This window comes from Scyliorhinus canicula, chromosome 8 (genome assembly GCF_902713615.1).
Source record: "Scyliorhinus canicula chromosome 8, sScyCan1.1, whole genome shotgun sequence".
Lineage (NCBI taxonomy): Eukaryota > Metazoa > Chordata > Chondrichthyes > Carcharhiniformes > Scyliorhinidae > Scyliorhinus > Scyliorhinus canicula.
Window position 1 is genome coordinate 176,728,879 of NC_052153.1, and position 288,358 is coordinate 177,017,236.

The following is a 288,358-nucleotide window of genomic DNA, read 5'->3' on the forward strand; positions in this document are numbered from 1 at the left end:
TTTCAGCAAGAAAATCGACGCGATTCCCGACGGATTTGTTACAAGCTGTGGTTTATGATTGTAAGTTCAATTAAAGCTTTGCAGAAGTGATTTGCACCCTTATCTCTCAGAAGCTCAGAACACAAAGAACAAAAGAATCCCCAGCACCAGAGATCACACAAAATAACAATTGTGTCATCGTCCTGTGGGGCACTAATAAAATATTATGTCTTCATATTGACTCACCTGTATTTCGGCGGGACTTTCTGTCTACTTCTGTCACTGTAGGTTCGTTTTTGACTCAAATATGTTTTTAAAAAAACATGAATTATCTCACCATTCCTTTCATTGCTATCTGTGGGATCGTTTTTGCCCAATTGCCTGCTGCATTTTCCACATGACAACCGTAACTGCACTTTTGATTTAAAGATAAAGAAAGGAAACAAAGGCCGACAACAGGAAGAAGACCTTGCATTTACATAGCAACTTTCATAACCTTAGAATGTTAAAAGGTTTTTTACTTCCACAGTGCAGTCATTGTTGCAATGTCGGAAATGCACCAGCCAATTCGCTCACAGCAAGCTCCCACCAACAGCAATGTGATAATAAACAGACAACCTGGGGACCATTAATCCTATTGAGTACATGATGGTTCTCTGTCAGCCAATCCAGCCTGCCTGACTCTCCTGCTCACTCCCTTAGCCCTCTGCAAGTTTAATTTCCCCAAGTGCCCAGCCAATTTTCTTTTGAAATCAATCATCTTTGCATCCACCCCCAGAAGCAGAAAGCTCAGGTTATTACCACTCGTTGTGTAAAAGTAACCTTTCTCACATTTCCCCCGCATCTCTTGCCCCAATAACACTGGGTTGGATTCTCTGCTCCCCGACACCGAAATCGAGTTCAGCGACGGGTTGTGAATCCATTTTGACGGGGGCCCGCGATACTCCGTCCCCGACCGGCCAAGCTGCCGATGGCGAGGGACTCGCATAGTCTCACCCGTCGTGAACTCAGAGCGGCAGGTGCGGACTCAGCCCAGCGTCGCCACAGTTGGGGGAGGGCCGATCCGTGGCCGGGGGGGGCTTCATTCGGGGCTGGGGGCACTGTGGGCTGGCAGTCCGGGGCACGCGAGTGGCCAAGGGGGGCACCACTTCTGCAGTCTGGGTCCGTGGGCTGAGTCCGCCATGAAGCACGGCGTGGCTGCTGCAGGCCGCCGCTGTCCGTATGCGCGGCCACGGAACTGGAATTTCTCAGGGCCATATCGGCAGCAAGAGCTGTGAGCTCAACACTGCCTCAATGCTAGCCCTCAGCAAAATGGGGAATCGGTGGCCATTTTGCGCCAGTTTTCCTGGCGTAAATGAACACCGTTTTCACGCCAGCGTGGGTACTTCGTCTTCCAAACGGAGAATCCAGTCCACTGAATCCATGTCCTATAATCCTTCCACCGCAAGCTGATGGGAATAGCTTTTCTTTGTCCACCTTATCCAAACCTGTCATTATCTTGTACATCTCTATGGAACCTCCCCTCAACCTCATTTCCTACAAGGAGAAAAACGCCTTGCTTCTCTAACCTAACCTTCTAGCTATCCATTCTAAGTGCTGTCATCCTTTTCTGTAAACCTTCCGATCCATTTTCACGCCATCCATCACCTCTAATGTCTCCACTTCCAACCCTCCCATTGTTTTGGATTTGTTTATTGTCACGTGTACCAAGGTTCAGTGAAAAGTATTTTCTGCACAGTAAACTCTGATAGGATGTTCACTAAGTACTCCAGCCTTTACCTCTGTACATATATCATCTTCTTTGTGCCTGATAGGGCCCACTCTATTTCTTACTACTTGTTAACTATTTCCATGATGCCAGAAGGTTTTAGTTTATTTTATGTTAACTGCTATTTGGTTCTTTTACTCTCTCTTTGCTAGCCTTATTTCCCTCTTCATGTTCCCTCTCAATTAATTTCATTAATTGCATTACTAAGATGCATAGAAAGCATCCTATCTGGCTGGATCACAGGCTTGTATGGCAACTGCCTGGCCCAAGGCCGTAAGAAATTACACAGAGTCGTGTACACAGTCCGGTCCATCATGCAAACCCGCCTCCCATCCATTGACTCTGTCTTCACCTCCCGTTGCCTGAAGAAAGCATAATCAAGATTCCCTCCCACCCGGGTTATTCTCTCTTTCAAACTCTTCCATCGGGCTGGAGATACAAAAGTTTGTGAACATGCATTTAAAAACAGCTTCTTCCCCGCTGTTACCAGACTCCTAAATGACCCTCTTTCGGACTGAACTGGTCTCTTCACGCATCTTCTCTACTGAGTAGTACTACCCTCCTGTACGCTTTACCTGATGTCTATGTTTATGTATTTGCATTGTGTATTTATCGTATGTCCTCCTGTGTTTTTCATGTATAGAACGATCTGCCTGAACTGTGCGCAGAATATTACTTTTCACTGTACCTCGCTATACGTGACAATAAATCTAAATTTGGCCTGGTTCTTGCTTGTACAATGAAGCAGACATGTACCACATATCCACATTTTTTTTTGGTTTCATGATATTCACTGTCGCCCTTGTCATCCAAACCAAATTTTGATTCCTTTACCTTTTTCCCATGTGAAAATGTCCACACTGGAAAAACCACCTCCTTAAAGACCACCTTTCTTCCGTTGCAGCTTTCCCTATCATTTTACCCTGGTTGGAATCTCTCTCATCACATTGATGTTACACCTCTCCAAATTATGAATTAGTCCTCGTTCCTCTCCATTAGCAATCTAAACCTTCTTACTTCAGTTGAGGGATAAATATTGGCCAGGCAAATGCACTAAAAGTCTTTGCCTTCTGGATAGTAAAAACAACCATAAACATGTAAAATAGTTGGAACAATTAATATTTCAGGAGGTAAAAAAATGAAAAGCAATAGAATGTCTTGTGTTCAACTAAAACCAGGCAACCCATTTTTCGACAAGGGTTCTTCTGTTTTTTAGCACCATTCAGTCTTCAGCGATACTTGCTACAGAGAAATGAGCTCAAAGCGAGCAAATAAACATGTCACAGTCAAAGCAGGACGTTACCTCTCATGTAGGAGAGGTCAGTGATTGTTTGTATGGCTTTGCTCGGGTTTCTGATCTTTCAGCATTAGAAAGCGCTCATTCAACATGAAGGAGGACTTTGACTGCAAATAAACACAGCACGTAACACGGTCCCTCTCGCCGACATCTAAGATAGCACATCCAAAATGTTTTTACTTCCATTCCTCTCAGCGTCTATCGGCATGTTACACTTCAAAGTAAACCATGCTACTGATCCCCATAACACTAGTATTCTTTGTTCACGTGCCTTATCACCAATTTCTCACTTTCGTTCAACTCTGGAGTTCCACATTTGGATTCTTTCCAAAATTAGACGCAAGGCACCAGAGGAGACAATCTATTAAAATAATAGCCTTTCCGCATTTCAGAAATTGTCGACTCTAAATATGTAACCAAAGCATGAATCAATCAAATAATCTGACATCCTTAATAGGTAGACTACACTGAGCAATAGATGTAACTAAAAGAAATCAAACTACGTCTACCGTTTGGTCATAATGTGTTGTTAAAAGTGAAGCAGTTCACAGTCGATACATTTCTGAGGCTGAAGGAAAGTGGGCAGCGTGCCGTGCAGGGATCCATGCTGAGACCACTGCTGTTCATCAAATGCATGATTTAGACTCAGAAATTGGAGGGATAGGGCTGAAGTTTATAGAATATACCAAATTAGTGATGGGGTGATGGAGCACACAGGGGAATATAGCTAAGAATGTGAAAAAAGTGCACAAAATTAAAGTATTGTATCTCAAGATGCAACATGCACATATGGCGAGTAGACAAATTATCGGGAGGTATTTATAGAGAAACAAAATCAGGAAGGTTACATTCAATGTATGCAGCGTGTTGGGCAGACCACTGCATCCAGCTGTGGTCTCCATACAACAGAAGGAATATTCAAGTGCAGTAAACGTTTACAAGGTGCTACAAGGATTGACAATCACAAAGAATCAAATACTTCATCTCATTTCTCTGAAAACAACGGAGGCGGAAAAGTCTTTGAAGTTATAAAGGGTAGACGTGGAGAAACTGTTTGGACTTCTGGATGACTGGAGAACAAAGGGATATGAACATAAGGTAGCGACGAACAAATTAAACAAAGAACATAGTAAGAGGTTTTACAACACCAGGTTAAAGTCCAACAGGTCTGTTTCGAATCACTAGCTTTCGGGGCACAGCTCCGTCCTCAGGTGAATGAAGAGGTGGGTTCCAGAAACATATATATAGACAAAGTCAATGATGCAAGACGATACTTTGAATGCGAGTCTTTGATTCGAAACAAACCTGTTGGACTTTAACCTGGTGTTGTAAGCCTTCTCACTATGCTCACCCCAGTCCAATGCTGGCATCTCCATAACAAAGAACATGAGAGGGATATCTTTACACAGTGAGTAATATGAAACACGCCTGCCACATAGAGTAGCTGAAGCAGATAGCATTGACACAATTAAACAGAAGTCTGAAGCAAATATGAAGTAAAGAGCTGCAAGGGCCAGGGTTGGGTTAGACGGGGTGGGTGTGGAGGGGGCAGAGGGAGGGGGTGGCAATTAGGTGGATTGTGTGGAGTATGAAAACCAATAAAGGCCAGTTGGACTAAGTGGCCTGTTTCTATGATCTAATAATAATCTTTATTAGTGTCACAGGCAGGCTTACATTAGACTGCAATGAAGTTATTGTGAAAATCCCCTAGTTGCCACACTCCGGTGCCTGTTCGGGTACACAGAGCGAGAATTCAGAATGTTCAATTCACCTAACAAGCACGTTTTTCAGGACTTGTGGGAGCAAACCGGAGCACCCGGAGAAAACACACGCAGAATGCAAAATGTTGACCGTTACAGTTGCTCTTTGTCCTCAAAATATAAAACTGTATTTGCAAATATATCTATTTTAGTGTCTGAAATTCTCTGGACGTCGGGAATCGCTTTTCCCCCTGGCAGCACACCCTCGCCCAGAGGTTTCCCACGGCGTGGGGTGGCTTTAACGGGATATCCCATTGACAGGTGGCGGGAGCAGAGAATGCCGGTCAGCGAATGGCACATTGCCGGGAAACACACGCCTGGGCGAACCAGAGTATCCAGACCTGTGTATTTTCTATGTAATCTGGCAGATCTCAGCAACTATATTGGAAATGTACTGCCGTGCATTCCATTCAGAAGTCCTTGTTCAGACTGAAAGTACTCAATTAGGCAGACGTCTAAAATAAGATGAGATGTCATTCGAGAGGGGTCCTGATCCTGCTCTGTAAGATGGCGATAACGTGATATAAACAGATTGTTTAGCTTAAACTATAGTCACAAGGTTAAAGGACAAAGTAGAAAATGAGCAAGTCTCGTTTGAAACTAGAGCAGAATGGGATCCTTTCTTTCCCACAGGCTTGCACTTCTATGTTGTATCAGATTTAATGATTGCTATGCTAATAAAATCTTTTAAAATAATGCCTGATGACATTGAGATTTCTAAGGCTCGGTATTAATTAGTGTACCAACACTATGGGCAGGTTTTTCTGTCCTGCCCGTGAAGATATTTACCGCGGGTGGGATTGGAAACCCCTGCCCTATGAGTCGGTGAGTCACAATTGAATGTAGTAATGTTAAGTTATGATGTTGGAACGTAGGAAAATAGAGACATTAATCTGCCATTCAGCCCCTTCAACCTATTCTCCCACTTTATTGCAGCATGACTGATCTTTATCTTAACTGTTCAATCATAAGACCGGAAGAAATATGCCATTCGGCCCCTCTAGACAGATGTTCAAATGGCAGGGTATGGAAAAATCCTACCCATTGTAATCCACTCAGTTGTCTTTGGGAGCAAGGAGGAGCTGCATATACTATTTTTATAAATTTTCCCTCTGGTTACTTGTCTTATCTTAAGGGATAAAATCAATTAGTTAGGGGTCTGATTGGAAATAATGAACCTATTTTTCTCTTTTGAGTTGTGACTGAGCTGCAGGCATTTCTAACATTTTCTGAAGGAGGTTTTATGCCGGAAGCATTTAGGCATAAAGTAATGAGAGGCTGCCTTTCCAATCCAACTAATTTTCCCTTCTCTATGTAAATTGTGCAAGTTCTGTAATGGATGCACAATCTCCCCCATTGATTTTGCTTCCAGCATTAGCTCCACCCAACTTTGTTCGTTTGTTTTGTACCTTCATACGCACTATTTTCCCTCTGGGGGAAGAGTCGGTAAGTGTTGGAAGGATTAGCAGGCTGATTACCAGTCTGTTGCATCGCATCATTCATGCTCCTTCCATGGGCAGCAAGTTCTAGCGTGGGACTTGAATCAGTGGCTTGAATCAGAGGGTAAGCTGCTATCAACTAAGCCACAAGACCTCGTTCTCCATCTAGGTGATGCTTTATGAGGGTCTGTCTCTCTACTTTAAGTTGCAATTACATTTTCTGTTCATTTCTTCTACAAATTGAACACTGAAAGATAGAAAGTGAGCGAAGAGGCTGATAGGAATAAGATTTGATGTGTCGCCTTTCTTTGTTCCATATTCCCCATGTTGTGAGAGTACGTGTGTCTGTGTGTGTACACATGTTAAGGACATGAAGATCAGATCTTCTTCGGCGATCACTCGCTAATGGGTATGATTGTCCTCCTAAGAAACTCTGTGTTACTGGTCCTGGGTACTGTGGATTCTTGCTTGGCTGATGGCCCCGATCCTAGAGCCGCATCCTCGACAGCGCACTTGGCAGGTGCTTCCACGAGGTGGGATTGGTCCTTGGCTTTAGATCGTGGTATTCCTTTCTTAGGCTCCTTTTCTGGGCATCCTGCCATCGCATGTCCTTGAGGAATTGTGTCCCTTCAATCAGGAGGTTCCTCCAAATAGGTTGCTTCTGAGCAAGGGTCGTCCAGGCCTTGACATCAATGTTGCATTGCTTGTAAGGTACACAGCAAAGATTCTTTAGTCTGTCTCAATAACATGCCTAAACCATCAAGCCCTGAATGACATTTATACTGTGTTTATCCAGGTTTGGAATAGACCACAAAGACAGGGAATGGACAGGCCTCAGAGGAACAGTTCAAGTAAAGGATGATCATTTTGAAGTTGAGACATTGCCAGAATAGGAGCCAATGTAGTTTAGTAAGCTCGGAAATGATTGGTGAATGGGGCTTGTGCAAGTTAAGAGAGAGGCAGTAGAGTACGCTCAGGCTAATGAAGGATGGAAACTGCAAGGGCAGCCAAGAAAGAATTAAAATAGTCAGGTAACAGACGTAAGGACAGAGGCATCAGCGACTGATGAACTGATACAGGACGATGTTGCAAAAGATGGAAGTCAACGATTTTGGTAATGGAGCAGACCTGTGGTCTTTACAAGACCAAATAGGATGCCAAGATGGCAAACAGTCTGGATCAACTTCAGGCAGGAGTCAGGGAGAGGAAGGGGATCAGTGGAGGTGATAGGGACCGAAGACAATTGACAGTAGTTGGAGGAAATTTCTGCTCGCCTAGTATTGGATGTTGGACAATTGGTACAACAAATGAAAGATATAGTGGAGGGATGTAGAGAGATTGTGGTGGAGTCGAGCTGGATAACATCAGTGCACAAATGGAACCTGACCTGTTTTTTTTGGATAATGAGCTGAGGAACTGCATGGAGATGCAAAATAGGCTGCATTCTCTTTAGAATGTAAATAGAAATGTATTCTAGTCAGTCTGTGGTTCATTTTTCACAAGGATTATATTCGGATTTGTTTTTTGGGAAGAACATTTTGTACAGATGCTGTCCGTTGATACAGCAGTAATTGGAGATAAACGAAAATACGACTTGAATAATTTGCAACCTGTTGGCTGAGTGCTACACATTGCTTTTTCAAATTTTCAGCTTTCAAATTTTTGTGCAGCAGTTTTCAGAGAAAATATGCAATTATAGTCTACGTTTCTATTCCCTCGTGAAATCAAAAATGTAAGACATTTCTCGTTAACCTGTCTCTGAGTTACACGCTAAAAATTTCAGCTCATTCCCACTTCTGCAAGCTGATCTATTCATGTTGAACAAAATAAATGAAGTTCCTCCTTGAATGGTAACTTGGAGAAAGCATGTGCTTTTTTTTTTGCGATAATTAACAACCTGCGGAAGAAGTCACATTCTCAGAAATAAGAAGGTCCAAAGTCAAGCACCTGCAAGGTCATTTTTCCCTACCTTCTCTCAACAAAGGATGCTCTTCACTCCCACAAGGCGCATTCCCCGAAGTAAGCGCTAAATATGATGGCGGAAATCACAAATTGTGGTGTACACCATGTGGTGTATATGGATTTCAGTAAGGCGTTTGATAACGTTCCCCACGGTAGGCTATTGCAGAAAATAAGGAAGTATGGGATTGAAGGTGATTTAGCGGTTTGGATCAGTAATTGGCTAGCTGAAAGAAGACAGAGGGTGGTGGTTGATGGCAAATGTTCATCCTGGAGTTCAGTTACCAGTGGTGTACCGCAAGGATCTGTTTTGGGGCCACTGCTGTTTGTCATTTTTATAAATGACCTGGAAGAGGGTGTAGAAGGATGGGTTAGTAAATTTGCAGATGACACGAAGGTCGGTGGAGTTGTGGATAGTGCTGAAGGATGTTATAGGATACAGAGGGACATAGATAAGCTGCAGAGCTGGGCTGAGAGGTGGCAGATGGAGTTTAATGCGGAAAAGTGTGAGGTGGTTCACTTTGGAAGGAGTAACAGGAATGCAGAGTACTGGACTAATGGCAAGATTCTTGGTAGTGTAGATGAACAGAGAGATCTCGGCATCCAGGTACATAAATCCCTGAAAGTTGCCACCCAGGTTAATAGGGCTGTTAAGAAGGCATATGGTGTGCTAGCCTTTATCAGCAGGGGGATTGAGTTTCGGAGCCACAAGGTCATGCTGCAGCTGTACATAACTCTGGTGCGGCCGCACCTGGAGTACTGCGTGCAGTTCTGGTCACCACATTATAGGAAGGATGTGGAAGCTTTGGAAAGGGTTCAGAGGATATTTACTAGGATGTTGCCTGGTATGGAGGGAAGGTCTTACGAGGAAAGGCTCAGGGACTTGAGGTTGTTTTCGTTAGAGAGGAGAAGGCTGAGAGGTGACTTAATAGAGACATATAAGATAGTCAGAGGGTTAGATAGGGTGGACAGTGAGAGTCTTTTTCCTCGGTTGGTGATGACCAACACGAGGGGACATAGCTTTAAATTGAGGGGTGATAGATATAGGACAGATGTCAGAGGCAGTTTCTTTACTCAGAGAGTAGTAGGGGTGTGGAACTCCCTGCCTGCAACAGTAGTAAACTTGCCAACTTTAAGGGCATTTAAGTGGTCACTGGATAGACATATGGATGAAAATGGAATAGTGTAGGTCAGATAGGCTTCAGATGGTTTCACAGGTCGGCGCAACATCGAGGGCCGAAGGGCCCGTACTGCGCTGTAGTGTTCTATGTTCTAAATGCTTAAGCAACATCCAGTGATGATGACGTAGCTCTCCTTCAGAACACATTTTGGCCCAAGAATTCCTTCAGGCTAATTTTTAAGTGTCAAATCGCTGCAGAATAGGGGCTCACTGGGCTAAATCGCTGGCTTTTAAAGCAGACCAAGGCAGACCAGCAGCACGGTTCAATTCCCGTACCAGCCTCCCCGAACAGGTGCCGAAATGTGGCGACTAGGGGCTTTTCACAGTAACTTCATTGAAGCCTACTCGTGACAATAAGCGATTTTCATTTCATTTTTCATTTCAAAACAATCTCAGAGCCTGTTTGTAAACTATTTTCTGGGATATGAGCATCTCTGGGATAGCCCGAGTGCTTTTAGGAAAAACAAAAACAACAGTCTGAGAATTGCAGGAAATCGGTCCTCAGATGTCATTTACATATTCAGGATAAGATGCTGGCATCTGTGATGCCTCCACAGGGAGCGTCTTCCAGAGCAAGTCTGCCTCATTAGCAGTGGTCCTCAAGTACATTCTGGGAGGGTAGCAGAGGAGAGTGGGGCAGAAAGGTTTGGGGAGGTGGGTGAGGAATGGTGCTATTTTGTCAGGTGAAAGTACTGGGGAAGAAGGCAGACCAGCCCAGCTCCTGGATCCATGTTCCTTTTCAGTGGTAGCCATTATTAAACGGAGTGCAGCTATTGAGTCCAATTTCTGACTAATGCCCTTAAAACAGGCGTTAAGCCTCATTTTAGCATATAAAAAGGACTTAACACCTTATTTTGTGCTGCCACCGGTAAAACGTCTTACCAAATTTGAGGGTAGTTGTTCTTCGTAGAATCCCTACAGTGCAGAAGCAGGCCCATCACGTCTGCACCGACCCTCTGAATGAGCACCCAGCCCAGGGCCACTCCATGAACATAACCTGAACATCCTATGACACTAAGGGAGAATTTAGCATGGCTAATCTACCTACCCTGTACATCTTTGGACTGTGGGAGGGAACCGGAGCACCTGGAAGAAACCACGCAGACACAAGGAGAACGTGCAAACTCCACGCAGAGACACCCGAGGTCAGAATCGAACCCGGGTCCTTGGTGCTGTGAGGCAGCAGCACTAACCACTGTGCCACTGTGCCGCCCCTGTAGGCATCCATGAAGCACAGGATGTTACCGCCCCTCTAAAATTGGTGCCTTTTTGCATCCATTTTGAACCAGCTGACTGATACAATCAGAGCCAATTTCTACCTTTTTGTCCCTGACATTCTTGCCATCCATCTGTTCAGTCTTTTGCAGCCATCCTCATTTCCAACAGAGCCTGGATATAGTATTCTAAATTTTAGTTTGTGCTGTTTAATGGCTGCACAGACACTCTGGCATTGCAGTTCCATCAGATTATCAAGTGGCCACAAGTTCAAAGCTGACTGCGGTGATATATTCCCTTGTTTTGAAGCTAAAGCAATGTAAAAATAATAATGGTGCAATTCCTTTGGTCGCAATCAGGATGGAAGGTATAGGAATTTGCATACATTTATTCACTTAAGGTTGATCAAATCTAACCCAGCACCTTAGGCAGCGGCTCCTGGATAAATACGATAGTGTCATTCCCTGCTTGTTTTGGCAGCCTCACAATACATAGCATATTTTAATGACGGACACGCCTATCCTCAGTGATAATTTCCACGACCTTCTCAACCTGCCTGCTTCCTTTAGAAAATTACCCACCTTTCTCCCTTCCTCCCTTGAAGATGATGACCTTAGTTTAAGTACGGTTCAAGGGCCAATGGTAGCCCTCTGGTAACTTGCCCAAGTCACCACTGTTTGTGCATGAGCTTCTGATGTAATTCAGCCACTCCCTATCGCAGCCGAACCTCAACTGACTTCCCCATCAGCACACTTTTCAGTATGGATTACTCAACAGAAATCAGGAACGATTGATTTCTTTTTTCCCTTCCTTACCTTAGGCCATCAATGCCAACTGTAGTTTATTACTGTAGTTTATTAAAATCCAACGGCCGAAACACACTTTCAGGTGAAGCAGTGGGTCTACTCTAAATTGGAGTCGAAACGCAGACTGGGTGGCCACTTCGCAGAACACCTTCCGTCCGTCCACAAGCAGGACCCAGACCTTCCTGTTTTTTTTGCCATTTCAACTCACCGTCCTCCTCTCATGTCCACATGTCCGTCCTTGGCCTGCTGCAATGTTCCAATGAGGCCCAATGCAAACCGCACCGAATCGTCCGATTAGGCACATTACAGCCTTCCACATTTAACATTGAGTTCAACAACTTCAGACTGTGAACTCTTCCCTCCACCTTCATCCCTTTTTTATTTCTATCAATTCATTTTCATTTCTTCCATTGATCCGTTTTTCCTGCACCATTGTCTCCCCTCACCCCACCCCACTTGGGTCTATCTGTTTCCTGTTCCAAGTTGCCCTTTGACACACTGCTCACCTTTGTTCTGCCATTAATACATTCTGATCTCTTAACGTGCCACTATCAGCACCCTTCTTAGCCTTGATCACCCCTCTTTACATTCCCTTTGTCTTTCTGTCCATGACATCTTTGTCAATCTCCACCTATCACTGGCCTTCTATCCAGCCCCACTGCTCCATGCACTGCAACCACCCCCCCAACAAGAGTATAAATCTGACCCTATTTCCAAAGCTAGCTTTGGCAAAGAGTCATCCATACGCAATACATCAGCTCCCTTCTCTCTCCACAGATGGTGCCCTGCTGAGATTGTCCAGTATTTTCTGTTTTGGTTTCCGATTCCAGGATCTGCAGTGATTTGCTTTTATCTCGTAGTTTATTACTCTTTTATTTTATTCGTCCAGGAGACGTGGGTGCTGCTGGCTGGGACAGCATTTATTGCCCATCCCTAATTGCCCTTGAATTGGAAGGTTTGCTCGGTCATTTCAGAGGGCTTTTAAGAGTCAACCACATTGCTGTGGGTCTGGAGTCACATGTAGGCCAGACCAGATATTGGTAAGCCAAAGCTAAAGGACAATAGTGAATCAGATGTGTTTTTATGAAAATCGGCCATGGTTTCACGACTTTTACTTCCAGGTTTCTGTTGAATTCAAATACTAAGAAGCAATGATTCAACTTCTCTAAATTATCAGGAACAATTGAACAGGTTGAGATACTTTCCTCGAGAAAAGTGAAGGCTCGTGACGTCTTGAAAATTACAAAGAGGTTTGATGGGATAGACGGAGCAAAGATGATTCCACTTGTTCCAGGTGTGTGTGGATGAGGGTGGAGGGTGTTGCACGTTTTACTATGGGCGTAAAACGCGTTTATTGGAGTGTATTAACACGCCTCCGAGTTCGACGTGTGCTTAACACTGCTAGGCTCTGTTCTATGTAATTATTTAGCTCTGGAGTCGCCAGTTGCCGTATAGGCAACGTCATAAGTATTCCAAGGTCAAGTTCAAAGTAATAAAGACGATACACCGATTAGTCAAGTTCAAACGATCAATATTTATTATACAGTTAATAATAAATACTCATGCACACACACTAAGAGACTAAGCTACAACTAAACATAAGCAAACAGAATACTTATCTAACAGGAACAGGCAAGGTCAGAGAACGAGGCCTTCGTCCTGGTTTTGTCTGCAGCCTTCAGCAAGCGTTCTGGCACTTGGGAGTCTAGCGGGCTTGGATCGCGTAGCGAGCGTTGAACTTACGGTTTCGGCGGCTGGTGCTCAACGGCTGGAGTCAGGATACCAGGTGTCAGTCGGGGCCGGAGCACGGGTGTAACAGACCGGACAACACGAGGTCCCTATCTTTTATAGGGGTTCCGTTGTCCTTCCCTCTTCTCGGGCGGGCTCTACCTATTGGATCAATTTCTTATCGATACTGGATTAATTCCCCAATGCGAGGGGGTCTCCGTGATGGAGGGGGCGTTTCTTATGTCCTTTTGTTCGGAGGTTTCTGGTGCCTCGATGTCTGGGTCTTGATTGGAATGTGTCCATTCAGAACCAAATGTATCTATTGTGTGGGTGTTCAAGTCTGATGGCCTCATTAGCATGCAAAGCGTTTTGCCATTTGCACCTAGCTAAGGTCTTTTCACCTGAGCCCAAACTGGTTCCTGCTGCTGCAGAATGCAAACTGCTCTTTGCAGACTGCTGTTCTGGCTGAACTGTCTGTTTCTCAGCAGCCTTCCATTTTAGTTTGGCTCAGTGTCCATTTTGCGTGGCCAGCATGGCTACATTCCCTCCTTGTGATCCTCACAATCATACTATTGTGAAGGATCACCTATGTGCTTTGCCTCCTTGTGTTCTGACCTCTTGCCAGTTCCTGTTCTACTCTGTTCTAAACTATGGGAAGAAGAGAAAAAAAAATTTTAACTAACATTTCTACTTGGCCCTATGTCAAAGGGACATGCATTACTACAACTGGGAACCTCTACCTATCACTATTAACCTTAACCTTAACTTAAACATTTAATCACTCTAAAACCTTAACCATTCACACCACAACATCACACTTCCCAACTCGGCAGTCGAGTATGGAACAATATAATACATGGCTGAATTTTATTTACAGAGTGTTGTAATCAGTGAGGGGTTGAGGGGTTTGGTGGAATCCGAAGATGGGGGATTGCACTCTATAGATGGGTGAGGTGCTGGAACGAGAGGCTCTCCTCTTCCATTTCCTCAACCTGAGGGTCTGCACTAGGATGATGAGGATCGCGATCACCAACAGTGATTCGATTATGTAGGACATGGAGTACCACGTCATGAATTTAGTACACCAGGTCTGAACCTCGCTGATCAGAGCTGAGCACTGGGGGTTTGTTGTACTAACATTTACGGTGGGGGTTGTGGGGGAAACGTGTCTTGTTTCCACACATATACATATGACATTAAACAGTAATAAGTGGGCTTCCATCATCTTTTGTTGTTCTTCTTCTTTCTCTTCCTTCTTCCTCCGGTATTGACAATCCTGGCTTCGACCTCTGTCTCGTCCTTTGAAACCTTTGGGATCAAGCACAGTATCTGTCAGTACACAGTTTAAGACCTTTACTTGTTAGTGCATCTGTCTTTCAAAACCCAATTGACCCTTTAAAATGACTGGCTAAGTCACACCCTGTGACTCCCCTCATTTTTTTTTTCAAAAAGCGAATTTAAAGACCAGCATACACCTAACAATCCTTCCTTCTGCGAGCCGTCTCGCAGGCTTTGCTGATTTACCATCCGAATGTTCCCGGATGTAAATAGCATGTGGGATGGCGGCCGAAGGGCTACCTAACGTAAAATGAAAACAAACTTGGAAATAAACATCCGAATGAGTTGCGTATGGGCCGCTACGGGTACGAGTTGGATGGAATCCCCGGGTAGGGCGTGCTGTGCCATACCCGAGCTTGGCTGACCAAGGGTTGGTTCTCAGACAGGGCGGGTCCTCAGTGCCGTTTGTCCACTGCCTGAGTAACCTGGAGAAAACGGGTACGAATGTGTTTACCATGACTTGCAGCCTCTATTTCGCCGAATAGAGGGGCACCTAAAAAACCAAGGGAGCCAAGATGCTCCAACTGAGGACATCACTGAAGTTCTCAGAGATATCTGCAGATAAACTATTTGGCGTGTGGCCTTACAACTTTGGAAAAGATCTCCAATCAAACCGAAGTTCTCAGAAGTATCTGCGGACAAACTAACGTGCATGTGAGGTGGTCACAATCTTTTCAGCTGAAAAGAAGATGTCCATCCTCCAACTGAAACATTTACATTCCTGAAAACAAACAAACATAAAACGAAGACAAACATACGTGCAGGTTCCATCAGAAAGGACATCGTTTCCCTCAAACGATTCCTATCTTACATCATCTGGACACCTCACTTTGATTCTGCCTCTGTGAACAGGGTCACAAAGGGGTTGCCGTGTCGGGAGTCAGACACCGTGTCGTCCTGCTCTCCCGGATCCCACACCCTTGTGTGGATCAGGCATGCTATTTTGGAGTTGTGTGACCGGGGGTCACTCTCGTCATTGCGGACAAGTCTGTAGGAATTGTCCCTGTGCCATTGTGTGGCGTCGAGTGTGTTGTCGGGGTAGTCGGGGTCGGGTGGTGGTTCGGGGTTTTTGAGGTAAGTGACTTCCATGGGGTCACTGGAGTCGGGGTCGTAGTTAGTGCAGTGTGGGCTGTATGGCTGTGTGGTGTCGCTGTCTTCAGAGTCAGTGTCTGTCCTACTGTCTCTGCTGTGGCAGCTTGTGGGCGTGTCGGGGCGTGGTCTGTTGTGGTCTGTGGGCGGAGTCGTGGGCGAGTCCGTTGATGAACTGGTCTGTGAGGGGGATGGTGGAAAAGTGTCTCTGGTGGGCGGGATGAAGTGTTCTGCTGCATCCAGCAGGACATGGTGAGCATGGTTGGCCTGTGTTCCATATGCCTTTAACTGGTTTATATGGAACCACGCGGTCTTCCCATTAGGATACTTTATTCTGTAAACGGAGGGGCTAATTTTGTCCGAAATTGAGTAGGGACCGGAATATTTTGGAGCCAAAAAACTGCTGGGGTTATAAACAGATAACATTACCTGTTGCCCAACCTGGAATTCTGTGGTGTGTACGGTCTTATTGAAACAGGCAGTCCGTTGCTGTCGGCGTTTCCCTAGCTGGACTGCGGCTGCGAGCTGTGCAGACCTCACAGTCTCAACTAGTTCTTTAACTGCCTTTTCATGTGTGAGGGCCGTCACTTCGGGGCTTGTCATGTCCAGTCCTAAAAGGAATTCTGTACCTTTCATAGGGCGTCCGGTCATGAGTGTGTGTGGTGTGTATCCTGTCGATGTGGAGACAGTGTTCCTTATGAACATAAGTGCAAAGGGGAGCACTGAATCCCATGTGGAATTGTTCTCTTGAACCATTTTCCTAAGGGTAGTTTTTAGGGTCCGATTCATGCGCTCCACAATCCCGCTGGACTGTGGATGGTACGCAATATGGAAGTTCTGTTTGATGCCGAATATTGTCAGGACGTTCCTCATGACCCGTCCTGTAAAGTGAGATCCCTGGTCCGAATCGATACTTCGGGGTAAACCCCATCTCGTGAAGATGTGGTGGGTCAGGATCTTTGCAGCTGTCTTAGCTGTGTTTGTTCGTGAGGGAAATGCCTCTACCCACTTGGTAAAGGTATCTATCACCACCAGAACGTATTTATAGCCATTCCTACAAGGGGGCAATGGACCTATAAAGTCGATCTGGAGGTTTGTCCAAGGGCCGTTAACTGGGCGAGTATGCCGAAGTTGTGCCTTCTTAGAGTACCGCTCCGGGTTATTCTGAGCACAAATCAGGCAATTCTCTATGTAGTGCGTAACATCATTCCTGAGATCAGGCCACCAACAGAGTTGCCTGAGGTGCCTCGTTGTTGCATCAATTCCCTGATGCCCGTGTCCGTCATGGAACAAGGCAATCATCTGATTCCTGTCCTGCTGTGGGACCACATAAAGTTGGTCCTTAATGATCACACCCTCATGTGTGGTCAGTGTGTGTTTAAAGTGCTCGTACGCAGGCACAAAGTTTCCCTTGAAAACCTCCCTGAGGTCTCCGTCCTGTTTCTGTGCTGCCACGAGATCTTTAATATCAGTCTGTGAGACTTGGACTGCGCTCACAGGGGCGCTAGCTGGTGCGCTAGCTGGGGGGGTCCATAAGTGTCCTCTCCTGGAACCTGCCTTAGCCAACGCGTCGGCTTTTACATTCCCAGGGGGTGATGACCTATGGTGGCTTCTTACTTTTATTATGCCGAAGGTCCTGTCCTTCGCTTTTGCTAAAATATGCTGGAGTAAAGGGGCTGATGGAAGGGGTTTTCCGTCTGCGGAGACAAAACCTCGTGTCCTCCACAGGGGCAGAAAATCCGTTAAACTGTTGCAGACATATAAGCTGTCTGAATATATGTCTGCTGGGCTGGGGAAAGAATCGGGGTGGTCCACTATGTACGCTATGGCTGCTAGCTCTGCTGCCTGCGCGCCTAAGTGACCTGGTAACTTAAGAGCGATTTCTTCGAGAGCGCGCCCCTGCGCGTCCTCTACATAGATGCCGCATCCTGTGATACGCTCACCATTTAAAACTGTGGAGGAACCGTCTACATAAATCCTCAAGGGTCCACACGTGTCTGTGGGCTGGGGGCTTTGTTTCGGGTTCCCTATCTTCCTGGGGGGTGTTTTTGCTAAAAAGGGTCCTGTGTTATGCAGGGGAGCTACAATTTCACAGTCATGGGGCTGTCCGGGGTATTGGAGGTTGTCGGCTAAGTATGTGTGTGTGCGGGTCCGTTTCACTGTAATGTCCCGTCCTTGTAAAAGTAGGGTCCACCTAGCTGCCCTAATCTGGCTAACTGAACCGTCCTTCAGTCGACCGTCTAGTAGTAGCTGTGTGGGTGTGTGTTCGGTTAGAATGGTGATGGGGTTTAGTCCGGTAATGTAGGAGAAATACTGTACTGCCCAGAAGACAGCAAGGAGGTGCCTCTCACAGGCTGAAAATCCTTGTTCTACCGGGTCTAACAGTCGGGAGGCATAAGCCACTGGTCTTAGCTGCTCGTGCCGTTCCTGAAGCAACACGGCCGAGAGGGTCAGATCGGTGCTCGCTACCTCGATTGCGTACGGTGAAAGTTGGTCGGGGACTAGCAGCGCGGGTGCTGCACTAAGGGCTCGTTTCAACTCTTCCACAGCGCCTGTATGCTGCGGAAGCCATTCCCAGGGGGCTCCTTTCTTAAGGAGGTCTGAAAGTGGGGCGGCTTTTGTCGCGAATCCGTCGATGTGGTTCCGACAATAGCCAACCAGTCCTAAAAACGACCGGAGGGCTGAAACATTCTGGGGAAGGGGCAATTTGACAATCGAATCAATTCTTTTGAATTCGATTTCGCGTTTGCCGTGCGTGATGACTGATCCCAAATACATCACTTTACTTTCCAATATTTGGGCCTTTTTCGGGTTAACTTTACAGCCAATTTCAGTTAAGAGTTCCAGGAGTTCGGCCAGAAGCGAAATGTGCTCTGCCTTTGTGTCTGTCTGCAGTAGTAGGTCGTCTACATACTGTACCAGACATTCGGGTCGGGAAAATTTTTCTAATCCACTTGCCAGCTGTCGGTGGAAAATGGAGGGTGAATTGTGGAATCCCTGTGGGAGGCATGTCCACGTGTACTGCTGTGTTTTAAAAGTGAATGCGAATTTGTATTGGCACGCTTTTGCCAATGGTATTGACCAGAATCCATTACTGATGTCCAATACCGTGAAGTACTTGGCGTTGAGACCCTGCTTGAGCATGGTCTCGGGACTAGTAGCTACCGTTGGGGCTACTGCGGGGGTTACTTTGTTGAGTTCCCGATAATCGATGGTCAGACGCCATGATCCATCGGGCTTCCTCACTGGCCAAATAGGGGCATTGTTGGTGGAGGCTACCGTTCTCAGTACACCTTGGTCCAACAAGCTGCCTATAACTTTTTCTATTTCCACCTCTGCTTCAAGGGGAAATCTATACTGCTTTTGCGGTCGGGGGTCCTGTCCGGTAACATGAACTTGTCCAGTCATTCTACCACAGTCATGACGGTGACTTGCAAATGCTGTCCTGTGTTTGTTTAGTAGGGCCTTAATTTGTCGGTCGGTGTGGAGTGTAGTCAGGTCGAATGAGTACTCTCCCACTGCGCTAATCCGATTAGCGTAGTCTCCTACTGTGAGGGTGGCTGGGGCTCTGTCTGATCTCGCCATTCGCCAGACACACTGGTTCAGTGGGTCGAACGACAAGCTATGAGCGTTCATAAAATCGATCCCCAGGATGTGTTCTGCTGTCCTGGGAAGATTTACTAAAACTACGGGGTGCCTTGTGCTAATGTTCCCTAGCTGAATTGCTACGGGTGCTGTGATATGTCCCTGCTGCGAGTGTCCGGTGAACCCGCTAAGTGTGATGGTGGAGGTGGTCGGCCACGTGTCTGAGTGTGCCGTGGTTGTGGAGTTAATGGTGGTGCGGGATCCTCCTGTGTCCCACAGTAACTCTATGGGCTTCCCTTTGACTTTTGCCGTGACTACGGGCCTCCCTGATGAGTCCCATAGTGTGTCACAGACCCAAGTGGGGGAGCCCGAACACCGTCAGTTCGTCTCGTCCACATTGGTGGGTCCTGACTGTACTGCTACATTGTGGATGGGTTTTGCCTTGTTGCGGTTCAGAGTGCCTGTCTGCTGGCCTCTCTGAGATCACTGGGGTGCATTACACTCTTTTGCCCAATGCCCTAACTGTCCACAGTTATAGCATTCCTGTCCTTTCTGTTGAGGGCTGCTCTTGCCTTCATTTACCCATGCGGGCTTCTGGTGCTCTCTGACTGCTTGGATATCTGCAGCAGCCTGAGCCTCTTCTGGGGATCTAACCTTTGCTTTTGCCTGAAGCGATTGCTCCCAAGCGCGGGACAATCTTTTGAGGACCCATTTTTCGTTATGGGCCTCTTCTGAGGGGTCGTAATTATTGCAAGCGCTCTGTCCTGCTTCTGTTGCGTGTGAGATAATTGTGCGCGTCCACTTAACCATGTTTTCGCGGGTTAAATGCGCTCTATCTAGCTGTCCGAAAACTGCGCTGAAATGAATCCACAGCCTTCCTGCGAATGCTGTGGGGTGTTCGGATCTCTTCTGCCTGCACTTATTCAATCCTTCTACGGGGTCACCTCTATTGTACCCGATGGCATCTAAAATGGCAGTGTGCATCTCCTCTAGGCTGCCTCCTGCCACGTTTTGTGGGTCGGGGAGGGCTGCTACTACGCTCTGGTCTAAGCTCAGCACGGTGAGCTTAACCTGCTCTCTCTCATCCAGGCCGTACATGGTAGCCTGCTGTTTTACTTTTGCAAAGAACTGGTGGGGGTCTGCGGTGGGGAGGAACGGAGTGATCTTTTCACAAGCGTCCCTTAGCTGGGTTACTGTTAAAGGGGTGGTGTAAGTTATGTCTGGGGCGCCTTCTGATTCGGCTTTCCTCTGTGTGGTTACGGGATTCATGGGTGCGGTTATGGTCTGAGCTGTGGGGGGTTGGGGTGCCTGTCGTTTCTGCTGAGCTGCGGGCGCACATGTTCCCTGAACATAACGCTGCGCTGTCTCGCTTAATTCCTGCCAATCTGGGGCGTTTTCCCCATCTAACTGAGCTCCAAAGGTGCTTTGGAAGCCATTCTGCACCGAAAGCAGAGATTGCAATTCCGCAATCTGTTTCCTGCATTTCGCGTGGTCAACTGTGCTTTGTCTTTGTTCGGTCGTTGCAGCATGGAGTGCTCTCAAAGCTGCTTTGAGATCGGAACATTGCCTCTGCAATGCCTCCACCTGCTTTTCCGATTCCTGTCTTATCAGAACGGCACGTTGCACGTCCTGATAGGCTTTCTCATACTGGGTCTGGGAACTGTTCAGATGAGCTAGACAAGACTGGTGAGCCCTCTTGGCATCATCCACCTCTCTATCCTTCTCTGCCAACTTCCCTTTTAATTCCAGGTTTTCTTTCTCGATGTCCCTGACATCGACCTTACTCATTCGGTTCCTTTCCTCTAAATCTGTCCGGAGCGTCCTGATGACCTCCTCTGCGCCTCGCAACTGTGCCAAGCAGGACACAATCGCCATCGGCTTGCGTGCTTTTCCTAAACTCTTTTTGTGTATTTGAGAGAGGTTCTCCCACCAAGTATGACCTATACTTCCGGGACCTGTCTCCTCATTTGCACAAAACTCTTTCCAAAGGGGCCATCCCTTTCCTTGTAAATATTTGCGGAGTTCCAGCTCCCACGTGGGACACTGGCCTACTCTGCTACTGCTGCTGGTCGCTGCGACCACAAACTTTGCTGGATCCATCAGACGTTCCATTGCCTGCATGGCCATTTCCTCTGACTCTCTTTTTATAATTTGGAACAGGGGGTTGCTGGGGTGGTGTTTCGTAAAAAGGGTACGGCTTACGCTATTTTCCGATCACAAAACTACCGAAAGTTTGTCGCAACAAAAAGCTTTCAGTTTTACCTTACAGCCCTGTTAGTACGCATGCACTAAAACACACTTCCGAATTTCGCTTATTATTTTGAACACCTTGAATACTTGTGATCTCTTTCTTTCTCTGCAATTTGGAGTTCTAATTCAAATTTCAGGGTCCTGGACACTGTGGTGTTTCCACTTACAACAGGGTCCCGGCGGATGTCGCCACTAAATGTTGCACGTTTTACTATGGGCGTAAAACGCGTTTATTGGAGTGTATTAACACGCCTCCGAGTTCGACGTGTGCTTAACACTGCTAGGCTCTGTTCTATGTAATTATTTAGCTCTGGAGTCGCCAGTTGCCGTATAGGCAACGTCACAAGTATTCCAAGGTCAAGTTCAAAGTAATAAAGACGATACACCGATTAGTCAAGTTCAAACGATCAATATTTATTATACAGTTAATAATAAATACTCATGCACACACACTAAGAGACTAAGCTACAACTAAACATAAGCAAACAGAATACTTATCTAACAGGAACAGGCAAGGTCAGAGAACGAGGCCTTCGTCCTGGTTTTGTCTGCAGCCTTCAGCAAGCGTTCTGGCACTTGGGAGTCTAGCGGGCTTGGATCGCGTAGCGAGCGTTGAACTTACGGTTTCGGCGGCTGGTGCTCAACGGCTGGAGTCAGGATACCAGGTGTCAGTCGGGGCCGGAGCACGGGTGTAACAGACCGGACAACACGAGGTCCCTATCTTTTATAGGGGTTCCGTTGTCCTTCCCTCTTCTCGGGCGGGCTCTACCTATTGGATCAATTTCTTATCGATACTGGATTAATTCCCCAATGCGAGGGGGTCTCCGTGATGGAGGGGGCGTTTCTTATGTCCTTTTGTTCGGAGGTTTCTGGTGCCTCGATGTCTGGGTCTTGATTGGAATGTGTCCATTCAGAACCAAATGTATCTATTGTGTGGGTGTTCAAGTCTGATGGCCTCATTAGCATGCAAAGCGTTTTGCCATTTGCACCTAGCTAAGGTCTTTTCACCTGAGCCCAAACTGGTTCCTGCTGCTGCAGAATGCAAACTGCTCTTTGCAGACTGCTGTTCTGGCTGAACTGTCTGTTTCTCAGCAGCCTTCCATTTTAGTTTGGCTCAGTGTCCATTTTGCGTGGCCAGCATGGCTACAAGGGGGTTGGCAAGGGGTGTGGGGCAGGTGGGGGGGGAGGGGGGGGAACCTAACTAGTGGTTGTAAAATACGATTGTCACTAATAAATCCGGTAAAGAACTCAGGAGAAACTTCTTGTGCAGAGAGTGGTTGCAACCACATAAAATTGTTGAGTTGTATTGAATAGCCTGGATTAATTTAAGGGGAAGCTAGTTAAGGAGATGTGGAATAGAAATACAGGGTGATAGGGTTAGATTAAGTAGGAAAGGAGGGTTGCTTAGCGCATAAGCAAAAGCATGGATCTGTTGTGCTGTAAATTCTATGTAATTCTTTTTAAATATCCCCTTTCCCTTTCGACGTACAAGGCCACAACAGGCCATTGCTCCCACGCTAATTCAGCTGCATCACAATGAAGCAGATTACTAACCCCGTGCACAAGCTGGAGATTTGATCATCTGTGTGACTCAGTCCCAAACCATGTAGTGCATTATAATTAGGATCGTCAATTCTGCTTGGACACATTACTGGAGGTTTGGTCGCAAGACCTCCCATTATCAACAGTCTTTTTTCCACCCAATATATCAAAATAGTTCATGGCTCACAGCAAAGATGCATGCCAGAGCGGAAAAAGGATCCGAGGAAGGGGATAAATCAATCATGGTTAACCGAGGAAGTTAAGGATAGTAAGAAAACTGAAATAAAAAGAGATACAATGTGGCAAAGATTAGTGGTAAGCCAAAGGATTGGTAACGTTTTAAAAACCAACAAAAGGTGACCAAAAAAAAATTAAGACAGGGGAAGATAAACCATGAGGGTGAACTTGCAAGTAATGTAAAAATGGACAGTAAGAGCTCCTTTAAATATATAAAAAGGAAGAGAGAGGCCAAAGTGAACAGAGGCCCCTTGAAGATTGAGACTTGGGAAATAATAATGGTGATTCAGGATATGGCAGAAGAGTTAAATAAATGCTGCGAATCAGTCTTCATGGTAGAAGCCACTAATTGCATTTCAAAAATGCTAAATGAGGGGAAAGGAGGGGGAGAAAATAAATACAATAATTATCACTGGAGGAAAAGTACCAGGGAAGCTAATGCAGCTAAAGGATAATAACTCGCCTGGACCTGATGTATTGCATCTTAGGATATTAAAAAGAGTGGGTACAGAAATAGTGGATTCACTGGCAGTAATATTCCAGTCTGGAAAAGTCTCAGAGGATTGGAAAATTCCCCATGTAATATCACTTTTCAAAAAGGAAGGGAGACAAGATAACAGCTATTGTTAAGCCTATTAGCTCAACATCTGGCGTTGGGAAAATGTTGACATCCATTATAAAGGTTGTAAAGCAGAACATTTAGAAATACACAATATAATCAAGCAGCCAAAAAGAAAATGCTGGAAAATCTCAGCAGGTCTGGCAGCATGGGTACCGGGCACAAACACGTCTGATGCGCATCTCATGGTTAGACACGTGCTGCATGTTCATTGAGTGGAACCCCTTTCAGTTTGTGAAGATCGGCCCGTCATGAGCTGGTGCTCATAGGAGGACATGCATCCCATTGATCACCTTCTGGACCTGGGGCATCCTGGCAATGGTGGCGAACCCGACTGCCTGGGCATCCTGGTCGGCTCACCCATATTGAATTTGATACATTGCTCCGACTGGGCATATAGGGGTTCCACCTGTGCACAAGGTCTGTGAGGAACTCCTCACTGGGCGCCTGGAAGGAACCCATGGTGTAAACGTTCAGGGTGACCGTCACCTTGACGGCCAGCGGGTGTCCTTCCCCATACCCCCTCGGTTCTAGGTGCTCCATGATTTGGCAGATATGTTGCATGGTCCTCTTGCATAACCAGGTCCAATGCACTGAAGCCCATATGGGCCACAGTGGACGGTCAGTGGGTGCGCAGCAGGATGGCTGCCTTGCAGGCCTTAGCAATGACAGTCCATAATACCACCATCATGTAGACTGGTTTACAATCCCAGATTTTATTCATTGAATATAAATTTCACCAGCTGCAGTGGGATTTGAAGCCATGGCCCCAGGCAATAGTCGAGGTTTCTGGACTAGCGGTGTTACCACGACATCAATCTCTGCCCCTCCGGGGCTGGATTCTCCAAAAATGGGGCTATAGTTAAAAACCCACCTGGTTCACCAATGCTTGGACACCCCGGTCTCAGGGGGTCATCCCAACCCCACCCCATATGCACCCCGCTACTGCCCCCCTGCCACCCGGCCCTGACAGATGTTCACCCACCCCCTCTTGCTCAGCCGGCTGCCAGCCCATGAACGCGCCTCTGGCAGCCCATGAATGCACCTCTGGGAACATGTCCTACCTCCACTCTCGCTCTCAGCACAGTTGTTACCACTGTTGCTGCACAGCGCCAAGGACACGGGTTTGATTCCCAGCTTGGGTGACTGTCTGCACGTTCTCCCCGTGTCTGCTTGGGTATAAATGCTGGTGTTTCACTCTTGACTTTCCTTAAGAAAGTCCTTGTCATGATATGCAGACATGCAGATAATGATATACAGACAGGCACAGACAGGCAGCTAATGAACACAGAGAACAGGACATGACCAATGAGCAGGCAGGACACTCAGGGGTGGTATCTCACTATAAAAGGCATGAGGCACTCACACTCCAACTCTTTCCACTGATGAACAACTAGAGTGAGTCAGGATGTATGTACAGTGTCACACCTCCAGCACGTGGCTAAGAGCTAGTCTGGTTCAGTCAGACAGAGTAACCACACTTAGGTTAGCAGAGAGTTGAACTCATAGAGAACATAGTTGAACTAACTTCAAGGTCTGGAGTATCATTTGGTTAAAGATGCATCCAGTTGCAGCCTGTGTTATCCCAGAGTACATAACACAACAGTCCTGAGTGATTCTCTGAACCTGCAGGGGGCTAGCAGGGCCCCGGAGTGCTCCTCGTAGTTCTGGCTGCGGTTATGGGACCCCGCAATTCCAGTTGGGAGTCCGCACATGCGCACAGCAGTGGTCTGCAGTGGCCGCGCCAAGCGCCATGGCGGACTCGGACCGTGGAGGCAGCTCCGAAATGTAGGCCCCCCCCGAGATCGCGTGCGCCCGCGGATCCGTGCCGCCCGATCGCTCCCCTGGTCGTCTATGAGGCCCTCCCTGGTGATAGATCTCCCCTTTCCCCGCCAGGACGGCCGATATGAGGTTAGAACCATGCCGTCGGGAACTCGGCCAGTTTTGCGCGGAGAATCACGGGGGGGGGGCTCTGTCAATGGCCCCCTAGCCGAGCCGCGTAGATCGCTTCAGCGGCGCCAGTCCCTATTTCATCATAAACGGCCATTCTCAACCCCCGCCCCGAACGCGATTACGGCACGGGGCTGTGGAGAATCCAGTCCCCTGTGCGTGGACAGGTTGTTCCTGGGATGGTTTGGAAATTGGTTTCATCAAATGGTACAAATAATGCACCACGGAAAGGTGTGTCCACTTAATGTGCAAGTGCAGGAGAATGGACACGGGCACAGGGCATCTCTCATGCAGACTAACCCGCCTAGCACACCTTTTCAGTCCATCTCCTATCCTTTCACCAGATAACTCAGCTTGATTCCCATTTGGAAGCCCACGGCTACTCAGTTAGCACAAAGATGAGGAAGAACTGACAGAGGAGAAACAAAGAATGAAGATAGGCGGTTTATAAATGGCCAAAGCACAAATCATTTAAACATTTTCCGTGCCTTTTCCAACAGCTTCTGTGTACTTAGTGCTGTCTGGAAACCATACTCATCAGTTTGACAGGGATGTAATTTACAGAATTGCAGTACTGTGGGAAAGTATGATGTTCAGGATGTTCCCATGTGAGATTGAGGTATGTGCTTCCCACAGCCGCCAGATATGCTGGTAGAAAATGTAACAGGCACTATTAGGGGGCGACGATTTTCTGCAATAAAGCTCCACCCCAGTGAAAGGTTACTATAAAATTCAGTGGATATTGAAAATATTACTGAAAACAGTTTCATAGATCATAGAATTTACAGTGCAGAAGGAGGCCATTCGGCCCATCAAGTTTGCACCGGCTCTTGGAAAGAGCACCCCACCCAAGGTCCATACCTCCACCCTATCCCCATAACCCAATAACCCCACCCAACACTAAGGGCAATTTTGGACACTAAGGGCAATTTAGCATGGCCAATCCACCTAACCTGCACATCTTTGGACTGTGGGAGGAAACCGGAACACCCGCAGGAAACCTACGCACATACGGGGAGAACGTGCAGACTCCGCACAGACAGTGACCCAAGCCGGGAATCGAACCTGGGACCCTGAAGGTGTGAAGCAATTGTGCCAGTCACAATGCTACCGTGCTGCCCTAAACAATTTCGAACAATTCAAATCTCTGTTTAATTTTATGAAGTGACCTCTGCAGTGATTATCATCTAATTTGAGACGTTGTTTCGGGAGAACATCTTTTCAGCCTCTGTGGCAAATATGAAGCGGTTATACAAGGGGATTTTTACAGTAACTTCATTGCAGTTTGAATGTAAGCTACTTGAGACACTAATAAACATTATTATTATAGGGGCTTTATTTAAGGTTGTTGAGACTAATCGATGGAAATGTTAACAGCGTTGATAATTCATTGTACTATTTGTTATAAGATCTGTTTGATTAAATATTCTTCATGTTTTGTGGAGCCATCACATTCTATCTACCAGGTGATTACAGGTCAGCAAGTCTAATATCAGCGGAAGAGAAATTATTAGAAAACATTCTGAGAGACAGAATTCATCTCCACTTGGGGAGGCAAGAATTTATCAGCGATAGTCAGCACGGCATTGCCAGGGGGAGAACCCGATTAGCTAAGGCATAGAATATAAGAGCAGGGAGGTGACGATGTAGCTGCATGAAATGCTGATTAGGCCCGAGCTAGAGCACTGTGCACAATTCTGGTCACCACACCATAGGAAGAATGTGATTGCACTGGAGAGGGTGCAGAGGAGATTCACCAGGATGTAGCCTGGGCTGGAGTGTTTCAACTATGAAGAGAGGCTGGGGCTGTTTCAGGAGCATAGATCAAGTAGATAGGAAGAAACGCTTCCCCTCAGGAGAGGGGTCAAGGGTCATAGATTTAAACTAAGAGGCTTGAGATCTATGGGGGATTTGGGGACAAGCCTTTCGCTCAGTGGTGGGAATCTGGAACTGACTGTCTGCAAGAGGGGGACAGGTGGGAACCCCCACAACATTTAAGAAGCATTTAGATGAGCCATTGAAATGCCATAGCAGACAAGGCTGCAGACCAAATGCTGGAAAATTAGATAAGAATAGATAGGTGCTCGATGGCCAGCGCAGAAATGATGGGTCGAAGGGCCTCGGTTTGTGCTGTTAAACACTATGGCTATGACTCTATTTTGGCTTTGAAGATCCTTTGGAGGAAGAAATTTGAAATATAGGACTTCCAATAATACTGACACTCATACAGAAAACAATTTTAAGGGGATATAATGGCTCAGATCTTGAGGTCAGCAATGAACTTGAAGTACATGCTGACTGCGTGAAAAATTACAAACCTACCTTGGCCGGAGGCTGCAGCAGGAACTTGCTCCTTGGCTGCAGCATAGGTCCAACAGTGAACTGAGCAGGGAGGCCGAGTGATGCATTACCAGTAAATCAACACTCTCTCTGACATCAAGTCTCCAGAGTAGGACTGTGCACCCACAACCTTCTGATTCAGAGATGGCAAGGCCACCAAATCTTGGCTTACTTTAGCTTACATTGCTAAATTGAGGCAATTGTCCAAATGTGTGGAGGACATACATAATAAGTAAATGGAATGCTTTTGGTAATTTGCCATAGTCCGCAAGGGAACCATTGGCAATGCTCTGTTTGGAGAGCGATATGTGGTTCTACAACTTGAGAGGCTCTACTCTGCATTGAGCATGTAGTCATCCCTAATTTCTGTTCATTGCATTCCTCTCCAAGCCATTTCAGAGGACCTTGAAGAGTCAACCACGTTGCATGGGTTTGGGTTCTCAGAAAGGTCAGAAGGGCAGATTTCCTTTCGTTAACCCCCAGTAGGCTTCAACTTTCTTGTTCTGGCTCGATTAATAACTTCCAGTGAGTAAAATCTCTCAAAGAGGCCATAACTGAACAGTACATAGAAGCAGTTCAAGCACAGACCATTTTGTCAATGCCTGTTGAGACTGAAGCAGCATTTTGTTATATCGAAGAATCTCTTCGGGCAAGCACAGCAGGTCTAACCTTCATTGCAAATTGCCTCAAGCGGGTCACTGGAGTTTTGTTTGCCAAGGCCAAAAATGTTATCCATTTTCCGGTGGGAAGTGCTGTGTAGCAAGAATGTGCCTGCCAGTTCTACGACATGACAGGATTCGCACAAATGCTGGGGCATAATTAGAATCATAGAAGAGTTACAGCATAGAGATGGAAGTCATGTGGCCACACTTGCTCCGACCCGTGTGCAGTAACATTTATGAATAAAATAGCAACCATTCCAGGAATATATAAGTGATCAGTAACCATAAAACTGGAACCATGCATGACAACGCTTGATACCCTGGAAGCTTCCATGATTATTTCCTTCTGCAATGTCAGCATTGTTTACAAGAACAAGAAAAGCTCCTAAAATTACTTTCGGAGGCCATGGAAACAGACTGCGAGGATGGCTCGTTAACCCACTGTGTCATCTAGGGCGAAAAGTTGAAGAGAGGCACAATATATACCACTCCACCTCAGTCATACCCACCTTACAAATGTGAAAGCTGATTAGATCGCTTACGCAGAGTGGGAGGGTGTTATAGTGTCACCCAGTTAAGGCCATGAAAAGTCATGTTACCTGTTGTGTCCAGCACTACATTCCCATGAAAGGGAATATCTATTGGAATTGTTTTACGACTGATTTCCATCACCCGCCTGTCACCAAGACTAAACATGCAATGCTGAATCTAGAGTGAGGATTTGAGCTGATTCTGGCACGACGTGTACTGAAAGTCCATTGGACCTCATTAGTGCTTTGTGGTGCAGTTAAATCCCTACTTTACCTCAAAAGTTACATGTTTAGAAAGCCAATTACTCTATTGTCACAGTTGTCTAAACATTTGCTCTGCTAATTACAAGATGTCAGCTCTGCATTGATGCATGTATTCAGGCCAATGCTCAGTTCTTGCCTTAGCAAGCATTTGAAGTTCCAGTCAGATTGGAGCTAAGCAACGTTGTTAGAATTCTGCCAACATCAAAATTAATGGCCAGTCTCAAACCAGCAGTGTAAGACGTATTCCAGAAGAGCATCATTGGATTTCATTGCATGAACAGTAAAGTTGCCATAGTCCCAGACCATAGGCTGATTTCCCCCTTTGAGAGGGAGAGCTGACTGGTGGTGATTTAACCTGAAGATCATCACACCTCAGGTGAGGGGCGAGGTTCAGAAGGCAGGGTCTTCATGAATAACATCAGCCGACACGGGAATTGAATCCGTGCTGTTGACCTCGTTCTGCATCACAAACCAGCCAACCAGCCAACCGAGCTAAACCGTGTGTGAATATTTGAAAGGGTAGGATGAAAATAGACAATGAGATGAAATGATTCAAAGGTTACCAATAATAGCCAGAACAAGGGAGACCAAGGCTACAGGGGTCCTGGTAACATTTTATATTGTACTGGCCCAACCACTTTTAAAGTATATTTGCACTGGGCATAAAAATCACAAGGGCATTGAATGGAATTCTATCAATGCTCACCGAAGTGCAGAGGCAATAAAGTGCAGGCAACAATGTTTTAGTAGCAGTGGGTCATGCCTCACAAATCTGGTGAAATTCTTGCAGAGGCAATTAAACTCGGTGATGGGAGCAATACACTGTATCGAATTTATGTGCTCTTCTGGAAGACAAAACGTTTAAGGGAGATTATCGTTTATGGAGCTAATGGAAAATTAGCTTACTACACTCGAAACTGGCTTAGTGAGAGAAATAAAAAGGTGTGATTCATGCAAAATGCTTGGGTACTGTTCTACAGATGATCTGATCGCGCTGTTTGGCATGACTTGGAAGGGGGAATTTCAATACAATTACCTGAATTGCCCGATGATGACAACGTTATATGACTGCAAGAAAGTTCTGGGAGATTAACAGAAACAAAGTTTTCTAGGTAAATTAAACAGTTGACCAAGGAATGAATAAGGATGCTTATATGGATGTCTATGTGAAGTAATTTTGTTTTTAATATTTAGAGTACCCAATTCATTTTTTCCAATTAAGGGGCAATTTTGCGTGGCCAATCTACCTATCCTGCACATCTTTGGCTTGTGGGGGCGAAACCCACGCAAACATGGGGAGAATGTGCAAACTTCAAACGGACAGTGAACCGGGGCCGGGATCGAACCTGGGACCTCGGCGCCGTGAGGCAGCAGTACTGACCACTGCGCCACCGTGCTGCCCTGTATAGCAGCGGAAGCGTGCTGGGCCCATAACCCAGAGGTCGATGGAAGGGGCTGGTTTCGCACACTGGGCTAAATTGCTGGCTTTTAAAGCAGACCAAGGCAGACCAGCAGCACGGTTGAATTCCCGTACCAGCCTCCCCGAACAGGCGCCGAAATGTGGCGACTAGGGGCTTTTCACAGTAACTTCATTAAAGCCTACTCGTGACAATAAGCGATTTTCATTTCATATATGTGAAGTAATAGCAGCAAAGGTGAAGGGCACAATTTAATGGAAACATTTTTAAGTATCATTTTAGCCGGGTTTGGCAGAATGTTTCTCGCCAGCTTTTAGGGAGAGATCCACACCGGTATCTGCCCACACGGAAGACCTGATTTTATGGCCGCGTCATGCTTGAGCAAGAGTGCAACCAGTCCATTAGAGTTTGGGAGTGGCCAAAATCGAGTAGCGCGCTGGGCGCCGATCGGTTTGCGATCTAATCGGGCCGCTCCCGTTGCCGTAAACAGGATCTCGCCATGGCTTGTTGAGAACCCAATAAATCACCACCTAAAGTCAATCACCATACAATGAATTGGAACAACTCCATATCTAATAGAGTCAAGCATGTTGCCTTGCGCTCACCAGGCCGTCAGGGAGTGCCCTACATCAAGAGGAAGAGTTTCCACTCCCTGAACGTCTAGCTCTTGTGTGACACTACATGAGGATCATGCATGTGTGTGCATGCTTCCCAGTAAGTGTGCATGACAGCCTCATCCTGGGGCAGCTGGACATCCCCGATGTGTGGGGGGGGTGGGGGTGGGAGTGGGGGAGAGTGTGGGTCGGGGGGGGGAGTGGAAATTCCAGACCACCATGCCAGCCTTCAACCCCCCACTCTTTATACAATCCCTCATCCCCTCTTTCATGGGCATATCCCCCCTCAGGCCCAACTCTTGGCAGTGTCACACTGGCAACCTGGCATTGTCACCCTGGCAGTGCCCTTGCAGCATGGCAGTACCACCAGGGCATCTTGGCAGTGCCAGCCTGGAAGTGCCACTTGATCACATAGGCAGTGCCAGCCTGGCAGTACCACCCAGGCACCTTGGCAGTACCAGGGTGGCAGTCTGGCAGTTCCTAAGTGCCTGGCTGCCACATGGGGAGTCAAGGTGCCACCCTGCCCCTGACCACCTAAGGGTCTCTAATTGTGCCCCAGGTGCTGTTACACCTGGTCCACATTTGTGTGAACCAGTACTAAATGGCACCTGGTCAAGGCATCACTAGGAAGGCTGTTAGTTCCTGGGTGCTGGGATAATCCATCACAGACATATGTAAATGAGTTCAATGGCTCATTTATATTTGATCTGGATTTCGCCCAGCGAGAGCGTGATCCAGATTGCGAAGACTCACAAGATCCCGTTAGATCTCGTGAGGCATTCTGAGCGTCGCAAATCTCATGAGATTTAACGGCCTCGTCTTGATTTTGACAAGGGAACTAAATATATTATCTCCAAATTTGCAGATGATACAAAGTTGGGTGGGAGGGTGAGCTGTGAGGAGGATGCAGAGATGCTTCAGCAGGATTTGAACAGGCTGAGTGAATGGGCACATGCAGGGCAGGTGCAGTATAATGTGAATAAATGTGAGATTATGTGCTTTGGTGGCAAAAACAGGAATGCAAATTTGAATAGGTGTAAATTGAGAGAGATGGATACTCAGCGAGACCTTGGTGTCCTCGTGCATTAGTAAGTAACACTGAAAGTAAGCACGCAGGTACAGCAGACAGTAAAGAAGGTAAATCGTATGTTGGCCTTCATATCGAGTGGATTTGAGTATAGGAATAGAGATGTTGTATTGCAATTGTATAGGGAATTGATAAGGCCAGACCTGACGTATTGTGTGCAGATTTGGTGTCTTTATCTGAGGGAGGATGTTCTTGCTATGGGGGGAGTGCAGCGAAGGTTTACCAGGCTGATTCCTGGGATGGTGGGACTATCATATGAAGAGAGACAAAGAACAATACAGCACAGGAACAGGCCCTTCAGCCCTCCAAGCCTGCGCCGACCATGGTACCTGCCTAAACTAAAACCGTATGCACTTACAAAGTCCGTATCCTTCCATTCCCGCCCTATTCATATATTTGTCTAGATGCCCCTTAAATGTCGCTATTGTATCTGCTCCCACCACCTCCCCAGGAAGCGTGTTCCATATATTTGCCATCCTCTGTGTAAAAAACCTGCCTCGCACATGAGTTCTAAACTTTTCCCCGTGCAGTTTAAACCTATGTCCCCTAGTACTTGACTCTCCTACCCTCAGAAAGAGCATCTGACTGTCCATTCTGTCCATGCCACTCATAACCGTGTAGACCTCTATCAAGTCGCTTCTCAACCTCTGTCTTTCCAGTCAGAACAGACCGAGTTTATCTAACCTCTCCTCATAGCTAATGCCCTCCAACCCAGGCACCATCACAGTAAACCGCTTCTGTACCCTCTCCAAAGCATCCACATATCTTCTGGTAATGTGGTGACCAGAACTGTACACAATATTCCAAATGAAGCCTAACTAAGGTCCTGTACAGCTGCAACATGTCTTGCCCATTTTTATATTCAATGCCCCGACCGATGAAGGCCAGCATGCCATATGCCTTCTTGACCACCTTATCCACATGCGTTGCCACTTTCAGTGATTGGTGGACATGCACACCCAGATCACTCTGCCTGTCAGTACACGCAAGAGTTCTACCATTTATTGTTGTAATTCTTATATGCGTTGGACATTCCAAAGTGCATTACCTCACAATTGTCCGTTTTAAACCCCATCGGCCATTCCTCCGCCCAAGACTTCAACCAGTTTGTATCCTGCTGTATCCTCTGGCAATCCTCTTCACTATCCGCAACTCCACTAGGTTTTGTGTCGTCTGCGAACTTACTAATCAGACCAGCTACACTTTTTACCAAATCATTTATGTACACCACAAACAACAAAGACCCCAGAACTGATCCCTGTGGAACACCACTAGTCACAGTCTCCCATTCAGGAAAGCAACCTTCTACGACTACCCTCTGTCTTCTGTGCCCAAGCCAGTTCTGTATCCAACTTGCCAGCTCTCCTCTGATCCCACCTTTTGTGACTTCACCTTTGTACCAGTCTACCATGAGGTACCCTGTCAAAGGCTTTACTGAAGTCCATGTATACGACATCTACTGCCTTTCCCTCATCTAGCATCTTTGTCCCTGCCTCAAAAAACTTGATCAAATTAGTGAGGCATGACCTCCCCCTCACAAAACCATGCTGTCCATCACTAATAAGGCCATTTGTTTCCAAATGTGAGTAAATCTTATCTCTAAGAATCTTTTCCAATAATTTCCCTACCACTGACGTAAGGTTCACCAGCCTATAATTTCCTCGATTATCCCTGCTGCCCTTCTTAAATAATGGAACAAGATTGGCTACTCGACAGTCCTCTGGAACTTCACCTGTAGCCACTGGGGATACAAAGATTACTGTCAAGGCCCCAGCAATTTCCTCCCTTGCCTCCCGCAGTATTTTGGAGTAAATCCCATCAGGCCCTGGGGATTTATCTACTTTAATGCTTTTTAAGATGCCCAACACCTCCTCCTTATTAATATAAACATGACTCAGAATATCTACACACTTCAACTTAGGCTCCTCATCCACCGAGTCCTTCTCTTTGGTGAATACTGAGGCAAAGTATTCATTTAGTATCTCTCCCATTTCCTCTGGTTCCATACATAGGTTCCCTCCAATTTCCGTGAATGGACCAACCCTTTCTCTGGCTACCCACTTGCTCTTTACATATGTATAAAACGCCTTAGGATTTTCTTTAATCTTGTTTGATGTGAAGTTGGCCAACCTGAGTTGAGCAACCTGAAAAAGATTAAGGACATACAAAAGTGGAGATGTTTAAGGAATGGATTGCAGAATGTCGGGCCCAGGCAGTGTTCAAGAGTCAAGAATTGGCGGAGCGCAGAGAGGGCCGCTGAGTTACTCGAGGAGGCGACAGAGATAGGAGAGATGGGGCCATTGAAGGACTTGAAAACAAGGATAAGAATTTTGAAACTTAGATTCTGTTTGTTCATTCTTCATTCATCCTGACGTCTAATAAAGTAATTAACCCTGTAAGCACAGAGTTTCAAATTATTTCCACCCAACCGCATTGCAGAACAATAAAATCTCTACTTTAAAGCCACTCTGACATTCCCCATCGAGGTTCATGTTAGAATTTCCATTTTGGTGTAGGGCTGGAAATCTGCCATGATCTGTGTAACTATATCCAGCATGAGTTATAGCCTTGGAAAAAAAGAGGGAGGGAATTAAGGAAAAAATGTACAAATTTCTAATTATGAATTGCTTTGAATGTTATAAGTATAGAAACAAATTACCGTGTACTCCGTGGGAACAGATTATTCTCGTCTGCTGTAGCTGGCTATACAAATAAATCTTGACCTTTATTCACTCCCCCATCCATCTCATAATGAGTTATGTAACTGGTTGTTTCCTACTTTGAATATTCATTAATTCTATTGCACAAAGCCTAAATTATTTCTACCCAATCACGTTGCGATAAAGAAAACCAGCAGACATATCACCATGATATACTCCACCTGGGTTTCAGATGGAGAGGAAGGTTTGTCCTATCATTGCTTTGTGTATTCCTGGTCCTCATCACTGCACAATTACTGGCCATGCCTTCAGCTGCTTAGGGCCGAAGCTCTGGAATCCCTCCAAAACCTCTCTGCCTCCTGTTACACTTTTAAGACAATCCTTAACACCTATTCTATTGATCATGATTTTGGTTACCTGCTCCGATATCTCCTTATGTGCTTTACGTTTGTTTGACCGATGCTCCAGTGAAGCACCTTGGGATATGTCAAAAATGTTATATAGATAAAAGCAGTTGCTGCCGTTGTTTAATTCTGATCTGAACAGATATTCAGAAGCCCCTATGAATAAATTGGCAGAGATCGCCCTCGGCAAACCTGCAACTCCAGTTGCAAGGCACAGGTGTAGAGATGCCTGGAACTCCCATGTGTTTCGAACTTGATTTAAGGCACATGTGCCCCGTACCACACTCCTGTCACATCTGTCTGCACTCCAAATCCTCAAATGTGCTTGTGATTGATATCACACCTGCGCCAGTTTCATTCCTATGCCCTTCTTCACATCCCTCCTACCCCAGGGTTCCAACATCAGTCATATGGCGGTAAGGTAGCACAGTGGCTAGCACGGTTGCTTCACAGCGCCAAAGATCCCGGTTTGATTCCCGGTTTGGGTCACTGTCTGTGCGGAGTCTGCACATTCTCACAGTGTCTGCATGGGTTTCCTCCGGGTGCTCCGGTTTCCTCCCACAATTCCCGAAAGATGTGCTGTTAGGTAATTTGGACATTCTGAATTCTCCCTCTGTGTACCCGAACAGGCACCGGAGTGTGGCGACTAGGAGCTTTTCACAGTAACTTCATTGCAGTGTTAATGTAAGCCTATTTGTGACAATCAAGATTAGAAAGAAAAATAGAGCTTCACAGCACTAAAAAAGGCCCCTTGGTCCATCATGTCGATGCTGGCCATTCTTCAGCGCTTGGCCCGCAGTCTTGTATGCTGTGGCGTTTCAAGTGCTCATCTAAATGCTTCTTCAATGTTGCGAGGGTTCCCGCCTCTATCACCCTTTCAGGCCGTGAGTTCCAGACTCCCACCACCCTCTGGGTGAAGACGTTCTTCCTCACATCACCTCTAAATTTCCTGCTCCTTACCTTAAATCTATGCCCCTGGTTATTGACCCTTCAACTAAGGGGAAATGTTCCATCCTATATACCCTATGCCCTTTAGAATTTTGTACACCTCAATCAGATCCCCCTGTATCCTTCTCTGCTCTAAGGAGAACAACCCCAGCCTAACCAACCTCCCTTCATAGTTGGTACGCTCCGGCCCAGGCAACATCCTGGTGAATCTCCTCTGCCCCCTTCCTAGTGCAATCACATCTTTCCTGTAATGTGGTAGCCACGCCAAATTGCCCCTTAATTGGGAAAGATGAATTGGGATACTCTAAATTTGAAAAAAACCCACTGATGTTAGACTCACAGGCCTGTAATTACCTGATATTTCCCTACTTCCTTTCTTGAATAATGGTACCAGATTAGCTGCCCTCCAGTCCTTTGGCGCCTCACCTGTGGCCAGTGAGGAATTGAAAATTAATGTCAGAGCCCCTGCAATCTCGTTTATTGCCTCGCACAGCTGCCTAGGATGCATCTCATCTGGGCCTGGGGATTTATCCACTTTTAAGCCAGCTAAATGTTAATCTGTCCTGTTATTTCACAGTCCACCTACCGGCTTTCTATAGCTACATTGTCCTTCTCCATACTAAACACAGATGCAAAATCTAATTTAATATCTCACCTACATCTTTCAGTCCCACACATAGGTCACCACTTTGGTTCAACTCTTTCCCTTGTTATGTTCTTGCCCTTAATATATTTATAAAACACCTTGAGACTCTCCTTTATTTTATCCACCAATGTTTGTTAATGCCCCCTCTTAATTCTCCTCATTTATTTTTTATGTACACACCCTGCACTTTCTATACTCCTTTGAGTATATCTATTCCTTTTCCACTAAGGCTACAGATGTTCCACATGTTCCACTATGAGCAGACTAGACACAAATGGTAGAATTTTCCCATGATATTGGATAGATGATTTGGGGCAAGTGGACTGGGGAAGTTCTGGGACGTTTTGCCAGTCTGGATCCCACTGTGACAGCACCCAATTTTAATGTATTTTTTCATTGAAATGCAGCGTCACTAGGTAAGGCCAGCATTTGTTCCCCATCCCTAATTGCCCTTTAAGGGCTTGCTTAGCCATTTCTAAGTCAACTAACAATCAACCACAATGCTGTGGGTTTGGAACCACATATAAGCCTGACCAGGTATGGATGGCAGATTTCCTTACCTCAGTAGCATTAGTGAACCAGATAGGTTTATAACATCACCATCTCTGAGACTAGCTTGCAACTCAAGATGCATTAACTGAATTCAAATCCCACCAGCTGGCATGATGGGATTTGAACCCATGTCCCCAGAGCCTGGACCTCTGGATTATTAATTTATTAAAATTGACACTGTGCCACCATCTCCACCTGACATCCCGCTTTCCCCTGGGCAGCACTGAAGGAAAGCAGACAAACTCCTTCTGTCTGTTGGGTAAATAATTAAGACGATTTCTTCGATAACATCTCCCAAACCCATGGTCTCTACCACATAGAAGAACAAGGTCATCAGACATATGGGAACACCACCACCTGCAAGTTCCCCTCCAAGCCACACACATGAATGGATACAAAAATGTGTTCTTGAGGAGATGGAGGGTGGGGGTCCAGACCAAGGGACACAGTCGCAGAATAAGGAGCATAAAAAATACACAAACACACAAATTAGGAGCAATCCCCTTGAGCCTGTTCCGCCATTCAACAAGATCATGGCTGACCTATTGTAATCTCTGTACCACATTTGGACACTAAGGGCAATTTAGCATGGCCAATCCACCTAACCTGCACGTCTTTGGACTGTGGGAGGAAACCGGAGGAAACCCACGCACACATGGGGAGAATGTACAGACTCCGCACAGACAGTGAATTGGTTCCCCAGCAGGGAATTGAACCTGGGACCCTGGCACTGTGAAGCCATAGTGCGAACTAGTGTGCTACTGTGCTGCCCTGTGGAACTATGAACCTGTACTCCTAGATCTCTTTGTTCTATAACTCTCCCAAGCACCCTACCATTGACTGAGTAGGTCTTGCCCTGATTTGATCTACCAAAATGCATCACATCACATTTATCCAAATTAAACACCATCTGCCACTCATCGGCCCACTGTACTGGCCCAATTGATCAAGATCCCATTGCAACCTTATGCGATATACTGCAGGGCATTCTTCTATCCAGCAGAACCTACTGCCATCACACTCTCAGGCAGCAAATCTTCAGTGTGCTGTCCATTGTTGTTTGCAGGAGGTTTGCTGTGTGCAGATTTCCCATTTTTTCCCCCACATCACAACAGTGACGACACTTCAAGAAAGTACTTAATTGGCTGTAAGGCACTTTGGAAAGTCCTTTCTGGATGGAAGGCGCTATATCAATGCAACCCCTCTATTTTATGCCCGTTGCTTTAGAGCAGGAGTATAATTCTCATTGTCCTCGGGGTGTGTTAGCCGAATTGATGACACTCCAGTAGCCGCAACTAATGAAATATAATAACCCCCCAAACCAGCCCCCTCCCCCAACCCCGTGCAACCTGGAGGGACCTGTCAAAGCTTCAGACCGGGAGAAGATACAAGCCAGAAGTTGACATGTGCATTTTATATTATTTTTGTAGCCACGTGGGGATTGTCAGAGCCGCTTCCTGGTCGTGTACAGCTGAAATGTGCACGTGTCCCTCTCTCTGGTATCCCTTGCCAAACTCCTTATATAAATAGTGTAGCCGGAGATCAAATCCAACCTCGTCTGTGCGGGGATAGAGCTACATCCAGTTAAAGGTTGAGGGGAACTCCGAGCTGCCTTGCACATTTAAACATGCCATACCTCCCTGCGTGGCTCTCTTACACCCAGCAGACAGAAGTGCTTTTTCACCCGATCGCCGATGTTCCCTCAGTGAAAGCACGGCACATTCAGGCAACACGTGGATAAACTTGATTTGTGAAAGAAGTGTCACTTTTCCGTTGGAACGAACGGCCCATCCAGCGCCACCCGTCCTAGGAGATCATCACGTTTCTGGCGATTGTACAATCTGTGAAAGCTTGAGGAGCCCTCTTTATTTTTAATTTGGGGAAGGGGGGTGGAATTCATTCTCACCACCCACCACCAACCCCCTTCCTTCCACCTTGATCCGTAAGAGGATTTGTGTTTTTTTTTAGGGTGGGGGTCGAAAGAAAAAAAAACATAGTCGAGGGATCCGAGGATTATTATTATTGCACTGGGGCAGCCTCTGAAAACGCCGCCTTACTGCTGTATCCCAGCACAAAGATGCTCATTCTGGAGATCTCCCTCTTTCTGATTTACACCGCCTTATTGCAAAGGGACTCCGCTTACGAATCGAGCCAAGACTATTACGATGATTATCAGGAGCTGGGAGAAGCGAAGGTAAATGGGGGTTTTGCTTTGTTTTTTTGGTGGTGCAGTTGGGGGGGGCTTGCATGTTGCTGTCTCTTAGCTACTGTTCAACAAGGGGATCACCTTCACTTTCTAACAAGCGCTGCAGGAGTTTATTGCGAAGCTGGCACTGGATCCTCACTGGGGGCACAGGGAGCTGGGGGGCCAGTCCTGTTTCTCTAACACACACTGATATGTCGATTTTTAAAAACACAGTTATGCCATTTTCGATATATGTCCTGTTTTGTGGACTACTTACACGTGACTTCGCAACTTTTAACCATGTTGTTTTTTAATGCACTTTCTAATGTATTTAAAATACATAACATGTTAGTACATTTATGTATCTTTTAATACACTTTATGCAACTTTGCAACTTTAATAGATGTGCAACTTTTTATGTGTAACTTTTTAATATGCCATGTCAATTTCTCAGATGTATCATTTTAATAGATATAACCTCTCGATACATACATGCAACTTTTGATACATATATAATGTTTGATTGCACCGTGCATATATTTATATCAAATAGTTAGCATTTGTAGAATTTTGGAATTTGCTGAACTATTTCTCTCTCTGAAGTAGACAGACAGACAGAGAGAGAGAGAACAGGAACTGGAAGTTTTGCTCTTGGTGTTCACTGACTTGTGCCGCGAGTTTCTGTGGGATCTTTCGCTGGCTGGGATGGTTTGAATGTTGTTGGGTGTCCGAGCAACAGCGGGGAGATTTCCCCACAGCCTCTCCTCACAGACTGGCGACAGATTTCAGCTTACTTTAGTTCAGACTAAAAACCCGGAGTACGAACACACACGGCGATCTGCATCTCTCTCGACATTACAGCCCAAGCTCCTGAAAAAAAGTTACGAAGTGGCAGATTTAAAAAAGATATGCGGAGAACTCTCTCTGCTTCGAACCGGATGAAGTGAAACAATTTTGTCACCGAGCTTCCCTTTCTCACAATAAATTCGCGCGTGTTTATCTTCAAGGGTGGTAGATGCAAATGTGGGTATTTATAAATCGGGTCAGGAAAGCTCCACTCAGCCCACGAGAGGACAATAATTTTTATTCGCTATTTTCTTTAAGGCAGGAGGGATATTGTGTGTCTATGTCGTGAACTGGAGGAGGGGTCAGCTACAGGGAAGGGGAAGGATTAGAGAAATTAAATGTGGACCCCCCCCCCCCCCCCCCACGCCCCCCACTTCGAGGTTTACAGAAATTAATTCCACCCGTAGGTGTTCTGGAGAGAGGTCAGGGGGAGCAACTAAGACAATCTATGGGTTGGAGAATAACTGGGATTTTGGCATTCTTGATTGAGAGTATATAGATGTCACTGTCAGGGCAGTGTGTTTAAATTGCTAGAAGGGAGGGGAATGACCTCGGGTGACATAGGGAGATAGAACATAGAACATTACAGCACAGAACAGGCCCTTCAGCCCTCGATGTTGTGCCGAGCCATGATCACCCTACTCAAACCCACGTATCCACCCTATACCCGTAACCCCCCCCCCCCCCCCCATAGACTCGATGGGCCAAATGGCCTCCTTCTGCACTGTCGGGATACTGTGAGTGACAGACATGGAGTGAGGGTGGAAGAGCACAGAAATGGACACAAATTAAGAGAAATGATCTGCACTGATGCATACAGAGAATGAGAAGGCAGCACGGTGGCAGAGCGGTTAGCCAGAGTCCCAGGTTCAATTCCGACCTCGGCTGACTGTGTGGAGTTTGCACTTTCTCCCCGTATCTGCGTGGGCTTCTTCCGGGTGCTCTGGTTTCCTCCCACAGTCCAAAGATGTGTAGGTTAGGTGTGGTATTGAGGTAACAGGGATAGGGGGGGGGGGGGGGGGGGGAGTGGGCCTGGGAGGTGGGGGGGGGGGGGGGGGGTGGGCCTGGGAGGTGGGGGGGGGGCTCTTTTGGAGGGTCGGGACAGACTCAATGGGCTGAGAATGGCTCCTTCTGCACTGTAGTGAGTGATTCTATGGTTCTAATGAGCACAGGTAGAGGCAGGACACCCACACAGAGACAGAAAGGGCACAGGAAGAGGGGGGAGGGGTCACAAAGACAGGACAAGAGGAGGAAAAAGCATAAGCATACACAGCTTCCAGAGTAAGATAGCACCCAGGTGCACAGACACATAAGTGCTGGTGTCATGCAAAGAAATCTCACATAATCAGAACTCTCTCGTACAAGAAAACAGTGAAGAGATCTCAGAGAGAGAGACACACATACAGATATAGAACTATCAGTTCAGAGACTTATAAATGCACTCAGTCACATACATAAAGAACAACAGATGAAGAGTGACAGGAATACAGAAGAGAGAAAATGACACAAAGGTCATAAGTGCCCTTACGAAGGCAGGGAGACACACATAGAATCAGACCGAAGCAGACAGACTTGTAGGGCATTGTTAGTAACAGGCGTCTGCTTCTTCCGTGGTCTGCTGCAGTCTCATAATAAAGGAGGTGAAATCTTGCTGGTGACTCTCCATCCGGGATTGATTCAGAATAAAAATGTGAGCAAAGTGCTTAGTGGCAGTGGTTCTCTGTTCAAACCACGCTCCGCTGAAGACTGACTAGGAAGATTAAAGATTCCGAAGGAGTTACAGAGAAACAGTGCTGCAACTGACACACAGCCCCAGAAAGCGAGAGAAAGAGAGAGCAGAGAGAGAGAGAGACTGATGCTAGAGGTACGCAAGGGCAGTCAGCAAAATTAAGCGAGCAAAGTAGGTGACAGACAGTGAATGCATAAGAGAGTGACGGTTGGCACGTTTTAACTTCTCAATTACACATTCAGAAAAGGTTGGAGGAGCAGAAGATGTGGGTGTGTCTTCTTGAAAGGTAAAAGGAGTTCTCTTTCTGCTGTCATAGCTGGAGGGCGCTATCACTCACTGAATGGGGCTACTGTAACCTAGTCCAATCTTCTGCTCACTGGATTGAAACATTATGTTCGATTTTTGAAAAAATTGTGGACTCCAGATGTTGTGCTGTTGGCATTTTGCAGAGTATGTTCCAGTTGAAAACATTTGTCAACACTGCTGTGAAAGGCTTAACCCCTCCCTGCTGTTGTTGTTAGCTGGTAACTGCATGTTCCCCACAATTGCCTTTCCTCCGACAGTCTTTTCTCTGACCAGTCTTACTTTGTCTCAACTCTTATCTTTTCTGACTTTTCAGCATTCCTTGCTCTCTTTCTTTATTCATTGGTGGCGGGCATCACTGGCTGGGTCAGCATTTTAATAGTAACCTGCATTGCTGTGGGTCTGGAGTCACGTGTGGCCCACACCAGATAAGAATGGCAGATTTCCTCCCCTAATTGGGTATTAGTGAAGGAGGTGGGTTTTTACAACAACCGACAATGGTTTCATGGTGATCATGAGATCTTTTAATTCCACATTTTTATTGAATTCAAACTTCATCATCCGTCATGGTAGTAATTGAATGCAGGCCCCCAGAACATTATCCTTTGGGTCTCCAAATTACTGGGCCAGTGATAATACCACTACACCCCTGCCTTCCATTATCATTCACAGAACTGTATGGTCCACAGCCAAAAGTTGAGAAGAACATTGACTTGCTGAAATTGCTGAAAATGGTCTGCCAAGCCATTTTCCCTTCAAAAAAAGATGAATACAGAAGAGTCTCATGGCATTTTTGACATGGTAAAGTTATAGAACATAGAACAGTACAGCACAGAACAGGCCCTTCGGCCCTCAATGTTGTGCCGAGCCATGATCACCCTACTCAAACCCATGTATCCACCCTATACCCGTAACCCAACAACCTCCCCCTTATCCTTACTTTTTTTATTAGGACACTACGGGCAATTTAGCATGGCCAATCCACCTAACCCGCACATCTTTGGACTGTGGGAGGAAACCGGAGCACCCGGAGGAAACCCACGCACACAGGGGGAGGGCGTGCAGACTCCACACAGACAGTGACCCAGCCGGGAATCGAACCTGGGACCCTGGAGCTGTGAAGCATTTATGCTAACCACCATGCTACCCTGCTGCCCCTGTGCGAATGATGTGGCCAAATAATTTGATGTAGTTCACACCTTTCGGTTGTGTATGTAAACAAATGAGAACAGGGTTTGTTGAACAATAATTGCACCCCTTGTCAAAGTGTAATTATGCCATAAAAGATCAACAAACGTCTTCACATGTTCATATACAATAAAGCCTAGAACGCAGCATTCAATTTGGATGTTTGAAGTAGCTGCAGAACTGGCCGAACGCTAGCATGTGTCACTCAACCAATTCTATAAAAATAGGCCAACTACCAATTTTTGACTCATTACTTTTATGAGATAGTGCTGTGTGCAAATTGGCTGCTGTGATTCCTTATATTGCACCGGGAACTATGCAGCATGGTGGCACAGTGGTTGGCACTGCTGTCTCACAGTGCCAGGGACCTGGATTTGATTTCAGCCCGTGCCTGCGTGGATTTCCTCTGGGTGCTCTGGTTTCATATTGCAGTTCTATTCCCCATTGAACCTGTAACAGTGTTGTATTGCAGTCCTATTCTTCATTGAATGTGTAAGAGTATCATATTGCAGGGCGGCACAGTAGCACAGTAGTTAGCACTGTTGCTTCACAGCTCCAATGTACCAGGTTCGATTCCCGGCTTGGGTCACTGTCTGTGCGGAGTCGGCACGTTCTCCCTGTGTCTGCGTGGGTTTCTTCCGGGTGCTCCGGTTTCCTCCCACAGGTCCCTAAAGATGTGCTGTTAGGTCATTTGGACATTTTGAATTCTCCCTCTGTGCACCCGAACAGGCTCCGGAATGTGGCGACGAGGGACTTTTCACAGTAACTTCATTTGTTGTGTTATGTAAACCTATTTGTGACAATAAATATTATTATTACAAAGAACCATACAGCACAGGAACAAGCCCTTCGACCCTCCAAGCCTGTACTGGTCATGATACCAACCTTTGCCAAAACCCTCAGCACTTCCTTGTGCCGTATCCCTCTATACCCATCCTATCCATATGTTTGTCTAGATGCCTTTTGAACGCATCTGTTATTATTATTATTGTTGCAATTCCATTCCCCATTCAACCTGCAACAGTATCATATTGCAGTTCAATCCCCATTGAACCTGTGACAGTACCATTTTGCTGTTCCATCCCCCCTTGAACCTGTAACAGAGCCAAATTGCAGTCCTACTCCCCATTGGACCTGTAACAATTGAATATTGTAGTCGTATTCCCCATTGAGCCTGTAACAGTGTCATACTACAGTCCTATTTCCTATTAAACCAGTAACAGTGCCATATTGCAGTCCTATTTCAGTTTGAACCTGTAACAGTGCCATATTGCAGTCCTATTTCAGTTTGAACCTGTAACAGTATCATATTGCAGTCTTTTCAGAGGAAGCCACACAGTTTGACTGCAGCCTGACAGCTGTAAAAGGTCCACCAAGTCCAGCACTTCCCCAGCCATTGTGAAAGATAACAGCAAAACATACCAAAATTGCTGAATGAAGCTCGTTGCATGGGGATCTAGTGCTCTGGGAAATCATGACATAGTGTAAATACGTGGTTTCTGCTGCAGAGAAATATATAGAGTCATCACTGCTGAAGCATCTGTTAACTGTGCACCACGAGAGAAACAAGGGAGAGAATTACTCTCCTGAAGAAGCTGATACCTTCCAAGCTGATGTAAGTCTATTTCTACAAATCTAAAATGACACGAGGCAATTTTGACTACCATGATGTTAGCTGCTGTGGCCTCTGTTGCTACTTGACCATTGGTGATGACGGGCTGGGGGGAATGAACGTTATCTTATTACATGCACAAACTTATATTTTATCTTCAATGAAATTCCAAGTTTCTCGATTTAAAAAAAATAAGGATCTGCAGAGACCAGAAATAACTTGGCTGGTAGTTGACACAAACATTCTTAATTTTATCGCAGAGTAAGTTACTATTTTTCCCTTATAGGTGGCATGGTGGCACAATGGTTAGCACTGCTGCCTCACAGCGCCAGGACTTGGGTTTGATTCCAGCCCTGGCTGACTGTGTGGAGTTTGTACGTTCTTTCTGTGTCTGTATGGATGTCATCCGAGTGCTCTGGCTTCCTCCCACAGTCCAAAGATGTATAAGTTCAGTGGATCGTCCATGCTAAATTGCCCCTTAGTTTCCAAAGATGTGCACATTAGGTTAGGCTATGGGGTTTCAGGCTTAGCGTGGGGGAGTGGGCCTAGGTAGGGTGCTCTTTCAGAGGGTCAGTGTAGACTCAATGGGCCGAGTAGCCTCCTTCTGCACTGTAGGGATTCTATGGATTCTAAATCTATAGCCCAGAAATTGCCAGAAAGATAATGGGGGGTGAATGATGGCTGGCATTATTGATGTTTAAACCTCCCCCCCAGCAATCTGTGGTGCAGAAGAACCAGGGTTCTGATTCTCCTGGACGATTTGCTGTTAGCTTTGCCATAACCCCACAATAATTACCTTCCTACTGTGAGCTTCCTCACTTTGTATCCCAGAATTGTTGGATCTACACTATTAATATGTGTGAATCTATTCACAGCCAATTAGAACTGGTATTTCAAAATTGCTTATTGTCACAAGTCGGCTTCAAATGAAGTTACTGTGAAAAGCCCCTAGTCGCCACATTCCGGCACCTGTTTGGGGAGGCTGGTACGGTATTTCATGTTGTAATGACTTGATTTATGGTCGTGACATGAAACTAATCGAAGGAGACCCATAAACAGAAAATAAAAGTGCGGGAGTTTTACGTTTGAAAGTAGTAAATTGTTTCTAAAGTTTATTTCCTTACTTCACCTTTCTGTCTCCACTCTCTCTTAACTCACTTTCTTCCTTCCCCCTTTTTATTGTTCATTCTGTATCTGATTTGATGTTAATTCACCTTATTACCTACTATGTCATTCACTCCATTTTTTTCTCTATCCTTTTATTTCCGTGGTTACTCAGATAGAGCTTTGGACCTGATGTTGAAGAGGTCCTTAATGCCCTGATAACCTACTTATCAGCTCTCAATTGCAGCACTTTAAGGTGCAAAAGTAAATGTGCTGACGGCCGCATTGAAAAATCTAATTCCCTGTACTGTGCGCTGCACCAGAGACTTCTCAGCCAATGTAAAGCAGGAGAACTTGAGTTTCAGTATAAATCTGCTGTTAATATTGTGATTTTGCAATGGGGCGGGTGATGACATAGGTGGGTTTTAGAGACACAATGTAAGCAACCAGGAGAACGAGTCAAATGAATAAATAATTTATTGATTGACACAAGTGAAGGCCCGTAGCAAACTTCATGGTCGTATAAATGGAAAAAGGGCTCAAGTTACCAAAGCAAGTTCTCATACAATCGTCGTAAGGTTCCAAAGTGGGTTTGATGTCTGGTACTGGTCGTGATCCACAAAATACACAGCGAGTAATTCACACCAGAATCCAACATTCTCATCGTTTCCACCATAAAACTTCCGCCCTTTACCATTATTTGATGATCTACTTATTTAGTCTATTGTTATACCGTCAATTCATTGTGAGACCGTGAGAACGAGTGAACATTAGGCTTTATTATCCATGAACTCGCCTGCCAGAGTCGGCTGTACAAATAAGTGCCACCCACAGGTGGCCGGGCTATATATGGCCGTGGTGAGGGCGGAGCCAGAGGCGGAGCTCACCGGGGTTCAAGTACAGTACCTGGAAGTAGCCCGTATCATCACTTCCAGGTCATAGGTCACATCATTATACAGACAACTCATGCATTAGGTGAATGCATTCACCACATCTGTCTAAGGGTTTGCAGATGAACCTCATATCCCAGATTGATGTGGATGCATTTCTGGTTTGAAGGTCGGCAATTCCTTCTGGAATTTCCGGTGGCCATCTTGTGTAATGCCTGGCTCTATTTGGTGACCATGTTGGGCGAGGGACAGACGTGATCTAGAAAGTGGAGGACCGAGTATCGGAAATGCAGTTCCTGCAGTACCTGGCCGCTTGTGACATCACAATTTATTGACAACTCAGTGAATGCACTTTTCTAAACTGAATGTATTGCCAAAACAGCTGTTGTACAGAGTTGTTTGCTAAAAAGGATATTTTGATAGTTCATCCAACAGCATCTGTCTTTTTAATGAATGTGGAAAACCACTCGACATAAGGGATTCAGTGACACACCTTGCTGTTAAATAGTTCTACTGTTACACGAGCGAAGATTAATGAATGGTAAATTGTATGTTGAATCCGTATATTTGTACTCATTCCTACTTGTTTTCCAATCTTTGTCATGCTAATAAAGTTGTTTTACTTGGCAGCTACAATTCCTTTCTGGTGGTATTAAAATTTATGATGTGGGCAGTTTAGTTACTAAATAGTCATGATGTCTCATTGAAAAGAAACAATCCTTTCAAAATTAATTTTAAAAAGGCTTGATGTTAAGTATCCCAGTATGGCAGAGATAAGTCTAACTGTCCTTACCCGCAGCGAGAACATGATGTGATGAAGCCCACGAATATCTGGTTTCAGCATCTTTGGGGTGTATGTTAGTCAAAGTGGTGTAAACTCCCCCAAATGTTGCCAAATACCAAGCTCTTCGGAGTCCTTGTACGAGATCACTCTTTCAAATTTCAAATTATGTCACTATGGAAGAAACTAGAACGTTATGAGAAATAGAATGTACAGCTCTACCTGCTCAAGTCACCTCAAGGATAAGAACCCAATAAAATGCGATCCCAGATATAGAATGCCAGCCTCTATGTACTAGCCCATAGCTGATCTTTCCCAAAACACAGCCAAACATTCACAAAACATTGTGATCTGAATGTACATACAATAATGGCAGCTGCCTGATCTGGTCAATGCATCTCTTGCAAATACTGGGGGTAATTTTAACTTCCAGAAAGAAAACCCCCAGGATATCTTGGAATGTTGATTTCACACACTACCTATTATTACTCCGAATCTTTGCAACTGGATCATGAAGTGAATAATTAGCAAGTGAGTCAAAGATATTGCCTACAAATGATTTGGTGCAACTTCATAGTGTCTACACAAGAATCACTTTCTGTATAAATTCGATATAGATCTTGTAAGGGGCTGGTTTAGCACAGGGCTAAATAGCTGGCTTTTAAAGCAGACCAAGGCAGGCCAGCAGCACGGTTCAATTCCCGTACCAACCTCCCGAACAGGCACTGGAATGTGGCGACTAGGGGTGTTTCACAGTAACTTCATTTGACGCCTACTTGTGACAATAAGCAATTTTCATTTCATTTCATTTCATTTTCATTTAAAACTAAAACAACAAATTCTGGTACTTTTTTTTAACTGAAGTATTGTTCAAACTCAATGGAATATCTGTGAATTAAGTAATATTTAAGGTTTTATATAAGTTGTTGGGGTTCAGTTATCTCAGTTAGGTGGAGCATGATGCAGACTGTTACTAATGGTGTGGGTTCAATCCCCACACCGGCGTTATGTATCATGGAGGTTTGCTTCCAGCGTGTGGAGTGGTGACCCACAAGCAACGGGTTGCCAGAAAACCCTTTCTCTCTAATGGAGAGAGATGCCAGTCATCCTTTGGGGCTGTGGCGATGTTGATGCAAGCTTTCATTTGCAATTGCAGTTCGGGTTCTGCCCTTGCCTAATAATACCGATCAGCAACCCTATATTCCATGATATTAGAACCAGTTCACTCTTTTAAGTTAGCTTCTACATTGGAGCTCGTCATCTAACAGGGGTTTCATTGCTGACACATTCATTGAACAAATCGATACAAATCAATTGTTATTGGGTTGCGCGCTCGTTGTCAGGGCAGGCTGCTGTTGTTTATGGATATAGAGCAGCAGGGTCATATCACCGACAGCTTAGCAAATTCTTGGGCTGTGCAGCATCGTGGTGTGCTGTAGCTACTGACCCTAATTAGTTTATGACCTATGACCTCAGTTAGTATAGGAGATAATGGTTCGTTTACATAATCTGAAGTATGTGTCATGATTATTTGCCAGTCCGGTTATAATATCCATGTGCCTGACTTAATATGCTTGCCACATTAACCCATTAGTGGCGTTTCTGTCTCTCGGGGTGCGTTCACATGGCCAAATTGGCAGCAGTGCCAAGCCAGGGCCATTTTGTCCCATTTTGAAACAATATTTATCCCACAACACACATCACTAGAATGGATGACATGGTTATTATCACAGTGCTGTTTGCGCAGGTTGGATGATGCGTTCACCATGTTAGTGACTCAACCTCAAAGGTACAAAATGGCTGCAAAGCACTTCGTGAGGTGCGATAAAGGTTTGTTTTCCCTGACCACTTTGTCACCCCAACAACAAGAGTGTGCATCGAAAAATATGGGGAAAGTATCAGAAGCCATGTGTTCAGTGGGTTGGCTAGCTAATCTCAAGTATCAGCCACCCTGATTACAGCCGGTGAGAATTACGTCGCAGGCCTTTCACTGTGTTATATGTACATAATAGTAAATCCATTCAGTGAAATAAATATGCATATTAACCTAAATTGGTCTGCTTCACTGGCAAAGCAAGTTACAAAATAAATCTGCTGTCAAGAATAATGTTCTCTCATTGAGAATGCAATAGTTTTGAGAGCCTTTTATAAATTAAAATTACTGTTTGGGTTGCACAATGCAATTTCTCCGGGTTGCAGTCTCAACTTGCAAGCATTCAAGCTTCATATTTACTTGTACAGGAAATTATTGAAAACAGTTTTTGGCAGCGATATTACAGGCTTAGGCTTAGGCTACGCGCTAGTTAGCTCCCGGACCCTGCTCTCTCACCAAATTAGATCATGGCTGATCTTCACTCTATCCTACCCACCTTGGTTCATTAACCCTTAATACTATTTCCAGACACAAATCCATTGATTTCCTTTTTATTAATTTTCACAGGACCAAGTCTCAACAACTTGTTGCCCCAAAGAGTTCTTTGTTCTCACTTCTTTGGCAAACGTTAGCGGATGTATCATACTGTCTTGGGCATGATTCTGAGTTGGTGTCAAAACGTCCTTACAGGAAGAATGGGGAAATCGATCCAAGCTACTCTCCAAGGGATCAGTTCAAGAATGTTGCTCCACAGGCCTGAGAATCCTTGAAACCACTTCTGGGAGTGATTTCTGGGAACTGAAGGATGGCCCACCCTCACCCCTTGAGTCAAAATGTTCAGGGTTCAAATCCCACTCCAGGGACTTGAGCACATATTCTTGTCTGGCATTCCAGTGCAGTCCTGAGGAAGCACTGCACTGTTGTCGTTTGGGTGAAACATTAAACCAAGACTCTGTCTACACGCGCAGGTGGTTACAAAGGATTCCCATGGCACCATTTCATGGGAGGAGGAGATTCTCACCATTATCCTCGCTAACATTTTCCCTCAACCTACATCACTAAAACTCATTGCTGTTTTAACCCACATTCACCACTGTGATTTTGGGGGCCGGTTTTGCTCAGTTGCATGGACAGCTGGTTTGTGATGCAGAACAAGACCAAAAACCTGGGCTCAATTTCTGTACCGGCTGAGGTTATTCATGCAGGCCCCACCTTCTCAACCTTGCCCCTCACCTGAGATGTGGTGATCCTCAGGTTAAACCACCACCAGTCAGCGCTCCCCCTCAAAGGGGAAAGCAGCCTGCAGTCACTGGAGCTTTGGCGAATTTACTTTACCTTTATTAGCTGCAGATTTCCTGCAACAGTAGTTACATTTGATAGATACGTCATTGCTGTGAGACATTTTGTGTTATCCTCAAAGGGACTATATAAATTCACATTCTTTCTTCCCAATGTTTCTATTGTTATAGTTTTATAGCTAGTTTTATAGCTAGTAGTATTTAACCCGGTTTGTTACATCAATAGTCTACAATGCACTGTAGAAGGTACCGCCTATGTTGTACACTGATCTGACGCTAGCGTCTTGCTTTGTCTTGGCATGTGGGTAGCCCTGGGCACTGACTCGTCTTAAGTAACTAAAAAATGCTTCAGTGGGTTAATTAGTATTCAGACAAAGTACACTTGTAGTAGAATTGACACCGGGTGATATCATATCCTGCTGTTCTCAACATTGAATTGCGCCTATATGTATGTCATCCAAAGTTCAAGAGGTTTTTTTTTAACCTCAGAAGTTTCCAAATGGTTTTAAAATGACAAATGGTCTAATTTCTCAAACATTACTTCAGAAAGCCAATTTCAACAAGCCCAATGATGGTCAAAGAACTTTGCAGGTTTTTTTTCCAACCAAATTCCACTTCTCCAAGAAAACCAGCACAATTTGAGAACGCATAGATTCTGAGTGGTTATTCCTTCCCTGCATTTCATAGCTCTGTCGATCAGTTCAAAAAATCAGTGTTCCATATATATAAATTCTGACCTTCAAAATCTCAGGGCTTTTTGTCTGGAAATAAATTCATTTGTACAGCAGTCTCGCACGTTAAGACTAAAAATGTGATCAACCTTTCCAGTTACTCAATTTTGGCAAACTACAAATTCATGCTAATCTCTTGGGGATCACATTCAGCTCCCAAAGCATGAGGAATTTGTATTGCTTTTAGTCTATTTTAAAAGAATACAGTTAATAATGATGTTTTTTTGTAGTTGTACACATTTCGACAATGGTACTTCAAGCACTGAATGTGGAATATTTGGATTAAGCACTGGGAAGTACGGGAAAGAGCTAGGACATGGGATTGCAATTGTTAGCTCTGCTCGGCAAGCCAGTACCCATGCAACCATGATGGAAGAAATTGTCTCCTTTGAACCATAGAACCCTTGCAGCGCAGAAGGAAGCCATTAGGTCCATCAAGTCTATACCGATCCTCCGACCTATCTAGGCCTATTCCCCCAGCCTATCACTGTAACCCAAGTTAACCTGCACACCTTTGGACACTAAGGGACAATTTAGTATGGCCGATTCACATAGATGTGGGAGGAAACTGGAGCACCCGGAGGAAACCAACGCAGACATGGGGAGAACGGGCAAACACCACACAATTATCCAAGGCTGGAATTGAATCCGGGTCCCTGGCACTGTGAGGCAGCAGTGCGAACCACTGTGCTGCCGTGCCGCCAAAATTTGCTGTGTTTGAAGTTCTTCTTTGCAATGCAGACAATCCAATCTACTGTTAATTCAAAGTCAACCATTGCGCAATAACACTTGAACTATCCAGTATTTTGAATGAAGCAATTTAATTAAATCAGCATTTACATCGCTTTTTGTGCCTGTAAACTAATTGACAAATTGAGAGACGTGTCCTTCAAATTAAGCGGGACATATTATATGTTGAAAGTATTATCAGAAGAAAAGAATAGCCAAACATACATGAATATAGAGTGCAGAAGGAGGCCAGTCGGCCCATCAAGTCTGCACCGACCCACTTAAGCCCTCGCTTCCACCCTATCCCCGTAACTCAACAACCCCTCCTAACCGTTTTGGTCACTAAGGGCAATTTATCATGGCCAATCCACCTAACTTGCACGTCTTTGGACTGTGGGAGGAAACCGGAGCACTCGGAGGAAACCCACGCAGACCCGGGGAGAATGTGCAGACTCGGCACAGACAGTGATCCAGCGGGGAATCGAACCTGGGACCCTGGTGCTGTGAAACCACAGTGCTATCCACTTGTGCTACCGTCTGCCCCAAAACGCTGCAGGAATACCGGAGGAATTGAAGTGCTGCACGTTGCAGGAAAAATACGTGTGGGAACAAGCACCTTTCAAACTATATCCCAACAAGGATCAGCCTCCTCAGGAATCTGGGTTAGCTATGACTCTTTTCTTGCCTTTATAGTGTACATTGCCATATCCCTTATCAACATCTGACAGCACTTAGCGGACAGCGCAGTGCTTGGAAGTGGCTCTTGCCATGTCACATAATTTCTAAGCTGCAGAGCGGGAATGGGGGAATCTGACTAAATCAAAGCTAAAAACCATTGATAGTGATAAGTCTTCAACTCATGTTCCTCATTTTATTTATGGAACACTGTCAACACCATAAAATAGAGTGCCACATTGTGCCGCCTGTACAGCAATCAGAGTGTAAGATGTTATTGGTAATTGACTTCGGAATGACATTTTAAGTAACCGTTTTACATAATTCAACCTGGTACAAGGTCATTTAAGACAAATCACATTTCATTCCCTCTCCCCTGCAAGCACCCCTCTCCCCGCCATATACCATCTACTCAAGGATTCACCATGTGAATTGATTGCTTGCAAGTTTGGTGAATGGGTGAAGAGACTGATGTGTTTTGGAATCGAGCGTCTGTGGTTTGAAGGCTATTTCTGGTATTTAGAATTAAAAAGTGTTGATTTAAACAAATGGGAATTTCAACCCCAACCACGTGCTATAATAACTTGAATTATAACTAATTAAAGACTTAACTAGTTAATATTGAAGGGCAGATGCAGTGCTCCACAATTACTCATTGTTTCAAAGTTATGGGGAGGACTGAAAGAAGCCGAGGTGACATGTTCCCTGAGCTATATCCTGTTGCTATGTTGGGAAGCTAAATCAAGTCATTAATCCTTTAGCTGTTTGCAGTTTTTCATTCCCTTGCTGTTCACTGTGACAATATTACGGTCAGTTTTTGATTTGTGTGGCTTATTCTAGCGTTGTTCCAGTCAGGACCCCAGGGACTACAAGCAGAGCACAGCAGAGCAAATGTGTTAAAATTAGTGTTAACTGTGTGCAGCACGCTCACATCTTAGTCAGACAGATGGTGGGTCTCTGAGCACAATAATCAAGGTTTAGAGTCGCAGCACAGCTATGCTGTCAGAGGTGATGTCTTTCAGGTGAGACGTTCAGCTGAGGTCCAGTATTTTCTTCCAGGTACAATTATAAAACCTCATGGTGCTATTTTGAAGAGCATTGAAGTTTTTCAGTGTCCATTACCAAAATTTATCACTTAAACAACAGCACAAGTATGGTGCTTATCACTTTGCTGCTTGCGGGACTTTGCTGCATTCAAATTGGTTCCTGTATTTCCTAACGGACAGCAGTGACTGCATGTCAAAGAGGCAAACCTGGCTATGAAGTGTCCTATCATCATTGGCCTTCCTTCAATTCGAGGATGACGTCCACTCAGGGTCGCCAGTTTCTGCCACGGGTCTTCATGTGACTGGACAGGCTGATTCTCGATCTACAGACCACTGGACACTTTGGACAGGATGTCCCACAAATTAGTGGGATCCGGAGTGCAGGATTTGCTTCCTTTTCTTTCCTTTCCTGCTGCCACCCTGACCAATCATCATTGAGGCATGTGGACTCAAAGCATGATGCAGCTTGATGGACAGGTTGACGTCATTTTGAACGATTGGGAGCAAGCTCCTGCCAATGACCAATGGCAGTGTTGCCACGCTTCAAGGAGAGCGTCAGAATGTTTTTGACGCGTTTTCTCTTTTCTCTCCTCGAATGCTGGACATTTGAGAATCAAGATTACAGCACCTTGCGGGGAATTCCTTTTGCGCTCTTATGCATCACTGACATATTCTGCAGTACAGAGTGTGGTGTTGACTTGCTGTCAATTCTTTCTACAATACTTCTTTAGTTATTACTTTGTCTTTCTTTTTAGAGGTTTAATAACTATTATGTGGCTTTAAAGTGGCAAACCAGCCATTTGGTACAGACTCCCATTGAGCTGAATAACTTTCATTGATCAAGTTAACCTGTAAGCACAATTGAAGCTCACCTTAATCAATGTCTTCCTCAGAAGAATAGTAAAGTGGTTATTGCTGTGTTGATGCTGTCTGAACAGTTACACACTTTGAAAGGATTACACGGAAGAGCTTTCAATAAGTTGTGGCTTCAGAATCTAAAGCACTTTCACAGATTAGTGCATGAGAACATAAGAACATTTAAGGTCAGGAAAAGGCCATGAGGCCGAATAGGCTTGTCATTGTTAAATACACAAACCCTACCTACCCATCTTTCGCCATTGCCTTTACCCATTCTCAATCCAAAATATTTCTAGTTGCTCTGTGAACCAACCTGTGTCAGGTACTTCAATCCTGGAGTGTCCTGGAGCTTCTGGCATGGTGGCACAGTGGTTAGCACTGCTGCCTCACAGCACCAGGGACCTGGGTTCAATTCCGGCCTCGGGTGACTGTATGGAGTTTGCACTTTCTCCCCGTGTCTGTGTGGGTTTCCTCCCGGTGTTCTGGTTTCCCCCCACAGACTAAAGATGCGCAGGTTAGGTGGATCGGACAAGCTAAATTGCCCCTTAGTGTCCAAAAGGTTAGGTGTGGTTAGTGGGGTTACGGGGATAGGAATGGGGCGTGGACCGAGGTAGGCTACTCTTTCAGTGGGTCGGTGCAAAGTCGATGGTCCGAATGGCCTCCTTCTGCACTGTAGTGATTCAATGATTCCCGGAACTGAAGATTAATCTAACTTCTGAGTATTAATCTTTGATGTTTTAATGCTTTGCCAGTGAGCAACTTGCCTCAATTTACTTTCTTAGTTCCCTTGATTATCTTGAATACTTTCAGTTGCGCAGTGTTCAGATGTTGATTGGAGATGTAATGAGAAGACTGGTTTTATTATCACAGTTTTGAAAGTAGCAGCAGGGAGGGTAGATGAACGGTTTAATTTTAAGACATGAATCACGATACATAGTTTCAGAGACATTACTTGATGCCAGCTTCCTTTCCTCCCATCAGGAAGTGAACGGGGAGGAATTTTATTTTCCTCTTTGATCTTCCCCTCACCCCACAGCGAGGAAGCACCGGGCCCCTCAATATCTGTGATGCTTGGGATGAGCCGATAATTCCACAGCAAGTTGTTCTCTAAATGCACAGGGCTGCTTATTAAATCAACCATGGGTTGCACACCGTACTGCTTTTGAGAAAATAAAACTTTGATATCTTCCGAAAGTGCAACTTTCATCACACCCACATGTTTTTGGTATGTTCAAAACTGAGGGTTCTGGCATGGGTCCATGGACGTAATGACAGAGGTGCTGGAGGTAAAGGTGGCCCCGAGTCCAGATGTGGAGATATTCGGGGTGTCAATAAGTAAGCGTTCACTTGGGGGTAAATTGGTGAAACCACCGGGATCTTCCCTGAAAGTGGATGAGCCTCTCCCTGAGGCCGCAGACAGGCAACTACCTGGAAGAGGCCTCCTGTTAGTAGTCCAGGGTCTAATAACACCTTCTTTAAATCCCCGCAGCGTAGAGTCACAGGTGGCTGCAGGCCACAGCCTCAGTGGAAGACACAAATAACATGCCAGCGACTGATAGAAATGAGGCTATGACAGGTGAGGACCTTGAGAGGATTGTTATCACTAAGGAGGGAGTGATGGGCAAGCTAATGGGGCTAAAGGTAGACAAGTCTCCTGGCCCTGATGGAATGCATCCCAGAATGCTAAAAGAGATGGCTAGGGAAATTGCAGATGCACTAGTGATAATTTACCGAAATTCACTAGACTCTGGGGTGGTCCCGGTGGATTGGAAATTAGCAAACGTGACGCCACTGTTTAAAAAAGGAGGTAGGCAGAAAGCAGGAAATTATAGGCCAGTGAGCTTAACTTCGGTAGTAGGGAAGATGCTGGAATCTATCATCAAGGAAGAAATTGCGAGGCATCTGGATAGAAATTGTCCCATTGGGCAGACACAGCATGGGTTCGTAAAGGGCAGGTCATGCCTAACTAATTTAGTGGAATTTTTTGAGGACATTACCAGTGCAGTAGATAACGGGGAGCCGATGGATGTGGTATATCTGGATTTCCAGAAAGCCTTTGACAAGGTGCCACACAAAAGGTTGCTGCATAAGATAAAGATGCATGGCATTAAGGGTAAAGTAGTAGCATGGATAGAGGATTGGTTAATTAATAGAAAGCAAAGAGTTGGGATAAATGGGTGTTTCTCTGGTTGGCAATCAGTAGCTAGTGGTGTCCCTCAGGTATCCGTGTTGGGCCCACAATTGTTCACAATTTACATAGTTGATTTGGAGTTGGGGACCAAGGGTAATGTGTCCAAGTTTGCAGATGACACTAAGATGAGTGGTAAAGCGAAAAGTGCAGAGGATACTGGAAGTCTGCAGAGGGATTTGGATAGGTTAAGTGAATGGGCTAGGGTCTGGCATATGGAATACAATGTTGACAAATGTGAGGTTATCCATTTTGGTAGGAATAACAGCAAACGGGATTATTATTTAAACGATAAAATATTAAAGCATGCCGCTGTTCAGAGAGACTTGGGTGTGCTAGTGCATGAGTCACAGAAGGCTGGTTTACAAGTGCAACAGGTGATTAAGAAGGCAAATGGAATTTTGTCCTTCATTGCTAGAGGGATGGAGTTTAAGACTAGGGAGGTTATGTTGCAATTGTATAAGGTGTTAGTGCGGCCACACCTGGAGTATTGTGTTCAGTTTTGGTCTCCTTACTTGAGAAAGGACGTACTGGCGCTGGAGGGTGTGCAGAGGAGATTCACTAGGTTAATCCCAGAGCTGAAGGGGTTGGATTATGAGGAGAAGTTGAGTAGACTGGGACTGTACTCGTTGGAATTTAGAAGGATGAGGGGGGATCTTATAGAAACATTTAAAATTATGAAGGGAATAGATAGGATAGATGCGGGCAGGTTGTTTCCACTGGCGGGTGACAGCAGAACTAGGGGACATAGCCTCAAAATAAGGGGAAGTAGATTTAGGACTGAGTTTAGGAGGAACTTCTTCACCCAAAGGGTTGTGAATCTATGGAATTCCTTGCCCAGTGAAGCAGTTGAGGCTCCTTCATTACATGTTTTTAAGGTAAAGATAGATAGTTTTTTGAAGAATAAAGGGATTAAGGGTTATGGTGTTCGGGCCGGAAAGTGGAGCTGAGTCCACAAAAGATCAGCCATGATCTAATTGAATGGCGGAGCAGGCTCGAGGGGCCAGATGGCCTACTCCTGCTCCTAGTTCTTATGTTCTTATGTTCTCAGTCCACTAACTGTAAAAGAAAAAAGGAGATTGTTATATATTGCCCTCACCAATCTCTTTATAGCATTCGACCATGTGAGCAGAGATGGTCTAGCTAAGTCTAGGAATTGGCTGCCTGCCAAAGCTGCTCAGTATGATCCCCTCTTTCCATAACAACATGATGGGTAAGATCAGCTATGAATGGGCAACATCGGAACACATTGGGATTCACAGTGGGATCAAACATGGTTATGTTCTGGCATTGACACTGTTTGTCTATTCTTCACTTTGCTGCTGTTGATGTGCCTTCAGGTCATCCACAGATGGCGACTACTTACATGCCAGAAAAGATATCCAGCTTTACTCAACTAAGACGCAAAGATGTATCAACTCCTCATCAGAGAGCTGCTCAAAGTGACAATGTCACATTAACATTCCATACCGAGGAACACCTTCAGTAGCAAATGAACAGATTCCCTCATGCCTGTGAAGAGTTTGGTTGCAAGATGAATGGTTCAGGAGTTACCTGCTAGGCAGGAGAAAAGGCTGAGCAGTTTCCACCTTTGCTGTGTCAGCATCGCTTGGCACTTCAAGGTCATAAACCCAGAGGTCCTGGAGCATGCTATTTTCACCAGCATACACTCATCGCTAAGCCAATTATGTTGGTCCTGCATTGGCCACGTTCACCAGATGGATGACGTCCATATACCCAAAAGCCTACTGTATGATGAACTGGTCGCTGGGCCATGATCTTCTGGGCATCTATATCAGCGTACAAGGATGTCACGTGAGACGTGAAAATGGCAAACACTGAAACTGACAACTGGGAGGCGGTACCTGATGACCCTAACCATCCTCTGGAGGCTGACTAATTCGAAGAGACGAGCAGTAAGGTGAAGATGGTCGAGAAGGGGATCCATAGAAAACAGAGGCCAGTGAATTGTGTATGTTGTCAGCCCACTGTCTTCCACTGTAACCAACGTGGAAGAGTCTGCCATGCCAGAGTGGGGCTCCTGAGACACACCAGCAATGCTTAACACAGTCAGACCACCACGGCGCCAATCATCATCTGATGAGATGAAGTTCGCCATCAAGTTGCAAGTAGTCTGCTGCAGCCTCAAACAGTTGCCAGGGAGAGGAATACGAGCTTGTAGGTAGGGAATGGCATTTGCAATTGGAACCAAGAAAATGGCTTGAGTCTTCTCAACATTTAATTGGAGGAAGGTTTTGCTCATCCAGTACTGAGAGTCAGAAAAGTGGTCGGATAATTTGAAGGTAGTGGAGGTGTTGAGCAGGTTGGTGGTGGGGGAAAGCTGGGTGCTGTTAGCGCACATGTGGAGACTGATGCTGTACTTTCAGACAAGGTTGCGAAAAGGCACCATGGTAATGATAGACCCTCGGGGGAATCCCAGGCGGTAACAGGAGCTGGGAGAAAATTCACTGCTGGTGATTCTCTGACTACAGTCATATGGATATGAATGGAACCAGGCGAATGCAGTCAAACCGAGTGGAGAGGCATTGGAGGAAGATGGCATCATCAATCGTGGTCAAAGGCTGTGGCAGTAATCAATAAATACGGTTTGTTGTCACAAGTTGGTTTACATTAACCCTGCAATGAAATTACTATGAAAAGCCCCTGATTGCCGCATTCTGGCACCTGTTCAGGTACACAGAGGGAGAATTCAGAATTCTCAGCTAGTACGGGAATTGACCCGCGCTGCTGGCCTTGTTCTGCATCACAAACCAGATGTCTAGCCCACTGAGCTAAACCAGCCCTGCCGCAGCCTCTGTACTGGGCCTCAGGGCCCCTGGAATAGGAAAGAGGAAAGAAATTCCCGTAACCCCTGCTAAAGCTGACCAAGATTTCTGTGTGGAGGCAGGATTTGCCTCTTGGCTTGTATATCGTTGTCAAGCCCCGTGTATATGGTGCTGGGTAAGGCGCTGGAGATTGTCCAGCATTCCTGGATTGCAACAAATTAATACTTTCGGATGAAGATGGGAGAAACTTGGTGAGGAACAACTTTTATTGTTCCACTGTTCAATTCCACTGTAATTATTCACCTCCACACATGTATAAGACAGTGTTTGGTCGAAACCATCTCCTTTGGTGCTTGATCTTTTCCGTAACTAAAGTGCTTAGTTTTGAACGCCACACTTAATTTGTGCAGTGAAACTGGAGCGTTCTCCAAGGTCTTTGGAAAGTAGACTTGGCGCACAGAAGGTTGCAGTGACCTGCAGTGCTCTTGAATGTCTGGCACAATTTCACGCTGATGGTCGTCTGCCAGAATATCACTTTCACTACATGAAATGTAAAAATGCTTTGGAAACGCATGAGTTCATCCAATCTTACAACACAGAAAGAAGTTATTTAGCCAATCGTGTCTGTGTCAGGTCTGTGGAAGGGTTATTTCTATAAGTTAACTCTGCCACCACCCCGCCCACTGTCCCCCCCCCCCCCCCCGCCGCCCCCAGTCCTGACCCCCACATTCCTTTCAATCTTTTCCTTTTGAAGAACAGTATTTATCCAATTCCCTTTTGAAAGTGGATATTGCATCTACTTTCAACCAGTGCATTCCAGATTCTACTCTCCTTTGACATGATATAGAAAATCAAAACACACTGTTCAACATTCGACACGGCGCCACAATTGGACAACATTTTCTCAATAATCCTCAGCGTGCTAAAAATTATGCTGATAACTAATTTGATATTGTCAGTCAGGTTCGCAGTGTGACACATTTGCATGTACTGGAAGCTACTTATATTAATAGACAGCACCCTGTTCTTTGCAGACAGGAAGAACACGTGCACACATTGCACCTGTTTGAGCTAAACAAAATAAGTGACAGCCATTCGATTGTTCATTCCACAGGACAATCTCTTTACCAATCAGAGTCAAGCTGCCTGGCTTAAATTCCGGACAGTGCTTGGCAGTTAACTGCCAGTCACCATCAACTGTTGCATTCTCCATGGCAATGCCTCCACCAATCAGAGTCAACTTGCCAACTAAACAGGACACTTTTCCCATAAAGTATAGACTTGTTACTTTCCCTTACACTGATATTCGTGCAAATTGCCCTAATGAGTGCAAGAGGAAATGCTTGAACAACATGTCCCGTTTTTCAGCAATACCCAAAATCAAACTATTGTCTCTAGTTGGTGTCCAGAACAAGAGGCGATTCATTTGAGACCTTTCAATGAGTGACTTCAGGAAGCACTTTGTTATGCAAAGGATAGTGGACGTGTAAAGCCCTCCCAATTGAGAATGTAAATGCTGAGTGTTCTGACACCCTGGGCTGGTGCGCGGTCAATTCCAACCCCATTTGACCCGGAGTTGCAACACAATGGAAATTAACGATTAATTCTTGGAAAATACCCAAAGTCTCTGGTCTTTGGCTGCCCAATAATTGCAGTCACCAGGTTCATAAATTTAAACACAATTAATTTTTATTAGTAACAATAATTAAATAGGCAATCGTTCCCTCTCCCTGCAGCCCCTGCTTTTTTCCCGCAATTGATTTTCCCACTCATGTTGACCCCCTTTGTAAGCTATCGTTCAAACTTCTTCCATCATCAAATCCAGGTCACATCAATTTGCCGCAGAGATTATCTTCCCTTTGCAATACCTCTTCTTTCCAATTATCCGCCAGGGGAAAACAAATCGCAGACAAAAAATTACTTCAATAATTTCCCTGGCAGAGTGTTAAATACAAAGCAGAGAGACAGGAATCCGCCAAGGCACCTCCAAATACATTCTGATCATATCATTGGCAGGAAGTGAGGGTTTGAAGCAATGCCCAGATTCTGAGATAAGGCGGCGCAGAGACTTTATGGAATTGCGGCGGGCTCTTAACAACGATGCTATCCGTGGTGAGCACGTCTAATTGAAAGCATGAACATCAGAAAAAGTGTGAGGGCACATGCTTGCAGAAATTTGCTTTCTGGCAAGTAGTCGGTAATCCAAGCAGAATTCTCAACTCGACAGTGTGAATGATAGCTGCAGTTTGACATTTTGGGAGTTGTTTAGCAGGTTGCCTCCTATTAGCCAGCATTTCAATGTACTTCTTACGCTTACTGGAATTCCAAATAATTTATTGTGTCTTGCACTTCAGACATTTCAACAAAATGAGGTGCCTGTAAATGCAGGTGCATAGCTCAGATTGTACACTCACAATAGGATGACCAATGCCGAAGTGACATGTTGAGATGTGGACTTTTAGTTTTGTTTTCTGCAGCGCACAATTTTGACCTTTTTATATTTGTGAAGAAGGAAGCGTGATAGAGAGATTGCGATGCATTCACGCCTGCCATTCCTTGCTGCGAGGATCATTTAAAAAAAGTTTCTAATCTTGAAACATAACATAAAGTAATGACTATCGCAACTTAATGAAACATGAAGACTACGGGTGGAATTTTGAGCCCGCGTCAGCTGCCAGCGAGGACGGAGGCGCGGACGCAACATTCCCCCGAGTGTTGGGAAACGCGATCCTCGACGGCGAGATCCGTGCTTCCCGATTTTGCACTCCCCTCACCGACGACGTGACGAGGTTCCCGCCAAGGAAGGTCGGGAACCTCATTTGAATAATTTATAATATCATGAGTAGGCACTCCTGCTGGGGCGTATCCCTTAACCAGATATTCAGGGTGATTTACAGCAGCTGAATAAAAGTGAGGACCTGCCGACCTCACCCACACCACCCCCCCCTCCCCGAACAGGATATGGGAGATGAGCGCTCAGGTCACCATCACCCTCCAGGGTGTAAAATGGTGAGGGGGAGCTGGAGAGGACGCGGGGAGGGGGAGGTGTCCAGATAAGTGGAACTCTGGTCTGAGGTGGGGTGGGGTGTTATGTCTCAGCATTTCGGTGGGGGGGGGGGGGGTTGGTCACGGGAACATCTTAGTGGTTCCCCACGTCTTAAGGGGTCTGAGGCTGGTGTGTGTGGTAATAATTATCAGGTTCCTCTTGGTGGCCTTTTCTCTGCTGAGGGATTGATTTGCCCTTGGGTACATTGACAAATGGTACATTGACAAACAGTGATTGGTTACAGTGCGGAACAAGGGGCCAAACAAAGCAAATTCGTGAGCAAGAGCAGCATAGTGGCGTCGTGAATAGTGTTCTTACAGGGAACAGATCAGTCCGAGGGGGAGTCGTTGAGGAGTCTTTTAGCTGTGGGGAAGAAGCTGTTCCTGTGTCTGGATGTGCGGGGCTTCAGACTTCTGGACCTTCTGCCTGATGGGAAGGGTCTATAAGAAGGCAATGCCTGGGTTGGAGGGTCTCTGATAATGATATCTGCCTTCCTGAGACAGCGGGAGGTGTAGACAGAATCAATGTGGGGGTGGCAAGTTTGTGTGATAAGTTGGGCTGAGTTCACCATACTCTGCAGTTTCTTGTGATCTTGGATGAGCAGTTGCCATAGCAATCTGTGATGCACCCGGATAGGATGCTCTCTCTGGCACATCTGTGGAAGTTTGTGAGAGTCGATGCAGTCATGCCAAATTTCTTTAGCTTCCATAGGAAAACCTTCCTGATGTGCATGACTCTGCCCTTCTTGCTCCAGCAACTGTCGATGATCATACGCAGGGACCCATCATTGGCTTTGGACTCAGCAAAGCTCTGCACTCTGACATCCCTCTGACTGCCGGATCCCTGGGATGTCCCTGCCTCTGCCTGCTGTGGAAGATCAGGTGTGAGGTCCTCACCAGAGGATGGAGTGATCCAGAACCTGCTGACTAGTTATTCCCACTGAGGTGCGAATATCTGTGCTGATGGAGGGTGTGGGTAACAGCTGTGACATCTCCTCAATGCTGGCCTCTTGAGATGTCTCCCTCAGAGCTGTTCAGGTCTGTGGTATCGAGAGCCATGAGGATGGTCCGGACTGGTCACCTGATTGACCTGCAATGAAAGGGAGGTGGCATTTGCGCAGGACTGGGGAACACTGATAGGAAAAGATCACTTACATGAAGCTTGCATCATGGCTGGATGTGTTGCGGGTTCTCACTTGTGTCTTTGGCCCTGACCTCACCTTCAGCACAGGTGTGGTCCTGCTCCTCACCGGCAAAGACAAGGGTTGTTTCCTCAAATGGGGTTAGGGTCTTGAACTCCGGCATCAGCCAGCAGGCTGTTCACGCTCACGCCTGTTGTGCTCGGGGTTTGTGCTACAGTGAGACAGATGGGGAGAGTGTAGGAGGGAGTCATTCCATGCCAGATGTTAGTATTCCTTGGCATGCAAGGGGGTGGGGGGGGATGAGTGGCATCGAGGATGTGCGAAGCAGAGGAGGTACTAGAGGAATAAACGCGGGAAGGGTCGGCATGGAAAGTGTTGGGGCCCACATGTGGATGGGAATGGGATCCCCATTGAGATGTGAGGGGTGTGTTGAGGGTTGCTGCGGGACAAAGAAGGTTATTCACCTTCTTACGACACTGCAGCTCCGTCCTCGGGTGTGGTGGGCAGGCACCCACAGCTTCCCAGGCAGTGTGGGTCACCTTGCTGGCAGGACGTCTGCCCGGCCAAGGGTAGCATGTCTCCCATTCTGCTGGACTCCATCCAGAAGCTTGCTGGGGGCTGCCCCGGTGAATCGTGTGCAATCAATCCCCCCACTCCCATTGGTTTGTAAAACGCTGGGCAGTGCTGGGGAGGCGGTTAAATGGAATGCCCCACTATTTGCAGTCAGTAAGTCAGTAAATATTTGTTGAAGAGGCTGAATATACAGCGACTCTTCCCGCCGGCGCTCCCGGGATTCTCTCCGGTTTTCTCACCGGGACTGACACTTTGCAAAAATATCGGAAAATTCCGCCTGATGTAGCTAATCTTGAGAACTGCAAATGTTTGAATGCTTTTTTGTTTTTCCTTTGTTGCATGTCGTTCTGTTTAATATGTTTGTTAAAATTGTTTCTGTATTGAGTTGTGTGTGTGCGTTTTTGTGGGTGTGAATGTTTGTGGGTTGGGCATCTAGCGGGTGTGAATATGCTGTGGATGGTGGTGTATGGTTATATGGTATATGCGTGTGTGTGCGTATGCATGTATGGGTGTGCACGTGGGTGGCATATGTGTAAGTGCGTGTGTGTGCAGACACAGTGTGTGCATTGGGTGTGTGTTTTGAGGAGTGTGTGTCTCTTTGTGTGTGGGGATATATATGTGTGCATCATTATGAGGATCTATTTTTGCCAATCACGAGATCGTTTTTGGACTGCTGGAAGGTAATTTAATGTAATCAGCAGACAGACTTGTTTCCTTGGCATACGAAATAGAAATCTCTTCCCTTCTCCCAACGTGAATAATGTTTAGAGGTTTCACCTGGAAAAAATATAATCTCTTTTGGATTGGCCTGTGGCCTTGGCATTCTGTAAAAGTTAATATTTACAATGTTTTATGTGTTTTAATTATTCTGGAGCCAGGTTTCTGACAAAAGTCCACATAACATAACCAGTACAAATTTTTGATTTGTAACATTGGAGTCTTTTCCTTTTCCAAACAGTGGAATTATTGCTCTTGGTCCAAAATCTCACTCTTTTGTCAGACAAAGCCTGTGGATTATTCCAGGCCTTCTTTGCAAACAATACTTTTAGTCAATTAGCGCAACTTCTGTCCCAGTTCCAAACAACATTTATAGTTTTATTGGCAGCATGGTAGCACTGCTGTCTCCCAGCGGCAGGGACCCGGGTTCGATTCCCACCTTGGGTGACCGTATGTAGATTGCATGTTCTCCTCGTGTCTGTGTGGGTATCCTCCGCTTTCCTCCCACAGTTCAAAGATGTGCAGGTTAGGTGGATTGGCCATGCTAAATTGCCCCTAAGAGTCCAAAGATTAGATGGGATTACGGAGATACGGTGGGGGATTGGACCTAGATTGGGAGTTCTTTCGAAGGGTTGGTGCAGATTCAATGGGATAAATGGCCTCCTTCTGCATTGTGGCGAATCTATGAACTTGATATCACAAACTCACTTATAATCAGCTTTCCTCTGTTATAAAGCCCCAAAGAGGCATTTCAGACTCTAAGATGAAACTATCACTACATGAAACCAGATGGTACAGTGACCAGAGCAATAAAAATAATTTCTCACTTAACCCTGACCAATTATCGAAGCATTAAACATGCTTTGTTTCCAGTGTTTGTCCAGTTAGCCTAATAATTTACTGTGCCTGCTGCCCAACCCTCACCCATTTTGCTTCATATCCACATGCACACGTACAAGCATGCACAAACATCCTGGAATCAAAATGCTCATAGGTTAAATGGGGTCGCATTTTGTACGGCCGGCGAAGTACGTCATCCGTAAATTCGGGAGAAAATCTCACCCCGGCTGTTTCGGGGACTCTCAGCAGAATTGTTTGGCAATCATCCAGCTAACGAGCTGCCATTGGGGCACAGGGGCTGTTTAGCTCACAGGGATCATCGCTGGCTTTGAAAGCAGACCAAGGCAAGCCAGCAGCACGGTTCGATTCCCGTAACAGCCTCCCTGAACAGGCGCCGGAATGTGGCGACTAGGGGCTTTTCACAGTAACTTCATTGAAGCCTACTCGTGACAATAAGCGATTTTCATTTCATTTTCATCCTGTCCCTTTAAAGAATGTGACCTCAATTCCAAGAGCTGCTGACAATCAGGGGAGTTAATGGCCATTTCTCGGACTGCACATACCCAGGGGAAGCAGCATAGAGGGCACCCTTAAACCAAAGTGACTGGGCTCAGGGTCTCCGCGTGGCGTGAGGCAGACCCCAATGAGAGTGGGAGGTGTTTCGTGAGGACAGGTGCCGGGGTGAGGGGCGCTTGTTGCCGTGGAGGCCGACTGACACTGGGGTACCCCTTCATGTATCACAGCTGCTCAGTTGGGAGGGCTTCGCTTCCCTCAGCCCACCTGTGCCCACAGCATTGATTGGGTAGTCTCCCTATGTGGCAGAGGAAATCCCATCTGTAATGGTGGAAAGAGGCCCTTAATTGGTCACTTAAGTGCCGCATTTGGCGTATGGGTGGGTGGACCATCCTCCACCTTCCCCACCACTGATAGAATTACAAGACACCGGGTAGGTCCGATTCTCTGACCCACACACCCCTGCCTCTTAACCCGCTCTGGAGATCTGTTAAATACAGCCCATGGAATCGACTGTGGCTCAGTTGGTAGCACTCTTATGAGTCACAGGGTCCTGGGTTCAGAGTCCCATAACCTAGTCTGTCACCCCAGTCTAGAACTGAGGGTCGACGTGCTGCCAGAAACGCCATCTCGTGGACGTGACGTTCAGTCAAGTTCTCTGTTCTCTCAGGTGGACATGAAAGATTCCATGGCACTATTTTGAAGAGGAGCAAGTGAGTTATCTCTGGTATCCTGGCCAATATCTGCCTTGCAGATAGATTATCTGAGCATTATCATATTGCTGTTCATGGGAACCTGTCGGGTATAAATACCTGCTGCATTTTCTGAAAGAGGACAGGGTCTGTAATTCGAGTGCTTTGGGGAGGGCTGAGGTTGTGAAAGATGCTGGAAATATTTTCTTTCCTCTTTAACAAAATAGTACTTACGGAGTGTAACAGTTTGGAGGGAAAACAGCAAAGTCTGTCAGGTGACTCTCAGAATGTCTATTTTTAGTTCCAAAGTTTTCCACATCGTGGGGGAGGTGTGTGTGTGCGTAGGATGGTAGGGCGTCTGAAACCTCCTCGGCCTTTCCAAAACCCTCACTAACTAAGGTAATGCTACAGTAATTTGGTGTTTACATCGTATATTTAATGAGGCTCAAGGACACCTGAAAAAGCTAAACTTTACGTAAAGTCCAAGATTTACACAGGGCATGTTTTCGCTGTACCTCACTAAAATGGCTATTCTGGCAAAAGAGGGGTTATGTTTTGAATGGTGCAGTACTAGGCTGTCCTGAACACGAATCTGGAGCTGTCTCCCATGGAGAAACAAAGTTTGAGAGGTGACTTGACAAGAGGCATTCAAAATCATGAGGGGGCTGGACAGAGTCGACAAGGAGAGACTGTTCCCACTGGTGGAGGGATCGAGCATCAGAGGGCGCAGGTTTAAGGTAATGGGCAAAAGAAACGATGGAGACTTGAGGAAAAGTATTTTCCCCCTGCGAGTGGTTCGGATTTGGAATGCACTGCCCGAGAGTGTGGTGGAGGCAGGTTCAAGCGAGGCTTACAAGTGGGAACCAAATTAGTATCTCTGTAAAGGGAGAAAGTACGGGGTTATGGGGAGAAGGGGGTGTGGCACTCGGTGAATTGCTCATTCGCTGAGTGGTGCAGCCATGACGAGCCAAATTACCTCTGTCCCCGCTGTAACAATCCTGTCATCCCGTGATGAAAGTGCTCAGCTCAATGACTGATTTGAGCTTTTAGCTGTTCTCCAGCCAGGCAGCAGAGAGAGGTGTAATCATTGCCTTGGCCCCTCTGGATGAGGGGAAAGGGAAATCTGCAGAGTTCCCAAGTCCACAAGTTTTTGCCCAATGGCTGACCTTAGAAAATGAAACGAGTGGCAGCCAGGCGATGATCAGTCTAGGCTGCTACAACGCTGTTACAATTGTCCTGGTTTCGGACACTTTGGACTGGGTTTTTCCATAGGCTTTGGGCCCCCTGATGACGTGATCAGATGGGTGCCGCGAGCCCTTGCTTGCTGGCCGCGAGACCAGCTCAGCAACCTCCCCAGAGACAGCCTATTAATTGGGCACTTCCCCACTCGCCAACCAATTAAGGATGATGGGCGGGTTCTCGACTCGATGCTGCCGGCCCACTTGGAGAGCCGGCAGCTCCAGAACCTCAGCTACCGAGGCAGGTCGCAATTTTGAGTATACCTCAAAAAGGAGATGCCCTCAAAGGGGTAAAATTAAGTTTATTAATCAAAGGAACCAAGCCAGTAAGCTCCTTGGGTCAGATGAGAAACTCAGCTCATTGGGGGCAAAGGGACTGTCTGCAGATCCCACTTGGCAGATGGAGCTTCTGTCTCCAATGGCCCTCTGGCCTACTACAGGGGGCTTCTTCCATCAACATGGTGGCTTCTGAACATGGCAGGTGGGCTATTCTCCCATTGACCCAATGCCAATGGGCCTTCCAATTTGGGACCTTAATTATGTAAATTGCTCACCCATCTCCATAGTCTTTCCAAGTCTGCCTGTGGTGCAACAAACAAGTTGGAAGAATTGGAAGAACATGAAGAAGAGAATATTACGCCGTTTGGAGAGTCAGCTTTTCTGCTCACTTGTCACCAAGAGTTAGTCAAATTCTAACATCATCCTCTGTCCCACAGCTCGCCCAGACTTTGCAGGTTTAGTGTCCACTCGAAACTCAAACTATTCCCACCATCGCTGAACTCAGGCGGAACTCCGGTATTGAGGTTCCAGCTGACTGAAGTGACGTGGAGTGAGGCTCCACTTTCCAGGGAAACTCGCTCGATTATGTTCGAGTGACAGGTTGGACCCTGACGCTGGGCTGAAGCTGTGTCCATACCATAACTGACTCGCACTGACAGTCCAGTTTCCTTCAAACTGAAGGAAATTACAAAAGTGAAAATAGAACCCAAGTTTTATTGTAAAGTGTAAAATGCAGCCTGCATGCTAACTGTTACAAAACAATTCCTCCACACACACACACGTCTGTGGCAAATTGCCAATTATTCTTATCAATTAAAATCGAATGTTCCTAAAACAAAAGGAGGTGCAACAAGACATTCTTTCACCTAATCTCTACTTTAAAGTGCCCCAGCGTTCTTTTCATGTCTCATGGCTTAACGTGGTAATAAATAGAAATGCTCTTTATTAGCGAGGAATGCGGAGTGTAGGGGAAAAGAGTAATATGTCAGGAATTTCCAGTTTTCACTGTGAGGCCATCTGTGGAAGCTATAAAACCAATTGGGAAAGAATGCTGAGGCAAGGCACACTTTCAGCAGGTTTATTAAACTGAGGGTGTTGCGTTCTGTTCATTTACTGTGCTCTGATGGTCGAAAAAATGTTCTTCCTCGTGACGTTGGAATTAATTAGAAGCACAGTAACTGTTCTGAAGAGAACTATTGTGTTTTTCTATATACCGTGTCTCACAAATGGAAATGAATATATATTGATCAGTTAATCTGGATATGATGCTGGGGGAACGTCCGGCCCTTTTTTTTCCACGGAGTCCCTTTGGATCTTAACAGATCAATGGGGCACTAAAAGGGCAGCACTTCCAACTAAGCAGCACTCCCTCAACCCTGCACTAATTATCTGCTCAAATCTTGGGAGCCGGGCTTAAATCCACAAACTTCTGATTTGCAAACACAAGTTCATTGAGATATGCAGGGGCAACTATTCAAATATTCTTCAAGTTCACTTTCGGATGTTATTCTTTCACATGGCACTCAGCTAAGGACTCCAGTCAACTTACTGCTTCCTTGATCTAAGCAAAACAGAGAACTTTGGAAACCAGAGAGAAAAACAGAAAATGTTGGAACTGCTCAGATGTAAAATGTTAACCCTGTTAACTCCACAGCTGCTGCCTAGACTACTGAGTGTTTCTGCTTTTGTTATGTCCAGTAAACACTGACAATGGTTGAGATTGAGATTTGCATTATTCTCAGGCAACAAATGCCACTTCAGTGGCACAATATGAATGCACACGACAGTACCTTTTAGTTATGGAGTTGGGGCGATTGTGACACAGGTGCAAGCGGCGATGGGGCCTCATTAGTAATAATAATAATAATCGCTTACAAGTAGGCTTCAATGAAGTTACTGTGAAAAGCCCCTAGTCGCCACATTCCGGCGCCTGTTCGGGGAGGCAGGTATGGGAATTGAACCCACGCTGCTGGCCTTGTTTACAAGCCAGCTGTTTAACCCACTGTGCTAAATCATTATATTTTCGCCTTTAGAATTTGATTGATCCCCGGGCTCGAGTGTTGTAGAAACAGTCCTATTAATTAGTGTTTTTCAAACTTTTTTTCCGGGGACCCGGTAGCATTGTGGATAGCACAATCGCTTCACAGCTCCAGGGTCCCAGGTTCGATTCTGGCTTGGGTTACTGTCTGTGCGGAGTCTGCACATCCTCCCCGTGTGTGCGTGGGTTTCCTCCGGGTGCTCCGGTTTCCTCCCACAGTCCAAAGATGTGCAAGTTAGGTGGATTGGACATGATAAATTGCCCTTAGTGTCCAAAATTGCCCTTAGTGTCCAAAATTGCCCTTAGTGTTGGGTGGGGTTACTGGGTTATGGGGATAGTGTGGAGGTGTTAACCTTGGGTAGGGTGCTCTTTCCAGGAGCCGGTGCAGACTAGATGGGCTGAATGGCCTCCTTCTGCACTGTAAATTCTATGATCTATGACCCATTTTTGCCAATCGGCCAACGATCGTGACCCAACCCGACCGACGTTCGCGATCCACGCCAGCTGACCTTTGCTGTCCAGGCCACCCGCCCTGCGCGACCCACCATTTTCTCTGACCTTGTTTGCTGCTGACAAAAATGGAGGAAATAGTTTTGGGTCCATTTGGCCCCAATGGTCCCTTTGTCCCTTTGGTTCCGGCCGGATATAGTGTCCTTTCAGAAGCTCATAGCTTCAGGGTGAGTGGGCACATCCAGAATAAGAGGAAAAGTCTCGGTGCTCACCCATGAGTATAGGATCTGGACTGTCTGTGCGTCCGAGGGTTGTTAAGTCGCTGATCCGAGGTAGCTTTCGAAGCAAGCTAGCCAGTGGTCGAAGAGCGACACGGCGTTGGCTGCTTGAGGGTGCAGCTGTAGGCGATCTGGCTTGATGCATAGTTCCATCGCTGTAATATCTCTACTTAATAAATTGATGCACTATCAATTACGATGTGACGGGAGTAGAGAGTAGTTGAGGCTTTATTAAGCAGAGATGTGTGGCTTCCTGCAGCTGCTACCAGAAATGGGAGCAGCTCGGTGTGCACACACATTTATACTCCGCCTACTGGGTGGAGCCAGCAGGCAGGGATCTACCTCCGTACCTGTAGTACAGGAGCCTTACCGTATTACCTCTAATACAACTATTATACAAACAGTGGTGACTACCACAGTCTGCATGTCATGATCGCACATTGTGTAATTTTCCATCTTGCCAATCCTCCACTGGCAGTGGGGATTAGGTAATGAGTAGTGACTGGATTTATCATGATGCATGAAGCCAGAAGCTGGGGATCACCATCATCAACAGTCTGTCCTGGTCCACTCACGTTAATGTAATACAGTAGTCAAGAAAGCCCACGCGTCTCTACTTCCTGCGGAAGCTAAAGAAATTTGGCATGTCTGCATCGACTCTCACAAACTTCTACAGATGTGCGATAGAGAGCATGCTATCTGGTTGCATCACAGCCTGGTATGGCAACTGCTCGGCCCAAGATCGCAAGAAACTGCAGACTGTGGTGAACTCAGCCCAACGCATCACACAAACTTGCCACCCCTACATTGATTCTGTATACACCTCTCGCTGCCTCAGGAAGGCAGACAGCATCAGCAGAGACCCCTCCCATCCAGGCATTGCCTTCTTCCAGACCCTTCCATTAGACAGAAGGCACAGAAGTCGGAAGACCCGCACATCCAGACATAGGAACAGCTTCTTCCCCACAGCTACAAGACTCCTCAACGACTCCCCCTCAGACTGACCAGTTCCCTGCAAGAACACTATTCACAACGCCCTCTGCTGTTTTTGCTTATGTATTTGCTTTGTTTGCATTGTTTGGTCCCTTGTTCCGCACTGTAACCAATCACTATTTTGTCGATGTACCATTTGTCAATGTTCTCTGTTGATTATTCTTGTGTTTACTATGTACGTACTGTGTACATTCCTCGGCCACAGAAAAATACTTTTCACTGTACTTCAGTACATGTGACAATAAATCAAATCAAATCAAAATTATTTTCTTCACTGCCACAATCACAGCGGTTTGTATTTATGATGCTGCAAAAAACCCGAAGGAACTTTGCAGGAGTGTTGTCAGACAAAATTTGACAGCGTGCGAAGAGATATTGAGACTAACCAAGAAAAAAATCCATCATAGAGACAGGTTTTGAGACAGAAAGGAAAGAGAGGTCAGGAGGGTTAGGAAGGGAAGTTGAGAGCTAATCGCCTGAGCAGCTAAACGCACAGCCAACAACAATGGAGCAAAGGAAGTTGGAGATATATAGCACAGGTTTCCAAAAGAAGGTCCATAGAGTCCTTAGATGTTTGCCCAATTTAAATCTGCAGTGAAGGCTCCTGGGCCCATTTCAGAGCCCATCCATAGCACTTGTGACCTTTTAGGACATTTGTGACCTTGTGAATATTTGTGACTAACTGTGCAGAACACCCGCCTGCATGCTCAGACTAGTTTTCCCAGTCCGACCACAACCTGACGAGCAGTCCCATTATTTATTTGACCGCAAGAGGTTGTGGGGCAAACAAACCGGCTTTTAGTCTTAACTTAACCTTGATGTGGAGCCAGGAGAAGCAGGAGTGCCAAATGCGGCCAGATTGTTTTGTTGTGGGAGCCGGGGAAGCTGCATCCTGGCTCCGCAGTAAAAGCATTGCGGCTGCATTTGACCCGTACTGTTCAAATCATGTCCACCGTGGCTCTACTAATCCTAGAAGGGTGACTTGGATCGCCAAACTGCTCCGAGAATGCCTTCAATGGCTGCTATTATCCAAGCAGTGGGTTTCTGTAATCTTTTGGCACAAGAGTCCTTTACTACATGAAATTGGTGCCCAAAATGTGTTCTACCCTGTGTACAGACTGTTTCATAGCCTTTGACTTGGTTTATATTTTGTCTTTTGTTGTGTTTTATGCCTCCGGGATATGCAGAGATGACACACCATGGCCGGGATTCTCCTATCCCGCGCTGGGTCGGAGAATCGCCGGGGGAGGGGGTGCAAGAATCCTGACCAGTTGTGCCAATCGCGCCCGCGCTGTCACCGCTGCGCCGGTCGGGGGCCGTTGAAAGCGGCCCCCACGGCAATTCTCCGCTCGATGGCCCGAGTGCTCGCCGAGTTCCACCACGTCCCGCCGGCGTGGTTTACGTATGGTCCCACCCAGCGGGATCTCGGAGTTCTGGCTGCGGGGGCCGTTCTGCTGTGTGTGGGGGGGGGGGGGGCTGCAACTCTGGTGTGGGCCTCCACGGTGGCCAGGCCCATGATCGAGGGCTACCGATCGGCTGGTGGGCTCATTCCGGGGTGGGGGGAGCCTATGTTCCTCCGCGCCGGGCCCCTGCAGGGCTCTGCCATGTTGCCCGGAGGCCAGAGCGGAGACTTTTGGCACTGGAGCAGCGCACAGCACTCCAGCGCTGTTCTAGCCCCCGAGGAAGGGGAGAATGACTGGGCCTGGAGGCCTGTTGACGCCGGTTTTGACGCCACGTCAACACTTGACCGGGGTTTCGGAGAATCCCGGCCCATATGTCTAAACAACAGTTTTAATTAAATATTAAGATGTCTTCTCTCTCATTCTTAAAACTTCCTGCTCCTTGTTTTCAGTTCAATTTCTCTTTCCCTCTGTAACCATACGCAGGCTTGACGAGTAACACACAGAACAGAGAAGCGTCAACAGGCACGGATAAACAAACACTGAATAATTGAATACTATATCTTTTCCCCCTAAACTAAAAGATGTTATTTTAAATTAAACCATCGTCGGCAACAAGATGTTGAGAGTCATATTTTGGAGACCAGAGTATCCATTTACTCCAAGGGCAGAAATAATCTTCGAGATATAAAGGTTGGTGAGACGGCACTGAGATCTGCAAATCTGACATTGTGTTTCTGCCCACCAGCTTGCAAGTAGGCGGATGATCAACATTGCAGTCACACATCACAAAAGGAAACGTATCCTCATAATCACTGCTCTTGAAATGTCTTGGTCTGTCCGCGATCAAGCTCCTCGCCTTCCACTTTGTGTTCTCTAAGTCAAGTGCTGAGCAACCACTTCAATTGCTTTGGACCTGATAGAGATGATGCAAGTTTGTGGTCATGATTTAGAGTTTGATGTGAACCCAATGATGGAACCATCAATTCACCAGACACGTGTTTCCGATATGGATCTAGGCTTTAATCGACTTACTTCAGAGCCAGCCTGTTACCCGTTGATGAACTCTTAGTGAACTCAGGCTGACTCTGGACAAGGGTATTTATACAGCAACACTAGGGGGAGGTGTCGTGGGCGGAGCCAAGGGTGGAGCCCAGTACAAGTTCCTGAGTACTCCCAGAGCTACTCCCCCTAGTGGTTGGTAAACCACGGTTCCCTCGCTCTACCCCTTCCTCCCTGCCTGACTGGTACGTACTGATCAAGAACACGCAATAGCTGTTCCCTGAACATGCTCCACATATCCAGTGTGCCCAACCCTTGCAGCCTACTTCTCCAACCTACACATCCTAAGTCATGTCTAATGGCATCATAATTGCCCTTCCCCCAGCTATAACTTTTGCCCTGCGGGGTATACTTATCCCTTTCCATCACTAACGTAAAGGTCACCGAATTGTGGTCACTGTCTCCAAAGTGCTCACCTACCTCCAGATCTAACACCTGGCCTAGTTCATTACCCAAAACCAAATCTAATGTGGCCTCTCCTCTTGTTGGCCTGTCAACATATTGTGTCAGGAAACCCTCCTGCACACATTGTACAAAGAACGACCCATCTAATGTACTCGAACTATATCTTTTCCAGTCAATATTTGGAAAGTTAAAGTCTCCCATAACAACTACCCTGTTACTTACGCTCTTTTCCAGAATCATCTTCGCCATCCTTTCCTCTACATCCCTAGAACTATTAGGTGGCCTATAGAAAACTCCCAACAGGGTGACCTCTCCTTTCCTGTTTCTAACCTCAGCCCATACTACCTCGGAAGAAGAGTCCCCATCTAGCATCCTTTCCGCCACCGTAATACTGTCCTTGACTAGCAGCGCCACACCTCCCCCTCTTTTGCCCCCTTTTCTGAGCTTACTAAAACACCTAAACCCCGGAACCTGCAACAACCATTCCTGTCCCTGCAACAACCATTCCACCCTGGCAGAGTTTTGCTTTTCAGGCTTTCCGCGAGGTGACAGCCTGCCCGCTGCCACTGATTGAATACCAAAAATTGTGGGATGAGGTCCTTACCATTTAGATCCTTACCATTAAGGCCCATTTAGCGGCCTAAATTAGTGTCAGGGTGGGAAAGACATCCAGGTGCCTTCTGGCCCTGGATTTAATCAGGAATGTGGTGGGATCATCATCCCCACACCCTCCAGCCTGATTAAATTCCACCTGTTACCTAACGCACCTCACCGGGGGGGGGGGGGGGGGGGGGGGGGGGTACATTAACGTCTGTCCAGAGTGTGATAAAACTCTGGAACTCCCCGCTCCCCCAACAAATTTGAGAGTGATAGATTTTTGTTGGGCAATATATCAAGTGTTACTAAAGCAGGCAGCCTTAATCTAATCGTATGACAGAATAGGTTCCAGGGGCTGACTAGCCTACTCCTGTTCTTATTGCTGCAGCAATGAGTTAACTGAATTTTATTAAATTCTTGTTATGTAGATAAAAGCACTCAGTGTACTGAAATATCGTACAATCTCACTCATTTTCATCTGATTTTAAAAGATCTTGTTGAACATGCAAAATACATAAAAATATATGTATAGTAATTGTTGCTGTGTCTTGTTCAATCCCTTTTAAATGTTAGTGATTATCCTTAATTGAAATTATCATATCTGCTTTGAATGTTGTGTTCTCTCCATTACAAGTGCATTTACTGAGCAATGATGTTTTGTAAATGGAAGCTTGGGAGGGTAAAACCAGAACTTCTTTATTTTTCCTCAGGGGCTTGAAGTTTGCAATAATAAGCATTTTGTTCCCTTGAGTCAGCAGTATTAAAAAATAAATCCTCCAGAAAAAAAAAACCGATATACAATAAGCTTTAAAAGCCAAATGCTCTCACCCAATGTCATACGATAATAACGTAACGTTTGCATGGTCATAAGACTTACAACCAATAAACGTATGCTCACTCAGGGTGGAAAATGAACTGCTAGAGCGAGCCAACTGATTTCACAGTGCTGAGCGAACAAGAGCGGCATTCAGCCTCTAATGAGCCACGAATGAGCAAAACTGAAGTGTTGACATGGAGCAGGCCGTTCTCAACTGACTAAAGGATAAGTGGTTCTTTACTGGCCACCACACTTCAAAACAATATTGGGTGTGATCGAACGGCCTCGTGGCGCCCGACTCGGTGAGGTGATGAGGCCTATAATCTCGCGAGACATCGTGATCTGGAACGCGTCCTCGCTAGGCGAAATCCAGATTCACATATTTAAGTGAGCAGTTTGGCTCAATTAAATATTTTGGCGCCCGATGCCCTGGAACGACTACCTGCACATGGGAGGCCTCGCCATGTGGACCAGGTGTAATGGCACTTGAGGGCGTCTCCCAGGCAATCCGAGGGGCTCGGGTGGTCGGGCTCTGGACAGGGTGATACCTTGGTATTCATGCTGGGATCCGGACACCTTGGCACTACCAGACTGACACCTTGGCACTGACAGGGTACACGGGTGGCACTGCCAGTGTGCCAGGCTGGCAGTGCCAAGGCGCCCGGGTGTCAGGTTGCCTCTGTAAGGGATCAGACCCAGGGTGCCCTGCCCTTATGTGGTGGGGTGAGGGGAGGATGGATGGTCCCCCAACAGTTAAGTTGGGGGTTTCCAGAGGAGGCGGTGGAGAGTCTGAAGGAGGAAAAGAGATCAGGGCGGCATTTAAAAAAGTGAGGTAAGTGTGGCCTCAGCGTCTCGCTCCTCGCCGTGGCTAAAAGTAAAGAGTCCCATTTGATAGCAGGGTCGTTCTCGGCGCTACAGGCTGTGAAACGCCCCGCTAAACGGGTCCAAAACGGGATTCTTCTTTCCCTGTTAAATTGCACCCATCACGCTCTGTGTGCTCTTGGGTATGATTTTACTCCCCACCCAACTTAAAAAATCTACATATCAAACAGTGCTTCCAGGATGAGGTTTAGTTTAGGAAGCAAAACACCGAGGATGCTGGGAATCTGAAGAAAAAACAGAAAACACTGGGAATGCTCAGCAGTTCATCAGGCAGCGTCTGGGAAGGGAGACAGAGAGTTAATGGATGAGATCTTTAGTGACTGGAAGCCCGTGTCCCGTGGCATACCACAGGGATCTGTGCTGGGAACCCTATTATCCATCATTTATATAAATGACTTGGATAACTAGGTGGAGAGTAGGATCAGTAAGTTTGTGGATGACTTAAAGATAGGCCGGATGGTTAGCGGAGGCTGAGAGTCTTGGGTTATAGGAGGATATAGACGGGACGGTCAAATGGGCAGAAAAGTGGCAGATGGAATTTAATTCTGAAAAGTGTGAGGTGTTACACTTTGCAAGGAGCAATTTGATAAGGAAATATTCAATGAATGACACCACACTGGGAAGTCCTGAGGAACAAAGAGACCTTGGCGTATTTGTAAATAGATCTCTGAAGGCAGAAGGGTAGGTTAGTAGGGTGGTGAAAAAGGCATATGGTACACTTGTCTTTACCAACCGACCGGAGTTATACAGAACATTGGTGAGGCCACAGCTGGAGTATTGTGTGTAGTTCTGGTTGCTACATTATAAGAAGGATGTGATTGCACTGGAGCGGGTGCAGAGGCGATTCACCAGGAAGTTGCCTGGGTTGGAACATTTTAGTTATGAAGAGAGACTGGATAGCCTTGGGTTGCTTTCGCTGGAGCAGTGAAGACTGAGGGGTGACCTGATTGAGGTGTACAGATTATGAGGGGCATGGGCAGGGTAGATAGGGAACAGCTGTTCCCCTGAGTTGAAGAATCAGTTAAGAGGGGACACAAGTTCAAAGTGAGGAGCAGGAGGTTCATAGAACCATAGAATTTACAATGCATAAGGAGGCCATTCGGCCCATCGAGTCTGCACTGGCCCTTGGAAAGAGCATCCCACCCACGCCCGCACCTCCACCCTATCCCCATAACCCAGCAACCCCACCTACCCTTTTTTTTCGACACTAAGGGCAATTTAACATGGCCAGTCCACCTAACCTGCACATCTTTGGACTGTGGGAGGAAACCGGAGCAACCGGAGGAAACCCACACAGACACGGGGATATGGTGCAGACTCCGCACAGACAGTGTCCCAAGCCGGGAATTGAACCTTGGACCCTGGAGCTGTGAAGCACAGAAATAACCATTGTGCTACCGTGCCGTCAGGGGGTTTTAAAATAAAAGTCTTTAGCCAGAGGGTGGTGACGGTCTGGAACGCACTGCCCGGGAGGGTGGTCGAGGCGGGCTGCCTCAGATCCTTTAAAAAGTATCTGGATGAATACTTGGCACATCTTAACATTCAAGGCTGTGGACATGGAATGGCTGTGATCACCTTTGACTGTCTACTCCACTGTTATTGGGACTGGAGTAATCAGGGTGACAATTGGGAGCCTGTCTTCCCAGAGGCTTCATGCACTGAGCTGTTCAAGGAGCCAGTTTAATTATATTGAACTCTAGTTTCTCAAGTGTTAGATTTATCCCGGGAGAATTAATGACGCAATTCTCTGTTTAAGGAAGAACTCAAAGTGCAGGATAAACAAAGCCGGTCGGTCAGCATCTGTGGAGAGAGCTGAGGAGTTGGTTCGCTACACAGATACAATGAACATGACAAAGGGACGAGCACTGATTAGCTCATCAAAGAGGGTCCTGAGAAAGATGATCCAGAGTTCTAGGGTGCAGGGCTTAAGAGAGGGGGGCAGTGACTGAAAGAACAACCTCCAACAATATTTGCATTCATTTTGTGCATTGTAATGGAATCAAATAGTGGATTTTACCTGCGGTGGTGCCAGGCTGTGCCTCAAACTGAAGGTCAAATATCTCCACCTAAGAATCAAGCAACCACACGTGCAGGCAATTAAATGATCACTTCACTGAGATGCTAACCTGTCACTTCTCAGTCACACAGGCAGACCTTGCAGATTCCAGGTCAGGATTGAATGAGATTGTTTACATGCCCTCATGTCTCGCCCACAGGCTGACTGATGAGTCACTGGGCCAAACAATTTCAGAATATTTATTCAGGCCAGACCAAATGTTCTTGCAGGATTAGTGGAGTATTCAATTTGTGTTTTTCCGTTGGTGGTGGTGAAGGGTTTCTGAGTCTGTTGCGCTGTAGTGAATAACCATAGTCCACTGGCATCTGTCTCCCTGAGAGAGAAGTGGTTCTAGTTTGAGGGGCATGGCTCCACATCAAGAGTGAGGCAAGGCTATGGAGGCAGCTCTCCCTGAACGACCGCAGCCAGTACAGCAGTATTATGCACCATACCTTGACCAACTGAGCAAACGGACCCCCCATCCTTTGTACTTAACGTGGTGCCTTAAGTAACATCTGGGCGCTAGATTAACAGTGCAGTTAACACAATCTAAGGTGGTGCTGGTAACATCACTGAATTTGAACATTTTCTCTCCCACGCCCGGCACCAAAAAATATCCTTTTCCAAATGGAATTCCAGGATCACCTTTGTACTGTTGGGAAACTCTCTGTTTCGTTAGCATGGCAGTGGAGGACTGGTCCGCTAAATTCTATCACACTGTTGGCTCTTCCTTTTTGGCATCACGTGGCATTGTTGTGTCAACACGAAAGAGCCGGAGAAAGAAAGCAGAAACAAAACTCGGAAGCAATCGACGGCGTTTTCATGTCACGCCCGCGAATAGATTGCTTGGCTGCCGCCAATTTGCGTTCTCTTTTCAGCCAAGGCAAATGTCATGTCAGGTACACTGGTCTAACACTGGCTGCAGCAGGATCCAGCTTCGATCAGAAAGATACCCCAGACCTTGAAGTTAGTTCAATCAGGTTTATTGAACTAATAGCACAGTTCGCACAGTTCTCTGTGAGTTCGACTCTGCTAACTTAAGTGTGGTTACTCTGTCTGACTGAAGCTCTTAGCCACGTGGTGGAGGTGTCAGATTGTAACAACACCCTTGACTGACTCTCTCTAGATGTTCATCAATGGAAAGAGGCGGAGTGTGAGTACCTCGTGTCTTTTATAGTCAGGTCCCACCCCTGAGTGTCCTGCCTGCTTATTGGTCATGCCCTGTTCTCTGTGTCCATTAGCTGCTTACCTGTATATCATTATGTGTGTGTGTGTGTGTGCCTGCATATCATGACAGCAAAAGTAATAATCAGGCCACAAAATTCCAGTTGTTTATGGGCTGGCCTGTTGCCTGAACTCTCCAACAGACACTGTCTACACTTGGGGTTGGAGGCAGAAGTCAGTAAGTAGAAGTTCAAGGTGTGTTTGAAGGATGGCTGGTGAGGGGTCAGCCTTATTTTGAATTGTGCTGTCTGTCACAGGAAGCAATCCTACAGGATTCATTGCTCCGCTTTTAACACGTGTGACCCAGTTGTGACATTTGGATTCTCGTGGGTGTACACTCAGAGAGATAAGGAGGTTATGCTTGTCTGGTAGGGTTTATGTTTCAAGGCTTTGTCTGGTCAGTATCTATCCTCAAAATCCAGTCGTGCTTGCTTAATGGCAGCATTTCTGTTCTTCAATAACTCTGAAGAGTGTAGTTTTGCTCCTCCCCTCCAGACATTGGGCTGGGTTCTCCAGTCTCCCAGCCCCGTGTTTCTCCGCCGTACGCTGTTTGCTGGTGGCAGGATTCTGTCTTCTTGTCGCTTGTCAATGGGATTTCCCATTGTAAACACCCCACACTGCCAGGAATCCCTGGGCTGTCGACGGGAAAAGTGAATCACAACGTCCGGAAAATTCTGACTTTTTGACTGTCCTAGCTCATTTTGGCCATTTCAACAGATACCCCTAAGATTGGCACCCTACCCTCTGCCAACTGAGGTAATTCAAAACTATGATGCCTGTGTTTTAACTTGCACTAAGCTCCATTCCCCTATCGCCCCTGCCCTCTCTGAACCACAATCGCTCCAAATCAAGCAGTATCCTGATTTTAAAATTCTCATCCTTGTTTTCAAATCCCTCCATGTCCTCGTCCCTCCCTATCTCTGATATCTCCTCCAACCCTCTGTTATATCTGTGCACATCTAATTCTAGTCCCGCTGATGACTCCTTCAGCATTGGTCACCCTGCCTTTAGCTGTCTATACCCCAAACTGTCGAATTCCCTCCCTACACCTTCCGTCTCTCCACCACACTTTCCTCCTTGAAGGCAACCCTTAAAAATCACCTCTGACCAAACGTTTGGTCTCCTAACCTAACGTAACTCAGTGTTATATTCTGTTGTATAATGCTCCTGGGCAGCTCTTAGGACATTACATGACATTAAAAGCGCAAAGTAAATATAGAAACATGGAACATAGCAGCAGGTGGAGGTAATTTGGCCCTTTGGGCCTACTCCGCCATTTAACATGACCATGGCTGACCCTCTATCTCAACGCTATTTTCCAGCACTCTCCCCATAACCCTTGACACCTTTAGAGTCTGGAAATCGATCTATTTCCTTCTTAAATATATTCAGTAACTCTGCCCCCACAGCCTTCTGTGGTAGAAAATTGCACAGGTTCACCACCCTCTGAGTAAAGAAATTTATCCTCATCTCAGTCCTAAATGGCCTGGCCTGTATTCCGAGACTGTGACCCTTTGTTCTAGACATTCCGTACCCCCCCCTCACCCCAGCCAGAGGAAGCAACTTCCCTGCATCCAGTCTGTACGGCCTGTCAGAAATTTATACGCTTCTCTTAAATTCCCTCTCATTCTTCTAAACATAAGTGAATACAAGCCCAGTTGATCCAATCTCTCCTCATACAATAATTCTGCTTTCCAGGACATCAGTGGGATGAACCTTCACCGCATTCCCTTCATGGCACGTTTATCATTTCTTAGATTAAGGGACCAAAACGGCAAACACCACTCCAGCTGTGGCCTCACCAAGGCCCTGTACAATTGCATTAAGACATCGTTGCTCCTGTATTCAAATCCTCTTCCAGTGAAGGCCAACATACCAGTTGCCTTCCTAACTGCTTGTTGTACCTGCGTGCTTGCTTTCAGTGACTGGTGTCCTAGGACACCCAGTCAACATTTCCCAATCTATCACCATTTAAATAATACTCTGCCATTCTGTTTCTCCATTCAAAGTGGATAATTTCGCATTGATCCACATTGTACTGCATCTGCCATGTATTTGCCCACTCGCTCAAATATTTGGCAGTTTTTGCTTCATCTTCAACTGTGCCCTCATTTTCCTTGTTGTGCAAAAATGAATAGGATCCGAATTATTACATCAATACCGTGTCATCGATGCAGTTTGACTATGATCCTGACATGGGTGAGGGATGTAAAACAATCAATATCATATTGGTTACCCGTCATACACCCCATTCAATATTCAGTATCATTTACTTCAATAAAACTGAACATTGGCCAGTTGTATCATGGACTAAAAAAGTGCAGTGTTCAGTTTCACCTGTGATGTGCACAAGGTGGCTGTGACATAGTAGTATTGTCACTGGCCTAATAATACTAATACCTGGGATAATGACGTGGGGACCCTGGTTCCAATCCCACCGCAGCAGGTGGCAACATTTGAATTCAATAGAAGTTTGGAATTAAAATTTTAATGAATCATCATAAAAACCAATCCAGTTCCCTTCAGGGAATCTGCCTTCCTTACCTGGTCTGACCTACATGTGACTCTAGATTCACAGTAATGTACGACTTGTGAATGCCCTCTGAAATGGCCTGAGAAGCCACTCAGTTCAAGGGCAATATGATCCCCACATTGAATGAATGCATAAAAAAACCTTCATAGTCTTCAGATGGCACCCACAAAAGATATTTCAAAGTCCAGACCAGCATGAATGAACTCACATCTTTCACTCTTATTACTTGTCTTCACTGTGTACTCCTTGGTGCTAGCACACAGTTTCACACAGCAACATCGTGGGCCGAAGGGCCTGTACTGCGCTGTAATGTTCTAAGAGCAAGTAGTTAGATATCGTAACCAGCTGTTCTGTTTTTGGTGATGTTCTTCAAGTGATAAATATTGGCCAATCCATCTCTCCGATTCTCCTTTGAGCTCTTCCAACAGATGGATGGGTCTTCATTTTCTTTTGAAAGGTGGCGGCTCCAACAGTGCAGTGCTCCCTCAGTACTGCAATGCTGTGTGAGTTTGCAGTAGGTCTTGAATCCACAGCCGGTAACTAAGTTAATTAGACTTCTGTTACTCATCTAAACTTCTTGTCAGGTGCACAGTTCCAAATCCAGGTCAAGCTATCTGAATACGTAACAGATTTGGCGAATAAGTACACTGCTGACTTAATCTAGTGGATTAATCTAGTCCTAATATCACTACTTTGTAATTTGGCATTTGGCGACATCATTTTAACATGATTGCTTAAGTGGATTCTGTTTTATTACTAACTGCATGCAGTGTTGATAGAGAGAGACACTTTTATCTTGCACCAGCAAAGTGGACAATTCACCCTGAAATATAAAGAAACCAAACTGGCAACAACTGTCAGTCCATAGATATCAAGCAAAGATGAGGTCAATGAATCTAGTTTCTTCCATTGTGGCAAGGTAAATGCACAAATCCAAGACGCGCATCAAGGCAGTTTTGTCATGATGAATTATAGCATCACAGCACAAGGACAGATTCGGAGATAGCAGCTCTCTGATAGAGTTTCAGGTCTTGTTTACGTCACATAACATATTAAAATAGTCCTTTTTGTCCTTTAGATCGTATACATATGACAAATTGATACACTACTGACACAGTCTGATTATCATGCTTGCAACTGTGTGATGGGGCTGGTTTAGCTCACAAGGCTAAGTCGCTGGCTTATAAAGCAGACCAAGCAGGCCAGCAGCACGGTTCGATTCCCGTACCAGCCTCCCCGGACAGGCGCCGGAATGTGGCGACTAGGGGCTTTTCACAGTAACTTCATTGAAACCTACTTGTGACAATAAGCGATTTTCATTTTCATTTTTTCATTTATCTGGATTATTTAAACATGACTATGAAAGTCTTGTGGTACAATGAGTAGTGTCCCTGCCTGAGAGCTTGAAGCTCCAGCTTGAGGACCCACCCCAGGACTTGATGGCCAAGGGAGGTGTGTTAACAATGTGGCCAAAGGGGTTGAACATCAATCTGCAGAATCCTTCCAACACACACCAATGGGAGGCAGTAATAGTGGGAGAGACTCCTGGTCAGCCATTGGAGGGTAAATGGGAGCCTCTGCTGTCACTTTCCACATCTCCCGACTGCAACATGCATGTGGTCACGGCAACTCGGAGTCTGTGGGGAACTGGATGACCAGTTTGGGTCAGATTGGTGCGAAAAGGACAGGATTTGATTCCTGTTCTAGCTGGGGTAGATTTGGGAGCTGCCTACTTTGCCCAACCCACGAAGAAGATCTCTGTGAGTGGGCAAAGAATTGAAGAAAAAGAAGATGACAGTGGTGGCATGTGGTGAGCACATATTCAATGTACAGAAAATACACCAACAAGAGGAAGCACCTAACATGACGTCAGCAATTCACATTGCTTGGTTCAGTGATGCTCTTTAGGATACCAGCCTATAAAACAGCCCCTTGTGCTATATTCAATTACTTCGTTTTTTAAAGATTCCTTCATGGGATGTGGGCACTCTGGCAAGGCCAGCATTTGTTGTTCATCCTTAAGAAGAAGCCACATTTGTGAACTGCTGCAGTACACCTGATGCAACCTTTCCTGCACTGATTTGGTGGCTTGCTGGGACGTTAGGACTCAACCACATTGCTGTTGGTCTGGAGTCACCTGAACGCCAGACCGGGTAAGGACAGCAGATTTTGTTCCCTAAAGGGCCTTGGTGAACGAGATGAGATTTTACAAGAGTCAAAGATGGCTTCACAGTCGCCATTAGTGAGATTAGCTTCCATTTCCAGATTTATACATCAGTCGTATTTATGTTTCACCAGTTGCCATGGTGAGATTTGAACCCATAACCCCAGACAGTAAGCTTGGGCCTCTAGATTGTTGATCCAGTGAGATTACCCCTGGGCCACTGCATCAAGTAACTAAAATGCAGATTAATTTTTATTCACCATCAATAGGATAGGTGCTGGGAGAAATAAAATACTTACTTGAAATCTTTGTCCAAGGAATGCATTGTGAAAACAACATAGTTCTGTCGTGCTCCACAGTTGCAGAGTAGCACCTTGGAACACTTTGCCGATCGTGAGTGGACACAAAGATCTGAGGCCAAAGTCGGACAGGAAAGGCGGAATTAAAAACATGGTGAGCAGGTGGGAGCTGGAGGGGCTTTTGATAGGATGGAGATGGTAATGTTGCTGTGCTGGGGAAGGAATTCCAGTGTACTGGTCGGGCAGATTATCTAAAGCCCGGGACCTCTGGTGATAGAGTGGAGGGAGTGGACGAGGAATAAGTAGACTGCTGTTGAAAAATGTGCCCAAGAAGGTGCAGTTAGAGGAACTCAGTGCCCACAGACTGGATCCTGTGAGTCAAATTGCTTTGTTTTAAAACTGCTCCTTTGAAGTAAACATGTGAAATGTTTGAGAAGTTTTTAACTGCCAAACTGCTGTCAGGCAACAGGTGGATTCTGTCATGTTCCATGATAAATAGTGACTTTATTTTATTAATGACACAGACTTCCTTCCTTCTCTGTCAAATCTCTGGGGAGTAATGATTTGCAGTAGTGCATTTTATAGTGTTAGTGGGCATAAGTTCAGATTTTAAAATACTGTCGAGTGTGCAATCGCAAGGCCTCATGATGCGGACAACTCTAGCTACATTGACGAATTGTGTGTTGTTTTCCATCCTAACCTGATCTATTGTTAAGCTCTTTCAAAGTAATCCACCTTTCATTATCTTGAATCGATGGGGTAGGTTAAATGATTGTGTAAAATTAATGTTAAAGAATGGGGTGATACGTAAAACAGGCTGCTGATTACGGTCATCCATTTTGTACTGTCACACAAAGTTAAAGGTCTCTTACAGATGCTCCAAATTAAACAGTGCCCAATTCTAATAGTGCGATGATGCCATTTGCAGTATTGGTATGCAATTACTTAAAATGCATTTTGAGAAAATTACCCTGGCAACCATTATACCGGAGGCATAAGTCCATTTATCAGCCATGATCTCATTGAATGGCAGAACAGGCTCGTAGGGCCAGATGGCCTACTCCTGTTCCTAGTTCTTATGTCCGTATGTTCTTATGGTCCTAGTTCTTATGTATAGCTGGATAACCGTTACATGCCATTCATTCTCTGCCATTTGTTTCCCATAACACAATATATTTCCCATGGGACTTGTGGCCTTGTGGCGCAGTGACAATGTCTCTACTGCTGGACGAGAAGCTCCAGTTTTGAGGACTTGTTGGCAATGGAAGAAGCGTTCAACTCAGTTCAACAAGCTGATAATCCTTCCAACTCTTCCGCCAGCAATTCCCCAAAGGGTACAAAAACAGTGTGGGTGTGAAGATACGCTAATAAATAGAAACCCATGAGACGGCAATTACACGGATGGATTGGAGAAGCTGGGCCTGTCCTCCATTAGAGAAGAGAAGGTTGAGAGAAGATTTGACAAAACTGTTCAAAATCATGAGTTGCCAGAACAAAGTAGTTGGAGAGAAACTGTGCCCTTTGGCAGAAGGGCCGAGAATAAAAGGACACCGGTTTGAGGTAAACGGGAAAAGAACCAAAGGTGACATGCAAACGATGAGACGTGAAGGTTCAGTTAGGGCGCTCGAGAGTTACAAGTTAGCTAGGAAGGATCTAAAGAGAGAGCTAAGAAGAGCCAGGAGGGGACATGAGACGTCTTTGGCAGGTAGGATCAAGGATAACCCGAAAGCTTTCTATAGATATGTCAGGAATAAAAGAATGCATGGAGTCCGAGGAGATAGGAGAGGTGCTAAATGGATATTTTTCGTCAGTATTCACACAGGAAAAAGACAATGTTGTCGAGGAGAATACTGAGATACAAGCTACTAGACTAGAAGGGCTTGAGGTTCGTAGGGAGGAGGTGTTAGCAATTCTGGAAAGTGTTAAAATAGATAAGTCCCCTGGGCTGGATGGGATTTATTCCAGGATTCTCTGGAAAGCTAGGGAGAAGATTGATGAGCCTTTGGCTTTGATCTTTAAGTCATCATTGTCTACAGGAATAGTACCAGAAGACTGGAGGATAGCAAATGTTGTCCCCTTGTTCAAGAAGGGGAGAAGAGACAACCCCGGTAACTATAGACCAATGAGCCTTACTTCTGTTGTGGGAAAAGTCTTGGAAAGGTTTATAAGAGATAGGATGTATAATCATCTGGAAAGGAATAATTTGATTAGAGATAGTCAACATGGTTTGTGAAGGGTAGGCCGTGCCTCACAAACCTTATTGAGTTCTTTGAGAGGGTGACCAAACAGGTGGATGAGGGTAAAGCAGTTGATGAGGTGTATATGGATTTCAGTAAAGTGTTTGATAAGGTTCCCCACGGTAGGCTATTGCAGAAAATACGGAGGCATGGGATTCAGGGTGATTTAGCAGTTTGGATCAGAAATTGGCTAGCTGGAAGAAGACAAAGGGTGGTGGTTGATGGGAAATGTTCAGACTGGAGTCCAGTTACTAGTGGTGTACCACAAGGATCTGTTTTGGGGCCACTGCTGTTTGTCATTTTTATAAATGACCTGGAGGAGGGCGTAGAAGGATGGGTGAGTAAATTTGCAGATGACATTAAAGTCGGTGGAGTTGTGGACAGTGCGGAAGGATGTTACAAGTTACAGAGGGACATAGATAGCTGCAGAGCTGGGCTGACAGATGGCAAATGGAGTTTAATGCAGAAAAGTGTGATGTAATTAATTTTGGAAGGAATAACAGGAAGGCAGAGTACTGGGCTAATGGTAAGATTCTTCGCAGTGTGGATGAGCAGAGAGACCTCGGTGTCCACGTACATAGATCCCTGAAAGTTGCCACCCAGGTTGAGAGGGTTGTTAAGAAGGCGTATGGTGTGTTAGCTTTTATTGGTAGAGGGATTGAGTTTCGGAGCCATGAGGTCATGTTGCAGCTGTACAATACTCTGGCATTTGGAGTATTGCATGCAGTTCTGGTCGCCGCATTATAGGAAGGATGTGGAAGCATTGGAAAGGGTGCAGAGGAGATTTACCAGGATGTTGCCTGGTATGGAGGGAAGATCTTATGAGGAAAGGCTGAGGGAGTTGAGGCTGTTTTCATTAGAGAGAAGAAGGTTAAGAGGTGACTTAATTGAGGCATACAAGATGATCAGAGGATTAGATAGGGTGGACAGTGAGAGCATTTTTCCTCGGATAGTGATGTCTAGCACGAGGGGACATAGCTTTAAATTGAGGGGAGATAGATATAGGACAGATGTCAGAGGTAGGTTCTTTACTCAGAGAGTAGTAAGGGCGTGGAATGCCCTGTCTGCAACAGTAGTGGACTCGCCAACACTAAACGCATTCAAATGGTCATTGGATAGACATATGGATGATAAGGGAATAGTGTAGATGGGCTTTAGAGGGGTTTCACAGGTCGGCGCAACATCGAGGGCCAAAGGACCTGAACTGCGCTGTAATGTTCTATGTTCTATGTATTGTTTAACGCAGCGAGTGGTTACGATCTAGAATTTAATCCAAAAGGAAATGGATAATTATCTGAAGAGAAAAGCATTTTCAAGACGAGTGGAAAACATGGGACGAGCTACAATTCTTGCATGAAGGGCTGAATGGCCTCTTTCATACTGTAACCGTTCAGTGATTTTATTCTGTGGTCCAGGTAGGTCCTGCTCTGTTACTTTACATAAACTGAGCGATTCCATCTATCCTTAACCATTTTGTTTCTTAAACCAGTGCGTTTGAAACTATAAGTTACATAAATACTGGAGATCAATCCCACACTAAGCTATGGGGAAAATATTCTATTCTACATATATATGACCCTGCTTATGGGTTATACAACTTACATGCATGTACTTTAATTCTGTGCAAACAATGCAATGTAAAAATCCTCGATATTCCTTGGATTGCAAAACGTTTGAATTTTTTCAGGGAAAACAAGCTCTACTCATTTCAATCTTCATAGTTTACAGCCCCAAAACATGGAATTATCTTTACCATTCTTTCTTCATCCATCTCTGGTGCTTCATTTTCCTTTTGAATGTAAGAACACCCCAGAGTTAAATGCTTGGACTGAGGACAACTATCTTGAGGCTGCCCTAGGATTGAGAAGTTTGGCCTGCAACATCCTTTGTGCGAGGTATGATTCCAACCAGTCTAGAGTTTTCCCCCTGATTCCCAGTTGTGCTAAAAAACATCTCTCCCTCAACCATCACCACCCATCAGATGTACTGATTCAACATTCCCTCAACCGATTACACCAAAAATACTAATTGATGTAAAATAACGATGCTGTGTAGCACAGTGGTTAGCACCGTTGCTTCATAACGCTTTAGTCACTGTCTGTGCGGAGTCTGCACGTTCTCCCCGTGTCTGCTTGGGTTTCCTCCGGGTGCTCCGGTTTCGTCCCACTCGGCCCAAAAGACATATTTGTTCGGTGAATTGGACATTCTGAATTCTTCCTCTGTGTACCCGAACAGTGTGGAGACCAGGGGATTTTCACGGTAACTTCGTTGCAGTGTTAATGCAAGCCTACTTGTGACAATAAAAATTATTATTATAATTATTATTATTACATTCCTTTTTCACTAAAGTGTTTTGAGCTGCTTCTGAGAGGTAACAGGACACTATATAATAGGAAAACTTTTGAGTTAAATTCAATTCAGCCTGCTGATTTTCTGTCAATTCCATGATCCTTATCTTTCTTTGAAAGGCTCACTTCCAAAACATTATCTTCTGAAAATCGGACCAGTTCATGTCTACTGAGTAGTTCGAACACACACACTGATGATACTTCCTCTTCACAGAATTCCCATCAGATTTGTGAGACATGACATATTGCTAACTCCATACTGGCTACAGCTAAGCACCTCTAGGTGAACTTTGATAACACGAGATAAAACCGTCTGAAGCAATTTCCTCGCAGCAGATATCAGAATAGCTGGCACAGAACTCCTGCTTAATGTCTCACTCACTTTCTGAATATTGGTGGAGAATGCCCTGCCCTTCAAAATCCTGGTACCATTTTAGGTGCCAGACAGAAACCAGCCTATGTGCCGAAGCAAGATCTGGAAACAATAGAGTGACTAATGAAATACAGCCCGCACCATTTATACCAACTCTGAGTATTACGACTGTCCAACTAACAATGCGTATTTTCCTGCAGGCAAAATCAATGTTTATAACATATTAAACTGTCCAATCAATAGTTTGCACCTCATTCAGTTCACTCGCTTGATGTTGGGAATGAGGGGTGTGTCTTGTAAGGGGAAAGGTTGAACAGGTTCATTGGAGTTTAGAAAAATGAAAGGTGATCCTATTATCATAGAATTTACAGTGCAAAAGGAGGCCCTTCTGCCCATCGAGTCTGCACCAGCTCCTGGAAAGAGCACCCTACCCAAGGTCAACACCTCCACCCTATCCCAATAACTCCACCCAACACTAAGGGCAATTTATCATGGCCAATCCACCTAATCTGCACATCTTTGGACTGTGGGAGGAAACCGGAGCACCCGGAGGAAACCCACGCACACACGGGGAGGAAGTGCAGACTCCGCACAGACAGTGACCCGAGCCGGAATCGAACCTGGGACCCTGGAGCTGTGAAGCCATTGTGCTATCCACAATGCTACCGTGCTGCCCTATTGAAGCAGATCAGATTCTGAAGGGGCTTGAGAGAACAGATGCGAGAGAAAGTTTCCCCTTGTGGGGGAATATAGAACTCGGAAAAAATTCGAAGTAAAGGTTCTCCCATTTAAGATGGAGGTGAGACTTTCTCCTCCCAGAGGACCGTTAGTCTTTGGAATTCTCTTCTCCAGAGAGCAGTGGAGATTGGGTTATAAATTTAAGGCTGAATTAGACAGATTTTTTGACACATGAGGGAGTCGAGGGTTAAGAGGGAAGAGTGGGAACGTGGAGTTAAGGCCACAACCAGTTCAGCCATGATCTTATTGAAAGGTCGAGCAGGCTCGATGGGCTGAATGACTTATCCCTGTTCCTATGTCATATGTTGATAGAAGCGATTAACTTGGTTACTTAACCCCCAGTGATTTGTATCATTTTATAGTTTGCAGGAAGAGTGCTGACTGAACTGCACAGTCCTCGGTGATTTTTAAAAAAAAAATTGTTTTTGGGATGTGGGCCAGCATTTGTTGCCCATCCCTAATTGCCCTCAACATGAGTGGCTTGCTCGGGAGGTGTGGGGGGGGGGGGGGGGGGGGGGGGGGTGGAGGGCAGTTCGGAGTCAACTGCAGCGCTGTGTGGGTCTGGAGTCACATATAGGCCAAACTGCGGAAGGACGGCAGATGTCCCAGTCAGCTGGGTTTTTCTGACAATCGGCAATGGTTTCATGGTCATCATTAAACCTTTAATTCCAGATATTTTATTGAATTCAAATTTCACCATCTGCCATGGTGGGATTCGAACCTGAGACCCCAGACCTTTACCCTGGGTTTCTGAATTACTAGCCCAGCAACAATACCACTATGCCATCGTCTCCCTGTATTTGGTGGCATTTTCTTTTAAAATATTTAATTGTCCCCGGGCCCGTGGACAGTGAGTGTCTCGCCTTGAAGCGATTGTCCCTGTCTGCAGGGCCCGCACGGAGAGCGCTACGATGCTCCCGGACTGAGCGCGCGGGCGCAGACGGGGCAGCCGTCCAAGCTGGAAGTTACGCAGGTAATGTATGGGGTACATCAACAGCACGAGGCTCATTCTCAGCATGTCGTTTTATGGGCAGCACAGTAGCATAGTGGTTAGCACAATTGCTTCACAGTACCAGTGTCCCAGGTTCGATTCCCGGCTTGGGTCACTGTGCGGAGTCTGCGCGTTCTCCCTATGTGTGCGTGGGTTTCCTCCAGGTGCTCAGGTTTCCTCCCACAGTCCAAAGATGTGCAGGTTAGGTGGATTGGCCATGCTAAATTGCCTTTAGTATCCAAAATTGCCCTTAGTGTTGGGTGGGGTTACTGGGTTATGGGGATAGGGTGGCGATGTGGGCTTGGGTAGGGTTATCAGACTGAAAACCTCGGTCGACAATGAAGATCTTAAAATGGCGAAGAGCTTTTAGTCTTTATTGTTTAGCACTTGGGTTTTTGCACAAGATTTGTGCCCTTGATATTCCTATAATGTTTATAATGTCCAAGAGTCGTGCAGACTCGATGGGTCGAATAGCCTCCTTCTGCACTGTAAATTCTATGATAAAATGCCCACATTAAAACCAATAAATACCCTAATACAAAGGGCCAGGATTGAGCAAGGATAGATTGTCACAAAATAGGCACTGGGACACAGGATATTCTGGATAGAATTGTTGTAACCAGATCTGCATCACTCTCATACCAAGCACAATTTACTGGCATGCCTTTCAGATCGGCTGTCTACGATAATGAACCAGTTAAATATTCTCATGCTCTTAAATGAAGCCTGCTTCCATTTTCCACTCGCTTGGGTCAAGATTGGTGTCAGAATTTACTTTCTGACTGAGAAATTATCAGACTGACAACCTCTGTCAACAATGAGGATCTTAAAATGGCGAAGAGCTTTTAGTCTTTATTGTGTTTAGCACTTGGGCTTTTGCGCAAGATTTGTGCCCTTGATATTCACATCATGTTCATAAAAATGAAAAATAAAGTGAACTTTGCTTTCTGCTAAGAGTAGGTTTGTACGAATCCTCGGCTTGCCAAATATTATCTGATTTGCATTCATTTTGAGCCTTTCAGGGCCTCAGGAGCTTCAAAGTGCTTCATGGAATATGAAGCGAGGTCACTCTTGTAATTTACGAATTGCTGAGAATGTTGACTCATACATTTCTATTTTTACCTACGAACGCACAAAAACGTCATGCGAGTACAAGAATTGATACTGCATTGAATGTGTCCACTAATTTCCATTTTTAATCAGAAATGCAATTGGCCATATCTGGATTCCCAATTTGCTACATGTGGCTCGTGGTTTTAGCATTGGTCAGTGCTGCTTCTCTACTTCATAGAGGTTGTACATGGGAAATAAGGAATCCATAGAATCCCAACAGTGCAAAAGGAGACCATTCGGCTCATCGAGTCTGCACCGAGCCGAAGGTTGGTCTGCAGGTGCAACAAGTAATTAGGAAGGCAAATGGAATTTTGTCCTTCATTGCGAAGGGGATTGAGTTTGAAAGTAGAGAGGTAATGTTGCAGTTGTACAAGGTGCTGGTGAGGCCACACCTGGAGTACTGTGTGCAGTTTTGGTCTCCACACTTGAGAAAGGATGTGCTAGCACTAGAGGGGGTGCAGAGGAGGTTCACTAGGCTGATTCCGGAGTTGAGGGGGTTATCATATGAGGAGAGGCTGAGTAGATTGGGATTATATTCACTGCAATTCAGAAGGTTGAGGGGGGATCAAATAGAAACATATAACATTTTGAAGGGAATGGATAAGATAGAAGTACAAAGAATATTTCCACTGGTAGGTGAAAGTAGGACAGGAGGGCATAGCCTCAAGATTAGGGGGAGCAGATTTAGGAGTGAATCAAGGAGGAACTTCTTCACTCAGAGGGTGGTTAAAGTATGGAATTCCCTACCGAAAGGAGTAGTAGACGCTACTTCATTGAATATATTTAAAGATAGGGTAGATGTTTTTTTGAAAAATAAAGGAATTACGGGATATGGCGAGAATGCGGGTAAGTGGTTCTGAGACTACGAAAAGATCAGCCATGATTTTATAGAATGGCGGAGCAGGCTCGAAGGGCCGGACGGTCTACTTCTGCTCCTAGTTCTTATGTTCTTATGACCCTCTGAAATAGCACTGTACCTAAGCCCATTCCCCCGCTCTATTCCCGTAACAGTCTCCCGAGCTTGGAATTGAAACCGCGTCCCTGGCGCTGTGAGGCATCAGTGCTAGGCGCTGTGAGGCATCAGTGCTAGCCACTGTGCCGCCTCTTGAGGACCATACCTTGAGGACCATGTGGAATTCCATCGAAGTTGCTGCACAGAAACAGACCATTCAACCCACACACTGCAGCAGTTCAAGAAGGCAGCTCAACATTACCTCATCAAGGGAAATTAGGGATGGGCAATAAAAATGCTGACCTATCCAATGATGTCCACATGCTGTGAAAGAATAATAAAAAAAGTTGCTCTGTGCCGGCTACTGAAGTCCACAGGAGGCTCCTCCCAACCATTTTCACCTCATTATATCCTCCTGTTTCTTTCTCCGTCATGTATTTATCTAGCATTCCAAAAATGCTGTTCACCGCAACAATTGCAGTTACCAGTCTAGCATTCCAATCAAACTCCAGTTAAGTAGCTTCTCCTCAATCCCCCACTTCAGTATTTCTCAAACGTTTTTTTCCCGGGACCAATTTTACCAACTGGTCGACCTTCGGGACGCACGCCGTCCAACCTGTGCGACACATCATTTTCACTTACCTTCAGTGCGACAGACAGATAAGCATGCTTGGTCCTCATGATCTCACTTGCTTTGTCATTCAATGTTACATTTCTGCGAAGGACTTCAGCTGACGATTTATGTTCTCGCTGCATCCATTGAAAAAGAGGTTTGTCCTTGAACTCACCATGCTTAGTCTTCAAATGCCTTTGACGTTTTGAGGGTTTTAAACTTTAATTTGCCGGTACTTCCCTGCATTTAACACACATGGGCTTTGCATCCTGATTTTCATTGACACAATTAACAAAGCCATACCTCAAGAAATTACCTTTCCCCTGCTTCTTCTCCAATTTCAGTTTCTCCTTAACTGTTTGTTAACCAGAGGCCCTGGAGCTCCGGAAAAAGCTCACACCAGCACTGCTTTATCTTGCCGTGGACTCTCCTGAGAATGCTCTCTCTAGCAGATTCAATTGTGAAATCCTGGCCTGTTTGTGTCTCTGGTCCTCTCTTCCTTTATCACAAAGTGATCCGTCCTGTTGCTTGCTAGCTGGCAGCTACAAAATGGAGGAATCTCTCCTCCGTGATTTTGTGCCCAAAGCACATGACATCAGTGTGTGGGGCACTAGACCTGCTTTCTGCTGCCGCTCCATCGATTTAAAAAAAAAAAAAAAAAATCTGCTCTTGGAACAGCGTGCTGACGTCAGGAGAAGGCGGTCTGCACTGCTGGGCTCGAGGCCTGTGCACTGCCAGATCCGGCTGAGGAGATGTACAGGACAGCCAGCATTCTTGAAAGCTGAACACGGTCAGCATTTTTAAAAGCCAATCATGGCAGTTGGGCGCTTCTTCCCGCAATCGGGAACGCCGCGACCAATCGCTCCATGACGTTCCTGAAACCTCCCCACCCCGCGGGTCACGACCCTGAGTTTGAAAATGGCTGCCTTATTTCATTTCTTAATGACTATCTTACAGTTATGATCCCTGATTTTGGACACCTGCGCAGTCCTAAAATCTTTTGTGGGAGACGATAAAGATCTCCAGATCTTGACAATTTCTTTTTAGAAGGAAAACAAATAACTCGCAACAACTGGTCTTTGTAATGGTCAGTTTGTGATGCACAAGCGTTTCTCCAAAGAATCCATAGAATCCCTACAGTGCAGAAGGAGGCCATTCGGCCCATCGAATCTGCACCGACCCTCTGAAAGAGCACTCAATCCAAGCCCACTTCCCTGCCCTATCCCAATAACTCCTTAACCTAACCGACACATCCCTGGACCCTAAAGGACAATTATAGCATGGCCAACCCACCACATAACCTGCACATCTTTGGTCTGTGGGAGGAAACCGGAGCACCCGGACGTTCTCAAGCTGTTGAAATGAGTCGTTTGCAGAGTGGGCACTCGGTCAGATGAATAGCTCCTCAATATGATAACTAAACCCCTTGTGGCCACAGGGGATAATTAGCCCATATGGATTTGACCTGTGGCATCAGCTTAAAATCCTGCATGTGACAGGCCTTCATGACTATCATTGACTGGAATGCACCCTGTCTATTCAACAAACAGAAGTTAGTTTATTGCATTTATATTTGTTTATATACAACATACAATGTGGGGAAAATGTAATACTTGTCTTATGGCAGTCACTCCAGAAGTAAATTTTGTTTGTTGCATGTGCCTCCATTTGAAACATTCATATATCTGGATTGAACGAGCAGATAGCGAAAATAGAAGAGAACAAAGAACAAAGAAAAGTACAGCACAGGAACAGGCCCTTCTGCCCTACAAGCCAGTGCTGATCATGATGCCCTGACTAAAAGAAATGTTCTACCTTTACTCAGTCCGTCTCTCTCTATTTCCTCCCTATACATTGACCCATCCAGATGCCTCTTAAACTTGCTAATGTTCCTGCTTCACTACATCCTCTGGAAGCATGTTCCAGGCTCCCACCACTCTCTGTGTGAAAAACATACCCCGCACATCTCCCTTAAACTTTCACCCTCTCAATTTGGAGGCAGTTTCGACAGCACTTTGGGTTGGGGCAGGGTCAAGGGAAATGCCGATTCAGGGGAACCATAGAATTGAGCCAGGGAAGTGGGATGGAAATTTTCGGAGATGGGAGGAGAAAGGAATTAGAACACTAAAAAGGTTCTTGGGGGTCATTTTGCGGGATTGAAGGAGCTGGGAGCAAAGTCTGGGCTGGAGCAGGGAGGAATATTTAGATACATGCAGGTTCGGGACTTTGCCAGAAAGGAGATACAGAACTTCCCAGTACAACCGGCTTCCGCATTTCTGGAGGAGGTGCTGACAACAGGGCGACTGGAGAAGGCGGTAGTATCGGCAGTTTTTGGAGGAGGAAAAGGCGCCACTTTTCATATTTTTTGCTCCTATCCAAAGCTGGAAGATTACTGGAAGGATGCGTTTAGGGTAATCTCTAAAGTGGTGCACGTGAAACTGGACCCGGGCCCTCGGGAGGCCATATTCGGGATGTCAGACCAGCTGGGCTTGGAAACGGGTGCCGAGGCAGATGTTCTAGCCTTCGCCTTGTTGATCGCCCAAAGGCGGATCCTGTGCCCTGGCGTGGTGGGGGGGATCTGCTGGAATTCTTAACGCTTGAAAAGGTCAAATTTGAACTGAAGGGAAGGATGAGGGGTTCTACAATTCATGGGCGTTATTCAGAATGCACTTTCGAGAATTGGATCACATCGAACATTAGGGGGGTTGGGGGCTGGGAGGGTTGGGTGGAGGGGGACTATATGTGTTAATGGTGACTGTGGGTGATTCCCGATTCCTTTTTGTCATTTGGTAATGTTAACATGCGGGCCAATGTTTGGGGTTTGGTGGGAGGATGGTATTGTTGTTATTGATATGGGGATTGACATTACATTCATTACCTGATTATTGTTTATTGTTGGGTGTAAATTTGGGAGAAAATGTAAAAAAGGAGGAGAATAAAAAAATATTTCAAAAAAACCTTCACCCTCTCACCTTAAACCTGTGCCCCCTTGTAATTGACACTTCCACCCTTGGAAAAAGCCTCTGATTATTCATCCTGTCTATGCCTCTCATAATTTTGTAGACCGCAATTAGGTCTCCCGTCAGCCTCCGTCATAATTGTGGCGGACGTCTTCCCAGTGAAACAAACGTGCTTGCTGGCTCCATTTTCATCTTGTGGTGCTGCCCAGATCGGGACACTTGGTGTTAGCAGGCAACTGGAAATTGCTGGTTAATTACTGCAGAAATCCAGCCAAAACATGTGGGTGGTCCACTCAGTTGATGTTCTGTATCCCTCGCACTTATTTCTTTCTGATTAGATTTTTGGTAGCTGTTTCTTGACCGCTGGGAATAGCAAAACTTTTGAATGATACACTGCACAAGGGGACTCTTTGCCATATTGTGTCTGTGATGGTTCTTACCCCACTCCCATCGCCCTGAATTATTTTCCCCCTCAAGTATTTATCCAATTCTGTTTTGAAACTTATCATTGATTCTGTTTCCTCGCCACCCTTTTCGCGCAGTGTGTTCCAGATCGCTACACACTGTGTAAATTGTTTTAGAACATAGAACATAGAATATACATTGCAGAAGGAGGCCACTCAGTCCATCGAATCTGCACTGACCCACTTAAGCCCTCAGTTTCACTCGATCCCCGTAGCCCAATAACCCTTCCGAACCTTTTTGGACACTAAGGGCAATTTAACATGACCAATCTATCTAACCTGCACATCTTTGGACTGTGGGAGGAAACCGGAGCACCCGGAGGAAACCCACGCAGACACGGGGAGAACGTGCAGACTTCGCACAGACAGTGACCCGGCGGGGAATCGAACCTGGGACCCTGGCGCTGTGAAGCCACAGTGCTAACCACTGTACTGCCGTGCTGCGTTTTGCTACATGTTGCTTCTTGTTGATTCTTTCGCGAATCACCTTAAATTTATGTTTTCTGGCTATCGGTCCTTCTACGCTCGGGAGCACTTTCCCTTCGTTACTCTATGGCAAAGCTTTAGGATTTCAAACACCCTCATCAAATCTTAACCTTGGCTTCTCTGCCTTTCAAGTCTTTGGACCTGATCTGAAATCTCTCTAATGGTCACCACTTCCATTGTACAAGCATATTTGCATATTACCTCCAAGCTCTCCACCTTCCCTCAGAATAACCCTCTATGGGGGGGGGGGGGGGGGGGGGGGGGGGGTACGGATTTTCAGGGCCAATCTGCAATCTCACAAAGCGTACAGGAAAGATTTTCTGATGTGTGAGCAGTGCCATAGACGGAGCTAAATCATTTTCTTTGATTGCTGCTTCTGGCAAAAGTATAATTGCTTTCTTTTTGAATGTTAGAAATGAACAACGCCAGAAATGTTCAATATCATTAACACCAAGGCCACATGTGCAAATAACTGTCTGCATTCCTTACCGTCTACCGATTAAAATTAGGTGTGACATGATAATGACACAGGAGTGTCAGGTTTGAGTGTTGGAACTTTTTGGTCATCACTTAGCTGCAAATGAAAACGCCCAATTGGTGACTTGGAATGGTGCTTTGGCAAGGGCAAAGGACCGGGGAATGAAAAGTAGAGCTTAACTTAAAGTTAGGAGGTGCAAAAATGCATTTAAAACCGCACTGGCCTGCCATCCAATACCCCATAACTGAGCTTTGACAAAGAGTCATCGGACTTGAAACGTTCGCTCTTTTCTCTCCCTACAGATGCTGCCAGCCCTGCTGAAATTCTCCAGCATTTTCTCTTTCGTTTCAGATTCCAGCATCCGCAGTAATTCGCTTTTACCCCGTAACTGTAGTGATGGCCTGCTCAGAGTTCATGGCCATGTGGCCCATGGCCCATGTGAGATTTCCAAATCCAGCTCTAAATAAATCGGATCACCAAACCAAGTGAACAAATTTTGAATATTAGCAGAACTTGCGTGGGTGTAACTTAATCCTTTGCGATCCCATTGCTAGCTAAGTTGTCAATTTCCTTGATGAATGCTCTCTTTTTCAAATGATTAGTAATCATGGCCACCTCCATTTAAATGATAATATAGTATCAATGAAAATATTTGATCGATGCAGTAACTGGAAAATCTAGCAGCCTATCATGCTTCCCGGAAGTATGTTACGATCAACACGCGCAAGGGCCTATATGAGTACACTTGCAAGTACACTTGCTTGCCCTTCAGCGTCTTGTCAGCAGGCGCCATATTCCAACGGATCATGGAGAACATACATGCTCTAAATCCATTCAGTCAGTTCTAGAACATAGAACAGTACAGCACAGAACAGGCCCTTCGGCCCTCGATGTTGTGCCGAGCAATGATCACCCGGACCGTCATCTCCGAAGGTCCCGGGTTTGAATATGTGTATTATTCGTTACTGCAATAAAGGAGTTGGTGCTTCCCTGATGGCCCTCAGTCGGATTTCCACTCATAGTTGTGTAGGGGATGGGACTTATTGGCTCCAGCGGACAGGCTGAACTGGCTGGAGATTTTCCGGCTGGGCATGGGAGGACTGTATCAGCAAATACCCCGAAGTCTTCCAGGAGGGCCTTGGAAAAATAAAAGGCGGCAGAGCCAAACACTGCATGGGCACCACGATCACCCACGCTACGATTGAGAAACTACGCACAGAGTTTTTGTACATTTGGTATACCGGAAGTCCTGGGGCTGGATTCTCCGCCCCGCCTCGCCCTCTGCCCCGATCCGCCGGCGGGATTCTCCGCTACGCCGGCCGGTCAATGGGGTTTCCTATTGTGGGACAGCCCCGCGCCGTCGGGAAACCCCCGGGCGCCGGCAAAATGGAGATTCACGCCGGCGGAGAATCCCGCCCCTGGTTTCCGACAGTAAAATTGCCTTCACCGGCAGTGAGTTCTAAAGTTTCATGCAATCCAATGGCATCAGACACATTAGAACAACACCCTGGGCGGGATTCTCTGAAAATAGGGTTATGTCCCCACGCCGGCGGGAAAACCAGCGCTAACGGCTCCGGCTCCGACTCCAAGGTGAGGAATTCTCACCTTTCTAGGGGGCTAGTTTGCCACCGGAGTCGTCCCCGCTGCTCCAGCCGACGGCGAAGGACCGGCGCGAGTTCACGCATGTATGGAACGGCTGGCGTATTTCCGCGCATGCGCAGACCGGCCAGCGCATTTCTGCGCATCTGCAGCAGTTCTCTTCTCCGCGCCGGCCCCCGGGCGATATGGTGGAGCCCTGCAGGGTCCCGCCGCAGGGGAAGGAAGGTCCCCACGGAAACAGTCCGCCTGCAGGATCGGCAGGCCCCGATCGCGGGCCAGGCCACCATGCCCCCCCCCCCCCCCCCCCCCCCGGGGTCGGATTCCCCCCCAGCACCGCCCCTGCATACTCACCTGCCAGGTCCTGCCGTGCGTGAGGTGAGTAATTCACGCCGGCGGGACTGGCCAAAACTGGACGGCCACCCGGCCCATCAAGGCCCGGAGAATCGCCGGGGGGGCCGCCGTCAATGGCCCCCGACCGGCGTGGCGGGAATCCCGCCGCCACCTGAAAAACGGTAGCAGGGAATAGGGTAGCCGGCGCGGGGCAGCGGGACAGGCTTCGCGCCTCCCCCTGGGGATTCTCCGACCCGGCGGGGGTCGGATCCCGGCCCCTATCACCCATCGACAAATGGGCTGGCAAAACAGGCGGTGCAGACCTTTAAAATTGGCGTGAAAAAACAACCAGCAACATCCATAAAGATAAAATTGGCACAGTTTTTATTCGACTACAGGACCACACCTCACACAACAACAGAAATCACCCTGCAGAACTGTTGACAGGACAGCAGCTTCGTACAAGCTTAAACCTTACTCCTGGCGGGGAAGGTGGAGTCCCGACCAGAGAATCAGAAAATAAATTATGACTCTGTAAGAACTGAAAGGAAATTCAAGACGGTTGATCTGGTCTTCGTGAAGAACTTCTGAGATGGTTCCAACTCAGTCGCTGGAGTCATAATGGAGAAAACAGGGCTGGTATCCGACAAATTGAAGGTCCCGGATACGGTCGTCAGGAACCACCTGGACCACCTCAGAAGTAGGGACTCCATCCCTGTACAAGCCTCACTACCAGCCACAGAGGTAGAGGGCAACAACCCGATGTGAGCTCTGTGTCCGTCTTCCCTGATAATGAGGACATGGGATCCGAGATGGAAGCAGAGGAAGCCAGCCTTCCGATTGAAGCAGACACAGAGGAGAAGCCCGTGAAAGTTACCTTTCAACGCTCCATCCAGAAACAAAGGTCTGCATTTTGGTTCACACCTACTGATACAGTCCCTTCACACCGACTGATCCAGTCCCCTCACACCGACTGATCCAGACCCTTCACACCGACTGATCCAGTCCCCTCACACCGACTGATCCAGACCCTTCACACCTACTGATCCAGTCCCCTCACACCGACAGATCCAGACCCTTCACTCCTACTGATCCAGATCCTTCACACCTAATGATCCAGACCCTTCACACCGACTGATCCAGACCCTTCACACCTACTGATCCAGACCCTTCACACTGACTGATCCAGACCCTTCACACCGACTGATCCAGACCCTTCACACCGTCTGATCCAGACCCTTCACACCTACTGATCCAGACCCTTCACACCTACTGATCCAAACCTTGCACACCTACTAATATAGTCCCTTCACACCGACTGATCCAAACCCTGCATACCTACTGATCCAGACCCTTCACACCTACTGATCCAGTCCCTTCACACCTACTGATCCAGATCCTTCACACCTACTGATCCAGTCCCTTCACTCCTACTGATCCAGACCCTTCACACCTACTGATCCAGACCCTTCACACCTACTGATCCAGACCCTTCACTCCTAATGATCCAGACCCTTCACACTGACTGATCCAGACCCTTCACACCTACTAATCCAGATCCTTCACTCCTACTGGTCCAGTCCCTTCACACCTACTGATCCAGACCCTTCACTCCTACTGATCCAGACCCTTCACACCTACTGATCCAGTCCCTTCACACCTACTGATCCAGACCCTTCACTCCTACTGATCCAGACCCTTCACACCTACTGATCCAGTCCCTTCACACCTACTGATCCAGACCCTTCACACCTACTGATCCAGACCCTTCACACCTACTGATCCAGTACCTTCACACCTACTGATCCAGACCCTTCACACCTACTGATCCAGACCCTTCACCTACTGATCCAGACCCTTCACTCCTACTGATCCAGACCCTTCACAGCTACTGATCCAGACCCTTCACACCTACTGATCCAGACCCTTCACACCGACTGATCCAGTCCCTTCACACCGACTGATCCAGTCCCTTCACACCTACTGATCCAGACCCTTCACTCCTACTGATCCAGACCCTTCACACCGACTGATCCAGATCCTTCACACCTACTGATCCAGGTCCTTAACATCTACTGATCCAGACCCTTCACACTGACTGATCCAGATCCTTCACACCTACTGATCCAGACCCTTTACACCTACTGATGCAGTCCCTTCACACCTACTGATCCAGACCCTTCACACTGACTGATCCAGATCCTTAACACCTACTGATCCAGATCCTTCACACTTACTGATCCAGACCCTTCACTCCTACTGATCCAGATCCTTAACACCTACTGATCCAGATCCTTCACACTGACTGATCCAGATCCTTCACACCTACTGATGCAGTCCCTTCACACCTACTGATGCAGTCCCTTCACACCTACTGATCCAGACCCTTCACACTGACTGATCCAGATCCTTCACACCTACTGATCCAGTCCCTTCACACTGACTGATCCAGATCCTTCACACCTACCGATCCAGTCCCTTCACACCGACTGATCCAGTCCCTTCACACCGACTGATCCAGTCCCTTCACACCGACTGATCCAGATCCTTCACACCGACTGATCCAGTCCCACTCTCAACGAAACCCGGACTGACTGCGAAGCAGGGGAATAGACCGCCTCACAGCGGGTGTACTGAGGGAGAAATAGACTTGAAGGGGAGGGATGGTATGATGGCCGCGAAGGACCCGGGGGATCATGAATAGATCTCCCCATGGGCTTCGTAGAATATTGATAACCAATAGGGAATGTGCGACGGGAGCTTAAAACCTGCTGCTCCATCCCAGACCTGCATCTTAGTAGGTCCCCAGGCTTGGGTTGGTGTATTTAAGGCACGGCAGGGGCCTTTTTCATCACTGCAATAAAGGTGATGGACGATTGGCATTGGTAAAGTTATAACACAACAAGGTTGTTATTTACATACAAGCCTTCTTGCTCCTCTCAGTGCTCCAGCATATGCACTCCCTTCCTCACATGTGGTGGCCCTATCCAATCCCCCTTTGCACCAACCCTCCTCCCGCCTCTGTGAATTCACTGACTCCGGACAACTTCCTGTGGTAATTTCTGTGGGAAAAGCGGATAAGCTGATTCCCTTAATATACTCTAGCTACTTTGCAAAGTCCAGTCCTCTCAAATTTACTTCTCAGATTATTTCACCCTCCACACCACCCACTGCCCCTGCCCCCCGACCCCCACCCCCTCAAAGCCCAGGGGGTCCTGAGACCCCAGTTTGCAATTCACTGTTTGGTTCCATTGAAACAAATGGGTACAGCGGCTGGTTTAGCACAATGGGCTAAACAGCTGGCTTATAGTGCGGACTAAGGCCAGCAGCGCGGGTTCAATTCCCATACCGGCCTCCCCGAACAGGCGCCGGAATGTGGCGACTAGGGGCTTTTCACAGTAAATCATTGAAGCCTACTCGTGACAATAAACGATTATTATTATTATTAGGAGCGCCACCAATCCCGCCAGTCAGGTAGGTGGTTTAACCCACACCGGCGGGAGAGGCCTGTCAGCCGCGGGACTTCGGCCCATCGCGGGCCGGAGAATCGTCGCTGACCAGCGCGATTCCCTCCCCCGTCGAATCTCCGGGGGCGGAGAATTCAGGACCCGGCGGGGGGGTCGGAGAATCCAGCCCCTGCTCCCTGGTGTGAGGATGGCATTTGCTTCTGGCCGTCAGTTAAAACTATAATGACATTGTAGCAAATTACAAGGGCTGATAATGTGAATCTGTCCCATACTGGTGCTGGCCAGCCTGAGGGATCGAAAAAGATTCTTCTAGTTAAATGTAAGTCAGTTCATGTAAATAATTTCTGTGCATTATCAACACGTGAGCATTCTGCAGAAGATGGCAGTGCGCCGGGCCTGGCAGGTGATGCCAGGTAGATGGACCTGAACCAGGAAGATCCAGGAAGAGATGAGAGATGATGTGTCATAGCATGAGATACCTACCTCCACCTTCCCCTTCAAAAGGAAAAAACTGCAGCTTTATCGCCTTTCATGACTTAAGAATGGCTCAAAGCGCTTAACAGCCAGTGAAGCACTGTTGAATTGTCATCATTATTGCACTGTAGACAATATGGCATGGCAGCTGGTTAAGTGGCACATCATCCTAACTTGAACATACACCAGTATTCAATCATTGTCCTGTAATTCCCTGCTTAACATTATATGGGAATGTAAACCTACTTGTGACAATAATAAAGATTATTATTATAATGGTAGGGCTCGCCACCAGTGCCTCAGGGCTAATTGGGCTGGACAAACGATTCAGCCATGACAATGTTGCATATATCCCAAGAATAAATTTAAGACAATTATCTGGTAATGTTTTGAAGATATTATTGCCTGTCGTATTGATAGGAAAAGTAAAACTGAATTAAATAGCTTAGAACATGTTCATATTTGGACTTGTTTCTCAATTGCTCTACCAGGGAGAGGGCAATAATCCTAAAAAGGGAATTGCTTAAGGCAGTGTTTTCCTCACTTATTTTCCGGCGACACATTTTTGCCAACCGGCCAACTTTCGGGACCCACGCCAGCCGACCTTCACGACCCACACCAGCCGATCTTCAGGACCCACGCCAGCCAACCTTCGCGACCCACGCCAGCCGACCTTCGCAACCCAGCCCAGCCGACCTTCGCGACCCACGCCAGCCGACCTTCGCGACCCACGGCAGCCGAACTTCATGGCCCACCATTTTAACTTACCTTTAATGTGACAGGTGAGCCTGCTTGGTCCTCACGATCTCACATGCTTTGTCATTCAATGTTACATCTCTGTATGGGTTGTTCATCGTGGCCCTGGAGCTCACACCAGCAACGCTTTGTCCTGTTGTGGACTCTCCTGAACAGCTCACACCATCACTGCTTTGTCCTGTTGTGGATTTTCCTGAGCCACTCTCTCCAGCAGGTTTAGTTGTGAGATCCTGGCCTGTTTGTGTCTCTGGCCCTCTCTTTCTTATTACAAAAGGATCCATTTTAAATTCTTCAGTCCTGTTGCTTGTTTGTTGCTGACAAAATGGAGGAATCGCAATCGCGCCCAGAGCACGCGACATCAGTGTTTGGGGCTCGTGACCTGCTCTCTGCCGTCGCTTCAGGCAGGAAGATTGCATCGAATGAAAAAAAAATCTACTCCTGAGTCAGTGAGCTGACATCAGGAGGAGGCGGCCTTTCCCACTGGGCGTGGCCATGTGCACTGATGAGCGGGCACGCATGCGCGCCACAGCCGTCATTCCGAAAACCGGTCGCAGCCATCATTTTTAAAAGCTGTCGCAGTCGGCATTTTTAAAAGCCAACTGATGCTGTCGGGAATGCCACGATGCGTGGGCCCGTGACCCACCTACGGCTTGCGACCCCGACTTCGAAAATGACTGGGTTAAGGTGCGTTGTCAATTATTTCTGTGTCTGACAGAATGAATGTCTGTTGTTCTCTGGTAGTGAAACAGACCGCTGTCTGTTTCGTAATGTGCTTTTAGCCAAGACAGTGAATGTTCAAGCTACACCTTCTGGTGTTTGTGCTGGTCAAGCATTAGGACACAATTCGTTGAGACCCCTCGTTCTATCCTGGCCAGGCAGGGAAAACTGCTGCTCAAGCATCTAACCTATCAAGCCCTCTTAGAATTTTAGATATATGACTGGAGGCTGTTGCAGACAACAAAATGAAAGTAATTTCCTAGGTGGGCTACGGTTGTGGCAATGATAGGATCTAGATCTCGCAACCTATAGGGTGGGAAGATTATACATTTTGGAAATAGACCTTGTTCAGTGCGGTCTGTGGATAGACTATGTCTGGGGTCTAGCGATGGGCAACAAGCTGGCGGACATCGTTACGGCCTTGCAATCAAGACTCTTCCCACCCACAAAATCCATCAGTATCAGTGTTGCTCGTCACTGGCAAGCAGAATACCCAGTGCCACTGCCAGCCTCAAGCCCCGTGGGTTTTCAGGCCCAGTGTCTCGGCCTGCCCCGCCTCCCTGATATGCAGCCTACATTTCGTTCAAGAAGAAGTTGAGCACAACTCATCCAAAGGAGCTGGAATATGGACCAAATTTGTCACGGGGGATTTCCCAACCATGCGCTGGACAAATGCTAATATTTTTCAAAATTAATTTACACGATTTCGGCATTACTGGATGGACCAGCATTTACTGCCCTTCAACTGAGTGGCTAGCTGGCCATTTTCAGAGGGCATTTAATAGTCAAACACAATGCTGTGGGTCTGGAGCCACAAATAGGCCAGACCAGGTAAGGATGGCAGATTTCCTTCCACACTAATGATGGTTTTTTTCAATGACAATCGACGATGTTCGTGGCCTTTGTTAGATCCTCAATTCCAAATTTTTATTGAATACTTTTTAATAATCTTTATTGTCACAATATGATGAGTAAGGTATTTCTCTATGATGAGTAAGCAGGCTTACATTAACACTGCAATGAAGTTACTGTGAAAAGCCCCTAGTCGCCACAATCCGGCGCCTGTTCGGGTACACACAGAGTGAGAATTCAGAATGTTCAAATTACGTAACAGCACGTCTTTCAGGACTTGTGGGAAAAACCCGGAGCACCCGGAGGAAACCCACACAGACACGAGGAGAACGTGCAGACTCCGCACAGACAGTGACCCAATCCGGGAATCCAACCTGGGACCCTGGCGCTGTGAAGGAACAGTGCTAACCACAGTGCTACCATACCGCCCATTCAGCATCTGCTGCCGTGGGATTCGAACCTGGGTTTCCCGGAGCATTACCTGGGTCTCTGGATTACTAGTCCAGTGACAATATCGCTACACCACTAGCTCCCCTATCTCTGTGCCTTTCTAATGTCAGTATCCGTGCTAATGAAGCGAGCAATTTGAGGGTACATGCTGCCTGACCTGCTGAGTATTTCCAACAATTTCTATTTCAAACACTATTCTCCTAATGTTGGCATTCGGCTAAGGTTTATGTAATAAAGTTCTCCCTCACTAGTTAGATATTTTGGTTAATATTTAGCTATACACTTTACCCTTGAGAATTTTTGGGTTGTGTTAAATTTTATTTGGCATCCCTTGTGCTGCCTTGGGTGTAATCCTGTCTTTTGCCACTGGGTGGAGTTTACTCTCACCATGTTTAAAAACAACACAGACGCTTTGGCTGTGATTCTCGTTGGGAGGAAAAAGGTGAAGCTTGGACTGGGGTGAAAAGACAGGATTTAAATAGGGGGAAAGGGCAGGAGAGATTGTCAATAATGTGAAGGGGATGAAGATTTGAACATTATGTTCACTTCAAATTCTGAATCTGATCAAAAATAAAACAACAATGGGAATTAATAGTTTTCCCAGGAAGGCCAAATTGAGAGATAGAAAGATTTTTGTTTAGACTCACAATGAATTGCTATTGCTTAAGGTTAATGTGGCAGTCTTTTCACACAGAGTAAGATTGCACAAAGGGCGATGAGGTATGAATGAGGAGTTAGTCGGCTTTTCTGCATGCCTTGGGGACTGTTGAGTACTGCCCGACTTTGAAAAGCGCCACAGAAGCTTTAATGGTCCACCGAAGGCACAGGGCGAGAGAGCCAGGACCTTGGGAAATATTGCTGCAATAGTAGAGAGCCTTAATGAACCCATCCCTGGAGGCACTGTGAACAGTTTGTTCGTCTTACTTCAGGAATGATCTACTTGCCTGAAAGGGTGTTCTGCGAAGTTTCAGCAGACTGTTTTCTGGGATCGAGCGATTACCCCCTTGAGTTTACTCGGCCCATATTGCTTAGAGTTTAAGAAACATTGAAACACATAAATTCTTTAGGGGCTTGACGGGGCCACCATTGTTGGCGGCCACCACCAACCTAGCGAGCCGAGAACAAGGCATCATGGTCTCAAAGTAAGGGATCGGTTATTTTACACTGACGTGAGGAACGTTTTCTTCGCTCAACGGATTGCAAATCTTTGGAATTCTCTATCCCAGAGAATTGTGGATGCTCAGTCATTGACTGTATCTGAGTCAGAGATTTCTTTTGGAATGCTAAGGAACTTCAGGGAGCCGAAGAACATAAGAAATAGGAGCAAGAGGGTAGACTATATGGCTTCTCAAGCCTACCAGCCATTTATTACAACCATATCTGATCTGCTGCCCCAATTCCACTTGTCTGTCTGCTTTCCACTGAAAATATTCAATGATGGTGCCTCAGCAATCCTGAGGCATACAGAATTCCAAAGATTCACAACCCTCTGAGTGAGGAAATGTCCCCTCCTCTCGGTGCTAAATGATTGGCCCCCTGTCCTAGATTCCTCAGTCAAGGGGAACAACCTCTCAGTATCTACCTTGTCAAGCCCACTGTCTCTCTCTATTGATGTAAGTTCCTCACTCTCACTAGTCGCTTTGTATACATGCACTTTGTGTTTTCTACTGTGGAGATAAGCACAAAATACGTGGCTGATGTTCCTGCCATTCCCCCCTTCCCATCGGTAATTTTTCCTGTCTCTGCCTCAAAGGGATCAACATTTACTTTAGCTACTCTCTTCCTTTTTATAAACAGGTAAAAGTTCCTGCAGACTGTTTGTACCTCCCTGGCTTGTTTACTCTGATCTTCTACTTGCCCCTTTTTATCAAAACGTTGGCCACATTTTGCTAGTTTGTAAACACTCTCAATCCCCAGGCTTATTAACATTCTTTGCAACATTAGGAACCTCTTTTTAATCTAATACCATCAGTAACTTCCCTCATAAGTGGCAGATTGATCCTTTTTGTGAGCTTTTCTGTTTGAATGGAACATATTTTAGTTTAAAATTCGGAATCACTTCTTTAAATGTTTCCCAATGTTTACTCACCAGTATAGGAACACGGTAGCACAGTGGTTAGCACTGTTGCTTCACAGCGCCAGGAACCCGTGTTCGATTCCCGTCTTGGGTCACTGGCTGTGTGGAGTCTGCGCGTTCTCCCCGTGTTTGCGTGGGTTTCCTCCGGATGCTCCGGTTTCCTCCCAGAAGTCCCGAAAGACATGCTTGTTAGGTGAATTGGCCTTTCTGAATTCTCCCTCTGTGTAACCGAACAGGTGCCAGAGTGTGGTGACTCGGGAAATTTTCACAGTAACATCATTGCAGTGTTAATGTAAGCCTACTTGTGACAATCATAAAGATTATTGAATACCTTTTAGTCTATTCACTCAATTGTCTTTAGTCAGCTCTCTCCTCATACCTTTGCAATTCACTTTGTTTAAGCTGAAGATGAGATTTTGGGACACTTTAAAATTCACTTTAAAAACACTTTAAAAAGGGTCGTTTACTGTGAAATTACTTGTTACCACTGTCTCATTACATATACAAAATCTCAAATTGTTTTATCCCTCGTTGGATTTAATAAGTATTGTTCTGGGAAACTTTTACCAATTTAAGATGTATTGAAAGGAAGATGTGGGTAAGGTAGAAAATCAGCCATGAACATATTGAACGGCAGAGCAGATCAGAGGGGCCGAATGGCCTATTCCAGTTTCTGTTTATTAAGGCCTTCTGGTGTAACATCCTCTCACCAGTGCTGAGCTGAAGTGTTGGCTTCAATTAGGACCAGATTTATCAAATGACCTTTGAACTGTTACCTTCTGACGTGGCGTCAGGGGCTCTATCTGGATTGAACCAACCTGGGACCACTGAGGTGCTGACAATATCAGGCTGAGCCACAGAGACTCAGAGCTCAAGAATAAAAAGAAGGCTTTTAATTAAGTGTGAACGTGTCCCTTTTGGATGTAATCAGCATTTGTACTCGATGGCATAGAGCTTTGACTTTAACCCTCATTGTGAACCCTAGAGTCCCCCGGAGGGAGGATAGAATGGAAAATGTCACAGGCAGGAGGTTCGCAAAACCCTTACAGAGCATCAATCATGATTTTCTTCTTTCATTGAAAGTAATGTAAAGAATTGCAGGCAGTCGGGCTCTGCATTCCCCTCACTCCCAGAAGAATGTCTGTCCCAGGCTTAGCGTCTGGGTGGCAAATCTGAAAATCTACTCCTCACCCCTATTGCAACACGAGCCTTTCCCTCTTTTTCAAAGCTCCCCAGCTTCGCAGACGCTCTTGTTCCAGACCCCTGTTGCAAGGCTAAGCTGCTTTTAGAGCTCTTTTGGGATCCAGACAGCTCTGCTTCAGGTCTGTGGTTACAGTGGCGGTTTCCTTTCATAGTCCCAGCCGAAGCGATTGCTTTCCTCCAGGGGGCTGCGGCCAGCATTGCTAGGGAGCAGTAGCTCATGTTAATCTTTGGCAGCTCTTATAATGAATTCCAGGTGAGACCGGTACTGTTTTAACCCCAGATATAAATGTATATTGTGCAGATTTTTGCTGTTGCTGAAACGTTCTAATAACATTCACGAGATAGCTGCTCAGTGCAAAAATAAGGTTTTAATGCTTTTCCTCAGTCGACTGTGATATTGGCTATCTCTGTGGGATCTTAAAAAGAACACTGCAAGAAAGGGAAATGATTAAAATACATCATCATCTGACGAATGTGTCCAGTAAGAGACAAGGGACAAAGTACAAGGGGGTTTTGGGGGGGGGGGGGGGGGGGGGGGGGGGGGGGGGGGGGGGGGGGTGGCACTAATATCATACAAGAAACAAGTAAACTGGATTTGTAGTTATTAAATATTGTGGCCATAAATTGCTCATTAAGAAAAGAGGAGAATGTCACACTGCTAGCCTGTTACATAAGAAAAGCATGTTCTGAGCAGATATCATGAACAAATATGGTATTTTGATAAGAGATGTTTCCTGTCAGTGGTGTAGAGTCATAGATGTTTACAGCCCGGAAGCAGGCCCTTCAGCCCAGCTTGTCCATGCCGCCCAGTTTCTATCACTAAGCTAGTCCCACTTGCCTGCATTTGGCCCATATCCCGCTATACCCACCCTGCCCATGTAACTATGTAACTGCTTTTTACTTGTAAAACTGTGAGGAAAGGCTTCTTCACTCCAGGAGTGCTTCCACTGACCAATAGGTATCTTTTATATCAAAACAAGCTTTATTCTTAAAACAGGTTTAAACACATTACAGTTCAGAGAAAATAGCTTTCAATTAACAGTTAAACAATTCAATTTAAACAATTACCTCAATTTAAACACAATGGGCGCGATTCTCCGCACCCCAGACCGGGAGGGAGAATCGCGGGAGGGCCGGGCGAATCATGATACGCCGCCCTGGCATCCCCCGTGATTCTCTCCCCCCCCCGACCAAAATGGCGTGTCGCGTTTTGCGACAGGCCGCTCGGATAATCGCCGCTCGCGATCGTGCTCATGAGATGTCTGGCCTGCGATCGGTGCCCACCGATCGTCGGGCCGGCGACTCTAAAGGACGCACTCTTTTCCCTCCGCCGCCCCGCAAGATCAAGCCTCCATGTCTTGCGGGGCAGCGGAGGGGAAGACGGCAACTGCGCATGCGCGGGTTGGCGCCGGCCAACCTGCCCATGCGCAGCTGACGTCACTTAGGTGTCGCCTGCCGCGTCATTCACGGCGCGCCGCTTTGACACAAGCATCAAGGCCCGGCACCCGAGAGTCACGCGCCGCCGCTCCTAGCCCCCCGGGGGGAGGAGGGGGAGTATAGGGGGCGAGGAGCGGCCTCCGACGCCGGAGTGCAACACTCCGAGTTTCACTCCGGCGTCAGCCGTTTCTCTCCATTTCGTAGAATCGTGCCCAATGTCCTAAATTATCTACTCTCCAGGGAATCTGCAGCTGTCATAGCAAAATTCCATAAGGCCTTATAAATGTAAAGACATACACGGTTGGAATGAATAATGCTCACACTTTTAGGACATCTTAATTGCACCTTTTGCAGACACCGAGTCTGCTTGCTTGTAAAACCAAGATTTTTAAAAATACGGTAATATATGTATATAACCCTTAACCCAGGCTTTTATTAAAATTACTGCATATATAATACAACCTATATAAATATTTCCCATGTTCATCACACAAACTATTCCATAAGTTGGTGATGCCAACAGGCTGAGTTTAAAAATGGTCATCCATATCCGATGTGTAATACCTGAATGACATGACCTCCTTAGTAGCCCGTCAGGATTGAGGAGGATTTGCTTCCACTCCGCTTTGGTGAATTCTGAGATGGCTGTTAATTATCCAATGCACAATTTGCAGACAGATGCGGGGGGCAAGTGCCTCCCTTGATGGGCTATTTGGAAGTTTGCGCACTGCCTCTAACGCCTCAAATTTACCTCCGCACATTCCCGACAACGTGCCTCAATGTGCCCGGTGCCTGAATGAGCTTTTTACTCGGTCAGAAGCCAGGCTCTTCCATGAGTTGGTGAGGATGTTTGATCTTTTCAAGGATGCTTTAAGGATTCCTGTAAAGCCTTTCCCCTGTCCTTCTGGGAGTATCCGTGGCTGAGACCCGAGCAGAGCAGTTGCTTCGGGAGTCAGGTGTCAGCCATAAGAACGTTGCCCCGCAAGATGGCTCTGAGGGAAACCATGCAGAGTAGCAGTGACTGGAAGTGTATGGAGCCATCTTGGAATATATTTTTCTGTGGAAGGATGTGGGTCAATTCACAGTGTATCGTGATTAACAGCCAAATGTTCAGTCGCCTTCCATTGTTGATCAAGGACTTAATGCAGTGTGACTCAAGGAAGCTTGCAATAATTACCCATACAAAAATAACACAATTTTTCGCAAACAATTGAAGCTACTCTTAATCAAAAAACAAACAAAGATGAATAAGGTACTTGAGAAGTTAAATTACCAAAACAATGGTTCATGAAAGAAAACAATTAGGATGACCTTTGGCCCACGAGTCAATAGGTCTCAAATCAACGTCCTTATTATTAATAAACAGGATGCTACACCGTTTCCCATTGTATATCACACGGAGAAAAAAGAAATGTTTAAAATTAGTGCTACCCATGGGAATTCTGTGCAAGAGGGATCTTAACTTGTGTGGCGTTCTGCAGTCCACCGTCGTATTGGTCATGTGGAGTTTGTGGGAAATGATTCTGGTGCCTGAAAGTCCTGAGAAGAGACTGCACTAAGGGCGAACGCTTATCAAGTGCATAGCAACCACTTCCGCTTCAGAACAGCAGAAAGATGGAAAACAGCAGAAAATATCATAAATATTGATACGGATCAGTCAGCATCCAGAAGATAAAGCAAGATTACAGTTTTGACAAGGGCCTCATCAAATAGTGTTTTAGCTTCTTTTTCCTCCTCCTTTAATACTGCTGCTGGCAACTGGTGCCAGCTGAAGCTTTACCACTATTATTAGAGGTAACAGCATGAGGGGCCACCCTTACTCAAAGTGATCCCAAGGAACATTTGGCAAACCACTTCATGCAGGATTATGGCTAATTAACTTGGGGAAGGAATTCAGCTCATGTTTGCCTGTTTCCCGCCTGAGAAATGGATGTCCAGGAGATGAACACAAGGGAGAGGATCCAAGTCACGCCCTGAAGCAACATTGACCAAGCAACTTACGGGTTTGATAGTGTCAACTCTGTTCACCCTTACCAAGACCTACCTATGAGCTGTGTTGGCATTTAATTTGACCCGTAATCAACAGGCCCCGACTGTTGAATTGTACTGGGATTCCCACTTGGCACGTGCGTCCGGCAGCATTGGTTCATAAGAGACCTGATGACAACTTTGGCTCAAGTCTCCAGTATAGCACAGACTGGCGCCGGCTGATTCACCGCTTCTTTTGGGAACAAGCCAAATTTCTGCCCCACTAATTGCACTCATTTTACTATCGGTCCTTCTGCTAGTCAGGCCTTCAGTTGGCGATTGGCTCTAAGTTCTGCAAATCCCTCTTTGTATCCCCCTTCCTGCCTCATTTTTCCTCTTTTAAGACACTCCTCGTGTCAAGCTTTTGTTCATCTTGTTGGACTGAATTTAACTCTTCCCCACCAGGTAGGTTTGCAGGCGGGGTCTGGCTGGGGGATGGAGGGGGGGAGGGGGGGGGGGGGGGGGGGGGGGGGGGGGGGGGGGTCCGGGAATTTCTGCCACTCACTTCACGCCGTCTTCTTGGCCCTAACCTCACTGTGTTTTAATGGGTGGCAAGTGAGGCCCAGGGTGACCCAATAGAGGCCCTTAGCTGACCATTTCTATTTATGTATGTATGTGTGACCGTCTGCATGAACTTTGAGCGTGTGCGAGGGCGCAAAACTCCGAGTGCATTTTATTAGCTTTACGTAGACCCAGTTAAGTACAATAAAGCGAATTTTTTTAGTTAAATGCAAGAAAACCTGTCCGATTATCTGTTTTCAGGTCCCGGCGTGTGAATAATTAAACACTTATTGAATTGGCAAGTATATCTTTTACATAAAAATTCTGTTTCATTCAGATGAGGAGTAGGAGAAGAGGGGAACCATTCAGCCCCTCCTTGTTTGATCATACCACATCCCCTTACCACTCCCCCCCCCACTTCATCCAGCCTTCCACCAACCTGGACCTCCTATCCTGACTCTGCCCAAAAACCCCCCAAATTTCCTTTCACCCGGCTCCCAGTTCTGTTTTCTGGAACTGGATGCACTTCCAGCAATGGTCACCATTCATGGTGGTGCTGCTGGGATCAGAGAGCTGCCAGCCAATCAGATGACCGGTAGCTCTCAGAGGTGAGACTGCCTCCTCAATTGGGGATGGAAGGAGAGCCATCAGCACATCAATACTCCTCAGAGCAATAAATGGTAATTCTTTTCACAAGTGATTATTTCACGTGTTTATTAAAATGTACTTTCTCAGATTAAACAATGTAAAATGCACTGTCAGTTCTGGGTCAAGTGTGTGGGGTAGGATTATGACTGGCTAACTGTTTCTACTTATGTGACTGCCGGCTTAAATTCACCTATAATCCAAAAATATCCATATGTTAGTAATGCGGGTGAAGCTCATAACCAGTACCTTTGCCAGCAAGCCTGAGTCATGTCTCGTATCAAGGGGTATAATAGAAAGCTGTTGCTGTACTTTAGCAAGTGCCATCTGTTTGTTGGCTTATTTTACCTTTTGAAGTATTATTCTGGTAGCCAAAACAATTGTACAATGCTATTTTTGCTGATACCCATTAGCCTGAGAGAGCAGCCTAACTCGATACCATCTGCAACTGTTTCCAGGCTGAATTTTGCAAATGCCAAGGTGTCCATTGCAGATGCGATTTGAAAATCACTGCCCTGGAGTGTGCCTCAGGACAGCCAGAAATGTTCAAAGGATCTGGCAGAGGATGGGGAATGGGAACCAATTAACAGCCCATTAAGGGGCCAGGGTGATTCGGAAAGCATCTTTTAAATCTTCTTTGGTTGAAGTTTAACCGTTGGGTGCACATTAGTGCACAGCGGTCAGGTTAACTGTGGAGACAGAGCAAAGATTTCCATTTGATGGTAAAGGTTGTGGAGCTTTGCCCCAAAACATGCGCATGAGTTTAGTTTGGCTTAGTCACCCTCATTTCTGCGACTTTATCCTGCTCTCCACAGCAAGGCAGCGGCAGTCCCCAACATGGCTGCCACCAGCCTTTGCCACTGGTGCCAGACAGACAGCTCCCACATACTGGAGCTGCTGGGCACCTCTAATTGGATGTTGAGCTCACTTCATATCCAATTGGGGCATTTGCATACAAAAATAGCATTGTGGTGCATTTGAGTTGCAAAGTTGTGACCCACAATTCTTCTGGGAGTCGGGTTCCTGAATCCCATTTGAAAAATCCAGTCCTGGTGGCCCGATCCGTGAGTTCAGCTCCCCAGTGCTTAAAAAAAATTCGAAGTGTGGCCTGAACCGGTGAACAACTTCCCAGGGCCCAAAAATGTGACTAAGTGTCTTTGAATAGCGATGGGAAACTCGCCAGCAGAGGTGACGGGAGACTCCCTGAAAAACCCGGCGGAACTGAACTTTTTGGGAGAATCCAGCTCTTCAGTCAAATGCACACACGTAAACACATAGAGAGGGAGAGAACTGCCGATATTAGATCAGAAAATCAGGGCAGAAGGAGAAGGATGGATCAGCCTCCACTTGTAGTCTGGAATTCAGGGCTACCATAGCTCTCATTTCCCTATGATGGAACGTGAAAAGGACTTGGTTCCGCAGAAACATTAGGGCAGCGTTCCTTAACCTGACAACTCTGCCAATCAACTTCTGACAAGGCTGACGTGACCTACATCGCTCACGTAATTCTATCTTGAGGTACTTGCCACTCCAAGAAATGTTCACTTTTTTTCATCAGACTGAGGATCACTACCAGGGCGTTGACTAACCTTTACATAGATTATATGACACAGGTGAAAATTGAGGTTAAAACAGGATTATTGGGAATAGATACCTTGGTTACTTTGGCGCAATTATTGATTTTTTTCCTCCACAGGGATGGAATCGCGGATGCTACAACTGACGGTCACTGCTGGATCCTCCTGGGTCACTTTCACTTCCTACTTTAGTTTTCTGCTTTGATTCCAGTTCCTCATGCTTAGATCTCAGTCAACAGAACATTGAAAATGTTGAAGGTTCTTCCTTTTAAACATTGATGCTCATGTCAGGTGTATCCCTACTTCCTGTTCCCTCTCTCACTGCTCTTAACCTCAGGTTAGTTGGCGTTAGCCTCATTAAATAGTCCTCTCCTCAGGCACATATTCCAAAATTGGTGTAGTTACTCCACTTTTGAAAGCCTATCGCTATCCCCTCCATACTCTCGACCTACTGTCGATCTCTAGCCTCTGTCTCCTATGTGACTGCTACCACAGTATATCAATCTTACTCAGCATTTCTGTACCCCTTCACATGGTTTACACATCAACGCTGCTCAAATTCTGGTCTGTAATCCATGACCCCCCTCCTTCCTGTGCTGTTAATGACACCTCCTTGCGAATTCGGCTCAGCTTTGACCCAGAACCTTGAAGCTTCTTATGAGATTTAATTCCAGTCGGGCCATTAGCAGTGGCCCTTGATGTATTATGTACTCTGGGATAACACAGGCTGCAACTGGATGCAGCTTTAACCAAAAGATACTCCAGACCTTGAAGTTAGTTCAATCTGATTTATTGAACCGGTAGCATAGTTAGCACAGTTCTCTATGAGTTTGACTCTCTGCTAACCTAAGTGTGGTTACTCTGTCTGACTGAACCAGACTAGCTCTTAGCCACATGCTGGAGGTATGATACTGTACATGCACCCTGACTCACTCTGTAGATGTTCATCAGTGGAAAGAGGCGGAGTGTGAGTGCCTCGTGCCTTTTATAGTGAGATACTACCCCTGAGTGTCTTGCCTGCTCATTGGTCATGTCCTGTTCTCTGTGTTCATTAGCTGCCTGTCTGTATATAATTATCTGCATGTCTGCATATCATGGCAGCCCTCTTCTCTTTGGGTCCCACTATCTAAGGTAAGCACCTAAGATAGGCCGACATTGGTGCTGCACCGTTGGAGAGGCTGCCTCTCAAATGCGAAGGTTCAACCAAGACACTGTCGAATCTCTCAGATGGATGTAAAAGATACCTTGACACTATTGTGAAGGGAACTTCTTCCAAGTGGCTCAGACAATTTTTATCACTCAAGCAACATCACTAAAACAGATCAGTATTACTGTATTTACGGTCTGTATTACATTGCTCTCTGTGGGATCTTGCTGTGCACAAATTGACTGCTGTATTTGCTACATTACAACAGTCACTATACATGAAAGGTATTTCATTGGCTGCAGAACACTTAAGGATGACCTAAGATGTTGTTTAAGTTCACGTTTTCCTTTTAGTTAATGCAGTTAGTTATTGCTGTTTTTTTCCCCTCCAACAATATAATCGTATCCTTATAACTTGAGGGGGGACATCTCTTGTTGCTACTCTTGCATTTCTGACCTCTTTCTCTGTTTTCTTCACATTGATCCTTTTGATTCTGTGTTTCTTTTCTTTGCATTTTTCCATGCAATTTTAATTCTCGCCCCCAGTTTCTTGCAGCCAGCCCCTCTCTCACTTAGCCCTCAGGCTGTCTCCCAACACAGGCGGAAATATTTATGTCTGTATCAGTGGGAGTGGAACTCCTTCTCAGCATGATTGTAAAAGCTATATGAAAAGAAACAAATTGCTTCCAAAGATCTGCATCTGGTCGAAACGTTAAAACAATGTATCGTTTTTCTTCCAGTCATCCATTTCTAGTTGTTTAAAACTCCTGTTTTAAAATTCTTTCCGCAAGTCTCTGTTCTGTTTCTACCCACTTGATGTTTCCGTTTTGCTAACAATTAACAAATCAGACAAATTTATCGAAAAACGAAACAAAAATGCCAGAAATTCAATTGCCAGCATTTGTAATGAGAAATGACTGGTTAATATTTTGGGCATCTCCTGGCCCCAGGTCACTGTCCGTTTGGAGTTTGTACATTCTCGCCGTGTCTGCGTGGGTCTCACCCCACAACCCAAAGGTGGGCAGGGTAGGTGGATTGGCCACGCTAAATTGCCCCTTAATTGGAAACATAATACAGCAGTTTTTGTTTTTATTTCAGATTTACAGCACATGCATTAATTTCCTTTCATCCCTCAGATGTGCTTTAGATAGAAAAAACACCTGGAAGAATCCCATGTCATAACTAAGTAACATTTGGATATTATTGCCAAGAAACTATATTACAGCACCATACTAAAGTTTATTTGAACATAAAAGGGACGTCAGGGACCGAGATAAGATGCACAGAGAGCAGCAGTTGCTAGGATACCGGACAGCAACCCCAATATTTTATTATATTTGTAAGACTGTGAGAAAAGGTTACTTCGCTTCAGGAGCGACTCCCCACGCAAATAGGGATATGGTATATTTAGCCAAACTTTATTACAAACACAGGATTAAACTAACTTTTACATCATATAAGAAATTGTTTACAATTACCAGTTCAACAATGATTAACAATAAAATGAAACACTTTGGGCGGGATTCTCCGAAATCCCAGCCAAGTGTTGATGCAGGCGTAAACACCAGAGTGGTATATACCGGCGTCAACAGTTCTCCTGGCCCAGCAATTGACCGCTGTTCAGGGAGCTAGCATGGTGCCGGAGTGCTGCGGGGTACTCCGGTGCCGAAAGGCGGCCCTCCATGTCCGCCGCTGGTCCGCACACGCGCACAATGCCTGGCGCGGGTCCTCACATGCGCACGACGGCCGTCTCAGCGCCGCCGCGGAGCAACATGTCGGGGAACTTACAGCAGGCCCCGTGGAAGGAGGGAGGCCTCCTCTAGATCACGGCCGTCGGCGATCGGAAGCCCCCTATCGCGGGCCTGGACCCCGTAGAGGCCCCTCCGGGAGTCACATCCCCCCCCGAACCCCTCCCCTCCCCCCCTCCCCCCCCCCCCCCCCCCCCCTCCCCACCAGGACGTCCACAGTGGCTGTGGGTCCGAATTCCCACCGGGTGGTATCAGGTTTGAACCACAACGTTGGGACCCGGCGGAACTCGGAGGGAGTTCGGCCCGTCGCTCGCGCAGAATTGCCGTCGGAGCCTCCTTCAGCAACCACCGACCGGCACCGCGGCAACTGCGCGGGCGCGATTGGCGCTGATTCTCTGTTCGCCGGAGAATCGGAGGCCCAGCGTCAGAGTGGCGTGGCGGGAATTTCCCGCTCCCCGGCGATTCTCCGACCCGGCGCGGGCTCAGAGAATCCCGCCCATAAACTCCCACTTGTTATCTTTTTTATCTCCAATCGAACAACACTATCCCAAGTCGAAACCCACTTTTCAATACAGTTAACAAATCCAGGAATACTTGCCATATAGAGATGTCTTCGATAAACTGCTTTGAGAGAGAAAGAGATCCTTCGGGAAACAGCCTGCAGATTCTTGCCTGTGTCAAACTACTGTTTAACTTCCCAGAATTTGGCAAAAAGATCCTGTTCTGTTCACAGCAAGTTCTTTAACTGAACCCTGAACATCTGACTGCTTCAGCCCCTGATTCTTCCCAATAACTACGTTGTCTCTATCCCACTAACTGGGTTATGACCATTTTACTAAGGCTAATCACAATGGGCGCAATTCTATGTTCCACCAACCCCGTTTTCTAGCATGCCCCCGCCGTCAGAGGGATTTTCCGTTCCCGCAGCCAGCCAATGTGACCAGCAGGAGGGGTCCAATGTGACCACCCTACGCCACTGGGAAACCCATGGGCGTGGGTGTGCTGCCAGCGAAACGGAAGATCCCACCGACGGAGAATCCTGCAGCGTATCAGTAAACAAAATTCCATTCGTCTAATTCTGGTAAACAAAGTTTGGTTGGAATGAAATATCTTATTTCCATGGTGCTTTAATTATCCCTTCTGTAGCCCCAGGTCTACCTGTCTTTTAAACCAGGGGTTTTTAAACCCATACTTCAATAGAGACATACAACCATACTAACCAAGGCTTTTAACAATTACTACACCAGATGCATAGAATGCAATATATTTCTGAAATGCCGACATTCATCACACAAGGAATGAACAAGATATCTTGGGAAGATGTCTATGAGGTGATCATATTGATATATATAGACATATTGTACAAGAGTGACCACACTTCAATACAGTATTACTTAATTGTCTGTAAAATGCTTTAGGACATTCCAGAATCATGATGGGCTTGATTCGTTCTTTTTTTTTCAGATTAAACAACTTAGACCCAAAATGGTGGTGTAATTGTGATTTTGGGAAATCCTGCACTATCAGATCAATCACCAACAGGAATAAAATACAGATAGGTGTACAACGGGTGACTGATTTGGTATTGTACAGTGTCGGAATTACCATCCAATATTACATATCCCAATCAGCAAGTCCAATGGAGGGCTCTGAGGGGCAAATTTTCAACCTGTTTTGGATGTAGCCAATAGTTGCCATTAGTTCTCAGGAAGAATGACTGAGAGCTGCTTATTTTAGGAACAGTTGAATGCATTAATGGAAAGACAGTTAGAATTTGGAAAAAGAGGATCAAGTGTACAGACTAGTGGCCTCTTCACCGAAACCTATTTTATGATCTTCCAATCACCAGAGGTGTCACTTGTGGCTCAGTTGGGAACATAGAAACATAGAAAATAGAAACAGGAGGAGGCCATTCGGCCCTTTGAGCCTACTCCGCCATTCATTTTGATCACGGCTGATCATCAAGTTCAATACCCTGATCTCGCATTCCCCTCATATCCCTTGATCCCTTTAGCTCCAAGAGCTATATCTAATTTCTTCTTGAAATTACATAACGTTGTGACTTCAGCTACTCCCTGTGGTAGTGAATTCCACAGATTCACCACTCTCTGGGTGCAGATATTTCTCCTCACCTCAGTCCTAAAAGGTTTATCCCTCAACCCCAAATTATGACCTCTCGTTCCAAACTTCCCCCACCATCAGGAAAACTTTTGGTTCAAAGAACAGCCTTTTATGACCCCTCCTGCTGGTGGGATTTATCAGTCCTGCTGAAGTCAATGGGTGTTTGAACGGCTCGCCACATTTTCCAGCCCCCTGGTGGGGTGGTAGGATTCCACCCAAATTCACAAAGTATAGATTCAAATCCCATTCTGAATACTTGAGCCCCTAAACTTCATTGATGGCGTGCTGCACTGTCAGGGATATGGGGACATGGCCCCACGCCAGCACCAAAACGCGGGCATTTCACTCTGCACTTCAGAAGTCAGGCGGCAGCCATGCCGTGTGCAATGGCGGACTCGGACCGCGGAGTGGCAACAAAATGTAGCCTTCCCCGAGCTCGCGCAGTCCCGCGAATCGGTGCCGACCAATCGCCTCCTTGGCCGTCTGTGAGCAACCCCCCCCCCCCCCCCCCCCAGTGAAGGATCCCCCTTCTCCCCACCAGGGCAGCCGCCACCGGACGTTCCCGACAGGCAAAACGTGGTTAGAACCACGGCCAGTTGTCCCCGGAGAATCGTCGCGGGGGCCTCTGTCAATGGCCCCCTACCTGCGCCATTTAGACCGCACGTGCGCGTGATTCGCTGCGATTCTCTGGGGTCGTGCCAGATTTCGGCATCAACACCCATTCTCTATCGCAATTTCGGCGCGGATGCTCAGAGAATCTAGCCCATGGTCTTTCAGATGAAATCCTAATTACGCCGTAAAATGGACAGCTGATTTCTCCAAAGTGTCCTGGCTGCCAACATTGCAAAACACATTTACAAGGTGATTTATCACTTCATAAAATTTGACATTTGAGATATGGGATTGCTGGCAAACCAGCATTTCTATCCATAACTAATTGCCCTTGAGAAAGTATTAGTGAGCTGCCTTCTTTAACCACTGCAGTTCAATGTTGTAGGTACTCCCACAGGGCTGTGAGGAAGGGCGTTCCAGGATTTTGATCCATCGACAGTGAGAAGGAAAAGCAATATTTTTTCAAGTCAGGATAGTGTATGAAGGAGAACTTGCAAGTGTTCGTGTTCACATGAGTCTGCTGCCCTTGTCCTTCCAGGTGGTAGAGGTCTGGTCTTGGGTTTGGAAGTTGCTGTTGAAACATTGGTGAGTTGCTGTGGTGCATCTTGTAGATATTACACACTGCTGCCACTGTGCAGTAGCCAGGAGGGAATGAATGTTTAAGGTACTGGATGGTATGCCAGTCAAGTGGGTTGATTTGTCCTGGATGGTGTTGAGCTTCTTGAGTGTTGGAGCTGCACTCATCCAGGCAAGTGGAAAATATTCCATCACACTCCTGACTTTTGGGCTTCAGAAGTTCAGTTGCTCTCTGGAGAATGCCCAGCCTTTTACCTGCTCTTGTAGTCACAGTGTTTATGTAGCTGGTCAGGTAAACTTCAGGTCAGTGGTAACCCTCCAAACTCAGGAAGATTGATAATGGGGAATGCAGTGATTGTAATGCTGTTGAATGTTATGGGAACATTTTTAGATTCTCGGTTGTCAGAAGTAGTCATTGCCTGATGTTTGGGTGTTGCGCATGTAACGTGCCATTTATAACCTGAAAATTATTCAGGTCTTGCCGAATCCAGACATTGGACTGCTGCAGTATCTGAGGAATTGCGAATGATTCTGAACATTGTGTAGTCATCAGCGAACAACCTAGTTCTGATCCTAAGATGGAAGAAGGCCACTGATGAAGCAGCTGAAGACAGTTGGACCTCGGACACCATCTTGAGGAACTCCTGCAGCTGATGTCCTGGGATTGAGATGATTGACTGCCAACAATCACAACCATTTTACTTTGTGTTAAGCATGATGCCGTTGCTGTATTGGGGAGTGCAATTAGACTGCTTTGTTTCCTCGTCCAAAGAATTGCAGATTAGGTGGATTGGCCATACTAAATTGCCCCTTAGTGTCCAAAGATGTGCAGGATGGATGGGGTTACGGAGATAGGGTGGGGGAGTGGGCCTAAGTAGGGTGCTCCTTCAGAAGGTCGATGCAGACTTGATAGGCTGAAAGGCCTCCTTCTGAATTCTATCGTTCGATTACAAAAGTGACGACACTTCAAAGAAATACTTCACTGGCTCAAAATGATTTTGGAAAAACCCAGGACTGTAAAAGGAACTTGATAATTCCTTTTTTTTTCTTTACTATAACTTCACAAGGGTTGATACTGAACTGTATGGAGCTTCAAAAGGAAAGCAACATCCATTCCAGCAACAAGCTGAATCCTGATTAACTCACACTTCTGAACTGCTCACTGTAACCCTTTCCCAAAAGGGTAGATTCTCAGGCAACAGCGCTCGGCAGGGGGGTGGGGTGGGGAGAGACACATGAGATGGGTACCACATGGCACAAGTGATGGGTTGACTGCTCTTCACTGCCAAAGGGGAGGTGGTGGCAAAGTGGTATTGTCACTAGACTAATAATCCAGAGATTTCCCCCCCCCCTCCCCCCCCCCCCCCCCCCCCCCCCCCCCCCCACTCCCTGCTAACACTCGGGAACCCAGGTTCGAATCCCACCACGGCAGATGGTGAACATTTGAATTTAATAAAAACCTGGGCAGTAAACACTGGCACAGCCAAAGATGCCCACATTGCACGAATGAAAAAAACTGCATGCACACCCCTACTGCTTGACTAATTGTGACAACGGTGTTGCTGTACGGGGATAGGTCATTGTGCATTTAAGAAGCTGATTTCACAATTCGTTAAGACGATCGAGAATACCGTCAACAGGTAACGTTTGCAATTAAAATGCACAGGGCCAGACTTGCAGGAGTCATCATTGAGAACTTTCAACTGTGTTCTCAGTATTTATATTCAAAATTGGTATTTAAAACCAGTGCGCACTTTGAAAAATGTCCAGTAATCCTCGTTCCAAAATAGCTCAAAAGAAAGGAAAAACTTTGACTAAAGTTTGGCAGTCGTACTCTTGAAGAAATAAGTGTACTTCATATCACATGGAACTTTATAGAGCGGTTTGAGCCAGGGCTAGAGAGCTCGAAGGAACAAGTGCATTTGTCTTATTCCTGGCAGCAGAACAATGATATTCAGATCAAAAAGGAAAATTCCACTCATAATTGCCAAGGCGAGTTTCTTGAAAATAAATCAGCAGCTGACCAAGGATGGGAAAGCTGTTGTTAAGAGTGCAAATCCATAGAATCCTTACAGTTCATCACTGTGCTCTATTGTTCTTTGAGTCTGCAACGACCCTCCAAAAAGGCATCCTACCTAGGCTCAATCCCCCGCCGTAACCCCACCTAACCTACACATCTTTGGACACTAAGGGGAAATTTAGCATGGCCGATCCACCTAACCTGTACCTCTTTGGACTGTGGGGGGAAACCGGAGCACCCGGAGGAAACATTGTTGATTAAAGAAGATATTGATACAATGTTGAGGAAGGATATTAGTACAGATGATGTAGAATCAGTCTGGATCGAGTTAAGAAACATCAAGGAGCAAAAAACATTTGTAGGGATGGTATGCAGACCACCAAACTGCAATGGCAATGTTGGGAGTAGCATTAGACATGAAATCAGAGATGCATACGATAAAGGAACATCTGTGATTATGGGTGACTTTAATATGCATATAGATTAGGTGACTCAAATTAGTCACAGTACAATAGAGGAGGAATTTTTGGAGTGTGTACAGAATGCTTTTCTGGGCCAGTGTGTTGAGGAACCAACAAGGGAACAGGCCATCTTGGACTGGGTGTTGTGCAATGAGAAAGGATTAGTCAGCAATCTAGTTGTCAGAAAACCCTTGGGAATGAGTGACCATAATATGGTAGAATTCTTTATCAAGGTGAATCGTGAGGTGGTTGATTTTGAGACTAGGGTCCTGAACTTCAATAAAGGTAACTCTGATGGTATAAAGCATGAGCGAGCTATAACGGACTGGGCAGCATTACTGGAAGGAAGGACAGCGGACAAGCAATGGCAGGCATTCAAGGAACAAATAGGTGAACTCCAAAAGTTCCTTATTCCCATTTGAAGCAAGTGTCGAAAGGGAACTGTGGCCATATTATGGCTTGCAAGGGAAATTAGAGATAGTATTTGATTCAAAGAAGAGGCATACAATTTAATTAGACCTGAGGATTGGGAACAGTTTAAAATTCAGCAAAGGCAGACCAAGGGTTTGATTAAGAAGGGGAAAATACAATTTGAAAGTAAACTAGCAGGGAACATAAAAACTGACTGTAGAAGTTTCTATGGGTATGTAAAGAGAAGAAGACTGATTAAAAACTAATGTAGGCCCCTTACAGTCAGAAATGGGGGAATTCATAACAGGAAACAACAAAATGGTGAAGGATCTAAATTCATACTTTGCTTCTATCTTCACAAAGGAAGACACGAATAATGTACTGGAAGTTCTGAGAAACACAAGTTTTAGTGAGGAGCTGAAGGACATTCATGAAATGAAAAATGAAAATGAAAATCGCTTATTGTCACGAGTAGGCTTCAATGAAGTTACTGTGAAACGCCCCTAGTCACCACATTCTGGCACCTGTTCAGGGAGGCTTGTACGGGAATTGAACAGTGCTGCTGGCCTGCATTGGTCTGCTTTAAAAGCCAGTGATTTAGCCCAGTGTGCTAAACCAGCCCCCGCAAATTTTGACACCGAGACACCCAAAGTGAGAATCATATCCCTCGACCAATGAACCACTGTAATATTAGTAAAGAAATGGTTTGGGTGAAATTAATGGGATTGAAGGCAGACAAATCTCCATGACCTGATAATCTTCAACCCAGAGTACTTAAGGAAGTGGCCCTAGAAATAGTTGATCCATTGGTGGTCATTTTCAAAAATTCTTTGGATTCTGGAATGGTTCCTACAGATTGGAGGGTAGTGACTGTAACCCCGTTATTCAAAAAGGGAGGGAGAGAGAAAACAGGAAATTATAGACCAGTAAGCCTAACATCGGTAGGAAGGAAGTTGCTGGGTGCAATTATCAAGGATTTCCATGGCACAGCATTTGGAAAGCAGTTGTATAATCAGACAAAGTCAGCATTGATTTACAAAAGGGAAATCATGCTTGACAAATCAACTAGAATTCTTTGAATATATAACTTGGAGAGTTGACCAGGGAGAACCGGTGGATGTGGTTTACTTAGACTTTCAGAAGGATTTTAACAAGGTCTCGCAAAGCAGATCAACCTGTAAAGTTAAAGCGCATGGTATTACGGGTAGTGTCTTGAGATGGATAGAAAGCTGGTTAGCAGACAGGAACCATGATCACAATGAATGGAGGAGCAGGCTCGAAGGGCTGAACGGCCGCCTCCTGTTCTATTTTCTATGTTTCTATTCTAGTTTGTGCACGGCCAACAGGTATTGCTGAATAGAAATGGGAAAGAAAGACTTGCATTGCCTACGGTGCTGAGGTCCCAGGTTCGGTCCCGGCTCTGGATTACTGTCCGTGTAGAGTTTGCACATTCTCCCCATGTCGGCATGGGTCTCACCCCCACAACCCAAAGATGTGCAGGGCAGGTGGATTGGCCCTGCTAAATTGCCCCTTAATTGGAAAAAAATAATTGGGTACTCTAAATATTTTTAAAAAAGAAAGACTTGCATTTATGTAGCACTTTTCAGAACTTCAGAAATTCCCAAAACTCCTCAGATGATAAGGTCAGAAGATGCTGGTAAAACTCGGAAGGTCTGGCAGCACCAGTAGGGATAGAAAACAGAGTTAACACGCAATTTTCAGAACAGAAGACAGATGGCCTGGTGTAGGATGGAGAAGGGGGATTGCATTGAGGCAATACATGTTTGGGATATTTTTAAAAGGGGGGATTAAGATGGTAGAGAAAGGCCACAATCTAATGTTGCCGAATTCAACGTTGAGTTGAGTGGGCAGTATGGTAGCACAGTGGCTAGCACTGTGGCTTCACCGCGCCAGGATTCCAGGTTCGATTCCCTGCTGGGTCACTGTTTGTACGGAGTCTGCACGTTCTCCCCGTATCTGTGTGGGCTTCCTCTGGGTGCCCCGGTTTCCTCCCACAGTCCAAAGCTGTGCAGGTTAGGTGGATTGGCAATGCTAAATTGCCCTTAGTGTCCAAAAGGGTTAGATGGGGTCATTGGAGAGAGGGTGGAAGTGAGGGCTTAAGTGGGTCAGCGATGGGCTGAATGGCCTCCTTCTGCACTGTATGTTCTATGAGTGCCGAGGGCTGCAATGTGCCCAATTGGAAGATGAGGTGCTGCTTCTCCAACTCGTGCCTGGCTACACTGGAGCATCACAGCAGGCCAAGGATGGACAAATGGGCATGAGTTCCAGGTGCTGAGTTAAAATAGCACGCAACAGGAAGGTGGGGTCATGCTTGCGGACCAAGCGAAGGCATTCCGCAAAGTGGTCACCCAGTCTGTGTTTAGTCCTCCCAATGTGGAGGAGGCCGCAGAAGGCAGTAAGGTGTTGGGTACTACTTTGTTCAGAATGGTGTCAAGCTTCATGATTTTTGCTGGAGCTGACCCATGCAGGTGAGCTTTTCTGCACACTTCTGACTTGAGCCTCATACATTGTGGAGAGGGGCCAGGAGGTGGGCGGGTAATCACACACCAACCAGCAAGTGCCCTGCCCTAGAATATCAGGTCTCATTTTCCAACCAGGCCATTCAGAGAAGGACGGAGGAGTTCTCTACAGTATTGTTGCCAATTTTCATCCTTCATGTAAGTTTGCTAAAATAGATTATTTAGTCCTGAGGTGGTGAAAGGTGCGAGTCCTTCTTTTCATTTCAGCAATCAGTTCATCCTCCGCGAAGGAAAGACAGCATGCTGACCTGATGTTTACTATAGTAGTTTATGAGCTATTTGTTTTGTGGCAGAGAGCAGTGTTTAGAATGGAGTATTTGCTCAGAATTTTGTGAACAGCAGAATGTAGGTGGTCCTCAAATTACACTTCCCATCGGTTGTGGTGAATGATAAACCATGCCTGGCCCGTTTAACGGTCCATGATACACTGTACGTACCCCCCCCCCCCCCCCCCCCCCCCCGCGACATTTGTTTACTTGTTTGTGAAGCAAAGTAGGTTGTGCCGAAAGATAATTACTATTAGAATGGATAGATTTTTTTTACTGGATATGTTTCAAAGGGAGAATTATACTCCTCCTCATAGGAGTCACTGATGCTCTTCATTTCTTCAACAGCCTTAATGAAGTTAAGAATTACAGTGTATGGAACAACACTGTAAACACATTCATTTTGCATTTTTGAAGCTGCTGCCCAAAAACGATGGTAATTTTTCCCCATCACTGTTGTAACATCTGGGGAGATGATGGTGTCGTGGTAAAATCGCTGGACTGCTAATCGAGAGGCCCAGGCTCATGAGGACATGGGTTCCACTCCCACTAAATTAATTCAAAAAATCTGGACTATGATGCTAATCATAGGGGCTGTTTAGCACAGGGCTAAATCGCTGGGTTTGAAAGCAGACCCAGCAGCACGGTTTGATTCCCGTAACAGCCTCCCTGAACAAGCGCCGGAATGTGGCGACAAGGGGCTTTTCACAGTAACTTCATGTGAAGCCTACTCGTGACAATAAGCGATTTTCATTTAGGGGCTGGTTGAGCAGACTGGGCTAAATCACTGGCTTTTAAAGCAGGCCAGCAGCACGGTTCGATTCCCGTACCAGCCTCCCCGGACAGGTGCCGGAATGTGGCGACTAAGGGCTTTTCACAGTAACTTCATTGAAGCCTACTTGTGACAATAAGCGATTTTCATTTCATTTCATAATCTCAGCAATGGTGACCTTGAAACTATCATCACTTGCCATTATAAACACCCCCACATCCCGGTTTATGAATGCCTCTTTTGAGGAGGGAAATCTCCTTACCTGATATGGCACATATGTGACTCCAGACCCCACAGCAATGTGGTTGACTCTTAACTGTCCTCTGCAATGGCTTGGTTCGTTAACAAATGCTGGCCCATTTAGTGACACCTACATGAATGATTAAAGCACTTCCATTGATACCTGCAGTGTCAGGTGGTTTGGCTTGAATAAAGTAGATGCAGTTCATGGTTCTGTCCAGTACCAAATGCCATTCAACTAAACGGTTATCAATGCTATTTGAAGAGTTGGATGCTGTTTCCATACACGTAAGTGCACCTCAAAGATTGCAATGAACTGAGATTTTACAGCCTCGCACATTGTGTTGCAAACTGTGTTTGATTTTGCACAGTTCCCATTCTCAACCGTACCATCCCAGGGATATGCAGAGTGGGCCATTTCCCCTACTCCACCTAGTGGTCTGTCATAGAATTATGTTGTTAAGTGGCTGACCTGCATACCCTCCCGACATGGTGCAGCTGAAACCAGAAAGAGAAGACTATTCATCCGCTAACCTATCCATATTGTCCAAAAGCATATTCCAGCCAGCAGATTCTGTTTTGAAATACTGACTATGTTATGAGATAAGAAAATCCAGGCGCTAATTTATGCACAGGAAGGACTCAACAACAGCGAATCTATGGACAATCAGTCAATCTGTCTTTTGATGATGTTGTTCGAGAGACAAATATTGGCTCGGGAATGCTGTACTCTCTGCTCATCTTCCAATATTACCATAGGATCGCTTCAGTTGCGTCTTTGTTCTCTCGTAATGGACTCAGACACAATATACTGTAAACTGCTTTGATTTTATGTCAATTGGGATCTTGATTTAACATTTTACCCAAATGACCTTGTGAATATCCATTGCACTCCACCAGACCCCAAAATTGGGCAGGGGTGTGAAACAGGCAGCCAGTTCACCTTCATGTGTTTTGTCCCGATTCCTCAGACGAATCTTACCCTAAGATATCCAACAATGGGTCACTCCTTCACTGAAGCGCTGATCTCTCAAAGTGGGATTTTAACCCATAACCTTTTGACTCGGCTTAGAACAGCTTGCATTGATCTCGCACCTTTAACATCGTAAAGCATCCCAGGGCGCTTTGCGCAATTAGAAATGGACAAACGATAGACACTGAGCCAAAGATGGAAGCATCCAGATAAGTGGTCAAATCTTTAATGAAGGAGGTAAGATTTAAGTGGCATCTTAAAGGAGTAGGAAAGCAAGGAGAGTTCCAGAATTTAGGCCTGAGGCAACGTCAGGAGCAGCAACAAAAGTGGGGAGAAGGAACAAGAGGATTCACAAAAAAACAGAGATGCAGGAAGGGTTGAGAGCTTGGAAGGTTGTAGGATTGGAGGATTATTATCAATGGGGTCAAGGTGTCAATGTTGGTTCAGCTAATATTATCCTGAGTCAGAAAATAACAGAAACCGCAATCTGCAAGTTTTTGACTGTCACTGATTAAAAGAACTCCAACTTTGCTGCCTTGGTTGAGATTAGACAGGAAATAGTGATGAGTTGGCAGGAACTGCGAGGTGATCATTTAATCAGGTTCGTATTGTGATTTTATTATATACATGAGCAAAGCTCAGATGGTCAACTCCTGCTCATGTGAAGTATATCCAGCATGCCTAATTACACATATCAGGACCGGAATTCTCCGGTGGTTGGGATTCCAGGTTTCCCAACGGAGTGGTGTAGCTTCAATGGGAAATCTCATTGACAAGCGGCGGGAGTAGCAAATCCCGCTGCCAGCGAGCGGCGCCCCGCTGAGAAACGCGCGGCTGAGGAACCGGAGAATCCAGCTCCAGGTAATTCAACATTGTAGCTCTTACAGTATCAGCATCTCTTGAAGGAAGTATCGATAACAACATTTCCACACTAATTCTCCAATACACACTCCCTTTGCACATAGCTCCCTATTAGGAGTCATGATGTGGAGATGCCGGTGTTGGACTGGGGTGAGCAGAGTAAGAAGTCCTACAACACCAGGTTAAAGTCCAACAGGTTTGTTTCAAACACTAGCTTTCGGAGCAGTGTTCCGAAAGCTCGAGTTTGAAACAAACCTGTTGGACTTTAGCCTGGTGTTGTAAGACTTCTTACCCTATTGGGAGTGCAGAGGGTCCAGAGCCCTGTGCAACTTTTTAAACAAAGAACATAAAATGGGCTGAAATGTTTATTTGGAGAAAAAAAATAAAAGTAAAGAAAATTTTGCATATTATACACCAATATTAAATTTGTTTTTCATATTAGGTAATTGTAACCTATGCCAGCTGGCAAGCAGTTGATGGGATCACTTTGCAAATTGGTTTCCTTTCCTATCCATTTTTATGCCCCAGTGGATATGGTTTGCATAAATTAAGCTGTCAGTGTAATATTAACAAGCCTCAATCCCCTCCGCACAACTGTGGCTCTGACATGGCTTCGGACAGAATTGGAAACAGCAGAATATGTATTAGAAAGACCTGCAGGAGAATGAGGAAGGTAGTTGAAATTCGAATGATGGAAGGCCTTGTTCACACCAGAGGGCAGAAGGAACATTTTCAAATGATGAACAGGAGTAGGCGGTTCGGCCCCTCGAGCCTATTCCTCCATTCAACAAGATCGTGGTTGGTCTGATAGCGGCCTTAACTCCATATTCCCACTTCACCCCAATAACCTTTGATTTCCTCATTAGTTAAGAATCTATCTAACTAGGGCAGCGCAGTGGCACAGTGGGTTAGTACTGCTGCCTCATGGCGCCAAAGTCTCAGGTTCCATCCCGGCCCTGGGTCACTGTCCGTGTGGGGTTTGCACATTCTCCCCGTGTTTGCGTGGGTTTCGCCTCCACAACCCAAAGATGTGCAGGGTAGGTGGATTGGCCATGCTAAATTGCCCCTTAATTGGAAAAAATGAATTGGGTACTCTAAATTAAAAAAATAAATAAATAAAATAAAAAAGAATCTATCTAACTCAGTCTTCGAAATATTCCATGACCCCCTGTCTCCACTCTTCAGGGAAGAGAATTCCAAAGACTCATGACACTCTGGGAGAAAATCTTTCCCCTTGGCTCTGAATTAAATGGGAGATCCCCTGTTTTTAAACAGTGTCCCTTAGTTCTCGTCTCTCCCATGAAAAGAAACATCCTTTCAGCACCCACTTTGTCAAGTCCCCTCAATATGGTTCAATAAGGTTGTCTCCATTGGATGGAGCCCAGCCTGTCCAACATTTCCTCATAAGAAAAATCCGCCAGCATCCCAGGTATAAGCCGAGTAAAACTTCTCTGAACTGCTTCTAGCGCACTTATATCCTTTCTTTAATAAGGATACCAAACCCACTTACAGTATTCGAGATGTGGGCCGGAATTGTCCAGTGGTTGGGATTCTCTTTTCCCGCTGGCAACGCACCCACGACATCCCATGGATTTGCTGGCAGCATGGAGTGACTTCAATGGGAAATCCCAAGAACCATGGCTGAGGGACCGGAGAATCCCACCTGTGGCCTCGCCAATACCCGATACAACTGTAGGAAAACATCCCTATTTTTAGATTTCATTCTCCTTGCAACAAACAACAACAATCCATTCCATTTGGAAAGAGTTAGCATTCCTGACATTTAAGCTCTGTTCCAAAAATACAGGAGACCATGGATAGAAAGATTGGAGAATTGTGTCCAGGAACCTTGGGACAGGTTTACTTTTAAGGTAGCATTTCATGGCTCGGACACTTCCTTTTCCTGTAGTGCTCCCCAGCACTCTTACTCTATGAAAATGAAATTTGGGAAGCAAGTATCAGCCACGGTTTCGGTTCTTGGTTGTTTCCCAGTGATATCCGCTGTAAAATGAGCAATTGTCATCATCAGATGAGGGCAATTTAGACTTTCTCATGACTGAGTAATTTGGAAACATCTTGCTACCGAATGGAGTCCGAACCATTAAATGGTTTCCAGAAGGAGATAGATTTCTGATTTTAAAAACGGGTCAAAGGGATATGGGGAATAGGTAGGGAGGTGGTTTTGAGACCATGATGTGGAGATGCCGGCGTTGGACTGGGGAATACCTTCACCTGAGGAAGGAGCAGTGCTCCGAAAGCTAGTGTTTGAAACAAACCTGTTGGACTTTAACCTGGTGTTGTGAGACTTCTTCCTATTTTGAGACCAGGAAGAGTTCAGCCATGAATGGCGGAGCAGGCTCAAAGGGCTGAATTGCCTACTTCTGCTCCTAATTCCTATGTTCCTATGTCTTTGAAGTGTAGTACCTTTTTAAATTTATGTCACCATTCTAAGAATTATTACCCTCATTATATGATATTTTGTTCAATCTTGCCCATGATCCTTCTCTCTATTTTCCGAATGGACTTCTTCCTGGGGTTCGGTATTACAGCCGCCTTCAGGTTACTTCATCTAACATTCCTCTAAATGTCAGCATCTCTCTGCCCCATTGTAACTGCGCCCAGCGCCAACCCTCACTCGACATCCCAGTGCAAGTAAGCTGTAAAGCAACCAGCAGCAGCAACCATAAAGGATTTACCCCTTCCGTAATCCGGGAGTGCCAGCTATAACATGAGCACCAATCCGCAGCCTCGCCATAGATTGGGATCTACCTGTTTCCTGAGGCTCAGAGGTTTGTTTTGGAAGCTCACTGAACCGCCAGAATAACCTGACTGACATGTATGTGGCAAGTCTGCTCCGCTTAACAACATTCAGGCATTTTTGCGTGATTAAATCCAGCAACGACAAAAGTTCTGCTGCTTGCTCATTCATAGACGCCATAAACCACCAAGTCTGGAGGCCACACGTGCTGTCGGAACTATTAAAAACAGAGTTAGTCAGCTGCTCCAGTCCTTGAAAGTAGTGATTAGAAATGTCTGTGAGATGATAAGGAGCAAAATGTTAGACCAAAATGTTTAAAGAGTTATTATTAAATGTGTAAATAAAATCCCCAAATTTTAGTGAGGATGATGTACTTTCTCTTTTTCTGCACAGCGCAACCTTTAATTTTAAAATATTTCACAACAAACCAACTGCACATTTGGTTCAGATCAGACTGACTATTTTTGATAACTGAAGTATATAATAAAGTAATTGGCAACTTTGAGTGCTTACTGTCAAAATGCCTTTGAGTAGAACACTAAATGGCTGGATTAAAGACCATTGATCTATTACTTTCCGTTGACAGTTCTATTGGCTCCTGTGAGGCATCCATGACTCTATAATTACATATGCTGTACAGCTCCAGGCAGACTCCTACCTTGAAATAATTTTGATCTGTTGTACTTTACAAGGAGATAGATTGTACTTTACAAGGAGATAGATTGTACTTTACAAGGAGACAGTGCTCTTTGTCAAGGCTCTGGAACATGATGAACGTACTTCGGCGTTTCACTGTACAAGATCTTTGTTGCACAAAATAACCCAAGCTTTGCCAGAGCAAGGCATTTTGTGATGCGCCCAATTAGGTTTGTCAGACTTGTGCACGTTTAGATCTTCGCGAAGTTCCGGGTAATGTTACAGAGAGAGCAATGTGGCATCGGGAACCTTGGCGAACAATGGAAGGAATCCTTAACTGATGCGATTGAAGGATTGGGAAAATACATGGCGGAAGGATTAAGAAGACAATTGAATTAGAGTGGATGAATTCAATGTCAAAGAGAAGTAAAGAGAGGGGAGAAAAGATTGGACTGAGAGAGAGAAAGACAGAAAGAATAAGTGAGAAAAAGAATTAAAGTTGGAACTTTTTAAAAAATCGCCAGTAACAACTCACGATCTGAAAAATATGAGTGGCATGTGGGGTTATTTGGTAATCATTAACAATTTTCAATTAACAATAAAATTGTTTATGTACTGTTATTTACTGGACTTAACTTCCCGCGAGTTTTATGTGCAAGTTAATGTGAAGTTAATGTGCAAGTGCAGCTCATGAAACTCACAGGAGGTTGAGGGTGAGGTTCCATTATTGTGAATCGAACGGTGGACTGGGAAATATTGGCCAGAAGATTGTAGTGACTCACAGTTCATAGGCTTTCTCGTCTTCACTGCCAGTTGCTGATCTCTTTGTGCATTTAGATGCCACTATAAACGCAGCTAGATCTGGTCCAAACATCAATGGAATGCCAGGCCAGTTGCAAATTGGTTGAATAGAAGCCCTTTTTGTTTGGGTGACATCCCCTGCACGCATCTCACCTGGTGATATCACAGTCACCATTGAAATCCTGGGTCTCCTGCACTGAGTCTCACCCAGTTCCATGTATCTAAGTCACTGCCTGTATACCCTTAGGGGCTAAGCTCATCGGCACTTCCGATGAGGACTTATGGGCTTCTCCTAATGTGGCACTGCTCTCTCCCCTTCCTGAGAAACCACCGCATCCTGAGCCTCCCTGTGTTCCCTTCTTCCTTTCACTTTTCTCCTCCGCCTCCTTCTAAATCTTAATTTAAAAAAAATAATCTTTATTGTCGAATGAAATGGAAATGAAATGAAAATCGCTTATTGTCACGAATAGGCTTCAATGAAGTTACTGAGAAAAGCCCCCAGTCGCCACATTCTAGCGCCTGTTTGGGGAGGCTGGTACGGGAATTGAACCGTGCTGTTGGCCTGCCTTGGTCTGCTTTAAAAGCCAGTGATTTAGCCCAGTGTGCTAAACCAGCCCCAGTCACATGTAGACTTACATTAATAATAATCTCTATTGTTGTCATAAGTAGGCTTATATTAACACTGCTATGTAAAGGGATAAAGGGTTATAGGGAGAAGGCAGGAGAATGGGGATGAGAGAAATATCAGCCATGATTGAATGACGAAGCAGACTCGATGAGCCGAGTGGCCTAGTTCTGCTTCTATATCTTATGGTCTTATGGTAAATGAAGTTACTGTGAAAAGTTCTGAGTCGCCACGTTCCGGCGCCTGTTCGGGTCCACTGAGGGAGAATTCAGAATGTCCAAATAACCTAACAAGCATGTCTTTCTAAATTTGTGGGAGGAAACCGGAGCACCCGGAGGAAACCCACGCAGTCACGGGAAGAATGTGCAGACTCCACACAGACAGTGACCCAAGCTGGAATCGAACCTGGGACCTGGAGCTGTGAAGCAACAGTGCTAACCACTGTGCTACTGTGCTGCCTCTTCTCTCCCCCTCAATAGACGTTGTGTCTCCGAGACCACAATCCCTATCTGTCTCCAAGAGTTTTCATCTCTCACCCGTTGGTTATGGACAGGAAAATATTCCACCAAAGGAGCCCTCCAAATGAAAGGAGATTTCAATTTTCTCCCATTCCTCTTCAGAAGGCTGGAATACAATACCACAAAAATTGGAGGTGAGCCCTTGTGATCATAGTCTTTGGATGGTGCAGACAATAATCTATCCCAGTGAGTGTCATTATTCACTCTTGCAGTTCATCACAGGCTTGTCCCTCCCCCACCTGACATCTACAAACATGGACAATGAAGCAAGTGTTATGAAATAATGATCAGGAGTTGGAAGCCTGGCTGATTTTTATACCTTCCAAAACCCAGTGGTCTTGTAGGGGAATCAAAGGGGCATATGTTAAAATCAGACAGCACCTTTTCCACACAAATGGTCGGAGAAATCAGGTATTCCCATTCCCACTTGCCCAAACATAAAAAAGGCTGTGGATACTGGGTCAACTGGAGCTTTCAAGACCGAATCAATGGATTTTTGTTATGGATATAAAGGCACATGGAGATAAGTGTCCAGCGAAACCAAGTGGAGTTGACAGATGAGCCATAATCTAACTGAATGGCAGGGCAGGCTCGAGGAGGAGGAGGTGGCAGCCTACTGCTCTTACATTCCACAAACAAGCTAACTCATTGCAACATTTTAATTCATATGATTCATTGTCAAACTGAAAGTTATGTTTTGAAATTAGGGGAACTCTTGGGAGAAACACATTTTGGGAAATGTTTTGAATCTGACTTTTGGATTTGCTGAATATCATGAGCTGCTTTCCTTATCTACAAGATCATAGAATCATAGAATTTACAGTGCAGAAGGAGGCCATTCAGTCCATCGAGTCTGCACCGGCTCTTGGAAAGAGCACCCTACCCAAGGTCAACAACTCCACCCTATCCCCATAACCCAGTAACCCCACCCAACACTAAGGGCAATTTTGGACACTAAGGGCAATTTATCATGGCCAATCCACCTAACCAGCACATCTTTGGACTGTGGGAGGAAACCAGAGCACCCGGAGGAAACCCACGCAGACATGGGGAGGATGTGCAGACTCCGCACAGACAGTGACCCAAGCCGGAATCGAACCTGGGACCCTGGAGCTGTGAAGCAATTGTGCTAGCCACAATGCTACCGTGCTGCCCCTAACTGAAACAAAACGATGATTGACACTCGCGTTAGATACGCAACATTTAAATTCCAAACACAAAGTGACCTGAATGCAAAACACAGATCAACAGCAGTTGGGGCAGCATGGCGGCGCAGTGGTTAGCACTGCTGTCTCACAGCGCCTGAGGCCCCGCTTCAATTCCGGCCCTGGTTGACTGTGTGGAGTTTGCACTTTATCCCCTTGTCTGCATGGGTTTTCTCCGGGTGCTCTTGTTTCCTCCCACTTTCCAAAGATGTGCAGGTTAGGTGGATTGCCCATGAAATGAATGAAATGAAAACGAAAATGAAATGAAATGAAAATCGCTTATTGTCACGAGTAGGCTTCAATGAAGTTACTGTGAAAAGCCCCTAGTCGCCACATTCCGGCGCCTGTTCGGGAAGGCTGTTACGGGAATCGAACCGTGCTGCTGGCCTGCCTTGGTCTGCTTTCAAAGCCAGCAATTTAGCCCAGTGTGCTAAACAGCCCCTTAAATTGCCCCTTAGTGTGTCTAAAGGTGAGATGGGGTTACGGGGATGGGGTGCTCTTTCGGAGGGTCAGTGTAGACCCGATGGACCGGGTGGCCTCCTTCTGCCCTGTAGGGATTCTATGATTCTAAGTTTGGTTCCCTCAGTATCTGACTGGAAAATAAGACATGACGAAGCCAACAAGAAGATATTGGCGTGTGTTCCTCCACGTGCCAGGAATCTAAATCCAGTAACTGCAGACTATGAAGCCTTCATGTAATTGTGGTTTCATCAAACCTTTGTTAATGAAATCCACTGCATTCTACAGGAGCTCATGCATTCAACGTTTGACAGGAATTGAGTGCTTCTACATTGCTGTTATTAACATAATACCACAGTGAAAGAGCATTCAGACTATAATGTTCTGCTGGTGTGGAGGGAATTTTCGGTGTACTATTAGAAAAGGGATGAGAGCCAGCTTTTGAAAAAAATCTTTCCGAGAAGACATTTCAGTTGGCACATCTTGCTCTAGCTGTTCCCTTGTAAATCTAAAACTGTGTACCAGTGTATCACTTAACCAGTGGTGAAACAGAAAGACAGTGTTTGCTTAGGTAATTACAGGACAGGAGCTATCGAAGAATCTCTTCTACATATATAATAGATCTTCTTTCGATAGCTGTGGGCGACAGCACATGATTTTTTGTTTGATTGAGCCTAAATTGCACTTAAATACTGTGATTTACACGCAGCTTAAGTGTCTTTGGTATCCAAAAAATGAACAAGTGGCTTTTGCAAAATTTAAACCATACTAAGGAGCCCCACCATTGGGGATGCCTGAGTCTCATCTCTTGACCTTTTAGGTTTCTTGAGAGCATTCATACGGGCATGCAGCCACTGCTTGGCTGCATTTTAAATTAGCTTTTCCTACTAATTAATTACAATTCTCAAATCAGTGCGTAATAGTTACATTGGGACTGCTTTGCCCAGTTCTTTTCAAATTCACTCACAATTCACCGCTCCGGATCGCAGCCTATTACTTAATGCTGCTGTGTGGCCATGTTTGCTCAAATCTATAAATACAATTATTCAAATGAAAGAGTAAAGGTCTAGAACCCAATTAGTGGTTTGGAGGAAAGTGGAGCTATAAGGTATGAAAATTTGTTCCAGCCCGAGAAAGGAACACAGAATACTTAGTGAAAATCTTCCGATGTAATTGTAGCATACGGAAAACGTTGTTTGCTAGATGATCTAAGATACAGATTCAGAAGTCGAGTCCTGAAATGAATATTGTTTTGTTGAGTTGTGACATCGTACCTTAAGACTACGGGACAATCAGAACCTATGGTGCTGGGGCGGCATGTGGCGCAGTGGTTAGCACTGGGACTGCGGCGCTGAGGATCCGGGTCCGAATCCCGGCCCTGGGTCACTGTCCGTGTGGAGTTTGCACATTCTCCCCATGTCTGCGTGGGTTTCACCCCCACAACACAAAGATGTGCAGATTAGATGGATTGGCCACGCTAAGTTGCCCCTTAATTGGAAAAAATAAATAAATAATTTGGTACTCTAAGAAAAAAGAATTTACAGCGCTGAAGGAGGCCATTTGGCCCATCGAGTCTGCACCGGCCCTTGGAAAGGGAACCCTACTCACGCCCACACCTCCACCCTATCACCGTAACCTAGTAACCCCACTGATCCTTTTTGGATACTAAGAGCAATTTAGCATGGCCAATCGACCCAACCCGCACATCTTTGGACTGTGGGAGGCAAACTGAGTACCCGGAGGAAACCCACACAGACACGGGGAGAACGTGCAGACTCCGCACAGACAGTCAAGGAGAAGTTCCAATTAATTGAAAGAATAACTATTGAGTAGAGGATTTTTCATGGCAAGCCATTGGTGGTGCTTAGGGCTCACGTTAACTCAGCTTTTAGCTGATACCCAACAGCTGGAAGTTCTAAAACTTTTACCAGCTGTAACCAAAATACATTTGCTTGTCTCATAAAGAGAGAACATTGTCAGTTGATTAAAATAGATTAAACACTCGGACTTGTATATAAATGAATTTGACAGCCATATAATCACATTCCAGTGCAATTCTTTAAAACAAATTGCCTCATTATTTAGTAATTGACTAAGATAAATAGTCTGCCACTTAATTTTTTTCCACAAATGTGCAGACAGACTAGCCTTTAATAGAAGAGCACATTTCTGGGATGTGTCTGACCTAGCGTCCATAGTCTGATTATTTTTATTATAAACAGAAAAGATTGATTTCCCATAAATATAAAATTAACTTTTCAGGGCCAGTGATGGCAATTGACAGTAATTATGATATTAGTATGCCATTAAAAACCTAGTTACATCTCAGTCAGCAAACAACTTATTCAAAGGTTTTTATTAACAAGGGAAGGGTTAAAGTTCTATTCAGTTAAATATTTCCCAATGATTGTAGTCTGTGGTTGACCAAGTAGCATGTCCCCTTCGAGTAATATAGGAACATAGAAAATAGGAGCAGGAGGAGGCCATTCAGCCCTTTGAGCCTGTTTCACCATTCAATATGATCACGACTGATCATTCAACTCAACAGCCTGATTGTGCCCACTTTGATCCCCTTCGCCCCAAGTGTTATATTGAACTGCTTCTTCAAAACATACAATGCTTTTGCCTAAACTGGCTTTTTATGGTAACAAATTCCACAGGTCCACCACTCTGAGTGAAAAACTTTCTCCTCATTTCTGTCCGAAATGGTCCACCCCCATATCCTCAGACTGTGACCCCTGGTTCTGGACACACCCACCATTAGGAACATCCTTCTTGAATCTACCCTGTCCAGTCCTGTTAGAATTTTATAGGTTTCAATGAGATCCTCCCTCATTATTCTTAACTCCAGCAAAAACAATCCTAACCGATTCAACCTCTCAAAGAACAAATAACAAAGAAAAGTACAGCACAGGAACAGGCCCTTTGGCCCTCCAAGCATGCGCCGACCATGCTGCCCGTCTAAACGAAGGTCTTCTACACTTCCCGGGTCCGTATCTCTCTATTCTTATCCTATTCATGTATTTGTCAAGATGTTCCTCAAACGTCACTATCGTCCCTGCTTCCACCACCTCCTCTGGCAGCGAGTTCCAGGCACCCACTACGTCTGTGTAAAAAACTTGCTCGTACTTCTCCTCTAAACCTTGCCCCTCGCACCTTAAACCTATGCCCCCTAATAATTGACCACTCTATCCTGGGAAACAGTCTCTGACTTTATCCACCCTGTCTATGCCCCTCATAACTTTGTAAACCTCTATCAGGTTGCCCCTCAACCTCTGTCGTTCCAGTGAGAACACACCGGTTTATTCAGCCTCTCCTTTTGAGGCAGCACGGTAGCATGGTGGTTAGCATAAATGCTTCACAGCTCCAGGGTCCCAGGTTCGGTTCCCGGCTGGGTCACTGTCTGTGCGGAGTCTGCACGTCCTCCCCGTGTGTGCGTGGGTTTCCTCCGGGTGCTCCGGTTTCCTCCCACAGTCCAAAGATGTGCGGGTTAGGTGGATTGGCCATGTTAAATTGCCCGTAGTGTCCTAAAAAAAAGTAAGGTTAAGGGGGGGTTGTTGGGTTACGGGTATAGGGTGGATACGTGGGTTTGAGTAGGGTGATCATTGCTCGGCGCAACATCGAGGGCCGAAGGGCCTGTTCTGTGCTGTACTGTTCTATATCTATATCCTCATACGTCAGTCCCGCCATCCCAGGAATCAGTCTGGCAAACCTTTGCTGCACTTGCTGTCGAGCAGGAACAACCTTCCTCAGATAAGGAGACCAGAACTGCTCCCAATATTCCAGGTGTGTCCTCACCAAGGTCCTGTATAATTGCAGCAAGACATCCCTCCTCCTGTACTTGAATCCTGCTGTTATGAAGACCAACTTACCATTTGCCTTCTCTGCCGCCTGTTGTACCTGCATGCTTAGATTTCCGGACAGCCGATACTGAATTTTCGCCTTGTTCTTTACATGTTCAGAGTTCCAAGTGAGTATATGTCAGTGGAGTAATGACAGCAACGTGCCACCATTGCCATCAGAAAATCCAAGCCATTTTATATTGTTGCGTGTGCATTGTGTTTTAGGAAGGGAAAATGTATAATAATCTGACCCTGGGACAAATGTATTACATTGCCTTATGACTGCAACATTACAACGCCTTAGGACACCTAACGCAGAATTGCTACAGTACAGAAGACCATTCGGCGTGCCTGCGTTGTTCTCCCAAAAAGCAATAACCTCATGCCATTCTACTCCCCGTGCCCCTGTGCATTCGCCTTTTTCAGATAATAATCTAGTTCCCTCTTCAGTGCCTGATTGAACCCTCCTCCACCGCACTCTCGGGCAGTTCATACCAAATCTTAACCACTCACTGCGTGAAAATATTTCTCCTCATGTCTCCATCGCTTCTTTGGCTAATCCCCACCATAAGACAGTGCCCTCTCAACAGCGGCCCTGCCACCAATTGATTTTCCCTATCTACTCTGTCCAGACCCCTCAGGATTTGGCCTTTGTCAAATTTCCTCGCAACCTTCTCTTCCCCAAGGAAAACAGTACCAAATTCGCCAATTCATCTACTTAACTGATGCTCCACACCTCTTGAACCATATGGCCAGGTTTCTCCGAGCACGCTCAGGGCTGGGGTTCCCCGGTCCCACAGTAAGTGAATGCAGTTTTGGCTGGAATGCCAAATTCTCTGTTCTCGCTTGCAGCGAAGTGGCAATGGACAATATCTGAGAATCCGGTAGATATGCTACAATGTCACAGGATATAGGTGTGGAAATGCCGGCGTTGGACGGGGTGGGCACAATAAGACGTCTTGCAACACCAGGTTAAAGTCCAACTGGTTTATTGATTTGGAATCACTAGCTTTCGGAGCGTAGCTCCGTCATCAGATGAGTCATAGGACGTAGAAGTTACAATAACCCAGGCCAAGGACACCATAGTGTTCCAGGGCAAGTATGTTACCTTGTTTTATTTTTAACATGTTACAATGTCTTAGGACACCTATATTACAATACCAAGCAATAATACACCATTTAGCCTTAGAACAAGTACATTGGGGCAGCATGGTGGCACAGTGGTTAGCACTGCTGCCTCACAGTGCCCAGAGACCCGGGTTCGATTCCGACCTCGGGGTGACTGTGTGGAGTTTGTACATTCTCCCTGAGTCTGCGTGGGTTTCCTCCGGGTGCTCTAGTTTCCTCCCACAGCCCAAAGGTATGCAGGTTAGGTGGATTTGCTGTACTAAATTGCCGGTGCTCTTTTGGACGGTCGGTGCAGACTCGATGGGCTGAATGGGCCTTCTGCACTGTAGGGATTATCTGATTCTATGATTATAATGTCCCAGGATAAGTATAATGTGTTCACACAAATGAAGTCCAACATTCCAAAACAAATATCATTGTAATTTCAACTATTTTAAGAGAATCTGCTACAAAGCGCGAGTCCCAGGCTAGCCACACAGATCCCCGCCGTCTATGGCAAGGTCTGCAAGACATAATGGGCTACAAGATGAAGGCATTTAAAATCGCCAGCTCTAATGCACCTCTCCCTGATGAGCTCAACGCACCCTATGCACGCTTTGAGCAAGAGGTCAGCGAGAGCGAGCCCTCCACCCCAGAAGCCTCGGTTGAACTTGTATCTGAGATCACCCATTGCAGACATCAGAGCAACCTTCTCGAAGGTCAACCCACGGAAAGCCACTGGCCCGGATGGGGTACCTGGACAAGCACTCAGGTCTTGCACGGATCAGCTGGCGGGGGTATTCACAGACATCTTCAACCTCTCTTTACAACAATCTGAGGTCCCTATCTTCTTCAAGACGACGGCCATCATCCCTGTACCAAAGAAAAGCCAAGCAGCGCCTTAATGACTATCATCCAGTGGCTCTGACATCCATCATCATGAAGTGCTGTGAAAGGTTGGTCATGGCACGAATCAACTCCAGCCTCCCAGATTGCCTTGAGCCACTACAGTTCGCCTACCGCTGCAATAGGTCCACAGCAGACGCCATCTCCATGGCCTTGCTCTCGACCCTGGAACACCTAGATAACAAAGATACCTATGTCAGACTCCTATTTATCGACTCCGGCTCAGCCTTCAACACCATCATTCCTACGAAACTCATCTCCAAATTCCATGGCCTTGGCCTCGGCTCCTCCTTCTGCGACTGGATCCTGAACTTTCTAACCCACAGGCCATAATCAGTAAGAATAGGCAACAACACCTCCTCCATGATCATCCTCAACAGCGGTGTCTCACAAGGCTGTGTCCTCAGCCCCCTACTATACTCCTTATACACCTATGACTGTGTGGCCAAATTCCCCTCCAACTCGATTTTCAAATTTGCTGATGACATCACCGTAGTGGGTTGGATTTCAAACAATGACGAGACAGAGTACAGGAATGAGATAGGGAATCTGGTGAACTGGTGCGACGACAATAATTTCTCCCTCAATGTCAACAAAACGAAGGAGATTGTCATCGACTTCAGGAAGCGTAGTGGAGAACATACCCCTGTCTACATCAATGGGAACGAAGTAGAAAGGGTCGAGAGCTTCAAGCTTTTAGGTGTACAGATCACCAACAGCCTGTCCTGGTCCCCTCATGCCGACACTATAGTTAAGAAAGTCCACCAACGACTCTACTTTCTCAGAAGGCTAAGGAAATTTGGCATGTCAGCTACGACTCTCACCAACTTGTACAGATGCACTATAGAAAGCATTCTTTCTGGTTGTTTTACAGCTTGGTATGGAGCCTGCTCTGCCCAAGACTGCAGGAAACTATAAAAGAATCAGAATCATAGAATTTACAGTGCAGAGGGAGGCCATTTGGCCCATCGAGTCTGCACCGGCTGTTGGAAAGAGCACCCTACCCAAGCCCACACCTCCACCCTATCCCCATAACCCAGTAACCCCACCCAACACTAAGGGCAATTTTGGACACTAAGGGCAATTTAGCATGGCCAATCCACCTAACCTGCACATCTTTGGACTGTGGGAGAAAACCGGAGCACTCGGAGGAAACCCATGCACACATGGGGAGAACGTGCGGACTCCGCACAGAAGGTGACCCAAACCGGGAATCGGACCTGGGACCCTGGAGCTGTGAACCAATTGTGTTAACCACTATGCTACCATGCTGCCCTAAGTCTGAATGTAGCCCAATCCATCACGCAAACCAGTCTCCCTGCGTTGACTCTATCTATAATTCCTGCTGCCTCGGATAGGCAGCCAGCAAAATTAAGGATCCCACGCATCCCGGGCATACACTCTTCCACCTTCTTCCGTCAGGAAAAAGATACCAAAGTTTGAGGTCACGTACCAACCGACTCAAGAACAGCTTCATCCCTGCTGCCATCAGACTTTTGAATAGACCTACCTCGTATTAAGTTGATCTTTTTTCTACACCTTGCTATAACTGTAGCATTATATTCTGCAGCCTCTCCTTCCTTCCCTATGTACAGTATGCATTGTTTTTACAGCATGCAAGAAACAATACTTCTCACTGTATACTACATGTGACAATAATAAATCAAATCAAAAAATCAAATCAAATATGTTTCTTGCTGACTGAATCACTCGCGATCAACACACCTGTGTAATTGTAACAGTTTTTTATTATTCATTTTACGGGACGTGCGTGCTGCTGGTTAGGCCAGCAGTTATTGTCCATCCCTAATTGTCCTTGAGATGGTGATGTTGAGCTGCCTTCTTGAAATTCTGTAGTCCATATGGTGAAGGTCCACCCACAGTGCTGTTAGAGAGGGAGTTCCAGGATACTGACCCAGTGACAGTGAAGGAATGGTAATATATTTCTAAGTCAGGATGGTGAGTGACTTGGAGGGGAACTTGTTGGTATTTCCATGTCTCTGCTGTCCTTGTCCTTCTCGATATTAGCGGCCATGGGTTTGCAAAGTACTGCCTTTGTGAGTTCCTGAAGTGCATCTTGGTACACACTGCTGCTGCGTTTGTTGTGGAGGGAGTGAATGTTTACAGATGGGGCACCAATCAAGCAGGGCTGCTTCATCCTGGATGATGTCAAGCTTCTTGACTGTCGTTGGAGCTGCGCTCATCCAGGCAAGCGGTGGGTGTTCCATCACATTCTTGACCTGTGCCATGTCGATGGTGGACAGGCTTTGGGGAGTCAGGAGGTGAGTTACTTGCTGCAAGATTCCTAACCTCTGACCTGTAGCCACAGTATTTATATGGCTAGTTCAGTTTCTGGTCAGTGGTAACCCCCAGGATGCTGATTGTGGCAGATTCAGTGCTGGTAATCACATTGAATATCAAGGGGCGATGATCAGATCCTCCCTTGTTGGAGATGGTCATTGAGTGGCACTTGTCTTGTGCGAATGTTACTGACCACTTGTCAGCCCAAGCCTGGATATGGTCCAGGCCTTTCTGCATTTGGGCATGGACTGTTTCAGTGTGAGGATCGGAAAGGCATTGCATTTTTCCGTGGTGTTTAGAAAACGTTATGTGGATAATTTCCTTACAGGGTTTGGGTGGAGCAAGAAGAATTTGTCTGTAGGGGTTCAGAAGCCTCTCCTTGCACACCAGACTAGTTTAGAATTGAACTTTGAGATTCATGATTCTAGCTGAATTGTGTAAGTTTGAAGCTGATCCAGATAAATCAAAGTTAATTGCGGCAAAAAACATATGGAAGGTCACAATGAATAAAATCATGTGCTTTCCTACTTAATTTGAAACTCTTGTCACTCGGTTCTGAACCTAGTCACCTAGCTGAGTAAAACATAGCCTTCATGTTAAGTTGCCTTTTGAAATCCAGCACTGAAACCATTGAGTTTCCTGAACAATTATGTACAGCACTTTACCAATATTTTTTTTTAAATCGTAAAATGCCTGCTTATAAAATAATTTTAACATATTTTTCTGTGCATTACTTACTGAAAAAATAGAGAAATTAAGATGTGGAGATTCCTCTGTTCGCTGTTTCTATGATAAAATCATGAGAAACATTTTTTTTAAATCAGGAGAGCAAAATATATCTTTAGGCCTGGGTGGATTCAACTAATACACAAAATGGTTCAATTTGGAGTTGGGGACCAAGGGCAACGTGTCCAAGTTTGCAGACAACACTAAGATGAGTAGTAAAGCAAAAAGTGCAGAGGATGCCGGAAGTCTGCAGAGGGATTTAGATAGGTTAAGTGAATGGGCTAGGGTCTGGCAGATGGAATACAATGTTGACAAATGTGAGGTTATCCATTTTGGTAGGAATAACAGCAAAAGGGATTATTATTTAAATGATTAAATATTAAAACATGCTGCTATACAGAGCGACCTGGGTGTGCTCGTGCACGAGTCGCAAAAAGTTGGTTTACAGGTGCAAGCGGTGGTTAAGAAAGCGAATGGAATTTTGTCCTTCATTGCTAGAGGGATGGAGTTTAAGACTAGGGAGGTTATGCTGCAATTGTATAAGCTGTTAGTGAGGCCACACCTGGAGTATTGTGTTCAGTTTTGGTCTCCTTACCTGAGAAAGGACGTACTGGCGCTGGAGGGTGTGCGGAGGAGATTCACTAACCCCAGAGCTGAAGGGGTTGGATTACAAGGAGAGGTTGAGTAGACTGGCATTGTACTCGTTGGAATTTAGAAGGATATGGGGGGATCTGATAGAAACATATAAAATTATGAAGGGAATAGATAAGATAGATGCGGGCAGGTTGTTTCCACTGGCGGGTGAAAGCAGAACTAGGGACATAGCCTCAAAATAAGGGGAAGTAGATTTAGGACTGAGTTTCGGAGGAACTTCTTCACCCAAAGGGTTGTGAATCTATGGAATTCCTTGCCCAGTGAAGCAGTAGAGGCTCCTTCATTAAATGTTTTTAAGATAAAGATAGATAGTTTTTTGAAGAATAAAGGGATTAAGGGTTATGGTGTTCGGGCCGGAAAGTGGAGCTGAGTCCACAAAAGATCAGCCATGATCTCATTGAATGGCGGAGCAGGCACGAGGGGCCATATGGCCTACTCCTGCTCCTAATTCTTATGTTCTTAATTCCTTCATCCCCCTTCCAGTTTCAATTGTAACTGTTTTTGCTGAATATTGATTTTATTTATGAACTGGATTTGAACGCGTAAACTGACTCGGTGGGAGTTGAACTCCCTTTTTCAGGAATATTAGTCTAGTAACATTTTTTAAAAATAAATTTAGAGTACCCAATTCATTTTTTTCCAATTAAAGGGCAATTTTGCACGGCCAATCCAGCTACCCTCCACATCTTTGGGGTGCGGGGGCGAATTATTCGGAAGTGAACGATCCTTGCATCCTAAAAAAGGAATTTAAGCAAGAGGTCTGCTTGATGAGATGTAAAATTCATGTAGGCAAAAGACTTGTGCACTTGGGGAACACAAGGAATAGATCTATTTGTGGTGAACAGGGGGAGAATGTGCAAACTCCACACGGACAGTGACCCAGAGCCGGGATCGAACCTGGGACCTCGGCGCCATGGGGCAGCAGTGCTAACCACTGCGGCACCGTGCTGCCCGTAGTCTAGTAATATAATCACCACAAATAAATCTATCCCTTGTGTTCCCCAAGTGCACAAGTTGTTTGCCTTTATGAATTTTACATCTTATCAAGCAGACCTCTTACTTAAATTCCTTTGTCAGGGTGCTAAGATTGTTCACTTCTGAATAGTTCGGGACCATGCATGTCACAATGTATGATCCAGGAATGGCACCTGACAGACCCAGAGTAACTGATGGCCTCAGCAGTAGTCGGATATTTGTGAATGTGTGTGTCAGGTCACTCCGCTGCTCTAATTTCAAGCATCACCACATCTGAATTGCTGCCTGTGTACTGACACTCTGTGTGTTCTTTGTCAGGGTCACATGAGCAGTGAACTGGAACATCAGTTGCGGTCTGTATCCAGTGTGGATGAACTCATGACAATATTTTACCCGGAGCACTGGAAAATGCTGAAGTGCCAGTCGATGAAGGGCCGGCCGCAGTACAGGGAAACTGGCTTTGAAACAGCGACAGAGGAACCCGTGACATTTGCAGCAACATTTTATAACCCTGAGATCCTGAAAAGTAAGTCACAATCTTGATGGTGAAAATTGCCCTCGGCGGCGTTTCATACTCATGACCGAAGTCCCTCTCGTTATAAGATGCATTTCAATAATTTAACCAAGTCAAATTTAGCCATGTTCCAAAAGTCCGATCTACAAATATAGAAAACTGAGCAAAATCTTCAGGTAATCATCGAAGTTTCCTAACTTTGAAAGTGATACCCTGTCAGTGTATGCAGACTGCCTCTGAAAGCATCACCTCTGCTTCTAATGTCTGGGGTAATTGACAGCTTGCTGAACTTCCTGGCCATTTCAGTTTTGCTTCAGTCTTTTCGATAGATTAATTTTTTTCTGTGCAGATGGAAAAGTTCCCCCTGACCTTGGAAACAAATGCATTTTAAGTGGCAGGGCCAGAAACCCAGAGGTCAGAGTATTACAGGGGTGGTAGATGGATCACTCACCTCAGAAGCAAAGTTGGTGTGGTGCCGACCCAATGCATGCCGACCCACCCCGCAGGCATAACGCGCTGTGGGGCGAGCTAATTAGGGGCTTTGCGGGAATTCCGGCCCCTCACTGGGGCGGAAGACCCGCCCTCAAGAGCTGTTGGCTGGTAGCTCCATCAGTGCCGGCAGTGCCAAGAGCACATTAGTGGACACTGCCAGGACTGCAAGCAGGCCCAAGAAGATGGATCCCGGAGTGAGCTAAATAAACAGTCCTGGGCAGGAAGGATTTAGGGGAGGGAGCCCCAGAGATGGGGTGGTGTGATTTTGGAGCAGGCGGGTAGGATGAAATGGGTTGGGGAGTAATATCTTGGGGGAGACTGTTCCCCGGTCTGCAGAAGCACCACCCTCCCTCTTCTTTGCACACATTAAAACAATTATTTTAAAATTGGCCTGTCCACTCTTGCCCTACTACCCGTGCAAACTATATTATGATGTGGCTCATGTATTATTTGGCTCAATTGGTTTGTTAACAAGCCCAATTTGAAAAAAATGAAAATCTCTTATTGTCACAAGTAGGCTTCAATGAAGTTACTGTGAAAAGCCCCTAGTCGCCACATTCCAGCGCCTGTCCGGGGAGGCTGGTACGGGAATCGAACCGTGCTGCTGGCCTGCTTGGTCTGCTTTAAAAGCCAGCAATTTAGCCTGGTGAGCTAAACCAGCCCCTTTAATTATTTATTTACCCACCCAACAATCCCCTACCCCATATTACGGGTGTGAGTTCAGGGGTGGGCAGGAAGGTGATGTGATGGACAACTGCCCTATTTTATCCTTACTTAAGTGCCCACTGCCACCAAAAACACGCCCCACGGAGGGACATAAAATGCATCCTGTAGTTTTCAATAAAGTCATGAAGGAATGCAGAATCTTGTGAGTCACAACATTGGAGCATTTCATAGTGAGATTGTGGTATCGAGAAACCATGTTGGCTCCAACTACATTCTTCTGAAAATGCATTCATACTGACCGGTGTCTGCTTTTTTGATAATGTTTCAAAAGCCTTAGAGATGAGATTAAGTACATTTCTATACTCTTTGGATTGGATTCAATATTCGATTGATCAAAATTTGTATTTTTGTTAAAACTTTATGATTTCTAGATTTTACTATGTATGAGGCCTTGCAGGGGGAGATGTTGCCTCTCCTCAACTCACGGCAGCTCCTTCATAAAGAGATGTGCCAGAATTTCACCTTTGTTACAGGCCACATTATTTTGTGCCAGAACTGAGATTGGTAGATTTTTGTTAAAGCAGAAGCTATGGAACCAAAGCGGGTATAAGAACATCAGAAATAGGCCCCTCAGGCCTGCTCTGTTAATCAGTAAAATTGTGGCTGAATCTCCACATCAACTCCATTTATCTGCTCATACCCCTTGATTTCCAAGGATCTTATCAGCCTCAGTTTTGAAGTTACTCAATGATTCAACATCCACAGGTCTCTGGGGTAGAGAGTTCCAAAGATTCACCATCCTCTGGGAGAAGACATTTCTCCTCATTGTGGTCCAAAATGGCTGGTCCCTTATCATGGGACCATGACCCTTATTCTGTACCCTCCAGAGAGGGAGAACAGCCTCTCAGCATCTACCTGTCAAGCCCACTTAGTATTTTATACCTTTCAACAAGATAACCTCTCATTCTTGCAAACTCCAGAAACCATGAGCCCGGCTTACTCAAACTCTCATCGTAGAACAGTGCTCTGATCCCAGGATACAATCTCGGTGGAGATCAGATACAGGTCAGCCACGGTGTCGCTGAATGGTGGAACTGTCTCAAGTGGTTGAATGATCACTCTTGATCCTTTGGTCGGTTCAACTATTTAATAACAGCGCTGCCGGCGAAATACAATGCAACAACGTGCACTTGAAAGGTTTAAACATCTCTTGAATCCCTTTGAAGTTGGTAATGCAGTAGGCTGTGCTGTTCAGAGGGTCACTCTGACCACTGCATAGCTCTGTGTAAAACAGCATTTGAGGTCTCGTTTAACTTCGTCAAAAATGGGTTTAATGGCCGCTGTTGATTGTTGGCCCATCAATAAAGTGTCAGAATTTGCTGGTTGTCAGGCATTTGCTCCATTGTGAACTGAGAAGAAAAGATTGGTATTACAATCGGGCTTTTCACAACCTCCAAATGTCTCAAGTCGCTTCGCTGAAACATGTCGGATCCTGAGAGGACTTGGCAGTGCGGATGCTGAAAAGATGTTTCTCATTGTGGAAGAGGCCAGAACGAGGGGTAGTAGTTTCAAAAATAACTGGCCTTCAATTCAAGATGGAGATGAGGATAAATTATTTCTCCCAAGGGGTGATGAGTCTTTGCAACTGTCTTCCCCAGAGTGTGGCAGAGGCCAAGTCATTGAATACTTTTAAGGCAGAGGTAGATTGATTTTTGACTAACAAGAGGGTCAAAGGTTATTGGAAGGGGAAGGCAGAATGAGAAGTTGAGACCACAATCCGAGCAGCTGGGATTTTATTGAATGGAAGAACAGAGGTGAAGGGCCGAATGGCCTACTTCTGCTCCCAATTCACATGTTTGCATGATATGGCAGCGTCACAGTAGCTGACACAGAGTGAGAAAGAAAGCCAATGATAACACAGTGATTGTAAAAATGACCCCTTTCACATTTCTGGAGCAGTTGACAGGCCAATTCTCCAACATATGAGTCAAAACATCTGTTAATGCAATTGCGGAACACCATTGGCTATCTGAGCAGATTTAGCGAGGGTTTGTGTGCACTGTTTGCTTGTGATCTGTGCAATGGTCAAGAGAATACTGTTACTGCAGGAGAACAGCATCCATATACAGGGAAGGGACATATGAGGCACCGTGTTACAGGCAGCAAGATCTGCCTGCCAATGGTTCTGAAGACCTGTCAGCTGGTCCTAAATAACGTAAAGAACAGCTTAAAGATAAGGCAACACTGGGGTGTGATCTACATTTTGCAGCCGGGTGAAGGAGGAGTGGAAAGCGAATTGGCTAGCTTGCTCCTGCCCCACAGTCTCAGATTGTTGTCAAGTATTAACGCCAATTAAGTAGAGGGTTGCTGGGGGGCAGCGCCGGGGGGGGGGGGGGGGGGGGGGGGGGGGGGGGGGGGGGGGTGGAGGTGGGGGTGGAGGAGAGGGGGAGCCATGCCCAATTGAGAGTCTATGCTGGGAATTAATGTGGCAAAGATGTTATGCCATGAAGAGGAAGATTGTCATGGCTATAAATTTAAAGGCCCTCCGCTCTCTCGACCTGTCCTTATATTTTGTGGAAGGCTCAAAAAAGTCAAGAAAAGAACTAAACAAAACATTCAGTCTGCCTAAAGCCATTTTGAGGGAAATTCTTCTTTAACTGAATCTAAATCGACAAAATTCAAAATTAAAATCTCCGGTTATGGTACAGACACAGTCTAATTCATGGTCACCCAGCTTACTTTGACACAGGACTCGTGTCCAACAGACTACTTTTTCTCAGTTTCACTCTGGCAAAAGGGATTTCCAGAATATTGTTTTTTGTCATTTGTTAAACATCAGTTTTGTGGAAAAGCAATATTAATCAGCGAGATATGCGTCAGTTTGTTATGTGACTATTGCTGGTAAGCTTTCCTGAATCACTAAGTTAACATTGGCGAGCTGGACCAAAATTGCAGCTTAGACCATCTACCAAACAACCCCCCCCCCATATGCTTTATTTATGCTCAGGCTGAAATCCAGTAATCCCTGGGACCAAAGGGGTCAGAAACCACCCCCCCCCCCCCCTCCCACTGCCCCCATTAAATGAGCTGATCTGGAGGAAATGTGGGGCTTCCCTTATCACTGCCTGATGGTAAATCTTGATGGACATCATGGCAGCACAGATTCTATGCCCAAACAATATGACGCTCGGATAAAAACATCCTGAAGGATATTGCTTATCTTTCTCTCAAGTGATACAAAACTTCTCAGTGCCCTTCCCTTACAACATCACGCCACCTTTCGGCAGGGGCAATGCTGTGCAGAAACACCCTTGAAAGTGCATGTAAATGAGTGAGTCAGATTGACTTTTATGACAATTGATGATAGCTCATGATCGCCGTTAATGAGACTTATTTTCATCACCGGGCCACCGTGGGGGGCACTTGAACCTGTGCCGCCCCCAGAGCATGAGGCTGGCTCTCGGGATTGCTAGTCCAGTGACATTGCAGCTGCTACCTTCTTCCCATGACCCAGGGATTTTGGACGATGTCCTGCTTTGAGCTATGGCAGTCAGGGATTCTGTCGCATCGCAGGCCAAACCACAGGGATTTTCGGACTTGAGAAAATTAATACAAAGCTGGATTTAGGGAGCTTCCTCATTGCGTTGCTTCCCTTCAGCAAATCTATGGCACGGCTGTATTTTTTCTCTCTTTGCATCTTTCATGGAGCTATACACTTGTGAAGGGCAAAGACTAAGATGTCTGCCTTTTTAACTGGATAATGAACTGACCTAAAGAGGGAGTGAGATCCAAGAGCTAGCATCCACTTTTCGATGGATGACTAGAAAATCTTGCCCATTGTTTTTGTTGGATAGAAAACAATCAATAAAAATTTGGTTGATAGTAATAAAGGAAGAGCAGATCGCTAACTCATCATGCCTTCCCGACCTTGAACTGGACTGGCAATATACTATGGCTACAAGAGCAGACCAGAGCCTGGGAATTCTGCAGCAAGTAACTCACCTCCTGACTTCCCAAATAATAATGATGATAATATTTATATTGTCACAAGTAGGCTTACATTAATACTGCAATGAAGTTACTGCGAAAATCCCCGAGTCGTCACACTCTGGCACCTGTTCGGGTACACTGAGGGAGCATTCAGAATGTCCAATTCACCTAACAAGTACATCTTTTAGAATTTATGGGAGGAAACTGGAGCACCGGGAGGAAACCCACGCAGACATGGGGAGAACATGCAGACTCCGTACAGACAGTGACCCAAGTGGGAATCGAACCCGGGACCCTGGTGCTGTGAAGCAACAGTGCTGACCACTGTGCTACCTTGCCTACCCAGAAAGCACTAGTCAGAAATGTGATGGAACGCTCTCCACTTTCCTTACCTTACTTCTATTGCATTTGATTCACAATTTCTATCGATATATATGATAGTATAAGGCAGGGATGTAACAATAATGCCCCTTGTGACCCGAATAAGATAACCTTGGGCGCGATTCTCTGAAACGGAGAGAAACAGCCGACGCCGGAGTGAAACCCGGAGGGCGAGATTCTCCACAAATACGGAGAATTGTAAAGGCTGCCGTGGGACAGGCCGTGACCCACGGCAGCCTTCACGCCCACTTCCGGGCGGATTCTCCCCCCCGGGCGGGGCTAGGAGTGCAGCACCGTGCATCACGGCGGCACGGCCTTGACGACGGTCGTCAAGGCCGCACGCCAAGCTTCACGCCGGCTGACACGGCCAATGACGTCAGCCGCGCATGCGCAGGTTGGACAACCCCAACCCGCGCATGCGCAGTTGGTGTCTTTTCCCTCAGTTGCCCTGCAAGACGTGGCGGCTTGATCTTGCGGGGCGGCTGAGGGAAAAGAGTGCATCCGTGATGGATGCACGGCCACCGATCGCGGGCCTATGCCCCCCTTGGCACGGCCATGGTACTGCTGTGCCAATCGGGCCCCCAGATGCCCCAAACGGGCATCTGGCGCTTGTTTCACAATGGCAGCAAGCAGGTGTGTTTGCTGCCGTGTTGAAACGGGCGCGAAGGCCCGGCCGCTCGGCCCATCGGCCTCAAAGAATCGCCGCTCGCCATAAAAAACGGCGAGCGGCGATTCGTGGCGTGGGTCGGGCGTGTGGGGTGGGAGAATAGCGGAAGGGCGTGAAAAATGTTGGGAGGCCCTCCCGCTATTCTCCCACCCGGCGTGGGGGTGCCCGGAGTGTTTCACTCCGGCGTCGGAGGTCGCTCTTCGCCCTCTATTCTCCCCGCCCCGAAGGGCTAGGAGCGGCATTGCGTGAATCTCGGGCGCCGGGCCTTGACGCTTGTGTCAAAGCGGCGCGCTGAGAATGACGCGGCCGGCACCGCCTAAGTGACATCAGCCATGCATGCGGAGGTTGGCCGGCTCCAACCCACGCATGCGCGGTTGCCGTCTTCCCCTCCGCTGCCCCGCAAGACATGGCGGCTTGATCTTGGGGGGCGGCGGAGGGAAAAGAGTGCGCCTCTTAGAGACGCCGGCTCGACGATCGGTGGGCACTGATTGGGGGCCAGACATCTGATGAGCACGCCCGTGGTGCTCGATCCTCTCCCCGCCCCCCACAAGCCCCACACTTACCTGTCGCGCGCTGTTCACGCCGGCAGCGACCAGGTGTGGTTGCCGCCGGCGTGAACCGGTCGGGTCGTCAGGCCGCTCGGCCCATCCGGGCCGCAGAATCGCCGGTCGGCAGGAAAAACGGTGAGCGGCGATTCTCCGAGCAGCGTGTCACAAAACGCGAAAAGCCATTTTGGGGGGGGGGGGGGAGAATCGCGGGGGGTACCGGGGCGGCATGGCGTGATTCGCCTGGCCCTCCCGCGATTCTCTCCCCCCCCCGGCGTGGGGAGCGGAGAGTCACGGCCCTTATCTTTCACTTGGCTTCATTCTGTCTAAAGGCAGACTGAGTAAGTTCTTGGCGAGATGGGCCTGGTCAAGCCAAGAATGGTCAATGCCCGGATTATCTGCCGGATGGATTAATAGAAACAAAATTCTGGACTCACTCAAGAGGATATTATGTGTTGTGATGGAAAATAATAGCTGAATCAAATGGTCTTGCTCTGTATTATAGTTTTGTTATCATTATTTTATGATTATATTATCTCATGTCCATTATACTGTATTGTTGCAAATTGGTGTGTTGATGGTGGATTTTCAACTTGACATCATCAGTATTTACACATGCACGGGATTCCCACAGTCTCGATACTCACCCATAATAGCTCAGCCTAGAAGCTCAGGCATGAACAATTAATGTCAAGGAAAAATAGCTTTCTGGTATTGACGTGTTACAGGATGAGGAATTTCAGTTCCGCGAATAGATTGGAGACCTTGGGTGTTCTCCTCAGAGAAGAGAAAATAGAGAGGAGATTAGACAGAGGTGTTCATAATTACCTATGTCCTCCTCACAGAAATCGTTTCCCTGGGCACGATTCAGGGACCCCATTGCAGCCGGCATAGATCCGGATACAATGGGTGAATCGCGTGAGAGTCTCAAATCGGGCTTCGTGCTGTGCCGAACCCGAGTGACTGACTCGCTCCACCGGGCGTGATCTGGATCTCGTCGTCGCTGGGCGAAATCCAGATGCGCATATTTCAATGAGCCGTAAGGATGACGGATTCACACAGCGCCCGGAACTCGCCAACCCCACCTGAGAGACCTTGCCAGTGCGCTGCTAGTGCTGGTCCACACAAACGTGGACCTGTCATAACGGCACCCAAGGGGTGGGGGGGGGGCGGTCTTCCAGACTATTGGAGACTCCGTAGGTGGTTGGGGACAGAGCAGGGAAGCAACTTGGCACTCCCCCATGGCACCTGGGCACCTTGCCATGACCAGCCTAGCACCCCAGCAGTGAAAGGATTCCCGGGTGGCACTGCCAGGGTGCCAGGCTGGCAATGCCAGGCTGCCCCGGTGCCAGGTTGGCACGGCCAGCGGTTGAGCTGGCAGATAGGGGGGTTTCCCGGAGGCCTCCCCAGGGTTGGGGGGGGGGGGGGGGGAGGTCAAAAGGGCAGGAAATCCTTCGGAGAGAATCTCCCCGAGGCCAAAAAGAAACGGCACAGCGTCGTTGGACAGCGGGGTGATTCTCCGCTCTTCTTGCAGCCGCCAAGAAACACCCCACTAAACGCGTAGTTCAATGGCCTTACCTTGAGTCCGCTGATTCGCACGCTCTCGCTCTGATGTGAAGTGAATAATTAGGGACTATGCAAACTCTGCACCATCACACAGGATTAACCACTTCTTAATGGCGACTCTTCAGTAACCTACCTATTATAACTGAGTGCTGATGGTAAGTCAATGGCACTGCAGCCTCTTCTGCCTAAATGGCAATAAAAACCATTCTGTTTCAATGGAAGGGGAATATTAGGCAGGACATATAACTGGATAACCAGATGTGTTGTTAAACAATTGTCATTTTGTGCTCTCTCGCCGTATTAAAACTTTCAACCAGTAACCTATCGGTGTGAAGTGAAAAAAGAGCTATTCTGTGAAAAATCTAAGTAGACACAACATTGGCCAAACGTTATTGTTTTGGAGATTTTAAAACCAATGTTGATGGGCATGTGAAAAGTGACAGAGGAGGCTGAGAGGAGGCCAAAATGAAGTGTATAAAAATGTTATGAGGCTGGATAGAGTGGATAGAGAGGGAAGCATCATCATCTACAAGTTCCCCTCCAAGTCACTCAACATCCTGTCACTGGGTCAAAATCCTGGAATTCCTCACTAACAGCACTGTGTGTGTACCTACACCTCAGGGACTGCAGCAGTTTGAAAAGGCAGCTCACCACCACCTACTCGAGGGCTATTAGAATCATAGAGCTAACAGTGCAGATGAGGCCATTCAGCCCATCGAGTCTGCACCGGCCCTTCCAAAGAGCACCCTACTCAAGTCCACGTCTCTACCCTATCCCTGTAACCCAGTAACTCCCACTTAACCTTTTTAAACATCATGGGCAATTTAGCATGGCCAATCCACCTAACCTGCACATCTTTGGACTGTGGGAGGAAACTGGAGCATCCGGAGGACACCCACACAGACACGGGGAGAATGTGCAGACTCCGCACAGGCAGGGACCCAAACCGGGAATTGAACCTGTGACCCTGGAGCTTTGAAGCAACTGTGCTAACCACTGTGCTACCGAGGCGCCGAAATTTGTGGTGGGATATAGATGCTGGCTTAACTCACGATCCTGAAATCGTTTGATTGATTTTTATTTTTAAAAACCCCTTGGCTGAGGGGGCCATAAAGAGGGGGAATAGACTTGGGGTAAGGTAGGATGTTGAGAGGGGATTTGGGGAGAGGTTTTTTTGACTGAGTGCGGTGAGGATCGGAAACTTACTGCCTGAAAGGGTGGTAGAGGCAGAAACGCTCAGGACATTTTAAAAGTATCTGGATTTACACTTGAATTACCGTTTCCTATAAAGCTAATTAATTACCAAGAGCTGGGAAGCGGGATTAAGTTGGATGAAGAACAGAGAACAAAGAACAAAGAAAAGTACAGCACAGGAACAGGCCCTTTGGCCCTCCAAGCCTGTGCCAATCATGATGCCCTAACGTTTAAAAAAATCCTTCTGCCTTTACTCGGTCCGTATCCCACTATTTCCTCCCTGTTCATGTATCCATCCAGATGGCCGGTAAATGTTGCTAATGCGCCTGCTTCCACCACATCATCTTGCAGCACGTTCCAGCCACCCACCAGTCTCTGCGTGAAACCTGTACCCCTCAAATCTCCCTTAAACTTTCCCCCTCATACCTTGAACCTGTGCCCCCTTGTAATTGACACTTCCACTCTTGGAAAAAGCCTCTGACTATCCACCCTGTCTATGCCTCTCATAATTTTGTAGACCCCTATCAAGTCTCCCCTCAGCCTCCATCTTTCCAGTGAAAACAATTCCAGTGTATTCAACCTCACCTCATAGCCAACACCCTCACGGCCAGGCAACATCCTAGTGAACCTTCTTTGCACTCTCTCCAAAGCTTCCACATCCTTCTGATAATGTGGTGGCCAGAACTGCATACGATACTCTAAATGCGGCCCAACCAAGGTTTTATAAAGCTGCAACATGATTTTCCAATTCCTGTACTCAGTGCCCCAGTTGATGAAGGCAAGCATGCCATATGCCTTCTTAATCACCTTGGCCACCTGGGTTGCCACTTTTATGAAACTGTGGACCTGCACACCCAGATCCCTCTGTATGTTAATGTTTCCTTTTGACTAAGCTTACAATTTCCCTTGTCATCCATGCTTCCCAAATCCTGCCATTTCTATCCTTCATTTTTGCGGGGACTTCAATCAACTGGCCTTTAAAAGTCTCCCACATGTCAGACGTGGATTTTCCCTCAAATAGCCCCTCCCAATCCACATTCCACAGGTACTGTCTAATTTGGATGTAATTCGCCCTCGGCCAATAAAGCACCCTCACTCTTGTCCTTATCCATGACTACCCAAAATCTTATGGAATTATGGCTGATAATGCCGGAAAAAATCAGCAGGTCTGGCAGCATCCGTACGGAGAACCGACAGAGATAACATTTTGACGCTTCATCAGAACTAAAAAGAGCGGGATAATGTGTTAGATATAAACTTGTAGCTGGGAGAGATTGCAACAAGATGAACAAAGACAATAGGCCTGATGTGGGAGGGGGAGGGGGATGGATAGGTTTTACGTTAGGACAATCAATGTGTGGAATTTCTTTTAAGATGGAGGAGAAAGGTCACAGTCTAAAGTTGTTGAACTCAATGTTGAGGCCTGAGGGCTTTAACATGCCTAATTGGAAGATTAAAAGCTGCTCCTCCGGCTTGCGTTGGGCTTCACTGGAACACCGCAGCAGGCCAAGGACAGCCGTGTTAAGCTGGATGGCTATTTGTCTGCCGGTGGAGACACAATGGGCCGAATGGACTCCTTCTGTGCAGTGAATGTCCATGGTTGTGTGATTCTACCGGATTGAGTGCTGTGGCATGCCCTGTGAAATGCAAAGTAGAATAATAGACGATGCAATGTAAACTTTACATTGTCCAGATTGGTTCTGCAAAGAAGCCCATTCTGTCGACAGTAGATTTACTTAAGGCGAAGATCAATTCACAGTGTTGAATTTGTGGAGTTTGTACTGGCAGAAAGCGACTGAATTTCACTGGAGTTTGAACATCTAAACCAACATCCAAGTTGCCAGTACAAACAGGATGTTGGACGCTAAGCAAAAGTGCGATGACCAAATCAACATTGGGTACTTGAGGTTCACAAACCACTTGGCAAAGCAGAGGAAGATGTAAGCGCAAGATTCCTTTCTCTGAGTTCTGTGTAATGTGTCACAAAATCTGGTTCTTTAGAGAGCGTATAATGTTTTAGGGATGGGCAATAAATGCTGGCCCAGCCAAATGAAGAAACTTAGATATCTGAATCAAACTTACCACCCCATCTCGCCCCCATATACCCTTCCCAACCCTTTATCATTGAACGGATCATACCTATACACCCCCCTAAATAATCTACATTTCAGAAACATCCCATTCTTTGGAGCTGCACTTGGCAACGTGAGTCCCGGATGAACTCATGCATGAGGAATCTTCAAAGCTAATGAGGAAGCAAAACATAGTGAAGGCTGCCAAAAAACAATCAATGGGGATTCTGATTGCACTGTTTGGAGAGTGAAGGCGATTACAGAGACAGAGGAGCATGGATAATCACGCTGCTAGTCAGAATGCCAATTTGCCACCGCCATCCCAGCCCCAAGCCATTATCACAGTGGTGGTCAGAAGGTCGAGCTGGGTGGCCAATTAAAGGGAGTTATTGATCTATTGAAGTCTATTGTCAAAGGCTGGCTGGAATCTTTAGCTGAGGTGTCGGGAACTAAGCCACGGCCATCCAGCTACAGACCCAAGTTCTCCCTCCGCAATGGTGGCCCGACTGTTAAAGCCGCTTTTTAATGCAAAATTTTAAACGTTGCGGAGAGGGTCACACAAGATAGAGGATGCCTCATTCTCACGTGAACTGCAGGCTGCTGCTACTTCAGACGGTCTTCTATTGGCCCTCCTGCTTGGAGCGTGGTCCCTCTATCGTTAATTGGTTGGCAAGCCCACACTCTGGTCACCAATTGACCAACTCCTCACTGGTAGGTGGCTGTGTCCCAAATAGTGCGGGGTCATGACACGCCTGACATCATGGACCTGCCCCCATCAGTCAATTTGAATTTTAAGGCTGTAGTTATTAATATTTAGTTTTAAAATATCACGAAACTGAAAGGGAACCCCGTCATCTCACTTTATAATTTTACAAATTGTTGGGGCACATCAAAGGACGAGAAGTTGGCAAAAGCCAAAGACTACCAATGCTGAAAATATGGGATAAAACTGGAAAACACTGGAAAGGGTCAGCAGGTCAGGCAACATCTGGCAGCATTCTGATGAAACAACACTGACTTGAAACGCCAAATCTGTTTCTCTCACCTCAGCTGCTGTCAGGAATATTTCTAGCATTCTTTTTGCGTGAGATATTGGTGCTGGGGAACAGGACATTGCCGTGTCAGAGCAGTGCTGGATTGATTTGTTTTCCCTTCGTGGGATATGGGCATCGCTGGCAAAGCCAGCATTTGTTCCCCATCCCAAATTGCCCTTGAACCAAACATTTCAAAGGACAGTTGAAAATGAAAATGAAAATCGCTTATTGTCACGAGTAGGCTTCAATGAAATTACTGTGAAAAGCCCCTAGTCGCCACATTCCAGCGCCTGTCCGGGGAGGCTGGTACAGGAATCAAACCGTGCTGCTGGCCTGCTTGGTCTGCTTTAAAAGCCAGCGATTTAGCTCAGTGAGCTAAACCAGTCAACCACATTGCTGTGGGTCTGTAGTCACCTGTAGGCCAGACCAGGAAAGGACGGCAGATTCCCTTCCCTAAAGGATATTAGTGAACCAGGTGGATCTTTACAACAATCGACGATCGTTTCATGATCACCATGACTGAGCATTGCTTTACATTCCAGATTTATTTAATTGAATTCAGATTTCACCAGGGTGGGATTTGCACCTGTGACCCCAGAGCATCATCCTAGTACTCTGGATTACTAGTTTAGTGACATTATCACCATTCCATCATATTATATATATCTAATGCCCGTAACTTCCCGGTTCCCCAGCATCGAATTTGGGGGCACCCCAAAGATCGCCTCTTGGACAATCCCAAGTAAGGTAAGGCATTTGTCCAGAAGTGTTCCATCCCCTGGACAACTGTGCTGCCCTGGGAACCACCAGACCAACTTTGAATGGTTCTGCCAATTATACTGTTTAGCACAGGGCTAAATCGCTGGCTTTGAAAGCAGGCCAGCAGCACGGTTCGATTCCCGTAACAGCCTCCCCGAACAGGCGCCGGAATGTGGTGACTAGGGGCTTTTCACAGTAACTTCATTTGAAGCCTACTTGTGACAATAAGCGATTTTCATTTCATTTCAATGATACGCTAATAGTTGCTCTGAATGAATTAGAGGGAATAATAGCATTATCAGTCCCCACATGGGACAACTCTCTTACACTCCTGAATCCTCAGGGGACTTCCCCCTCCTCCCCTTATTGCCCCACTAAGCACCCATGCCCACAGTCTTCCCCACCTCCAGTGCCCTAACCCACAAGGGATTCTCCACAGCCCCACTTAACCAGACACCCCGCCCCAACTGGACGCTGCTCCACCAACCTGACCCACTTGAAACTACCACCACCTCGCCTCTCACCCAGCCCAAGCCAACCTGACCCCCACCAATCCGACCATCCCTGGTCAGACCCCCACGCTCTGCCGATATCCCTGACCCGGATGTATACCCCTCCCAGGCTCCCCCCCCCAGCCCCCCACTCACTCCACCTGGATGGACACCACTCTCCCCACTCAACCAGACCGATACCCCCAAGGACCAACCTTCTCCCTGGCCTATTCTTTTCAATGGGATGTTTAAACTCACCTGCTTTATGCTTCCTTTGCTCCAATTCTTTTGGACTCCGACACTGGATTCCAGGGACCCTCTGTTCTGCCTGATTTTCACCCACCCTGAGTTCAGGAAGGTCAGGTGAAATGGGCACTCAAGAGATTTGGTGCAGATAAGTGGGTAGAGTGGCAATCTAACACTGATTACCACTCCGCGAGAGGTTATGGTCCATATGAATATATTTATTTTTAATTTATTCATTCATGGGATGTGGGTGTTGCTGGCTGGGTCAGCGTTTATTGCCCATCCCTAATTGCCCTTGAACTGAGTGGCTTGCTGGGCCATTTGAAATGAAATGAAAATCGCTTATTGTCACGAGTAGGCTTCAATGAAGTTACTGTGAAAAGCCCCTAGTCGCCACATTCCGGCGCCTGTCCGGGGAGGCTGGTACGGGAATCGTACCGTGCTGCTGGCCTGCTTGGTCTGCTTTTTAAAAGCCAGCGATTTAGCTGAGTGAGCTAAACCAGCCCCTGGGGGCAGTTAACAGTCAACCACATTGCTGTGGGTCTGTAGTCACATGTAGGCCGGATCAGGCAAGGGTGGCAGATTTCCTTCCCTGAAGACCATTAATGAACCAGATTGGTTTTTATGACAATGAATGAACGTTCCATGGCCACTATTACTGAGTCTGGCTTTCAAATTCCATGTTTCATTCATTGAACTTAAATCTGCCAGTAACCGTGGTGTGATATATATTCTGTTGCTGGTGATGGTTCTTGACAAGATGCAAATATGCATTATGCTTCAGAGTACGGTTCTCTGCAGCATTCCTGAAAGTGTCCTAGCTTCATTGTTGTGCTTCTTAGACCATAAGACATAGGAACAGAATTAGGCCACTCGGCCCATCGAATCTGCTCCGCCATTCAATCATGGCTGATTGCCCAGGAGCAACAATCCAGTTTATTCATTTGAGATGGTGGCAAATTTTAGTGTTGAACGATGGACAATCTTTGGTGATGCTGACGATACTGCCCAAGTTCACCTGATCTTGCACCCTAAAGCAAGAGCAGAATTTTCTCCATTCCAAAGCGGTAAAAAAAGATAATATCCTAAGCTTCTGTGTTGTCCAATGTTTTTGAAAGCCTCCTTTAGTGACAGGATTTCTTAATGTAGTGAGTCGGAAAGAAAGAGCAATGTCTCTTCAACGGAAGCGGAAAGTGCTGGAAATACTCGGGGGGGGGGGGGGGGCAGTAACTGTAGAGAGGAACCCTTTCATGTGTGTGACCATTCGTCAGAACTGAGGAAAGTTGAGCAGGTGAAAGGGCCTTGGGGAAGTGGGGATAAAGAACAGATGAGAAGGCCTGTGACAGGGTGGAGGGCAGGAGAGAATAAATAAGAAAGGGTTTCATGGTGCAAAGGCAAAGGGAATAGCAATGGGTAAAGTGAAGAACCAAAAGGTGTGTGCGGGTGAGGTGCGAATGGCAGCATCGCAGCCATCCGAATGCAAAGTGATGGAGTAAAGAGAGAAACGAGAAGAAACCAAAACTTTTCTTTGCCTCCTTCTGAATGTCATTGCAATCAGTTAATTGAAAGGAGCTTTACTGTGTTGGCTTTTCACCCATCTAACCCAAGTAGGTTTTGATTATTGTTCTGTGATATTTGAATCTGCCCAATCAGGTATTGATTCTGAGTGGAAAAAGACTCAGTGCATGCCCAGGGAGGTGTCCTTGGACGTGGGGAAAGAATTTGGGTCAGCAACAAACATCATCTTTAAACCGTCCTGCGTGTCTGTCTACAGATGTGGTGGCTGCTGCAACAGCGAGGGAGTAACATGCATGAACACCAGCACTTCTTATGTCAGCAAGACAGTAAGTACTGATTATTTTTGTCGCTCACTTTGCAAAACTTTTCACAGAAATATTATCTTGCTGCCCCGTGTCATTGAATGGCTACTGTGAAAAGAACATAACAAATAACAACAGGAGTAGACAATACAGTCCCTTGATCCTCCCCCATCATTTAATGCGATCACAACTAATCTGCTACTTCAACTTCACGATTGTGTCCCATTCCTATTTCCTTTGATTCCTTTATAACAACAATGTCACATATGCAAGTAACATTCACACCAGACAAGGGCCAGGCAATGACCATCTCCAGCAAGAGAGAATTTAACTATCTCCCCATGACATTCAATGGCATTACCATTGCTAAATCCCCCACTATCAACATCCTGGAGGTTGCAATTAACCAGAAACTGAACTGGACTAGCCATATAAATGCTGTGCCTGGAAGAGCAGGTCAGAGACTGGGAATTCTGGTGTAACTCACCTCCCGACTCCTCAAAACGTGTTCACCATCTACAAGGCACATGTGAGAGGTGTGATGGATCCAATTGTCTGGATGAGTGCAGCTACAACCAAACTCAAGAAGCTTGGCCCCATCCAGGATACAGCATCCGCATTGATCGATCCCCGTCACCACCTTAAACGTTCACTCCCTCCACCACCATCGCACAGTGGCAACAGTGTTTACCATCTACAAGATGCACTGCCACAACTCACCAAGCCTTCTTCACAGCACCTTCCAAACACGTGAGTTCTACCACCTGGAAGGACAAGGACAGTAGACACATTGGAACACCACCACCTGGAGGTTCCCCTCCAAGGCACTCACCATCCTGACTTGGAAATATATTGCCATTCCTTCACTGTCTTTGGGTCAAAATCCTGGAACTCCCTCCCTAACAGCACTCTGGGTGTACCTACACCACAGGACCTGCAGCGGCTCAAGAAGGCGGCTCAACACCACCTTCTCAAGGGCAATTAGAGTTGGGCAATAAATGCTGGCATTGTCAGCGATACCTGCACCCCATGATTGAAAGAATAAAAGAGAAATCATGCCGTAATTTGCAGGAAATGCTTAGCTATGTCTCCAGGTGATGGAGACTGTCCGTCATTCCACACGAACAAAGAAAAAGACTTTTGGCTTTCACAACCTCAGAATGTGGGGAAGTGCTTTACATCCAATGAAGTACTCTTGAAAGATTGTCCCTGATGTGAGACTGGATTCTCCGCCTCGCGCCGCCGGACGCGACGGAGAATCCAGTGCTGGAGAGAAAATGGGGTCGACACCCGATGCTCCGTTCCCCCGCTGCGCTGAATTCCGGTTCGAGGTTTGTGCCCCGCACCAGCAGGATGATGGAAATGGGTCATTGAGACCCATTTGCATCCAATTACCGGGGTACCATATTCTCCGGGCGCTTGGGATTCTCCAGTCCTCTGGGCCAGGAATCACATGGATGAGAATTGGTGCTGCTCCTAACAAGTGTGTACCTGAGGAGATGGATCACGTGGTGGGCAAAGGTGGGTCACTCCATAAGCTTCCTTGTCTGGAAGCTAGGCAGTGAAATAAATCATTGCTTTAACACTCACCTGGGCAATACACCTTTAATATACTTGCTGGCTCAGGCACAAGAAGCAGCACTGTCCATTCCTGGAAAGAGAAAAGCAGTCAGCTGGGTTTAAACTCACTCAGATCTTTGATCTGCGAGCCTTTCATTTATTCCTCTTTGATATTGATTTTACGAGGCTGTGATTGACAGCTCCACACACACCCAACTAACAGTCTTAGGGGTGTCTCTTTATTTAGGGGTCTCTATATTTCGGGGATCTGGAAGCGGGAGGGGTGCAGCGTCGGGTCACCCCAGTACTGGGGGAGGGGGTTGACCTGGAAAATCACACGGTGGGGGGATCTGAATTGCCTTGTGGGGAGGTGAGGGGGGGTCCAGCCACGGGACCTCGCTATCGGGCCACCGCTCAAAATGGCGGCCCAAAGCCAGTTATCTTCGATGGAATCAGATCAATGAAGTATTTTTATGAGAACTCTCTAGAAAGTTCCACACCACCAGTACTTTCAAGAACTTGCTGACTGCATGCATTGGGGCCTCGGTTTCCTTAGTAATATAATTAGCAAAGAATTTCAAGAGGTGTTGAAATGGTAACTCACCATTGGGGAATTGTGGAAGTGACGCTCATCTCTGCTGCTGCATAATTCAACTTGACTGAATAAATATTTTTCTTGGTGCTACTTTTTTGGATGTGTGAATGGCCCTTTGTCCAAGCTGGAACCAAATACTGAATATGAATGGCTGAAAGTCCACAATTACGCTACTAAAACCGTGTTGGTGCTACCTTTGGCCTACTCCATTCCATCGCGCTCCCCTGTAGGAAACTTGGGTCTAGAGGTTGGATCTCTCCCAAATCCAGAAGCGATGCAGATGCAGGAATTGCTGCACACCTTCAAGGAAGCCCAGATCAGGAGTTCAGGAAATTGGTTTGCAGGCCCGGTTTGTACAATACCAGTGATGGCCTGTATCAGTTGCAACCCAGGGGCAGTTCACCATTGCAGGGATAGGGGTGGGATTGAGCAGATAGATTGTCAGTCAGGAACCACAGATGCATCTGGGATAGCCATGGGAGGAGGGTGGGAGCAGTGGCAGGGTTGTTACAGACTAGCAGCTGCCCCTAGTTTTAATACTGAAAGCACCCATGCCATATTGAACTCTTTGGTGCCCATTTCTCCCTTGAAATCGCCCTAAGCCCTGCTTCCTTATTTTCCCCACCCCTCCCTTCATAATTAGTAGTACTGAGGCTAAATGAACAAAAAACATGGTGCACCCAGGAACAAGTGATTTAAAGTCCATTTTATATGATGTGGAGATGCCGGCGTTGGACTGGGGTGAGCACAGTAAGATGCCTTACAACACCAGGTTAAAGTCCAACAGGTTTGTTTCAAACACTAGCATTTGGAGCACTGCTCCTTTCTCACCTGAGGAAGGAGCAGTGCTCCAAAAGCTAGTGTTTGAAACAAAGCTGTTGGACTTTAACCTGGTGTTGTAAGACTTCTTACCATTTTATATGAGGTTGGAGTTTATTCTTCTTCAGTTCTTGACCAAAGGCAGATCCGATCCACAGTGACAGTCTTCACAATGGGTAGGGCAAGAACATAGATTGAACCCTGTGCTGTCGGCACCAATCTGACCCATACCAGCTGCCCAGCCAACCTTTATGTATAATATTTCCTGCGTTTGTATGTAACATATGAAATATTTAGTATGATATGTTTCACTTTCTGTAATAGGTATTCTTTATAAGGTTGTTGATCAGCATATGTGTAGTGAGACTTCTTACAAAGAAGCAGAATTCTCTTTGGTTTTGGAAGGAGTTCGACGATCTAATTTTGCAAAGTCACCCTTTGACAATAGAAGTAAGAAAACTGACAGATGCTTGGTGCCATAGCTGGTTATAGTTTGATTCAAATCTACCTCCCCTCATCGTTGCTGCGCCCATGTGTGGATAGTTCCATTTTCCGTGCTCCGACCTGTGCCACTGAAAACTGCAGCACCTCAGCTGTTAACCTCACTGCTACAAACTCAGGCCCTTTTGCCGACACCAACGTTTGCCTTCCAAGAGCAACTTATACTTCTGCCACTTTCCATTTCGGACAAAGATGAAAAGTAAGGTCTTCACCCCGGAACAGAAAGACACAGGAAATAGGAGCAGGAGGAAACCACGGGCGGGATTCTCCGGACCCCCAGGAGTGCGTTTCTCAGCGGTGAGCTGATTCTCTGTCCCGCCGCTTGTCAATGGAATTTCCCATTGAAAACACCCCCACCTCACCGGAAAATCCACGGGCGGGAGTGCGCTGCCGGCAGGAACAGAGAATCCCAACAGCTGGAATATTCTGGCCCACACGGCCCTGCAAGCCTGCTGCACCAATCAATACGATCATGGCTTCAACTCCACTTTCCCAGCAGCTCCTCATGCCCCTCAATCCCCTGAGAGACCAAAATTCTGTCCATCGCAGCCTGAAATGTATTCAATGATGGAGTCGTGAATCTTTGGAATTACCAGACCTGTGGATGCAATAAAGTTCAACATGTCGTTTACCTTCCTAATTGCTTGCTGCACCTGAATGCTAACTCTGTTCCTCGCCTGAGCACACCCAAGTCTCTTTGAACATCAAACTTCGAAGCTTCACACCGTTTCAGCGTCTTTCGTGCATCTCCACAAATTCCTGAACGTAGCAGAGTAAGTTGGTGGCGAAGCAGTTATGAACATTTATCGGATGCTTGGATTTGTAAACAGGATCATTGAATACGCTGCCAAGAAAGTTACACTCAACCAGTACAAAACATTGGTTAGGCCTCAGCTGTAGTATTGTACACAATTTTTTGAAGGTTTGGAGAGAGCAGAGGAGAGGATTGTCAGGGTAATACAAGGATTGAGGGAATTTGTTTATGTGGAGATATTGGAGAAGCTGGGATTGTTCTCCTCAGAGCGATGAAGGTTGAGGGGTGGTATCTTAGAAATGTCCAAAACAATGTGAAACTTTGGTAAAGCAAGTAGGGAGAAATTATTTCCTCTAGCATGTAATCAGTGGTCATAAATTTTAAACAATTGGCAAATGGACTACAGGCACTCAGGGGGTATACTGCCTTCAGGGAAGGTACCACCTGTTGCACAGGAGACACATCCACCCCCCCAAAGGAAAGAGGCACCCTCCTTCCGTTACCTGTCTTTGGAAGCCTGCCGAGTTGATGGCCTACCCAGCCTCACGTATTACTGCAATGGAGGTGGAATGAGGTGCTTAAATGGCTATTAATGGGCCACTTAAGCACCCCAATGGGTCGAACTATGGGTGGGCTGCCTGACGGCCGCTGTAGTGCTGAGGGAACGCAGAGATGGATGATGAAATAAGGACGGCAAAGGAGAGTGACAGAATGTTAGAAATATTTTTTAAATGACGTACTTTTGGGGGCAAAAGTTTCCTTGCAGCAACTCTCAGTCCACTATAAAGTAAATGGGATGGGGGGATGAGAGCCAGACCCTGATCATCTTGCTTAAGCAAATGAGTGTGTATGTGTGTGGGGTGCAGCAGAATCCTACGTGATGGGCACCTAACTGAAAAGTCAAAGGAAAAGATTAACAAACGCTCGTCACTCTCTGCAAAGAGCATCGTGGAGGTCTGTACAGTGCGGTCTGCAGTTTGGAAGCAGGTAGAGACACTCCTTAGCTGTAATACAAGATTATGTTCAGAAAGAAACCTGCTCCATAGAAGAAAGCGATCCTCTCAGGAACAGACACTCTTTATCGAAGGCAGTAAATACCCTGAAAGTTAAAAGTAAAAATGATTTTGAGAAATCCATTTTGCATGAAGGTGCTTGGCTTTAGATTACAACCGGTTCTCTTAATCGCACAGTTTCGCTTTTGACTGAAAAAACTGGTGAGATGTATTCATTATTAACTGATTGGCGTGAAATGGAATGAAACCTAAACGATTTCCTCTGCAATATAACTTTCCCACGTGAAAGTAGAGCGAGGCAGCCAAACGTGTCCAGTGAAAGCTGTCAGTTCTGTGAGCCTGTTTAGCTTGTCTACATTCAATCACTGTCTGGAAGGAAGCCTGTATCACACTTTAAATTACAATGGGTTCTATTTATCAGCACCATCGTATCCTGATTATTAAAATGCTCTTGACCGAAGTATAAAAAGGTCAGCAGCAACAGCAGTGAGTTGGTTACGTAAGCCCAGAATTTCAGGCTTGTCAGCAGCATAATAATCTTTATTGGTGTCACAAGTAGGCTTCCATTAACACTGCAATGAAGTTACTGTGAAATTCTCCTAGTTGCCACATTCCGGCACCTGTTCAGGTACACAGAGGGAGAATTCAGAGTTTCCAATTCACCTAACAAGCACATTTTTCGGGACTTGTGGGAGGAAACCGGAGCAAACCCATGCAGACACGGGGAGAGCGTGCAGACTCTGCACAGACAGTGACCCAGCCAGGAATCGAACCTGGGACCCTGGCACTGTGAAGCCACAGTGCAAACCACTGTGCTGCCGTGCTGGTTCCTTTAAACTTGTCCCAATTTATCATGGGAATAAAGCTTTCATTCACCCTGCTGAGCGGCATCAGCACAATTAAAACACTTTCAGCAGGATATGTTGCCACGGCATTTGCCATTGATAGATGGTTAGGAACGGGGAACTGAATTTCGGAGAATACTCCTGATGCAGACTGTGCGTGCCTGATTTTATTTTGACGCACAATGCTTTGACCTGCATTGAAAAGTCGCGGGTGGGGTCTTCCTGCTGCCAAGTCAGTCGAAGGCAATGCCAACAGTTATTTTATGCTCAAGTAATCTGCTGTCCATATTTCTGAGGCTGCCGTAAGAAATTTATTTTGAAGGTATCCTGAAGGCTAATGCTGAATTTTGGCAATTAATTTCCTTTCTACTTGCTCACAGATAGTAAACTTCAACACCAAATGTTTTCCAAAATTAGACTAACGACGCTATTGATTCAGCCTTAATTGCAAAGCCCTGAATTTACAGCAAGCAAATAGACCATTTAGCCTGACTGGTCCATGCTGGTGTTTTGGGCACACATGAGCCTCCTCCAACTCTGCTTCATTTTAGCCAAACACGCAACCTTCAATCTCCGTCACGTGTTAATCCAAAATATCCTTTCATGCATCTATTCTATAGAGTTCAACTACTTCATGACGTAGCGAATTCTACGGCCGGCATTTACCGCTTCTCATCACATTGTTCCCGTACCAGCCTCCTCGAACAGGCGCCGGAATGTGGTAACTAGGGGCCTTTCACAGTAACTTCATTTGAAGCCTACTTACGACAATAAGCAATTTTCTTTTTTTTTTCATTTTTCATTGGGCGGCTTCGACAATGGGAGCGGAAAATATTACGAGAAGGTCAACATCATGAACACGACAGGAAGTGATCCCCCCCCCCCCCCTCATGATAGGCTGTGTGTCCCGACGGCCAATGTAAGGAACCTCATTATAATAAATCATGATGTGGAGATGCCGGTGTTGGACTGGGGTGAGCACAATAAGAAGTCTTACAACACCAGGTTAAAGTCCAACAGGTTTGTTTCAAACACGAGCTTTCGCAGCGCAGCTCCTTCCTCAGGTGAATGGCGAGGTATGTTCCAGAAACATTTATATAGACAAAGTCAGAGATGCTGGATAATGCTTGGAATGCGAGCATTTGCAGGTAATCAAATCATTACTGATCCAGGGAGAGGGATAATCACAGGTTAAAGAGGTGTGAGTTGTCTCAAGCCAGAACAGTTGGTAGGATTTTGCAAGTCCAGGCCAGATGGTGGGGGGTGGATGTAATGCGACATGAATCCAAGATCCCTGTTGAGGCCGCACTCATGCGTGCGGAACTTAGCTATACGTTTTTGCTCGGCAATTCTGCGTTACTACAGATGCTGAAAGATGCTCTCGTACGAACATGATATGGCGCTCGACTCATCGATCGACAGTTCCAATGCGCCACAGCAAAAAACCGCACCGACCTCCTCAGAAGACAAACACGGGACACCACTGACAGAGTACCCTTCGTCGTCCAGTACTTTCCTGGGGCGGAGAAACTACGACATCTTCTTCGCAGCCTTCAACACATCATCAATGAAGGTGAACATCTTGCCAAGGTCATCCCCACACCCCCACTACTGGCCTTCAAACAACCGCGCAACCTCAAACAAACCATTGTTTGCAGCAAATTACCCAGCCTTCAGAACAGCGACCACGACACCACACAACCCTGCCAGGGCAATCTCTGCAAGACATGCCAGATCAGCGACTTGGATACCACCATTACACGTGGAAACACCACCCACCAGGTGCGCGGCACATACTCGTGCGACTCGACCAATGTTGTCTACCTCTTACGCTGCAGGAAAGGATGTCCCGAAGCGTGGTACATTGGCGAGACCATGCAGACACTGCGACAACAAATTAACGGGCATCGTGCGACAATCACCAGGCAGGAATGTTTCCTTCCAGTTGGGGAACACTTCAGCAGTCAAGGGCATTCAGCCTCTGATCTCCGGGTAAGCGTTCTCCAAGGCGGTCTTCAGGACACGCGACAACGCAGAATTGCCGAGCAAAAACGTATCGCTAAGTTCCGCACGCATGAGTGCGGCCTCAACAGGGATCTTGGATTCATGTCGCATTACATCCACCCCCACCATCTGGCCTGGACTTGCAAAATCCTACCAACCGTTCTGGCTTGAGACAATTCACACCTCTTTAACCTGTGATTATCCCTCTGCCTGGATCTGTAATGATTTGATTACCTGCAAATCCTCGCATTCCAAGCATTGTCCAGCATCTCTGACTTTGTCTATATACATGTTTCTGGAACATACCTCGCCATTCACCTGAGGAAGGAGCTGCGCTGCGAAAGCTCGTGTTTGAAACAAACCTGTTGGACTTTAACCTGGTGTTGTAAGACTTCTTACTATAATAAATTAATACATAATTATCAGGCCCAAATACCAGTAGCACCCACCTTTCCCCCCCCCCCCCCCCCCCCCCACCCCACATCAAAAATATCCATCTACGGGGGCGGCGTGATGTCAGAATGGCGTGAAGCATGGCTGGTCTCAGAAGGCATGTACCTGGCAAGCAGTACTCCCATGGGAGTTTGAAGGTGAGTGGAAATTTACACTCGGGGAGGAGAGGGTAGTGCCATCTTGGTGCCAGTTTGATACCAGGGTAGTGTAGCTGGCTGAACATTGTTCCCTGGTTGGCTAGCTGTGCGCTGGGCATCTTTTAAAAATGGCACCCAGATCATCGAGTGTCTGCGTTGATGGTGGGACAGAGGAATCAGAGGCCGCCCGCCAGCAATAAGTCATGGAACAAGTCCCGGACTGTACAGCAGAGATAGTCGCCATTGCCGTTGGTGGCCTCAAATCTGCTTTTCCCAGCTGACATTAGCCTTTGCCAACATCGGAGAAAATCCCGGCCTATGACTATGTTGCTATTAATTCTACATTCAAACCAGTCTCTGGGTGAAGAGGCTCCTCTCGAGTTCTTTATCTGATTTATTGGTGGTTATCTAATGTTGATGACCCCGAGTTTTGGACTTCATCTCCCTCCCTGAACAGGTTAAAATTTAAAAACACTGGGCTGGAATCTCCGCCATGGGATGTTCCGTCTTGCCGGAGCCCCGGGGGTTTCCCAACGGCATTGGGGCTGCCTCACAACGGGAAACCCCATTGACCAGACGGCGTAACGGCGCATCCTGCCGGTGAAGCAGAAATGTGGCGCAGCGGAGAATCCAGCCCACTGCCAACGACAGAAAAAAATTAAATTGGAGAGGATCATAAACAGGTGGCATAGGTAGGTTCTCAGAATGGTTACAGCTCAGAATTAGGCCATTCGGCCTGTTGTGAATCTGCTGGCCTCTGGAGGAGAAACACATCTAGTGCCACCCCACAGCTCTGAACATTATTCCTTTTCAGATAATAATCTAATTCCTTCTGAATGCCTTGACTGAACCCACCGCACCCATGCTGTCCCTTCCAGATCCCAACCAATTGCATGCAAAGGTTTCGCTTCTTTTGCCAGTTATCTGACATCTGTGCCCTCTCGTTCGCGATCCTTTAACCAAAGGGAATGGTTTCTCCCTGTCCATTCTGTCCAGACCTTTCATGATTTTGAACACCTCGATCAAACCTCCTCTTAACCTTTTCTTCCCCAAGGAGACCAGTGCCAACTTCCCCAATCTGTCGACACAATGAAGTTTCTCACCCCCCCAGAACCATTCTCATGAATCTTTCCTGCACCTTCTCTACTGCCTTCACACCCTTCCTAAAATGTTGTACCAGAACTGGAACACAGGAATCCGTTTGAGGTTCAACCAGTGTGTTACACAGGTTTAACATAACTTCCTTCTGTACCCCATGCCACTACTTATAAAGCTCAAGGTGCTGTATGCTTCATTAACCACTCTGAGAAACTGTCCTGCCGCCTTCCAGAATTGCTCCACATATACACCCAGGTCCCTCTGTTCCTGCTGCCTTTAGAATTGTATCCTTCATTTCATATTATCGCTCTGCATTCTGCCGACCAAAATTAACCACTCCACACTTCTGGGTAATTAAATTTCAATTGCTACTTGTTGCAAATTCCACCAAGCCATGTTTTTTTGAAGTTCTACTCTATCTTTCTCACAGTTTTCTCCAAACTGTGTCCAGTACACCAAATCTAAGCCATTAATATACATCAGGAAGTACAGAGGTCCTAACACGACCACTGCGGAACTCCACTTCACTCAAAGGCGACTGATACATGGGAACTACCGACACCTGGAGGTTCCCCTCCAAGCCACTCACCATTCCGACTTGGAAATATATTGCCGTTCCTTCACTGTCGATGCGTCAAAAATCAGGAACTCCTCCCACTGTCAGCGCTGGGGATGTACCTGCACCACATTGACCACAGCGGTTGGGTGGCACGGTGGGACAGTGGTTAGCACTGTTGCCACACAGCACCAGGGACTTAGGTTCGATTGGGTGACGGTTTGTATGTTCTCCCCGTGTCTACGTGGGTTTCCTCCGGGTGCTCCGGTTTCCTCCCAAAGTTCAAAGATGTGCAGGTTAGGTGGGTTGGCCATGCTAAATTTCCACTTAGTATCCAAAGATGTACAGGTTAGGTGGATTGGCCATGATCAATGCTCGGGGTTGCGGGGATGGGGAAGCAGAGTGGGCCTGGGTAGGGTGCCTTTTCGGGAGGTTGATGCAGGCTCGACGGGCTGAATGGCCTCCTTCTGCGCTGTGGGGATTGTATGGGATTCTATGGTTCATTAAGGCAGCTCACCACCACCTTCTCAAGGACCGGTAGGTCTGGGAACAAATGCTGGCCTAAGCCCACATCCTGTGAAAAATATATTTTCCGGGCTGTAAACCTTTCTCCAGTCTGAAAAAAAACAACCATTCATCATTCCTCCGTTTCCTGTCACTCAGCCAACTTTGTATCCAGTTTTGTTCCATTTATACGATAGGCTTTAACTTTGATCTGTTGGGCTGCACCTATTCAAATTCCTTTTGGAAGTCCATGCACCCCCCACCCCAACATCTACAACATCACCCTCATCAACCCTCTCTGTAACCTTGTCAGAATATTCAAGCGGAACATGATTTGCCCGTAACAAATCCACACCGGCTTTCCCTAATTAACCTGTATTTGCCATGTCTGGACTTATCCGTTCTGAAAGCCACCATCAACTGGCCTTCAGTTGCAAGGTTTATATTCCGGCTTTCGCTGAACAAGGATGTAACATGTGAAATTCTCCAGGCCTCTGACACCACACCTAAGTTCAAGGAGGATTGAAACATGCTGGCCACTTAATGCCTCCGCATCTTGGTTCCACTCTTAATTGCCTCAGTCTCCTTGGACATACATCATCCACTCCTGGTACCTCAAGCAACTTTTGAGTATAGAGTCCCTATCCAATACTTCCTTCTCATCATTGAAACCCTTGAGTGTCTGAACTACCTCCTCTTTCCCAATTCAGGTTCTATAGTCAGCGGCAAGGTAGCACAGTGGTTATGTGGCAACTAGGGGCTTTTCACAGTAACTTCATCGCAATGTAAGCCTACTTGTGACAATAAAGATTTATTATTACTGAACCAGCATTTCATAGAATAACTGCAGTGCAGAAGGAGGCCATTTGGCCCATTGGTGTCTGTGAAGAGCCTCTGAAAGAACACCCTCCCTCGGCCCACTCCTCCCACCCTATCCCCATAACCCCACCTAACCTGTACATCTTTGGACCCTAAGGCTCAATTTTATCATGGCCAATCTACCTGGCCTGCACATCTTTAGACAGTAGGAGGAAACCGGAGCACCCGGAGGAAACCCGACAGACATGGAGAGAAAGTGCAAACTCCACACAGTCACCCGAAGCCGGAATTGAACCCGGGTCCCTGGCGCTGTGAGGCAACAATGCAACATATTTGCAATGTCAGGAATCGAGCTTAATGCACAGAACTAACTGCGGTACAGGGAGAGGGAATACATTTCTCTGTCTGCCCATTTTAGATGCGTGCATCAATAAATCATTAACAAAACCACCCAAGTTACTAACACAGATGACTGGAGCACATAGTTCCTTGTGTAAATATTGCCCCAGAGCTCAGAAACATATTTGAAGCTTCACGCAGTTCCCTCCTGAAATATGCTGAAAGCTGTAGCCAATTACTGTGCAAAGATTATTTTAAGCGGTGCACTATCCACTTATTTATTATTAATAATATAATAATCGTTTATTGTCACAAGTAGGCTTCAATGAAGTTACTGTGAAAAGCCCCTAGTCACCACATTCTGGCACCTGTTTGGGAAGGCCTGTTTGGGAAGGGTGGTATGAGAGTTGAACCTGTGCTGTTGGCATTGTTCTGCATTGCAAGCCAGCTATGAGCCCACTGTGCTAAACCAGCCCCCTATTAAATCAAGGGTGTTCATCTGATTTGCTTCCTCAATCTGATTTGCCCGTAGAAGCCTAATCCCATCATTAGTCCCATTCACTTCTTCTCACTGGTCACTGATCTCTTCCATCTCATAGCTTATTGCTCTCATGGTGCTTGTCATCCTCTGGCTTTGTTTGATCCCATGCTTAACAGTGCTTGCTCTTAGACCCGTCTTCCTGGTCCCAACCCCAACACCACCAGGGGCTCGACTTTAACATGCTTCAGCCACCTCTGAACCTTGACTTTAGCTTTGGGCCCGGGAGCACAACAACTACCTCACCCCATCTCCCCAGTCCACACCTACTACATCTATCCGCAATTCTACCTGTGCCTGCACCCAAACCATGGGATGGAATCATTCAGAATAATGCATGCCGTACCAGCCTCCCCGGACAGGCGCCGGAATGTGGCGACTAGGGGCTTTTCACAGTAACTTCATTGAAGCCTACTCGTGACAATAAGCGATTTTCATTTTCATTACAGAATGTCTGCAATTTTACGTACAGAAAAAAATAAATATTAAATCAGGTTATGTTACAAAATAATCTTATTTTTTACAAGAAAGGAGACATTTAGGACATGTTGCCGAGGAAGGAAATTCCATTCAGAAGTATAAAATGCAAAGCGTCCCCTATTGCTGACTAATTTGAGGGGATGCCTGTGAAGCAAAATTTAACATTTTCCTGCCCACATTATTCAGTGTTCATGCCAGACCCTCCCATACCAGTAAACCATGACCACAGTGTAATGCTGAACAGAATGAATCCATCAGCTATCTAACCCAGACTTCTGAAAGAGCTACCAGTTCATTTCACTCCCCAGCTTATTCCCCGTACGGAAATTTCCTTTTATGTCCATTTAAGCAACATTCTGTCTTGGCTTCATTAGAGTAGCTGAAGGTATCCATGTACCTTTCCATTCCCACGCCAGTCAACCTTCAAACCGCTCTCGGTGATATTGCCAGTTGGTGGTTGGGTTTGGGCTAAGAGCCTGGGCGCCATTCGCTGGCAGTGGGATTCTCTACTCCCGCGGCTTGTCAATGGGATTTCCCATTGAAATCACCCCAGGCACTCTTTGAGCCGATTTTCTGTCGCAATTTATTTTTCTCAACTCCGCCGCTCCTTGACAGCTCCTCAAGGGCTGTTCCTCCCCCCCCCCCCCCCCCCCCCCATGTAGGGGTACATTATAAGTGCCAGCCCGCATCCTCCGTTTTCGCAGCGCCCGCTCTCTTACCGCCTTCCCCGACAGCGCTGAGCCTTTCCCAGTACGTGTTTCACCCCGCTCTCCGCTAATTGGGTAGCCAGCGTGAAATCGCGTTCCGGGGTCGGCAGTGCGTTTTGCGCCCTGGCCTGTCGAGTGCGTGCCGCCGATGGACAAAAAGTTCAGGCTCGCGTGTTTTCCCCACTTTACTTTCAAGAGGGCAAAACATGCAAAATTTTAAACTGATTTGACAAAATGCACAGTAGCATTGGCAATGGTAAAAACTGGGAAAAGGGCACCAGACCTGCTGGTAAAAGACTGCAACACTTGATACACCTCTAATTGGATCGGAATTTTTAAGTGAGTGTGTAAACATCGGCAAACCATACAGTAAAAAGGGATGCAGACTTAAGTGAGGTAGACTGTTTATCAGAATCAGATTATGTTATCTTCTCCCTGGAGAACCTAACCAAAATAAACTTTGAAATGGAAAGTCATGAAGCAATGCATTCAGTTACCCGGAGTCAAGTGCAGGCCAGGAAGATTGATCGTTAGCTTAATGGCACCATCAACACTGTAGCTGGGTAATAGTGAAAAAAAAAACGCATCTCTAGAACATAATATAACACCCACAATATAGCAGTGCAATATTTTACTTTAATATGTATCAAATTGCCTATGTTCGATGGGTCTGGATGCAGTGCCTGAATTTTACTCAATCCTTTGATGATTATTCGATGTTTGTTGGTCTGATAATTTTGTGATTGCTGTACACTTGTCTCAAACCAACAAACCGGCTTAAGAAAAGATATTTAGTTGTAAGAAAACCTAAATTTGACGGCAGTCAAGGATGAGGTAACATAGAACATAGAACAGGCCCTTCGGCCCTCAATGTTGTGCCGAGCCATGATCACCCTACTGAAACCCACGTATCCACCCTATACCCGTAACCCAACAACCCCCCCCCCCCCCAACCTTACTTTTATTAGGACACTACGGGCAATTTAGCATGGCCAATCCACCTAACCCGCACATCTTTGGACTGTGGGAGGAAACCGGAGCACCCGGAGGAAACCCACGCACACAGGGGGAAGACGTGCAGACTCCACACAGACAGTGACCCAGCCGGGAATCGAACCTGGGACCCTGGAGCTGTGAAGCATTTATGCTAACCACCATGCTACCCTGCTGCCCCTGGGCATCAATGTAATAAAATCATAACTTATGTTTTGGCACAATATGAAAAGGTAAACTAGCTTCCATTTGCAGTTAGAAGGCCCACAATAAACATACAAATAATATTGTATCTTTCTTGTGGTATTTCATTGGGCGGAAGGCTAGGAACCCTCAGGTGAGTTCACCTCCTGACCTCCCAAAGCCTGTCCACATCTACAAGGCACAAGGAGTGTAATGGAATACTCTCCACTTGCTTGGATGAGTGCAGCTCCAACAAAACTCAAGACGTTCGACACCATCCAGGAAACAGCAGCCTGGTTGATGCTTCTCCTTCCACAAACATTCAAATCCTCCACCACTGATGAACAGTGGCAGCCGTGTGTGCCATCTACAAGATGCACTGCAGTAACTCGCCAAGGTTCCTGAGACAGCATCTTCCAAACCTACAACCACTACCATCCAGAAGGACAAGAGCAGCAGATACCTGGGAATCCCACCACCTGGAGGTTCCCCTCCAAGTCACTCACCACCCAGACTTGGAAACACATCACCGTTCCTTCACTGTCTCTGGAATTAAATTCTGGAACTCCCTCACTTTTTAAAAAATAAATTTAGAATACCCAATTAATTTTTTCCAATTAAGGGGCAATTTAGTGTGGTTAATCCACCTACCCTGCACATCTTTGGGTTATGGGGGCGAAACCCATGCAAACACGGGGAGAATGTGCAAACCCTACACGTAAGTGACCCAGAGCCGGGATTGAACCTGGGACCTCGGCACCATGAGGCAACAGGGCTAACCCACTGCACCACCGTGCCGCCCTTGGAACTCCCTCCCTAACAGCACTGTGGGTGTACTTACACCTCAAGGACTGCAGCGGTTCAAGAAGGCAACTCACCACCCCCTTCAGAAAGGCAACTAGGGATGGGCAATAAATGCTGGCCTAACCAGCGACTTCCACATCCCATTAATGAATTTTAATTTTTTTTTTAAAAAAAGGATGGTGCCAGGATGTTCAGGTTTTGATAATTCGCAAGAAAGCCAAATGTAAACCCAGGATATAAAATACAGTTCAGAGCATGATTTTTATTTTCCTCATTTTACTGGTGTTGCATAATAAAGTATAACATGTCTAGTTCAGACCATTGTTCATATTTCCCTGTCTTACTCTTTTTTTTCCTGGAACAACAATTTAAGAAAGTGTTGGTTGATTGGAAAATGGATTTTGATTGGCCGAAGTGTTGCCACGGAGAATGTTCCAGTTAACTAATAATTGATTGTTAACTGCCAAACTTTGTTTAAATTCAAACCAAGTAGGTTGGCTCTGATCAGTCAATGGGATAGGGAGCAGCCTTGGGGAAGGAACCAGAGAATGGCTATCACCTGTATTGTTTAGTTGAAACAAGCGCAATGTGTATACATGGCCTCTCTGTCTTAAAATTCTCTTTACATTTGGTATTCTTCTGAATTGTCCTAGTGAGTGCAAGATGAAAAGCTTCGACAACGTGTATCTTTTATTCAGCAATACCCAAGTTCTATACTACCAAAAACTATGGGCGAGATTCTATTGCCTCCCCCCGGTGTGTTTCTCAGGGACAGGAGGCGGGCTGCCATTGGTTGGTGGCGGGATCTTCTCCTGTCAATGGGATTTCACATCAAATCTATCCCATGCTGCCGGGAACCCAGGATCCCGCTGGCATGACCAGCCGGAAGATCATGCCCTATATGTTCAACAAGATAGGAATTTTATTGACATTTGCTCAACATTTGTTTGTGTTTTGTACTACAAAAGGATTTGTTCCACCTTCTAAATGTTCCAAATTTCATGTTACAACATTCAACTTAAATAAGGCAAACTTGTAGACAGCTAACTAATTTGGGGAAATACTTGAAGGAGTAAAAGAAGGAGCAAGAACTTGAAGATGCTGATCTACCAGACAGGTTCCGCTGTTGGGTTTACCAGCTGGTCAACTTGTCAAAGGATGGGATTCTCCCCCCCCCCCCCCCCCCCTCCCAGCCCCCACAGCGTGTTTTTCGATGATGGAGTCGGCTCGCCATTGGCCACCAGCAGGATTTGCTGGTCCCTCCAATGTCTGTGCCGTTTTGCATAGCTCGGCCATCCCACCACCAGGCGCACTCATCGTGGTGGTGGTGGTGGGGGGGGGTCACCTTCGGCGGAATCGGAACATCCCACTGGCAGGAATACCCGGAAAACCCTGCGCAAAGTCTTTCCTCCAATTCTCTGTGCATGAAAGCACATTCATGTACGAGTAAATTAAACATTTATCTCCTTTGAACCGTAAGCACAGATCTAGTGAAGTATGTTTCCCCTATTAACACGGGTTGGCTCTTAGTTTTAGGTGATTACATTAAAATCGCATTTACTCTCTCCATCCCATCCATCTTTTTAAGTTATTGTGATTGATAAAATTGTGCTAATTCTGATTATTTTGTTTATTCTATGTGAGCCCTGGCAAAGACCATAATAAATAGTTACAGGAGGAGGAGATACAGCCCTTCGAGCCTGCTCTGCCATTTCATAAAATCATTGCTGATCTAACACTCACTAAGTCCACTTTCCTGGCTTATCTCCGTAACCCTTTAATTCCCCGACTGATTAAAAACCTATCGATCTCAGCCTTGTAAATGTTCAAGGATTCGGCCTCCACAGCTTCCTGGGGTAAAGAATTTTAAAGATTCAGCACTCTTTGAGAGAAGAAATTCTTCCTCAAATCCGTCTTAAATGAGCAGCCCTCTATTCGGCACCCATGCCCTCTGGTCCTACATTTTCTCATGAATGGAAACATCCTCCTTACATTTACCCTGTCTAAACTAAAATTCTGATATGGCAAAGCCATTATTTGTTGCCCATCCTGAATTGCCGTTGAACTGAATGATTTGTTGGGCCATTTCAGAGGTCAGTTGCCATGGGCCTGGGGTCAACTGTAGACGGAACTCAGGTAAGGACGGCAGATTTTGTTCCCAGAAAGGACATCAGTGAACCAGTTGGGATTTTATGACAATTGATGATAGCTTCATGGCACCATTATGGAGACAAGCTTTGAATTCCAAATATATTAATTAAATTTAACTTCACCAGCGGCCGTGGTGGGATTTGAAACTGTGTCACCAGAGCATTGACCTGAGCCTTTGACCAGTCCCATGACATTACAATTCTGCTATCGTTTCCCCTGAATGTATATCCTGCAGAGATTGATTAAGGTTGCAATGAGAGGTTGTAGCTATATAATGCCTTGAACAAGATAAAATGTCCCAAGATGCTTCTGTTGCCAACCTGAACCAGAGGCGCCCTTTTTAATATTGAGTGGTATTGCTTTTCGGAGTCGCCCGGTATCAGATGATACCACCACAAGGTTCAACCGGATGTTGATCAAAGATGCAACAACCAGTCAGTTAGTTCAAGTTCAATAATAGTTTATTTACACACAAGATTAACTCACACATGCAACATAAAAACACTACAAGCTAAATTATACCTAACACTACAACAACCTGTACTTAACTTCAGGCACCTGGCTTTGGCAGAGGAACAAGGCCTTTGTTCAGATCTGGAGTGGCTGGGTCTGGAGAAGTAACTTCGGTTCTGCTGGGCTCATCCGTCTGGTAGTGATCGTTGATCGTGAACTTGCTTCTGGTCATGGTGCTGCAGTTGGCTTCAGGCATAGGCGGGGCCGAAGAGTGCCAGTGTCCCAGGGCCAAAAGAGATCGAACACATGGCAGTGTCTCTCTTTATCCTTTGGGGTTTTGCGCTCCTTTGGGCGGTCCTTAGCTTTGGACCCAATAATTTGGCAGGCTTCGATTACTGCCTTCAATTTGAGCCAATAAAGGGGCGGGTGCCTTGATGGCTGGGCGTGTCCTGAGCGGTAATTTACTTTGGCTGTTTGGGCTTCCTGGGTGAAGGGAATGGCGCTGATGTGTCTGGAATTGTATCTTATACCTGAGTACCAGTCCCTTGTCCTGGGGAAATGGAATGCAAATCGGCTAGGGGTTTCGATACTGTCTGGTTCTCTGTTAGCAAATATACACTTAGACTCTGAGTTTGCCTCAATCCTATATTGGCCATATTTCCCTTGAGTCTTTGCGAGTATCCATGTTTCCTTTGTAACTGGTCATCCCAGATGGCTACACTTCACAGCAGCATCATGTAGCAAGCTTCAACACTGAGCTACCTAAACACATACCAACAGATGGACAGAGTTGATCAAAGTGGTAGATTTTAAGGAATAACTTAAAGGAGTTAAGCGGAACTTAGGTTCACAAACTTTTGATTTTCATTATAGGGATAGATTTTTAACATGCATCTCGTAGACTATTAACTGTATACATCAGTTCCCCTCTGCCAAATCCAACCTATCATAAATGAGCATCAGGTTTCAAGATAATGGGACTGAACATCACAATGGGGAGGTTTATCCATTAATAACCATGCACGTGCTTACATTTTCTCAAGCATTTAAACCATCCTACTTCCTTTCCATACCCCTACTGTCTGCTGCTGTATCCCATTTCATGCCTTGCCTAACCATAAACAGAAGGTTTTTTTCAAAAGGAAGACTTTTATTTATACAGCACCGTTCACACCCCACAGATGTCTCAAAGTGCTTTACACTTTGAAGTATAGGGCCTGGTTTAGCACAGGGGCTAAATAGCTGGCTTGCAAAGCCGAACAATGCGAGCATCGCGGGTTCAATTCCCATGCCGGCCTCCCCGAACAGGTGCCGGAATGTGGCGACTAGGGGCTTTTCACAGTAACTTCATTAAGCCTACTTGTGACAGTAAGTGATTGTTATTATTATTAAGTACTTTCAAAGTGTAGAGACTGTGATAATAAGGAAACGCAGTAGCCAATTTGAGCCCAGCAAGCTGACAAAAAGTGCAATGGATCAGATAAGCTGTTTTTTTTGTAATGTCAGATAAATATTGGTTTGGACACCAGGGATAACCCCCAGCCCTCCCTCGAAATAGTGCCACAGGATCATTTCCATCCATCTGAGCTAACCTAAAACTGGCCACCATCATCAGAAATGATGGTGCACTGGACATGATAAAATAGCAAAAGATATGAAATAACAATTTGTATTTGTAGAGCACCTTTAATGTCAGAAAATGCCCAAAGGGCATCACAGAGGTGTCAGATGCAAATTGGCATCAGACCAAAGGAAGAGACATCAGGTCAGATGACTGAAACCTTGGCAGAAGAGGTAAATTGCCAGGAAGCTTTTAGAGAAGGGGAATGAGAGAGGAGGAAAAGAAAGTCGAAGGCCTGACCAGCAATAGCCGGGTGAGGGAGATGGGAAATGTACAAGACTGTGGTGTTGAATGAAAAGAGAAACCTCAAATGGTTACAGAAATAGGAAGTGGCGAGGCCATGAAGGGATTTGAAAGTGAGGATGAAAATTTTAAAAACGAGGCATTGCCAGACTGGGAGGAAATGTAGACCAGCGAGCACAGGGGTGATGGGTACACTGGACCTGGTTAGAGTTAGGATGTGGTCGCAGAATTTTGGATGAGCTTATGTTTATGGTGATATTGATAGATTTGATTGTGAATCGTTTGCTGTGAAGAATGTAGTTTTCTTATTACAAGCACTACTTTTTCACATGCATATCTAAGATGTCCATGTAAAAGCATCAGAAGGAAATAATTACAAAGTTTATTGTATATTTTGCTGATTACAGCCTATATTTCATTTTCATTCCTAATTGCCCTTGAGGGGGCAATTAAGAGTCAAACACATTGCTGTAGGTCTGGAGTCACATGTAGGCCAGTCCAGGTAAGGGCAGCATTTTTAAAAATTCATTCTTGGGATGTGGGCAACAACGGTTTCCATCGTTTGACATTTTTAATTCCGGATTTTTATTGAATTGAAAATTCACCATCTGCAGTGGCGGGATTTGAACTTGGGCCCCCAGAACATTACGCTGGGTCTCTGGTTTACTTGTCCAGTCACTACACCACTGCTTCCCCTTATTGTGAAATCGTTAAGAGAAGTTTGTGGTGTACATGTTTGCAGACATGGTAGTTAACTTGTTTCATTCGCTTGTTTATTTTCGCATTCGTTTATTCATTTTTCATCAAATTCTTTTTCTTTCCTAGCTGTTTGAGATCAGCGTGCCAATTTCCCAGTTACCAAAACCCATCACAATCAGCGTTGCAAATCACACGAGCTGCAGATGTATGTCAAAGCTGGATGTCTTCAGGCAGGTCCACTCCATCATCAGACGTTCCATATCCTCCTCCCAGTCAGAGTAAGTGCAACTTGGTGATTAATGTAATTCAAGTTATGCTCCCAAAGTCTCCGTCCAATACACCCCCTTGCTCGTGACCACCTCCTGTCGGGAAATTGTCAGCACGTTGCTCACAACTTTTCAACGTGCTTCACGAAGGGACACTCGGAGACTTGGGGGAAATTAGGCTGTTATGTATAAACCTGAAGTAAATCTAATCCATGTAGTGGAGATGACATTTCATTCAGCACAAAACATCACTACTAATGGAAAGCAATGGACGATAATGAGATCTTCATGGTAATTGTGGAGTCAAAATCAAGGTAGTTAAAGGAACTTAATTCTAGGAAATTAAAACATAGAAAATAAGGAGTAGGCTATTCTGCCCTTCGAGCCTGCTCCGTTATTCATTATGGTTATGGCTGATCATCCAACACAATAACCTGTGTTCCCCCCACCCCACCCCCCACCCCATATTTGTTGATCCCTTTAGCCCCAAGTACTATATCTAACTCCTTCTTGAAAGCATACAATGTTTTGGCCTCAACTATTTTGTGTAGTAACGAATTTCACAAGCTCACCACTCTCTGGGTGAAGAAACTTCTCATCTCTGTCCTAAATGGTCTATCCCATATCCTTAGACTGTGACCCTTGGTTCTGAACTCCCCCACCATCGGGAACATCCTTCCTGCATTTACACTGTCTCGTCCTGTTAGAATTTTATAGGTATGAGATCCCCCCTCATTCTTCTGAACTCCAGCGAATATAATCCTAACCGACTCAATCTCTCCCCATACGTCAGTTCCACCATCCCAGGACTCAATCTAATAAACCTTCGCTGCACTCCCTTTATAGCAAGAACATCCTCAGATATGGAGACCAAAACTGCACACAATATTCCAGGTATGGTATCATAGAACATAGAACAGTACAGCACAGAACAGGCCCTTCGGCCCTCAATGTTGTGCCGAGCCATGATCACCCTACTCAAACCCACGTATCCACCCTATACCCGTAACCCAACAACTCGGGCCCACCCGTAACCTTAACCTTACTTTTATTAGGACACTACGGGCAATTTAGCATGGCCAATCCACCTAACCCAGGGTATCACCAGGGTCCTGTATAATTGCATCAAGACATCCCTGCTCCTGTACTCAGATCCTCTCACTATGAATACCAACATGCCATTTGCCTTCTTTACCGCCTGCTACACCTACGTGCTTACCTTTAGCGACTGCTGTACAAGGACACCCAGGTCTCAATGCATATTCCCCTCTCTCAATCTATATCCATTCAGATGATAACCTGCCTTCCTGTGTTTTCTACCAAAGTGAATAACCTCACATTTATCCACAGTATACTGCCATGCATTTTCCCACTCACTTAACTTGTCCAAATCGCACTTAAGCATCTCTTCATCCTCCTCACAGTTCATCCTCACACCCAGCTTTGTGTTAAGTGTACATTTGGAAATAGGCCATTTAGTTCCCTCATCTAAAACATAACATATATTGCGAATAGGTGGGGTCCCAACATAGATCCCTGCAGTGCCCTACTAGCCTGTACCTAACATTTGTAAAAAGGCCCATTTATTCCTACTCTCTGTTTCCTGTCTGCCAACCTGCTTTCTACCTATCTCAGTACACACACCCAATCGATACGCTTTAATTTAACACGCTAATCTCTTACGTGGGACTTCGTCGAAATAAATCCACTGATTTCCTCCTCGTCAACACTACTAGTTACATCCAGTAGATTTGTCAAGCATGATTACCCTTTCATAAATCCATTCCGACTCTGTCCGATCCTGCCTCTGTTTTCCAAGTGCTTTGCTGTAAAAAAATTAATAACAGACTCTATCATTTTTCCACTGGTGGTATCAGACTGACTGGTCTATAATTCCATTTTCTCTCTACCTCCCTCTTTAAATAGTGGGGTTACATTAGCTACCCTCCAATCTGTAGGAACTGTTCCAGAATCCGTAGAGGGGTTTTATCTCCATTGCCTGACGGCGTGATCGGAATTCCCGATTGGGCAGAGAATGAAGCGACCCCCAAAATCCATCCTGGCGCCAGTTGCGATGCTCCAATCCCCCGCCGGCTGCCTCAGCTGTGCTGTGGGAGGATGCAAATCACTAATTTATTCCAAAATCATTAACAGGCTGGAAGCCCGATTCACCCCCACCCAACACCGCCCCATCATGCAGTTACCCCACAGTGGGATATACACGGTGCTGGCTTTGGTGAAAGTTTCCCCAAGTGTGGCCCTGATGCGGTGGACCCCGAGGTGAACAAGGGGTCAGGGCATAAAAGAGGCCCCCCAAATTCCATTGGAAGGCTCTTTCCCCCCCGACAATGTAAATCCTGCCCCTCCCCTCCCTGCTGACAGTAGAGGCTGGTTTAGCTCACAAGGCTAAATCGCTGGCTTTTAAAGCAGACCAAGCAGGCCAGCAGCACGGTTCGATTCCTGTACCATCCTCCCCAGACAGGCGCCGGAATGTGGCGACTAGGGGCTTTTCACAGTAACTTCATTGAAGCCTACTCGTGACAATAAGCGATTTTCATTTCATTTCAGGTAGGGGCATCACCACCCTGCCCCCCACCCCCACCCCCCCAAAGCACGCACTCATAAGGATGACATAACCTCGCTGCCCCCCCTCCATCAGAACGCCTCCCATCAAGCTCCCAATCAGACCGCCCCATCTGACTGCCATCAGTCACCCCAACAGAGAGCACTCATCAGAGAACTCCCAGAGAGCCCCCTCCAGCAGAGATCCCCATCAGAGACTCCCATCAGTGACCCCCCCCCTCCCTTGACAGCCTTTGAAATGCAAAACCCCCATTTCATTTCACACACCAGTACATTTCGCCAGCCAGTGAGTGACAGTTTTATCGATGCAGAGACAGGTGCTTGGTGGATTGTTTATCTATCTTTCCCACCACACTTGAATGCCACTCAATTGCCCTGCTTTGATGCTAACCATAATGTTTATAAACACCTGGATATATAGAAGATAGGAGCAGGAGGAGGCTCTTTGGCCCTTCGAGCCTGCTCCGCCATTCGTCACGATCATGGCTGATCATCCAACTTAATAGCCTAATCCTGCTTTCTCCCCCTAGCCTTTGATCCCATTCTCCTCAAGTGCTATATCTAGCCGCTTCTTGAATACATTCAATGTTTTAGCCTCACTTGCTCCCTGTGGTAATAAATTCCAGGGGCTCACCACTCTTTGGGTGAAGAAATGTCTCCTCATCTCTGTCCGAAATGGTTTACCCTGAATCCTCAGACTGTGACTCCTGGTTCTGGGCACATCCACCATTGGGAACATCTTCCCTGTATCTACCCTGTCTAGTCCTGTTAGAATTTTATAAGTCTCTATGAGACCCCCCCTCATTCTTCTGAACTCCAGTGAGAACAATCCTAACCTAGTCAATCTCTCCTCGTATGATAGTCCCGCCATCCCTGGAATCAATCTGGTAAACCTTCGCTGCACTCCCTCGAGAGCAAGAACATCCTTCCTCAGAGAAGGAGACCAAAACTGCACACAATACTCCAAGTGTAGCCTCACCAAGGCCCAGTATCATTGCAGCAACACATCCCTGCTTGACAACACTCTTGCTATGATTGACAGCTCCTTACCACATCAATGGAAGCTATGTGCTTTCTGCTGTGAATACGTGGTCATTCCTTCCCCCCACTTCCCTCCCAGTACCTTAAACCTGACACCCGCTAAAATTTATGGCCCCAGATTCTCCTGGGCTTCACAATGTGGTAGAACTGCCATCAGTACCAGCAGAGGCCTCCGCTCCCAGCTAGTGCTGTTGGGATTGAAGAGCTGCCAGCCATCCGGTTGATTGGCAGCTCCCTGTGGTGGGACTTCCACCTGAGAAAGGGCCGGGAGTCTGACCTCAATGAAATTAATGCTGCACCCAGTGTTAAATTACTGCTGGCATCAGTCATGACCGTGGAGGGGCTGTCCCTGACGTTTTAACCAGGGACGGGGACCATAATGCCTGAGAAGTCCATCCTTTGGCATTAAGTATTGTGTTAAATAAAAATATCAACATTATGACCATGATTAAAACTAATGTTATTGTTTTTGAGTTTGATTTAAGTACTCATGGGCACTTAAAATAAAGTGTTGCCAGCTTCCCTCATGTAGAATCTAAAGCTATTTTGTTTGGTTTGGACAGTAAGCTCCGTTTTCTCTCAGATATTTGTTGGCATTCTTCGCAGTTACCAGTGGCCTTTGCTTCATCCAATAAATTTGATGTTAACGGAGAGCATAACTCAAATATAAGCCTCAACACTAAAATTCAATACCGCCTGCCAGGGAATTGGTGCATGATTAACAAATCTGAGTCGCCCACAATGCGGCATCGTGCTCTGCGAATAGCAGAGAGGAAAGCTGAGGCCATGGCCACAGCAAACTACCTACGTGGCTGTCACAAATTTAAATGCCTCCTGGGTTTCTTGGACATGTTCCTGTGGTCGTCATGAGTTGCATGTTTTGGCTGAAACAACATCCCCTTTTTTAAAAATATTTTTAATTGAAATTTTTACAAAATATAAACAACTCAAATCTATTAACAAAACAACCGCGGTAACACCCCAAGAACAATTCAGTCCAAAGATGTACAGGTTAGGTGGATTGGCCATGCTAAATTGCCCGTAGTATCCTAAAAATTAAGGTTAAGGGGGGGGGGGGGGGGGGTTGTTGGGTTACGGGTATATCATTGCTCGGCACAACATCGAGGGCCAAAGGGCCTGTTCTGTGCTGTACTGTTCTATATCTATATCTAATTCCCACCCAACATCAAAGGCAACTACAAACAAAGGAAAAAAAAACAAAAGAACACCGAACAACCAAAGGGGAAGAGATAACACCCGCCACATCCCACAAACCCATGTACACAGTTCTCCCTTCCCCCGATCGAAGACCCCCCCCCCCCCGGGTTGCTGCTGCTGCCGGCCTATTTCTCTACCGTTCCGCCAGGAAGTCCAAGAAAGGCTGCCACCGCCTAAAGAACCCTTGTACTGATCCCCTCAGGGCAAATTTCACCTTCTCCAATTTAATGAACCCCGCCATATCATTGATCCAGGCCTCCACGCTTGGGGCCTCGCATCCTTCCACTGAAGAAGAATCCTCCGCCGGGCTACTAGGGACGCAAAGGCCAGAACACCGGCCTCTTTCGCCTCCTGCACTCCCGACTCCACTGCAACCCAAAAATTGCGAGTCCCCAGCCTGGCTTGACCCTGGATCCCACCACCCTCGACACCGTCCTTGCTACCCCCTTCCAAAACTCCCCCAGCGCTGGGTATGAAACAACATCCCTAATAACAGCGCAGACACGATGAGCCAAATGGCTCCTTCTGCGCCATCGCAGTTCTATCATTCAGTAATTCTGTGAAGAATAGAAAAGCAGAACGTCTTTTTTAAAAGGTGTGAAACTTCTAAATGTTCACGTGCAGAGCGATTCGGCTGTACTCCTACAAGGAGCACCGTATGTTAACATACAAGTGCTATTGGCAATTGGAAATGACAAGTTGGTCTCTATTGCAAGAGGATTGGACTACAAGAAGAAGGAAGTATTGCTACAGGTGTACAGAGCTTTGGTGAAACCACAGCTGGAGTACGGTGTGGGACTTTGGTCTCTAAATGTCCAAGGGAGGATATACTGGCATTGGAGCGGGTATAGCAAAGGTTTTACAGATTGATTCCTGAGATCAGAGGGTTAAATGATAAGACATTAAATAAATTGGTCCTAATTTCCTCTGAAATTGATAAGATGATGACTTAATTGAAACACGATTGCAGCCTTGTGTGCCTATCTGCGTGGAGTTTTCACTTTCTCTCCATGTCTGGCTGGGTTTCCTCCGGGTGCTTCAATTTCCTCCCACAGTTGTGCAGGCTACGTGGATTGGGCATGCTAAAATTGCCCCTCAGTGTCCAAAAATGTGCAGGTTAGGTGGGACAATGAGGATAGGATGGAGGAGTGAGCTTAGCTAGAGCTCTTTCAGGGGGTCGGTGCAGACCCAATGGGCCAAAGGGCCTTCTCTGCACTTTATCTTTCTATAATTCTGTGATTCTGAATGTACGTTAACCCAGTCTTTGTTCCTGAGCTGGGCCAAAACTTTGGCCGCAACCTAACGGCCGCATCATGCCCAGAGCAGATCTGGACGAGCTGGAAAGGCCAAAATCAAGATTTGCGCCGGGCTCAAATCTTTTTGCTATTTAACTGGCCCGCTCCCAGTGACAAGTTCCTGATCTCACCCGGTTAGCAAGGAAATCATAAATCACAATTTGCATTCAGTGCAATCTCATTAGCGAGACTGAAGTCAAATCTAACGGCCTCCTGGGATTCAACAGGCTACTCAGCGAGAAATCACGCTGCCGTTGTTTAGTTCTCCTTTTCAAAAACATGAAGATGGCTGCTGAGGGGACCTGAGGAGGTGAGTACTAACCACCTGAGTGAGTTAGGAATGGCGAGTTCCTAGTGGGGGCTCATTCTCTGCATCAAGTTCCGTGAGATACGGGTCATGAACTCACCAATGTGGCCATCAAACAACGGCCCACCAATCGCGGCCAAAATTACACTTGGAATCTTTTCTGTCAGATCGCGGCCTTTGATTTTTTTTTGCTCCATCCTACATTCTGGCAGCTGGGTCAAAAATGCAACTTGGCGTTTTGCTGTTGGGTCGACGTAATTCAGCAGCTCAGAAAGGAGCAGCTCGTTCTTCAGCTCTAATCCATCATCGCTCTGGTCAGGCAAGATTGATGACTTTGGTTTCTACCAAAATACAGCGTAGTAAGTGTGGGTAAAGTTGGGATTTTCACCAGCCAACTTCCAGAGAAACATTTGCGCTATAAAAAGACAAATGTTTGGAAAGAAGTCGCTTAAATAGTTTTCAGCCAAAGACATCATTCATGGTTGAATGTTAATGTCTTGGTGACATGTCAGATATCATGATTGCTCTTGCCAATTTATATCATGCCAGGGGAAACAATTCCAAGCTAAGGAAGTTCAGTCTATTAAAGAAATACAAACCAGGAAAATGGTTGCTTTACTTCTTTCTGGATAATCACAACATCATTTCCTTTGCGGTTCCAGTCTGTGGAGAAAGACCCAATAAGCCATAACTAACCAAACATCCAGTCTCGTTTCCATTGGGGAATCATGAAGGCTGCCTACTTCACTGCCAATTCAGATAACATTTATAATGAAGCTATCATGCTCTCTTATCCATAAGATGTAAGACTTACTTCAAAAATGATATTTTTCTTCTGGGTTTGTATTATTCTGTTCATTCTTAGTATATGAATAATAGGGACAGCACTTATTGCTCATCTCTTGCTTCCCTTGAGAAAGTGACAGTATATTGGCCCATGTACTGAAGACGCACCCATAGCGCTGTGCAGCAGGGAGTTGCAGAATCCTGACCCAGCAATGCTGAAGGAACGGCACCTGGCTTCAAGTCAGAAGGTGCCACTCCTTCAGACTTGAAGGGGAACTTGAAGGTGGTGGTGTATGCAAATGCTTCGGCCCTTGATTCTTCCAGATGAGGGAGGTCACAGGTTTGGGTTGAAAAGTTTTCTTGTAAAGCACCCAGAACATCAGGAGCTTATCTGGTGATGATCTGCGCTGCACATACCAACAACACGCCAACTTCAAGCCCCGACCAGTGCTAAGTTAACTGATTTCAGCCAGGGCAGCAATACCATTGCTTTAGAGTTTCTTAGTGTCATGGGCACCTGCTCAGCTCTCAACAGTGGCTAAGAGGCTGGACCAGAACCTTTATTCATTCCAGGAGTGATAATATGATAAATAGGGCTTGGATAGTCTATAAACAATTGTTTATTTAAAAAAAAGAAAATAAAACAATATTTAAACTTTTAAATTTCAACCCTAACAACAACAGATTACATGTCATTTTTAACCTTAACACACTGGTTCACATTAAACACCACTTTAACAGGACATGCAGCTCTCAAGCTACATACACAGGCAAACTTGAATTTATGAAGCATTTTTTCTTCTGTCAGGAACATTCATTCAGCACATCTTTCCAAAGCCTGCCTCAGTGGCAACTTTCATGACCTCTCTCAGTTGATTTCCAAAGCCTTCTCCCCTACCTATTCAAAACAGAATTATTTCTTTCTCTCTCCAATCTCCGCCCAGCCCCTCAAACAAAAGTTTTCTCCTGGGTTTCCAGACTTGAACCTATCATCGTTATCTTGGATGTTTGATTGCCCACTCCCGTTTATAAAAAAAACAGAGCCATGCTATTGATATGCAACTAACCTCCCATTGATGGGCAAAATGGCCATCAGACTCTGTGATGGGCTAAAAGCTGGTCAGAAAGAAATGTCCCAAAGAACAATGGATCTTGGTAATCCTGTATATTCCCACCAACAAGTTTAAGTCTGAATAGGACAATGCAACTCAGCCAGGTGTGGGTATATCCCTCTGACTCCGTGCCAGCAGATCTGTTTCCCCTCAGTCTATTTAACCCCTAAATTGGCTGCTACATCCTGGTTCTCATTTCTAGACATAAGTTACCAATATCTCCCTCGTGTAACACTTGGCACTCCAAGATTACGGAAAGGAATGAAATGGTTCTTGCTTCTTAATGCTGCCCATTGACCCTGTCTGGTAGCTTAGTCCTGTATACACAATACATGAAAGGATGAGACTCACCCGTGAAGACCCCGTACAGTCAGACAACATGCATGCTCTCACACACCGAATAACAGCCCCTCAGGTTCACAACGGCAACCAGTGCCATTGAAAATCAATAGGTCATAGTGGGAGGAGGAGACCCTTAATGCCTACGCTCCTGCGGAGATCCATGTCAGTATGAGGTCTCACAATCTCCATTATGCGCACCAGGTGCGTAGGCCTTCCCACCAGCAATTCTGGGAACATGGGAAATGATTCCCAATGTGGCAGCAATGAAACAAAAAAGAACACTCCTGTGGAACACCACAATGATTTGAACATTGTGGTGTGTTTGTAGAGGATGTGCACCTTTTGATGGTCACACAAGTAAACCTGACCGTGTTGTAAGTGCAAAATTCCCACCATGGCAAATTGGGAAATTGACTTAATTAAATCTGACAAATTGTTGGGTTGGCACCAGATGACTTAAACGCAGAAGCACTAAACAGCCATAAAAACCCAATTGATTCACTAATGTCTGGCCACCAGTACCAAATTGCATGGTTGGATCCTTTGCCCTACAGGGTAACTGACAATGATCGATGAATGTGCCATTGTAACATCACCCACATCCTGAGAACGAGTATTAAAACTACAGCAATCTTCCCCAACATTTCTCAGCACAGTTTTATTTGTAATGTAGAATCATTCTTTTCTATGGCTGGCTTAATTCTTTATCGTACATATCCAATTGCAGAGGGACGCAAATTGCATTTTGATGACTCATTTTTGAAAGCGGCCTGTGACTAAGTGGGTTTCTGCTGAACCAAATCACACGAGGAGGGGGGGGGTGCATTGTAAATAACTCAGAAGACAGAGGTGACTGTGTACCTAAAGCAATGAAGTGTAAATCAACCACCCACTGGTAAGGCAGGTAAATAAAGCCTTTGGGATGTGATAAGCTCTTGCTTTTGTTAATTGTAATAACTTCCTTAAGATGTGTGGGCAAGAAACTTTCATGGTTGACTGCTTTCCATTCACCTTTCGGTCTATTTTTACTCCTGTCCCACTGTAGCATGGAGTGATTTTGGACAGAACTTGAAACCCTCTGTCGTGGTGTGTTTGAGGTGGGGAGGGCATTTAATTGAGTGAGAGAGTGACAGGTGAGACCCCGCCACCAACTTGACTCTACACTGATTATGTACATGGTGGGAAGGCCCTTGGTCAGCCTGTCCACCCCACCTGCAGTTGAGGTCTTTAAGCAGGCAACTAATACCCATTTAAGTGCCTCTTCCCATCGTTGGGGCCTCACGGTAGCATGGTGGTTAGCATCAATGCTTCACAGCTCCAGGGTCCCAGGTTCGATTCCCGGCTGGGTCACTGTCTGTGTGGAGTCTGCACGTCCTCCCTGTGTGTGCGTGGGTTTCCTCCGGGTGCTCAGGTTTCCTCCCACAGTCCAAAGATGTGCGGGTTAGGTGGATTGGCCATGCTAAATTGCCCGTAGTGTAAGGTTAATGGGGGGATTGTTGGGTTACGGGTATACGGGTTACGTGGGTTTAAGTAGGGTGATCATTGCTCGGCACAACATCGAGGGCCGAAGGGCCTGTTCTGTGCTGTATGTTCTATGTTCTAATCCAGTGCTGGATTGGCCTGTTGACTTGTCAGGAAGCACAACCTGTTAACCTGTGCAGGTAGCTTGTGGTTTCCTATCGAGGGGATATGCAGTGGTGCCACGTAATCAAGGGATCTGACATCTGAAGGGGTTGTGCCCCCTGAGAGCCACCCTTTCTGCCGACCCATCGTAAATCCTCTTTCCCACGAAATCCCACTCCACGAAACTCCTCCCGTCATTACTTGCCGCTGGCCTGTGTCGCTCCACAATCGGGTGTCACGCCAACTCCTGCTCCTACCTCCCCAGTGACCCTGCTAAACAACTGAGCTGCAAGCCTCTGACTGGGTGGCGGCTATTAGCGGACGGAACCTCCCACCTCTATTCCCCAGAAGAGGCAATGTGGCCCTCGTGCTAACTTTCCAACCGACAGGAGAGGCCTTTGTCATCCACAATGCCCAATCAGTGTGGTGCTGGTATGTGTCCATGAGACCAGGTTGTGGGTCTGATTCGTTCCTTTCCCTCGACAAAATTGTTCAATAAAAGCATCTCTAGATAAAACATTATGGATAAATCTTCCACCATGTACAACCCGTCCAAAACTGAGCACAGCAGCATAAAAGAGTGAGGACGTTTAATCGCAGGTTTTGCAGATTATCAAATTTCTGTAATCCTTCACGCTGATTTTTAAAACATTATACTGATGGCCCCATTCAAAAACAACTGTGGCATAGTTGCATAGTGGTTAGCACAGCTGCCTCACAACCCCAGGGACCTGGGTTCAATTCCGGCCTTGGGTGACTGTATGTGTGGGATTTGCACATTCTTCCAGTGCCTGTGTGGGTTTCCTCCGGGTGCACTAGTTTCCTCCCAAAAGTGTGTAGGTCAGGTGGATTGGCCATGCTAAATTGACCTTTGTGCCCAAAAAGATGCGCAGCTTAGACAGGGTTACAGGCCTACGGTGGGGTTGTGGACCTAGGTGGGGTGCTCTTTCAGAGGTGGGTGCAGACTTGACAGACTGAATGTCAAGACCTGCACTGTTGGGATTCTATGATCACATGCCCAGATCAAATTAATCACCATGGCGAGTTTACGCTGATTGTATCCGGTTGTGACTCTTCAAGGAGTGAAATTAAGCTGTTATTTTTAGACATAATACTAATTGGTACATTTAAAAGCTCTTAAATATTTGATTCACTTAAAAACTGACCATTTTGCACTAATAAAACTAATTTTTTGTGTACTTTATTTAAAGTCACTTTATGTTATTTGAACTCAAATTACTCATGGATGCATTTTATTCAGCTGCTTCATTTTTGTGATAGACCCATTTTTGGTTGTATCAATAAAACTGGACCTGTATTGCTGAAAAGAGACATTTTTGTCAAAACTTTTCATAGAATCATAGAATCTACAGTGCAGAAGGAGGCCATTCGGTCCATCGAGTCTACACTAGCCCTTGGAAAGTGCTCCCTACTTAAGCACACCCCTCCACCCTACCCCATAATCCAGTAACCCCACCTAACCCTTTTGGACACTAAGGGCAATTTAGCATGGCCAATCCACCAAACCTGCACATCTTTGGACTGTGGGAAGGAAACCGGAGCAACGGAGGAAACCCACGCAAAGACGGGGAGAACGTGCAGACTCCACACAGACAGTGACCCAGCCGAGAATTGAACCCTGGTCACTGGCGCTGTTAAACAACAGTGCTAACCACTGTGCTACCGTGCCGCCCTTGAATTCTTCAACTTTTAATCTTTAACTCTTCAACTTGAACTTTTCGGGGACGATTCTCCGAGCCCCGCGCCGGGCCTGAGAATCACCACAACTGCCCCACGACGACCTGACGCTGCCGCACGATTCTCCGAGGTGCGGAGAATCGGCGCCTTTTCCGCCGGCGCGAGGCCGCCAATTCTCCGGCCCGGATGGGCCGAGCGGCCACACGGATACGACAGAGTCCCGCCGGCGCCGTTCACCCCGGTCGCTGCCGGTGGGAACTCTGCACGAACAGTCGGCGGTCGGCCTGTGTGGGGGTAAGGGGGGCTCCATCCCCGGGGGAGGGGGGCTCCGATGGGGTCTGGCCCGTGATCGGAGCCCACCAATATGCGGGCCGGCCTCTACCCCCCCGGGCCTACTTTCCTGCGCGGCCGGCCACTGAACACCGACGCCATGTTGAGTCGGGGCCAGCGCGCTAAAGAAGTCCCCCGCGCATGCGCAGGTTGGCGCGGTGCCCAGTTGGCACCGGGAAGGGAGGCTGGAGCGGCGTGAACCGCTGTTGTCCCCGTGAACCGGTTGTCCCCATGCCCGTTTCACGCCATCGTGAAACGCAACGGCGTTCACGACGGCGTGAACACTTGAGCTCCATTTTGGAGAATCGCACCCTTCATCTTTTCATCTTGAACTCTTCAGGTCATTTTGCAAGAATACAAATCCAATGGAGACAGCAAATTTGTATCATATGAGAAGAGCGTGCTGATTGGTAGGCAAGTGGAATTTGAGTGATAGAAAGTTGCCATGGAGAATGCATCAGCTGTTGGTGAACAACAGTTAACTGCCAAGCATTGTTTGGAACTTAAACCAGGCAGCTTAACTCTGATTGGTAAAGGCATTACCTTGAAGAATGAACCAGCAAATGATTGTCACCAATCAGCACTCTTCTCATACAGTATAAATTTGTTGTTTCACTTGGATTTTTGTTCTTGTGAAATATCCTGATAAATTCAAGACAAAAAGCTTGGACAAAAATCTCTCTTCTTCAGCAATACTCAAGTTCTGTACTGCTAAATTACTATTTGTAAAATTGTACTGGATTACCACTCTTATATACATCAAGCCACACTTTTGATTGGAAGGTAGCACAGGTAAACAATTACTACTGTGTAGTACAATGGATTAATGAGTTAGTGCGCTAGAGACTCTGTGGAGCACAGTCTGCGCTTAAGAGAGATGGACATTTGCAGCCTATCTTGTTTATAATTATTTTAAAAGCTTGAAGTAACCTCCCTGAGTCAGACTACAGTCACTCAAAATAACCGGGGCAGGTTTAGCTCAGTTGGCTTGACAGCTGGTTTGTGATGCAGAGCAAGGCCAACAGTGCGCGTTTAATTCATGAAGGCTCCTCCTTCTCAACCTTGCTCATCGCCTGAGGTGTGGTGACCCTGAGGTTCAATCTACCTCTCTAGGGGAAAAAAAGACTGTGGTCAACGGCGGCTTTACTTACTTTACTCAAAATAAGGTTGGCCATGCGACCAACATGCAAAACATCTGTTACACTGCCATACCACATCGATAATTGAAAGATTTTGCCTTTGGCGATATGCCTTTGAGTGGAAATTTGTGTGAAATATTCACTTTGGATAACTAGCACAAGTCTATCTGTAAGTGTTACCATGATTGCCGATTGCAGCCAGAGTGGAAATGAACTTCTTACAATTGTACTTGACTCCTCGGAGGGACAACCCAATCTGTCACTTAAGAAATCTCCATGTGGTTTTTAGCTTGCTATTTGGGTAAATCCCCAAACAACAAAAAAGCCTTATCCATTGGGAAATAGTAGAAAACAGGTAACTATCTAACTTTCTTAAGAGTTTTATTTCCCGAACTTAACTGCCTATTAATCTGTCCGGGAGTGACGTATAACATTATTGTGACATCACTGGACCGGTAAGAGTTTTATTTCCAAAATAGTCGACTGTTTAAGGCAGCAATTATTAGCTGTGCTTCCTCGAAGTGTAATTCTGAAACTGATGATTTTGCCGCATGGGGGAGAGGCAGATTCACCAAAGTCAGCTGCTTCCTTTCTTTTATGAAGCCCAATTAAAATGAAGCCATAGTACGTGGTTGTGTCATCGCACCCTGAACCAGAGTTCCAAAGAAGGACCCCTCCACTTTCAGGCGGGTGCCCTTGTTAACTTCTGAGAAGGTAAATTGAAGGTGGCAGTTTAGCTGGCTAAATCACCCAAGTTATTTTAAACACTTGTCAATTTGCCAGGGCAAAACACTCAAAGGAATTTTAGCTCTGCCTCCCTGAAAACGTTGCGTATGATCACTGAAAGGGAGCTCGTGTGACAGAGTGCTGACCTCTGGGTCAGAAGCCCCGGGTTCAAATCCCCCCTCAGGAGCAGCAGAGTTTCCTAAATAACAGCAAATCACTGCAGGTGCTGGAATCTGAAAGCAAAAGAGAAAATGCTGGAAAATCTCAGCAGGCCTGGCAGCATCTGAAGGGAGAGAAAAGAGCTAACGTTTCGAGTCCAGATGACCGTTTATCAAAGAGAGTTTCCTTGCCAACCGTACTGCAGAAGGCAATGGCCAACCACTGCAGCATGTTGCCAAGCACAATTGTGATGACTGGAAGACTTGAAGAATATTCGGTTCTAAGTATTGGGTAATTTACAGGTTAAAAGCCTGGGGTTAGAGTATGTTTGACTGCAGTAGTCATGTTTCCTTAAACAATAGTTCTGTTTCGCAGGACCTGGGTGTTTTTAGCAGCCGTAAGGTGAAAATGACAAAGGAATGTGTTGTTCAGTCTAGGCTAATGGACTGTGGTTTGACTGGGAAAGTCCCTGGGGAGTTGAAGTTCTTTGCAGCCTGCAGAGATAATTTATTTTTCAGCTTGCGGAGATGAGGTCATTGCTGTGAGGAGCCAAGGAAGGCGGAGAGACATTTTAAAAGCATCAGCGAGGTAGTTGGTGGAGAAAGTTTGGAGGGTAGATTAGAATTCTGGGGCGGGAATCTCCAACCCCCCGCCCGTCGGAGAATCCCGGGGGGGGGCAGCGCGAATCCCGCACTGCCACCCCACGCCTGCTGCCGTATTCTCCGGTGCCGTTTTCCTGGCAGGGGCGGGGTTCACGCCACGCCGGTCGGCCAAGCAATTCTCCGGGCCCCAATGGGCCGAGCGGCCGTCCGTTTTTGGCCAGTCCCGCCGGCGTGGGTTACGTATGATCCCACACAGCGGGACCTGGCAGGTAAGTCGGCTGGGGCAGTTCTCAGGGGGGGCTTGGGGGCATCCGACCCCGGGGGGCCCCCACGGTGGCCTGGCCCGTGATCGGGGCCCACCGATCTGGAGGCGGGCCTGTGCCGTGGGGGCACTTCTTCTTTCTGTGCCGGCACCTGTAGGGCTCCGCCATGGCCGGCATGGAGAAGAGAACCCCCCCCCCCACGCATGCGCCAAAACACGCCAGCGGTTCCGCGCTTGCGCGAGATCATGCCAGCCCTTTGGAACATGCGCAGTCCCTTCGGCGCCGGCTGGAGCGACGCCAACCCCTCCAGCGTCCACCTAGCCCCCGAGGCAGGTGTGAATTCCTCACCTTGGGGGCCCGTTGATGCCGGAGTCGTTGGCGTCGGTTTTCCCACCAGTGTGGGGACTTAGTCCCCGGAAAGGAGAATCCCGGCCCTGATCTACCTGATGCTGGGTCCACAATTCTCCCACAGTAAGATAGCTTGAGAGCTGTATGTTTCTTTTTGTTTAATGGGAAATTGAGTAGTCATGTTCAAGGTGTGAATTGTAAGCTGTTCTTTTCGAGAGTGAAGTTAGCAAAGCTTAATATTGTATTCATAATAAAGTTTTGTTTTAAAAATAACCAAGCCCTATTTCTTCAAACAATCACTCCTGGGGAAAATCATTCTTTCTGCACAGTCTTTCAAATAAACTGAAATATTGGGGTTTTGGTTCAGTATCCTAGCCACTGTTGGGGTCTGGTCTGTGATTGTTTAATAATTATGGCCCAATCCAATGGGAGTCCATGGTTGTCAATGCTGTCTTGGGACGTGGTACCCAAAGGAGGAGGAAGAGGAGGCTCACTGAAAAGGTGCTGGCCTTTACCTTAAATGGTAGCAGTTCCAGTTGTGATGGTGATCCCACAATGATGCTTGTGGATGTGTCAAATTAACCAGTATCCCAGATTGTCAGATCTGAAAACAATGAGAAGAGTTTGGATCCCAAGAACTTCTTAATTAAGTCGTATGGAGTAATGATTTAGGAAGCAAACTAAAAAGGCCTGAACACTCAGCAGGGTGTTTTTTTCATTCAATGCATTTACCCCTTTGTAGAATCATAGAATGGTTCCACTGCCTCCACACACCATTACTCATCTAGTCCCACATCCCTCCCATTGCCTGTGGCCTCCTGAAATTGTTTTTTGCAGGTATTTATCCAATTCTTTTGAAGGCCACAGTTGAATCTTCTTTCACCTCACTCTCAGTGGGTGCATCCCAGCTCCTAAATACTTGATACGCAAAATACAATTTTCGTTATCATACCTCTGGTTCTTTTGCCAATCAACTTAAATCAGTGCCTTCTATTTCTCGACCTTCAACCAATGGGAACAGTGGGCGAGATTCTCCGCACTCCCGACGGTGCGGAGAATAGCGTGGCTCGTAAAATTTTACGGCCACGCTGTTCCGACGCCCTCCCGCTATTCTCCCCCCCCCCCCCCCCCCCCCCACGCCCGACTCCCGATACGAATCACTGGCGCTGTTTTTTTACGGCCGGCAGCGATTCTCAGCTGATCGATGGGCCGAGTTCCCAGCCCTTTACGGCTGTTTTTACGAACGGCAAACACACCTGGTCTGGCCGTTCGTAAAAACGGCTGTAAACTCTCGATTTTTAAAACCATGGCACCGATTGGCACGGCAGTACCACGGCCGTGCCAAGGGTGCCGTGGGCCCGCGATCGGTGCCCACCGATCGTGGGCAGCGGGCCCGATGCCTGCGCACTCTTTGTCCTTCCGCCGCCCCGCAGTATCCAGTCGCAGGGCGGCTGAGGGGCATCCCGGCCCGCGCATGCGCGGGTTTCGCGCAAATGCGCGATGCCGTCATCCGCGTATGCGCGGGTTGGAGTCTTCCAATCCGCGCATGCGCGGCTGACGTCATATGACGCGTCAGCCGGCGCTAACTCTGGCAAGCGGGCTTAACAAAATTCGTTAAGCCCGCGATGCCGGAGTTTACGGCGTCGGGATGCTAGCCCCGACCGGGGACCAGAATCGGTTCCCGGTCGGGAAGGGGGGGCTGGCGTCAAACCCGCTCGGATTTGACGCCAGCCTTACAATTTCTCCCCATATGGGAGAATCTCGCCCAGTTTCTCCCTGTCTACTCTGTCCAGGACCCCTTATGATATTGAACAACTCTATCGAATCTCCTCAAAGGATTATTTTGGAATCACTTCCTAATTGCAATCAGTGACCCTGATAGTCGCTGCATGAATAGACATTGGGAAAATATAGCAGCAGGCTCAGTGAAATAATTTAATGTCATTCAGTGTGGACTCATAGGTGAATGTTGACCATGGACAGAGGCTGATTTACACTAATAGAGTCATAACCCAGGGTGGATGAGTTAAGAGAGGGGAGGAGAATTATTGAATGCTCTGTGCGTGCATTTTGACTTTGTGTATTATTACAATGTTTGCACTGGCCACACAAAAATAGAGTTACAACAGGAGAATTCTTCTTCAAGATGAAAGGAAAAATATGCATGCAGTGTTTTCAAAGAGTCAGATTTCGCATTACAGACCTTATTTGACTTAACCGATCGTCTTCCCTCGGGATTTATCTTCAGTCTTGTTAATTGTGCGAAAAGGTTTCTGAGAATGCTAAGTGTGGATACACATGAAGATTGATGAAGATAAGGGTAGACATTTCCATTCAAAGAGACTAGAGTCGGTGTTTAGCTGCCCAGTAATCTGTAGAACTATGATAATGGCCTGAGGGAAAAATATCTGCCATCAGAATGGTAGATGTCCTGGGCTAATTGGCTCACAATGCCTTGCCAAATGCAAATTGTAGAAAGAATCCCAAAAGAAGGTTTGAAAATGTTAAACTGTGTGTCCCTTTGTGGCCTATTAACTGTTTACTCCAAAATTGTGGGATTAAGAGAACTGTCAGGAATTAAACGAAGAGCCGGTGGCTCATATTGGCTTGCTTTAGTTTGATTCGATATCATATCCAGAGCAAATGATCTTCTTGTAGTTTTGAAATGGATCAGGCTGGCCGAGGTACTGGGAAATCTGCCAAGAGACTTTTTTCCCCCCCAGTTCACTTCCTGCCCCAAAAGGTACTGATTTACATTGCCACGCATAATTTAGTATTTTTAACAGTGCTTCAAAGTAATAACTCGGGTGGCGTATTATACATCACTTGACCATATCATGGAACCATAGAATTCTGACAGTGCAGAAGGAGGCCATTCGGCCCATTGAGTCAGCACCGACTCTCTGAAATAGCACCATACCTAGGCCCACTCCCGTGCCCTATTCCCGTAATCCCATAACACCACCCAACATAACCTAACCTGCACATCTTTGGACTGTGGGAGGAAACTGGAGCACCGGGAGGAAACCCACGCAGACACGGTGAGAACGTACAAACTCCACAGTCACCTAAGGCCAGAATTGAACTGGGTCCCTGGCGCCGTGAGCATGCAGTGCTAATCACTGTGCCACCCATTTACGACTAGCATGATTTAGTGTCATTCCCCTGCCTTTTCCCCGTACCCCTGCACATTGTTTCTATGTCACTCAGCAAAGATGCAATTTTTTTTAAAGGGAATAAGTTTTTTTTTGCCCCCATACCAGTGTTCTGGCCTTTCACCAAAGGCAGGAACCAAGCATTTGTAAGAAGCAAATTGTTTCACTGCTTGTGCCCATTTAAGCCAAAGAATCAGATTGCCAAATTAATCACAACTGGACTTTAACACTACATAAAAACAGTTATGATAACAGCCTTTAAAAATGTGAGGATCAATGAATAAAACTATTTTTAGTGTTAAAAGGAATCCTTGGTTTTACAAATAATGACTTTTAGCATAAAGAGAAATGAGAATAAGTCTATCAAAACCAATCACTAGGCTGTGGTTTGAATAGTCCACAGAATCCTATTTATGCATGTGCGTGGGATTTCCAGTAAAATTTCGCCAATTACTTGAATCCTTAAGGGTCACCCTGAGCCCTCGTAGATCACACGCTCAGTTGTCCTACTTTAGAAGGCATATAAGAATCAGAGTAAAGAGACTCACCAAGATATCAGTGATAGAAAAAATTGATGTGATGAGAGTCTAGAGAAATAAGCTATTTTCATTAAAAGCAAAATTTTTAAACTATTTTACGGGATATGTCATTTATTGATTTCTTGCCCATCCCTTGTTGCCCCCAAAAAGGTGGTTGTGAGTTGCTTTCGCGAACCATTGTAGGCCCCTGAGTGTAGATATACCCACAGAGCTGTTAGTGAGGGAATTCCAGGATTTTGGACCAGTGACAGTGAAGGAACAGCAATATATTTCCAAGTCAGGGTGATGAATGACTTGGAGGGGAACCTCCAGGTGGTGGTGTTGCCATGTACCGGCTACCCTTGTCCTTCTAGATGGTAGTGGTCGTGGAAGGTGTTGTCTAAGGAGCCTTGTTGAGTTCCTGCAGTGCATGTTGTGGAGTACACACTGCTGCCGCTGTTCGTTGGTGGCGGAGGGGGTGAATGTTTGTGGGTGGGGTGCTAATCAAGCGGGCTGCTGTCCTGGATGGTGACAAGTTTCTCGAGTGTTGCTGGAGCTGCTCTCATCCAGGCAAGTGGTATTCAATCACACTCTTGTCTTGTGCCTTGTAGTTGGTCGACAGGCTTTGGGGGGTCAGGAGGTGAGTTACTCGCTGCAGGATTCTTAGCCTTTGACCTGCTCTTGCAGCCACAGTATTAATATGGCTAGTCCAGTTCAATTTCTGGTCAATGGTAACCCCCAGAAAGTTAAAACAGCCAATCTAATTATTTAAAATTAGGGCATATTTTGAAAAGTTGAATGGAAAGAATTCGTTCCACTGGCCAGTGAATCAATTGAAGACAGAAATTTAAGATCATCACAAAAAATGAAGTAGAAGTTATTTGCAGTACAGTTTATTATTGCATGCCAAGAAGGGAGTGAAGCAGAAACGATCTATAAAAGCTATTAAAAGGGAAAAGATGAATATGTTTGAAATTACCCTGTATATTTATAGAAATATCTTGATGGAATTGAGGAATGAGGGGAAGTGCATATCTCCTACGCGAGCGCTTGCCCGGATGTGATGAGCCGGATGCCAGATGACGTTCCTCTGCAGCATAAATTCTCTAACAGCTTGCTCCAGTTACCAAAATACCTATGAGAAAAGACGGCAGCCATTAAAAAAATAAACCAATTGTCAGGATATCACTAAGGAAAAATATTGTTTAGTTTTCTTAACAGAAGAAGGAGGTATATGGCATGCATAGCCTGCTTGGATCAAGTGGATCCCTTGACGAGTATAGAGGTTGTCGGAGTAGAGTTAAGAGAGAAGTCAGGAGGGCAAAAACGGGACATGAGATTGCTTTGGCAGATAAGGCAAAAGAGCATCCAAAGAGCTTCTACAAATATATAAAGGGCAAAAGAGTAACTAGGGAGTAACTGTGAAGTAACAAATGAAGTTACTGTGAAAATTTTGCCCCTAGTCGCCACATTCTGGCGCCTGTTCGAGGAGGCTGGTACAGCAATCGAACCGTGCTGCTGGGGCCTGCCTTGGTCTGCTTTAAAAACCAGCTCTTTAGCCCTGTGCTAAACCAGCCCCTTCATGTATCCCAGGACGCTGTGGGAAGCGAGGGAGGAAATTGCGGCTCCTCTAGCAGAGATATTGAATCATCGACAGCCACAGGTGAGGTGCCTGAAGGTTGGAGGGTAGCAAATGTTGTGCCTTTGTTTAAGAAGGGCTGCAGGGAAAAGCCTGGGAACTACAGACCAGTGAGCCTAACGCCTGTGGTGGGTACGTTGTTAGAAGGTATTGTGAAAGACAGGATCTACAGGCATTTTGAGAGGCAAGGACTAATTAAGGACAATCAGCATAGCTTTGTGAGTGGAAAATCATGTCTCACCACTTTGATTGAGTTTTTTGAAGGAATAACCAAGAAGATAGATGAGGGCATTGCAGTTGACGTTGTCTACGTGGACTTTAGCAAAGCCTTTGACAAAGTACCACATGGTAGGTTGTTGCATAAGGTTAAATCTCACGGGATTCAGGGTGAGGTATTCAATTGGGTACAAAATTGGCAGAGGGCATTGGGTGTCTGGAATTCATGCCAAGTTGGTGGCAGAGTTGGTTGGAGGCATAGACAGCACCTGGATCTGCATCTTAAGTGCACTAAACTATAGGGCTACGGACCGGGTGCAAGAAGGTGGAATTAGAAAGGGCACCCGGATGTCCTCGGGCTGGCATGGACCATTAGGGCCAAATGGCCTCCATCTGTGCAGTAACTTTTCTATGGTTCTATGATTCTAATCATTTCTTAACCATGGAAATTCCAGACAATATAATCCTCATTTATGTTCAGATTCCAGCATATGCAGTAATTTGATTTTTTTTCCTCTTTGACATAATTTCTCCTTGTAATCTAACCATTTGAGTCCAGATACCATTCTGATAAACTATCTTTCTTTTTTAGACTAAATGTTAATTCATGGGAACAAAGCTAAGCCATCTTTTATTGCTCAGCCCTAATTTGCATTGAGAAGGTGGTGGTAAGTTGCCTTCTTGAACCACTGCGACCCATATGGGGCAGTGCTCTAAATAAGGGAACAGATCAGTGAGTTAGTAAGAGAGGATCTTAGATCAAAGGATCAAGATATAGAATCAATGTGGGTGAAGCTAAAAAACAGCAACGGCAGCAAGGAGTGGGAGTTGTTTATCGGCCACCAAACTGTACTGCCAATGTTAAGCTTGGTATAAATCAGCAAATTAGAGGAGTATGTAATGTGCATAATACAGTAATAATGGATGACTTCGATTTACAGATAAACTGTGTAAACTAAATCGGCACTAATGTTCTGGAGCAGGAATTCCTGGGGTGTGTATGAGATGGGTTTCTGGAAGACAGCATGGTGGCGCAGTGGTTAGCACTGCTGCCTCATAGCGCCGAGGTCCCAGGTTCAATCCCGGCTCTGGGTCACTCTCCGTGTGGAGTTTGCACATTCTCCCCGTTTTTGTGTGGGTTTCGCCCCCACAACGCAAAGATGTGCAGGTTAGGCAGATTGGCCACGCTAAATTGCCCCTTAATTGGAAAAATGAATTGGGTAATCTAAAAATTTTTTTTTTTAAAGAGATGGGTTTCTGGATCAGTACATTGAGGGGCCAACTAGGGATCAGCTTACTTTGTATTTAGTCTTATGTAATGATAAAGGACTAATTAATAGCCTTGCTGGGAAGGAGCCTTTGGGAAATAGTGACCATAATATAATGGAATTTGGCATTACGTTTGAATGCAGTACAATTCATTCTGAAACTAGAGTCTTCAATCTGAAGAAAGGTATTGAAGCTGGCTGGGGTGGTTTGGGAGAATACATTTAAAGATTTGACAGTAGACAGATAATCATACATGGTCGACAACAGAATACATTCCTCTAAGGCACATACACCCAATGGAAACATTTAATCAACCATCAGTCAGTGCAGGAAGTGGGGTAAGTATGGCCTCGGCAGGGCGTTCCCGATCAAGCCCAGAAAAAACAACAGATTCCTGTTTGGTAGCGGAGTCGTTCTCGGCACTGCAGGTGCCAAAATAGACCTCGCTTTATGCACCCAAAATGGGACTCTGTTTATTGTCTGTTAAATCGCGCCCAGAAGACTGCGGCGCTGAGGACCCGGGTTCGAATCCCGGCTCTGGGTCACTGTCAGTGAGGAGTTTGCATATTCTCCCCATATCTGCGTGGGTTTCACCCCCACAACCCAAAGATGTGCAGGTTAGGTGGATTCGTCACCCTAAATTGCCCCTTAATTTGGAAAAAAAAATATTGGGTGCCCTGAATTTAAAAAACAAAATATCGCACCCAGAATATTTCTTAAATGTTGAGAGATTGGGAAATGCAGATGTCCAAAGGGACCTGGGTGTCCTCGTTAATAAAAGTCACCATAAGTTAGCATGTAAGTGCTGGCAACAATTAGGAAGGCAAACATAATGCTGGCCTTCATCGCAAGGGGAGTTGAGTACAGTTGTAAACTGTTGTATGGAGCGTTGGTGGGACCTCACTTGGTGTGTTGTGTACAGTTTTGGTCCCCTTATCTAAGGAGGGATATACTTGCCATAGGGGGGAGTGCAACGGAGGTTCACCAGATTAATGTCTCGGATGGTGGGATTGTCCGATGAGGAGAAATTGGGGAGACTCGATCTGTATTCCTTAGAACTTCAAAGAATGAGAGGTGACCTATTAAAACTTACAAAACTTTTACAAGGTGTGACAGGGTTGATGTAGATAAGGGCCGGGATTCTCCCGCGATTGGCGGCATGGCCTGTACCGACGTCAAAGAGTGGCGTGAACCAATCCGGCGTCGGGCCGCCCAGAGGTGCAGAATCCTCCGCACTTCCGTGGGCTAGGCCGGCGCCGGCAGGGTTGGCGCATGTGCAGGACCGCCAGCCTGTTCTGGCGCATGCGCAGAACCACTGGCGTGTTTCCTGCGCATGCGCAGGGGGTTTCTTCTCCGCGCCGGCCATGGCGGAGCCTTACAGAGGCCGGCGCGGAAGGAAAGAATGCCCCGACAGCACAGGCTCGCCCGCAGATAGGTGGGCCCAGATCGCGGCCAAGCCACTGTGGGCCCCCCCCACCCGGGGCCAGATCCCCCTGTGCCCCCCCGAGGACCCCGCTAACCGCCCTCCAAGCCAGGTCCTGCCGGTATGGACCTTGTCTATTTCACGCTGGCGGGACTGGCCGAAACGGGTGGCCGCTCAGCCTGTCTGAGCCTGGAGAATTGCCGGGGCGGGGGGGCGCTGCCAACGACTGGCGCGGCGCGATCACTGGCCCCGCCCAAAAACCGGCACATGAGAATTCGGCAGCCGCCGTCGGAGCGGCGGGGCGGCATTCAACCCGCCCCCCCGCCGGCGATTATCCCACCTGGCGGGGGGTTGGAGAATCCCGCCCAAAATGTTTCACCTGGTTGGGAGATATCCAGGCACATAATCTCAAGATAAGGGGTAGGCCATTTAAGACTGAGAGGAGGAGGACTTTCCTCACTCATAGGGTGGTGAAGCTTTGGAATCATGTTGACCATGTTCAAAACAGAAATTGATAGATTTTTGGAGACTATGACATCAAGGAATATGAAGATAGTGCATGAAAGTGGAGTTGAGTAGATGGTTATCCATGAGCTAATTGAATGGCAGAGCAGGCTCGACAGGCTTAAAGCGGATGCGTTTTTACGGCAATCAATAATGGTTTCACGGTTATGGATTCCAGATTTTTATTGAATTCAAATTTCACCAGCTGTCATGGTGGAGATTTGAACCCGGGTCCGCAGAGCATCACCCTGGATTACTAATCCATTGACCATACCACTATATCACCCCCCCCATACACCTCCTACTCCAGTTCCTGTTCCCAGCTTGGGTCACTGTCTGTGCGGAATCTGCACGTTCTCCCCGTGTCCGCGTGGATTTCCTCCGGGTGCTCCGGTTTCCTCCCACAATCCAAAAATGCGCAGGCTAGGTGAATTGGCTCTGCTAAATTGCCCTTTGTGTCCACAAAAGACTAGATGGGGTTATGGGGATAGGGTGGAGCTGTGGGGATAGATAGCGTGCTCTTTCCAAGGGCCGGTGCAGACTCGATGAGCCGAATGGCTTCCTTCTGCACTGTAAATTCTATGATTCTATGTTTTGATATTCCATCAGAATTGTCAAAATGAGGGACTGAAAAGATTTGTGAACCGCGTCTTATTCGTTAAGTTAGCTGGTACTTGCTGAGTGCAGACTCAAAGGAAAGTCCACAAAGTAATTTTGATCTCATTTATAAAGAGAGAAACAAGTCAACTACTTGGCCAAATAAAGTTGCGATACGAATAGGGGGAACTTAAAAGAAAGAATGTAAAATAAACTTTGTTTGGGTGTGGGGCAGGGTGGGGGAGAGACTGTGACGTCTCGAAGAACAAAATATTACCATTCCCAGTGGAGTTCAAATCTTCAGTTTATGATTTAGATTAATTTGCAACAACAATCAGTGAGTTTCAATTAGTACCGATGTCCTCTGTCGATCAATGGTCTGGGAAATAGTGGTGGAATGTATTACACAAAGCTAATTTGAAACAAAATACCCATTACTATGATAAAGATGGGGAGATTTAATTCAGAGCAGTGACTCTTTAGAAATTGTCTAACTTTATAAGTCAAACCTCAAGTCACACGGGATTTAGGTTTTCTGTGGTTTGGTGTCATCCTTTGTTTTGTAATGCTCGTATGAATTCTCTTGGGGTGCTGCATTGCATTAAAGGCACAGTATAAATTGCTGCTGTTATCTATATTTTAGTTGCACGTTGTCAGTGTACTCAGGCAATATTTCACCATTTATCTTGACTCGTCTTGCTTATGTTAAACTGTAACCTCCGAAAATATAGTGGGGAGATTTCCTTTTTCCTTTAGTCATTCATGGGATGTAGACATCACCGGCATGGCCAGCATTTATCGCCCATCCCTAATTGCCCTTGAAGTGAGCGGCTTGCCAGGTCATTTCAGAGGGCATTTGAGAGTCAACCACAATAGATGCAAATTATTAAACTTGACAGTCCGCAGGAATATTAGTTGTGAATATTAGTGTTTGCGTGAAATCCTTTTGCTCTTTTACGGGATGAATAACGTGTTGTTGGAAATAGATGAATGAACACATGGCCAAAGGTGGACAGAGGCAGCAAGAAAGGAAAGAACAAGGCAGCCTTAATGAATGACCACAAACTGGGCTCTGGCAAAATAGAGGGCGATGAACTTTCGTAGCAGCACCGTTCCAAGTTCCACCAGATATTCTGTCAGAGATTCGGTCTCCAGTCACTCACATAAACAAACCTTCCATTTCCTACAATCTTGATGCTATTGCTGTCCAGGAGCTAAATTAAGTGATAGCCTGGCCCAAGGAGCATTAAATCCCCTCTACCTGTGAATACTGTGCTGTAAACACACAGGTCCCTGTCACATGCTTACACTTTTCTTAGTTCTTTCATGGGGATGTGGGTGTTGTTGGCCAGGCCAGAATTTGTCAATTGTAGACCAAACCCAGATGTGTTTTCATAACAATCGGCGACAGTTTCATGATCACTAATTTTCAATTCCAAGTTTATTCATTTGAATTCTACCAGATGCCGTGGTGGGATTTGAACCCAAGTTCCCAGAGCATTAGCCTGGGTCACCAATCCATTGGCATTACCACTATGACACCGCTGCCCCTTACAGAGGGAGTGGAAATTACCCTAGTGAGATGAAACATAATTGTGAATGCACGGTAGAAGAGAGCGGCCTTGATGGGAGGAGAAGGCCATTGAGGGGGACTGAGCGGGAGTTGACAGTGTCGGGGGTGGGCTCTGATGGCCAAGGGTTGGTCAGGTAGATACGTTCAGTGGAAAGGCACTTACTTTCTGATCCAGTATCCCTAATCTTAGTTTATCCCTAATCTTAGTAATCCCTAACCAGAGTAAAGGTAAAAATGATGAATGCAAATGAGATAGGCAGTCTCATTAGACTATTTAAAGGGCCAAACCACCTCCTTGGAATAAGTTAATTGCTTGCTCCCTCTGATGGTGCCTCTGCTGAAAGTGGAACCGGGTGGGTTAGAGGTGGCGATGGGGTCATGATTCAGACTTCTCACGGCCCACATTTATCCACTTTGGGCGGTGGGGGAGGGGTGAAATTCTCCTCATTATGTCCATGCAATGATTAACTTTGCAAGCGGAACCACATGATTGATAACGTTTTAGAAATGGAGGAATCTATTTCCCTCCAGTTGTCAATGTTAACATTGAGCTAAAGCGCTGACACATTTTAGTTAGTTCTCAGTGTATGGGTGGAACCAGCAAGGCCGGTATTTATTCCCCATCTCTTCTTGAAACATTGACATGCATAGATTGAATGTACTGCCAGAAGTAGGGAATTCCAGAATTTTGAGCCAGTGACAATAGAGGAACAGCAATATCCATAGGAACAAGGACAGGATTCAGTCTCTTAATACATTCCATATTCAGTAAAACCGTGGCTAATCTGTATCTTAAATCCATCCTCCCACCTTTTCTCCATGTCCTTTTATACGTATTGCTATTAAAGAACCTACCAATCCCAGGTTTCAAATTATTCATTTACATTTGGGAACTTAGAAACATAGGCCATTCGGCCCCTTGAGCCTGCTCTCCCATTCAACTAAATCATGATTAATCTTCAACCTCAATGCCATTTCCTTGGGCTATCCACATATTTCTTGATATCTTTAATATGTAGAAATCTATCGATTCCTATCCTGAACATACTCAATGACTGGGCCTCCTTCAGCCCTCTGGGGTAGACAATTCCTGAGATCTACCATTCTCTACGTTGAGAAATTCCTCCTCCTCTGAGTACTAAATGGCCGACCTCTTATTCTGAGGCTGTGTTCCCTGGTTCTGGCATCCCCCCCCCCCCCGCCCCATTTAGTTTGCGTCATCAGCAAACTTGAAAATATTACATTGGGTCTCCGCATCCCAATACTGTGAATAGCAGCAGAAGGAAAATAAACTGGAAAATTATTCTTTAAAAATAGAAAATACATGAAACGTCACCTCTGATGGTCAATCACTGATATTTTTTATGCAAGCTAAATAGCCAAGCTGCGCACAGCAGGATCCCACAGACAATAGGCAAATTAAGAAGTCACCAGGTGGTTGTTTTTCTTGAAGAATAGTGTTGTTTGTGGGAGCAATGTTAACATAGAATAACATAGAACATACAGTATAGAAGGAGGCCATTCAGCCCATCAAGTCTGCACCAACCCACTTAACCCTCACTTCCACCCCATCCCCGCAACCCAATAACCCCTCGTAAATGTTTTGGTCACTAAGGGCAATTTATCATGGCCAATCCTCCTAACCTGCATGTCTTTGGACTGTGGGAGGAAACCGGAGCACCCGGAGAAAACCCACGCAGACATAGGGAGAACATGCAGACTCCACACAGATAGTGACCCAGCGGGGAATCGAACCTGGGACCCTGGCGCCGTGAAGCCACAGTGCTATCCATTTGTGCTGCCCAATTATGTTGGCCAGCGTATCCTAAGAAATTGCTACTGGTCTTTAAATAGTATAAACGCTGCACTTGGGTGCCTAGATTGGGCGCTTAGGTCTCTGGTGTGGGACTGTGGAGCTGGATTTTTTGAATTCAGAGGAGAGTTGGTGCCCCTGAGCCAAGGCAGTCAAGTTGGGGGGTTGTGAGCTTAACCTTGAGCACGCAGTCCAGGCAAATACTTTACTGCAACACTAAGGCAGTCGGACATTGGGCAGGATGTTCTGGCTCCGACTGCGGCAGGCATTGTCCCGGCAGGATTGGAAAATTTGGACAGCTATTCAGCTCTCCAAATTTTTCCTGTCCCGCCCGCGATTTTGCCCACTGCAGGTGGGACGGGAGAATCCCGGCCATTGTTGAAGAGGTTACCTTGTGGCCGTTATTTAAGGAGAAGCCGAGGATTCCTCCCCACCACACCAACTGATAATTATCTCTCAGGCAGCATCACTAAAAACACAATGGTTGCCACGTGAAACAAGGTGAGGTAAATTTATAGATCTTCGAATAAATTACCAGTTCTGTGCATAGAGAAAGAACAATTGCCATTGAGAATGTTGATTTTTATGTATGCTTTGAGCTGCAAAGACCTCCCTAACTTGCATTGTGTCACGTTGCTAGACCCCATCTTGACAATGCTACAACAACAACTTACATGCATAACTACTACGTCACAGGAACTTTATACAGAAATAACACCAAGCCACATAAGGAGATATTAGGGCAGATGGCCAAAGCGGTAGGTTTTAAGGAGCGTCTTAAAGGAGGAAAGCAAGATGACATGATGGGGCAAAGGGCCTCTTTCTGTGCTGTAAAACCATTTGATCCGATAGAGAGACACAGAGGTCAGGAGAAAATTCCAGAGCTTGACGGGGGGCCAGGCAGTAGAAGGAACGGCCATCAACGGTGAAGCAATTACAATTGGGAATGCACAAGAGGTCGGAATTAGAAGAGGATGGATATCCCAGAAGGTTTTGCCGCCTGGAGCAGATTACAGAGAAAGGGAGGGAAAAGGCCATGGAGGGATTCGGAAACAAGGATGAGAATTTTAAAATCGAGACATTGCTTGACTGAGTGTTGGTATACTACAACGAGCACAGGGTCGATAAAGAATGGAACTGGTGCAAATAAGGACAAGGACAGCAGAGTTTTGGATGACCTCATGTGTTCAGGAAGTGTCCGTTTACAGATTAAAAACGGCCTTTGCTCAGAAAACTCCCGTAACCTCCAGTGTACCGGCAGTTGAGTCGGTTTGCTACACCCGCTTGTAGTTACTTAATTTGAAATCCAACCAGTCCTATCTCACCTGACCTTCTGGCTTAGGCCAGGTGAGAGCTGTGCCATGGGTTTGCACGGCCTTCTGACCAGGGTCATAGCTTCGAAGGTAAGGAAGGCACATCCTCTTTTTACGGCACTGGGGAGGTTGGAGGGCTTGCGGGGTGGGGGGGTGCAGGCTGGGTTGGGTTAGTCGGGCAGGGGGGAGGTAATCGGGGGGTGTAGTGTGGTGTGTGGAGAATCTCATGGGGGAATCGTGGGATGGGGAGTCACTTATAGGGAGTTATCGGGTCATGTTGTGGGGGTTGGGGTTAGTCCTCTCGGGGGGGGGGGGGCGGCTGGTGAGGTCAAGAGGTCAGGGGAGCCCCATGTGAGGATCAGTGGAGATCATAGAATACCATAGAATCTCTAGAGAGCAGATGGAGGTCATTCAGCCCAGCAAGCCTGCACCGACCCTGTGAAAGAGCACCCGATCTCGGCTCACTCCCCCGTCCTATCCCCCGTAACCCCATCTAACCGTTGGACCCGAAGGAGTAATTTAGCGTGGCCAATGCAGCTAACCTGCAAATCTTTGGGCTGTGGGAGGAATCTGGAGCACCCAGAGGAAACCCACACAGACAGGGAAAGGATGTGCAAACTCCACACAGTCATCCAAGGTCGGAATTGAACGTGGGTCCCTGATGCTGCGAGGCAGCAGTGCTAACCCACTGTGCCACTGTGCATCCCAGTGCTCTCATCAATCAAAATTTAAAAGTGGTTTTAATTCTATTAATGTTATCAGGGTAACTATTATTGTATGATAGTCTGAACTGTCTGCGATTTGTGATTTATTTATCTAATCTTTCATTGTCAAAAGTATGAAGTTACTGTGAAAAGCCCCTAGTCGCCACATTCCGGCGCCTGTTCGGGTAAGCTGGTACGGGAATTGAACCCGCGCTGTTGCCGTTGTTCTACTTTACAAACCAGCCCACTGAGCTAAAATTTAAGTTGCACTTTCAGGATGGCACGGTGGTGCAGTCGTTAGCACAGCTGCCTGACGTCGCCAAGGGCTTGGGTTCGATTCCGGCAGCCTAACCCCCACAACCCAAAGATGTGCAGGGTGGGCGGATTGGCCAAGCTAATTGTCCCTTAATTGGAAAAACGTTTTTTAAAAATTGCACTTTCGAATGGTTTCCAGTGCAGGGCAATTACCCAAAAGGAAATTTGAATTCACGGGCAATTGGCGTGCATTCCTTACTGGAATCCCCTGCACGTCTTGGGGTGCTCCTCAATTACACTGTCCTGGAGCTCAGAATCTATGGGCTACCGCACTTTCTCTTGAAATCGGGTGGATTTTTCCATAGAAAATGCAGTTCATTGAATAGAAATGACCTTCCATAAGGCCATAAGACCATAAGACATAGGAGCGGAAGTAAGGCCATTCGGCCCATCGAGTCCACTCCACCATTCAATCATGGTTGATTTCAACTCCATTTACCCGCTCTCTCCCATAGCCCTTAATTCCTCGAGAAATCAAGAATTTATCAATTTCTGTCTTAAAGACACTCAACGTCCCGGCCTCCACCGCCCTCTGTGGCAATGAATTCCACAGACCTAGCTGAAGAAATTTCTCCTCATCTCTGTTCTAAAGTGACTCCCTTTTATTCTAAGGCTGTGCCCCCGTGTCCTAGTCTCCCCTGCTAATGGAAACAACTTCCCTACGTCCATCCTACGTCCTTCCCCTGGACTTGTACTCCCTCATGAGAAATTAATTATCTTTTTGTTTCATTAATGGTTGTGCCGTGGGTGAAACCTATGCGGAAACATAAAATAATATTAACTGAGCCCAACTATTTATTAACTGTTTGTGAGCACACAGGATGAGTGTTCATTTTCATAGTCTTTTCTCAATGCAAAACCTTAAAGGTTCTGAAGTTCTCAAATGCACTGTAATATTGATTAAACCTGAAAGGGCCTTTTTGGGTTGAAGGCCATTCATGCTTATCAAGGGTAAACCCCATAAAAACAACTTGAAAGCTTATCTTTAAAGCTTAGCCATACTGTTTTGATATACCGGCTGTAAGATAAGCTAGTGTTTGTTCTTTGCGTTTGAAGCCCCTCTCTGTCTGCATTTTGCTCCATGGTGGAATCTGTTACAAGTTGAGTAGTATATGCTGAATTTGTCAGCAAAGGCATCATTTAACGCGACTCAATACACTTCCGCCCTCCCTTCTGCATTCACATGTTGTTTTGCAAAACCATCGATTTTAAACCGCCCACAATAAAAATAGCCCAACTTGTCCTTGTGCTAAATATGCTGACAAAACATGAAAGTACAATCGCAACTGATTTTAAGTAAACTTCGCTCATTTCCATGGGGACCTGTTGGACTGTCTGGAATTTCTGAAAAGATTTTTGTCTAAGAAAACAGCTGATTGGTTCTGCTGATTTGGAAAGGAAAGAAAGGCTTGTTGAATGCTGAAGGCAGCTCTAAACGCACACATGTACTGCTTGCTCGATTAGAGAAACAAAGTGTCCGACTTAACCCTACATCACCCTGAAGCACGTCGTCGTCTTAATCCAGTGTCTACAATATAATCAGGAGCAAAAGCACCACAAGTGCGGCACGGTAGCGCAGTGGTTAGCACTTTTGCTTCACAGCACCTGGGTCCCAGGTTCGATTCCCAGCTTGGGTCACTGTCTGTGCAGAGACTGCACGTTCTCCCCGTGTCTGTGTGGGTTTCCTCGGATTTCCTCCCACAAGTTGGGATGAATCTGGATTGTCACTGTGAGTAGGGTTAGATTGTGAATGTTGATTGGATCAGGATTGTCACTGAGAGTTTGGTTGGGTTCCGAATGTCACTGGGAGTTCAATTGGATTGATACGGTCACCAGCAGTTGATTGCAGGATTTGTAAAATATTTTGCATGAAATTTTACATGTTAAAGAGTTGGACCAAACAGATTTGCGTAATTGTGCCAATCTAAGCAATTGTGAAAGATTTGTGTATGGGACGGTGAGCACACTGATTAGTTCCCTAACCTTCCCACCCCACCCCCCACCCCTCCATTTCATTGATAGCAGTAGGGCAAAACTGTTTTAGCTGATTTTCTTTTCTGCATAAGTACAAACAATCTCCAATTCCATGACATGGAAATGTATTGTACCATGTGGCCACAATGTCGTCTGCCTATTTTCAGCAAAAATGTCTTCACTTCATTCACAGCTGTCTGATGCCAAATAGGACCTGTCCCAAGAATCACATCTGGAACCGTTTTTTATGCAGATGCGTGATGGAATATGATTTCAGCAGCTTTCTGCCCCCTAAAGCTGACTCAGGTTAGTGGGTTTATTTTGTTTATTCATTTTGTTCTGTTCCGTCACCAGCAAAGGAGTATGTTGGACATGATGCATCCTGGCTCAGCAAAAGTCATCTCTGATTGGCTGGGGAGTTGCCATGGAGAAACCAACAAGGGACCAAAGGCTCCCAAAGCTCCCAGATAATTCAAAAAGGGGGCAAAGCTTGAGCGTTGCCAGGGACCCATTTCTAGTAATAAGAGTAGTGTATTCAAACTTTGTAACTTTTTTGAATTACCCAGGAGCCTGGGGGAGCCTATAGTTCTAAAATGCCATGACAATGCCTTGGCCAATCGGCTTTGACTGGCAACTCAGCAACACCCGGTCTAAGCTGTTGTGAACATTTGAAATTTGGCAGTCTTGCATTTGTCCTGATATGTGCAAGACGGAAAGCTTCGGCGATGTTCAGATTATTCTGAAGCACCCTGTAAACTTCTCATTTCTTCTTTTACTGCTTTGTTCTCAACCTTTCATTTCATCTTCATTTGGTCTCATTTTCAACTTCCTTTAATCTTCAGCTGCAGCATTTAACCCCACGGTCCTTTTCTTCTGGGTCACTCTCTAATCGCACTGCGGCTTCACAGCGCCACGGTCCCAGGTTCAATTCCCCGCTGGGTCACTGTCTGTGCGGAGTCTGCATGTTCTCCCCGTGTCTGCGTGGGTTTCCTCCGGGTGCTCTGGTTGCCTTCAACAAGTTCCGAAAGACGTGCTGTTAGGTAATTTGGACATTCTGAATTCTCCCTCTGTGTACCCGAACAGGCGCCGGAGTGTGGTGACTAGGGGCTTTTCACAGTAACTTTGTTGCAATGTAAGCCTGCTTGTGACAATAAAGATTATTATTTATCTGATGTGCTGTTTCTTTCCTTCATCCTCATCATTGCACCACCCCCCTCCCCCGGCCCTCATAAAACTATTTAACCTTCTGAATTGATGCTGCTACCCCTTTTAACCCTTTGGCTTTGCCCTCCCGATATTTTGCATCTTTTGAATCGAAATCATTTCCCCGTTCCTTCCCCCAACAGCTGTTACTGGAATATTTCCCAGCGATTCAATCCTTATTTTAAATATCCTGCCGATTGCTCTGCTTTGCCAAAATCAATACTAAAATGTAATTTTCCATCTTTTGCACCAAGGTTAGCTGTCAAGCCAGTTCATTCATTCTCCTGCAGGCAACTTGCAACTTGTTCCGGTCACAGTGCCTCACGGATAAGTTATCAGGCAGTTCAATAGGGATCAATATAATATAGAAATATCTTGGGCTTCTACTGGGAATAGGAACCATTTGACTGCAGGGAAACTGCTAATCAGTAAGATGTCGATTTGCGTATTTTGGGAAGTCTGATTCAGTTTACCCGAATGCTTTAACTGGCTTGGAGTCAGTTCCGGTACTTCACAGCTATATCGATCACGCTGAGCTGAGTGTGAAGAATAAGAGCAGCAGCTGTTAAAACAACCCCGCTGCCAACTTTGGCTTTATCCTGTCTCTCTATCTCTACTCCTGACCATAGAGCGATCCATTTTAATGACAGAGTTACTGGATCCAAAGGGTAAATATCTCAAGCCAATCACCGTAACCCCAGCGGGGCACCTGGCCGGTGAATATGCTTACCACATTGCGCAGCCAGCTCACCCTGGGGGCGTCTCACGCCCAGTTATAACAAGTGGTGCCGGAGCCCAATCGGACACAACACCAGGCCTCCGAAAGAAAGCATATTGTAATAATTAGACCACTTTAAAGAAGACGCCCATTAATCTGGCATCAACGGACAAAAATAGCCCCCAGTGCAGTCAGTTGAATGGAAATTGAAATTAAATGAAATGAAAATCGCTTATTGTCACAAATAGGCTTCAAATGAAGTTCCTGTGAAAAGCCCCTAGTTGCCACATTCCAGCGCCTGTTCGGGGAGGCTGATACGGGAATTGAACCCGTGCTGCTGGCCTGCCTTGGTGTGCTTTAAAAGCCAGCTCTTTAGCCCTGTGCTACCATTGCAATGGTACAGCAGGGGAGGCCACATAATTCCCAGGCTGGTATCCTTGTGGCTGTTTTGTGGCAATTCTTGTTCTTATGCAGGATCACCTCCTGTTCAGTTCTCATTTCTCCTTTACCGACACACAATGAGGAATAGCCTTCCTCTCTTGTGATGTGAGGACTATCAGCAATAAATTATTCCGTGGGTGATGGCAATTTGACAGTCTCAAACAAGCTTGACGGTGTTCCCAACTTTGAATTACCATTGCCAGCGTTAGCAGCCAACCATGTACTCATAGTAAATAGAAGCAGGAGGAGGCCATTTGGCCCTTCGAACCTGCTCTGTCAGTCATGGCTGATCATCAGGTTCAACACCCTGATCCCGCCTGCCCCTCGGTGGAGTACAGTTCCAACAACACTCAAGAAACTCAACACCATCCAGGACATTGGCACCCCTTCCACAAACATTCACTCCCTCCACCAACAATACACATTAGCAGCCGTGTGTACTAGCGACAAGGTAAAAGCCAATTACTGCGGATGTTGAAATCTGAAACAATAACAGAAAATCCGAGCTTTAACAATGAGTCATCAGACTTGAAACGTTCGCTCCCTTCTCCCTCCACGGATGCTGTCGGACCTGCTGAGATTGTCCAGTACTTTCTGTGTTTGTACCATCTACAAGGTGCACTGCAGGAACTCACCAAGGCTCCTTAGGCATCACCTTCCAAACCTATCGGGCTGGATTCTCCGCTGTCGGGATTCTCCATTGCGCCGGCAGCGCACCCATGCCCAGGGATTTCCCGATGGCATGGGGCTGCCCACAATGGGAATCCCTATTGACAGGAAACTGGTGCGGTGGGACGGAGAATCCTTCCCATGACCCCTAACGTATAAAAGGACAAGGACAGCAGATACCTGGGAAAACTATCACCTGGAGGTTCCCCTCCAAGCCACTCACCATCCTGACTTGGAAATATATCGGCGTTCCTTCATTGTCGCTGGGTGAAAAGCCTGGAACTCTCCAACAGCACTGTGGGCAGACCTACAACACAGGACTGCAGCGGCTCAAGAAGGTAGCTCAGCAGCACCATCTCAGGGGAAATTAGGGATGTGCAATAAACACTGGCCTAATCAGCAAAACCCAAATCCCTTGAATGAACAAGAGGCTACCTGACCTTAACAGCCAATCCTCAGCAGCATGCAGCTCACTGACTTCCCAATGAAAACAGGTGGCAGAGGCCACCGCGGGGGAGGTCCCAGAAGTACAAACCTCAGTACAAGCCATTTGTTTCAGAAGGGCAATGCTTATGAGGGAGGTCACCTGGGCCCACCTTTCCAGTTGGCACCCAAAGGAGCAGAACCTTTTGTCAGTGGAATATAGGTCAATGCTTCAATTAATCATCCCTATTTATTGAAGTTTAAGTCTTAGAGCTTTCAACTCAGCTACAACTAATATGGCATCGCAGATTGCACTTGATGTTGCAAAGGAATCATTTTTATTTCAGTTTTAATAAGCAGTAGGATAAACAAAATGGAGGATATTTGGTTGAAGCAAATAGTACATCTCACTGCACCAGGTTCATGTTTCTAGCATGTTATTTCTCAAACTTAGCTTACACGAGAGAAAAGAAAAGAGTGAGGTGACAACACCCTTCACCAGAATAAAAGCCCGCAGCAGAAACTAACTGGCCAACAGCAATTTGTCTGAAAACAGTTTTTGACCTGAAAAATAAGCAGCCTTTCAATCATGCTGTGTTTTCTTAAGTTATGTGGCAATATCCCAGTCAAAGAGGGGATTACATTGACAAGGGAGCTGTAAAATACTTTGGCTGCAATAAAACTTTTGAACGTTCCTTCCGGATAATGTAGTCTTTCTTCATTGAACACCAAATCCCAGTCCTGAACAGGGGGAAATCAATGGAAACGCAGTGATTGCCGCCAAAAACACTGGGCAGCCAGACCCTGAACAATAAGTTGTACAGAGATCCTATCCAGCACTGTGCGCAAATGTGTGGCAGAACAGCCAAATACATCACCAGAGTCCGCTGGCATTTGTATGTCAGCCCAGGCTCTTGCCACGGCAGACCCACGAAGTGCCAAATGTTGTCACAGGGTTTAGTCTCAGTGTGAGGAGTCAGGAGACCGTAGAGACTCGCAAGCAACAGAACTGTTCTTCAGCTCTATTGGTTTCGAATTTGGCGGAAATCTGGTGGAGCTGATCCAAGTTTGCTAATTATGAAGAGAGCACACAAAGACTTAAAAATAAAATTTGACTTGACTCATGCAAGCATCTTTCTTCTCATGGGGACCTTTATGCAGTTTGACAGCCGTGAGGGATGTCATGCCCAGATTTATTTGTTTCGATGGTTTTCTCTCCGCAGAAGCGCAAACCAATATTTGAGCCGTAAAGAACATCTGGTTTGGGTTTAAGAGGTCCTGGATGATGCTCTGATTAAAATCATGAACGAATGTTATTTTGGTTCAACCTTTTCAATTGCCGATTCAGTGAGCTGAAATACAGAGAGCGCCAAGATGATAGGGGTGGCAAACGGAACATGGCCAGGTTACAGTAAATGCTGTCCACGTCATTCTGTGCAATCTTTTGGAAGATTCTGTTCTATTATCATCGCCTTTCAAAATTCACACTGGGATTGCCTGGAATTTATATTACTCTTGTCACATTTATTATTGAATGTCAGTCTGTCATAAACTGCAAAGATACAGAGCTGATGTAATGAGCTCCTTACTGCTCGGCCTTCTTGATTGCACACTGCAGTGTCTAGATTTTCCAGTTGATCTTGTTGTAGTGCCAGTCAGGAAAGTTAGCTCATTAAACTATTGCTGGAGCAGAGGCAACTATTCTCTATCAATAGATCAACAATTACTTGCATTCATTTTTTAAAAATGTTTTTATTGAGGCATTTATATATATACATCAAACAACCAAAACCACAAAGAGAACAAGCAGGAAGTCACATAACAAGTAAATATCCAACACCCCAGCGCCTCTACCCTCCCTGCCGTTACCCTCCACCCACCCTGCCTCATTTTTTAACCCCAAAGTCCACCCTCCCCCCTTACTCCCCCTCCCCGGCGGCACGGTAGCACAGTGATTACCACGGTTGCTTCACACCGCCAGTTCCCATGTTCGATTCCTGCTTGGGTCGCTATCTGTGCAGAGTCTGCCCGTTCTCCCCTGTCTGCTCCACCGGATTTCCTCCAGGTGCTCCGGTTTCCTCCCACAACACGTGCTTGTCAGGTGAATTGGACGTTCTGAATTTGCCCTCAGTGTACCCGAACAGGCACCGGAGTGGGGCGACGGGGGGATTTTCACAGTAACTTCATTGCAGCGTTAATGTAAGCCTACTTGTGACAATAATAAAGATTATTACTATCATTATTATTACTTGCATTCATATAGAACCTTTATCACAGTAAAGCTTTCCCGAGGTGCTTCACAGGAATGTAACTGGACAAAAAAGAACTGGGGCTGGATTATCCACCACCTTCCAACCCCCAGACGCGTGGTTCTGGACAGCGCGCCGATCACTCGTGGCAGAATTCTCCTTTCCCGCTGCTGCCAATGGGAATTTCTGTTGAAAGCGCCCCGTGCAGTTGGGAAAACCGTGGGCGGAGTTGTGCTGCCGGCAGGACCAGAGAATTGCGCCGCCAGTAAACGGCTGGAAAATTCCGGCCCTGATGTCAAACCAAAGATGGGGACAATAAAATTGGTGACCAAAGAGATAGGTTGTGAAGAGTCCCTGAAAGGTGAAGAGAGAGGCTGCCAAGGTTTAGGGGAGGAATCCTAGAGTTTAGGGCTCAGACACTGAGGGCGCGATTCTCTGCTCCCCACGCCGCGTGGGAGAATCGTGGGAGGGCCCCCTGACTAATTTCACGACCCCCTGGCGCCCCCCCGCGATTCTCCCATCTCCCGCTCGGAAGAATCGGCGCTCGCCGTTTTTCACGGCGACCGGCGATTCTCCGACCCGGATGGGCCGAGCGGCCTGCCGTTCGCGACTGTTTCACGACAGCGGCAACCACACCTGGTTGCTGCCGTCGTGAAATCGCCGTGAGATGCCCGTTTTGGGCCTTGTAGGGGGCCTGGAGGGGAATGAGCACCATGACTGTGCTTGGGAGGGGACGGGCCTGTGATCAGTGCCCACCGATCGTCGGGCCGGCGTCTCCATTGGACGCACTATTTCCCCTCCGCCGCCCTGCAAGATCAAGCCGCCACGTCTTGCGGGGCAGCTGAGGGGAAAGACGGCCACCGCGCATGCGCGGGTTCGAGCTGTCAGCCGTCGTGACATCAGCCGCGCATGTGCAGATTGGAGCTGGCCAACCTGCGCATGCGCGGCTGACGTCACATAGGCGCTGCCGTCGCGTCACTCTCGGCGCGCCGCCCGGCGGCCGAGAGTTACGGAGCACCGCTCCTAGCCCCGCCGGGAGGGGAGAATAGGGAGCGAGGAGCGGCCTCCGAGGCCGTCGTGAAACTCGGCCGAGTTCACGACAGCCCTCCCGATTTTTCCCGGGAGCAGAGAATTCCGCCCAGTGTTATTTATTTGGAACCTGCTGAATGGCCAAAAGAACAAGTAGCTTCAGGTGAAAGCAGACCTGGTAACATAACAGCAGGACTCATCCACAGTTAGATCGCAAACTGGGATGTGTAGTAGCGTGGCCCAGGTGTCCAATCCTCTGATGTTCTTAGAGCCCTGGATGGAAACACTTGTTCACCACACTCACTCCCTGCATTGTGGACAAGACCAGCTATAGGTCTCTGTCTTGATTACGATGCATAACTTTGGAGCTCTGAATTTTTGTACGGTTAAAGAAACCAGTGTTTCCTGGTCATTACAATAGTAAGGGCCTAGTCTTCAGAGTTACTGGATATACTAATAAATGGCGCTAGAATTGTACAAATAAAGATGCCTGTCACAAGCTGCCCTCGGGTAGGTCCTTCTGACCTGCTGAAAGCAGATCTGCATCATATTGCTCACTTGAGACACAGTTTGGGGCTTTGAAAAGGTGTTATGATGACCTGGAATGTGTGGCATGCTACGCAAACAGACCTCCTAGGTGGGTTTAATCGAGGCCCTTCCCAGTTTTACGATTTAAAAAAATTTATTTTTGGAATATGGATGCCACTGGCTAGGCTAGAATTTATTGCCCATCCCTCGCTGCCCTTCAGAAATTGGTGGTGAGCTAGAACAAAGAACAAAGAAAAGTACAGCACAGGAACAGGCCCTTCGGCCCTCCAAGCCTGCGCCGACCAACTAAAATCTTCTACACTTCTGGGCTCTGTATCCCTCTATCCCCATCCTATTCATATATTTGTCAAGACGTCTTTTAAATGTCACTACCGTCCCTGCTTCCACCACCTCCTCCGGCAGCGAGTTCCAGGCACCCATTACCCTCTGTGTAAAAGACTTACCTCGTTCATCTACTCTAAACCTTGCCCCTCACACCTTAAACCTATGCCCCCTAGTAATTGACCCCTCTACCCTGGGAAAAAGTCTCTGACTATCCACTCTGTCTATGCCCCTCATAATTTTGTAGACCGCTATCAGGTCACTCCTCAACCTCCGTCGTTCCAGTGAAATAAAAAGAAGTTTATTCAACCTCTCCTCATAGCTAAGGCCCTCCATACCAGGCAACATCCTGGTAAATCTCTTCTACACCCTCTCTAAAGCCTCAACATCCTTCTGGTAGTGTGGCAACCAGAATTGAACACTATACTCCAAGTGTGGCCTAACTAAGATTCTATACAGCTGCAACATTGACTTGCCAATTTTTATACTCAATGCCCCGGCCAATGAAGGCAAGCATGCCGTATGACTTCTTGACTACCTTCTCCACCCATGTTGTCCCTCTCAGTGGCCTGTGGACGTGTACACCTAGATCTCTCTGACTGCCAATACTCTTGAGGGTTCTACCATTCACTGTATATTCCCTACCTGCATTAGACCTTCCAAAATGCATTATCTCACATTTGTCCGGATTAAACTCCATCTGCCATCTCTCCGCCCAAGTCTCCAAACGATCTAAATCCTGCTGCATCCTCTGACAGTCTCCATCGCTATCCGCAATTCCACCAAACTCTGTGTCGTCCGCAAACTTATCAATCAGACCCGTTACATTTTCCTCCAAATCATTTATATTTCTTCTTGAATCATTGCAATCCCTAATATTCCTAATAATAGTAAAGCAGTTACTGTCTTCCTTTGGGGGACAGCAGTTCAAAGACGATGGACCTGGACTTGGAAAATAGAATCCAAGTCGATCTTGTTCTGCAGGATTGAGAATGTAAAAGCTGAACAGGACAGGTCTCCAGTGCACCCCCCCCCCCCCCCCCCCCCCCCCCCCCCCGGCCCACCCTCGTGTGTCTGGGGCCTGTGCTTCTTCCAGCTCAGCCCAAATAACTCTGCAAGTCAATGCCCTGCAAGTAATCCCGACTGGATAAACATTAGGAAGTTTATACTACACTGGGAGGCTGTGCAGGTTAAGCTGATTGAATGTAGGAAGACACTGTGCATGTTTGGCTGTACTTAACCCTTGACAATGCAATACCTGTGCCATAATGGCCTGGATTTAAATAAATGGTGTTTTTGCCATTCTTTAACTCGCCATTTAAAGCATAGATTGTGGCGACTTATCCTTTGATATCTTCTGACTTTTCCTTTATGAAGCACCCTTCAGAACCTTAGGCTGTCCCAAGCCACTTCACAGCCAAAACTTTGAAGAAGTGTCGTTGAAGAAGAATAGAATAATAATAACCTTTATTGTCACAAGTAGGCTTACATTAACACTGCAATGAAGTTACTGTGGAAATCGCCGAGTCGCCACATTCCGGCACCTGTTTGGGTACACTGAGGGAGAATTCAGAATGTCCAAATCACCAAACAAGCGCTTCTTTCGGGACTTGTGGGAGGAAACCAGAACATCCGGAGGAAACCTAGGCAGACACGGGGAGAACTCCGCACAGACAGTCACCAGAGCTGGGAATCGAACCTGGGTACCTGGAGCTGTGAAGGAACAGTGCTAACCACTGTGCTACCGTGCCGTCACTGTTGCAATGTAGGGGCAGCCAAATTGGGCATAGCACACGCCCACAAATAGAAATGGGATAATAACCTAATTAAAAGTGTTTGCAATTAAATATTGGCCAGGAAACCCACCTGGGACAGCAAAGGGGCAGGTATGGCTGAAGCCCCTGCCTTTTGAGACCAAGATGAGACTGTGGTCCCGGATCGAAGGCTGACATCTTGCTCAAAAAGAATTAAGAGAAGTAATGTTTTTGTTGTCCAGGTCCATGACCTCTTGCCGAAAAGGAACATTTCAGTGGGAGAGATGAACGTTTCAGTTGTGCTTTGTGAAGGACGTCGGTATCTTGTTTCTACATCTGAATCCATTTAATCACCAAAGCATCGAGGGAAAAAAAATCAAACAATGGAAACTCCAACCAGACAATGCTCAAAGGAGGGAAATGTGCCTTCACGCTTTGCGTCAAACATTTTACGAACTGCAGACGGGTTATTTTGCAGTATATTTTACAATTTATTGAGTCCCATTTCCTGATAGAATGCCTCTGTTTTTATTCCTTTCACAGATGGAGACACCGGCTTCTACAGTGTCTGTGGGCCTAATAAAGAACTGGATGAGGATACGTGTCAGTGTGTCTGTAAAGGAGGCCGACACCACACCCACTGTGGGCACCACAAAGAGCTCGACAGGGACTCGTGCCAGTGCGTATGTAGAAATGGACTGTATCCCGCCATTTGTGGCGCCCACAAGCAATTTGACGCAGATTCTTGCCAGTGTGTTTGCAAAAGAAGCTGTCCAAGAAACCAGCCTTTAAACCCAGCAAAATGTGCCTGTGAATGTACACAGTCTCCAAATAAATGCTTTCTGAAAGGAATGAGGTTTCACCCTCCGACCTGTAGGTGAGTGTTAGGCCAATTCACACCTCAGCTAAGGTTTGCTTTGTTCCAGAGTGATATTAAATGCAAGTTGTAATTGAATTCTTTGAGACATTTTAACAACGTGATGAAGTGCTACGTTAAACATCTTTCTTTCTTCAAAATTCATTCACAAAATGTGGGCACCACTGACAAGATCAGCATTTATTTCCCATCCCTAATTAGAACATAGAAAAATACAGCACAGAACAGGCCCTTTGGCCCACGATGTTGTGCCGAATTTTTGTCCCAGATTAAGAACAAATTAATCTACACCCCATCATTCTACCGTAATCCATGTACCTATCCAATAGCCACTTGAAGGTCCCTAATGTTTCCGGCTCAAACTACTTCCACAGGCAGTGCATTCCATGCCCCCACTACTCTCTGGGTAAAGAACCTACCTCTGATATCCCCTCTATATCTTCTACCATTTATCTTAAATTTATGTCCCCTTGTAATGGTTTATTCCACCCGGGGAAAAAGTCTCTGACTGTCTACTCTATCTATTCCCCTGATCATCTTATAAACCTCTATCAAGTCGCCCCTCATCCTTCTCCGTTCTAATGAGAAAAGGCCGAGCACCCTCAACCTTTCCTCGTAAGACCTACTCTCCATTCCAGGCAACATCCTGGTAAATCTCCTCTGCACCTTTTCCAAAGCTTCCACATCCTTCCTAAAATGAGGCAGCCAGAACTGCACACAGTATTCCAAATGTGGCCTTACCAAGGTTTGGTACAGCTGCATCATCACTGCACGGCTCTTAAATTCAATCCCTCTGCTAATGAACGCTAACACACCATAGGCCTTCTTCACAGCTCTATCCACTTGAGTGGCAACTTTCAAAGATCTATAAACATAGACCCCAAGATCTCTCCGCTTCTCCACATTGCCAAGAACCTTACCGTTAACCCTGTATTCCGCATTCATATTTGTCTTTCCAAAATGGACAACCTCACACGTTTCAGGGTTATACTCCATCTGCCACTTCTCAGCCCAGCTCTGCATCCTATCTATGTCTCTTTACAGCCGACAACAGTCCTCATCATTATCCACAACTTCACCAAACTTCATATCGTCTGCAAATTTACTGACCCACCCTTCAACTCCCTCATCCAAGTCATTAATGAAAATCACAAACAGCAGAGGACCCAGAACTGATCCCTGCAGTACGCACTGGTAACTGGGCTCCAGGCTGAATATTTGCCATCCACCACCACTCTCTGACTTCTATCGGTTAGCCAGTTTGTTATTCAACTGCCCAAATTTCCCACTATCCCATGCCTCCTTACTTTCTGCATAAGCCTACCATGGGGAACCTTATCAAATGCCTTACTAAAATCCATGTACACCACATCCACTGCTTTACCTTCATCCACGTGCTTTGTCACCTCCTCAAAGAATTCCATAAGACTTGTGAGGCAAGACCTACCCCTCACAAATCCGTGCTGACTATCCCTAATCAAGCAGTGTTTTTCCAGATGCTCAGAAATCCTATCCCTCAGTACCCTTTCCATTACTTTGCCTACCACCAAAGTAAGACTAACTGGCCTGTAATTCTCAGGGTTATCCTTATTCCCTTTTTTGAACAGGGGCACTGCATTCGCCACTCTCCAATCCCCTGGTACCACCCCTGTTGACAGTGAGGACAAAAAGATCATTGCCAACGGCTCTGCAATGTCATCTCTTGCTCTCCATAGAATCTTTGGATATATCCCGTCAGGCCCGGGGGACTTGTCTATCCTCAAGTTTTTCAAAATGCCCAACACATCTTCCTTCCTAACAAGTATCTCCTCGAGCTTACCAGTCTGTTTCACACTGTCCTCTCTAGGTCTAATTAACCTTCAGAAGGTTGCGGTAGACTGCCTCTTTGAACCTCTGCAGTCCACGTGCTGAAGGTGCTCGCACAGCGCTGTTATGAGTAGTTTCGGGACAGAATGGCAATGACGGAACAGCGATATATTTCCAAGTTAGGAAAGTGTGCCACTTGGAAGGGATGGTGCTCCTGTGTGTCTGCTGCCCTTGTCCTTCTACAGAGTAGTTTTGCCGTGCGGTGAATGCTAGGGCGCATCGTGCAGCTACAATATGCTGCAGTTGAAGGGAATGGATCTTAAAGCAAGTGGATGGGGTGGCGATCAAATTGACTTTTTCTTAATATCGTCAAGCATCTTGGCTATTGTCTGAACTGCATCCATCCAGGCAAATGGGTTTTATTCCTACACATTCCTGAATTGTGCTGTGGAGATGATAGAGATGCTTTGGGAGTCAGAGGTTAACTATTCACCACAGAATGTGCAGCATGTGGCTGATCTTAATCAGTTCCTGGCCAACAGTGGGTGACGGCATTGCCATTGAATGCTTGGCCTTCTGGCATGAAGATGGTGGTGGAAGAAAAACATAAGAAAGAGGAGCAGAGGAGGCCATGCAGCCTATCGAACCTGCATTCTGCCATTCAATCCACTCACAGTCGATCTTCGACATCAACTCCATTTCCCTGACTGTTCACCATTCCCTTTGATTCCCTTAAGTGACCAAAGATTTGTCTAGCCCCGCCTCAATATATTCAATGATGAACCATCCACAACCCTCTGGGGAAGAGAATTACAAAGATTCAAAACCCTGGGCTGGATTCTCCCCTACCCGGCGTGACGGAGGGTCCCGGCGTAGGGGAGTGGTGCCAACCACTCAGGGGTCGGGCCTCCCCAAAGGTGGGGAATTCTCCCCACCTTTGGAGGCTAGCCCCGCGCCGGAGTGGTTGGCACCAGAAGACTGGCGCAAAAAACCGGCGCCCCCGGCAGTGGGACTGCTGGAAGGCTTTCGCCGGTTGGCGCATGCGCCGGCAGTGACATCACCACCGGCGCATGCGCGATGTGGGTTTCTCTTCCGCTTCCGCCATGGCGGAGGCCGTGGCGGCCGCGGAAGGAGAAAGAGTGCACCCAGGGCACTGGCCCGGAGTCTGAGCGGGGGGCCCCGATCGCGGGCCTGGCCACCGTGGGGGCACCCCCGGGGTCCGATCGCCCCCCACCCCCCAGGACCCCACGGCCCGCTCGCGCCGCTGATCCCGCCGTTACAGAGGTGGTTCAAACCTCGGCGGCGGGAGAGGCCTCCCAGCGGCGGGACTTCGGCCCATCCGGGCTGGAGAATCACTGCAGGGCCCTCGCCGATCGGAGTGGCGAGATTCCCGCCACCGCCACTTCCCGGGTGGCGGAGAATCTCTGCCACGGCGGGGGCGGTTTTTCGGCGGCCCCAGGCGATTCTCCGACCCTGCTGGGGTTCGGAGAATTTCGCCCCCTTTTTGTGAGTAAAATATTTAAAAGTTAGTTGTGTGAAATGAATTAAATAAGTATCGAGTGGGGTTTTACAGCCCTGTCGCGGGGCAGGGGCATGAAACGCGGTGAGCTGGAAAACCCCTCCCCCGGCAGTGAGGTCTGTAACATTCTGGTCCTAGAATAAATTTAAAATTAAATAAATGAACAAAGTAAATATCGAACCTTTTACAACCTTTGGGCATCCCAAACACTTCACAAACAGTGAAATAGTTTTGAAGTGTAGCCACTGTTGCATTATAGGATAGGACGACACAGAGGCACAATGGTTAAAACTGTTGCCTCACAGCGCCAGGGACTTGGGGCTCGATTCCGCCCTTGGTTGACTGCGTGTGTGGAGTTTTCAAGTTCTCCCTGTGGAGGCGTGGAGTTTCTCCTGATGCTCCAGTTTCCTACCACAGTACAAAGATGTGCAGGTTCATAGAATCATAGAATTTACAGTGCAGAAGGACACCATTCAGCCCATCGAGTCTGCACCAGCCCTTACAAAGAGCACCCTACTGAAGCCCACGTATCTACCCTATCCCTGTAACCCAGTAACCCCCACAACATTTTTTGGACACTAAGGGCAATTTAGCATAGCCAATCCACCTAACCCACACATCTTTAGACTGTGGGAGAAACCGGAGCAGCCGGAGGAAACCCACGCAGACACGGGGAGGATGTGCAGACTCCGCACAGACAGTGACCCAAGCCGGAAATCGAACCTGGGACTCTGGAGCTGTGAAGCAACTGTGCTAATCACTGTGCTACCATGCTGCCCTTGGGTGGATGGTTGGTTGGGTGGATTGGCCATGCAAAAATTACCCCTTAATGTCCAGGGCTGTGCACATTAGGTGGGATTACAGGGATAGGACGGGGGAGTGGGCCTAGGCAGGGTGTTCTTTCAGAGGGTCGGTGCAGACACGATGCTGAATGGCCTCCTTCTCCACTGTAGGAATACTACAATTCTATGGTCTCACCTGCCAGAATTTTACATTGATCTGGCTGTCTCACACCTGACCCGAAGCACGTGTAATCGGGCGAGAAGATGTCAGATACTTGCCTGATATTTTGGTCAGCGAGCACGAGCAGGAGTTAGAAGCGGCCCGCTGACAATCAAGCGGGCAATTTGACCCATCAAGGGGCCAGTTGAAAGCTATTTTACGTGACCCGTCCTATTCCCAACCTCCGGCAATCTTTCCCAGTGCACATTTCATGCTAGCTGCCTGTTAATTTGCCAGCCAAATTAAAATTGCGTTCTGGGGCTGATCGTGGTCAGAAGCGCGTTTTGTGCCTGTTTCCGGTCCGTCGAGCACGCACCCACAATGGCTGCAAAATGTACATCCTTCTGGTTTGAATCTGAATGCATAATAATAATAATCCTTATTATTGTCACAAGTAGGCTTATATTAACACTGCAATGAAGTTACTGTGAAAATCCCCTAGTCACCACATTCCGGGTCCTGTTTGGGTACACAGAATTCAGAATGTCCAATTCACCTAACAAGCACGTCTTTCGCGACTTGTGAGAGGAAAGCGGAGTACCCGGAGGAAATACACGCAAACACGGGGAGAACGTGCAGACTCCGCACAGACAGCAACCCAAGCCGGGAATCGAACCTGGGACCCTGGCACTGTTTTGCTAACCCAAGGATCAGTGTGATAAACCTTCGCTGCACTCCCTCTCGAGCAAGAACATCCTTCCTCAAATAAGGAGACGAAAACTGCACACATTATTCCAGATGTGGCCTCACCAAGGCCCTGTATAATTGCAGCAAGATATTCTAGCTCCTGTACTCAGAGCCTCTCGCTATGAAAGCCAATACACCATTTGCCTTCTTTGCCACCTGCTATACCTGCATGCTTACCTTCAGCTGCTGGTGCACAAGGACACCCAGCACTTGTTGCAGATTGCCCTCTCCTCAGGAGAAAACTCTCCTCAACTCTGTCTTAAAATTTATAAACTATTTTCCCTGGCTTTCGTCTCTCCCACAAGTTGCCACATCCTCACAGTATCCACCCTGTCGATCTCCCTCAGGATCTGATATGTTTCAACAAGATCACCTCTCCTTCCTCTAAAGTAGAATGGATATAGTCCCAACCTGTTCAACCTTGCCTCTTAAGACAACCCATTCATCCCAGGAATGAGTCCAGTGAATTCCTTGAATTGCTTTTAAAGCAATTATATATATTTTTTAATAAGGAGATCAAAGCTATACAAAGTATTTTAGATGTGGTCTCGCCAAGGCTCTGTAAAACTGCAATGAAACTTCCCTCCTTTTTTATTGAATTCCTCTTGCAGAAAATGCCAACCTTTCAGCTTCTGACCGGCCTGCTAGATGAAACATAGGAAGAGGAATAGGCCATTCAGCCCCTCAAGTCTGCTCCAGCATTCAATTACATCATGGTGGATCTGCGTCCCATCTCCACTGAGCCACCTTGGTTCCATAAACTTTAATACCTTTAACTAATAAAAGTCGCAGTTTGAACGGGATGATCACTTTGAGCTCCATCTGCCAAAGTTTCCCCCCCTCGTTCAATCCACGCTCGTTTAATCTGCCCCTGTCCATCCCACTTACTGTGCAAATGGTAACATTTTCAGTATTTTGACTTTTCATTTCAGATTTTCCACATGAATGCTTCTCCCTCTACCTGGCACCTCATCCCAAATAGATATTTCCATTTTGACTCCAGCTCTTCCTACTGTCACGCAATGCAAAGTTACACAGCTAAACTGAGCAGCTTATCAGCACGGGAGCATAATGGTTAGCACTGTGGCTTTACAGCGCCAGGGTCCCAGGTTCGATTCCCAGCTTGGGTCACTGTCTGTGCGGAGTCTGCACGTACTCCCCATGTCTGCGTGGGTGGGTTTCCTCCGGGTGCTCCGGTTTCCTCCCACAAGTCCCGAAAGACGTGCTGGTTAGGTGAATTGGACATTCTGAATTCTCCCTCCGTGTACCTGAACAGGCGCCGGAATGTGGCGACTACGGGCTTTTCACAGAAACTTCATTGCAGTGTTAATGGAAGTCTACTTGTGGCAATAAAGATTATTATGGCATGGTAGCACAGTGGTTAGCACTGTCGCTTCACAGCTCCAGGATCTCAGGTTGAATTCCCGGCTTGGGTCACTGTCTGAGCGGAGTCTGCACGTTCTCCTCGTGTGTGCGTGGGTTTCCTCTGGGTGCTCTGGTTCCCTCCCACAGTCCAAAGATGTGCAGATTAGGTGGATCGGCCATGCAAAATTGCCCTTATTGTCCAAAGGGGTTGGTTGGGGTTGCTGGGATACGGGGATAGGGTGAAGGTGTGGGCTTAGGTGGGATGCTCTTTCTAAGGTCTGGTGCAGACTCGATGGACCGAATGGCTTCCTTCTGCACTGTAGATTCTTTGCTTATGTCTTAACATCAGAGGTTGGAAAGAATATCCTGTAAAGCCCCAAGCAGCATAGTTAACCAGCAGATATCAAAACATAAGTGTACACAATAGAAAATGAAATCTCCTGTTTGTCGAAGATACGTTTTATTTATTCTTTATGCAGCAAATGCAAAATCCCTACACCAAGCAGTCTTTCCCAGTTCTGCTATGTTCATAGAATCATAGAATTCCTCCAGTGCAGAAGGAGGCCATTCTGCCCATCGAGTCTGCTTCCAAACCCTGGAAAGAGTATCCCACCCAGCCCACACCTCCACCCTATCCCCGATTGTTGGTGATGTTCACCTCTAGGGGTTTGAAGCTGTCAACCATCTCGACCTCGGCACCATTGAGGCAGACAGGGGTGTGTACAATACTTTGCTTCCTGAAGTCAATGAGCACTTTTAACTGCGTGCTTCCCAGCACTCGCAGTGCCGAGAAATACATGGCTATACAACGCATTGTATAATGGGCCTCAGCGGGGAACTCGCGACCAAGGCTGCACATAGCCCCATTCTGTACACTGGGGAGCGCCGTTTGCCAGACTTCCCCAGTGTAGCAAGAGATCGGGACGCCATTTTCCAAAGCCCCAGCCCATGCAAGGAACCCCCAGCCCAATCACGCATGTGCAGAAAATACCAGTTTGGCACCACTAACCTGGTACCCTGGCAGTACCACTTTGCCACCTTGGCAGTGCCAGGCTGGCATGTAATGGCACTGCCAGGGTGCCCAGGTGGCACCAGCACGGCCAGGGTACCACCCTGCCAAAAGAAAGCATACAGCTGGGGGCCTCTGATCCCCTGGCAGACCCCCATGAGTGCCGTTCCGCCTGGCCCCGTTTGTAGGGACCATCGCTGAACAGCGCTCGCCCGAGTTCTCTGAGGGGAAGGGGATGGATCCCAAAGCCTCAGGTACCTCGGAAATCTGCACATTAGAGTGAAGCTAACTATGTTGCTCTAATATGCAGACTTGCAAAAAGTGATCCCGCCCACAATGAGCGAGATTTATATTACAACATCTCGCGAGATCGTGTTGCGAGCCAGGTAGATCCTGGGAGCGCTGTCTCCTGGCTTTTATCTGCCACGCTACGCCGCGGTGGGCTGCTTTTCAGGTGCAGCATGGCCATTGGATTGCGCAGTGCGTGTGTGTGGTGATCAGGACCAAACTGAGGCACAGTAATCTGCTCCTGAGTTTGAGAGTGCGAGTGCTGAGGCTTAGAGGGTGGAGGTCACAGCCCCCCACGTTTTATTACGGTTGAGTAAAACCAAACCTTATATCAACCCCATTATCTAGCAACCTGAGAACATTCACCAACCAGTTTGTTATTCTTCCTGTGATAAATGGGTAATAGAGGAATATTTTTGGATGGAGACGTGCACTCCACGATTAATTAACTCACAATCTCGTTAGTGTCAGCCAGAATCTATTTCGAACCTTCTGCTGCTAATTTTTGTCTAATTTATGTAACCCTAATCTGTCTCTTTTCACATAATGAATGTCCGTTGGCAGAACTGGATCTCTCTGTAAACATTCAGTCATGACAGGAGCAAAGCCGCAAAGGGGACTATTTTTAGCACAGGCTCTTGTGTATGAAGGTGGAGTGTTTAAATTAGAGAAGGACTGTATCATGAGTAAAGATAGCATGAGGTTTCCTTCCTTGAATTTCATATTTCCCCATTGCTCACATCACAGTACACCACTGTTAACGGTAATTTAACTCATAGGAACCTTCAGGAAAGGCCATGCATATTTTGCTGTTTAATTACAAAAAATCCACCTCTGGAGAATTGGAAACTTGGGCGGGATTTTCTCAGCCCAGGGCCAGGCCGGAGAATCCCCGCAACCAACGCGAATCATGCCATGCTGCCCCGACGCGGCACACGATTCTCCGCAGAGCGGAGAATCAGTGCCATTGGCGCCAGCGTGGTTGACGCGGCACCAATCTAGGGCCGCTCTACGCGGCCGGCCTTCCGATTCTCAGGCCGGGATGGGCCGAGCAGCCCTCGTAGAAACGGCAAGTCCCACCGGCGGCGTCCACACCTGCTCTCAGCTGGCGGGAACTCAGTGTTGAAGGGTCGGGTGGCGGCCCGTGGGGGGGGAGGGGTGGTCCAACCCCGGGGGGGGGGGGCTCCGATGTGGCCTGGCCTGCAATCAGGGCCCACCGATCGGCTAGGCGGCCTCCTTTCTTCCGCGCCAGCCTCTGTACCCTTGCGCCATGCTGTGTCGGGGCCGGCGCGGACAAGGGAGACACCGCACATGTGCGGAAATCGCGCCAGTGAAACTGTGCATGCGCGGGTTCGCACCGGTCCCACTGCGCATGCGCACATCCTCCGGCCCCCATTCCACCGGCGGATCAGCAGCTGGAGTGGCTTGAAACGCACCAGCGCCGTGCTGGCCCCCGGTCAGAGCCAGAATTGCTGATCCTGGGGCCATGTTGACACCATCGAAAAACACAATGGCGTTTCTGACGGCGTCAACACTTAGCCTCAGGATCAGAGAATCCCACCCTTTATATTTATGGGAGAAAAAATGGTTTGCAGTATTTGGATCTGAAGCAAGCTTGCCTACCATGGCTCTGAATGTGGGTAAGCAGCTTTATCAACACAACAGCAATTGTTCATGAACAGATGAAATAACTATTAGTGTTTAAACTTCACTATAAGGGTTACTGTTGCACAAGCGCTAACCATGGATTTTTGTTTTAAATTTAGAGTAGCCAATTCATTTTTCCAATTCAGGGGAAATTTAGCGTGGCCAGTCCACCTACCCTGCACATCTTTGGTGAAACCCACGCAAAACATAGGGAGAATGTGCAAACTCCACACAGACTGTGACCCAGAATCGAATCTGGGACCTTGGCGCCGTGAGGCAGCAATGCTAACCACTGCGCCACTGTGTTGCCCTTGTTAACCATGGATAATGGCTTCATTAAAAATGTAACAAATGGATTAAGTGTTGGTGATTGTTACCAGACAGTATAATTTCAAAGGCTATTGATCAATTAGTCTCTTAAATGTGATTTTATTTTGATGATTCCAGCAATGAAAGTAAGGGCAGAAGTACCCCAGTTTTCTGCTTATCACATTCTTTTCTACCTATAAAATTGGGTTGGGATCATTGCTATGTCAATAATTATTTGGTAAGGGAACAGGATGAGTATTTTGGCTTTGCCTCCATGACACACCATCCCTAACCATTTGTCACCTCAATAGTTCAAAGCCTTCTCCTTAAATAAAGGGAACAACGGTGGAGATAAGCTGCCAAACAGAAATGTCTAAATGATCTAGCCCTTCTGACACAGGTAATTCAGCCTGGCTGTGCGCTTTGTTGAGTGGTTGGTTGGTCCGATTGTAATTTGTGCAGGTTTGGACTCCATTTATTCTAATCCTTGTTTTCAAATCACACCACTATCATCGCTCTCTATCTCTGGAAAACGGCCTCTTGAATCTCCCAATTTCATAACTCACCATTAACTATAGAGTACCTTTACTCTGCGCTTCCCTCTCTAAACCGCTTTGTCTCTCTCTCTCCCTCCTCCTGAGAATACGCCTTGACACCTATCACTTTGACCAATCTGTCCTAATATCTCAATCAATTCAATATAAAATTTGATCATAATATTCCTTTGAAGAGTTTTGAGGTTTTTTTTTACATTAAAGGCGCTATTTAAATGTTGCTGTTACGTAGTCCACAAGGTCAAGGTGCACCCCCATGATAAATTGTTGTATGCAGTGCTAAAAAAGCTGGTATAGCCCTCGTGCCACGATTTGAAATCTCCCAATATGAGAATGATTGACCGTTAAATCGATGGACTAAGGCAATGATCTTGATTCTTTTATACCCCACAGTTGCCACAGTCCACCCTGTGGAGCTCGGTCAAGACGCTGTAGCCAAGGACTTTCGTTTAGCCGGGAGGTATGTCGTTGTGTCCCCACATACTGGAGAAGACCGCACAATGACTATTATTGACGTTGACTGCCATTTGGCAACAAAGGAGCCATTGCCAGACTTTTACGTGGACGCTTCTACCAAGAGGAAGGACATTGTGTAAAAAAAGAAGATGCGTACTATCTACATCTTGGATTCAGCAGTGCACCAGAGACGCGGGAGGGCCCGAAGCAATCCCAACACTGCACGGTTAAAAAAACAAAGTACAGCCGTACAATGTAGAACCCTACCTGGAGGCTACAAGTCATGCAGAGGACTTGCCCGGGCTTCGTGTGACACACCGATGTCCAAAAGGTCTAGATCTTTTCAAGCTAATTTTTGTTTTTAAGATAATGAATCTATATCTAATTTATTGCCACCAAAATGTTGTGCAACATTCCTGTTCATAACAGTTAACAACTGTAAGAGCTCACTGTGATCAGTATTTTTATATCATGTAAAATATCTTTAAAATAAATGGCAAAAGTGTATTGTACATCATGTATCCATTGTAGGGTTAACCCAATGTCGTGAGTTGAAGTTACCAATTATTTCCAATGTAAAGGGATATAATATGAGGGAAAACAGGCTTGTGACTACAAATGGACTGGGAAACAATAAACCAACAGGCTTGAGAGGCTAAATGCTAATGGTGGGATTGGAGAAATTTCCCTTCTCGCCCATGACGATGCTCACTGCTGACCGGACTGGAAAATCCTGGTCTGAGAGACTGTTTCCCCTGGCTGGAGAGTTTAAAATGAAGGGTCATAGTCTCGGGTAAGAAGTCCTCCATTTTGACTTGAGATGAGGAGAAATTTCTTTACTCAGAGTTGTAAAATTCTCTCATGCAGAGGGGAGAGGATACTCAATTGTTGGGGAGATTAAAGACAGAAAGCTAAGTATTTTGGGACACTAAAGGGAAGCAAGGAACACGGGAAGAGGGCAGGAACGTGCCACTGGTGTTGAAATTCAGCCATCATTTTTCTTGAACGGTGGAGCAGACTTGGTGGGTCATATGACCTTCATTACCGCCTGCCAAAAATGCTGGGATTAAATTTACAAAGCATGACTTTAAAAACGGATTAAGGGAATGTGGGGATCAGGTAGGGAGGTGAATTTGAGACCAGGGAGAGATCAGCCATGCTCTGATTGAATGGCGGAGCAGGTAGGAAGGGATGAATTGCCTACCTCTGCTCCTAATTCCTATGTTCCGATGATGTTCGACCATTTGGTAGCCCCACACACAAGTATCCTGACAACTTTCATGGTAGCAGAGGGTCCCCCACTAGCCCACGGTTCTCTTTAGTTGATTTGCGTGTGGAGGTACGTTGTGTTTTTTTGGGTGATCAGTCCCATTGGACTGCAAGCCACCTGCTTGCCTGATGAGAACAGTCCAAGGCCAATTTTCCCAGTCACGTCTCATTTCCATAATGTCACAGATTGCTCCCCAATTCGGATGAGGTCGGCAACAGGGTAGCTCCTCTGTGGAGCCGAGCTGGAAGTAAACAGTTAAAAGGAGTGATTTGGGACCATTGTGTGCGCGGAGGCGGGGGGTGGGGGGGGCGGGGGGCACAGACTGGTCGACAGCGGATCGGAAAATGTTTTGTGTTGCCAGATTCAGCATCCACCAAAGAACTCAGCTCTCAAATAGCGGGTAGTGATTGCTGTAGACATTGATTATCTGCGCCATCACACAATGGCTGGGTGGCTCCATGGCAGCTGAAGCCTGTCATTTAACATGAGAGGCTGGGACATTTTGAAAGAATCAATCGCCCTGCAATCTTTGGGCCCCACAACATAGTACAAAGAAAGGAAAATGTGGGAGCAAATGATCCATGAAGATCGACCCATGCAGCACAATGGCTGAAGCACCAAGGCCTGACACTTCCTATTCCAGCTGGATTCTCATCTCCTGCAAGAGGCAACAAAACAGGTAAAATCTCAGGGTGAGGAACAACCGTACCAGCCTCCCCAGACAGGCGCCGGAATGTGGCGACTAGGGGCTTTTCACAGTAACTTCATTGAAGCCTACTTGTGACAATAAGCGATTTTCATTTTCAACCATGTAAATGATCCTCTCTCGTCCCCTCAAGTGACTGAAACCAGTCCAGGAGGTTACATGTACACCTGGAACATGTGGCATTACCAAAGTGCAATATTATTATGGTACAAATGATGGAGAAAACTTGGTGTGTGTAAATTGAATTTAATTATAAGATTTTCTCGGAGTCGTTGAGATTCAGCCGGCCTTGAAAAATGGCAGACAAGATCCAGATATGGAAGTTCCATCCCCATTTCTGGCAAATCCCATTTTCACTGTGAGAGAAAAGGGGACAGGGCATCAAGTGCACAAGCATGCATTACAAACTCAGTGCACAGGACAAGCAGACCCAATGTTTTCTCCAGCAATGTCGAAACCACTTTGTCTCTCTCTCTCTCCCCCCTCCGCAGTGTGTATGCCACAACTTTGTGGTGGAGACGCAAATGCTCTTGCAGGGCAGATAACGTATGTAGAACTGTCAAGCTGTAAAGTTATTTAAATCTTCTGCCCTTTAAAATGTGAAAAATACTGCCTGTCTGTGTGCAAGAGTAAAATAAGTTTTGGCAGTTTCAAAAGTCGTTTGCTGATACACCCCAAAATGCTATCATTATAGCATTATCACTACTTAACTGCTTTCCACAACCTGTCAATTCTCATTGTCGAGGGACTATGAATTTTATTGACAGCTCAAGGAGGTTATTAAAAGATTAATTGCATTTGATGTGGAGTTATGAAGATGTGTGTTTGTTTTATCAGACATGAAGTACTTGAGGCGATTTAAATGTATTGAATAGGCTAGCATGAATTGCCGTTATAATGGATATTTAGAACTGCATTTTATTTCATCTCAGCATAACTCCTGAGGTCAGCTTATGGTGGACACTGGACTCTTTGGCATGGTAAGTGGAAGGGCGAAGGTTGTGGCTGGGGAGCAGGGGTAGGTATGAGCTCATACCAGTTTGGAACAGGAACTACAAGAGCGATAGGGGTGAGTAGGAGGAGGCTGGTATGAGTTGGCAAGAATGGGCCACAGGGAGTGGGTAGGGGGTGAGGGCTAGAGGACCGGATATTTAACAAAACAACTAGAAAAAATCCCAAAGAGCTGAGGCAGACCTTCTAACCAACCCATTGACAAGGCAGCCCCTACGCCCATCTCTGATCTGCATCCAGGGACAACGGGCCTGACTCCATCTTGCACCTCCTGCCCGGGAGAGAAAATAATGCTGTTCAGGGTACCTTGTCCTGAGGAGGGTACGCCAAGCCGGGAAATTCCATGACCTGAGCTACCTGACACAGGAGTGAAAATTAAGCCCAATAGGCCCACTGATAAACGGGCAAACATTAGTCATTGTCCATGACCTCACCCCTCTTGATCTCTGCAACTTCCTCCAGCTCTACAACCAGTCCCACAGTCTCTGTTCCCCTAATTCTGACCTATCATTAATCCTCGTCTTTTTGCCACGTTATTGACAGGCATGTTCTGCAACCCCCTCCCTGAAGCCCTCTGTTCCCCCATCTTTCTTACTCCTCTCTGGTTTAGCTCACTAGGGGCTGGTTTAGCTCACTCAGCTAAATCGCTGGCTTTTAAAGCAGGCCAGCAGCACGGTTCGATTCCCGTACCAGCCTCCCCGGACAGGCGCCGGAATGTGGCGACTAGGGGCTTTTCACAGTAACTTCGTTGAAGCCTACTCGTGACAATAAGCGATTTTCATTTCATTTTTCATTTCTTAAGGGTCTCCTTAATAACTGTTTATTTAACCAAACTTGATATGAATACCATCGGAATGCCTCCTTTTTCGATGTCGCTTCCAGATTGCCTTTAAGCCTCTGTGAAGCAATTTGGGATGGCCCTTTCTGCATGGACGGCATTATTTAAATTCTGATTCAATCCTCAGCAGGGCATAATTGCAGCCAGATTTAGATGCCATTGGATGATCACCTGTCCCTGACTCCTTCAAATGGCAGAAAATACCTCAGAGCTCACAGACTAAACCACACAAGCTCAGTTAATGTTTAGTTAATGGGTTGATTAATGAGTGAAAGCACTGCGACAAAGGATAATGTTATTTCTAAAACTTATATGCAGCATTGCAGAGGCAATATACTGCGGAAATCTGAACTAAAAACAGAAAATGCAGGAAAAACCCTGCAGGTCTGACAGCATCGGTGGAAAGAGAATAACATTTCGAGTCCATATGATTCTTCTTCAAACCAATAAATGCAATAGTTTGGCCTCACTTGTAAGGGTGTCAGAGTATCGAAGCAAGGAAGATGCAGCAGAGATAATGGCTGGAATTTAATATGGGTCACAGGGGTTTGGTGAACCAGCAGGAGCTCCACATTGTTCTCCCCAGGCATCCGAACACTATTTAATTCCAACCAGGCACTTACCTTGGGCAGCGTCGGTTCTTTCATCTGATTCAGTCCTCAGCCGGGCAAAAAATCCAGCCTGAGCCATTCAGAGCGAGCAACTCTCCAGTAACAGCAACGCCACTGGGAGTGATAGCTGGTGTCGATGGGGCCTGCAGGAGAGATCAGCAATGAATCCCTAGATGGATAGGGATAATCGGAAGAATGCCGCTGGCATGGGGCGGGGATTCATAGAATCATAGAATCCCTACAGTGCAGAAGGTGGCCATTCAGCCCAACAGGTCTACAACAGCACAGTAGCATAGTAGTTAACACAGTGGGTTCACAGCTCCAGGGTCCCTGGTTCGATTCCTGGCTTGGGTCACTGTGCGGAGTCTGCACGTTCTCCCTGTGTCTGCGTGGGTTTCCTCCGGGTGCTCCGGTTTCTTCCCACAGGCCAAAGATGAGCAGGTTAAGTGGATTGGCCATGCTTAATTGCCCTTTGTGTCCAAAAAGGTTGAGTGGTGTTACGGGGATAGAGTGGTAGTGTGGGCTTGGGTAGGGTGCTCTTTCCAAGGGCTGGTGCAGACTTGATGGGCTGAATGGCCTCCTTCTACACTCTAAATTCTATGACCCTCTGAAAGATGTCCCTACCTAGGCCCACTCCCCTGTAATCCCATCTAACCTTTGGGCAATTTAGACAGCATTTGGACACTAAGGGGCAATTTAGCATGGCCAATCCACCTAGCCTGCACATCTTTTGGCTGTGCGAGAAAACCGGAGCACCCAGAGGAAACCCACGCAGACATGAGTCGAATGTGTAAAGTGCACACAGTCACTTAAGGTTGGAATTGAACACGGGTCCCTGGCGCTGTGAGGCACTGTGCCACTGTGCCAGCAATTATCAGAAGCAAGAGCAGGAGGTGGTTTCCTGTGAGGCTTTTTCTCAATGTAGGATCCCTCGATTGGGCCCATGACCAAGGTTCCACCCCCAAATATGTTGTTGGCAAACCCAACAAGGTTTCGCTTCCCAGCTGCCTGATGGTGAAATGCGGCCATTAAGAGGTTAGTTAAGAGCCTTCATTGGGTTCAGGGTAGAAAGACCAACAAGCATTCCTGCCCTGGACTTAATCAGAGGGAGGCAAGAAGGAGATGGGATCTCTAACCCGCAAGCTGCTACCCAATCACATGACCCTGAATGCCACAATTTATCCGGGGGGGGGGGGGGGGGGGGGAGAGAGAGAGAGAGGGGAGGCGGGTGTTGGGGGGGGGGGCTTTAAATTCTGCCCAACATTTCAGATCATGACCTTTTATGTGAACTAGGAAAATCTGGCTTTTCAGTAAATGAAATAGGGAAACATGGACAAAAAAACCTAAGGTTTATGGACGTGATGGAGTGGGGAGACTCACCTGAAAATCCCTAGAGACAGAAGATCCTGGCAGCAGAAGGAAGGCAGAAATTAAGTTCAAGCTGAAGTCCCTACTGGACCCCTGTGCAATCAGCTTCAATAAAGCAGAGCTAACAGCCAGCAAGGTGAGATACAACTTTTGTGAAGTTTCAGGGAAGCCAGTCCTGTAAACTAATTCTTTCAGAAATCTGTCGGCAGAAAGGCCAGTTGCAAGTAGATGGCTTGCCCAACCTCTGAATGTGGCCCCCGGATGGTAATGTCATAAACATGAAAAAAGACCACTCAACACACAGAAACCCCTATTTAAACAAAAGCCAGTCAGCGAGGCCTCTGCCCTCCCAATGCGGAGCGACCCAGAGGAAGTCACCACCATTGAAGAATTGCCTCTGGCAGACAGGAAATTAGCACCCAGGACTGCTCTCCTGCCAGGCAGCACTAACCGCAGAGTAACCCTGTCCATGATGAGCAGGTGGGTATGGCTCTTAACTTTCCTAACAGGTTGTTGGTGTAGATTATGGACATGTCAGCTTTGATGTTGCCGCTGTTTGAATCTTGGCAATCAAGCTTATTATGAGTGGAACTTTACAGATCTCCAGTGGTGGGTTTAGAGGTTGGGTTTGGCGGGGGGAGGGGGTGGCAGGCTCATACAGGCCTGCCCATCACCTACCTTCTTGCCCCCCCCCCAGCCTGTCTCCCATGTTATAGGGGACCGTGAAGCATTGGAGGCCCTTGGGTCTTTTGAGCTGTTCAGTGGCCAATCAATTGCCACTTGAGTGCCTCTTCCCACACCTGCCACTGTGGGAGGGGGAGGCCCACACCAGGTGGGTAGCCCATCGGGTTTCCTGGCAATGAAGGGGACCCGCGTTGTGCCCATCGGAGGCACACCACAAGATCATTCCTCCTTTAAACCTCCCCCTCCAGCCTCTCAAGCCCAGCCCACACCCACCCCATTAACCCCTTTCACTGGGGCATGCCAGCCAGGCCCCATTGATATCATGACATCGCTTTGAGTCTGACCTCCATAACCTCCTCTTCCTCAGGTTTTGCTGTAGCTCCAACAGTGGTCACCACTCAAATCTGGCTGGAACTACAGTGCAGCTCTCTGAGTTGGTACTCCCTGGATGGGGGCAGAAGTCACATCCTGAGCCAATTAATGCCCTGCAGATTGTTAAATGGCTGTGGGACGGCCAGTTTTGGCAAGAGTACATAAAATTGGCAATTTAAAAAAAACACACCAGACTTATTCGCCTTCTTGCATTCTGGCAGTCAAAAGGTACAATAATAGCAGGGATGTAGACTGACCTAGCTTCATCAATCAACCTGCAACCGGCCCAGACATGAGGGGAGGAAATCCTCTCCACCCAGATGTGGTGAGCTTTGAGAATTATCAGTCCAACGTTAGCTGCTTCTCCCAGACTTGATAAATTTACCGCACATCTTAAATTACTCATATGCCAGATCCTCAAAATGTTACTTGTTTAAATAAATCTAATTGGCACATTCTCCTGGCAGTGGCATTTTCCACCTGATATGAATAAAATGGCTGACTTATCTAACCATGACCAGTTATTTGTCTGAAACTGGCTTGAAAGAAAGCCAATTAAAAGTGGCGTGACAGATCCAGGGATAAGCAAACCAAGATTCTGGCAGTGCTCAGGGTTCCCCCTTAAGCTCGGAGATACCAGCATTGTGAGCTTAGGCAAGCTCTACTTCCTAATGACTTACAGGTTCCCAAACGTAAAAGTGAATAAGAAACATTTGCTTTTGTTTCAGGCCAACTTGCGATCCATTCTAAACATGGTTGCAATCCAAAATTTATTGACTTGGCTTCAACTTGCAATGGTGATCAGTAAAACATAAGGGTCATGGAGAAAACAAAAGTTGTGCATTTATATACCATCAGCACCTCAGGTCATCCCAAAGCACTTACAGTCATTGGAGTACTTTCGAATTGTAATCATTGTTGTAATATAGGAATTCCTGCAAACAATTTACACGCAGCAACATCCCACAAATCTGATAATGACCAATTATTTGTTTCAGTGATGTTCGGTTGACAAATGTTGGTCAATAAATCCGAAAGGGCTACCCTCCTTTTTTTTGAAGTGGTTCCAAAGGATCTTTTTCTCTCAGTCCATGTGGACATACATATAAACACATGAATTAGGACCAAGAGGAGGCCATTCGGCCCATTGAGTCTTCTCCACCATTCCATAAGATCATGGTTGATCTGATGATGGCCTCAACTCAGCATTTTGCCTACCCCCGGTATCCTTTGAAGCCTTTGTTAGTCAAGAATCTATCTACCTCCTGCCTTCAAAATATTCAATCACCCTGCCTCCACCAGTCTCCAGGGAAGAGAGTTCCAAAGATTCACGACCCCCTGAGACAAAAAAGTCCTTTGCATCTCCATCATTAATGAGTTTTAAACTGTGTCCCTCCCAAAAGGGGAAACAGCCTATCAGCACCCACCCGGACAAGTCCCCACACGATTATCATAGAATTTACAGTGCAGAAGGAGGCCATTCAGCCCATCGAGTCTGCACCGGCTCTTGGAAAGAGCACCCTACCCAAGGTCAACACCTCCACCCTATCCCCATAACCCAGTAACCCCACCCAAGGGGCAGCACGATAGCATGGTGGTTAGCATAAATGCTTCACAGCTCCAGGGTCCCAGGTTCGATTCCCGGCTGGGTCACTAACTGTGCGGTGTCTGCACGTCCTCCCCGTGTGTGCGTGGGTTTCCTCCGGGTGCTCCGGTTTCTTCCCACAGTCCAAAGATGTGCGGGTTAGGTGGATTGGCCATGCTAAATTGCCCGTAGTGTCCTAAAAAGTAAGGTTAAGGGGGGGGGGGGGTTGTTGGGTTACGGGTATAGGGTGGATACGTTAGGCTTGAGTAGGGTGATCATTGCTCGGCACAACATCGAGGGCCGAAGGGCCTGTTCTGTGCTGTACTGTTCTATGTTCTATGTTCTAACACTAAGGGCAATTGTGGACACTAAGGGCAATTTATCATGGCCAATCCACCTAACCTACACATCTTTGGACTGTGGGAGGAAACCGGAGCACCCGGAGGAAACCCACGCACACACGGGGAGGATGTGCAGACTCCGCACAGCGGTCTTCAGCGTTTCAATAAGGTTGCCTCTCAGTTTTCTAAATGCCAATGGATACAGGCCTAACATAAGAACATAAGGGCAGCACGGTAGCATTGTGGGTAGCACAATCGCTTCACAGCTCCAGGGTCCCAGGTTCGATTCCCGGCTTGGGTCACTGTGCGGAGTCTGCATGTTCTCCCCGTGTGTGCGTGGGTTTCCTCCGGGTGCTCCGGTTTCCTCCCACAGGGTAGGATGCTCTTTCCAAGAGCCAGTGCGACTCGATGGGCTGAATGGCCTCCTTCTGCACTGTAAATTCTATGAAATAAGAACAAGGAGCAGGAGTAGGCCCCTCGAGCCTGTTCCACCATTCAATGAGATCATGGCTGATCTTTTGTGGACTCAGCTCCACTTTCCGGCCCGAGCACCATAGCCCTTAATCCCTTTTTTCTTCAAAAATTATCTATCTTTATCTTAAAAACATTTAATGAAGGAGCCTCTACTGCTTCACTGGGCAAGGAATTCCATAGATTCACAACCCTTTTGGTGAAGAAGTTCCTCCTAAACTCAGTCCTAAATCTACTTCCCATTATTTTGAGACTATGCCCCCTCGTTCTGCTTTCACCCACCAGTGGAAACAACCTGCCCGCATCTATCCTATCTATTCCCTTCATAATTTTATATGTTTCTGTAAGATCCCAGTCTACTCAACCTCTCCTCATAATCCAACCCCTTCAGCTCTGGGATTAACCTAGTGAATCTCCTCTGCACACCCTCCAGTGCCAGTACGTCCTTTCTCAAGTAAGGAGACCAAAACTGAACACAATACTCCAGATGTGGCCTCACTAACACCTTATACAACTTGTCCAGCCTGTCCTCAGAAGAGAACGCCGCCATCCCAAGTATCAGCTGGGTAACCCTTCTCCAAACTGATTCTAACTCAGTTATATCCTTTCTTAAATAAGGTGACCAAAACTCTTCACAGGACTGCAGATGTGATCTCACCAATGTCTTGAACAACTGTAGCAAAATGTCCCAACTTTTACATTCCATTCCCCTTGTAATAAACAGCAACATTTCATTTGCCTCCCTAATTACTTGCTGTACCTGCATAATCTTCTCCTGATTCTTGCGCCAGGATTCCCAAATCCCCGTGTGGAGGGCAATTCCTGTACCGGCTGAGGTTATTCATGAAGGTCCTGCCTTCTCAACCTTGTCCCTTGCCCTGAGGTATGGTGATCCTCAAGTTAAAGCACCACCAGTCAGCTCACCCCCTCAAAGGGGAAAGCAGCCTATGGTCATCTTGGGAATATGGTGACTTTCCCTTTACCTATATTAAAGATATGAAACAGTATTACAATGCAAAAGATGGTAACTGGACAATTGTTATGTTAGGGATGAACCCAGAACACATGACATAGAAGAGCATCCAACCTAATTGTTTAAGTGAGCCCATGGGAAAAGAAGACTTAAACACTCCTTTGATATAATTGTGTGTACTTTGGCACAGGGTTGTTCTATGCATGGAGTCCACATATGTTCAGTATTGTCACCAATTAATGATTCTTTAATCCAAACAGACTGAAGTAAGAAATGATTTCTGGCATCAGCATGAAATCTCTGGACATCAACAGCCTATGCGACCCTTTTTGCTAAGTGTTGTTATTCCTACAACATCCAAGGCGGCATGTGGCGCAGCGGTTAGCACTGGGACTGGGGTGCCGAGGACCTGGGTTCGAATCCCGACCCTGGGTCACTGTCCGTGTGGAATTTGCACATTCTCCCCATGTCTGCATGGACTTCACCCCCATAACCCAAAGATGTGCAGATTAGATGGATTGGCCACGCTGAATTACCCCTTAATTGGAAAAAAAAGATATTTGGGTACTCTAAATTTATGTTTTTAAAAAAAAATTCCTACAACATTCGCGGACACATTGGCTTCCAAAATGAAGGAAGCAACTCCACAAATATCTCTATCCTTAAAGATGGGGGAGCCCAGTGCTTCATTGCATAAGAGAGGGCTGAAGCATTCGCGACCACCTTCAGCCAGAAGTGTCATATGGATGATCCATCTCACCCTCCTCCAGAGATCCCCAGCATCACACATACCAGTCTTCAGACAACTTGATTCACTCCACATGATATCAAGAAACGGGTGAAGGTACCGGATCTTGCAAAGGCTATGGGCCCTGACAATATTCTAGCAATATACAAAGACCTGTGCAATGGGACTAACTGCGTCCCTAGCCAAGCAGTTCCAGTACAGCTACAACACTGGCACCTATGTAGCCAAGTATGTCACGTCTCCAAAAAGGTGGTCAACATGGCTAGTTACTGCCCCATCAATGTGGTCTTGCTCATCGACAAAGTGATGGAAGAGGTTGTTAAGTGTTATCAAGTGGCACTTGCTCAGTGGTTTTGGACCTGGTTTTAGGAAATGAAGCTGGACTGATCAAAGGAGTGATAATGGGAGAGCATTTGGGGGGATTGTTGGGTTACGGGTATATGGGTTACGTGGGTTTAAGTAGAGTGATAATTGCTCGGCACAACATCGAGGGCCGAAGGGCCTGTTCTGTGCTGTACTGTTCTATGTTCTATGTTCTATTTTGGTAGTAGTGATCATAATTCAGTTAGTTTTGACATAATTATGTGAAAGGACAAAGATAAAACAGGAGTTCAAGTGGCCTGATTATCATTTTCCAATCCATTTTTCAATGGGAAGGTGCTCGAGGATTGGAGGTCTACTAATGTAATACCTTTCTTTGAAAAGGGAGCGAGGGATGAGCTGAATAACTACAGGTCAATCAGTCCAAACTCAGTGGTGGCAAATTACTAGAATCAATTTTGAGAGACAGAATAAACTGTTACTTAGAAAAACGTGGATTAATCAAGGACAGCCAAAATATTTGAGCTGTTCTCCTCGGAAGAGAGGAGGCTGAGCGGAGATTTGTAAAGGGATGGTGTCTAACAGATTTGGTAAAATATTTTGAGGAAGTAACAAGGATGATTGATGAGGGTAGTACAGTTGATGTGTTCTACATGGATTTTAGTAAGGTTTTTGACAAGATTGCACATGACAGACTGATTAAAACAATAAGGGCCCATGGGATCCAGGGGAATGTAGAAAGCTGGAATCAAAATTGGCTCAATGACAGGGGTCAAAAGGTATTTGTTGATGGGTGTTTTTGCAACTGGAAGGCTGTTTCCAGCGGGGTTCCGCACGGCTCAGTATTAGGTGCTCTGCTTTTTATTTTAAAGATTTGGATGTAAATGTAGGGGGCATTGTCAAGAACTTTGCAGATGGCACAGAAATTGGCCATGTGGTTGCGTAGAGGATAGTTGTGGGCTTCAGGAAGAATACAACAGACTGGTCAGAAAAGTAGAAAATGGAATTCAACCCAGAGAAGTGTGAGATGATGCACTGAGGGAGGTCAAACAAGGCAAATGATTATACAATAAATGGGAGGATACTGAGAGGTGTGGAGGAAGCGAGAGACGCTGGAGTGAATGTCCACAGATGTCTGAATGTAGCAGGACCGGTTGGTAAGGTGGTTAAGAAGGAAAATGGAATAATAATAATCTTTATTATTGTCACAAGTAGATTTACATTAACACTGCAATGAAGTTACTGTGAAAAGCCCCTAGTCACCACACCCCGGCGCCTGTTCGGGTACACAGAGGGACAATTCAGAATGTCCAATTCACCTAACCAGTACATCCTTCGGGACTTGTGGGATGAAACCGGAACACCCGGAAGAAACCCACGCAGACACAGGGAGAACGTGCAGACTCCGCATAGACAGTGACCCAAGTGGGAATCAATCACAGGACCCTGGCGTTGTGAAGCAGCAGTGCTAACCACTGTGCTACCATGCCGTGCTTTCATTTGTTAGCAGCGGCATAGAATATAAGAGCTTGGAGGGCTGGAACTATACAACTAGGCCACAACGTAAGCACTGTGTGCAGTTCTGGTCACCTCATTACAGAAAGGATGTAACTACATTCGAGAGGGTACAGAGGTTATTTACTGGGATGTTGCCAGGACTGGAGAATTGCATCTCTGAGGAAAGATTGGATAGGCTGAGGGGAGGTTTTATTGAGATGTACAAAAATGTGAGGAGCCTGGATGGAGAGGATGGGAAGGGCCTTTTTACTTTAGCAGAGAGGTCAGTGACTGGAGGGCATCGATTTAAAGTGATTGGTGGAAAGATTAGACGGGAGATGAGGAAATTGTTTTCCGCACAGAGGGTTGTGAGAGTTTGGAACTCATTGCCTGAAAGGATCGTAGAAGGAAAACCCTCAACTCATTTTTTTCTAAGTCTATTTATCGGAATTTTCTATTTTTTTACAAAAACTTTGCATCGAACAAACAAACAAAAACAGAAAGATAGCTATATGTGTACAATAGGTCACACAAAAGAATAGTCACTACATAATGGGGAACAAATAGGACTGAAAGAATCAGGGGCAAAATCTCCAACCTGTTCCTCCTGCACCCCAACAGGATACAGGCAACATTACAGGCCTACATCTCAAACACAGCTACAAGACAAAATGACGAAAGAAGGAAAGAATATCCCAAGAACCCCAGCACTAAGGGAAAACCAACTCACTCCTCCAGCTCAATTTAAACTTGTCTCCAGGTCTAGACCGCAACAGGTAGCCATTTGACACCGTCTAGATGGCAAAATGGCTAAAGCAAAGACAAAGAGAACACCCGGTACACCCAAACCCTAAAATTCAGCTGAGGGTTGTTGTGTCATGTTTCTTCACGTAGCATAAGATGCTTCCTTAATGTATGCTCTGACAAAGGAAGGTTCAGACTTGGAGATAGGTTTAACACATTTATTGAACGGTTAACAATTCTCCTACTTGAGTTCGACTCTCCTGCTAATCTTTCTATCATAACTCAGTCTAATTAGCCAGTCTGCTCTAAGCCATGCGGTGGGTGTGACGCTTCTGATCTGCCCCTCTCCTTCTTTCTGAGTGTCGCCTGTGAAAGAGAAAGAGCATGTGTGCCTTGTCCTGTTATATGGGTTGCCCCCTTGTGGTAGTGTCACCTCTGGGTGTCTTGACTGCCCATTGGTCATGACCTATTCTATGTGTTCATTAGCTGTATGTCTGCATGTCATGATGTCTCTGGTGTCATGTGAGAGTACCTTTAAGAAATGGATGTTTAAGCAATGTACCTTTAAGAAATGGAGCAGCTCATATTTCATATATGAAGTGATGTCAGAGGGTGGGGGTAGCTCAGTTGAGCTCACTCTGCTTTTAGTTTCAGTTTGAGAGAGAGCAGCTGAAAAGTGCCTGGCTGGTTTGCTGTGAGCTGTTTGAAAGGAGAAAGCTTTTGAGAAAAATACCTTGGGTGTGTCTGTGTTTGCAGTGAGCTGGATCTGCTGTGATCTCTGCCATGAAGGACTATCTCTGAATCATTTGGGTGATTTAAACTCAGAATAGTAATGTCTTTAACCTGATGTGTTTCTGATTAAAGGTGTTAAGTCTGTTGGAGGTTTGAAGGAACATTTTGAGGGATTATTTAGTGTTGTATTATTTTCGGGGTTATCTTTGAAGTAAGGGGTGTTAAGAGATCCAATGTTTATTTTAACAGGTTAAGTTGAGTTCATGGAATAAACATTGTTTTGTGTTTAAAAACCCACGTGTCCATAATTGTAATACCACATTTGAAGATCAAGCCGTGTGCTTCAAAAGCAACAGTACATTAAAGGGAGAGGTTGGTTGAACTCCATGATATATTTTGGGGTTCTGAAAACGCCGCTCCCATAACACTGGCGCTCCCTCTAGTGTTTACTTAGTCTTAGTATATTTACATTAACCCCTTGTGTATTTATAGTGATGCATATCACCACAAGGGTCTCCCACAGGAGAAACAAAAAGAGACCAGAAACAAGAATCCAGAGTTCCATAATCCCATCCCCCAGCACCAGATCAAAGGACAAACCAGATCACCGAACCACCAGCACCAGCAAGTCTTGAAGAGAACCACAGAATACCGCAGGGCCAAGAACCAAAAGGAATACCAACCATTTGTCAAACATGAGGTAACCCAGTGCAGGACGGGAGGGGGTCAGAGCAGCCCCCAGACTGAGGAGTGCCCTGGGAGTGAGGGACAACCTGCAACTCCTGGAACCATGAAACCCCTCCCCCCCTCCCCCTCACACTCCACCCTCCACAACCATGGCCACTCAAAATAAAGAAAGGATTAGCCACCCAAAAGCCAATATTGATCTGTATCTCTGACACCAAGACTCACCAACCAACATCACCACAGCTAGTCACACAGGCGTCAAGACTACGAGAGAAGTAGAAGCAGTACCCCCAAAACGTCTCAAAGTCACAGGAAGAGTGAAGAAGAAGTAGAAGAACAAGAACTGTCCGAACTAACCCCGGGGCCCACATACCACCGCCTAAGCTATCACAACGAGACGGGAACTGGACAACCAACCGCCAAGTGGGCCCCTTCCAACTCCCAAGATGAAAGGAATAAGGATAATCACTGGACATAATCTTCGGATCCTTTCCAAACCTTCACCTCTCCGGATGTGGATATAGCCCCACTGCACCTGACCAACAACACCACAAAGAAAAACGAAAGGTCGGAGAACTATTTCCAAGGACTCCCGTGACACTCAGTACCTGCACCACTCCCAAACTAAAGCCAGTTCAATCCCGTTCAGGACACGGAACTTCTCATCTCTCCCAAGCCATCCAATACACATACCAACAAAAGGACCAACACCCCATGTGTCCCATGTGGTATTATTCTGTTGCACCATCTTTCTAATGGTCGCTTTTAAAGTGCGGTTCATGCGTTCAACAATGCCGCTAGATTGGGGGGTGATATGCTATGTGGAACTTTTGTTTGATTCCAAAAATCGTTCGGATATTTTGCATTACTCTGCTGGTAAAATGGGAACCTTGGTCTGACTCAATGCTGTGGGAGAGTCCCCAGCGTGTAAATATCTGTTGGGTCAAAATCTTAGCTGTGGCCTTTGCAGTGATTGTCCATGAGGGAAATGCTTCTACCCATTTTGTAAAGGTGTTGATTACCACTAATATGTATTTGAAACCATTTCTGCAAGGAGGGAGGGGGCCAGTGTAGACAAGTTGCAAATTTGTCAAGGGCCGTTGACAGGTTGGGTGTGTCTTAATTGTCCCTTCTTGGGGTACCTTTCAGGATTGTTCTGTGCACAGACTAAACAATTATCAACATAATGTGTGACGTCTGCTTTTAAATCGGGCCACCAACACAAGAGTTTTAAATGGGCAATGGTATTGTCTATCCCCTGATGTCCGTGTCCGTCATGAAACTGGCAAATGAGCTGGTTTCTGTCCTGGGTGGGGACCACTTAAATTCCATTTTTCAAAAACTGTGTCATCCTGTACCATCAGTGAGTCCTTGCATTTGTTATAGGGGCTGGGAAGTTACCATCTAAAACTTGTTTGAGAGTGTCGTCTGCCTTTTGGGCCTGGGATAGATCCTCGATATTGTTCTGAGAGACCTGGACTGCATGTATTGGTTCACTTTCAGGGGGTTGGCAAAAGTGACCGTGGCATGATGCTGACTTGGCTAAGGCGGGTGGGGAGGAACGGTGATGGCTTCTCACTTTAATAACACCGTACGTGCGGTCTTTAGCTGTCCTAAGAACGTGCTTCAACAATGGGGCTGAGGGTAGGGATTTACCATCAGCGGATACGAATCCTCGAGATTTCCACAGGGGCAGGAATTCTGTCAAGCTATTGCACACATATAAACTGTCCGAATGTATGTCTGCGGGGTTTGGGAAAGAATCTGGGTGTTGCACTACATATGTTATTGCTGCTAATTCGGCTGCTTGCGATCCTAGTTGGACGGGCAATTTTAAAGAGATTTCTTCTAACACGCGTCCCTGTGCGTGTTCCACATATATTCCACAAACAGTTATTCTCTTTCCATTTTCAATGGTGGAGGAGCCGCCTACATAGATTTTAAAGCGATGTCCAATGTGTGTGGATTCTGTGTTCTAATGCCTGCTCGTGTGTGCAGTGACTTTGGAATAAAGGGTCCTGTGTGGTGTTGGGCTGCTATGATCTGGCACTCTTGTGGAGTCCCTGCATACTGAAGGTTATCAGCTAGAAATGGGTGGGTCTTTGTATGTTTGACTGTAATGTCCCTTCCTTGTAATAACAGTGTCCAGCGAGCTGCTCTAATCTGGCTGACTGAACCGTCCTTTAACCTACCATCTAACAATAGCTGCGTTGGAGTGTGCTCGGTTAAAATCGTTACGGGGTTAAGGCCTGTGATGTATGCAAAATATTGTACTGCCCAAAAGACTGCAAGCAAGTGCCGTTCGCAGGCTGAAAATCCTTGCTCCACGGGATCTAAAAATTTGTGAGGCATAGGCTACTGGTCCTAAGCGATCATGTCTTTCCTGTAGGAATATTGCTGATAAGGTTTGGTCAGTGATTTCTACTTCTATGGCAAAGGGAGAGTGTGGATCTGGAACTTGCAAAGTGGGGGCCCGTGGCAATGGTGGGAGCTGCCAAAGGGGTGACCTTGTTAAGTTCTCGGTCGTTGATTGTCAGTCGCCAAGAACCATCGGGTTTTTTCACGGTCCAAATTGGGGCATTATTTGTTGAGGCTACCAGCCAAATTCCTCCTGGATCTAATAAGCTATTGATGACTTTTGAAATCTCACCCTCAGCTTGCTGTGGGAAACCGTGTTGCTTCTGTGGCTTCGGATCGGGACCTGAAATTGTGACCATTCCTGGGATCTTCCCAGAATCGTGTTTATGTTGGGCGAAGAAAGCTTTATGTTTTCTGAAGACCTCTCTAATTGTCTGGTCTGTACTAATTGTTTGCGGATCGAACCAATAGTCTCCTACTGAGTAAATCCTATGTTGTTAGTCCCCTACTGTGAGCGTAGCGGGGGCTCTAGCTGCTTTTGCCATTTGCCATACATATCTATTCACGGGATTAAAGGAAAGTTTGTGGGAGCTCATAAAATTGATTCATTGAATGTGCTCGGCTGTTTGGGGCAAGTCGACTAAAACAACAGGGTGTCTGGTGCTTATGGTTCCTGTCTGAATATCTACGGGGGATGTGATGTATCCCTGCTGTACATGTCCGGTAAATCCACTAAGGGTGATGGTGTCTGTGGTGGGCCATTTGTCACGCTGGATCATTGTGGAGGAGTTTAAAGTGGTGCGCGACCATCCTTTGTCCCAAAGAATTCTACTGGATGTCCCCGGACTGTGCCTGTGACTACTGGTCTGCCTGATTTGTCCCAGAGTGTGTCGCAGACCCAAGTTGGGGAGTCCGAACACGATCAATCTGTGGTTTTGATTGCTGAATTATCTGAACGGGCACTAACACTATGCATGGGCCTAACATTGTTCCTAGGTGGGGGGGCCTGGTTATTGGTGGCGTTGCTGGTTTGGGGGTTTTGTCGGCATTCGCAGGCGTAATGTCCCATGAGTCCACAATTATAGCAACCTCGTGGTGCCTGTGCTCTGGGATGCTGACCTTCATGTCTCCCCTCAGTTATCCATGCTGGGTCCTGGTGAGTTCTAACTGGGTACATATTTGCTTCTATCTGTTCCTGATCTGCCTTCCTGTGTAGGGATTGTTCCCAAGCTCTGGAGAGTCGCTTTAAAACCCAAACTTCATTGTGTGTGGCATCTGCGGGTTGTAATTCACACAAGCCTTTTGACTTGCTTCTCTGACGTGGGAGACTAATGTGCGGGCCCATTTAGTTGTGTCGTCGTTATCTAAGTGTGCGCGGTTCAAATTCACAAATACTGCTTTAAAATCGATCCAAAGGTGCCCTGCGTATGCAGTCGAATGCTCTCCTTTCTTTTGCCTACAACGGTTCAGACCTTCTTCGGGGTCTACCTTGTTGTACCCGATCGCATCTAAAATGGCCGTTTTCATCTCCTGTAGGGTTCCTCCTCCTACATTCTGGGGTTCTGGTAAAGCTGAGCTGACGGACTGGTCAAGGCTCATTACTCTAAGTTTAACTTCCTCCCTTTCGTCTGGACTGTACATAACCTTTTGCTGGCGTACTCCCTCAAAGAACTTATACGGGTCTGCGGTGGGTTCGAATGGATCAATTTTAGCACAGGCATCTCTCAGTTGGGTGATGGATAATGGGGTGGTGTAAACGCAATTGGGCTCCTCCCGATCCGATGACTTGCGCTGTGTGGTGACAGGATTCATGGGGGTGTGTGCTGTCTGTGCAGTTGGTGGTGTGGGTGCTTTCCTGTTTGGGACATGGGGGGGCTCTATTCTGATTTTCTGTGTTCTCCACATATCTCTGGGCGGTTTCATTTAGTTCTTGCCAATTGGTAGCACCTTCCTCATTTAGATTTTGTCCGAAGGTATCTCTAAATCCGTTTTGCACTGAAAGCAGTGACTGCAACTTCTCTATTTGTTGTCTCCATTTCGCATGGTCTACTGTACTCTGGCTTTGTTCTGTAGTAGAGCTATGAAGCGCGTGCGTAAAGCTGCCTTTAAATCCGCACATTGTCTCGTTAACTGCACTACCTGCTGTTCTGTCTCTTCTTGTACCAAAATTGCGCGCTGTGTATCTTGGTAGGCCCTATCGTACTGGGTCTGAAAGCTGCTAAGGTGAACTAAACAAGATTGGTGTGCCCGTTTGACATCAGCCATCTCTTTATCCTTAGCTGCCAACTGTTCCCAGAGTTGCTCATTAATCTTTTCACTTTCACTGTAGTTTCCCTCATTCTTCTCCTCTTTCTCAATTAGCTGTCTGCGGAGCATCCTCATGACCTCCTCTGTACCTCGCAATTGTGCCAAACAGGACACTATTGCCATCGGCTTTCGTACATTCGCTGCATTTTTCTTATCCACCTAGGTTAGGTTGCCCCACCAGATTTGCCCTATGCTTCCTGGACTTGACTCATCATTTGAACAAAACTCGGATCAAAGGGACTATCCTTTCCCCTTCAAATACTTCCTCAATTCCTCTTCCCATCTGGGGCACTGCTCTGCTCTGTTGGTCGCTGCGGCCTCGGGTTCCTGCGGGTTCATTAAACGTTCCATCGCTTTTGTGGCCATTGCTACTACTATCTCGTTTTTCCGACCATTAATCTCTGCTTTCCAACTGTTAATTTGGGACATGGGGAATAAGGCAGTGATTCAAACAGCAGGTATGGCCTAGGCTATTTTCCGGTTCACAATACACCCGATAGTTTTACGCAAAATCTAACGAGTTTACCTTATATCCCTGTTAGCACGCATGCAAGTTAATACACACTTCCGAATCTTGGTGATTTGATCGATACGGGCCTTACACCCTTACACTTGTGGTTCTTTCACTTTTTTCTCGCAACTGCATTTCAAAGTTTTGTGGGTTCTCTCGGAGTGACAAAATCACTTCTAATCGAGACCCAGCGAAATCGCCAATAATGTGGCTCTTTTTAATAATGATGCTCTTTAGAGTTGCTAGGTATCCAGTGATACCACCACAAAGCTTTACCGGATATCAATCAAAGGACCACACAACCAGTTAGTCAGTTCAAGTTCAAAGATGGTTTATTTACACACAAGGGTTACTTCGACATGCAACAAAAAACACTGCAAGTTAAACTACACCTAACAACTACAATAACCTATACTTAACTTCAGGGCAACCGGCTCTATGCAGATGGACAAGGCCTTTGTCCAGATCTTGCGTGGCTGGGTGGAAGAAATGGCTCTGTTTCTGCTGGTCATCTGTCTGGTAGCGATCGTTGGTCTTGAACTTGTCTGTCTGGTCGTTATGCTGAACTTGGGTTGGCATAGGCCGGATCCAAGAGAGACCGAGCACATGGCCGTGTCTCTTCTTATCCCTCTGGGATTTTGCTCTGTGGGGTGGTCCTTAACTTGGACCCAATAATTCGACAGGCTTCGATCACTGCCTTCGATTTTGGCCAATAAAGGGGCAGGTGCCTTGATGGCTGGGCGTGTCCTTAGCGGTCATTGACTTGGCTGTTTGGGCTCTCTGAGTAAAGGGAGTGGCGCCAATTAGTCTGTATCTGTATAGGTTACCTGAGCACAGTTGTTTTGTTCTGGGGAAATGGGCCATTAGAATGCAAACAAGCGGGGGTTTCGATCGTGTCTAGCTATCTGGGTTGCATATACACACACAAGCTCTGAGTCTGTCTGAGTCCTGGGTTGGCCATAATTCCCATGGTCCTTTGCAGGTCACCATCTGAGATGGCGACAGTGTGTACCATCTACAAGATACATTGCAGATTCTCACCAAGGCTTCTTCAACAGTGATCTTCAAGACTGCAACCTCTGCCGCTTGGAATGGTAAGGGCAGCTGAGTCATGAGAACACCTGTACGTCTCCTCCAAGCCACACAGCAGCTTGATTTGGAACTATATTGCCTTTCCTTCACTTTCTCTGGGTCAAAATCTTGGAACTCCTTCCCAAGCAGCATTGTGGGTACACCTACACCAGATGGACTCCAGGTGGATCACCACGCACTAAATGACTGCCTTGCCAGCTGTGCCCACATCCCATGATAAAATAAATAAATAAGTATAGGGTGGGATGCTCTGGTCCCCATCCACGTGTTGTATGGCGGCAAGCCCTCGCCAGCAGCAGCATTTTCCGCTCCCGCCACCTGCCAATGGGATTTCCCATTGTGACCACCGGGAAACCCGCGGGCGTGGGTGAGCTGCCAGCAGAACAGAGAATCCTGCCAGTGGAGAATTCCGCCTTAAATAGTTTCTGGAGCATTGATGTTTTCAAAGTATTTGTGTGGTCCAGATGCTTCCTCCTTATCACAATCAAACCTAGATTATATGAAGTATATGTGACACTTTGGGTTATCGGGTATGTTATGCAAATCTTGCAAATGGAATTGAAGGCAGCCAAGTGTGCAGAGTCTGTGAAAGTTTGAAAAGTGATACATGAGCTGATTAACTCACTGTGCACACAGGGTCGGACAGTGAATAGCTGCAAAAGATGCTATCAAACAACTGAAGCATTACCAACTGGGATAGCCAGGCATGTGGCTTATCTGAATTCAGTCACACTGATCCATTCTGATGAAGAGACCAGTTTCTGGTAAAAATTCCATTTGACTGCGGTTGGGTAAAAAAAGATAAAAGTCAAAAGATAAATTCCACCTGCTTTCTCTGTAAGGCGACCCAATGAGTGAAAGTATCGAAGATTAGCACATTCAACCAGCCAGAAGTCATACACAATTCCCATAGAAAAAGTAACTCATCCGGCATAGAATTGAAACTTGAATAATTTCTAACTAGCATTGGATCCCTGAGATTGCATTTCAGTCTTTCAATCGCTTTAAATCAAATTTTATTGCAGAATAATCTGAGAGGGGAGCGGGAGAGTGGCAAGATATAAAGTGTTGCGAGAGGGGAGGGAGGGAGCGAGAGTGGAAAGGACTCAAAGTGACCACTCAGTCTGTGGACTGACCAAGTTCAGAACATATATAAGTCTGACATCACAGGTAAACATAATCCTTTGTTTAGTGAGTATTGTGTTTGTTTTTCTTTAAAAATTCATATCATTTGAGTCATTATAAAGTTTTGTTAGTTTTAGTAAACTTTAACAGCAGCAGTAAACTTTATTGGGAGTATCAGGGTATATTCATTCTAAATTAATTTTAAAAATAAATCAATTAACACATTACAAAGATGGTCGGGAAGGTGATGTGTTGCGACTGTAGAATGTGCAGGTTAGGTGGATTGGCCATGATAAATTGCCCTTAGTGTCCAAAATTGCCCTTAGTGTTGGGTGGGGTTACTGGGTTATGGGGATAGGGTGGAGGTGTTGACCTTGGGTAGGGTGCTCTTTCCAAGAGCCGGTGCAGACTCGATGGGCCGAATGGCCGCCTCCTGCACTGTAAATTCTATATAATGTGGGAGCTCCTGGACACCAATGTGCTCCCGGGCAAACACGTCTGCAGTCAATGTTTGCAGTTTGAGGAGCTTTGGCGAGGAGTCACTGAACTGGAGTCTGCCACGCCACCCTGGGCTAGTGTGTGGTCAATTCCAGCCCCACTTGACCCAGAGTCACAACACAGGTGAAACTAGACACCTGTGACAGATTGCAAGTGATTCATTTGGCATATAAATGAAACTTGAATGACTTCTAACTTAAAATACCCAAGGCCCTTGATTGAGCTTAATAAACTACAGTCACTGGGTTTGTAACTTTAATGCAAGTAACCTTTTATTAATAATAATCTTTATTGTTACAAGTATGCCTACATTAACACTGCAATGAAGTTATTGTGAAAAACCCCGAGTCGCCATATTCCGGCACCAGTTTGGATGCACAGAGGGAGAATTCAAAATGTCCAATTCATCTAACAGCACGCCTTTTGGGACTTGTGGGAGGAAACCGGAGCACCCGGAGGAAACCCACGCAGGCACGGTGAGAACGTGCAGACTCTGTGCAGACAGTGACCCAAGCCAGGAATCGAACCTGGGACCCTGGAGATGTGAAGCAACAGTGCTAACTATTATGTTAACATGCTGCATGTACAGTATTATAATTAAACGGACAGAAAATGTAACTGAATATCTCCTATCCTTTTCACATACCTCTTCCTTACTCGTTTTACACTCCACAACGCACACACAGGGGAAAACTTGGTAGAAAGGTAAAGAATATATTAACAAAAATAAAAGGATAAGGATCCTTAATGCACGGGGATGACTTGCAATCAATGTCTTTCTGAAGTTCAGGCTTTTGGTTTGGTATTTTTTCCTTCTAGGTTTGAGATGGTTTTCTCTGGCAAGGTTGTCTACTTTCTCTACAGACTCGGCATCATTTCAGGTTCACAGCAAAGGATGCGTAAGGAACTCACTGGTTTCAGAACAATAGAGCAGTTCTTTCACTTCATCAAACAGGAGAGAGAGACCAATCCTTTTACTTCCGATGTCTAAACACTTCTGCTAAGTTCTCTCAGAAAGAATCACGCAAGAACCAATCACTGATCTTTGGCAGGCAGAACACTCTCCCTGATGACCCCACCAGTTGTCAGTCAACCAATCGAACTGACACCCTCAAAATTTAGTTCCTAAGATCCACTGTGCCAAAATGTGGCTTCACCTCGACAAAATATAAAACCTGGGAACGCGGTGTCCTGACAAGCAGGCTGTTTTAACTGAGTGTCTTCTGCTTAAAGGCACATCCTGATTATGTGTCCCCAGACCAAAAATAATAAAAGTAAAATAAAAGAAATGGGACAAAGGAAATAAACCGCTTCTTACAAGGCTGAGCTGTGGACACGGCATTACATCAGGAAAGGGGAAAATTACATGGACATTTTATTCCAGGAGGCCACCACACCCCTTCGGATATGATCTTCTGATTTGGTCAGGGAAAGGAGGGTGTGACTGCGAGTGAGGCAAGTATGGGGACCCTGGAGATTGAAGTGGAGGAGCTTCGGATTTTGAAATTTTCCAACTGTTTAGAAGTCTTTGCAGCCTGCATGGATGAAAGCAAGAGCTGCGAGGTGGATTAGCAAACTGACCATGACACCTTGGTACAGGAAGCCGTTCAAGCAGGGGCAGTAAATAGGAACGTTGTGGTAGGAGGTGCCATGGTCTGTAGACCTGACGATATGAATGATGCACTACAGAACATCAAGTTTAAATAATTTATTATGAAGCAACTGCATGATAAGATAACTGGAATAAATAAATAACAAATTACTAACACTAACTTTTATAGAGCTCCTGCAAAATAAGTCTATCCACCAACACAACTTACTCCCAACTTCCTGAGGCACAGAGCCGCATGGTAGACTTACACTGCCACACTGCCACCTCAACATGCAAACACAATATCTACTCCGAGTTAAACTGCACCTATCAGCTACAATAACCTATACTTAACTTCTGGGCGACCGGCACTGTGCAAATGGATAAGGCCTTTATCTGGATTTCACTTGGCTGGTTCAAAGAAAGTGGCTCTTTCTCTGCTGGGCTCATCCGTCAGGTAATGATCGTTGGTCTTGACCTTAGCTTGCTGTTCCTGCTGCCAATGGGTAGGCACAGGTCAGATCCAAGAGAGACAGAACACATGGCTGCGCTCTCTTTTATCCCCCTGGGATTTTGCACTCTTTGGGGCGGTCCTTAACCTTGAACCCAATAGTTCGACGGGGCCCTGATCACTCTCTTCGATTTTGGCCAATAAAGGGGAGTGCTGTGGTAGCTGGGCGGGTTCTTAGTGGCCATTGACCTTGGCAGTTGTGCTTTCTGAGCAAGGGAGTGACGTCAATCAGTCTGTGGCTGTCCCGGTTGCTTGATTGGAGTTCTATTGTCCTGGGAAAATGGGCCATTGAAATGTAAACGGGCGGGGGTTTTGATCAGGTCTGGTTACCTGTGTTTTAGATACACATAGGCTGTGTATCTGTCTGAGTCCTGGGTTGGCCATAATTCCCATGGTCCTTTGTAGGTGGCCATCTTAGATGGCAACATTCCATCCTTTTGATCCTGAACGCTAAGCGCGGTGGATCACACTATTGATCCCTGTTCATCATTGGTGGCCCGGTCACCCTTGGACAAGGCAAGTTTCTACTCTACTCTATCTTATGGTTTGGGACATTTACCTAATATTCTATTAGTACATTCATAAATTAATTCATCTCTAATGGTTACTATAATTTATCCGCACAGTTGATCTCTAGCTAACACTATCTAAGCTACTCTAATGCGACTGGTGAATATCAAAGAACTTATATTCAGTACAAAATTTAAAGCAGCAGCATCACATCATCACATTTCTACTTAATCCTAATAAAGTTAAAGAGGTACATGGTTTATTTTTAGCAGCGACTGTTACATGAGTTCATTTTGATGAATTCCAAAGAAGTGGGCTCGGATTGCATATACTGGGGAGCGGGAGGCTTTTGTTCGCCATTTACGGAGTCGGAGTGTCTGAATGACACTGCAGATTATTGCAATTACTAGAAGGGCCTCTACTATGTATGAACGGGGGTTCCATTTGGCAATGTTTTCACACCAAGTGGAGCTTTCGATGTCTGTCTTTATGTGAGGTGTAGTGTCCGGGCTGGTGCTGGCCTGTTGGGTGGTGGTGTTTGGGGCTGGTGTGGGGTTTGTAACAAAATCCGTTGCGCGCGCAGTTGCAGAAGTCCAGCGATGATCCAAACGCATGTCGGCAGTCTTTGCTTCATCCTGTGTTGTCTGTTTTCCGTGTAATCCTGGGAATGCAAGCATAGTACCTGTTATTATCTTTGGTTAATATCTCGTTTTATTAGTCTTTCTCTCCTTACTCCAATTACCCGTTATGATTGTCACCATGTGTGACTCCCTCATTTAAAAAAAAAATACTATTTTGGAGACAAGAAATTCAAATTTTTAAAGTACAGAGACTCTCGCAGCTTGTGGTCGATGCGGGAGTGGTCGGACAATTTCTTTACTTGTAACTAGTGGTGGTTGAGGCTTATCTTAACCAGCCGGATATCAGGGCGGCCAGTTTTATAGAGTTTCATCCCAGGGCTCAGAGGTAGTTTGCGTGTAGCAGCGTGTATAGCAACAGTGAGCAGCAGCCAATTGTGTCATATGTGTGAATAGCATGTGGGGAACGACCAAGGGGTCGCGGGCGGTAAGGGAAAGAAGGGGTGAGCGTATGGAACGTGGCAAAATACATTCTTCATATCTCAACCAAAGAGAGAGTAGAGAAGATGAAACTAAGGCCTGCCAAAGGCAATGCAGAGTGTAGAGAACCATTCCAGAACGTATGAAGTGACAGGAATATGAGGTGCGTGTGGGCCGCTGCAGGATAAGAATGGATGGAATCTGTGGGTAGGGTGGGGGTTAGTGCCATTACTCCACTACCCGAGCTTAACTGGCTGGATGAATTTGTGGTACTCAGGTAGGTTGAGGATCAGTGCCGTGATTTCCTACCTGGGTGACCCGAGTGAACGGGAAGAGTTTGCCGTTGTGTGGAAACCTGTCATAAAGACTGGGAGAACAGTGATCTGTTTCCCAACAAACGTGTGCCCTTAACTGATATTGGACATCTTACCCTCGAATCAGAAGAGTAAATTGTTTGGGGCGACATGAATTAAAACCATGTGATAGATGAAGAAGAAGGAAAAAGGCGGGCAGGCTCCATCAGAACTTTGGACACTTTCAGGGTTCTGTAGCAAACAGTGTTGTTTGGTTGCATTACCGAAACGAGACCCAGTATCTGAATTATCACCATCTCCCGGTTGCCAGACTCGTGTCTGCCATTTCTGTGCCTTGACCATGTGGGCCATCGGATGGTCCGAATCGTTGTGCCTTACCAGTCTGCAAGAGCTGTCGCGGTGCCAAAGAGGGGCTTGTTTGTTATGAGGCGCAAGGGCGGTGGGAGTGGAGGGAAAGGTACTGTGGTTGGGCAGTGGATGTGGCGGTGGCTGGGGGAGGGCATATAGGGGGGTCAAAGTTATCTAAGTCGTGGTTACGGGGGCTGGGGTGACTGGTGGGAGAGAGATCGCGCCAGTGTTCAGGGATAGTAATCAAATCCGGGAGGCTCGCGCTGTCGTCGGAGTCAAGCGCAAGATGAAAGTCTGTACCTGTGGGAGGAGACAAGTTCGGGTCTGTGGGCACGGACAAGGGATAAATGCCGGCATGGCTGGGTAGGGGTTGGACTAGGTTGTCAATGGGCGGGGCATAATCGTCTCCTATTGCTAGAGAGATGTGGTTGGGGTTGCTACACTGGGATCCGTAGACTTTGAGTTGGTTGATGTGGAACCAACCAGTTTTACCGTTGGGGTACGTTATTTTGTACACAGAGGGGCTCACTTTGTCTGAAATGGAGTAGGATCCTGCAAATTCGGGGGCGAGGAAAGAACTGGGGTTGTAAAGTGAAACCATTGCTTGCTGACCGATTGTGTAATCTACGGGGTGGACAGTTTTGTCAAAGCCGACTTTACTCTGCTTCTTTATAGCGCCTAATCAGACAGCTGCAGCGAGTTGTGCCGCTTTAATGTTATCTGTAACCTGTTGGGCTGCTTTTTCATGGGTGAGGGCGGTTACTGTAGGGCTTGCCAGATCGAGGCCTAATAAATATTGAATACCCTTCATGGGCTGTCCGGTCATGAGAATGTGGGGGGTGAGACCTGTGGAACTGGAAATGGTGTTCCGAATAAACATGAGAGCAAATGGGAGGACTATGTCCAACGTGGTATTGTTCTGTTGCACCATCTTCCTAATGGTCGCTTTTAAAATTTGATTCATTCTCTCGTCAATGCCACTGGATTAGGGGTGATATGCTATATGGAATTTCTGCCTGATCCCAAAAATTGTTAAAACATTTTGCATCACTCTGCCGGTGAAGTGGGAACCTTGGTCTGACTCAATGCTGCGGGGGCGACCCCAGCATGTGAATAACTGTTGGGTCAAAATCTTAGTGGTGGCCTTTGCTGAGCTTGTCCCTGAGGGAAATGCTTCTACCCATTTAGTAAAGGTGTCGATTACAACCAGCACGCACTTGAAACCGTTTCTGCAAGGGGGAAGGGAACCAATGTAATCGGTTTGCAAATTTGTCCATGGGCCATTCACAGGTTGGGTGTGACGTAATTGTCTTTTATTTGGTAAAGTTCAGGACTGTTCTGAGCACAGATAAGGCAATTCTCGACATAATGGGTTATATCGCTTTTTAAATTGGGCCTCCAACACAAAGATCTTAAATGGGCAATGGTATTGTCTATCCCCTGATATCCGTGTCCGTCATGTAACAGGTAAATGAGCTGGTTTCTGTCCTGGGTGGGGATCACATAAATTCTGTTTTTTTTAAACTATGCCATCCTGTACAGTCAGTGCGTCCTTCCATTTATCATAGGGAGCTGGGAAGGTGCCGTCTAAAACCTGTTAGAGGGTGCTGTTTGCTTCTTGGGCTTGAGACAGATCCTCAATATTGGTCTGGGAAACCTGGACTGGGTGTATCGGTTCGCTTTCGGGTGGCTGCCAGAAGTGACCATGGCATGATCCTGCTTTAGCTAAAGCGTCTGCCTTTACATTACCGGGTGGGGAGGAGTGATGATGGCTTCCTACTTTAATAATACTGTATGTGATATGAGGCTGTCTTGAGACTGTGCTTTAACAATGGGGCAGAGGGTAGGGGTTTTCCATTGGCTGAAACAAAACCTCGAGATTCCCACAGGTGCAAGAATTCTGTTAAACTGTTGCACACATACAGGCTGTACGAGTGTATGTCTGCGGGAGTTGGAAAAGAGTCGGAGTGCTGAATTACATAGGCTCTGGCTGCGAGTTTAGAATTTAGAACAGTACAGCACAGAACAGGCCCTTCGGCCCTCGATGTTGTGCCGAGCAATGATCACCCTACTCAAACTCACGTATCTACCCTATACCCGTAACCCAACAACTACCCCTTAACCTTACTTTTTAGGACACTACGGGCAATTTAGCATGGCCAATCCACCTAACCCCGCACATCTTTGGACTGTGGGAGGAAACCGGAGCACCCGGAGGAAACCCACGCACACACAGGGAGGACGTGCAGACTCCACACAGACAGTGACCCAGCCGGGAACCGAACCTGGGACCCTGGAGCTGTGAAGCATTGATGCTAACCACCATGCTACCGTGAGGCCCCAAATTTTGGGGCAGGGGCAATTTAATGATGGACTCGATCTGTTTTTGCTCAATTTCTCTCTTCCCGTGGGTGGGGATGATGCCTAAATAAAGAACTTTTTCCTTTAAAATCTGGGCCTTTTTGGGGTTGACCTTACATCCGATTGATTGCAGTAGGCCTAATAATTCAGATAAGAGCTCTACGTGTTCCTCTTTTGTGTCTGTTTGCAAGAGCTGATCATCTACATATTGTATTGGGCATTTGGGTCGGGAAAATTTAGAAAGGCCGTTGGCCAATTGTGGGTGGAAAATGGAGGGGGAGTTATGGAATCCTTGTGGGAGGCATGTCCACGTGTGCTGCTGCCCTTGAAACGTAAACGTGAATTTATACTGGCAGGCCCTGTCTAATGGGATGGACCAAAAACCATTGCTGATGTCCAGCACTGTGAAATATTTTGCCTGTACTCCCTGTTTGAGCATGCCCATCGTACTCGTGGCAACAGTGGGGGCTGCTAAAGGGGTTACCTTATTAAGTTCTCGGTAGTCGATCGTTAGTCGCCATGGACCATCGGGCTTTCTTACGGGCCAAATTGGGGCATTATTTGTGAAAGCTATGGGTCGAATAACTCCTTGGTCTAACAAACTGTCAATAACCTTTGAAATCTCACCCTCGGCTTGCTGTGGTGGGAAACCGTATTGCTTTTGAGGCTTTGGATCGGGACCTGAAATCTGCACTGTACCTGGGATCTTCCCACAGTCGTGTTTGTGTTGTGTGAACGAAGCTTTGTGTTTTATGAGGACCTCTCTAATCGTCTGGTCTGCACTAATTGTTTGTGGATTAAACCAATAGTCCCCTACTGAGCGAATTCTGTTTTCATAATCCCCTACTGTGAGCGTAACGGGAGCCCTAGCTGTTTTAGCCATTCGCCAGACACATTTATTTACTGGGTCAAACGAAAGGTTATGGGAGCTCATAAACTGAATACCTAAAATGTGCTCTGCGGTTTGGGGTAAGTCAACTGAAACAACGGGGTGTTTGGTGCTAATGTTCCCTATCTGGATGGGTACGGGAGTTGTGATATATCCTTGTTGCATGTGGCCTGTGAATCCACTCAGGGTGATGGTGTCTGTGGTGGGCCATTTGTCTTGTTGAAACATGGTGCAGGATACTCCTGTGTCCCAAAGAAAATCGACTGTATGTCCCCGACTGTGCCTGTATCTACTGGTCTGCCTGATTTGTCCTAGCGTGTGTCACAGACCCAAGTTGGGGAGTCCGAACACCGTCAATCTGTGGAGTTAAACGCTAAGTCGTCTGAACAGGCGCTAACATTATGCATGGGCCTAACATTGTTCCTGGGTGGGGGGTTTGGTTGTTGGTATTGTTGATGGTTCGGGGCTAGGTTGTTGGCAATTGCGGACGTAATGTCTCATGTGGCCACAATTGTAACAACCTCGTGGTGCCTGTGCTCTAGGGTGCTGGTCCTCGTGCCTACCCTCATTTATCCATGCTGGAACCTGGCTGATCCTAACTGGGTGCATGTTTGCTTCTATATCGTCCTGATCTATCCGTCGGTGTAGGGTTTGTTCCCATGCTCTAAAAAGTTGTTTAAGTACGCAAACCTCATTGTGTGTGTGGTCTGTGGGGTCGTAGTTTACACAAGCTTTTTGACCTGCATCTGTGGCATGCGAGACGAAGGTGCGGGACCATTTAGTGGTGTCCTCCTTATTTAGGTGTGCGCAGTTCAATTGTCCGTAGACTGCCACGAAATGAATCCATAGACGACCAGCAAACGCAGTTGGGTGTTCACCCTTCTTTTGCCGACAGTGATTTAAACCCTCGACTGGATCTCCTTTGTTATAACCGATGGCATCAAATATGGCTGTTTTCATTTCCTGTAGGGTTTCTCCTGCTACATTTTGGGGTTCTGGCAAAGCTAACCTTACGGACTGGCTAAGGCTCATAACTATTAGCTTTACTTCCTCTCTCTCATCCAGGCCGTACATAACTTTTTGTTGGCGCACCTCCTCAAAGAAGCTGTGTGGGTCTGCGGTAGGCTGGAATGGACTAATTTTCATGTAAGTGTCTCTTAATTGGGTTATGGATAGTGGGGTGGTGCAAACGATGTCAGGCTGCTCCTGATCCGATGACCTGCGTTCTGTGGTAACCGTATTCATGGTGGTCGAATTGTGAGTGGGGGTGTGTGCTGCCTGTGCAGTCGGTGCTGCGGGTGCTTTTCGTTATGGGGCAATTTTGATTTCCCGTGTCCTCTACGTATCTTTGGGTGCTTTTGTTTAATTCTTGCCAATCGGGAGCATCTTCCTCATCTAAATCCTGCCCGAAAGTGTACCTGAAGTCATTCTGCACTGACAGTAGCGACTGTAACTTTTCTATCTTCTGTCGGCATTTAGCATGGTCAACGTACTCTGCCTCTGTTCCTCAGTGGAGTTGTGGAGCGCTCTCAAAGCTGCTTTTAAAACTGCGCATTTGCTAGTTAGCTGGGCGACCTGTTGTTCTGTTTCCTCTTTTACCAGGACTGCATGCTGTGTATCTTGGTAGGCTTTATCATACTGGGTCTGGAAGCTACTAAGGTGAACTTGACAAGATTGATGTGCGCGTTTTACATCTGTCATTTCCTTATCCTTAGCTGCCAACTGTTCCCGGAGTTGCTCAATTATCTTCTACTTTCGTTACTGTTTCCCTCGTTCTTTTTTTTCTCCTCAATTAACTGCCTACGGAGCGTCTTCACAACCTCCTCTGTGTCTCGCATCTGTGCCAAACAGGACACTACTGCCATCGGCTTTCTGACTTTCCCTACGTTTTTCTTGTGAACCTCGCTTAGCTTTTCCCACCAAGTCTGTCCTATCTTTCCTGGACCTGACGCATCATTAGCACAAAAATTTGACCAAAGGGGCCATCCTTTCCCCTTTAAGTATTTCCTTAACTCTTCCTCCCATATGGCCATTTGATGGTCACTGCAACCTCAGGTTCCTGTGGATTCATCAATCTTTCCATTGCTTTAGTGGCCATTACTTCTCTTATCTCTTTCTCTACTTTTAATTTGGAACAGGGAATAAGGTGGCAAATTGAACAGCGGATATGGCTTAAACTATTTTCCGGCTTACAATCCCTCAATAGTTGTACACAATTGTAATGAGTTTTCCTTAACCTTCCTGTTAGGTTCTCATGTGGGTTAGTACACACTTCCGAAATTTGGGGCGTGATTCTCCGCACCCGGGAGAAATCGTGAGGCTGGCGTCAAAAACGGGCTGGTTTGACGCCAGCCTCCGCCGCCCCCCGACCGGGAACCGATTCTGGTCCCCGGTTGGGGCTAGCATGCCGCAGCCGTGAACTCCGGCATCGCGGGCTTAACGAATTTCGTTAATGGATACAGCGGGGCGGCGGAAGGATAAAGAGTGCGCGGGGTAAGTACCCGCTGCCCACGATCGGTGGGCACCGATCGCGGGCCGTGGTACTGCCATGCCAATCGGTGCCATGGTTCACCAGACCGGGACTTTACGGCCGTTTTTACGAACGGTCAGACCAGGTGTGTTTGACGTTCATAAAAACGGTCGTAAAGGGCTTGGAATTCGGCCCATCGGCCAGCTGAGAATCGCTGCTCGCCGTAAAAAAACGGCGGGCAGCGATTCGTGTCGGGAGGCGGGCGTGGGGGGGGGGGGGGGGGAGAATAGCGGGAGGGTGTCAGACCAGCGTGGCCGTAAAAATTTACGACGCCCGCTATTCTCCGCACCGTCGTGAGTGCGGAGAATTGCGCCCTTGGTTATTTGGTCAATATGGGACTTGCACTTGTGGTTCTTTGTCTTTCTCGCAATTGGATTCAAAGTTTGTGGGTTCTGTCAGAGTGACAAAGTCACTCCTAATCGAGTCCCATCAGAATAATGTTGCTCTATTTATTTCTCTCGGTGAACCACAAGCCTTTCCCTTATATCGATCAAATGACCACATAACCAGTTAGTTAGTTCAAAAAATAGTTTATTTACATACAGAAGAGTTATCGCAACATGCAAACACAATATCTACTACGAGTTAAACTTCACCTATCTAACTTCTGGGCGACTGGCACTGTGCAAATGGATAAAGGCTTTTATCTGGATTTCACTTGGCTGGTTCAAAGAAAGTGGCTCTGTCTCTGCTGGGCTCACCCGTCAGGTAGCGATCATTGGTCTTGACCTTAGCTGGCTGTCCCTGCCCAATTGGGTTCCCAACCCAATTAGGTTGGCACAGGCGGAATCCAAGAGAGACAGAACACATGGCTGTGCTCTCTTTTATCCCCCTGGGATTTTGTGCTCTTTGGGGCGGTCCTTAACCTTGGACTCAATAGTTTGACAGGGCTCTGATCACTCTCTTTGATTTTGGCCAATAAAGGGGCGGGTGCCTTGGTAGCTGGGCAGGTCCTTAACGGTCATTGACCTTGGCAGTTGAGCTTTCTGAGCAAGGGAGTGGCGCCAATCAGTCTGTAGCTGTACCGTTTCCTTGATTGGAGTTCTACTGTCCTGGGAAAATGGCCCATTGAAATGTGAACGGGCAGGGGTTTTGGTCAGGTCTGGTTACCTGTGTTTTAGATACACATAGGCTGTGTATCTGTCTGAGTCCTAGGTTGGCCATAATTCCCATGGTCCTTTGTAGGTGGCCATCTTAAATGGCTACAAATGGCCTTGAACAAACTCTGAAAACGTCTATTTTTTTCCTTGGAAACAGCTCTTATCTGAAAATAAAACACTTCCAGTACCCGGGAGGCATTAATAGATGTTGCGGTATTGTTTAAATATTTTTGGCCTCCTTTGGTTTATTCCTGCTAAGATGTGACCCCACTCATGTGTACAGTCCACATGTGTCTACCAAACCATGTTCATATGTCAACCTGAAGGATGACCATCAGCAGCCATGACAAATGATCCCAAACCAATCGAGAGCAGCACTGGCTGCATTCTTTATAGCAGGTGTCACTACATAGAACAGAGAGTCTGCACCGACCCATATTAAGCCTTCACTTCCACCCTATCCCCGTAACCCATTAACACTTCCTAACCTTTTTTGGACACTAAGGGCAATTTATCATGGCCAATCCACCTAACCTGCACATCTTTGGACTGTGGGAGGAATCCGGAGCACCCGGAGGAAACCCACGCAGACACGGGGAGAACGTGCAGACGGCTCATAGACAGTGACCCAGCGGGGAATCGAACCTGGGACCCTGGCGCTGGGAAGCCACAGTGCTATCCACTTGTGCTACTGTGGTTTTCTCATGTCCAAGAGTGTTATATATTGTTGTTGCAACAGTCATTTCTATGACACCTTGCAAAATGGCTAGCTCCGCAATGCAGTCCCCCCCCCCACCACTGCAATAAATCTGTCAAAATTAGGGACTGGATTCTCCCATTTGACGACTAAGTGCACACGCCGGCGTGCGAACATTGGCGTTTTATACCCAAATAAACGGCCCCGGCTTTAGCTACGGATATGGCCGGGAATTGCCGGGTCCGACCCGGACTGCCAAAAACTGCCCCCCTTTGGCCAGGCTCGCCATCCCCGGACCACCCCCCCTCCCCCCACCAGCGCCCCCAGCGCCCGCCAAAGCCCCCACCTGCCCGCGGAATGGCTCCTACCGGACTGCGGCGGCGCTGGAATCAGTCCGCAGCCGCCAGGCCGGGCTCCCAAACAAAAATAGCGCACGCGCCCCACGCCATCGGCAACTCGCCCCGCTGGGGGCGGAGCATCGCAGGGGGGTCCCAGATGATGTCCTGAGTCCATCCTGACAGTATGCGGTAGACTCTGCAAACATGTCGTTTTGGAGGGGGTGGCGCATCGCAAAAGCGGCGCCACTCCCGATTACGGCGCAAACGGGGATTCTCCAGCCGATCGCGATTTTGGGCGTCGGAGACCAGAAAATCCCGCCCTAGATATTTTGTTGGAGTAGTAACATGCTTCCATGCTGCTGTATGGGCCTGACACGGTGATAGTATGATTTCTTTCCTGACAATGGGCCGGATTTTGTGATAATACGGGCAGAATGGAAAATCTGACTGACCCCTTAAAGGCCTCTGACTTCGGGCACCAGAACATTCTGCCCAATATTGTGAGGTTAAAATAGAAGGGGTTCTGAAAATTGCATTTCCTATTGCCGGCTGTTTCACTTGCTCAGTTGTCTTTCTCCCTGGTATATCTTCTTGTGAACACATTCATATTCAGTAAATCGGAGGGTCTTACAGACATTTGCGAAAATTCAATCCCGATACAATGGTTCTTGTCCTAATTATGGAGGGGGTCAACGCTGCCAAGAATTAAGGAGCCTAGACCTAGGCTCAACCACTGTAATTAGTCCTGCGGAATTTTAGTCATGCATAAATATTTATTCAATATTTATTATGCAATTTTCACAATTTTCTAAATGGCTACAATGCACCTTAAAAATTCTTGGAACATGGCTTGAGTCGTAAGTCTGAGATATGAGTAATAAATATGCTACTGCATTTGTGTCTGATTAATTTATCCCGTGTCCTGGCAAATGATTAACGTTGATTCAATCTAAAATGGCCGTAGTACAGTTTGTGTACTGCAAGGAGTTTTTTACAAGATAAGGGCAACCTTGGGCAGCGTGTATAGTGCCTAATTTATCTGTGATATTCTTCATCCGCTGAAGGCAACAGGGTAGCACAGTGGCACAGTGCTTAGCATTGCTGCCTCCCAGCGCCAGGGACATTGGGCGGAATCTCGCCCATGCCGTGGCCGGAATTCTCCGCCACCCGGGAATCGGCGGGAGCGGGAATCACGCCCCGCCAATCGGCGTGCCGCCTGCGCCGATCAGCGTGCCCCCCGTGGTGATTCTCCGGCCCATGATGGGCCGAAGCCCCGCCGCTGACAGGCCAATTCCGCCAACGCGGTGTAAACCACCTCCGTGCCGGCGGGATTGGCGGCGCGAGCGGGACCCCGGGGTCCTGGGGGGGGGGGGCGCGGGACGATCGGAACCCGGGGGTTGCCCCCACGGTGGCCTTGCCCGCGATCGGGGCCCACCGATCGTCGGGCAGGCCAGTGCCATGGGGGCGCTCTTTTTCTTACGCCGCCGCCACGGCCTCCACCATGGTGGAGGCGGAAAAGACCCCCCTACCGCGCATGCGCCAGTGGTGACATCAGCGGCCGCTGACGCTCTGGCGCATGCGCGAACTCACGCCGACCGGCGAAGGCCTTTTAGCCAGCCCCGACGCTGGCCGGCGTAGCGCCCAAGGCCGTTGGCGCCAGTCGGCGGAGCGGGAGCCACTCCGGCGCGGGCCTAGCCCCTAAAGGTGCGGAGAATTCCGCACCTTTGGGAGGCCTGACGCCGGAGTGGTTGGCGCCACTTCGCTATGCCGGGACCCCTCCCCCCCCCCCCCCCCCCCCCCCCCCCCCCCCCCCGCCGGGCAGGGGAGAATTTCGCCCCTGGTTTCGGTTCCGGCCTTGGGTGGCTGTCTGTGTGGAGTTTGCACGTTTTCCCCCAGGCCTGCGTGGGTGTCCTCCGGGTGCTCTGGGTTTCTCCCACAGACTAAAGATGTGCAGGTTAGATGGAATGGCTACTCTAAATTTCATCTGTGTGACCAGGGATATGCAGATTAGGTTACGCAGAGAGGGTGGGGTGGCTGGGGAGTTGGCTTTGGTAGAGTGTACTTTGCAGGTTGGTGTCAACTCGATGGGCTGAATGGCCTCCTTCTGCACCGTAGTGAGTCTGTGATTCCATGAGCCTGTCCCCCTTTTACAAGGATTATTTGATTTCTTGAATTGTACGTAACTATCATCATCCTACAGTAAGTAAAGTTGCCATTGTCCCAAATGACCATAGGCTGTTTTTCCCTGTGAAGCGGAGAGTTGACTGGTGGTGATTTAAGCTGAGGATCACCACACCTCAAGCGAGGGACAACGTTGAGAAGGGGAAAATTTAATATGAAAGTAAGCTGGTGGAGAACATAAAATCTGACTGTAAAAGTTTCTATAGGTAGGTAAAGAGAAAAAGATTGATAAAAACGAATGAAGGCCCTTACAGTCAGAAACAGGGAAAATCATAACGGGGAACAAAGAAATAGCTGAGCAACTAAATACGTACTTTGTTTCTGTCTTCACAAAGGAAGACATGAATAATGTACCGGAAGTTCTGAGAAACACAGGTTTTAATGAGGAACTGAAGGAAATTAGTATTAGTAGAGAAATGTTTTGGGGAAATTAATGGGATTGAAGGCCGATAAATCCCCAGGGCTTGATAATCTTTATCCCAGAGTATTTAAGGAAGTGGCTCTGGAAATAATAGGGGCGCGATTCTCCGCAAATGCGGCGAGTCGTAAAGGCTGCCGTGAAACTGGCCGTGTTTCACGCCAGACTCCGCACCCCCTCCCGGGACCCGATTCTTCCCCCCCCCCCCCCGGGCGGGGCTAGCAGCGGGGCCCCGTGAAGCACGGCATCGCAGCCTTAGCGACTGTTGCTAAGTCCGCGCGCCAAGCGTCACGACAGCTGACGCGCACGATGACGTCAGTCGCGCATGCTCGGGTTGGACGGGTCCAACCCGCGCAAGCGCGGATGCCGTCATCACGCAGACGCGTCAAACCCGCGCGGGCCGTCATGCCCCTCAGCCGCCCCGCGGACTGATCCTGCGGGGAGGCGGAAGAACAAATAGTGCGTGGGTATCGGACCCGCTGCCCACGATCGGTGCCCACCGATCGCAGGCCCATGCCACCCTTGGCCATGGCCGTGCCAATTGGTGCCATGGTTGTCCGGGACGGGCACTTTGCGGCCGTTTTCACGAACGCTGAAAGCAGGTGTGATCGCGGCCGTGAAAACGGCCGTAAACTCCGCGGTATTCGGCCCATCGGCTGAAAAAACGGCGAGCAGCGATTCATGTCGGAGGGCGGCCAGAGGGGGGGGGGGGGGGGGGGGGGGGGGGAGAATAGCGGGAGGCCGTGAAAATTGTTGGAAAGGCCCTCCCGCTATTCTCCGACCCATCGTGGACAGCGGAGAATCGCGCCCTAGATCTATTGGTGGTCATTTTCCAAAATTCTTTGGACTCTGGAATTTTAACAGGATTAGACAGGGTAGACTCAGAAAGAATGTTCCTGATGATGGGGGTGTCCAGAACCAGGGGTCATTGTTTGAAGACTGAGGTAAGGAGAAAATTCTTCACCTGGGAGTGGTGAATTTGTGGAATTCACGACCACAAGATACAATTGAAGCCACGTTGTTGTGTGATTTGAAGAAGTAAGTAGATGTAGCTCTTGAGGCTAAATGGCAGGGTGGGGGAAGCAGGATGATGGTATTGAACTTGATGTTCAGCCATGATCATAATCAATGGCGGAGCAGGCTTGAAGGGCCAAATGGCCTCCTTCTGCGGGGCCTTCATGAAAAACCACAGCTAGTATGGGAATTGAACCCATGCTGTTGGCCTTGCTCTGCTTTACCAACCAGCCATCCAGCCAACTGAGCTAAACTGGCCCCCGATCATCATCCTACGGGAAGGATGTTATCCGACAAAAAGTCCTTTCTTGTTCATTGTGGCACAGTTTTCTCCAAATGGATAATATGCCACCAGGCCGTCTGAATATTTGCCTGTTTATAACGCTGCTAATTTACAGAGGGCTGCGAGGAAATTGTTTTGCGCTTAACATTTTGACCCATTGTCTTATTTTGCAACAGGGTTGAAAACCTTTCCGCGCCAGTTAAAAAACAAACCGATTTTAGCATCCGAAGGAAAGCAATTTGCTGCTAACTGTTATTGGGAAAAGCAAAAGGATGCCAATGACTGGATCTGCGAACGCACTTCTTTAAATATTCTTCATTCACTGAAGGCAGGGTGGTTTGTACGTCATTTCCCTATAGGTCTGGTTCACATGGCATGGCTGCTGCAGATAAATTCTGCCTTTGGAGATGAATTGTGCTTTTGACTGTGTGAAAATTCCACAGAGGGCCATGACATCACCCTGCGTTCAAAACAGGAAATCTAGCTGCAACACCTGCCATTGTTCCAGCACCCACCAGGCTAGGCATTAGTCAGCAGTACATCTGCTTGTGGCCCTCAACTCTGGGCTGTTTGGCTTGTAGCTACTCCACAACAGACAGACTATGAGACAGTCTTTATATAACTCAGAAATAGTGTGGAAATGATTGAGAATTTAACAAACCCAACCCTGACAGCGTGCGATCTGTAGACTTTTAATACAAAAAGCAGTTCATTTTTATTCTGCGCGAGAGGAGCTAGAGATTCAAAAGAGTGCGAGAGGAGCCGCAGATTTAAAGAGCGCAGGAGGAACCAGCGATTCAAGGACGGCGGAGCATCGGAGTGGTGAATATAGGGGATTCCACTTGAAGCTAAAAAACCGACGTCACAGGGAAGCTATGACCTAATCGGCTAAGAGGGAGGGAATCTGTGCTAAATTTTAAAAAACACGCTGCAAAACAAATTAATTAAATACGTAGAGATGGCTGGGCAGGCGATATGCTATAGCTGCATGATGTGGGAGCTGGCAGATCCCATTGCGAGCTGCAATGACCACATCTTCAGCAAGTGTTTGTTGCTCGAGGAATCTTGGTTCAGAATTGATCAGCTGGAGTCTGAGCTTCAGATACTGCGGTACATCCGGGAGGCGGGGAATTATTAAGCATCTCAAATTCGGCAATTGTCAGCGACAGCAGGGTGTGACAGCAAGTGAGGCAGGTAGAGATCTTGAATTAAGAAATGGAGGAGCCTCAGCTCTTGACCTTGTCCAATGGGTACAAGGTACTTGCACCCTGTGTAGATGAGGAAAAGGACTATAAAGAGGGCGAGATAGTTGAGCACTGCACCGTCGTACAGGAGGCCATTCAAGCAGAGGGGGGAGCAAAATGGCAAGTGGTAGATGTAGGGGATTCTATAGTTAAGGGAACTGTGAGCATCCTTTGCAAGCAGGACCCAGAGTCCTGCATGGTATGTTGCCTGCCCGGTGCTAGGGTGAGGGACATCTCTAACCGGTTTGAAAGGATACTGGAGTGGGAATGCGAGGATCCAATTGGTGTGGTCCATGTCGGGACAAACAACATAGGCAAGACTAGGAAAGAGGACCTGTTTGGGGATTATCAGGAACCAGGATCAAAATTAAAGAACAGGTCCTCAAGGATTATAATTTCTGGATTACTAACCGGGCCATGTGCAAATTGGCACAGGGATGAGAAAATTAGGGAAGTAAACACGTGGCTAAAGGAGTGGTGCGGGAAAGAGGGGTTCCATTTCATGGGGCATTGGCTTCAGGATTAGGACAGGACGGATCTGTACCGTTGGGACGGTCTCCACCTGAAACGATCTGGGACCAGCGTTCTCGCGGGAAGGATAAATAGGGTGGTCGCAAGGACTTTAAACGAGCAAATGGGGGAAAGGGAAGGGTAAAGCTACAAGAATTATAATGGTTAATCGGAACAAAAGCAGCAGGTCAGCATGTGAGGAGAAGTTAGAGGTTTGGAGGATGAACAGCCAAGGCAACTAAGGAGGGGAAAGGAAACATAAAAAATCAAAATGTAAGGAGAATGTGAGAGTGAAAGTTGGGTGTTATCAAAGATGAATAAAATAGGTGGGAATGTCTGAAAAGCGCAGTGCACAAGAAAATCCTGCAAGAGAAAGACAAATCAGTAGGGCATATTTAAAGAAGGCAAATGGAATGGTGTCCTTCATAGCAGGAGAATTTGAGTATAGGAATAGAGATGTTTTGTTGCAATTGTACCGGGCATTGGTGAGGCCACACCTGGAGTATTGTATGCAGTTTTGGTGTCCTTATCTGAGGAAGGATGTTCTTGCTATGGGGGGAGTGCAGCGTTGGTTCGTGAATGGTGGGACTGTCATATGATGAGAGACTAAGTCGGTTGGGATTCTATTCATTAGAGTTTAGACGAGTGAGAGGCAATCTCATAGAAACTTACAAAATTCGAACAGGATGACGCACAGTAGATTCAGAAAGAATGTTCCTGATGGCTGGGGAGTTCAGAACTAGGGCTCATAGACTGAGGATAAGGGGTAAACCTTTTAGGACTGAGGTGAGGAGAAATGTTTTCAACCAGAGAGTGGTAATTCTGTGTAATTTCAAGAAGGAATTAGATATAGCTCTTGTTACTAAAGGGATCAAGGGATATAGGGGGAAGGCGGGATCAGGTATTGAACTTTATGATCAGCCATGATCATAATGACTGGCGAAGCTGACTCGAAGGGCCGAATGGCCTCCTCCTGCTTCTATTTTCTATGTAGATTTCAATGTATGTTCCCTAGCTAACTGGTCACTTGCCTTGCTAAGGACAGTGCTTCAGATTGATGTCTCACATTGCCATTCATCTGAGCCATGACTGCCATATGGACTCTAAATGTTGGGGGGGACATATGCTGACAGGTCTGCTGAATCTTTCTAGCATTTTCTGTTTTCATTTCACATTTCCAGCATCTCCAGTATTTTGCTTTTATTCAAGAAAGAAAGAATGTGCATTCAGGAAAACCATTAGATTACTTCAGTAGCCCAGAGTTCAGTGCAATGTGCTTATATTATTTATTTTTTCCAGAGAAATGGGCATCACTGTCATTTGTTGCCCACACCTAATTGCCCTTGAACTAAGTGGCTTTCTACGTCATTCAGAAGGGCAGTTAAGAGTCAATCATATTGCTGTGGATCTGGAGTCACGTGTAGGCCAGACCAGGTAAGGACGGCAGGTTTCCCTCCCGAAAGGGTGTCAGTGAACCAGATGGATCTTTATAATAATAATCTTTATTTTCACAAGTAGGCTTACATTAATGAAGTTACTGTGAAAATCCCCCAGTCGCCACACTCCAGCGCCTGTTCAGGTACATAGAGGGAGAATTCAGAATGTCCAATTCACCTAACAAGCACGTCTTTTCAGATTTGTTTGAGGAAACCGGAGCACCCGGAGGAAACCCACGCACACATGGGGAGGACGTGCAGACTCCGCACAGACAGTGACCCAAGCCGGGAATCGAACCTGTGACCCTGGCGCTGTGAAGGAACAGTGCTAACCACTGTGCTACCGTGCCGCAATACAGCTACCGTGCCAGAATGCGATATGGTATGATAATTAAGAATATGATAATTAGAGAGAGCTTCATGGTTACCATAACTGAGACTAGCTTTCAATTCCAGATTTATTCATCAAATTTAAATACCACTAATTGTGGGGTTTGAACCCATGACCCCAGGACATTAGCCTGGGTTTCTGGATTATTAGCCCAGGGACATTGTCACTAAACCAAGGTGCAATATAGATATGATGTCTCATATTATTCCATATGGTCCCTGATTGGTGAAGTTAAAACCATGCAATCATAACTCCCAGCTTGCTCTGATTATGTCATGCAGAATAACAGCCAAGATTAATCCAATTCACTGTCATTTTCAAAGTATTAAATCATCTCTTTAGGTGAGTGATCACACCTTTGCCTAACTAAACAGCAGGTTGTTTAAACCCCTCGTGCTATTGCATTTGTTATTTTCAAATGAATTTAACCAGAAAAGTTGAACGCGTAATATCTTCAGCTGGAAAACTGAACCAAAGATCAACCAGTGCTATCTGCTAATGGAGATAGATTCATCAGAATCCTTCAAGACTATGGAGAGAAATCCATTCACAAAGTGACATGTGGTGCTGTACCGGCTTAGATCAATTCCCCAGGCAATGCGATGACCTGGGCCATTAACTTTTTCCTTCTTCATTATGAAAATGAAATGAAATGAAAATGAATGAAATGAAAATCGCTTATTGTCACGAGTAGGCTTCAACGAAGTTACTGTGAAAAGCCCCTAGTCGCCACATTCCGGCGCCTGTCCGGGGAGGCTGGTACGGGAATCGAACCGTGCTGCTGGCTTGCTTGGTCTGCTTTAAAAGCCAGCGATTTAGCCGAGTGAGCTAAACCAGCCCCTGGTTAGAGCGAGAACAGGAGCTTATGTGGAAGAATTTCTCAGCAATAGAAATCTGACTAGAGAAAGACAAAAAAGGAGTGACAGGAAAAATGGGGAAAGGGTGTGTGAGACAATAACATGTTGCAGGTTTGTTTCAAATCACTAGCTTTCAGAGCACTGCTCCTTCCTCGGGCGAATTTGTGGGGGAAATGAAGGATGGTGGTGAAATAATAGTTTGCAAGGGTAGGGTGGTTGAGTGCAGATTTTTTGAGGGGTTTGAATGGGGGCAAACCATTGATTACCTTATTTTTCACTAGGCTAATTAAAACCTCCCCTCTCTACATGAAAGGTGCTGTGAGGAAAGATTGTTCAGCTATGAGGAGAGATTGAATAAACTGGGATTGTTCTCCCTGGAAAGACAGGGGCTGAGGGGCAAGCTGATAGAAGTTAATAAAATGATGAGGGGTACAGATAGGGTGAACAGTTGGAGGCTTTTTCCCAGGGCAGAAATGATAATTACAAGGGGCACACCTTCAAGGTGAGAGGGGATAGGTTCAGTGGAGATGTGCGAGGAAAGGTTTTTACACAGAGGGTGAAAGTGGCCTGGAATGTACTGGCAAGTGAGGTGGTTGAGGCTGATACGTTAGCGACCTTTAAGACTTATTTGGATAGACACATGAACAGATGAAGTAGAGAAGGATACAGATGGTTAGTCTAGGTAGGACCCTTGATCGCCACAGGCCTAAGGGCTAAAGTTCCTGTGCTGTATTGTTCTTTGTTCTTTATTTGTTCTTTGTTCTATGACAGCACAGTAGCGCAAGTGGCTAGCACTATGGCTTCACAACTCCAGGGTCCCAGGTTCGATTCCCTGCTGGGTCACTGTCTGTGTGGAGTGTACATGTTCTCCCTGTGTCTGCTTGAGTTCCTCTGGGTGCACCAGTTTCCTCCCGCAGTCCAATGATGTGCAGGTTAGGTGGATTGGCCATGCTAAATTGCCCTTAGTGTCCAAAAATGTTAGATGGGGTTATTGGGTTACTGGGTTAGGGTGGAAGTGAGGGCTTAAGTGGGTCGGTGCAGACTCAAAGGGCCGAATGGCCTCCTTCTGCATTGTATGTTCTAATATTTTTACAAAGACCAAAGTATGATTCAAAGGCTCCAAATGACATGCATATAAAAGGCATCTCTTCGTTCCTCCACTGTCTGGCCAGCACATCATCTGCTATCCTCCTGACAGCCAATAACAAAGCACTACCGTGTGCCTGAATTCTCTGGCCTTTGGGATTCCTGTTCCCTCCGGCCACGCAACCCCGGCCGCGGAAATCCAATTGACAAGCGGCAGGAACAGAGAATCCCACCATCAGTGAACGGTGCGCCGCTGAGAAATACGCGGCTGGAGGTCCGGAGAATCCAGCCCTTGGTCTTTGTTCTCTTTATTTCCAAGACCTGACCTTGAGGAGTTGCGGTACTGGGTAAAATGTCAGGAAAAAGTAGGAGCCATTCCTCATGCTGATTGGAAATTCTCTTTTCTCATGCTTCGTGTCTTGCCAGTTGCTGGGCCATCCTTATTATTTGGTTCTCTCCGGTGTGGGTTTCTGGATTGGCCACAAAAGGCTTTAACCCACGTGGGCGGCTCTGCATTGTTCCTGGCTTTCACCTGAGACTCTTTCCACTGTGTTCTCTGTGGGCGTAGTCACTGCTCCCACCATCTGTAATGGTGGGTTTATCTCAGGATACATTGGCTTCTTATTATAGAAAAGATCTTGCTGGAGGCAAAGTTCTTTTGTTCAAAAGCGTGTATTTACATACTAACTATTTACAAAGGTGAAACAAAAACCAAGGCGGAGCTGGAGCTACTCTCTGAGATGCTTCACACTCATCTCCACTCAGTAATTGACATCATTGTGACATCGCTCCTTGATGCACATGCTCAGTAGCAATTATTCGCGTTAACCCTTTACTCTCCCCCTGAGACTTTACCACATACTTTAGACATTCTCCTCCAGCTGGGAGGTGAGAGGGGTGGTGAGACGATGCTGCGCAGGGCCAGGACGAGAGCCAACTGGCAGATAATGGCTAATTAATCCAATTAGTAAAATCTCACACAGCACCTACAGGGTGGGAATGCTTGCCTTCCCTGTGCTCCTTACGGAGTGAAAGCTCCTCCGCTGGGGGCGGGTATCTCATTGACCCAGTGCACGTAAGGTTGGCCAGTAAGGCACCGACCAAGCAGGAACCCGATAAGGGTCAACCAGACAGTGTGCATATCATTTGTGTAGATGAAAACTTGTTCTTATTTTACTCGGCGTGGACTCCTTGTGTCCTTATTAAAAAAAGGACAACCAACAGCCATTTTATGACTCCACTGGCATTTTACCAGCAATAGGATTGTCTCCTGCCATCTGGGGAGTACCCTGCTAGGTACATCAAAGTGACCTCCCACTCTTTGGGTGAAGACCAAATGTCATTTGGAGGGGCTGGTTTAGCTCACAAGGCTAAATCGCTGGCTTTTAAAGCAGACCAAGCAGGCCAGCAGCACGGTTCGATCCCCGGACAGGCGCCGGAATGTGGCGACTAGGGGCTTTTCACAGTAACTTCATTGAAGCCTACTCGTGACAATAAGCGATTTTCATTCATTTCATTCATTTCAAGACGTTTCTCCTCACCTCAGTCCGAAAAGATTTACCCGTGTCCTCAAACAATGACCCCTAGGTTTTTAGTCTCTCCTCATATGACAGTCCCGCCATCCCAGGAATCAACCTGGTAAACCTTCGCTGTAATCTCGCCATAGCTAGAACATCATTCCTCAGATATGGACACCAAAACTGTACACAATACTCCAGGTCTGGTCTCAGCAATGCCCGATACAATTACAGTAAAACA

The 288,358-nt window shown here is 46.5% G+C and overlaps 1 protein-coding gene across 1 annotated transcript; it reads left to right on the plus strand.

The window, feature by feature from the left end:
* Positions 1–39,415: 39,415 nt before the first annotated feature.
* On the plus strand, positions 39,416–242,595 carry vegfc (vascular endothelial growth factor c). Its single transcript, XM_038805755.1, has 7 exons — positions 39,416–40,060; positions 151,370–151,577; positions 167,322–167,512; positions 188,484–188,635; positions 221,402–221,514; positions 231,108–231,441; positions 242,021–242,595. Exons 1-7 carry the CDS (start codon positions 39,944–39,946, stop codon positions 242,139–242,141), a joined length of 1,236 nt encoding a protein of 411 aa, XP_038661683.1. The 5' UTR covers positions 39,416–39,943; the 3' UTR covers positions 242,142–242,595.
* The last annotated feature ends 45,763 nt before the right edge of the window (positions 242,596–288,358 follow it).

Coding starts and splice junctions, on each gene's coding strand:
- vegfc (XM_038805755.1), top strand. CDS start 39,944: ATGCTCATTCTGGAGATCTCCCTCTTTCTGATTTACACCGCCTTATTG. Junction 151,578..167,321: donor TAACCCTGAGATCCTGAAAA/GTAAGTCACAAT, acceptor CTGCCCAATCAG/GTATTGATTCTGAGTGGAAA. Junction 188,636..221,401: donor ATATCCTCCTCCCAGTCAGA/GTAAGTGCAACT, acceptor CTTCATTCACAG/CTGTCTGATGCCAAATAGGA.